This window comes from Microcebus murinus, chromosome 2 (genome assembly GCF_040939455.1).
Source record: "Microcebus murinus isolate Inina chromosome 2, M.murinus_Inina_mat1.0, whole genome shotgun sequence".
Classification (NCBI taxonomy): Eukaryota; Metazoa; Chordata; class Mammalia; order Primates; family Cheirogaleidae; genus Microcebus; species Microcebus murinus.
In genome coordinates, this window is record NC_134105.1 from 35,346,155 (window position 1) to 35,634,512 (window position 288,358).

General features: G+C 43.7%; 7 protein-coding genes, 2 long non-coding RNA genes and 2 pseudogenes across 10 annotated transcripts; 5 read left to right on the top strand and 6 right to left on the bottom strand.

Annotated features, from left to right (window-relative positions):
- Window positions 1-9,584: 9,584 nt before the first annotated feature.
- Window positions 9,585-21,856, bottom strand: LOC105877610 (eukaryotic translation initiation factor 2 subunit 3 pseudogene; annotated as a pseudogene).
- A 2,035-nt stretch (window positions 21,857-23,891) lies between these two features.
- CYP4X1 (cytochrome P450 family 4 subfamily X member 1) lies at window positions 23,892-53,698 on the top strand. Its single transcript, XM_012776102.2, has 12 exons — window positions 23,892-24,442; window positions 27,988-28,129; window positions 29,273-29,317; window positions 30,732-30,859; window positions 32,857-32,984; window positions 33,069-33,223; window positions 38,559-38,665; window positions 39,252-39,442; window positions 49,893-50,026; window positions 51,334-51,398; window positions 52,245-52,327; window positions 52,845-53,698. The coding sequence occupies exons 1-12, from the start codon at window positions 24,266-24,268 to the stop codon at window positions 53,017-53,019; spliced, it is 1,530 nt and encodes a 509-aa protein (XP_012631556.2). The 5' UTR covers window positions 23,892-24,265; the 3' UTR covers window positions 53,020-53,698.
- A 4,503-nt stretch (window positions 53,699-58,201) lies between these two features.
- On the bottom strand, window positions 58,202-61,398 carry LOC109731196 (melanoma inhibitory activity protein 2-like; annotated as a pseudogene).
- Window positions 61,399-77,498: 16,100 nt separating this feature from the next.
- On the bottom strand, window positions 77,499-82,910 carry PDZK1IP1 (PDZK1 interacting protein 1). Its single transcript, XM_012776105.3, has 4 exons — window positions 82,723-82,910; window positions 80,209-80,317; window positions 78,510-78,605; window positions 77,499-77,922 (listed from the first exon to the last, which is right to left on the bottom strand). Exons 1-4 carry the CDS (start codon window positions 82,787-82,789, stop codon window positions 77,850-77,852), a joined length of 345 nt encoding a protein of 114 aa, XP_012631559.2. The 5' UTR covers window positions 82,790-82,910; the 3' UTR covers window positions 77,499-77,849.
- A 19,314-nt stretch (window positions 82,911-102,224) lies between these two features.
- On the bottom strand, window positions 102,225-118,233 carry TAL1 (TAL bHLH transcription factor 1, erythroid differentiation factor). Its single transcript, XM_012776108.2, has 5 exons — window positions 118,206-118,233; window positions 115,596-115,754; window positions 111,344-111,790; window positions 109,808-109,902; window positions 102,225-105,774 (listed from the first exon to the last, which is right to left on the bottom strand). The coding sequence occupies exons 3-5, from the start codon at window positions 111,787-111,789 to the stop codon at window positions 105,320-105,322; spliced, it is 996 nt and encodes a 331-aa protein (XP_012631562.1). The 5' UTR covers window position 111,790; window positions 115,596-115,754; window positions 118,206-118,233; the 3' UTR covers window positions 102,225-105,319.
- On the top strand, window positions 118,066-119,500 carry LOC142864831 (uncharacterized). Its single transcript, XR_012915133.1, has 2 exons — window positions 118,066-118,233; window positions 119,042-119,500. It is a non-coding gene; the product is annotated as an uncharacterized LOC142864831 (long non-coding RNA).
- An 11,036-nt stretch (window positions 119,501-130,536) lies between these two features.
- STIL (STIL centriolar assembly protein) lies at window positions 130,537-180,978 on the bottom strand. Of its 2 annotated transcripts, XM_012776119.3 has the most exons (18): window positions 177,042-180,978; window positions 174,783-174,865; window positions 170,719-170,826; window positions 167,339-167,489; window positions 165,926-166,038; window positions 165,444-165,631; window positions 163,489-163,736; window positions 161,894-161,977; window positions 160,468-160,554; window positions 155,636-155,786; window positions 154,495-154,604; window positions 153,498-153,612; window positions 150,779-151,747; window positions 145,198-145,363; window positions 142,704-142,935; window positions 136,804-137,029; window positions 135,234-135,484; window positions 130,537-132,773 (listed from the first exon to the last, which is right to left on the bottom strand). In XM_012776119.3, the coding sequence occupies exons 2-18, from the start codon at window positions 174,787-174,789 to the stop codon at window positions 131,984-131,986; spliced, it is 3,996 nt and encodes a 1,331-aa protein (XP_012631573.2). In that variant the 5' UTR covers window positions 174,790-174,865; window positions 177,042-180,978; the 3' UTR covers window positions 130,537-131,983. The 2 variants fall into 2 exon arrangements, with proteins under 2 accessions (XP_012631573.2, XP_020145148.1); XM_020289559.2 differs by lacking the exon at window positions 167,339-167,489 and having other exon boundaries at window positions 130,538-132,773.
- Window positions 180,979-188,547: 7,569 nt separating this feature from the next.
- On the top strand, window positions 188,548-225,322 carry CMPK1 (cytidine/uridine monophosphate kinase 1). The gene is made up of 6 exons (XM_012776120.2): window positions 188,548-188,869; window positions 215,640-215,786; window positions 220,341-220,493; window positions 221,741-221,817; window positions 222,032-222,128; window positions 223,201-225,322. The coding sequence occupies exons 1-6, from the start codon at window positions 188,699-188,701 to the stop codon at window positions 223,240-223,242; spliced, it is 687 nt and encodes a 228-aa protein (XP_012631574.1). The 5' UTR covers window positions 188,548-188,698; the 3' UTR covers window positions 223,243-225,322.
- Window positions 225,323-259,788: 34,466 nt separating this feature from the next.
- Window positions 259,789-260,739, top strand: FOXE3 (forkhead box E3). Its single transcript, XM_012776345.3, has one exon. It carries the CDS (start codon window positions 259,789-259,791, stop codon window positions 260,737-260,739), a length of 951 nt encoding a protein of 316 aa, XP_012631799.3.
- Window positions 260,740-267,057: 6,318 nt separating this feature from the next.
- LOC142864836 (uncharacterized) lies at window positions 267,058-276,690 on the bottom strand. Its single transcript, XR_012915139.1, has 4 exons — window positions 276,311-276,690; window positions 271,637-271,840; window positions 269,512-269,584; window positions 267,058-268,534 (listed from the first exon to the last, which is right to left on the bottom strand). It is a non-coding gene; the product is annotated as an uncharacterized LOC142864836 (long non-coding RNA).
- Window positions 276,691-277,040: 350 nt separating this feature from the next.
- FOXD2 (forkhead box D2) lies at window positions 277,041-279,675 on the top strand. The gene has a single exon (XM_012776346.2). It carries the CDS (start codon window positions 277,121-277,123, stop codon window positions 278,600-278,602), a length of 1,482 nt encoding a protein of 493 aa, XP_012631800.1. The 5' UTR covers window positions 277,041-277,120; the 3' UTR covers window positions 278,603-279,675.
- The last annotated feature ends 8,683 nt before the right edge of the window (window positions 279,676-288,358 follow it).

Genomic DNA, 288,358 nt, shown 5'->3' on the forward strand with positions numbered 1-288,358 from the left:
GGGACAAATATATTTTGCATGGGGGATGGACATTCTTTGCGGGCTAGTGGGAAGAGTATAGTAGGCTGAATAATGACCCCAACAAAATAAAATATCCAGTGCTTATCTTTAGGACCTGTAAATGCTATATTATTCGGGAAAGGAGCCTTTGCAGATGTGATGAAGTTAGGGATCAAGGTGGGCAGATTATCTTGGATTATCAAGGTAGACCCTAAATGTAGAGGGAGATTTAACACAGAGAGAAGGCCACTTAAACAGGGAACAGAGAAGGATTTGAAGATGTTGACCTTGAAGATTGGAGTGATGCAGCCATAAGCTAAGAAATGCTCTGCAGCCACCAGAAGCTCGGAGAGGCGGGGAATGGATTCTCCCCAAGAGCCTCTGGAGGGCACGTAGCCTAGCAGACACTTTGGTTTCAGCCCAGGATACTGATTTTGGACTTCTGGCCTCCAGATCTATGAGATAATAAATTTCTGGAGTTTTTCGTTGTTTGTTTGTTTGTTTGTTTGTTTTTTCAGTGGTGGATCTTTCTATGTTGACCAGTCTGGTCTCAAACTCCTTGGCTCAAGCAATTCTCCCACCTCAGCCTCCCAAGTAGCTGAGACTACCACAGTCACAAGCCACTGTACCTGACTCAAGTCATTTAAAATCATCACGTCTGTGGTAATTAGTTACAACAGCCCTAGAAATTTGGTAGTAGAGGTGAGATGTGCTGTAACAAATACCTAACAAGGTAAGAAGCGGCTTTGGAATTGAATAATAGATAAAGGTTGGAAGAATTTTGAAGTGTAAAGATAGAAAAAGCATAGACAGCCTTAAACCTGTTAATATAATACTATTGGTGGAAATGTGGACATTAAAATTCTTCCGATGAGAGCTCAGAAGAAAGCGAGAAGCATGGGTGGAAAAGCTCATATTGGTTTGGAGAACACTTATATTACCATAACAGAATGTTAGTAGAAATATGAGCATTAAAGGTGCTTCTGATGAGAGCTCAGAAAGAAACGAGAAACATGTTATTGGAAACTGAAGAAAAGCAAACTTTATTATGTAGTGGCAGGAAACTTAATAGAATTATATCCTACAGCTGTATGGGAAGCAGAACTTGTAAGCAATGAGATCTACCTGAGATTTCTAAGCAGAGTGTGGAAGCTGTTGCCTGGCTTCTGCTGTTTATAGTAAGATGTGAGAATAGAGAATTAAATTGAGGAAAGAATTTTTAAACAAAAATAAACCAGCTCCTATGATCTGGGAAATTGTCAGTCTGTCCAGATTGAAAGAAAATGATAAAGTTAAGAGAATTCCTGTTAGGAAAATGTGCTATGGCAAGAAGACCAAGTGTAAGATTGGGCAACAAGAGGGAGATTCTGCCAAGAAAGAGAGAGAGAGAGAGAGAGAGAGAGAGAGAGAGAGAGAGAGAGAGAGAGAGAGAGAGAGAGAGAGAGAGAGAGATTTCAGGATGGGTAGGAGTTTACCAGTTGGCAAATCCCAGAAAAAAAGAAACAGCACTGGCAAATCCATGAAGATTATATAGGAAAGAGCAGGAAATGAAACAAATTCATATTAAACTTAACATTTCTATCACTTTTTCCATGATTATCTCCCTAAAGGTTATACCAAAGAGCACCAATTAAGAGAGTGAAACAAAATATATTTCAGGAGATTCCCTGGAAGTCAGCTCTCCAGGGGGCCCCATTTCCTCCTGCTCTGTCACCCGTCTACACTGTTACTCCCAACACCTCCTCTTTTGACCTACCTCATGACAAATGATTCATTACAAAACCCACGGGGCTAGAGCTCTTTTCTTTCTGCCTTGAATCCTGGGTTCCATCCAAACCAAAGTGTAGGGGCCTGTAACTACTCACACTCCACTCAACTTACCCCTAGTTCTGTGGTTACTTTCCATCCCTTTATCTGCACATCTCACCAGGGACTTTGGAACCTTGACCCCTTCTTTACCTGGCTCCGCACCTGTTTTTCACCAACACTGTGGAAAGGGGCAGTAGGGGAAAGAGCTTTGGGGTCACAGAGCTTGCCTTTGATTCTAGTTTTGACTCTTTCTCTCCAGGAGTGCTCAGTTTCTTCTTTATACTTGTGGACTCATAATGTGGTAATGATTAACATTAAGTGAGCACTTACTATGTTCTAGGCACTGAACAAAGAACTTTACATGCCTTCTCTCACAACAACCCTTCAAAACAGTTATTTCGTTTTCAATCTCATCTCATACCGTAGAGGGGAAATCTAAGGCACAAAGAGGGTGGTAGCTGCTTGTACGCGGTCACTCAGTTGGTAAGAGGTGCAACCAGGATTCGATCCCAGACAGGCAGGCTCAGAGACTTCACTCTTAGCCATTCATGTAAAGGAGGCAATTAGGTTGACCCTCCAGTCCAAATGGCAGCCTCTAAACTTTCCAGGGGACACTTTGTGCTTGTTATGTTTTATCCAGTGATTCCAAGTACCAGGAAGATGTGTCAGATTATCAACTACTCCACATATTGGCATTTATACAAGCCTCCCTGTCCAGAGAATGTTTAATGCTGTGAATGAAGGATCTAACAAAGTGATGAAAGCAGAACTGTATATAGAGTGTAAGCTTAGCCCTTAGAAGGTTGTGTTTGTTGTTGTCAAGATCTATTAACAAGTAAATATCTCTCCCATTAATTTGACATAGAGGTACCTCAACCAAAGACCCTTGGAAGGTTGTAACTAGGCGTTCTGTGTCCTTATGCCTCCCATAGTATGAAGCAGAGGACTGTGCCTACTGGTGACACTCAATAAATATCTGCTGATTTGATAAATGGGTGAGAAAAAGAATGAGAAAACTTTGGAGTGGTTAGCTCATCATCGTAAACAGACTAAGATCAGTTTTGGTTGCTACATTTTAAAAAGGAAATGGATATTTTTGTTGCTGGATGCTTATTGGTTCAGTGCATAGGCCAAACAAAGGCAGAGGAGGGGCAGTCGGTCCCCAGGGCAGCAGCTTGCATCAGTTACTCCTGTGGGTACCTCACCCTAGGCACTCGTTTTCTAGGTTTCCATGAATTTGAGTTTGATATTGCTGCAATTTTGTATATCTTGTTTACTTTTACTCCTTTACAAAGATTGCATTTCCCAAACACAGCCTTTAAAACTTAAATATTTGCTTGCCTTTCTAGTTTGAGGTACAACACAGAACTCTCATGTTTATTTTCAGCTGGGAAATGTTCTGTATCATGACCTCCTGGAATGGGAGGCAGAGGTGAGTCTGAGTCTTACCTCAGCACCTTGCACAATACCAGTGTGCAGTAAAGTCTCAAAAAAGTCTCCTCTATATTTTTCTAGTGCTTAATATTTGCAAAGCACAATAAGAGCATGCCTCAATTTACCAGGTGTTATTAATTTTATTTAACAGACCGGAGAACTAAAGCCCAGAAATGTTAACAGATTTTCCCAAAGTCACAAAGCAAGTGTCAGTGTCAGGACCATCATCTGAAATTTCTAACTCCACTTTTACTAATACTAGACTATCATTTATTTAGTATAATGCTTGATATGTGCTGGGCATGGAGCCAAGTGCTTTTATATATCATCTTCCTTGATTCTTACAATGCCCTGTTATAGAGCACACATCACCTTCCAGATGATCTCTTCAACCTCATGTCAGGCAATTATCCTACCATAGACAGCTCCTGGAAGACACCATGATTTTTCCCACTCCAGAGACATTGTGTTTGCTATTCCACTCTCGGATTGCTTTTCCCTTACTCACCACACAGCCAGATCCTTATGAGCCTTTGAGTTTCATCTTAAATCTTGTCCTCAAGAAGAAGCCTTCCCCGATCACTCTATCTAAGCATGTCATCCCAGTTAGTGTCTTTCATAGCACTGTCTTTATTTCCCTCTCAGCACTTACTACCATCTGTGATTATTATGCTTAATTGTCTACTTGTCCATTATTGTGTTCCCCATAGAAAGGACAGGACCATGTCTGTTTAATTCCCCTGGCATATCTAGAACAGAGCCCTACACATGTAGTTCCTCAAAAAAATGTGTTGAACATGGTAAAGGCCATATATGACAAATCCAGAGTTAACATCATACTGAACAGGGAAAACTATAAGCTTTTCCTCTAAGTGGAACAAGACAAGGATGTCCACTCTCACCACTCTTATTCAAGGATTCCCACGTTTATCATTCTTTTTAAAAACTTTTTTTTAGTTCAGCATATGACGGGGGTACAAATGTTTAGGTTACACATATTGTCCTTGTCCCACCTGAGTCAGAGCTTAAAGCCTGTCCAACCCCCCAGACGGTGCACACTGCACCCATTAGGTGTGTATAAACCCATCCTCTCCTCCACCCTCCCATCTGCATTCGATGAATATTATTACTATATATGCACTTAAGTGTTGATCAGTTAATACCAATTTGATGGTGAGTACATGTGGTGCTTGTTTTTCCATTCTCGGGATATTTCACTTAGTAGAATGGGTTCCAGCTCTATCCAGGATAATACAAGAGGTGCTGGATCACCATTGTTTTTGTGGCTGAGTAGAACTCTATGGCCACTTTTACCATTCTTTTTTTTTTTATTTTTTTTATTTTATTTTTTTTTAATTTTTTTTAAACAAGAACTGGACACAAGAACACTTTTACCATTCTTATTCAAGCAATTAGGCAACAGAATAAAGGAAGGGCTTCTGAATTGGAAAGAAGAAATCAATAGTCCCTGATTACAGATGACATGATCTTATATAGACAGAAACCTAAGGCCTCTGACAAAACCTCTAAAAGCTAATAAATTCAGTGAAGTTGCAGGATACAAAATCAACACACAAAAATCAGTACAATTTCTATACATGAACAATTAACTTTCCAAAAAGAAACCAAGAAAGCCATCCCATTTACAATAACTACCAAAAAAAAAAAAAAACCTGAGAAATAAGTTTAACCAGGGGAGTGAAAGATCTCTATAAGGAAAACTGTAAAACACCAATGATAGATATTCTAGAGGACAAAAAAATTAAAAAACATACCATGTTCATGGACTGGAAAAATTAACATTGCTAAAATGAGCATACTACCCAAAGAAGCAATCTATAGATTCAATCCACTTCCTATCAAAATACCAGTGACATACTTCATAGAAATAGAAAAAGAAAAGAAAAAAGAAATAGAAAAAACAATCCTAAAATTCAGAGGGAACCACAAAAGATCCTGAATAGCCAAAGCAATCCTGAGCAAAAAGAACAAAGCTGGAGGTGTCACACTACCAGACTTCAAAATATACTACAAAGCTATAGTAACCAAAACATCAGGGTACTTGCATAAAAACAGATGCATAAACCAATGGAACAGAATAGAGAATCCCAAAAGTAATCCACATGTCTACAGCCAACTGATTTTTGACAAAGGCACCAAGAACATTCATTGAGGGAAAGAGCAGTCTCTTCAATAAATGGTATTGGGAAAACTGGATATCCATAGTTAGAAGAATGAAACTAGACTCTCACCTCTCAACCTATATAAAAGTCAACTCAAAATAGATTAAAGACCTAAATTTAAGACATGAAACTATAAAACTACTGGAAGAAAACATAGGGGAAATGCTTTAGGACATTGGTCTGGGAAAAGATTTTATGACTAAGACCTTAAAAGCACAGGCAACAAAAGCAAAAATAAACAAATGGGAGTGTATCAAACTAAAAGGCTTCTGCAAAGCAAAAAGACAACCAACAGGCCGGGCGCTGTGGCTCACGCCTGTAATCCTAGCTCTTGGGAGGCCGAGGCGGGCGGATTGCTCAAGGTCAGGAGTTCAAAACCAGCCTGAGCAAGAGCGAGACCCCGTCTCTACTATAAATAGAAAGAAATTAATTGGCCAACTGATATATATATAAAAAATTAGCCGGGCATGGTGGCGCATGCCTGTAGTCCCAGCTACTCGGGAGGCTGAGGCAGAAGGATCACTCAAGCCCAGGAGTTTGAGGTTGCTGTGAGCTAGGCTGATGCCACGGCACTCACTCTAGCCTGGACAATAAAGTGAGACTCTGTCTCAAAAAAAAAAAAAAAAAAAAAAAAAAAAAAAAGACAACCAACAGAGTGAAAAGATAACAGGGAGAAAAAAATTGCAAACTATTCCTCCACCAGGGGATTAATATCTGGAATATCCAAATATCCAACTTAAATATCTCAACAGAAAAAAAAATCTGATTAAGAAATGAGCAAATGATCTGAGCAAACATTTATCAAAAGAGGACATACAAATGGCCAATAGATAGATGAAAAATGCTCAAAATCACTAATCATCAGGGAAATGCAAATCAAGATCACAATGAGATATGATCACCCCAGTTAGGATGGGTATTATCAAAAAGAGAAAAAATAACAAATCCTAATGAGGATGCAGAGGAAAGGGATCTCTTATACACTGTTAGTAGGAATATAAACTGGCACAGTCACTATGGAGAACATTATGAAGGTTCCTCAGAAAACTACAAATAGAACTACCATATAACCCAGCAATCCCACTAACTGGGTATTTATCTAAAGGAAATGAAAGAAAAGGAAATCAGTATGTTGAAGAGACATCGGCACCTTCATGTTTGTTGCAGCACTAATTCACAGTAGCCAAGATATGCAATCAACCCAAGTATCTAACAACAGATGTATGGATAGAGAAAATGTGGTATACATAAATGATGAAATACTATTCAGCCATAAAAAAGAATGAAATCCTGTCATCCATGGAAACATAGATGGAACTAGAAAACATTATGTTAAGAGAAATAATTCAGCATCAGGAACAGAAAGTTAAGAACCACATGTTCTCACTCATACGTGGAAGCTAAAATAAAGAATTTGATTTCACACAAAAAGTAGAACAGAGGATAGTAGAGGCTGGGAGGGGTAGGGAGAAGGAAACAATAGAGACAGATTTGTTAAAGGATACAAGATTACAGCTAGATAGAAAGAATAAGTTTTATTGGTTTCATAGCAATGTAGGACGACTGTAGCTAACAATAATATAGTTTCAAATAGGTTAAAGAGAGGATATTGAATGTTCCCAACACAAAAAATGATAAACATTTAAGTTGACTGTTATGCTAATTACCCAGATCTCATCATTATATATTGTTTACATGAAAATATCATTATGTACCCCATAAATATGTACAATTATGCATACATTTAAAAAGTCAAGGATAAAAACGTGTTGTGTCAACAGGGTGAAATTGAGGTGATTTCTCTGTTGCACAACAAGTAGGTATTATCTTTATAGTGAAACTGCTTTCATGTTGAAAAGAAAGCTCTTTCTGGCTCCAGTGCAGATAGAGAGTGGGTGGCAGGTGCCAGGTGGAAGCAGGCTGGCGAGTTTGGGGTTGTTGAGCTAACCCCAGTGTGAGGAGAGGGCGGCTGGGACGTAGAGCGGTGGCGATGGGGCTGGAGAGGGCGCTGAGTCCAGAGAAGCTTAGGAGAGGGAGTTGCAGGGGGAGGGAGAGAATCTCGCCTCCTCCTCCCTTCCCCTCCTAGGGACTTGGGGCCGGGCTGGTGATGCTGGGTTCCTGAGTGGCCCTGGCCTTCTGTCATCATTTAAGATGCCGCAGACACCATCTGAGGGATGGTCATGCTGGAGACTCAGACTTGTGGGGGGAGGGGGGGAAGGGCATTTATTGAAACCTTAAAATCTGTACCCCCATAATATGCCGAAATAAAAAAAAAATTGATCATAAATGTTAGTGCTTAAAAAAAAAAAAAAAAGATGCCGCAGACAGGAAGCCTGGACAAAGTGGTGTCCTGAGCCCACCAGTTCCCCTATGCCCACCCACTCTGGTTTTGACAAGTCATGGCTTCCTGAACATCTATGATATGCCAAAGCTGTGTACAGCTGTCGGGGTGAGGTGCTCTTGGGAAAGGGTGGGGCTTCCTGAGAGCAGACAGATCAGGGCACAATGTAGGGAGGAGGCCTGGGCCTGAATCCTAAGTCTGGGCAGCTGAGGTTCTTATCCTACTTATCAATGCACCTCCTGTGGGAACTGCCTGTCCCTGCTTTACCTAATCTTGTCCTTCTCATGCAGACCCAAAGGCTTGGATGTGTATGACTTCTTCCTCCAGTGGATTGGTAAGTGAGCACCTGCCTTCCCTGCCTGGCCAATCCCAGCCCTTGGTCCTGGGGGACCAGGATTCTGCCCTGCTCTGTCCCTTCCTTCCTTGCCCAACTCCACTGATTATCCCATCAGCTGGATTATCCCACCACCTGGCCCCCATGTGCCTGACCTAAGCTCAGTTACTTTGTGGACAGTCAGAGGAGGTTGCAGGAGAGCTCCTGGCTGGCTGGCTGGCAGGGTAAGTGGGCTCCAGGAACTTTCTCTTGCCAGGTTGTCTTCTACCCTGGATAAGCATCTATTATACTGGAGCTGTTTCTCTGGCAAAATCCTAACTGACAGAGATTTTGGTACAAAGAATAATTCTAGAGAAACAGAATCTTAAGGACAAGTTTTCTGAATTCTTTCTAAGTTTTCCTGGAATTGGTTCTCTAATCTGACTAGTTTGAAAGCCATTAATTATTCTTATTTCCAGAAAGAGGACCTGGTAGTCCATGGCATGATGTGGCAATACAGATAAGCAAAATATCACCATTGGCTACTATTAATCAAATACCTTATAAAAGGCAACCTTGTAAAAGACAAGGTTCTGGGTGACTAGGTATATTATACTTCAGAACATTTTAGTCAAATTAAGGAGTATATTAAGATTGACTGGTTGCTCCTAACTGCACTGGAAATTTTATGTCTAGATGATCTGTACAGTGCTGAAAGTGGGATATTAAAGTACCCAGCTATTATTGTATCAGGATCTATCTCTCTCTTTAGGTCTAATAATATTTACTTTATATATTTAGGTCCTCTGATGTTAGGTACATATATATTTAGCATTGTTATATTCTCTTGCTGGATTGATACCTTTATATAATGACTTTCTTTGTCTCTTTTTATGTTTTTTGACTTAAAGTTTATTTTGTCTGATATAAGTATAGCTACTCCTGTACACTTATGGTTTCAGTTTGCATGGAATATTTTTTCCACTCCCCCACTTTTAGTCAATTTGTCTTTACAAGTGAAGTGAATTTCTTATCGGTAGCATATGATCGGATCTTGTTGTTTTGTTTTTCTTTTTATCTATTCAGCCAATCTATGTCTTTTAACTGGGGAATTTTAATTCAAAGTTGTTATTGACAGGTGAAGATTTACTCTTGTCATTTTGTTTATTATTTTCTGATTGTTTTGTATATTCCTTGTTCCTTTCTTCATCTTTAACTGTGTACCTTTATACTTTGGTGGTGTTTTGTAGTGACAACATTTGACCCCTTTCTCTTTCTCATTTGTATATCTGCTCTACCAGTGAGTAAATAGTTTTTTATGTGTGTTTTCATGATAGTAGATATTGTCCTTTTAATTCCAGATATATGACTCCCTTAAGCATTTCTTATAGGGCTGGCCTAGTGTTTATGAATTCGGTTTTTGCTTGTCTGGAAAAGACTTTATTTCTCCTTCATTTTTTAAGTATAACTTTGACAGGTATAGTATTCTTGGGTGACAGTGGTGTTCTTTTTTTTTTTTTTTTTTTTTTTTTGGTCTTTTACGACTATGAATAGATCATCCCATTCTCTCTTGGCCTATAGGTTTCTGTTAAGAAATCCATTGTTAGTCTGATAGGATTCCCTTATATGTGACTTAACACTTTTCTCTTGTTGTATTCAGAATTCTCTCTTTGTCTTTGATTTTTAACAGTTTGATTGTAGTGTGCCTTGGAGAAGTTTTTTGGGGTTGTATTTATTTCAGGATCTTTGAGTTTCCTGTAGCTGGATATTTATATCTCTTGTAAGACTTGGGAAGTTTTCAGGCATTATGTCATTACATAGATTTTCTGTTCATTTGTTCATGTTTTCTTATGGAACATCCAGAATTCAAATATTAGAACAATTTATGATGTCCCATATGTCACATAGTCTTTCTTCATTCTTTACAATTCTTTTCTCCTCTTTCTTTCTGTCTTCTTCTTCTTCTTTTTTATTTCCTATTTCAAAAGGCCTCTCTTCAAGTTCAGAAATTCTTTATTCTGCTTAATCTAGTCTATTATTGAAACCCTCAATTGTATTTTTTATTTCATTCATTTAATTCTTCAGTTACAGAATTTGTTTGGTTCTTTTTTAAGAGATATGTCTCTGTTGAATTTCTCATTTAACTAATAAATTGTTTTTCTGATTTCTTTGTATTGCTTATCTGTATTCTCTTGTATCTCACTCAATTTCTTTAATATCACTATTTTGAATTCTTTTTGCAGGCATTTTATAAATTTTCTTTTCTTTGTAATCTGTTACTGAGAATTACCAGGTTACTTTGGTTGTATCATGTTTTCTTGCTTTTTCATATTTCTTGTGTCCTTATGTTAATATCTGTGCATCTGATGTAATAGTTGCTTCTTCTAATTTTATGGATTGGCTTTTGCAGAGAAAAGCTTTTACCTAAGATGTATCTATAGTGTTGGTTGGGTAGGGAGCTTTGGTTTGATTCTGGCTGGACACAGTAGTGAGTCTCCATATGATTTATTTGGCTGTAATCAGTGTCGGTGGTGTCTGTGAATTCCTCAGTGGCTTAGACCGAGGTTGTTAGCGGAAGCTGTGGGGAGGATTTGCTGGGGATGAGGATACTGGGTGGACTAGTACTTGAGCACCAGTGGTAGCAGCAGTGGGTCCTCTTGCCCCCAAACAGCACCAGATGCCAGGAGTAACAGATGTGGTGGATCAATCTCCAGGCCCTCAGATAGTTGCTTGAGCACCAGAGGCAATGGTGATGAGTGGGTTTTGCACAGTTCTGCAGTGATGTGTGCTGGTACTATTGGTGGTGGATTGGACAGTCCTCTTCTCAGGCCCCCAGTGGTGTGCACAGGCACTAGCAGTGGCAAGTGGGGCTGATTAATCCTATTCTTTCCATGTATGTATATTTTTTAGGTTTTTTTTAGTGGTTACCATAGTGATTATGATTAACATATTAAAATTATACCAATCTTGTTTGAATAATACCAACTGAATTTCAATAGTATATAAACACTCTGCTTCTATACATCTCTGCCCCTTCTACTTTATATGGTTATTTTTACAGATATCTTTATACATTTTATGCCCATTAACATAGGCTCATAATTTTTATACATTTGCCTATTAAATCCTTTAGGAAAAAAATACAAATTACAAACCAAACTAAAAGTGCAATTATACTGGATTTTATACTTACCTATGAAGTGACCTGTACTAGAGTTCTTTAGTTTCTTTTGTTTAAAAATGTGTTTGAGTTACTGTCTAGTTTCCTTTCATTTCAGGCTGAAGGATTTCTGTTTGTATTTTCTATATGGAAGGTGTATTGGCAATGAAGTCCCTCAGCTTTTGTTTATCTGAAAATGCCTTAATTTTGCTTTCATTCTTAAATGGCAATTTTTCCAGATATATAATAGAATTCTTGGTTGACAGGTTGGTTTTTTCCATTGGCTTCTGGACTCCATGGTTTCTGATGAGAAATCAGCTTTTAATCTTATAGAGAATCTCTTGTAAATGATGAATCATTTCTCTTACCTGTCGACAGCACTAACTCTCCCGCCTGTCGACAGAGATCCCATGTTCACCATGAGCACTTCATTTTTAGACAGCTTTTGCACCTTTGCTCTTTTCTCGTTTCCTTCAGTGCATACACCTAGAAGCTGTCTAATTTCCAATTCTGTGAAGATTTCAGGTAAAGCTCCAACTGCACCAAGTACCTGCCCCACCATTCTGTCAGCCCGTCATAGAGTGGGGTCAATTTTTGTTCCAACTCCAGTACAACCCCCTGGAGTGGCTTACTGAAGATCATTATGCTCTGTAAAATGTGATACAATTTTGGAAAATATTGGTTTACACATGAGTTTTCCTTCATTATCTTTGGAAACAACACTAGGTCTTGGCTTCGATCTCCTGGCCCACCTTTAATACTCCTTTTAGAATACTACCCACCAGCTACACCCCCTTAAGGTCATCAACTTCACAGCCAGGTTTGTTGACATCAAAAAATCTGATAATGTAAGTCAGGGTTCTGATGTAAAGTCTCTTGGGGGTACTGGAATTTTCCTTACTATGTACTCACAGACAACTTCAATATTGTATTTCAGCTGAGCAGAAATTGGAATAATGGATCTTTAATAATAGCAGATCTTTCTGCTACTGTACCTTGTACAAATGCAAGGATCTGCTCATATTGCTCTTTAGCCTTTCTTTTACCAAATCCATTTTATTTATTTATTTTTTTTGGGGGGGGGGAATTCTCTCTTTTTTTTATTTCAGCATATGATGGGGGTACAGATTTTAAGGTTTCAATAAATGCCCTTTCCCCCCTCCCCCACAAGTCTGAGTCTCCAGCATGACCATCCCCCAGACAGTGCACATCTCACTCATTATGTATGTATATACCCACCTCCCGCCCCCCTGCCCAATACCCTATTACTGTAGTATCTATGTGTCCACTTAGGTGCTACTCAGTTAATACCAGTTTGCTGGAGAATATATCTGGTGCTTGTTTTTCCATTCTTGGGATACTTCACTTAGTAGTATGGGTTCCAGCTCTAACAAGGAAAATATAAGATGTGCTATATCACCGTTGTTTCTTAGAGCTGAATAGTACTCCATGGTATACATATACCACATTTTATTAATCCATTCTTGGATTGATGGGCACTTGGGCTGCTTCCACAGCCTTGCAATTATGAATTGTGCTGCTATAAACATTCGAGTGCAGGTGTCTTTTTTGTAGAGTGTCATTGGATCTTTTGGGTAGATGCCCAGTAATGGGATTGCTGGATCAAATAGTAGATTCACTTGTATTGCTTTAATGTATCTCCAAATTGCTTTCCACAGAGATTGAACTAGTTTGCAGTCCCACCAGCAGTGTAGGAGTGTTCCTCTCTCTCCGCATCCACGACAGCATTTGTTGTTCAGGGTCTTTTTGATAAAGGCCATTCTCACTGGAGTTAAGTGATATCTCATTGTGGTTTTGATTTGCATTTCCCTGATGATTAGAGATGTTGAGCATTTTTTCATATATTTGTTGGCCATTCTTCTGTCTTCTTTAGAAAAGTTTCTGTTCAAGTCCTTTGCCCATTTTTGAATTGGGTTATTTGATTTTTTCTTGCTTATTTTCGTGAGTTCTAAGTATATTCTAGTTATCAACCCCTTATCGGATGTGTAGGATGCAAAAATTTTCTCCCACTCTGTAGGTTGTCTGTTTACTTTCATGACTGTTTCTTTGGCTGTGCAGAAGCTTTTTAGTTTCATCATGTCCCATTTATTTATTTTTGTTGCTGCTGTGATTGCCTCTGGGGACTTCTTCATAAACTCTTTGCCTAGGCTGATGTCTAGGAGAGTGTTTCCAACATTTTCCTCTAGAATTCTAATAGTTTTGTACCTTAGGTTTAAGTCTGTTATCCAGTGTGAGTTGATTTTTGTGAGAGGTGAAAGGTGTGGGTCCTGCTTTAGCCTTCTACAAGTGGCTATCCAGTTTTCCCAGCACCATTTATTGAAAAGGGATTCTTTCCCCCAGCATATGTTTTTGTCTGCTTTGTCAAAGATTAGATGGCTATATGAGGATGGTTTTATATCAGGATTCTCAGTTCTGTTCCATTGGTCAATATTCCTATTTTTGTGCCAATACCAGATTGTTTTAATTACTACAGCTTTGTAGTATAGTTTGATATCTGGCATATTAATGCCTCCCATTTTGTTTTTGTTGCCTAGAATTGCTCTTGATATTCGGGATCTTCTTTGGTTCCATACGAAGCGTAAAATTATTTTTTCTATATCTGTGAAGAATGCTGATGGGATTTTAATAGGTATTGGATTGAATCTGTAGATCAGTTTGGGTAGTATAGACATTTTAATGATGTTGATTTTATTTTGTAGAATCAAAAGGTGATTCAGTTTCACAATTCCTATGGCAGCCAGGTGTTCAGAGGTCTGAGGCTGAGGACAAAATTCATTACCTGCTATCAACAAAAGAGCTGCATCCATCACTGCCACACCATTTAATCAAGACTGATTAAATCTTTTCCTTGAAGATGCCATCTTGAAAATGCCATGCTCAGGTAGGAGGCATCCAAACTGAGGAAAGGGGCAGTCAACGACTTCCTGAGCCCCCAGAACTTGAGTTAGGGGCTTCCACCCTGACTCTCAAAATATGGGCCATAGGCTAAGCAAGGACCTTTGGAACATGGCGATAGAGTGTCTGTTCCACCTTGGAATCTGGGGAGGATCTATCCTCATTACTAACCCCCAACTTTTTGCACTGGGTCTTGATCCACACTCTGACCACCACTTCTTCATCTGGTCACAGAGACTGGTATTCCTTGCAGATCTTCAGGTGTATCTCCCTGAATTAAAGAACTTGGTTCCTACCATAGACATTGCATTTGGTCCGATTCCTCGGCTTAAACCATTCAAGACTGGCTGGTAGGAGCCTCCACTCTCTCCTCCGCCACAGCTCCCTTCCTGTGCAGCTTAGGCATGCTCTCCAACCAGTTCTGAGAAAATCCTGGCCAAAAAGGGTTGGCATAGATGTGAAATAATACACATGCCAGTGCCTTTGCAACAGCTGCCAAGAGCCCACGCCGGGACCAAGGACCAGGCTTTCATCTCACTTTTATATTTAGCTTATTTGTCTCTATTTGTGAAATGAAGCTTAAGTTGCCCTACATTTCACAGAGTGGGCAGGAAGACCAAGAGAGAAAATATTGCTGAAAATGACATATTTAAGTAAGCTCTGGCCGGGCAAGGTGGCTCACACTTGTAATCCCAGCTCTCTGGGAGGCCGAGGCAGGCGGATTGCTCGAGGTCAGGAGTTCGAAACCAGCCTGAGCAAGAGCAAGACCCCATCTCTACTATAAATAGAAAGAAATTAATTGGCCAACTAATATATATAGAAAAAATTAGCCAGGCATGGTGGTGCATGCCTGTAGTCCCAGCTACTTGGGAGGCTGAGGCAGTAGGATTGCTTGAGCCCAGGAGTTTGAGGTTGCTGTGAGCTAGGCTGACGCCATGGCACTCTAGCCCGGGCAACAGAGTGAGACTCTGTCTATAATAATAATAATAATAATAATAATAATAATAATAAGTAAGCTCTTACACTTTCCACTTCCTTATATTAAGGTTTCTGTTTTTAACAAATTACAAAATCTGAGTCAACTTGTCCAAGGTGAGTTCCATTATCTCTAACAAAAAATAATTGAAGTCCTTTATTTAATCCTTCTGCTTTGACACATTTAAACATATTTTGGGGGGCTTTATTTTGGCTATGTTTTTTAGTTCTGTAGCACAGAAGGAAGTGATTACCAGCTATGGCTTCATTCTAGGGGAAAAGCCTATTTTCTCAATGATGGGCTGTTGAAGCTGGTTCATTCTGGATTTCTGAAAATTTAAAGATTAAAGTGTTTAAGAAGAGGTTTGAACAGAGGTTAATTCATTCACTTAATAAGCATTCACTAAGTGAGTAATATGTGTTTAGCGTGTGCCTCCCCTGATAAGCTTAATGACAGAAGGGGCAGTATGTCTAGCTCTTTGCATATTTGTTTATTGATAGAATGTATTTGTTTAATATACAAATTATTTGTTTAATGATTGGATTAATGAATGGAAAACCCCCTACTTCACTTCTCTTTACCTCCCTGGCTAGAGTCCTTGTTTCTCTGGTGGTTACAATATCTAAAAACACAGTGGACCTACTGCTCTTGTACAATGCTCAATGTTATGCATTTGTTACCTCACTTATTAATAATTCTCATAATAAGCTACAGAGGTTATTGTCATTCCCATATTTTACAGTTGGGTTAGCTGAGGCTTAGAGAGGTTGCTACTTGCTCAAATACCATATGAGTCAAAGGGTTATATTCTATCCACACATCCAAATTCCTACACATTGCAGGAAATTGTTCAGCACCTTTGATCTACAAGGCAGGATAACTTTTGGAGACATTCCACTTTCCCATTTTCTTCTCCTATTTAAAGAGATTGGCTCAGGGCTCTCTAGTCCTGAGGAAGGCTTAGTTCAGGGAAGGCAGGGCAGAAAGGCAGATTCCTTCTCTTATTTTGTTTTTTCCAATGGTTAAAACCCAGAAGATGTGTTCCCTAAGTAGGCTTTTAGGTAAAAGAATTATAAAGCATTATTTTTGTTATGTAATTGATAGAGTGATTATTTAATAATGATAATATTTCAAGACTAAACTATAGATGCTGACATAGTTGCTTTTCTTCCTCCAACCCAATTATTTTAAATGGATGAAAATCTATTGTTAAAAATGTAAAAGTTGGGAGACCAGACATAGTGACTCACACCTACAATCTTAACACTTTGGGAGGCCAAGTCAAGAGGATTGCTTGAGGCCAGGAGTTTGAGACCAGCCTGAGCAAGAATGAGACTTCCATCTTCACAAAAAAATATAAAAATTAGCAGGGCGTGTTGGCACATACCTGAAGTCTCAGCTACTCTGGCGGCTGAGGCAGGAGCATCACTTGAGCCCAGGAGTTTGAGGTTGCTGTGAGCTATGATGATGCCATTGCACTCTAGCCAGGGTGACAGAGTGAGAGTCTCCAAAAAAAAAACCAAAGTAAAAACCAACTGTTACCAATACAATTAGTGCTTTGAATAAAATCATTAAAAATTAAATTGAAAAAATTAATTCTTCTGCAAATTTGCTGAAATTATTATCATAAATACAATATATATGCAAGTTTTCCAAAATAGGTTCTTCATGAATTATATTTTGACAATTCTCATCTTTGTGTTTACAGCAGAATATCTTTCTCCATATTAAAAACTATTTAAGCAACACAATGGGATAGCCATGATTAATAGAGCTAGTGCTATTAACCACAGAAGCTCAAACAAAATGAAAGTGGTTAACATTTATTTATAATTTTGCTAGTCAAATTACAAAGAGGAGAACTTCTAGTTTATTAAAAATTTTAAATGTGCTTGTAAAGGCAAAGTATTGTCTTTATGCTTTGTCAAGTTTTTCTTTGCATTTTTAAAGTTCCATATATGTTTATATAGTGTACTGATTTATCAAAATGGATATCACTTTGTTAATAAAGTTATGTAGTAGCTACATAGAGAAAAAATACGTTCTTTTTGTTTTCCAAAGAGAGTTTGAATTCTGTTGTATAAAAGTGTAGAGACTTCAATATGTTTTTCTAGTTTTGATTTAGGTTCAGAATTCATTTTAGTTGGAGTAGGTAATTCTGCTTTACGCTTCAGGAATTTAAGTAATTTAAGGAAATATGAATAGTGTTTATGTGGAAAAAATACTTAGACATAGATTATCTAAATTTGTTAGTATTGAATACTCTAAAATATACAATTCAGGTTGGTTTGCCTCTTTTATCTCATACCAGAGTAAAAAATGTTAATATTTAGTCAATAAATGAATGCAAGTTAATTTTAGCAAGTTTTGGCAAGTTTACAACTTATAATATGTGTCAGTAAAATGAGAGGAACTGGTAAGGGAGAGGTCTTAGGATGCACTGGAGGCACCAAGTGGTACAGAGGATAGACTTTGGGAGTCATATGTGACCAAGGTCAAGTTAATTTCTCAGGCTTCAACTTGCTCATCTGTAAAGTGGGAATGGAAAGGCCTACTTGGGAGATGGACATAGGTATGTAAAGTGCCTGGCATATATATTGTTTTATACTATTATTATTATTATTATTTCAGATGAGCACCTACCTTGGCAGAAGCTGTTGTGCCTGTTACACCATTAAGTTACATTACTCGTGATGCCCGCACAAAAGTATCATTTTTTGAATTTCACACAAGTTGAAAAAATATGAGGAACTGTGAGAGATTGCTTAAGGCATTTGTTTAACTTCCTATTGAGAATACCAATTTATTTAACTTGATGTTATGCAAATATACTCTTTTATCAGATAGGGAAGTGTGAAGAGGTATACACTGCTTGGTGTTGACTTTGATGTACTCTTCAATTGGATAATTTTGAGTTGCTACATTTATATTAAAATAGGAAAACAGAGACTGGATCTTGAAATTATAAAATTGAGTGATATTAATATAATTCAAAACTGTCTATGACCTGGAGATTTTTAATGGCATTTGCCTTTTGTGTTATACTCTGTAGCAGTTTGAAGTACTACAAAATGTGAAACTCTACATCTGCCCCAACCTTTTCTTATTCCTCCTACCTTCAAGGCCAGCGACTGCACTATGAATCCCAACCTCACTTTTTTAGGAATGGGTGGGGCAAGGAGAGGTTGTGGAGGAGGAGAGAGGGTTCAAGAGTTTCTTCTACTTTCAATTCTCCCAAATCCCCATTCGGAAACATCCCAACTCTCCTCTGTTTCATAGCCAAATTCTTCAAACTCTTCAGAGCTCTTCAAACTCTTCAGAGCTGTTAGTACTTTCTCCACAGCTCCTGATTGCCCTCATATTCGCTTCTCAACCTACTTTATTTTGGTTTCTATTTCTATGATTTCACCATCTCTTCCCAAGTTTACAATAGACTTCCATGATACTAATTCCAATAAACACATTTTAAACTTTTATCTTTGTTTTTTAACTCATCATTCATCTTTCGTTTCATGTTCCAGTGTTCTCTCCTTGTCTTCCTCCACACTTGGTGCTCCTGGTCTCCTTCATACCTCTCTGCCTGCTTCTTTCCCTCTCTTCTGGAGGCTCTCACTTCTCTACCCAGTTTTTGGAACTACTCAAAGTAACAGAGCAACACTAATGGACACATTCAAAAGTTTCCCTGGTTCACTGTGTCCTTCAAAGAAACTGGGGAGATCAGCATAGCTGTGGCCTACAGGTCAGAAGGAGAAAGGAAAAGGACCTTGGAATTCTCAGTCTGGAAAGAAGAGGCCTAGGGCCGGCCCTTTTAATTTTTTGGAATTAATTTCCCTATTCATAAGACAGGACTAGGTCTAGATAACCCAATGGGTCCAACTGTAGAATTTATGCATTGCACTGCTGTGTTTATCCATCCGTGTCCTCCTCCAGATTAGGAACTGCCCCAGGAAAAGGCCGACCATGGATCCGTCTTTATATCCTGGCATTGCCCAGCACTGGCAGACGGACAGTGAGGCACAGTGAGGATGGGGACTGGTTCTATGCTTCCTTCCTGAAACTTTCCCTACTTTTACCTCCAGGCTGTTGCAGGAGGAAATCATGGAACTAGGTTCCTGGGACCTTTTGCATGGAACCTGCTATGTAAACTCAACTCATTCCTAAGTTTCACAACAGTTTGCCAATTCCCCTCCCCTCCAGCAATAGCTACAGCAGCTGTTCCAACTCTCTGCTTGGGCACTCAATCCTCCCTGCCCCTGCCATGGCGGAAGATGCCTCAGGATCCTCTAACAAAACAGGTTATCTGGCTTCAGAGATCTAATCTGTCCATTCCCTCCTCTCCATTCTTCCTCTTATGCTTCCGTGTTGGTCTTCCCACATTGAACCCCTTCAAAAGTAACTACTGTGTTAAGGGCAGAATGAAGTAATCACTTCCTAGCCTTGATGCCTCCATACACAGGTCTAGGGCTGGCTGTCCATGAAGTTTCTGTGCCCCACCCATCTAGCTCATCCATTCTACTCAATGCCCCAGTCATTCCCTTCAGCCTCTCTGGCCCTGTTTCTTCTCTCTTACTGTCCCTCTCTCAGCACCTTCCATCCTTGCTCTCCATTGGTGCCAGCTCCCTGAAGAATGAGTTTCAGGCTCCCTGTCTTAAGAATAACCATCGTTTTATTTTATTCTTCCTCTGTTCACTTACCTTCTATTTATTCTCTTAGCAGGCAAACTGCTTGACCTGGGATGTCACCATTTCTTCATTGACCACTTGCTTTGTAGGTCACTGTTCTGTGCTTCTCATCTTGCTCTTTATTAAATCTCTCTGACCCCAGGAAGTCTCCCTCGTGTAAGTGAATTAGATGACTATTCATAAAACATTTATTGTCTGCCCAGCCTAAAGGCGGGTTCCAAGTGAACCTAAGAAATGAAAAAAAAAAAAAGTTTGAGCCATCATGGAATTTTAAAACCTAATGAGGAAGATAAATTGACTATACAAAGAGATACACAAGGAGGCTACATAGGATTTCTGTTTGTAGAATGAATTACACATGAAAACATGAATGAATGACATGTGGAATGGGAGGTATAAACACAAATACTTTAATTATTCATAGAGTAGATTCCATGGGCTGAGTGGTTAGAGAAGGGATTGAGGAAGAGTTAAGTCTTGGGGAACACTTTTGTAAGAGCGGAAGATGTGTAAGGAGAGGGTGGGGATGACGTGTGATTTGAGAAGATAGATTCTTCTTGCTTTTCCTATCTCAGTGAGTAGAAACACAGGGATCATCCTAGACTTCTTCCATACTGCACCCACATCCAATCACCAACTTCCATCAAACACACACCCTAATATCTCCCTCATCCTTTCTGGCTTCTCTGTTCCACTGCAACCCCCAAGTCCAGGCCACTGTCATACCTTATCTGAATACTGCAGTAACATTAGACTGGCCTCCCTAGTTCAGTCTTACTGCCACCTCCCCTCCCCCCAGTTTACTTTCATAACCATTAACCTCTCAGGACCTGGAGTTAGACTGCCTGGATTCAAATACTGACCCTGTTGTCCTTGGGAAAATTGCATAATCTGTCTGCATCTCAGTTTCCACATAATGGGACAATGATAACACCTACCTCAAATATTTATTATGAAGATTAAGCAACTTAATGTAAACCACTTTAGAATAGTACTTGGAACTTAGTAAGGACACAGTAAATATTTAGCTTCCATTATTATCTTCCAAATAGCTGTCAGAGTGATCTGCTATCTAATTATATCATTTTCCATCTTAAATCCCTTCAGTGACTTCCCATAGCTTTAAGTCTGAACTTCTTAACTGGGCCTACCAAGCTCTCACTGTCTGACTTTTGCCCTGCATGTGGTCTCAGCACCCACACTTCTTTCTGAGACCTGAAGGTCCAGCCATGCTGAACAGCTCCCACAGTCCAGTGGGCTCAGGCTGTTTTATGCTCTGTTCACACAGTTGTCTGCCCTGTAGAATGCCCTTTCCCATCTTGTCTACACCTAGAGGATGCCTTCTGACATTTTAAGACACAGCCCCACTAGACCCTAAGCCACATGAAGGCAAGGCCATGTCAGTTCTGCTCAAGGCTGCATTCCCAGCACTCAGGGCAACGCCACTCAGTAAATGAAGGAATGAATGAAAGCATCTCCTACACTATGAAACTTTTCCTGCATTCTCTCCTCATCTGCATTCCCTCCCTCCAGCCTTGACGAAGTTCATTACTCTTGCCTTTGTCTGCTATGGATATCAGCACCACTTTCTATGACAATTGCCTTAATAGTACTTAGGTGACCCTTGCCTCCCTTCTGCACTACGAGTTCCCAGCAGGTGCCCAGCACAGGACCTGGGACACAGTGAATATTCAGCTCATGTTTACTAACCGAGTGCAGGAGCAAATCAGAGAGCAGTGAATCTCTGGAATCCCTCACTGGTGGGCTGCATTGCTATCTTGGGATCCAGCTCCACGAACCTTTAGATTTTTATCCCTATGGTTCCATGTTCTGAAATATTTTATCTATTAAAATTCATATATTCTTAAGTAATAATGTATTTCCTCATTTTAGTGGATAGAAGACATATGTCACCATACTGAGTTATTATAATTTTGGTCAACAGTTAGTTACCTTTCACTGCCCTGATTGTAGACAATGTCTGGTTTTCTTTGGGCTGTGTGCAGGATCAATTCTGCTTCTCGATACGGTTCACTTCTCATCTCTGTGTTTGACATGGAAGGGCCCATTGGGAGAGATGCAGAACTTTTTCTGGGAGTCTCACAGGGCTTGTTTCCTCCTAGAGGCACCACTATCCATGCTGATCAGGTTTTCACTGTGTCTCCAACCCCCTGTACTGGAGTCAAGAAAATTCAATTCAGGGGTCATTTGAGCAAGAAAGTTAAGAGAAGGAAGGAGTCACTACTCCACTTTTGGAATAGGATTTTTGAGTTGTAGTAATTATTGAAAACCAGTCCTTGGCCAGAATAAGTAATTTTCTAAATTCCTTTATCTCTCATTAAGATGCCCTGTTGGAGCAGATTATAGATCTTCACTCTCTACCGGGGGCTGAGAGAACACAGACAATAACATAAAGACATTTTCTACATGTGAAATGGAGGTTTGGGGAAAGCCTTGCCTTTGTAGCCCGGTGCACAAAGGCAAGAAGTGGCAGGGGTCAGGAAGCCGGTGGTCAGGTGAGTATCTGATTTTTCCCCTCTAGGCTAAACTCCTGGGCATGGAGGTTTGGATAGATTGAAGGAAAAGTTGAGAGCACAGGGGGGGTCTTGCCTTGTGTCCTTCTGGGGAGGAACCAATAAAAATGGCAGTGAAGCAGACAGAAGGGCTGAGCCCCTCAGGCTCCTGGGTGCAGTACAAAAACATCTTCTGTTACCCAAGGAAGGACATGGAATGGTACAGACAGGGGCAACTGACCCTGGAGCAGTGGAGTTACCACATGGACTGCACAAGGCTCAGAGGAAGTCACACCACCAGCAAGAGCCTGAATAGGACTGGGTGAGCTAGAGTCCCCAGGCTCTGACCCTGCCAAGAGAACTCACTAGAAATTCAACAGCCATATCCTATTATTCCTCAGTCAGTACAAAGGACCCAGGGACCAGACCAGGCTAGATATCATGAAGCTGAGACCAGCTGGGATCCTGAGGGTGGAACACGGACCTGAGGTCTTTAGCCCTGTGACCATGTGGTCATATGATGGCCACAATACAACCATCATGATTTGGGGAAGGAGCAGGGAACAGAGGAAGAATCTGAAAAACTAAAATGCCCTGTGTTACCCAGAAGAAACTGTGCAAATCAGAAGATTCTGAGACACCGTCAAATAATATCTGGTTGAGGAGTGGAGGAAGGGGAGGAAGGAGCTAAAACACTTACTGTGTGTGGCTTAATGGAACATGTGAAGGGCCAGGAGGTACATGGTCCAGGTGAAGTCACCACCCCTGGAGTCTGTTTTAGCCGCTTAGCTGCTGAACAAAACCCAGCTCCAGAGACTGGGCTAGAGGAGTGAGGTGGAGGAGTGGGGTGGTGGGGGTGGACAGGGACAGGGAGAAGAACAGGGAGTTGTAGCAGAGATTGGATTCACTGCTCAGGCCTGCCAATCCAACACCTAATATATGCCTGTCTTGGCATAAATATTTCAATAAATGAATGAATTGTGGGCAATGCCTACAAAGAAAGCTGAGGGTGGGGAACAGCAGCTTGGGAAGTCAGGCCTGTTAGATCCTAGTTTGCCACCTGATAGGTAATAAATGATGAAAACATTACTTTTTAATTATTTTACTACATCTTAATATTATCTGCACTCTTGAGTTTATGTCCCTTGTGTCTAGGGCTGGCTTCATGGTCATGAACGTGAGCAGTCACACGAGGCCCTGAACTCAGAAGGGCATATGCTTGGTTTAAAGCTCTGCTGTTGCTATCTTAAAATTGTTAATAAATTTTTAATCCCACATTTTCATTTTGTGCTGGGATTCATAAATTATGTAGTAGGCCCTAATTGTAGCTGTGTGGTGGAAATACTATATAATAATATGCTACTATGTATCACTTCCCAATTCAGTGTTCAGTACCCTCATATTGCAACTGGAAGTAGCCGGTGGGGGACGTTGGTACACGCTTGAAACAGGGTGGGAAGCAATTGTACACTATTTACCGGCGCAACACTGCACAGTGTAAATATAATTAATGGTCATGCACCTCCTCCCACCCCTGCCCCTGGGCGTTTTGAATGCCAAAGAGGAAAAGGCCTTTTTTGCATAGGAGTTTATTATTCATTTGGGACAGCAAAGCAATGACCTCATCCTTGGCATTATTTCTAATTATAAATTCAGATCTCCCGCGATGGAAGACTGTCCCACTTAAAATACGCCACTCCAGGAGGGTGAGAGCAGTCGTCCTGAATCAAGGCGTGCTCCCGGAGGTAACCGGTTAGAAATCCGGGTACACGCGCCTGCCTCTCCCCTCGCCTGAGCTGCCTCTCCCACTGCGCTGCCTCCTTCCCCAGGAAGCCGGAGCATCACCAAGGGCTCAGAGGGGCGGCGGCTGGCTGATCCATCCTCTGCCAGATCCCTCGCCCATCCTGAGACCGCTGCGCTCTGCCGCTGCGCAGAGCGATGGAGACCTCCTGGCTGGAGACGCGCTGGGCGCGGCCCTTCTACCTGGCGTTCATGTTCTGCCTGGCCCTGGCGCTGCTGCAGGCGATCAAGCTCTACCTCCGGAGGCTGCGGCTGCAGCGGGACCTACGCGCCTTCCCCGCGCCCCCCACCCACTGGTTCCATGGGCACCAGAAGGTAGGCGGAAGGGAAGGGCGGAGGACCACGCTGCAGAGGAAGGCGTTGGCGGGCAAGGCGGCGGCTCCCTTCCCTCCCTCCGGACCCTGTGTCCTGCACAGCCCGCCCTAGCCCAGCCTGTGGCTCTCAGCATCTTCTCATTGCTCTAGACTTGCTCTCCCGCAGCCCTGCAGGGAAAGGTCACTAGCGAGGAAGCTTTGGGGGCTGGAAGAGAGCTATTTAAAGAGCCTGAATATTGAAAAAGAGAGCAAGGTTTAACTCAGGTCTGCCTCTAATTGTTCCACCAATGTCTTGTATTTATACAGGGAATTGTAAAAAGTCTTCTACATGCATTGCTTAAAAAATAGTATGTTATTCTAAATAATACATATTAATGACAGAAAATATGCAAAATTGGACACAGTAGTTGCCATCCTTAGTCCATTCTTACCAAAGAAAATTAACTTTACTTTCTTAAGATTCTTGTGAGTAGGGAGTGGCCCCAGCCAACTACTCAAAATATATTGGTTGATGGATATGTGTAGAGAGACTGTTACCTTTTAGTATTTCCTGTTCTCTAAATCCACTCTCACCCCAATTCATTTTTTTATGCATTCAGCCAACTCTGAGTGGCAGTTGTGTGATAGGTGCTAGGATTACAAAAACAAGGTGGGTCCTTGCCCTCAAGGGGCCTAAGGCAGGTGCAGACTTAGGCCACAAAGAGAAGATGAAAATATAGGGTGATGAGTGCTTTAGTAGAGGTGGAGTGTAAGTCTCCACCCTGGGGGAGGAAAGAAAGACTGTGACCGGCTTAGCAGAATCTCAAAGGACCAGCAGTGAGGGGAGGGTGTTCCCAGCTGAGACACTGCATGATCCTTGGGCTCTTCCACTGCCTAGTCCTCCTGCCCTAAAGCAACCACTTTCAACTCTTTTATAGATTTCTTCCGGTATTTAAATCCTTACTTGTAAAATAATATTACTATATTGCATTTATTAATTTACTAATTTTAGACATCCATCTATGAACTTCTATATGACAAGTAACCGCTTACACCTCGTCTTCCACTGTCCCAATATAGTTATATTGAATTTTTTAATTAAATAGAACAATTAGTATTTGTATTATTTTGACTATTTACTGCTGATCTAAATGGTCCCCTTTGATTTTGTTCCTTTTCTCATAAGCTTTCCCCCCACCCTTATGGTATTGTTATCTTCCTCTTTTTCTCATCTGCTTTGTTTTTCAATATCTGTCACTATTTTTTCCCAAATGCTCTTTAGATCTGTCAAACATATCTCAAAAATCATTCCAAATATTCAATCATATCCAAATATTCAAGCATAGTTTGACATTTATTCAGTAGGTCAATAAATCCCAGCCAGTCTGTGGGACCTAGGGTGTATATGTGCAGGTGTGTCTTCTGCATGTATGTGTGTATACTTGGATATAATGCAGGGAACATCTATGTAGCTAAGTGGTAAAGCACTTGGGCTCTATAGTTGAACCTGAGTTTGAGTCCTACTACCGGTTGCCAACTGTACAACCTTGGGCAAATTACCTAACCTAGTCTCTAAAGCTCAATTTCCTCATCTGTAAAATGGGGATTATAATTGTATGTACTTCACAGGGTTCCTGATGTAAATATTAAATAACATAAAACATGGAAAACCCTTAGCAGCACTAGCTCATAGCAGTGTTTGATAAATATTAGCTATTACTATTTTAGAGGCAATATGCATTTTCTGAACATTTCTGAACAATGTTTCCTAAATGTGTGTAATACCCATTTAAAAATATATTTAGGTGTTGCTGTGGGAATGAAGAAATAGAACTTAACTTAAATATAAGATTTAAAATAGCTTTCTGTCATTTCTATCCAGTCAAAAGTTGTGAAAAGTGTAAACAAATACTTTCATGTAGCTGGGGGTGCCTATGACAATTTTTTACCTAAACAAAATATCTTCATACTGTTTCTGGATACTCTCAAAAAAAAAAAAAATCTTCATATTCGTTTATAATTTCCATGAGAGCAAAGATCTTGCCTTTCTTATATTTCAGTGTATCTTTATCACCTGATACATGTAATAGGTACTCAATAAATACTTGTTTGTTTTTGTTTATGAATGAATAAATGAAAAATATTCACACTGTTGGAAACCACCACTCAGGGTAGTCAGTGGGCACTAGTCACTGGCTTGGTCATGGCAGTGTTGGCCAAAAAGAGCCTGCAGCATTTCAGGAACTAGATTTCAAGAGACTCAACCTTTCAGTGGCCTTACTAGCCAAAGAACACTTCATGGGTTCAGATTGCTAAGTGATAACAGAGGAGAGTGGAAGCCAGCGCTTTCCACCTCTGCTAAGGCTAAGAACATGAGAAAGAATTTGCCAGCCTTAAGGTTGTTTTGCAGGTAGGGACCCGCACAGTGTTGTTTAAGTGTATAGATGGGCATGCTGAAACACATACATATGGATGCCCCCTACTTTATGTAAGAAGCAAATGTAAATGAATCTTATTTTCAGTGACTTAGAGAAACTGTTTAAGTGAGCTATTAGTAATCTGTTTATAAAAGTAAAAAGTGCTTCTCTTATAGTAGTATTTGCACTCTCATTCATAGATGTTGGAAGCCGAGAGCAAACTCAATGCTTCAAGCTTCACACATCTGGGTAAATGGGACTTCTACTGCTATAGGGAGAAAATTTGGGATTTTCTTTGTAGATAGAGTTGGCAGGTTTTTAGAGAGAAGTGTTTACTATTAAGTCATGAGAAAGAATTACTGATTGGAACAGGGAGAAGGACTGGTAAGCTGAATGGTGGGTCATGTTCAATTACTAACAGTTTCCTGTGTAGGAAAGAAATCTTTTTAACCTCCAGACCCCACTCCTAATCTGAGTGTGATGTTAGCAGGTAAGACAGAGTGCGACTCAGCTCACTTTTCCCTCTGTTGGGAAAACAGCTCACAGTTTAAGTTATTTGACAATGACTCAGTCTAGGGGTACAACATTGTTTATACATTGTTTATTTTATTTTATTTTATTATTATTTTTTTTTGAGACAGAGTCTCACTCTGTTGCCCAGGCTAGAGTGAGTGCCGTGGCATCAGCCTAGCTCACAGCAACCTCAAACTCCTGGGCTCAAGCAATCCTCCTGCCTCAGCCTCCCAAGTAGCTGGGACTACAGGCATGTGCCACCATGCCCGGCTAATTTTTTCTATATATGTATTAGTTGGCCAATTAATTTCTTTCTATTTATAGTAGAGACGGGGTCTCGCTGTTGCTCAGGCTGTTTTCGAACTCCTGACCTCGAGCAATCCGCCCGCCTCGGCCTCCCAGAGTGCTATATACATTGTTTATATTGAGAAGACAAATACACTAACCTTATTTAGAAAATTATCCCTCAAGTTTAGAAATCCCGAAGAAAGCATGTTCACTGACTACCAGAAAAACAGTCAGGCTCTGACCTTATCCTGTGCAACCTTAACCAGACCCTAAACTCAGTGTGTGTGTGTAAGAGGGGACAAGTCCAGCCTGGCTGGTTCTGTAATTTCCTTTCCTTTTTCCACTGCAGATTTTTCAAGATGAAAAAATGGAGAAGATAGACGAGATTGTTGAAAAATACCCTCGTGCCTTCCCTTGCTGGATTGGGCCTTTTGAGGCATTTTTCTTTATCTATGACCCAGACTATGCAAAGACATTTCTGAGCAGAACAGGTAGGAAAAGGGACCTAATCCTCCTGGGAGTGGAAAGCACAGAACTCATGGGCAGGATTCTGAAGCAAAGATTAGTACTGAGCCTTATAGAGACACTGGAGCAAGTATGGTTTCCTGCAAATACTGAAGGGGCTTCCCATGTCCTCCTCAGTCCCTTGTCTCATTCAGGACTCCGTGGCCCCTTTGAGGTCCGTGTATCTTAAAGCCCAGCTGGCATTACCAGCCTTGCCACGGGCTTCCTTTGCCTCTCTTGGTCTTGTGACTTCAGTGTCGGCAACACTCCCTAGCCCCACCCCCTGCGTTGAGCATAAGTCTTCAGGGGAATCAGAAAGCACCGTGCCTCTGCTGGTCAATGCAAACCTGGATGCTATATCATTCATTTACCAGTTGAACATGTTGGTCGTGATCTAAATTTTGGTTTTCCTCTCTACATATTTCTCAGCTGTGTTCCCTTTGGGGGCATGAGTCGTCTACCTCCCATACCCAGTCATTTTTCAAGACTTTCATTGTGGGTTGTTTCATAGTGCAACACTAAAACATCCAGTTTTTGCTCGATCAACTTTGTAAAGCCAAGGTCTCGTATTCTAATCTTCTTTCCTGTGCCACTGTATCCCTAACCCTTAACAAAACCTAATAGAAGAAAATGGGCTTTCCCTGACCACTCTGTGTTCCCAGTCCCCCTTCTCGGATTTGCTCCATGTTAACCTACCTATTAAAGACAAGAGCTGTAAAACACCTGCACGTCAGGGTTCACAAGAACACCAAGAGGCATTGGCCTCGTTACCTAACGTCTGCCGGACCCGGCTCTAATAATTAATTTGCCCTCCATAAAGGATATATGATGTCTCAACTCCTATTCTGGAAACTTTTCAACCCTCAGGCAATCTCTGCTTCTGTTGAAGGCAGTGTAAACAAAGGAAGAATCTGGGCTTGTGTACCTGTCTGTCCCATAGGGCTTGCTGTTCTCTCATACCTGAACCCAGACGTTTGGTTTCCCCAGGCTGCCAAGGGTGTGGGCCCTGGGTTCCCTCTTGCTCACTATCTGTGGTTACTGCAGGCAAATGGAGAAAACTGTGCCAACTTTAATTGGTAATGAACGCTCCCTCTAATGCCGTCTTTTGTTTCTTCTGCTTGATTCTGCAGACCCCAAGTCCCAGTACCTGTACAAGTTCATAATCCCATGTCTTGGTATGTATGTGTAAATGAGCGATGTAACCCACTCTTGTTTAAAGTCTCCTTTCCATAGTCAAGCATCCCAGAGAAACTCAAATTCTGAATTCAAAAGCATTAAGAGTGAGGAATACCTACACTGAAAGTAATCTAGGGGAAAGGTCAAAGGGAAACTCTAAGGTCAACACAGCACAGCATTCTGGAAAGTCTCTTTGTCCATTTTTCTCTCCAAAGTCCCGTTCTCAAGATAACAGATGTGGGAATCTTCCCCCATCTCTCTCTTTAAAACTGCAGTCTCACCATCCCTATTATCTTTTTTTATCCTTTCTTCTCTTTTGATTTCTTGAATCTTTTCCTTTCTTTTTGGAGTTCCTTTATTTACATACACAAACCAGTAAAATTTTGCTCTAAAGTACAGTTTAGCAATATTCTGTGAACAGATAAATTAAGCTCTTTAATCATACAACAGGTATTTATGTTAGACAAGGAAGGAATTCAATAAAAACTATAAGCTTGGATTCCGAACACTTAGATTTGAATCCTGTTCCTTCCCACACTGACTAGTTGAATGTGATCTTGAGGAAGTCACTTAATCTCTCTACAACTCAGGTTCCTCAATTTTGAAAATGAGGATGAGAGTAACATCAGTGGGCTGGTGTGAGGATCAAAAGAAATGCGTATTTTCAGCACTTAATGTGATGGCTGGCATTGCACCCACACCAGACCATGCGTGCCTCACAAGCCTGGCATGTTGGAAGCACTCAATGAATGGTATCAATTATGTATTATTAATAATAAACTTTAAAGTCCTTTTAAAGCCAAACCTTAGTGGCTACTCTAGCAATAAAAGATAGTGAAACATTGGCCTCGATAAGTGTTTCCACTTTGTATTAATATCATTCAAAGACCAGGGCTCAAGGAGGGACATCTGGGGACAGAGTGGACACTCTGGCCTAGTTTTTTGTGAATTTTGCTCAGAGTAGTTTATGGATGGGTTTGGAGTGGAGAGGAGATGAATTCATTTGTTGTGTTTCTAGTGTGAGGGAGTAGGTTGCAGCTTCATTTAATATGCACAGCAACACAATGAATGAAGTAGGTATTTATTATCACACTTCATTGTTGAGAAAACCAAGGAAGGTTACATTACTTAATTACTACATAGGTAGTGATTGGTGATTTCAGGATTAGCACTCTCATCTTATCAGGCTTTGAAGCTTATCAGCCTATGAAACTCTCTCAATGTTAAATACATCTATCCTACATGTCAGCATCAAAATGCACCTCCATCTTAATACATGGGAACTGCTTTGATGTTCCACTATTTCCTGACTCCCTGTGGTCATGGTCATTCCATGCTGTCTGTGCTTCTCATCTCTCTTTCTTCATCTCATCTGTTTAATAATAAAATGGTATGTGCCTTTTATCTCTCAAGGAAAAGGACTGTTGAATCTAGAAGGGCCCAAGTGGTTCCAGCACCGCCGCCTACTAACTCCTGGATTCCACTTTAACATCCTGAAAACCTATGTTGAGGTGATAGCCCATTCTGTAAACACGATGCTGGTGAGTGAGAGATGGGTGTACTCCGGTGCATCTCGAAATGCTTCCAGCAGGGACGGTATTAGACATATGTTTAGTGGGTGGTGAAAATCAAGGCAATGATTTCTAGAAATTAACCAATGTACAAGTACCCATGAGCAATAGGTGTCTGTAAGCCTTTGTTATGTTCTTTGGGTGATTAAAAAATATATATCTGGGCCTCTGTCTTTGATATATTTTGAGATCCTATGATAATAAACCAAGTACCAAGTGGTGAGATTCTAGACAGTGCTGTAGGCGATAGATAAGAAAGGCAGGAACAGCTATTGCAGCTTCAGATTCAGAGGAGACTCAAATTTACCGTGAAATCTAAGCTGGACTTGAATACATAGATAATATGGGTGAGAGAATTTGAAGCAAAGCAAATCAGCTTGAACAAAGGTTTGGAGGTTTACATGGACTTGCCTGATGGCCATAAAGGACTGAGCAAAGAACACTGTCTGTATTAAAATTGCAAATGTGAGTTTCCTCTTGTAAGTGGTGGAGGATCATTAGGCACTGATCTGAACCTTCCAAAGAGGCAAAAGGACATCGTAGAGGAACATTCCAGTGGGCAGTGTCTGATTTATAAATGAGTTCTATTCCAAAACTCTACTTGTACAATGGTTTTAAACTTTTAAATCGTATTTATTTGGAAATCACAGATGTAGTTAATTAATACAGTTTCATCATAAATGCTTTGAACACATTAAAACGAAAGCCAGTTTCCCTCATCATCTGCAAACCCACCCCTGTCCTCAGAGGAACCACTGTTAGCAGCTCATTGGTTGGTTCTCAGCCAAGCTCACAGAAGCAGATTGAACTGAAGTCTGCCGGGATTGTGATAAAAACATGGTGCGAGTCCTCGAGGCAGAGACCTGGAGACCGCAAGGTGCAAGACAGAGAAGGAGGAAAGCATCCCCTTTCCACTCTGGTTGCTGACTGGCTTCAGCACAATTTCAATCCAGCAGTGACTGTATTTGGGTTTTCTCTCCACTTTCAGGAGCAATTTCTGCCCTCCTCATTTCTCAGCCACACATTTCCCTGGGTTTTCTCTCCCTCTTCCTCTGCCGAATTGTTCCAGACTCAGTGCCTCGAGCGCAGAAGCCTTGCCTTTGCTTGCATTTCTTCTAAACTCACCATTTATACTCAGTAAAACTTACATGGTTCTGATGAAAGCTATTTGACTAAACGATTGACATTTAGGTAAAAGTTTTTAAAACTCTCTTTGCCTTTTATTTGTGGCTTCCAAGTCCTTAGCACCAAGCTCAGTGCCCATAGGTACTCAACAAGTGTAGGTTGAACTGAATTTAAACATTTCAATGCATTTGTGCTTTTACACAAAGAATGCTTATTCTGACAAATACATTTTCAACTGGGGAACTTTGCAGCAGTTCTAAAAAAAAAGTCAGGCCAAGCATTTCAGGGCAGGTCTCCTTTTGCGGGACGTCAGGTGGGCACAGGCTGTGCTTGGCTAGGAGAGGGCTCCTGGTGGCGGCTTCTCTCCACACCACGTCTCTGTCCCCCGCTTCTGGATGATCTGAAATGTTTTTGAAAATGTTCCAAGCTTAAGTGTGGTTATAGTGGTTGAGAATAGTAGAGTGATATCTAGCAAGCTGGGAACTGAAGATGGAAGAAGCCCTAGGGAAACCCCTTGTAATTATGGGTCTTGTATCACTGATTGTGTGTTTTACTGGAACTCTGGTCCGTCTGAAAGCAGAGTTATGGTAATAATTGAAAAGCCACAGCTCCTTACCACAGCCATTTACCAGATATGCAGTTTGCTCTTTCTTACTTAGCTGGGTGCCTGTTTCCCTTGCTTGTGCCCAATGTAAGCACATGACTGATTTCCTCATGTGACCTTTGGTTCAATCTGGGTCAGGGTTGTTTCCCTTAGATCATAAGGGCAGAGTCAGGGAGGAGCCTTCAAACAAAGGCAGGGTAATGGTGGTAAGGATGTTGACCTTGACCTCCTATGCCAGGATAAGTGGGAGAAGCTGTGCGGCACTGAGAACACAAGCGTGGACGTTTATGAGCACATCAACTTGTTGGCTCTGGATACAATCATGAAATGTGCTTTCAGCCAGGAGTCCAACTGCCAGACAAACAGGTCAGTGACAGAAGAGCAAAAAAGATATTTGCTCACCATTCTCTAAACCATTTATTAACACGTTGTCCCAACTTTCTCCTCTAGCACCCATGATCCTTATGTAAAAGCCACGTTTCAAATCGGCAGAATTATACGTAACAGAATATACAGTTTCTGGTATCACCATGACTTGCTTTTCAAACTCAGCCCTAAGGGCCACTACTTCCAGAAGTTAATCCAAGTGGTGCATCAGTACACAGGTATTTGTACAATCTAGGTGGCCGTGTCCATACACCGTCATGACTGTATTGTGCCTCTCTAGAGGGAGAACTTCAATGTGAAAAGAAAAAGAATATTTGTTCTTAATGGAGCATTTATGAGGACACTGCTCCAATGAAATACAACTTGAGTCCTTCAGAAGACTTTGCTACAACCATGATAGTAATCTTATGAGAACTTTTCTATATATTATATAATTTTTACTATATACAATTATTATTAATATGAATATAACAGATGAGCGTTTAAAATTTTAAACTATACATGGAATATGGCTTTTTGTGCAGTGATTGCAGTGATAATGACCAGATAAAAACATTCATCCAACATAGGAGTGAATAGGAACAGTAAACATGGACATGCATTTAAAAGAAGCTTGCTTCAAAAATAGTTTTAGCAAAACATAGACACAAAAATTGAAGTAGATTAAGCTTTTTAAGCAATTCAACATTACCATTCATGAACACCATGATACAGAATACTTATCAAGCAGTTAATTAATCCTTCATCCTTACTAGCAGCGTGACTTTGGACAAGTTACTCCTTAATCTCTGTGTCATCTGTAAAATGGAGATAAAAAAGAACCTATCTCATAGGTTTATTGTGGTGATGAATATATATATATAACATATATATATATAAAGCATTTATGACACTGTATGGCATTGAATAAATGTTAAATATAAAGGATAGTTACTATGTCAAATACCTTTGCCCCCAGAAAATTTGCAAGACACACTGACACATGCACATTCACATATATGTATATACACACATGCATGTAGATATTGTAAGGAAAACACTCAGAGAAGCAGGACAGAAACAATTTTATACCAGTGGGCATTATAATAGCAGTAGTCCTTAAACCTTTTTGCATCATGGCCCACACAGAAAATGTTAATATTTATATGGTTCATAGGAGTAATCAGGGGTAGATTTTGGGGGTCAGCTACATAAAACTTGGTGAAAAAATTCTTTTCATTTTTTTATATTATATATCATGATAAAAACAAAATGCAAAGAATTTGAGAAAATATTAAATGTTAAATTTTTTCAAAACTTCAAAATAAAACCTTTTCAACATCGTATATTTTTATTTAGTCAAATTTATCAATATTTTATTTTCTTGCATCTGGATTTTTTTTTCTACAATCATGCCATCTATGAAGAAAGACAGTTTTGTTTTTTTGTTGTTTTTTTTTGAGACAGAGTCTCGCTTTGTTGTCCAGGCTAGAGTGAGTGCCGTGGCGTCAGCCTGGCTCACAGCAACCTCAAACTCCTGGGCTCCAGCGATCCTTCTGCCTCAGCCTCCCAAGTAGCTGGGACTACAGGCATGCGCCACCATGCCCGGCTAATTTTTTATATACATATCAGTTGGCCAATTAATTTCTTTCTATTTATAGTAGAGACGGGGTCTCGCTCTTGCTCAGGCTGGTTTTGAACTCCTGACCTTGAGCAATCCGCCCGCCTCGGCCTCCCAAGAGCTAGGATTACAGGCGTGAGCCACCGCGCCCGGCCAAGAAAGACAGTTTTATTTCTTCCTTCCTAGTCTGCCTTTCATTTCCTTGTCTTATTGTATTAGTTAGGACTTCCAGGACAATGTTGAATAGGATTGGTGAGAGAGGACATCATTGCCTTCTTCCTGATCTTACGAGGAAAACATCTTGTTTCTCCCCATTATGTGTGATGTAAACTGTAGGGCTTTTGTAGATGTTCTTTATCAAATTGAGGAAGTTCCCCCTCTATTCCTAGTTTGCTGGGAGGTCTTTTTTAAATCATTATGAATGACTGTTGGATTTTTTCAAATGATTTTTTTGCATGTATTGATATGATCATATGATTTTTCTTCTTTAGTCTGTTGATGTAATGTTTTACATTAATTGATATTTGAATATTGAACTAGACTTGCATACCTGAAGTGAATCCCACTTGGTCATGGTGTATAATTATTGTTAGATTCAATTTGTTAGTATTTTGTTGAAGATTTTTGCATCTATGTGTATGAGAGATATTGGTCTGTAGTTTTCTTTTCTTGTAATATCTTTGTCTGGTTTGGGTATGAGGGTAATGGTGGCCTCATAAAATGAGCCATGAAAGTATTCCTTCTGATTCTATTTTCTGGAAGAGATTGTGGAAAATTGGTTTAATTTCTTTCTTAAATGTTTGGTAGAGCTCACCAGTGAAATCATCTGTGCCTGATTTTGCTGTTTTGGAAGGTTGTTGATTATTGATTTAATTTCTTAGTAGAGATAGGCCATAACAAATAACTACAAGCTAGGTGGCTCAAAACACCAGAAACTTACTCTATCACAGTTCCAGAGGCTAGAGACACAAAATCAAGGTGTCAGCAGGGCCATGTTCCATCTTGAAGGCTCTAGAGAAGAATCCTTCCTTCTTCTTTCTCCTTCCGGTGTTTGGTAGCAATCCTTAGACTTCCTCACTTGCAATTGCATGACTCTAATTTCTGCCTTCACATGATTGATTTCTCTCTATGTATCTTTTTCCAAATTTCTCTCTTCTTATGAGGTTGCCAATCATTGAATTAGGGCCCACCTTACTCCAATATGACTTCATCTTAACTTGTTTACAGTCATGTGCCACGTAACAATGTGTCAATGACAGGCTACATATACAATGTTGGTCCCATAAGATCATAATACCATATTTTTACTTTACCTTTTCTATGTTTAGGTAGTTTAGATAGACAAATACTTATCAATGTGTTGCAATAGCCTACAGCATTCAGTACAGTAACATGCTTTATATGTTTGTAGCTTAGGAGCGATAAGCTGTGCCATATAGCTCAGGCGTGTAGTAGGCTGTATCACCTAGGTTTGTATAAGTCTACTCTGATGTTTGCACAACCATGAAATCGTCTAACGATGCATTTATCAGAATGTATTCCCGTCATTAAGCAACACATGACTGTACTTCTCTACAAACTCTGTATTTCAAAATAAGGCCACATTCACAGGTCCTAAGTGGACATAAAGTTTGGGGGCATGTTCTTCAATCCAGCACACTGTTTCTTTCTCTATGTGGTATGTCTTCTTTGTTTTTTATTAAGTGTAATATCTTCTGACATTATATTTTTGTTCTATGGCTACCATAGTATTTAGTCCTTTTATGAAAATTCCCTTTTTTCCATACTTAACCATTTGCTGTCTGGTTTGTTATTAATTTTTATTGTGGCAAAATACATATACCATTTACCATCTTAGCCATTTTTAAGTGTACAGTTCAGCAGCTGTACATTCACACTGTTTTGTTTGTTGTTTTTTTTTTTTTTTTTTGAGACAGAGTATCACTTTGTTGCCCAGGCTAGAGTGAGTGCCATGGCGTCAGCCTAGCTCACAGCAACCTCAAACTCCTGGGCTCAAGCAATCCTGCTGCCTCGGCCTCCTGAGTAGCTGGGACTACAGGCATGTGCCACCATGCCCGGCTAATTTTTTCTATATATATTAGTTGGCCAATTAATTTCTTTTTATATATAGTAGAGATGGGATCTCGGTCTTGCTCAGGCTGGTTTTGAACTCCTGACTTCGAGCAATCCGCCTGCCTCAGCCTCCCAGAGTGCTAGGATTACAGGCGTGAACCATCACGCCAGGACCATTCACACTGTTGAACAACTGCCAACACCATCCATCTCCAGAACTCTTTTCATCATGCAGAACCGAAACTCCACTCTCATTAAACACTCTCTCCCCATTCTTCCCACTTCTCAGCCCTTGGCAGCCACCATTCTACTTTCTGTCTATGAATTTGATTACTCTAGGTACCTCCATCTAAGTGGAATCATATCGGATTATTTGTCTTTTTGTTACTGGCTTATTTCATGGTTTATCAGTTTTAAATGATGTCCTTTGAGTTCCGTTTCTTACCTGTACAGCTATTGGTGATCTTATTCTGCTTTCCCCTTTCTCTCTCCCATATGTTATATTTTTAGTTGCATGATTCTTACTCTTAATGTTCATATGTTATTGTTCCACCCAGATCTCTATCTTTGTTTTAGTTTAAGATCTAGAATTAAATTTCTTAAATGCCCACCTCAGTTATTCTAATGACGTTCTTGCAGTTATCTCTAGATTGGGTGAAGTTCATCCTCTGTGTCCTCAGGAAGGGCTCATAACCACAGCATCCCTTGAGTTCTTGCATATTTAAACCCATTTTTCCATAGCCTTAACACTTGAAGGGCAGTTTGTCTGGATGTAAAATACTTATGTTATACTTTCTTGAATTTCTTAAGATGCTCTACCGTTGTCTTGAGTTCTTTATTGTCACTGGCAAGTCTGATGCTAGCCCAACTTTCTCACCCCAAAAAGTGGTTCGATCTTTTTGTCTGGAGTCTCTGAGAATATTTTTCTTCTGTCTTTAACGTCAAATAGTTTTACTAGAATGTGTAATGGAATTGGCCATTTTATTCCAATTTTTCCAGGTATAAGATGGGTCCTTTGATATATAGATATAAATTTGCTCCTATTTCCAGAAAGCTTTCCGGAATTGTGGTTTTAAATATTACCTCTAGAGGCCGGGCACGGTGGCTCACGCTTGTAATCCTAGCTCTCTGGGAGGCCGAGGCGGGCAGATTGCTCGAGGTCAGGAGTTCAAAACTAGCCTGAGCAAGAGCGAGACCCCGTCTCTACTATAAATAGAAAGAAATTAATTGGCCAACTAATATATAGAGGAAATAATTAGCCGGGCATGGTGGCACATGCCTGTAGTCCCAGGTACTTGGGAGGCTGAGGCAGTAGGATTGCTTGAGCCCAGGAGTTTGAAGTTGCTGTGAGAGAGTGAGAGAGGCTGACGCCACGGCACTCACTCTAGCCCGGGCAACAAAGTGAGACTCTGTCTTAAAAAAAAAAAAAATTACCTCTATTCCACATTTTTAGTTTGTTTTTTTTCTTTCAGCCCCTTCAATATACATATATCGACATTTTTTTTTTGCTGTCCTCCATTTCATTCCATTTTATTTGATAACTTTTCCATGAAGATAAGATTTTAGACTGAAGAAGAAAAGAACAATTGGTTTTTTGAGTCTAAATTTAAAATCATCTTAATTATATTGCCTACCTACTAGATATAAACTATGTTTGGGTCTGTTGTGTTTATTTTTGGAGCTTTCATCAAAAGTCCACTTTACAGGGAGAGGAACCAACTGTGAAAATTAAATCTATTTAAATATCATGTACTCACTTTCGTCTCTGGAAATCAAGCAAGATTTGGAGCTATTCATGGGCTATGGCTTGCTTTATAATTTTTTTGACTTTGATTTACTTTGCTGTCACTTTGGTGATGGGGAACTATTATTCTACCCAGAAAAGATGATCCAGGACAGAAAGGAATCCTTCAAGGCTGGGAAGCAGCAGAACAACACTCAAAAGAGGAAGTACAAGGATTTTCTGGACATCGTCCTTTCTACCCAGGTACACCTTCCAAGTTACTGATCCTGCTCAACCAGCCAGTTACTTGTGTGGGTAGGTGGGTAAGTGGGGATGAGGTGGGGTGTAGGGTGACAAAAACGAAACTGATTGACTAAATTTAATAGTACTTTGAATTGGTGAGTTGGCTCCATGCAGTTTGAGGTAAAGATAGAATTCTGTAACCGTGTTACCAGAGAGAGTCAGTAGAGACTAAATTATAGATTTGACAGGATTTGGGAATTATTATATAGTTACATGGAATTCAGGGAATCACAAGAAAATGGTCACAAGCTAAGCACATAAAATGATTATGATGAGGTCCTGGAAAATCTGGATATATCTAGGAGTTCAAAGTGAATTTCTAGGGCCTGGTGATTGGGGACCTCTTTTCAGGGCCTGCTTTTCTAACCTTGGTTCTCCTTTATGCTCTGGGCAAAATTTGGCTTATAGTATATATTCATTGTACTGAATTAAAATTGAAACCCTTATTTGAAAATAATTTTTCCCCTAAAATCACTATTTTGATTGGATAGCCAAACATCTATAAGCTGACATTTTATAAAAAATATATCTGTACTGTGCTTACTAGGCTGAAAACGGAGATGTCTTCTCAGATACTGACGTCCAATCTGAGGTGAACACGTTCATGGCCGCAGGGCACGAAACCACGGCTTCCAGCCTCTCCTGGCTCCTCTACTGCCTGGCTCAGAACCCTGAGCATCAGGACAGATGTCGGGAGGAGATCAAGGGCATCCTAGGGGACGGCTCTTCTATCACCTGGTAAGATCTGCATCCCCAAGTATTTCATCCTTGTTCTCCTTCTGGGATTTTGCTTCATTTTTTGTTCTGGTAACTTAGTGACCATAGTGTCTTAAGATATGTGTATATGGAAGCAGAGGAGGTAGGCTACTTTTCTGCTCTTTCTTAAGAGAGCCCCAACTTATCCTCTTACCTTTTGCAAAAGGTTAGTCATGTATAAATTATCTGTCATTATTTTTCTAATCAGTGGTGTGTAAAACGTCCCATTTCCATTCTTTCATTTGGTCTCTGGTGCATTGGAAATGAGGACTTGATGCCTAGGTTTGCATTTAGAGTTGAACCACGGGGCTCATGTGGGACTCCTCTTTTCAGAGAGCTGAATGAGAAGCTGCAGTATTAAGGCTCATTGTAGACATCCTCTTCCATGCCCTTGTCTTCAATTTTATTCCTCAGGATTGATTTTGGACTTTGAACATAATATTAGATGATACATGCTGTAGTTGAGTTTAGCAAATAAGGACTGAGGACATTTTAATTACTGAAGCACTAAAAAAATTGACTAAGATTTGATGTGGGTCCTGCCCTCAATGAACTCACCATCTACTACAGAAGACAGAACTCCCTATAGAAAATTGCAGTATATCATGATGAGTGCAATGACAGATATATGCGCTGGCTAACACAGAGACATAGAAGACAGGCACCTAACCTGGCCGGGGGGCTCAAGGAGACTTCCCTCAGGATCCAACACTTAAGCTACCTCTTATAGGATAAGTAGAAGTAAGCCAGGTGGAAAACTTCAATTCTATTTTGTTAGACTTTAAGCATATCTTGCTGTTAATAAAGCCCAGGTTATGGATTTGCCCCTCAGATGTGCTGTTTGCAAAGATAAAACATGCCCCTAACATAAATCTCACCCTTCTCCCTAGCTGGTCAAAAGGGCAGAAGGATAGAAATGCTAAGAGCAACTCAGCCACATAACTAGGAAAAAACATTTCATATGCAAGGTCAGCTCATCTGAAACATTTCTAAAGCAAAATTTGAAGTTATAAAGTACAGTAGAGATCTCATCTCATTTTTATAAGGAAATAATAGTAATTTTCTACCATAAATTAAAGGTTTAATCTATATAGCATACAATACAGTGTTGAGTTTTTAACTGACAACAAGTATGTGTGAGTGTATATATGTCTATCTGTGTGTGTGTGTGTATGTGTGTATAGCATACAACATGATGTTTTCATATATGTATGCATTGTGGGGAATGACTGAATCAATCAATGAATGGGCATGTCCATTATCTCACACTTAATCATTTTTTGTGATAGAGACATTTACAAGCTACCCTCTTAGCAATTTTCAGGTATACAAGTTGTTAACTACTGTGTTGTACAATACGTCTCCTAAACTTATTCCTCCTGTCTAACTGAAACTTTGTGTCCTTTAAGTGACATCTCCCCAATTCCTCATTCCCCCCAGTCCCTGGTAACCACCATTCTACTTTCTGCTTCTGTGAGTTTAATATTTTATTTTATTTTATTTTAGATTTCACATATAAGTGAGATCATGTGGCATTTGTTTTTCTGTGCCTGGCTAATTTCATTTAACATAATGTCCTCCAGGTTCATACATGTTGTCACAAATGACAAGATATCCTTCTTTTGTAAGGTTAAATAGTATTCCTTTGTGTACATATGCCACATTTTCTCAAGCCATTCATTCAGTGATGGATACTTAGGTTGATTTCACATCTGGGCTATTGTGCAAACAGATACATTTTCAATACTGATTTTGTTTCCTTTGGATGTATACCCAGAAATAAAATTGATATATCATATGGTAGTTGTATTTTTTATTTGGGGGGGGAACCTCCATACTATTTTTCATAATGGTTATACTAATTTACATTCCCATCAACAGTGTTCAAATGTTCCCTTTTCTCCACATCTACACTAACATTTGTCATCTTTCATATTTTTTTTTTTGAGACAGGGTCTTATTCTGTCACCCATGCTAGAATGCAGTGGCTTCCTCACAGCTCATGGCAACCTCAAACTCCTAGGCTCAAGCAGTCCTCCTTCCTCAGCCTCTCAAGTATCTGAAACTACAGGTGCATGCCACCATGCCTGGCTAATTTTTCTATTTTTTGTGGAGATGGAGTCTCCCTCAGGCTGGTCTCCAACTCCTGGCCTCAAGTGATCCTACCTCCTTGGCCTCCCTAAGTGCTAGGATTATAGGGCATGAGCCCCCATGCCTGGCCTGTCTTTTTGATAATAGCTATTCTAACAGATGTGAGGTGAGAGATCATTACAGTTTTAATTTGAATTTCTCTGATGATTAGTGATGTTGAGCTTTTTAAAATATACCTGTGGCCATTTGTATGTCTTCTTTTGAGAATGTTTATATAGGTTTTGCCTATTTTTTAACCAGGTTATTTGTTTTATTGCTATTGAGTTGTGTGAGTTCCTTATATATTTGGGATATTAGCCCTTTGTCAGATATATGGTTCACAAACATATTCCCCCATTCTTTCAGTTGTCTCTTCACTATGTTGATTATTTTCCTTGTTGTGCATAAGCTTTTTGGTTTGATGCAAACTTGTTTGTCTATTTTTGCTTGTGTTGCCTATGATTTGGGGGTTGTAGCCAGCATATCTTTACCAAAACCAATGTCAAAAACCCTATATTTTTTCTAGTAGTTTTACAGTTTCATGTCATATGTTTAAGTCTTTAATTCATTTTAATTAATGTTTCTATATGGAATGAGATAAGGGGCAAGTTTTATTCTTCTGCATGTGAACATCCAGTTTTCTCAACACCATTTGTTAAAAAGCATATCCTTTCACCATTGTGTGTTCTTGGCACCTTTGTAGAAGATCAGCTGACCATAAATGTGTAGATGTATTTCTAGGTTCTCTATCCTGCCTCATTAGCTTATATATCTGCTTGGGGAAAGTATCATGCTGTTTTGATGAATAGAGCCTTGTGGTGGATTTTAAGATTAGGTAGTATGATGCCTCCAGCTTTGCTCTTTTTTGTTCAAGATTACTTTGGGGGCCGGGCGCTGTGGCTCACGCCTGTAATCCTAGCTCTTGGGAGGCCGAGGCAGGCGGATTGCTCAAGGTCAGGAGTTCAAAACCAGCCTGAGCGAGACCCCGTCTCTACTATAAATAGAAAGAAATTAATTGGCCAACTGATATATATATAAAAAATTAGCCGGGCATGGTGGCACATGCCTGTAGTCCCAGCTACCCGGGAGGCTGAGGCAGAAGGATCACTCGAGCCCAGGAGATTGAGGTTGCTGTGAGCTAGGCTGACGCCACGGCACTCACTCTAGCCCGGGCAACAAAGTGAGACTCTGTCTCAAAAAAAAAAAAAAAAAAAAAAAGATTACTTTGGTTATGTGGGTTTTTTTGTGATTCCACACAAATTTTAGGGTTGTTGTTTCTATTTCTGTGATAATGCTATTGAAATTTTGATAAGGATTGCATTGAATCTATAGATCACTTTGGGTAGTATGAACATTTTTAACAATATTAATTCTTCCAATCCATGAACACAGGATATCTTTCAATTGGTATCTTCTTCAATTTCTTTCACCAGTGTTTTATAGTTTTCAGTGTATAGATCTTTCACCCTATTGATTAAATTTATTCCCAAGTATTTTATATTTCTTTTTCAGATAATTCATTTTTAGTGTATCAAAATGCAACTGATTTTTGTGTGTTGATTTTGTATCCTGCAACTTTACTGAATTTATTTATCAGTTTTAACAGTTTTTTGGAGGAATCTTTAGAGTTTTCTATACTTATGATCATGTCATCTGCAAATGGGAACAATTTACTTTTTCCTTTCCAATTTACATACCTTTTATTTCCTTTTCCTGCCTAATTGCTCTGGCTAGGACTTCCTGTACTATGTTGAATAGAAGAGGCAAGAGTGGACATCCTTGTCTCATTCCTGATCTTAGGATGAAAAGGTCTCAACTTTTTACCATTGAATATGATGTTAGCTATGGGTTTGTCATATGTGGCCTCTATTGTGTTGAGATACATTCCTTCTTTAGCTAATTTACTGATAATGTTTATCATGAAAGGATGTTGAAATTTGTCAAATGCTTTCTCTGTGTTTGTTGATATGACCAGTTGGGTTTTATTATTCACTCTTTCAATGTGGTGTGTCACATTTATTAATTTACATAGGTTGAACCATCCTTGTATCCCAGGGATAAATATCACTCTATCTTAGTGAATGATCCTTTTAATGTACTTCTGAGTTCAGTTCACTAGTATTTTGTTGAGGATTTTTGCATCTATGTTCATCAGTGATATTGGCCTGTAATTTTCTTTTCTTAAAGTATCCCTGTCTGGCTTTGGTAGCAGGGTAAATTCACCTTGTAAAATTAGTTTGGAAGTATTTTCTACTCCATTTTTTGGAGGAATTTGATAAGGATTCATATTAGTTCTTCTTTAAATGTTTGATAGAATTCAGCTGTGAAGCCATCAGGTCCTAATTTTTTATTACTGATTCAATCTCTTTATCTGTTATTAGTATGTTCAGAGTTTCTATTTCTTCATAAGCCAGTCTTGATAGGTTTTATGTCATTAGGAATTTATCCATTTCTTTTAGGTTATCCCATTTGTTGGCATGTAATTGTTCAGAATAGTCACTTATGATCCTTTGTATTTCTGTGACATCAGTTGCAATGTCTTTTTTCATTTCTGATTTTATTTACAGTATTTGAGTCTTCCTTTTTTCTTAGTTATTCTAGCTAAAGTTTTGCCAATTTTATCTGTTCAAAAATAAACTCTTAGTTCTATTGATCTCTTCTATTACTTTTTGAGTTTCTATTTCGTTTATTTTTATTTTGATCTTTATCATTTCCTTCCTACTAACTTTAGGCTTAGTTTGTTCATCTTTTTATACTTCCTTGAGGTGTAACAGTAGGTTATTTATTTGAAATCTCCTTTTTAAATGTAGACATTTATTGCTGAAAATATCTTTTTTAGAGCTGCTTTCACTGTATCCCATAAGTTGTTGTATGCTGTATTTCCATTTTCACTTATCTCAAGATTTTTTTATTTCTATTTTGATTTCTTCTTTGATCCATTGATTGTTCAAGAGCCTGTTGTTTAATTTCCACATATTTGTGAATTTTTCAAATTTCCTCCTATAATTGATTTTTACTTTCATACTATTGTGGTCAGAAATGATACTTAAAATGACTTCAGTCTTCTTAAATTTGTTCAGAATTGTTTTGTGGCGTAACATATATTATGTCTTGGAGAATGTTCTGTGTGTCCTTGAGAAAAATATGTATTATGGTATTGTGGGATGGAATGTTCTATGGATGTCTGTTAAGTCCATTTAGTCTAATATGTAGTTCAAGTTTAATACTAACATTTCCCTATTGATTTTCTGTCTGAATGGTTTACCCATTGTTGAAAGTGGGATATTTAAGTCCCCTGATGTTATTACATTGCTATTTGTCCCTTCAGATCTGCTAATTTTTGCTTAATATATTTAGGTGTTCCCATGTTGAGTGCATATATATTCACAATTATTATATCTTCCTGATGAATTGACCCCTTTGCTGTTGTATAATTGCCTTCTGTACTCTTTTTATAGTTTTTACTTAAAGTCTATTGTCTACTATAAGTACAGCTTGTCAGCTTGTCAGCTTGCTCTCTTTTGGTTTCCATTTGCATGGAATATCTTCTTTCAGCCCTTCACTTTCAGTCTATTTGTGTCCTTAAAGGTGAAATGAGTATCTGTAGGCAGCATATAGTTAGATCTTGGGTTTTTTTTTTAACCCATTCTGTCACTCTGTGAATAGATAACAATTCATTTATAGTCAAGGCAATTATTGATAGGTAAGAACTTACTAATGCCATTTTGTTCATTGTTTTCTTGTTGTTTAAAGATCTTTGGTTTTTTTTGTTGTTGTTTTTTTTTTTTTTTTTTTTTTTTGAGACAGAGTCTCACTTTGTTGCCCAGGCTAGAGTGAGTGCCGTGGCATCAGCCTAGCTCACAGCAACCTCAATCTCCGGGGCTCAGCGATCCTTCTGCCTCAGCCTCCCGAGTAGCTGGGACTACAGGCATGCGCCACCATGCCCGGCTAATTTTTTGTATATATATATTTTTAGTTGGTCAATTAATTTCTTTCTATTTTTGGTAGAGACGGGGTCTCGCTCAGGCTGGTTTCGAACTCCTGACCTTGAGCAATCCGGCCCGCCTCGGCCTCCCAAAGTGCTAGGATTACAGGCGTGAGCCACCGCGCCCGGCTGTTTAAAGATCTTTTGTTCCTTTCTTCCTCTCTTGTTTTCTTTTGTGATTAGGTGCTTTTCTCTAGTGGTATACTTTGATTCCTTACTTTTTATCTTTTGTGTGCCCACCACAGGTTTTTGCTTTGTGGTTTCTATGAGGCTTGCATAAATCATAGTTATAACAGGCTATTTTAAACTGATAACAGCTTAACTTTCATCACTTAAAAAACTCTACACTTTTACTTTGCTACCCCCATATTTTGTCTTTAATATCATGATTTATATCTTTTTAATATTATATGTTCCTTAACATATTATTATAGCTATAGTTTTTTTTAATAGTTTTGTCTTTTACCCTTTATACTAGAGATATAAGTGATATACATATCACTACTACATTATTAGGGTATTCTGAATTTAACTATGTATTTGCCTTTACCAGTGAATTTTTAACTTTCAATTTTCATGTTGTTAATTAGCATTTTTCATTTCAATTTGGAGAACTCCCACTAGCATTTTTTATAAGGCAGGTCTAGAGGTCATGAACACACTCAACTTTTGTTCGGGAAAGTCTTGATTTCTCCTTCATTTTGAAAGATAACTTTGCCAGGTTATTTGTCAGTTTTTTTTCTTTCAACACTTTGAGCGTATCATCCCACTCCCTCCTGGTTTGCAAGATTTCTGTTAAGAATTCTGCTCATGGCCTTATGAGGTGGTTTCTTTGTATGTTATAAGTCTCCTCTCTTATTGCTTTCAAGATTCTCTCTTTGTCTTTGACTTTTAACAATTTGATTATAATTTACCTTGGTTTACTTTTCTTTGGGCTTTTCTTGTTTGGAATCCTTTGAGCTTCATAAATCTGGATGTTCATATCCCTCCTAATATTTGAAACGTTTTCAGCTAACATTTTTCTAAATAATATTTTTGCCCCTTTCTCTTTCTCTACTCTTTCTGGAATTCCCATAATTTGCATATGTGTACATTTGATGATGTCCCGTAAGTCCTTTGTGCTTTCATCACTGTTTTTGATTCTTGTTTCTTTTTGTTCTTCTAATAATCTAATAGCAAATGACCTGTCTTTGAGTTCCCTGATTCTGTCTTCTTCATGATTGAGCCTGCTTCATGATTGAGCCACTAACCTCAGTGGCAGGTGTGGGATTTTGAACACTGGGGGGGGTGTGTCTTCTTGTAGGTTCCTGTCTGCTCTCAGGCCACAGCTGAAAAGGGAGACAGGAGTTGCTTTTCAGGGCCATTTCAGGATCTGCTTTCAGACTGAGGTTGGCAAGTCTGCCCCAAGGACACAGATAGGCATGTCTCCCAGCATGTTTCTGGCCAGACAGAATTGCTCTTAGACCATAGCTGAGAGGAGCTGGGGCCAAGATTCAGGGCTGTTTCAGGTTCTACTGTGGAATCAGTATTGCCAAGTGTAGACAGATCTGTCTCCCTCTGGGTCCTTGTATGAGCAGGACTGATTGCAGACCACAGCTGAAAGGGGCTGGAGCTGAGTTAAAGGGGCATTTCTGGGTCCACAGCTGAGACCAAGGTGGGCAGGGTTGTCTCGTAAGGAACTGGTATGCTTGGTTCCTTTCAGGCCCTTGGCCAATGAATTTGGTAGTAGGACTAAGTACAAACAGGACTATAGTTGAGCCTGCAGGGGAGTAGGACCATTTCAACGTCTGGAGCTAGGACCACATTTAGTGAGTCTTCCACCTGGGTATAGATCTATGTGCTCAAAAAAACTCTCCTAGACATTGTGCTCCACTGGGGTTTCACATACTCCTACTTGAATCCCAAGGCTCCCACAAAGGCACTTTTGTATGTGGATGGCTATAAAATTTTTGTTGCTGTGAGGAGATTCAAGTGAGGTACCTCCTATTCTCCCATCTTGCTGATTTGGAAACATTGCATATCACCTCCCAACATAAATTAGAAACTTTAACCTTGATTAGAGTGGATATTTATACAACTCAGATATTAACTTTTCTCATTCTCGCTTGGCTTAAATGTGAAAACAATAAAGAAATCTCTTCCAGGTGAGAAAATAATGTCCAGATGATCCGTTGACTATCTTTTATTTTAATAAGAGCAATGGTAATAATATTATAGAGAATAAAATATTTTTACTCCATAATATATACTTAAAGTTGTATTTAATGAAATTTGAATGTGGCATTATAATAATTTATAATTCTTCTAGACAAGTAATAAAACTGTACTACCAAGAGCAATTTCTGGGAAAGCTGGAAAGTTGTTTAACTTCTATATTTAGCTTCCTGTCAGCCCATTTCTGCATTGAGTTAAAATTCCTCTCTTCTTTTTGCTTCATAATTGAGGTGGACAAAGTTGGAGTTTTTTTTAATTAAACAAACTGCCAGGGTAAGCAGAATTATTCTTTTTTATCCTGAGCTTGAGGAAAAAAGAGTTCAAAATTAAAATTTCACATTACCTAATGGCCAAAGCCTGCTTTCAAAATAAGTAAATCAGAAAAGCATATAAAATACAATAAGTCAAATAGACTAAATATGTGCAGTTATTTTATTGAACCAATGTGACTAGCTAGGATGCAAATAAAAAACAAACTTATTATTCTCTCACTGACACTTTAAACTTGCTGTGTGGGGCAAGTTCTTTTCATCTCTGGTGCAAAATCATGAGTATGTCTCAGAGAGTTCCCATTTGTTTAAATCACAAGTACAATTTCATGTCAGTAATTAAACTGTCTGGCCCAGTGTAGTAATGACATTTTCAAATACTGATCCACTTGGAGCTTTTTTCTCCCTCCCAGTTTGGTACTTCTTTGGGCCTGGAAGCCATCAGTGGGTGAGGAGTTTGTGGTTGGCTTATTCTTACTGAGCAGCTCCTTCTATGCTCAGTAGCTGCTGTTTCTGACCCTTCCAGAAATGGTTCTGGGAGGAGAGGGGATAAGGAAAAAAGGGCTAGTAATATTGTGATCATACCAAAGGGCTTGGTGGATGTTCAATGCTTCCATTTCTCTCAAGCATCTGTGGATTTCTGGGAGACTCCCTCACTAGAACTTTCCAGTGGGAATTCAGGGGACAAGGGAATTTTTATCTTTAGGCAGAGTTATTTTCAAACTAATCCAAGAGCTCTCCCTCTTGCCAGTTCACTGGTCCATAGGGCACACTTGCACATTCTGGCCTTGCCGCTTTTTCCTGCCTCTCTTTCTGTTCTGAGTCACAGCCTTTCACATCAGTTCTGTACTCCTCCAACTCCAGAGAGCATAGGCCAGATCATCTAGGTCAGTGGTACCTAAACTTTTCGGCACCAGGGACTGGTTTCATGGAAGACAATTTTTCCATGGACCTGGAGTGGCAGGGGGAGATGGTTTCAGGATGAGTCAAGGGCATCACATGTATTGTGTAGCCAGACCTCTCTGGTAGTGATAATCTGTATTGGCAGCTGCTCCCCAGCACTAGCATCACCGCCTCAGCTCCACTCAGATCATCAGGCATTAGATTCTCATAAGGAGTGTGCAGCCTAGATCCCTCGCATATGCAATTTACCGTAGGGTTCATGCTCCTATGAGAATCTAACACCACCACTGATCTGACAGTAGGCAGAGCTCAGGCGGTGATGTGAGTGATGGGGGGCAGCTGTAAATACAGATGAAGCCTTGCTTGCCCACTGCTCAGCTCCTGCTGTGCAGCCCAGCTCCTAATAGGCCACAGACCGGTACTGGTCCGCAGTCTGGAGGGGTTGGGGACCGCAGATCTAAGTGACCCTCCTAGAGCCTCCCACTCTTTATGATGGGGGAATACCTGCCTCTATTCTGCAGGGCACTCTGGCATTCCATCAATTCTTTTTAAAGGATTTTTTTCTCTCTCTCAAAATTCTTAAACCTCCTCTCTTCAATCCTTATCCATTTCTTATACATGTTTACTTTATATGATAAACTATGGATTTGCAAACTGGTTTTCAGAAATCTCCTTAGCACATGTTTTACTGGTAGGTTGGCACCTCACTTTGTAATGAGGATATTCAAAATCTGTTTGGTTCCTCTGCCTCTGGGACCTCAGCTGAACTTGATGTAGAAAGAGTACAGTTCAACATTCTGTTATGTAAACCAATGCCAAAATAGCCTTAATCTGAGGGTAATAATTACCAGGAATAAACATCAAATAGAAAAAGTTGATATTTACAAACTGGATATGATGTCTGAGTCCCCTACCTCCCTCATCCTCACAGGGACCATCTGGGTGAGATGTCGTACACCACGATGTGCATCAAGGAGACGTTACGATTGATTCCTGCAATCCCAACTATTTCCAGAAAACTCAGCAAGCCCCTTACCTTCCCAGATGGATGCTCACTGCCTGCAGGTCTTTGCATTCTTTTCCTAAGCAGTTCCTAGAGACTGTGGGATCCAGGGTACCATGCAGTGACAAAGATTGGTGGATTTCTTATCACTCGGGGAAGACAAAAATAATCCTAAGGACATCTGGCTTAGGGTTGGACACCGATTAAGAGCTCAGAGGATAATATCTTAATCAGATCTGAATTTCAGCGACTTTCCCAAAGGCACATAGCCAGTTGCAGCAAAGCTAAGCCCAGAACCCATGTCTCTGGAATCCCATCCCAGGGTTTCTTCCATTGTGGGACATTATTTCTGAGATAATCTTTCTTTGCCTGAGTTTGAGACCCAGATGAAACTTCATGGAAGATGAGCACCTTTAGCTCTGTCTGACAGACCAAGAGGCATCTTTGGCCTCCTCATCACAATATCACCCTTAGAAATGTACAACATTTAATAGTTTATATGGAGCCTTCAAACACATTATCTCATTTTTTCCTCTTGGAAAGTGACCTTAACAGACACTTAAACAGTGATTTATAGTTTCTAAACACTTTCAATGTAGCCAAAAACCCACCAGGGGAACCTCAATGTGCAGGTGGGGTTAACTGATATGAGCAGAGCTAGAACTTGTACAGAGGCCCTGAACCTGGAACCTAGGGTCTTCAAAACAGCACGGGTTTCTGAGCAGGGCTTGTGGAAAGCAGAGGGGTCATGTGAGACACTCTTTCACTTATCTGCGTCGATGTTCTATTAATTCATGCCTTGGTAAACAAGCCAGCAGGATTTTTGTAAACAGCTATAGCCTGTCACTAACCTTGTTGACAGATCCAGAATTAAGTTATTAGAATTATTTCTGGTAACCAAATAATCCTCAAATTCTCTCTCCTTTGTCTTTATTTTTTCAATCCCCAACCATATGGATAATTGCCAAAATTTCCCACCTTCCATGTATGAACGGCACCAGCAGAAGTTTGTCACTGGATCTGCATGATGAAATTACAGTTCTATTCTTATGTACCCAAACTGTCGCCAGTAGGTGTTCAATAGTCATTTAACATATATTTAAGTAATTTCCAAGCATAGCAGGAAATATAAGCACAGTTTATCACTTTGATATAATACCAGTAGCTCCTTAATATGGAATCATTAATTAAGTAAATTATTGCTTTGAAAACTAAGGTGTCAACCCAAGCCACTGGTGACTTCAGCCACAGCACACAGAGCTCTGCCAGAAGCTAGCTCTTCCCTTCAAGAAGAACTGAAAAGCAGTATAACAGCAGTCCACAATTTGGCCTTTCTCCTGAAATCTCTTTTATTTCCCTACTTTCTCAGGTATAACCGTGAGTCTCTATATTTGGGGTCTTCACCACAACCCTGCAGTCTGGAAAAATCCAAAGGTATGACTCTCTTATATATAAATACTTCAAAGAACTAATGCTGTGCAATTCACATTTTGGTAGCTAAGCATGGAAATGGCTCTATAGTTAAAGCAAATGACACAAAGAAAACAAAAATAAAGATAAAATTCCCCCGAAACGTAAAATTGTCTGTCCTCTCAAAACATCACAGGTACTGGTGCTCTCTTTCACATAAGCTGCTAATGTTTTAAGATTTATTACAAGTAATAGGAAGGTGGACTCCCTATCTTGGTAACAATTGACCACATAATCGTTTTGCTTGACTTCTAAGCGGGTGCACTCTTATTTGCAAACCGAAAATAATACCACTTGTCATAGTATTTTTGCTTCCTCCAAGTCTGGGTAGCAAACCAGTCAGTTGGGAAGCCAGACAAGGTCTGCAGGTCTACAGGTACACTGTCCGGTGTAGCAGCCATTAGCCACATGTGGCTACTGAGCACATACAATGTGGCCAGTTGGAAGTAAGATGTGCTGTAATTATCCTTATTACCAGTGTACAGTATACCCTTACCCAGTATACAGTGGATTTTGAAGATAAGATATCCCCCAAATGTGAAATATTTCCTTAAAAATTATTTATATTGATTACATGTTGTAATGATAATTTTTGGTTAAATAAAATCCATTACTAAAATTAGTTTCACTTTTTAAAAATATGGTTACCAGAACATTTTAAATTACATATGTGGTCCACATTATATTTCTATTGATCGATATGCTAAGTAGTAACTTAAGAAATATGTTAATGTTGTTTGGGGGTGGGTCGTGGGGTTGTCATGTTAATGTTGTTTGGGGGATAGTAGTGGAATTGTCCTCTCATTTCAGGTCTTTGACCCCTTGAGGTTCTCTCCGGAGAATTCTGATCGGAGACACCCCCATGCCTATTTACCATTCTCAGCTGGACCAAGGTGGGGACAATTTGAAGTTGTTGAAAATACACAAAAATGTTTACTTAGGAATAGCTTACTCCTTTTAACCCCTCCCCACCCTATGAATTCTTCCATGGAACCCCATCTTCTCCCCTGACCATGAAGTAGATCTTGGTGCCTATTTGAACCCCTAAAGGGTCAGTTCGTTTCACAGAGAACAACCTCATTCTCTGTCACATCCTCATAGCCATGCCCCTGAGAGCCATCCCATGATGTGAGCTGTTGCTCATGTGCTCAATGCAGTCTGCCTCCAAGGCAGGAGACAATTCCATGAGTTATTTCAGCTGCAACTTTGTTATAGAGAAGGCATCACGTTGGAGCCCCCCAGCTCACATTCATGCAGGAAGCAGTGTAAGTCCAAAGTCCAACGTTTCAATGGCATTTAGTGCAAAAACATTGCTTTACTGTGTACTTCAGGCTTGTTATTCTAGTAGTTAAAGAATAAGCAGAAGTGTCATTTCTTCAAACATCACTTTCTTCCTCTTGGTGTCTGCAGGAACTGCATCGGGCAGCAGTTTGCCATGGTTGAGTTAAAGGTGGCCATTGCCTTGATTTTGCTGCGCTTCCAAGTGACTGCAGACCCCACCAGGCCTCATCTCTTCTCCAGCCATATTATCCTCAAACCCAAGAATGGGCTCTATTTGAACCTGAAGAAACTCCCTGAATGGTAGATCTCAGGGCACGATGATTAAATATGTTTTGTTTTTAAGTTAAATGTACAGCTAATGGTCCAAGTAAATGGAAAGGGATCAAAATGTGGTGGGAGGGTTGGAGGTAGGAGAGATAGGGGTCTCTGTGAAGCTGCACATTATCCAGAAACATTTCTAGGTAACACAGGGCATCTCCTTGATCAGTTTCTATATGACTTTGGGAAATTGTCACATCTTTTCTGTTTGATTTTACCTACTATTAGTGTTCTATACCCAGCACTTTGCTAGGTGACTTCCATATATTTTCTGTTGTTCTTAAAAATAGTTTTCAGAATTACAAAAGTAATAGGTGATTATATGCTCACTGTAAAAAAATTCCAACACTAGACAACTTGTAGAGTAAAAAATTTAAATCCCACTTTATGTAGCTCACATCCCAATCCTACTGCATTTCCTAAAAACAGAATAATTTGGTGTGTGTTCTTTCAGACTTTTTCCTATACCAAAGTTCATATATATGTATGTATTCTTATAGGTGGGATCATATCTATATTGTTATTGCTTTTTTTCACTTAATAAAAACCCATCTCATTTGTTATCATGGCTTCATGGTATTCTGTAATATGGCTGTATTACATTAAAAATGTATTTAACTATTTTCCTTATTGGACATTTATTTGTAATTTTAAAAACATGTTTATTGCCCATTTATGTTTATCTTTGTTTTGTTCTCTGTGAGTTGTCTGTACAATGTTGGTGAACTTCTATGAAGTTGTCTTTTTCTTATTGATTCATATGAGTTCTTTATATATTGTGGATAACAATCTTTAATTATAACTTTTCTTTGTAATTTTTTCCATTCTTTTACCTTTTTTTGAGTCAGAGTCTCACTCTGTTGCCCAGACTAGAGTGCTGTGACATCAACCTAGCTCACAGCAACCTCAAACTCCTGGGCTCAAGTGGTCCTACTGCCTCAGCCTCCCGAGTAGCTGGGACTACAGGCATGCGCCACCATGTCCAGCTAATTTTTTTCTATATATTTTTAGTTGGTCAATTAATTTCTTTCTATTTATAGTAGAGATGGGGTCTCGCTCTTGCTCAGGCCGGTTTCAAACTCCTGACCTTGAGCGATCTGCCCACCTTAGCCTCTCAGAGTGCTAGGATTACAGGCCATTCTTTTACTTTTTTAAAAAATTGTATTTATAATGTCTGTTACCATATGGAACTCTTAAATTTTCATAAAGATAGACATATAAATTTTTCTTCATGGTTTCCGGGTTTTGAGTCTTGGATGAGAAAGCCTTCATTAGGAATATTATAAAGATATTCTACATAGTTTCCTGGTGCTAATCATTCTTGGTAAGCCTGGATGGGAAATGTCTTAATGATTTACAGATTCATCACTCATTTGAGCCTAATCAGAAATTTAGACTTGTTTTTAATTTCAGGGAGTGGCCTTTGAAGGGCTTTCACCAGAGGTGAGACATGAGGTAAATTACATTGTAAGAAATTTTTGCATCTACTATATAGAGAATGAATAGATTAGAGGGGGCAAGAGTGGAAGCAGGAAGACCAGTTAGGAAACTATGGCAGCAGTAAGCATGAGAGAGAATGGTAGTTTGCCAAGGGTGGTGGTGGCGGAGTTGAAGGCAAATGGATGGAAGATAGATTTTGGTGGCATTTGGTAGAGTAGATAGGACTCGTTAATTGATTGGAAGTAGGGGGTTAAGGATGAAGGGAATCCAAGACTTGTGAAGACTGATCAAAGCTATCCTATTTCATCATAGGAGCACATTTGATAATGACTGTGACCAGTCTGCTCTCACCACACATCAGTATTTTGCCTTGCTGGCCATTTCGATTGTGGTAAAGTTCTGAGGTAAAGCTGTGTAGACACCTATGGCATCTAATAAGGAGAGAGGCTTAGTTTGAGGAAGAAAGTGGCTTGTGCAACCAAGAATTCCCTTAACGAGACAGAAGATCTGCCAACTTGGGTTTAACAAAACCCCCATCCTGCCAGAGGTGTATCAGGGGCTAAAGAAGATTTACCTCTCACAGGCGGTAGCACCAAATGCCCCATATAAGAACATCTGGAAGGGTTCAGATAACTCTAACAAACTTCCTACTTTCCCTTTGCCTTCTCTGTGTCCACGTGCTCTATTGGGGTCAGCATTCCCTGCTCCGCTGGTTTAACTGGTAACCCATGGCCAGTGCTTGAACGCTAAGTAAGGGTAAGTGGGAGCCTATCACATTACAGCGCCTATGGTCATGTGCACTTGGGGCATTCTGGAACTTACAGCAGTAATTATATTTGTGGTGAGCCTGGCTATTTCCTTTATAAGTAATTATATTTGTGGTTTGGCCTCAGAGAACAGAGTACGGAAGAGTGGACCTGCAGCTCAAAGGCCAAAGTTAAATAACCAGCCACCCATTTGCTTATTCATGGAACACAGTGTCAGCAGTATAAACCAGTTAGACTCAATAGACATATGCAGAAAACTCCATCCAACAACCATGGAATATCCATTTTTCTCCTGTGTGCATGAAACATTCTCCATGATAAACTACACAGACCACAAACTAAGACTTAACAAATTTAAAAGATCAAATGAAATAATACAAAGTATCTTTTCTGATTACAATGAAATGAAATTAGATATTGACAAATGAAAGGAAAATTCACAAACATGTACAAATTAAACAACCAACACACTCTTTAAAAAACAATGGATCAAATAAGAAATCACAGGAGAAATCAGAAAATACCTTGAGATGAATGAAAATGAAAACAGAACATATTAAAACTCATGGGATGAAGTGAAAGCAGTGCAGAGAGAGAAATTTATTGCTATAAATGCATATATTAAAAAAGAAGAAATATCTCAAATCAATAACTGAACATTACAACTTAGAGAACTAGAAAATTAGAGCAAAATACCCCAAAGTTAATGGAAAAAATAAAAAGATTAAATCACAAATAAATAAACTGGATGGAGAAAAATCAATAAAACAAAATATTGGTTCTTTGAAAACATCAATAGAATTAACAAACATTTAGGAGAATGAATCAGTAATCCAAAACCAAACCTCCCAACAAAGCAAAGCCCTGGACAAGGTGACTTCATTGGTGAATTCAAGTAAATATTTGAAGAAGAATTAACACCAATATTCTCAAACTTTTCCAAAAAATTGAAGAAGAATAAAAATTTCCTAATTCATTCTAGAAAGCCAACGTTACCTTAATACCAAAAGCCAGATATAAACACTACAATAAGAAAAGGCTACGGGTCAACATCCCTTATAAATATAGATGCAAAAAATGCTTGACAAAATACTAGCAAACCAAATTCCACAGCATATTAAAAGATTATACATTTTGACAAAGTGAGAATTATAACAGTGGTTGAAAGTAATCAACAAATGTAATACACAATGTTAATAGAAGAAGGAGGGGGGAACCACATGATTATCTCAAGTGAGGCAGAAGAAGCATTTGACAAATTTTAACATACTTTCACGATAAAAACATTCAATAAACAAGGAATAGAAGGAAACTCCCTAAATATAATAAAGTCCAAAAATGCACAGGTAACATTGTAATCAATGGTGAAAGACTGAGAACTTTCCCTCTAATATTAAGAACAAGAAAAGGATGCCTACTTTCATCATTTTATTCCAGTATACTACCAGAAGTTCTAGCTACATGCAGAAGAATGAATCAGGATCCCTACCTCTCGCCTCTCAAAAATCCACTCAAGATGGATAACAGACTTAAATGTAAGGCATGAAACCTTAAGAATGCTAGAAAAAGATGTTGGGAAAACCGCTTCAAACATTGGCCTAGGCAAATAATTCTTGAAGAAGACTCCCAAAGCAATCACTGCAGCAACAAAAATAAACAAATGGGATCTGATGAAATTTAAAAGCTTCTGCACAGCCAAGGAAACTATCATTAGAGCAAATGGACAACCTACAGAATGGGAGAAAATATTTGCTCTCTACACTTCCGATAAAGGTCTGATAACAAGAATCTATCTAGAGCTCAAAAGAATTAACAGGAAAAAATCAAACAACCCCATCAAGAAATGGGCAACAGAAATGAACAGAAACTTTTCTAAAGACAGAATAATGGCCAGCAAACATATAAAAAAAATGCTCAACATCGCTAATCATTAGAGAAATCCAAATCAAAACCACAAGGAGATATCAACCCCAGTGAGATTGGCCTGTATCAAAAAATCCCAAAACAATAAATGTTGGTTAGGATGTGGAGCACTCTTATGCTGCTGGTGGGACTGCAAATTACTGCAACCTTTGTGGGAAAGAATTTGGAGATATCTCAAAGAGCTAAAAATAGAAATACCATTTGACCCAGCAATAGCATTATTAGGCATCTACCCAAAAGAACGTAAGACATTCTATTATAAAGACATCTGACATCTATTATAAAGACCCAAATGTTCATGGCAGCACAATTTACTATTGCAAGGATGTGGAAACAACTCAAGTGTCTGTCAATTCATGAGTGGATTATTAAAATTTGGTATATGTTTATAATAGAATAGTACTCATTCTAAGAAACAACAGCGAGCTAGCACCGCTTATATTATCCTGGATGGAGCTTAAACCCATTATCCAAAGTGAGGTAACACAAGATCAGGATAATGGGCTCCACATGTACTCAGCATCAAATTGGTACTGACTGATTAACACTATGGTGCTCAAAGGGCAGTGGTGTTCACCAGGGATTTGGGGTTTGGGGGTGTAGTCCCACATCTGAGGGATGTGGTAGGCATTGTGGAGGGGAAGGGCATGCCCCTAACCCTTGCTAAGGAGAGGCAAAGATATAAAATGTAACCAAAATGTTAAAACAAAACAAACAAACAAAAAAACAATTATCAGGTGTTGGGCAGGTGGGAGGGGAAGGAAGCGATGGGTATTTACAAACATAGTGAGTGCGATGTGCACCGTCTGGGGGATGGACACGCTTGAAGCTCTGACTCGAGGAGGGAGGGGAGGCAAGGGCAATGTACATAACTTAACATTTGTATCCCCATAATATGCTGAAATTTAAAAAAATACCATAAACTATGATACTTAGAAAAGGCTGTATTTAAAAGAAATTATATAACCTTAGTAATTGTATAATCTTATAATACACAATAAATAATAATATAATTAATTATTTTAAAAAGTCTACTACAACTAATAAATGAATTCAGTGAAGTAGCAGGATACAAAGTCAACACACAAAAATCTATTGCATTTCTATACACTAACAATGAACAATCCAAAAGGAGATTCGAAAAAACTTCCATTTACAATAGCAGCAAAAAAATAAAACACCTAGGAATTAGCTTAACTAAAGATACTAATGACTAATGCACTGAAAAATGACAAAACATTGTAGATAGAAATTAAAGAAGACATAAATAAATGAAAAGACATGTTCATAGATTGGAAGACTCAATATTGTTACTATATCAGTACTAATCAGTGTTAATATACCAGTACTGAGGCTGGGCCCAGTGGCTCATCCCTGTAATTCTAGCATTCTAGGAGGCGAAGGCAAGTGGATTGCTTGAGCTCAGGAGTTCAAGATCAGCCTGAGCAAGAGAAACACCCCGTCTCTACAAAAAATAGAAAATTTAGCCGGATGTGGTGGCACTCATCTGTATGCAATTCCTATCAAAATACCAATGTCATTTTTTCACAGAATTAGAAAAAGTAATCCTAAAATTCATATCAAACCAATAAAAGATCCTGAACAGCCAAAGCAATCCTAAGCAAAAAGAACAAAACTGGGATTATCACTTTATCTGACTTGAGATTATATTAAAAGGGTATAGTAACAAAACCAGCATGGTTATGGCATAAACTTCTGAATAGACCAATAACAAGTAATGAGATTTAATCAGTAATAAAAATCTCCCAACAAGAAAAATCTCAGGACCAGATGAATTCACAGCCAAATTTTACCAGACATACAAAGAACTGGTGCCAATTGTACTGAAACTGTTCCAAAAGATCAAGAAGGAGGGAACTCTCCCTAACTCATTCCACAAAGACAGTGTCATCCTGATACCAAAGCCTGGAAACAACACAACAAAAAAGAAAACTGCAAACCAGTATCTCTGATGAACATAGACACAAAAATCCTAAACAAAATAGCAAACTGAACCGAATAGCACATCAAAAAGATCACCATGATCAGATGGGTTTCCTCCCAGAGATGCAAGGATGGTTCAACATATGCAAGTCAATATATGTGATTCACCACATAAACAGAATTAAAAACAAAAATCATATGATCATCTCAATTGATATGGGAAAAGCATTAAATAAAATCCAACACCCCTTCATGATAAAAAAACCTTCACCAAACTCATCATAGAAGGAACATACCTCAAAATAATAAAAGCCATATATGACAAAGCCACAGCCAACATCATATTGAACAGGGAAAAGTCAAAAGCATACCCTCTAAAGAGTGCAACAAGACAAAGATGCCCGTTTTCACCACTTCTATTCAACATGGTACTGGAGGTCCTAGCCAGAGAAATCAGTGAAAAGAAAGAAATAAATGGTATCCAAATTAGAAAATGTTAAAAGTTAGGATGTTAAAAGTTCAAATTTAAACTGGTTCAGTTCATTTTTGTCCATTGTGAGCATATCTTTTCTCAAAACATTGTGGTTTCTTTCAGCAGTCTGAGCTGCCAACGAATTATGTACTTTTTTATCATGGGAAATAATCTGCCCTTGATAAGAATGAATGCTTCTCTCCAATTCTTCTTCAACATCTTTGACTCACTTTATATAGGCTTCCAGCTCTTTAGCTGTATGGCTGATCTTTTCATCTACTTTGGGAAGTTTCTCCTCTTTCTCTATCTGGTGGTTTTCCCCTACTCTTAATTTCTTGTGGTGTTTCATTTCATTTTCTTCATACAGTTCAGTCTTTAAGTTTCTCTTGAAGCTTCTGATTCTCACTTTCAAGCCATGTATTTTCTGACTGCAAAGATGTTTGCTCAATCTAGAGATTTTTAATATGCTCTTTAAGTTCTTACTTTGTTTTATCTACTTAAGATAATTGAGTGTAAATTTGATTTTTTTCTCCTTCTAAGGTTTTTAAAGATGTATTTAACTTAGCAACATGAATGAACTTCTTCAAAGTTTCTTTTGGCTGATTATCTAAGTCTCATTCACTCTTCATTTCCAGTTCCAAATTATCATCAACCATTATGTCTTCTCCAAGTGCAGCAGCCCATCTTTCATCTTTAACAAGCATTCAGCCAGAGACTTGAAGTGATTTTCTTTATCATTTAGAACATGTTTTGTATGTACTTTGGAGTCTTCAAATGTTATTTTCTGTTTATTAAGTTCACTCACATGTTCTTTCCATACTTCAGCTTCTTGTATAAGATGTGTCTGGCTTGTCTGAAGTTAGGAATTTTCATTCAAAGCATCTTTTATTGCTATCCTAAATTGTTCTTCATTCATTTGAAGTATCTTGAAGGTTATTTTGTCTTGAGCTACTTGTGATTTGAGGGATTTTGATTCATCTTCTAGGGAAATATATTCTTTTTGAAATATCCACCATCAATTCATCTCATTCAGAATGTTTAGATTTCTCTTCTATCAACTCTTTTTCTAGACAAAGAATTTCATCTTCAAGTTTATATTTGGACCTATTCAGCTTTTCATAAGTTACCTCCATAGTTTGTGCTACTATTGACTCCTTCTCAAAGCTGGCATTTTTTAAAGATGATCTAAGCCTTTACACTCCTTTTGAGCAAGACTACACTTTGCAAGTGGTTTATATTTTTATTCATTTAGTCCAGAAAGCTTTACAGCAAGCTTTTTCTCTCTTCCCACATAAAGCCAGCTTCTAACTGATTGAAAATTTCTCCACAAGAAGGAGAGAACAGTAAAAAATCCAATAATAGCTGCATATATCACCAATTCCCAAGGAAAATCATAAGGATTAGGACCTGGCCTCATATTATCAGACAATGTTACCAAAACCACAAGAGGTTCCATCCTAGGCCTGATTGCTTGCAGCACAGAAATCAAATTACTGAGATAACAAGGATTGCTAAGGAAGAAAGGAATTTTTAATACAAATGATGTAAGCCAGGAGGGGGGTTGTAGGGCTGAGAGGGGAGCAGCCTTAACTCCATCTACCTGACTAACAGAGAGTAGGGGCTTTTATGAGGAGTTAAGGAATGTGATCAAGACAAAAGTACAAAGTCTCACCTGAGACTCAAGGCAAAATTCAAAATAATATTGAATTAACTGTAATTCAAAAACAAGCAATTTACTTCTAAGATACAATGGTGGTACAGGCATTGGATAAACATTCCCGTTCCAAAAGGGAGAAATTGGCCTAAAGAAATGAACTCCAAGGCCGGGCACTGTGGCTCACGCCTGTAATCCTAGCTCTTGGGAGGCCGAGGCGGGTGGATTGCTCAAGGTCAGGAGTTCAAAACCAGCCTGAGCAAGAGCAAGACCCCGTCTCTACTATAAATAGAAAGAAATTAATTGGCCAACTGATATATATAAAAAAAATTAGCCAGGCATGGTGGCACATGCCTGTAGTCCCAGCTACTCGGGAGGCTGAGGCAGAAGGATCACTCAAGCCCAGGAGTTTGAGGTTGCTGTGAGCTAGGCTGACGCCACAGCACTCACTCTAGCCTGAGCAACAAAGTGAGACTCTGTCTCAAAAAAACAAACAAAAAAAAAAAAAAAAAAAAAAAAGAAATGAACTCCATGTCCTACATCCAGAGTACACTAGTGCAATGAGTGGACCCCCAAAGCCTCTAGCAGCCCCACAAACATGGCTTTGCTGGGTGCAGCCCACGTGCCTGCTGTCATGGATTGGAGTCTTGTACCTGCAGTATTTCCAGGCTGAGAAAGATCTAAGCTACCATCTTAGAAAAATAGGAAAAAAAGAGCAAATTAAACTCAAACCCAACAGAAAGAAGAAAATACTAGACATGAGCAGAAATCAATGAAATTGGTGACAAATAATGAAGAAAATTAATGAAACCAAAAACTGGTTCTTTTAAAAGATAAATAAAATTGTTAAATCTCTAGCTAAATTGATCAAGAAAAAAAATGAGAGAAGACACAAATTACCAGTATCAGGAATTAAAGAAAGAAAACCATTATATATTTTTAAAGGGTAATAAGGAATTGTTACAAAAAACTATATGCCAGTAAATTCAACAATATAAATTACCAAACTTCATCAGATGAAATAAAATATCTGGATAGTTCTCTATTTACTAATAAATTAAATCCGTAGTTTAAAATCCAGCCCTCCCAAACACTAGGTTCCAATGGCTTCACTGGTAAATTCTATCAAATATTTAAGGAAGAAATAATACCAATCCTTTCAGGCTCTTTCGGAAAATAGAGGAAGAGAACTCAACTCACTAATTATATGAGGTCAGTATTACTCTAATACCAAAACCAGAAAAAGACATTATAAGAAAAAATACTGCCTTGACCAGTTTTGTTCATGAATATAGACATAAAATATTATCACAATGTTACCAAATAAGTTCCAGTATCATATAAAAAGGGCAATACACCATGACCAAGTGGGCTTCATTCAAGAAGCAAGCCAGGTTTACCATTTTAAATCATTCAGTATTTTTAAAAAGAAAAGCAATATGTTAATCTCTGTAGGTACAGAAAAGCATTTGACAAAAGTCAACCTCTACTAATCTTAAAAACTTTCAGCAAACTAAAACTAAAAAAGAATTTCCTTAACTTGATAAAGATCATCTATTAAAAGCCCACAGCTAGCATTCTACTTAATGGTGCAGACTGGATGCTTTCTCCCCAAGATTGGGAATAAGATGTCCTCTCTCATCATGTCTACCCAACCTTGTATTGCAGGTTCTAGCTATTGCAAAAAAGGCAAGAAAAAAATAATAAAAGTTATCTGTTAGGCAAGGCGCGGTGGCTCACGTCTGTAATCCTAGCACTCTGGGAGTCCAAGGCAGGCGGATTGCTTGAGGTCAATTGTTCAAAATCAGCCTGAGCAAGAGCAAGACCCCGTCTCTACTATAAATAGAAAGAAATTAATTGACAACTAATATACATAGAAAAAAAATTAGCTGGGCATGGTGGCACATGCCTGTAGTCCCAGCTACTTGGGAGGCTGAGGCAGTAGGATTGTTTGAGCCCAGGAGTGTGAGGTTGCTGTGAGCAAGGCTGACGCCACGGCACTCACTCTAGCCTGGGCAACAAAGTGAGACTCTGTCTCAAAAAATAAATAAATAAATAAAAGTTATCTGTTAAAGAAGGAAAATGTACATCTTTTTCACAAAGAAAATGTTCAGCTAAAAATTCTGAGGATATCTCACACCCATTAGGAAGGTTACTTTAAAAAAAACCCTGAGAATAGCAAGTGTTGGCAAGAATGTGGACAAATTGAAACTCTTGTGCATTGTTCATGGGAATGTAAAATGGTGCAGCTGCTATGAAAAACAGTATGGCAGTTTCCAGAAAAATTAAAAATAGAATTACCATAAGATCTATTCTGTGTATATATCCAAAAGAATCGAAAGCATGATCTCCAAGAGCTGTTTCATAGCAGCATTATTCTTAATATTCAAGAGGTGGAAGCAACTCAAATGTCCATCAACAGATGAATGAATAAACAAGATGTGGTATATACATGTATCATAGTTTGGATATTTTCCCCCTCCCAAACTCACATTGAAATTTGATCCCCAATGTTGGCGGTGAGACAGTGTTTGGGTCATGGGGGCGGTGGAATCCTCATGAATGGCTTGGTGCCCTCCTCACACAATGAATGAGTTCTCACTCTACTAGTTCCTGTGAGAGTACCCCCCCCCCCAAGAGCTGATTGCTAAAAAGAGCCTGGCACATGCCTCTCTCTCTTGCTCCCTCTCTCACCATGTGACGTGCTGGATCCCTTTGACCTTCCACTCCGAGGGGAAGCAGTGTGAGACCCTCACCAGAAGCAGATGCTTCTCGCACAGTCTCCAGAATTGTGAGCCAAATAAACCTTTTCTGTATAAATGACCCAGCCTCAGCTATACCTTTACAGCCACACAAACAGGCTAAGAGAACATACAATGGAATATCATTCAGCCTTAAAAGTGAAAGAAACCCTGTTACATGCTACAATGTGAATGCACCTTGAAGATATTATTCTAGAAGAAATAAGCCAGTCACAAAAAGGCAAATACCACATGATTTCACTTATGTGAGGTATCTAGAGTAGTCGATTCAAAGAAACAAAAAGTAAAATGGTGGTTGCCAACAGCTGTGGGGAGAGGGAACGGGAGAGTGGCTGTTTAGTGGGTACAGAGTTTCAGTTTTGCAAGATGAAAAAGGTCTGGAGATCTGTTGCACAGCAATGTAAATATATTTAACACTACCGACTTTCACATTTAAAAATGGTTAAGATGGTGAATTTTATGTTATGTGGAGTTTTTTTTTTTTTTTTTACCACAACTAAACATTTTTTTTAAATCATAAGAGTATGAAACAATCTCTGTGAAGGAGGTGGGGGGAGAAAGTGCTGACCTAACTACTTTGGAAATGAGAGGAGTCTGCAAAACTAAAGGCCAGGGCAATGGCACACAGTACCATACACCAGTTGACAAAGCTTTTCTCATGCTGGTATGAGTTGACAAATCTGATACTGCTACACATGTACGTTGGAACTGAACACATAAGTAAGTGGTGGGAGCCAGAATTCTCACTGTTAGAGTGGTGATTTATAGATAAGCAGGGGGAGAAGTCCAGAATGATCCATGTTGGGTCGTTAGAGTTGGATCCATGTTGGGTTAGAGTTGGAAACATCAGTATGAACCCATGTTCAATTTAATATAGATACAGATGGTTACATATAGATATCTATAGATATGTGTATATACCCAGGTTAGCATACACACATATATGTCTTTGCTCCGTCAGCAAAGAGGGCCTAAAAGAAATTATACCCCAGAAGCAATGAACACACATAGCACTCAGATCTTGGTTTCTAATACCCTTCTCCAATCAAAGGAACTAAGGCTCCCTGGAGAAAAGGCTGATCCTAGAACTGGGCAGGAAATATATAGGATGTGGCTAGAATATCTGGTAGTGCAAGAAAGTAATTTCTAAAAAACAAAACAAAACTCACCACATTGTTGGGTGCTTGTCAAAGAAGCACAGGCACCAACTGAAAGAGCTAATGACCAAAGTGGGAACAATTTGAATAAAATAAATAAGATAGTATTGGATTTTAGACCAAAGTATAAAATAAATACCCACGAACCAATACTGATATAAAGAAAAGAACAAATAAGTTAATAAATGGTGGGAAAGAAACAGATCCCCCATGCAGAATTCCAAATAATTTATGTAGATACTTTGCCCTCAACCAAGGAAGTATAACTCTCCACTCCTTCGGTGTAGACTGTGCCTAGCAACATCCTTGCCAAGAGCACAGTATGAAAAGAGGGAAATAGAGTAACTTTACAGAGGAGACAGTGGAGAAACCTGACAAGCATCATCTCCGCCTGTTGATCAAGGTCACCATCAATATCCATAAGTCATGCTGATAGCAGGTGTGCCTGATGTGATGGAAATGTCTCTTTACCTCCGCAGTCATCCCCCCAATATCCCATATCCCTAGTCTATAAGAAAAAGCATCACATTCCAATAATGGGCATTCTACAAAATAATGACCACCACTCCTCAAAACTGTCAAGGTGATCAAAGACAAGGACAGTCTGAGAAACTGCCGCAGGCAAGAGAAGCCTAAGAAGAAGTGACAACCAAATGTAACATGATATAGCCTGAGTGGGATCTTGGAGCAGAAAAAGGACATTAGGTAAAAGCTAAGGAAATCTGAATAAACTATAGGCTTTAGTTAATAATAAAATATCAATATCGCTTCATCAATTGTAACAAATGTACCATAGTATGAGATGTCAGTAACAGGGGAAACTGGGTGCAGGGTGTATGGAAACTCTGAACTATCTTCTAAATTTTTCTGTATATCTACAACTGTTCTAAGAAATAAAGTCTATTTAAAAATCCAAAGGGATCTACAAAAAAACCCCACTAAAACTATTAAATGAGTTATGAAGGTTGCAGGATAGAAGGTTGTGAAGTAAAGAGTCAACTCAGTAAGATTGAGATGTTCAAACCCTGCACTGGAAAAAAAGTATACTGGATTTTGACTGGCTCCTGGGAGACAACCTCTAAGGCCTTGGCATATCTTGCCGGATGAGTGTTTCTATATGCCTGGGGCCTTGGGCCACACCAGATAGTTTATTCTAACAACGAGAAGTACAGTGGATGCCCTGGGCCATGCGGTATCCGTCTGATCTCTGGAAGGGCTGGAGACTAAGTAACTGAAGTCAGTCACGCAGGGACTCTATGCTTACAGGACTGGCTCCCAATCAAAAACCCTGCACACCAACACGTGGGTGAGCTTCCCTGGTTGGCCAAGCTTTGCATATGTTGTCATACATCATTGCTGGGAGAATCAAGTGCTATTCACATAATGCCACCGAAAGAGGACTACCGGAATCTCACCACTGGTCTCTCCTGGACCTCACCCTATATGCCTTTTTCCTTTGCTGATTTTATTTTATTTTGAGACAGAGTCTCACTCTGTTGCCCAGGATAGAGTGCCATGACATCAGCCTAGCTCACAGCAACCTCAAACTCCTGGGCTCAAGCAATCCTTTTGCCTCTGCCTCCTGAGTAGCTGGGACTACATACATGCACCACCATGCCCGGCTAATTTTTTCTATATAATTTTAGTTGGCCAATTAATTTCGTTCTATTTTTAGTAAAGACAGGGTCTCACTCTTGCCCAGGCTGGTTTTAAATTCCTGACCTTGAGCGATCCTCCCGCCTCGGCCTCCCAGAGTGCTAAGATTACAGGCGTGAGCCACTGCGCCCAGCCTCTTTTGCTGATTTTAATCTGTATCCTTTAACTGTAAAATAAATTGTAACCATCAGTATAGTGGCTTTTCTGAATTCTGTGAGTCCTTCAAGTGAATCAAACCTAAAGGTGATCTCAGAGATCCCCAACACAGAGGTCAATATACAAAAATCAACTGTATTTGTATCTAACAGCTATAAAATGAAATTTTAAAACACAATTTCATTTACTAGAGCAGCCAAAAATATAAAATATGTATGAATAAAGTTTACAAAAACATGTTCAAAGCCAATAGACCCGAACTCTTATATTATACAAACCATGGCCAAATAATTCCATTTCACCCTTTTCATAGATTAAATTCTTTGAGGAGATTTACCATCTTTGCCTCTATTTTCTAAAACACATTAATCATCATTATTTTAATGTTTCTGTCCGGATACTCAATATCTGGCTCTCCTGTGGGACTTTTTCTATTGTCTGTTTTGTTCTTTCTTTTGCTTTTTTGGTCAATTGGACTGTTTCTTGGCATGCCTGCTGAGTTTTTATTAGATGCTGAATGAACATTGCCTATGATGATTCATAGAGGCTCTGGCTGGTGTTATCTTTAGTTAAAGAGGATTATATTGTCTTCTGGCAGTCACATAGAATGCTGGCAGAGCCTCATGATGCAGTGGATGGGAGGGAGGCCATCTGGACACAGCATTTCCTTTCAACATTTGCAGATTGCCTTGCTTTACAGTACTTGTAATTATGCTGGACATTTATTTTGTACATTTTATACTGTACAATTATACTGTACATTTTATACTGTACAAGTATACTGTACATTTCTCTCTACTTCAGAGCCCAAAGAAGTTTTAAAAGGCACCCATGAAAATTGGAGGATCAGGGACATATAGGGGAAAAGGCCAATAGACAGAGATGAGCACTTTGTATGATGTCATCTTCATCTCTCTTTCCAGGACAAATGGGAGAGGACCATTACCCAGATCTATATCTGAAATCTGTTGAACACATTTCCTGATGAGCCTGGACACGATTATGAACTGTGCCTTCAGTCACAAGGTGTCTCAGTCAATTCGGGCTGCTATAACAAAATACCATAGTCTGGATGGCTTATGAACAACAGAAATTTATTATTCACAGTTCTAGAGGATGGAAGTCTGAGATCAGGGTGCCAGCATTGCCAGGTTCTAATGATGGCTCTGCTCTCTTCAGGGTTACAGACTGCTGTTTGCAGAGTGCTGTCTCCTTGCTGTGTCTGCACATGGCAGAAAGAAGGCATGAGAGCTCTCTGAGGTCCCTTTTATAAGGGCACCAATCTCATTCATGAGTACCCCAGCCTCGTCACCTGATTTCCCCCTAAGTCCCCAACTCCTAATACCATCACATTGGGGGTTAGAATTTCAACATATGAATTTCAGGGGGAAACACATATATTTGATCCATAAAACCAGGCAGTCCCCAGGTGAACAGGTTAGTGACTAAAGGACAAGAAGTAAGCTCATTCACCACCAGTCACTTATCCATTAGCATGCTGTTCCATTCTTTTCTTCCAGTACCTCCAAGTGCTGCCGGAAAGCCATATCTCATCCAACCAAACTCATCCACCTTGGGCGGCATACCTTCCTGTGTCATAATGACCAGGTTTACAAACTCACTCATCAGAGATTCCATTTTAATAAACATTGCCAGGTGGCCATGAGCACACAGGTTTGTCTTGAGTTTTGTGTTGCCTTAGGCATCCATAAAACGACCAATTGCCTCAGACACAACCCCTGGCGATGGGTGCTTCCACTGTGGTAGTTGAGCAAAATGTAGCATCAGGTAGTGCTCAAGAAATAAATGGTAGCTAAACCTGATGAAGGGCAGGGCAAGTTCTAGAATCCCAAATACCTGACATCCAGCCAGGGCTCTATCCACCCCCACATCTCTGCAGAGATCCCATCAATGGCCACTCCACTCAGACCCCCGGCCTGGTGCAGACTCCCCTCTGTGTGCCTGTACAGGGGGAGTTATGGGTGGAACATTGATCTTCCCAGGGACTGTGTAAGCTCTGCCAGCTGGTGGCTGTTCAAGATATTGCAGGTGATGCAGAGAAATGCTAGCAGGAACAAGGGTTTGGCAAAGCAAAAGCACACACTTTGTGAATGAGCTTTTGGAGAGTGGCCTTAAAGCTAATTGGAACCCCCTCCCACTGTTTGCACTGCAGTAGAATTGATTGAGTATAAATGGATTCAATTCTTAGGGGAAACAGTAGAGAGCATGTACCTAACAAGAGCCTCAGAAATGTTCACATTCTTTAATGGAGTGACTGCATCTCCATCTCCCAGGAGTTGATCCTAAGAAACGACATTGATGCAAGGCTTTGACGTCAGGGGCACAATGACCAGCGTCATCCAAAGTGAGGCGGTGTCAGAGAGCAGAGATCCCTGGGAAGTGGCCAGGAACCTGACCTTTAGCCCCCACCCCCACCCAAGCCAGGATAGGAACTGGGGTAGAGAAGTCTCCTCTGAGTGCCAGGAGCACAGCCAGCCAGGAGGCTTGGTGGGGGTTCAGGGAAGGGGGAGGCTGGGGCGGTGCTTCTCAGGCACATGGGAGGCCCCTGGGCTCAGCTGATCCATCAAGCAAGCCTGAACCCACCAAGCCCAGCAGGGTTACGAACTAATCCTCAGCCTATCTACTCTACCTGGTAGGTAGGGTAATCGCAGACTAATCCTATACCCTACTACCTAGTAAAGAAGGGAAGAGGTGAAGCAATTTTTAATACGCTCAGCAGGGCCAGGTAACAAGTGTGAGCACAGTGTGGACAACAGCCAGTGGACAATGGGAATGGGCAGTGATTGGTAGGCAGGTGGCTGTGCATGGTGGCCCTGGTCCAAAGCATGCCAGGTCTTATGGTAGGACTTAACATTGGACAGTCACCACAACTATGAAGTAGATCCAGAGATCAAGAAAGGCTAAGTGAATCACCAAAGGTGGCACAACTAATGTAAATGGATGAGCTGGGACTGGCTAACACACATTCATTTATTCATTCAACAAACATTGAGTCCTTGCTCTATGCGGGCACTGTGCCTGCCATCCTGGGGATGCCTCGCCCTCCAGGAGCACACAGACACAGAGCATAGCCCACCTGGTGAGGTGGGTGGAAAGAGAGGTCAGATAGCCCTCCTGCAGGAGGTGAGACTGGCAGAAGGAAAAACATGGACAACACAGGCACTGAGGTGTGAAACGGCGTGGGAGGGGAGGGGAGAGGAGGGGAGGGGAGAGGAGGGGAAGGGACGGGAGGGGAGGGGAGGGGAGTGGAGGGGAGGGGAGGGAAGAGGAGGCAGAACTTCAGGAAGGTGAAGAGTGTGGACAGCGGCAGGAGAGGGAGAAGGAGGCAGAGCCATCCATCTAGTGGCTGCTCAAGATATTGCAGGCAGGGAAAGGAACATTGGGATGGCAGTTGCAAACTTTCACTTTACATATATTAGCTCATTTACTCTTGGTCACAACCTCATAAGATGAGCCTCATTTTATCCCTTATTTGCATATGCAGGCATTAGTTAAAGCACCTTTGTTAATAACATGCCCAACATCACACTAATATAAAATTAGCAGGATGGGATTTGCCCAGGGAAGTTTGGCTTCAAGCCCAGGCACTTAGCCACTATGCTGCACCTGCCTTGAGGAGTTCAGATTCTCTCCCAGGTGTGAAGGGCTGGGTCCTGGTTGGAAAGGTCTCTCTAGCTGCAGAGTGGAGGAGGGTCTGAGGGCGAAAGCACGAATAACAGGGAGGAGGCTGTAGCAAGCCTGCAGGCAAGATCAAGACCTGAAGCGGGGGAACTAGGAGTGAGGGGAGGGGAGACTTGGAAAGTAAAACCCAGTGGGGCTGAGGGAGGGGGCTTGGGGTGACTCCCCATCTCTGGTCTGGGTGAATGAGAAGGGGAGGAAACTTAGAGGTAGAGGACTCACAGGTAGGGGACTCAGGTCAGTGAAAATTCCAGAATTCCTTTTGGACCTGGGGTGCCTGTGGAGTTGTGCAGGAGGGAATCGGCCTGATGGTGCTGATTTGGGAGTTGATACTTCTTAGAAAGTGTGTGAGTGGAGGGGATAAGGTCCCAGTGTCACTCATTCCACGAATAGTTCTTGGAGACCTCCTGTATTCCAGACATTGCTGGACACTTGGACATTAGGTGTGGTCTCTGCCTCACGGAGTTCAGAGATCAGCGCCATGGCCAGGGGGAGCCCACAAGCCCATGGGGGCCTGATGAGCTGATGGGGGGCGCCAGGAACAACTCCCCAGTGAAAATGGCTACTGTCCTGTTACACTGAGAGCGGGAGAATCATAGACAATCACATCTTGCAGCAAGGAGACAGGGCTGTGTCGTTGGGGGAAGCAGTCTCGGCAGAGTGCTGGGGGTGGAAAGGAGGCTACAGGCATTGAGGGCGAGTGGGAAGCACAGAGGTGGATGCAGCGATGTCAACCACTCCTCTTAGATACTGCAAGGGACCCCACTCCACTGCCCCGATGCACCTTTCCTTGGACTGTAAGCTCTCTCTCTCTCTCTCTCTCTCTCTCTCTCTCTCTCTCTCTCTCTCTCTCTCACACACACACACACACACACACACACACACACACACACCAGACAGCACTATACTGGGGTTGAATTGGCAATGGATTTAAAGTCAAAAGACCAGGGTTCAATGCCACTAACTAATTGGCTGTGAGAGTAAGTCACCTTCCTCTCTCAGAGTCTGCATTTTTCCTCTAAAAACTGAGCCAGTTATAACCCCTTGGTAGGACCATCGTGAGGCTCCAATCAGAACGTGTCCTACACACAACACAGTAGCCCTTGGTGTCCAGGTAGAAAACACCACGACCACCATCACTGCGTTTGCATTTGGGGAAAGTCTCTTCCCAGCCTCCCATTCTAGCGCACTAGCCCCTGGGGTCTGGAACGTCCTCCCATCCACCAGCCTCTCCCCACCCCTCCCTCTTCCCTTTCCTTCACCTCTTGATCCTTTCCCCACTTTTCCACCACCTGTCCTCGCCACGCCCATCCCATATCCCAAAGCTCACAACTAGAGCTGGCCGAGGGCCTAGTTACTCATTTACGAAGTCCATGTACAGAATTGCACCAGCCTCAGCGATGCGGAACGACCCACTCTGACCAGCTCTATCACGTTGATGCCCCGAGAGATCCAGGAGAGCAGATGGGTCCAGCACGTTCTGTACCCACCAGCACGCATGGCCTGCAGCCCGCATTGGCTAAATGATTCCAAAGATCTCGCTAGCACCGACACGCTGTGCTCTTGCATCCGACATAGTTACTCTGTAATAATAATAACAACAGTGGTAACTTTAAAGAGCTAACATTTATTGTTCACTAACTGGGTGCTAGGCACTATTCCATGTGTTTTGTGTGTATTTTTTTTAACATCAACAACATCCCTTGTTAGGTAGACACCATTTACTGCCTCCAAATTACAGTAAACTCATGCTCTGAGAGAGTCATTGATTCATCCGCAGTCACATGGTATCAAGTGTCCCAGCTGTGCTGCCTCCAGGCTGCCCCACCCACACCTGAGCTTTTAACCTCTCAGCGGGCACCCAAGTCCAAGGCAAAATCTCTGGCTCAACTATGGACTGCTGCTCGGTGGAGCTTCAGACCTCCACTGCGCACCCAACCGCCCTGCAGATGTCCACAGACCCGTCCTCATCCCCCACACCCTCCTGCTCATCCCCAGGGATCTGCCAGTCTCAGTGCCACTCATTAGCCTATATGGTGCCTTTGAATCAGAAAAAGGTGCCCCTCCATCCAGGTGACACAGGCCCAAGCCAGGTTTCAGGGCCTGGTTAGTGGAGGCACAGTCTCAATAACCCCATGCAGAGTCCCTGACGCCACCATCTTACAGCTTGTCCAGGACAGATACTGGGACTCCTCCTTGACTCCTCCTCTCTTCTCCTCCCCTCCCCTCCCCTCCCCTCTCCTCTTCCCTTCTCTTCTCCCTCTCTGTCTCATATCAAGCTCTCTTTGAAGGTCAAGGGTCTCCAGCGAACAAGGTCTCAGAAATGGTATCATCTCTCACCCTCTGGAAAAAGGGCGCAGGGCAGAAGCCATTGGCTCCCAGACCATTTCTGAGAGGAGGGAAGATGCGACATCAGTATAGAAATGGCCAAGTGCCCAAAGCTGGCCCCACAGGTAGTGCATGGATCGTGAGGTATGCAAGGAGGGACACAGAGGCCCAGAGGCCCGTGCAGCTCATGCACGAGAGACCCAGGAGGTGCTGGCACAACTTAACGGGGGTCCCGGGACCACACCATGGGCAGGCCTCTGTTCCCAGCGCTAGAGGGAGAAGAGCCCTGCCTGAAAGTCAAGTTTGAAGGCTCTGCTGAACCGCCCCTTCCTATAGAGTGTGTAGCCACCAGGTGGCAGACACGAGCAGACAGAGGGAGAGCAGCCAGGAACTGAATGAAGGCCGGAGGGACCAGCAATGTTCAGGAGAGCTCCCAGAACCGTCCACCAGAGAGACGCAGACAGAAATAAGGAGATACAGAGAGATAGCAGATAGAGACAGAGGCAGAGAGAGAGACAGGGGAAGAGAGAGGGACAAAGGAGAATACGTGCATGTGTATGGACACACACACAGCTGGGCAGAGGTCTGGAGTTTAGTCCCCTTCCTTTGGGTCTCTTCACCACTCCTTGGGCTTCCCTTCCCTTGTCCAGCCCTGTCCTGGGTAGTGGTGATACAGACAGGGATGTGACCCATTCATGAGAAGCTCCTAGACCTGGGGCTGGGGCTGGACACAGATAAACAAACAGCATAGTAGGGGTGAGGGGTGCAGAGACAGAGAGATGTGCAGGGGCTGGAGTTGCCCAGAGACAGTGCCTGACCCAGGGGTGGGGGGAGCGTCCTGGAAGAAGTGACACCTATGCTGACCATAGAGGGCTTTCTGGCGAGTCTAGGTACACTATCTTGGTCTCCTCCCAGCAGCCTGCAAGGAAGATACTACAGAACTGATTTTATAGGCAAGGGAATGGAGGGTCTGAAGGGCTGGGGTTCCACAGGCAGAGAGGAGCAGAGCTGGAATTCAAACCAGAGTCTGCAAGTTTTGGGCCACTGTGCACACTGCCAGGGACAAAAAACTGGGAGGAGAGCTGAGCTGGGGAGTCAAGACCCCTAGCCAGGTCTGGACAGGAGGCAGGTGCCTTTCCCCCTGGTCCCAGAGCTAGTTCTGATGGCTTCAGCCATCTGACTTGCCTGCGAAGTCAGCCCAAGAGGAGAGGGCAGAGTGTGTGTGACTTGGGCCTCCCCCCTGGCACCTCTGCCCTTGGCTGGGGGCGGGGACTCTGCCCAGCAGGAGTCTTCACCTGGTGGCCCTTGAAGCACAATAAACAAATGTCCTGTCTACAGGTGTTACTCTGAGTATGAGGAATGTAACCTTGAAACTCATGGTGACCACCTGGCACTCCATCCTAAAACAGGTGACACTCTGAAGAGAGAACTGCATAGCCTTTTCTCAAAACCAACTCCTGGCTGGAAGTTCCTCTTCAAGTCGAACTGAAGTGAGCAGCGCGGCGTCCCCCTCCCACGGTGCGGTGCCCGGGAGGCCTTCCTGTCCTGTCCGAGTTGGGTGCAACGGGTAATGTAAACCTGCGAGACTGACACACTTTAGGTAGAGGAGGAGGAAGAAAGGTGCGAGCCCTGTTTCGGGAAGCAGGAAGAGCAAGAATGTCCTCAACAGTGAAAGACCGTGCAGGCCGGGGCCAGGGCTCGGGCAGCCTGAGCGCTGTGGCCCCGGGCGGTGGAAGGGGCCAGGGGGAGATGGTGCCACGAAAAGAAGCGACAGTCCCAGGGGGTGGTGGGACTCGCCGGGCCAAGGGGTGGCAGCAGGGCAGTTCGGGAGGGAAGGGAGAGCTGGGGCAGAGGCAAGAGGCAGAGGCAGCCGGAAAGGAAAGGAGAAGCGAGCGGGGAGGGAGGTGGGGACTGAGCTCCCGCGGAGGAGCAGGGGGAGACCCGACAGAGAGGCAAAGATGGAGACGGGGAGCAGACAGAGACGGATAAAGGCTGGAAGAGACAAAGGGAGAGCGGCTGGGCGGGAGGAAAGGCTGGGAGGCCGCAGGAAGAGAGGAGCAGCGCCGGCCTTGGGGGCTCCTGCCGGGCCCAGCCCACCCCTCGGCAGCGGGTCCGCCTGTCTGTCGCTCAAGCTCGGAGTCCCCTCCCCCAGGCCGGCAGAGGGCTCGCCCCAGCCCCGCCCAGTCCAGAGGCGCCCCCTCCCCAGGCCCTCGGAGGCCGCCCCCTGGGGGCTGGTTGGGGGCCCGCTAGATGGTTGGGGGCCCAGCTGGTGCGTTATCAGCCTCCTCCAGGAGCGAGCCTGAGCCACTCCGCGGCTGCCAGTCTGAGATTAGGCCCCCGGAGGGTCATTAAGCGGCTGTCCTGGCCCGGGCCCAGCCTCCTTTCCCTCCCTGATCCGGCAGGGCTGGCAGGTGGGACCGAGCGATAAGGATTGAGGGTCTCGCGGTTCTGGGGCCGGCGGTTCCCTGCTCCCAGGCCCTGGTCAGGGCAGGAACACGGGGTGGAGGTGAGGGGCTGTAAGGTCAGTGCTGGCCCGCCCCCGCAGGGGCCCCCACCGCTCCCACCATCCAAGTCCTGCCCAAATTGAGAGAGACAGAATGGGGAGGGGACCAAGGGGCTCTCACGGAGGCTCCACCCCAGGCAGCTGCTGGGGAACACGGGGAGTCCAGGCAGAAGCAGGCCCTCCTGGTGAAACCTCACAGGTGTGAGGGGCTGGGCTTCACCTGCTGCAGGGAGAGGGGACAATGGCTCTGCCTTCAGACCCTGGCAAGCTGGTGGGGGAACCAGACTTGACCCCACCCCCATGCCCTCAAGGACAACTGGGGACAGAGGTGGGAATGAATGTGGCCTCATGCAAGGAGAATCAGATTGGGCCAGAGGCTGGAAAGGTAGATATTTGTGCCTTAGCAGAAGCCTCACCTTCCAGGAATCTTTGCCTGTCCTCCAGCTAGTGAGAAGCTGTGGGCTGGTGGCCTGGCTAGGCCCTGATCTAATCAAGGAAGTCTTCCCAGAGGAAGAGGAATCTTGGCTGGGCCAAGAAAAAGAATAGGCCGAGTTTAAACTGGCAGAGGTGGGGTAGGAAGGCATGAGTCCCAGAAAGCCATATGAGCAAAAGACTAGAAAAGGAATCACGAGAGCAACAGCTACAATTTATTAAGCTGAAGCCCAGAGTGGGGAGGGAACTTGTCCCAAGGCACCCAGCAAGGCAGAGGTAGTCTGGGGCAAAGAGGCTGCTCCCCTCAGGTCTCTTCCCTCTGTTGCAGGCTGCTTCCTGAGCCCCAGTGAGGTGAGAAGGGATCATTCTGATTCAAGATGGGCTTTCCCCAGAGGTTTCTGTATGAACCTTGGAACAGTGACAGAATGGCTGTGATGGTGACGCTCAGGGCTGCGGGGAGCTGAGACAGCAACGGAGGAAGATCCGTGGGTCAAGGTGGACTGCCTCCTGCTCTCTATCCCCTTTCCTCTGGGTCTGGGCATGCTCCTGGGTGAGCCTGTCTCAGACTATCACCCCAGGCAGAGAGACAGAAGCTGTTCCCAGAAGACTGACAGTCACATAGGTGAGAGACACCCAGGTCAGCCAGAAAGTCATGCCTATCTTCCCCTCTGTCTCCTGCTTCACCCCCACTAGCACATAGCAGGACTGGGAGTCAAGGGCATTGGTGGGGACTGGGTTCTACTCCAGCTCTACAGGGAAGAAGCTGAGCACAGCAACTCTCCCAAGGCCACGCAGCAAGTTGGCAGGGGACCCAAGACTCAAATCTAGGCTTCTGGAGTCTCAACCCCAAACACTGGCACTTCCTGTGCCAAAGCTCAGCACAGAGGGAGTGTGGAGGGGGATAGAGCTAGATCTATAAGACGAGTGAGAGATGGTAAGCCCACCACAATGCTTCCAGCATGAAGACAGGGGACAGGGCTGCATGACGAAGGGCCCAGAATCTCAGGCGTGGAGGGTGTGTTGGGGGACGAGGGCTTGCAGAGGGGACCTCGGGCTGAGAGGGTGAGCTCCTGGCCCGTGAGCCCTCTGACACTCTCCCGTCATACACAAAAGAGAACCTGGGGCACATCTTGAAACTTCCCAGCCGTAAGGGCACCCCGCTCACACCAGTGGCTGCCCTACCCCAGGAAGCCTCTCCTGACTGCCCTGGTCAAAGGGAAGGTTTAGCCTGAGGGGACAAAGACCGTGACATCAGCAGGGATGAGCTCCCGCCCCTGGCTCACGGCCTCCTGAGCTCTTGCATGCAAGGGAGCTCATCAGACACTGTCGTTAGAGGGTGCTTCACGCTCAGACACCAGAAGAGACACCACCCTCCTTTACCCTGACCCAGGACACTGACCTTCTGCCCCTCCTAGCCTGGACCCCCTCAGCTTCAGCCACCCTGTGGGTACAGGGCTTCCTGGGCAATCCTCCAAAGCCACTGTGACAGCAGCTTCGGAAGGCAATTGTCAAAATTCAGAAAGCAAGTTCGGGCCTCGCTGGAAGCCTGAGGGGCTATTTCTGAGCCTTGGCCCCAGAAGTACAAAAAGTCTTTATTTCACAGAAATAAGGGCCATTTCCACAGTTACAGGGAAAGACACAAAAGGCAGGATGAGAGGTGCTGCGCTGACTGTCATCATAAGGCTCTGCTGACCGGGCGGGACGGCTCGGGGGCCGCAGCCAAGCCCCAACCTGGACGCAGTCTGAGCTCCAGCTTCGGCTGGCGATGGTTCGGGGGAGAGTGGAGTGCTGTGGGGATGGGGGAGTTGGCCCATATTGTAGATTCCTGCTCAGAGAAGGAAGAGGCTCGGGCGGTGGCATTGGGCATCCATCACAGGTGCCAGGGAGCCTCAGGGCAGGAGCCACATGAGCTAGGTTCACATCTCACATCGGGGTGCTGCGGACCCTGCCCTCCTCCTCGGGAACGTTCTCGTAGGCATTCTCATGCTCACTGGACCTGAAAGTGGATGGCAGGGTCCTGGTGTGTCCTCACGCCTCCCAATCCTTCCCCTTCTCCCTGCCCGTCTGGCACACGTGAGGACAATATCTTCCAGAATAAGTGTTTGACTCCCAGAAGGGGGTTCCCCAACCCCATCTGGGCTTGTGCACCTGAGACAGGAAGCCTCTCAGCACTCCTGAACCCCACCTCCCTCCTCTATGGGGTGCTCTGCCACTGGGTCCCACCGAGGAATCCTCTCCCATGGCACCCATTCTACTGAGCCCTGCCTCACACTGAGCCCCCACTCATTCATCCCTTCACCAAAGTCCCTTCCCCAGTGAGCCCCTTCCCCCACAGCACCCACTGCCCCATGAGCCCCAATCCACCTGCTGAGCCCCCTCCTGCCAAGTCCCCACCCCAGATGGAGGCTGCCTCTCCCCACAGAGCCCTGCAGTGCTCACAGAGCCCCCACCCCCCACCCGCTCACTGGTCTTTCCCCGCATAGGTCCCTGTCTTCCCTAGCCCCTCCCCTTCAGCAGCACCTGGTCCTGAGGTCTCCCCCGGCCCTTGGGGCACAAGGCAGGCAGCCCTGTGTGGCACCTCACCTGAAGCCGGCCGCCATTGAGGAGTACCTTCCGTCCGTTCCCACCAGGACCCCATCGGCCTTGTTTCCGACGGTCATGACCATGTTCATGGGCTCCCTGGGGACAGGGCTAGTCAGTGGGCACAGCAGCAGGGCCCCCCATCCAAGCAGACCCCATCTCAGGTGCTGGTTCTCACAAGCCCACAGGGCAGCGGCAGCCCCTTCACAGAGCACCCTTGTCCCGAGGGCCCTCCAACTGGGCCCCACCATGGGGACCAGGAATTTTTGAAAGGCTTCTCCACATGCCAGGCCCTCTCCACGCCCCCAGCTGCCTCAGCTCAGCCCCAGAGCAGGCCCAGCAGGACGTCCCTGCTCCAGCACGGGGCTCTGCCCCCAGGCCCTGGAAGCTGCTCCCATGGGACTTTACACCTGCTCCTCTCGCCTCAGACATCCCACAGGCACCTCAGACCTCCTATGTCCCCAGTTAAATTTAGCAGTTGCCCAGATCTGCTCGTCTCCTGTGCCCTGTGCCTCAGTGAGTGGCCCCAGTGAGAAACCCCAGCGTCAGCTCCCCGGCCCTCCTCCCCTCATGTCTGCTCCGATCTCCGTCCAGCAGCTCGCAGGGGTCCCCTCCTAGACAGCTCGCAGGCCCGCTCCCATGGCCAGACCCGGGCTCCCCCCGACCTCATGCCCAGCCTCCTTGTCCACACCTGCAGACTGACTGGCCATGCGTGATTCTGCTGTGGCAGGTCCCATCCCAGGACTGGCTTAAAAAGACTTGTCACTGGACTACCATTGCACTAAGGTAAAGCCCAAAGTTCAGGTCACTGGTGCACAAGGGCCTGCTCAGTCATCTCAGGCCTCTCCGTCTCTTTCCACACCCCCGAACTGCTTGGGTTGCCTTGGCACCCGCAAAGGACGGCTGCTGGCACCCAGGCTACTGGGCCACCTTTGTGAGAGCTGGGGAAAGACACCCCTGGGGACAGAGGTGGCCTTGCCCCAGGTCCTGGCCTGGACTTCAGCCCACCTGCTCTTGCCCTTCTTGCGAGTGACCAGCCCTGGCACCCTGCTCCTGGCGCAGGCCCTGGGAGCACCCTTCCCTCCACTGCAGCTCTTGCCAGGCTACTGTGTCCCGTGGCCAACTCTCGTTCTCCAGGTTTCCCAATGAGCATGCAATGGGGAAGCCTCCAACTGACTGCCCACCCCAGGCCAGGCCCCACCGTGCTGTCCCGACTCCCCAGTGGCAGCAACACTTGAACCCGTGATTGCTCGTCCGGCCTGGGCCCGTGAAGGCAGCCGCCTCGTCTGTCCCACGGCCCCTCTGTACCACCACTGACCCTCAAGAAGGACGGGGCCTCCCTTTCCAGAGGTTCTCATAGCCCCTCACCGGCGGGCACCGCCCTGACTCTGCAGATAGAAACATTGAGACTCCAAGGAGAGAAGATGCTTCGTCCGCGCCCACGGGGAGTGAGCACGAGAGCTATGGTGCTACCAGCTCAGGGCTGGGAGCCAACAAGCCTGAGATCTAGTGCACAACTCACCCCATGACCTTGAACCTCAGTTTCCCTTCCACACAATGACAAGACTGGACCCAGGGACCCAGGGTTTCTGAGGCCCTTCTCACAGCTCCTAGAACAAGAGCAATTGGAGGCTTCCCCATTGCTGAGCCCTTTCTGCCTGCTCAGGCCAGCCCGGCCCCCAGGCCCTCCGGCAGCACTCACGGCTCTTCCTGGCACCAGAAGCGGTTGACAGCAAAGGCAATTGCTACGAGGACCAGGAACACGGCCACAGCGATGAGGCCCTGCATCCAGGGCTGAAGTTTCCCCAGGCCTGAAAAGAGGTGGGGGATTGTAGCAGGCTGGGGAGGGAGGGGCCTCATGCCCCAAGGGCTGGGGCTTGTGTTGGAGGCCATCAGCAGTGGCCAGGACCAAAGGACACATTCTGGAATGGCAGGGGTGGGGATGTGGGCCCACTGACCCCCAATGAGCTGAAGAAAAGGATGGAGTTGGAGGAAGAACAGAGGCCCAGAGAGAAGACAGGAGTTGGAGGAAGGAATGATTAGCCAAGCAGGGGACAGGCTTCAGAGTGCTGAGATCCAGTGCTGAAAGCCTCTTCTCTTCCCCCCCACCATGGGTCACATGTGGGGCCCCCCAGGGAGTGCCTGGGCCCCAGGGACCAAAGGGCAGCCCCCTGGACAGCGGCCTAGGCTGTGCTAGCTGGGAGTGGCTCCCAGAAGGCTGAGGAGGGCCCAGAGCTGGCAAGACTGGGCTGGCATCTGGAAGATCCTGTTCTGTAACAAGAGGTTTCTCTGGTTCTGGGAAGGGTGTGCCTGTGGGGAGCAGCAAAGCTGCTCAGCTAGGGGTGCCCAGCTGCCCAGGGAGAGGAGTGTACTGGGACGTCCAAGAGGCAGGCCAGAGGGGCGAGCTTCTCTCTGGGTCTTGGGGGCTGGAAAGGAAACCAAGCCCCTTTTGTCTCCTCCAGCTGGGTGCCCAGAGGCCTAGGGTGAGAGACCAGGTGGAGGCCCCAGCCATGCACCCTCCTCCTCTTCTCAACCCTGACAACAATTCAGACCCTCAAGATTTCCCAGAAGGCCTGGCCCTCAGGCCACCGGCAGCTCCAGAGGCTCTCCTCTCTGCCTGGCCTCACTGAGCTCCACAAGCCTGAGGGAGCCCAGTCCTGCAGAGGAAAGACACTCAGTGGGCAGAGGTCCCAGGAGGGAACATAGGTCTACAGGAAGTTTGTGAGGGGTCCTGCCTCCAGAACAAAACACCTGCATCTCTAGAGCCATCCTATACTTTGAGGAGCCCAGGCTGGGCATCCAAAAACCTTACACTGCCTCAGTCCCACTCAAAAAGTCCTACCTTGAGTCTACCCTAAACCTCTCCTGCTGCAGTGAAGGCCTAGCCTCTTCTCTGAGCCTGGCAGGTACTGGAAAGGAGAGTGGAGGCTGGGTATTCTGGCCTGTGGCCAGGTCAGACCTTGCTAATCTCTAGGAGGAGCAGAAGAGACACAGTGCGGTTACCCTGCAAGTTCCACACCTGCCAAAGCACAATGCTTTGGATTCATTACTTCCCCCAGAGAAACAATGATTCAGACTCACTGCTCACTCAGGTCAGTGGTTGCTCAAGCACTGGGAGTTAGGGCTCTACCCTGGGAGGCCCCCTCCCTGCTTGCTCCAGACCCTGTGGCCAAGTCCCTCCTGTCACAACAGAAACTGCATTTCCCTGCTCCTCTTCCCATGTGGCTCTGGCACTAGCACCTAGAGCAAGGGACAGAGAGCTTGGGGCAGGAGGAAGGTGTCTGAGTCCTGTTCTTTCTTGCCCTGCTGTGTGACTCATATAAGCTACTCAACCTCTCTGGTCTTCAGTTCCCCAGAGGGCTTCCAAGATCTGGGAGACAAAGTTGAAGCAGACATACATGGGAGCTCAGGTGGTGAGCATTGCTATGGGGGTGAGGGTGGGTGCTATCGGGGTAAGGGTAAGCCCAAGGGGTAAGGGTGCTCTGGAAGCATTTTTGCCAGACTGCTCTGGACCTAAGTCCCACCTGCTGTCACCAGACTTTGGCTGCAGATGCCAGATCTTAGGGCGCGGTACTTCATCTAGTACAAAGCCCTTCCATAACCCTGACTTTGGCAGTAGCCCTGGGAGGTAGGCAGGGTGGGGTTTATTGTTTTCATTTTATGGGTGAGAAAACTGAGTCTCAGAGAGCTGTGATTTGCTCAAGGCCACGCAGCAAGACAGGCAGAGCTGGAGGAAGAACTCAGGTATGTGGAAGGACCACCCTGGACACCTCTCTCCACCCAAGCCCAGGAAGCCAAAACAGTGAGGACTTAGGTCAAAGCCATGGGCAAACCCCTGACAGCACTGTCCCTCCCTGAAGCAAGCCTGCCTCCAAGGGGTGGCTTAGGCCCCCCAACCCTCCTTTTTGCCCCTGGCCCTGCACTCAGGACCAGCCATCCCTAGGGCAATGCCTGCTCGTGGGGCTTGACCCAACTCCTGCTCCTCCCCCAGATCCTGAACCCAGCACTTCCCTGCTGCCCCATTTCTCATCCATGGAAATCAAGTCACAGACAGAGATCTGGCTCAGAGGTCTCCCTTGGGAGGATCTTCCAGCTAGCCCAGTCTCTGCTCCCCACGAAACTAGAGGGAACGCCACCCATCAGCCCCTGGGTCACCAGCGCCCAGCCCGGCCCCCTCCTCCCTGCAGCCACTGGGGCTGGCCCAGTCCTGCGCTACCTTGTTGACAGCTGGCAGGTGGCACTGTCACCAGCAGGCCCAGAATGACCAGGCTGAGGGCTGACATGGCTGCAGGCAGCTCCTGGGCTTCCTTCCTGCCGCCGGCTCTGGGCTCCTGGAGCCGCTGTGGAGTCTGTTGGTGTGGACCTGAGATCAACCGGGCTCTGTCTGGCCCTGGAGGAAAGGAGCTGGCAGGGAAGAAGGGGAGGGGAGGAGAAGGGAAGGTGGGCGGTGGAGGGAAACTGCCCTCCCTCCCATGGTAATGAGCTGCCAGCCTGGCCTCCCCTGGCCTGGGCCCAGGGCTCATTGGAGTCACCTTCCAGGGGCCAGCTAAAGAGGCGGGTCCTAGGGCCAGGCAGAGGTGAGGAGAGTCCCAGCCTTGTCTCCAAGTCCCTGAGCTCCCCCTTCCTGGCAGTGGGGCTGGGCTCTGGGAAAGGAGTGACACGTTGTCACACCTGCCTTGACTGAAACCAGTGGGCGGGGTTTTGTGGAAAGCTGACAGCGGGATTAAGAACTTTACTGGCAGGCCTGGGAAAACTAGAGGCTCAACATCCTCCCCTCCCAGAGCCTGGCCTGTTTCCTCTTCTCCCCTCACCTGTCCCTGCCGCACCAAGCCAGACCCTGGGGCTCCAATGCCCAGACCCAGTGTTGTGCCCAGCCACTCCCCGGGGCCCAGCCCAGTAGCTTCCTAAATCCAGCCCCTCCTGCTGAGATCTCCATGGGGGGCTTTCTCAACCCATGGCCAAGCCTTGACCCTGCCCTGCTGCTCTGGCCCAGTTCAGCTCTTCCTCTTGGCCACAGACATGATCCCTGGGAACTAGGCTGGGCTTCCCTCAATAAGATCTGGGCCTGGTGAGGCCTCAGCTCCTACCCTCAGGGCTGTCTCTGCCCATCACAGGGGAGAAAATTTGCGGGAGACACCATTCAATGTGAACGCAGCCCAGTTGGGGGGCAAAGGGAGGACACTCCAGGCAGCAAGGTCCAATCTGGGGCCTGAAATTCTTAGGCCCTCAGCCCTCACGGCCAGGGCATCCTTGAAGAAGGCACATCTGTCTCCTGGAGCAGAGAGGCCCTGGAGCCAGACTCCTCAGAAGAGGCAAAAGTCCCCCCAGGACCACGTGGTGTCCATCTGGCCCTCCAGCTCGGGGTCTGAGAACAACCCAGGTACCTTGGAGGCCCCAGACCAAGGGTCATGCTGGGTCTCCGTGCCCCACTCCACCCCGGGAGTACAGGGAGCCCAGACGCTGACTCCATAGAAAGAAGGAGCCAGTTGACCAGGAGCAAAGTCTCAGGGATGGACAGTCCCCAGAAGCCAGGGATGGAGCAAAAGGCCCCTCCATAGCTTTCCTACCAGGAAGGCAGCAAATTGTTGCTCACAGGCCTTTCTAGCAGGATGGTTCTGCCAGTGAGAGTACTCAGACATCACGCTCATGCCTGCTTCCTATGTGTGTGTGTGAACATGGGTGTTCATATGCGTGTGTGGTGGGACCCCTTGCCATCCAAAGACAGGGTGTCTCAGGGCAATCTAGGGGAACTTTGCTTGGAGTTGAGTGATGCCCCCCATACATGCAGACCCTGTTCTCCCTCCCTGCCCTAACTCTGTGTCCTCAGAATCTTCTGGCACAGCCTGGAGTAGGCACTGCGTCTGTTAATGAACAGCCAGGGAATCACTGCTCGGAATGTAAAGAATGGGGTTGAATTTAACAAACATCCACCCAGCCTTCTCCAAGAGTTTTAAGTAGGGGAGTCATATGGTCAGTTTTGCATTTGAGAAAACTCCTTTCTATGCAAGGTGGAGAGTGAAAAGGGCCTGCAAAGGCTGGAGAAAGCAGAGAGGCTGCTGCAGTGGCTACAGCTCCAGTAACAGGGCTGCATCAGGGAGTGGCAGTGGCAACGGATCTGAGCCCTGTGGTGGAGGTGGAAAGACTAGGGTGTGGTTGCTAGAGCACAGTGACTAGCTGGAAATGAGTGCTCAGCAAGGGGTGGAGGTGATGCCCAGGTCTGTGGCTTGGGCTCTGGGTGGGTGATAGTACTTCAGAAGAGCCAGAGAGAGACATCTAGAAGGTTGGAGGTGTGTGCGCATGTGCATGCGTGCGTTTGCATGCATGTGCGTGCATGTGTGTGTGCACATGTGTGCGTGTGTGTGCATGTGCGTGTGTGTATGTGTGTGTGTGTGTTGAAAGGAGAGCAGACAAAGGAGAGGAATGAGGGACCAGGACACAGCCCCAACACATACAGGTCCTCCAAAGGAAGAGGAGGCAGGATGGAGCCGGAAGAAGAAATCCCAGAAGAGTAGGGTGCCCCAGGAACCAAGGAAGGAGAGATCTGAGAAGAGGTGGGCAGGGAAGTCACTGCTGTGACACCCCCTCCAGCCAGTGACCCCCTGGAGCTGCCCAGCCTCCACCCTCAGCCCCCAAGCCCCAGGCTCTGCCTTCCTCACCGGAGCATCCCCCACTTCCCTAAAAAGCCTGGGGAAAGGCAAGGACTCCCTGGGCCGAGCTTTGGGAGTGCTGAGGGAGGGGGATGAGCAGGAAGGACATCAGGTGACAAACAGGAGGAAAACACATCTCCAGGGTCAAAGTCCCAAGCTTTAGAGCAAAACAAGTTGTTCCAGAAAAGGGGGGTGTGGGTGGACACTTGGCTTTGAGGCTGGTCCCCGCTCCCTGGAGGTCCTCACGCGGCAGGGGGTCATCTCTCCAGCTGTATGGACACAGCCAGAGTCCCCATGGTAACGAGGTGGCCCCCCTGCTGGTTTGGCTTGGATCCAGGCTCTGGACTCAGGTCTCAGCAGCCCCACAGGGCTGGACCCTGCGTCCTGAGCAGCTGTTCCATCAACACTCAGTTCCTCCTTCCTGTTCCCAGCCCAGCTCTGCCACCCGGAATCAGCAGGCCCTTTAGAAAAGCCCTCCATCCCACTAGACCTCGTGTGAATACTGTTCAGAAAAGCCAAAGTGGGCCTGGATCGCGGCCAGGAGTCTCTTCCTCTGGACCCGCCTCGTCTGCCATTCCATTCCAGCTGCTGCCAGCAGGTGGCAGTGTCTAGCTCCAATCCCCACTGGTTGGGGAGGGCAGGGGGGCCGTTTGCAGCTGAAGATTTTGCAACTTCTCCTTCCAGCCCGCTTTTCCACGCCTCTTCCAGGGGTGATTTGGAGAAGAGAAGGTGGACATTGATGTGTCCATAGTCAATGGTGCTAGGAACAGCGCTGATGACATGCTCAGGGCTGCGATGTAGGGCAGCGTGGAGGCCTGCATTGTTAAGGCAAGCGCCCTGGAGGAGGTGATGGGTAAACAAGTTAGGCAGATTGTTGGGCTGGGCAGACTGCTTGGGATGGGGCATCCAGGCAGAGCTGAGCCTGAGAAAAAGGGAGACACTTTGAAGAAACATGTTTAGAGCACAGAAATGAAAGCTTTCTCCACTCATTCTTATAATATTTCATCTCATTAGTATCTTTGCTGGAAGCCTGAGAGCTCCTGAAGACCTTGCTTTATTCAGTCTACCATATCCTGCTTTAAGCCTTTAATGGCTTCCATCAGCACTTAAAATACCATGTAAACTTGTCTGCAAGGTCTTGAAGACCCGGACAATCTGTCCTTGCCCCTCTCTCCAGCCTCATCTGGCCCCAGTGCTTCATGTCACTTCCTAACAATAACCACACTCTTCCTCACTCCCTCTTCCCTCTGCCTGGAATGCTCTGCCCCTCAAACTAATCCTCCAAGTCTTGCTTTAAGCCTGGCATGGTGGCTCACGTTTGTAATCCTAGCACCATGGGAGGCCGAGGCAGGAGGATCTCCAGCTCAGGAGTTCAAGACCAGCCTGAGGACGAGCAAAACCCAATCTCTACTAGATATAGAAAAAATTAGCTGAGTGTGGTGACACACACCTGTAGTCTCAGCTACTCAGGACACTGGGGCAGGAGGATCTCTTGAGCCCAGGAGTTTGAGGTTGCTGTGAGCTAGGCTGATGCCACAACACTCTAGTCTGGGCAACAGAGCAAGACTGTGTCTCAAAAAAAAAAAGTCACTTTCCTCAAGAAGACTTCTTTGGCTTCCCTTCTCCTCCAACCGAAGTCACTCCCTCTTATGAGCTTTCTCTGCTCATCTCCATGGCTATCATCACAAGTTGCAATCACCTATTGATTTGTATGTTTACTCACTCAACATCTGTCTCCTGGGAGGGAAGGTATCATGTCTATTTCACCCCTAGCACTTAGTACTGAGCACAGTGCCTGAGGACACAATGGACAAATATTCTATGAAATTAAACCTCAGTATATGCATCCCCCACCCCGGCCTGGCAAAGAGCAGAAGCTCAGGGAACGATCGTTGAATGAATAAGACATTTTAGCTCTAGATGGGTCCTTGTCTCTCCACCCTCTAGCTGTGGGGCCAGGTACTGGGTCTGATTCATGTCTGTGTGTGAATGAGAGGACATGGTTCCCATTCCTGGGAGAGCTGGAGCTGACCAGCCCTGAAAGGAGGGCGTGCAGAGGGTGAGCTCTCCTTCCCGAGAAGAGGGAGAGCAGAGGCCGAAGACCAGGTCATCCAATGGGGGCATCTGCAGAAGGGATCTGTCTTAGTCTGTTGGTACTGTTTTAACAAAATACCTTAGACTGAGTGATTTATAAAGAACAGAAATTTATTTTATCACATTTCTGGAAGCTGGAAAGTTCAAGATCAAGGCGCCAGCAGATTCCGTGTCTGGAGAGAGCTCTCTCTGCTTCCTACATGGTGCACCTTGCTGTGTCCTCCCATGGCGGGAGAGATGGAAGGGCCAAAGGGACTTGGGCACTCCCTCCAAGCTCTCTTATGGGAGCACTAGTGCAGTCATGAGGGGGGAGCCCTCCTGACTCACCCCTTCCCCAGAGGCCCCAGCTCTGAACGCCATCACCTTGGGGCTTTGGTTCCCACATATGAGTTTTGGAGGGACATACATCCAAACCAAAGCAGGGCTATAGCCCTCCCAGCTCTGGAAGCCTGTGCTTCTGTGACTCCATTAACAGAATGTGAGGGATTTTCACATTTTAGTTAGTTTCTGAGGAAGCAGGTTGACCAAGACTGTGGTGAGCTCCTTTCCTCTCAGACCTAAGATTTCGCCCACCTGGTCCCCTCCATTCCACCTGCCCCAACAGAGGGCCGATGAGCAGAACACAGTGACTCATCAACGTGGACGGGGAAAACATGACATCTGTATTTCACTAATCTCTAAAATTTACCATTTTCTTCCATCAGGAATGAAGGCAATAACCCACAGTCCCTCTGTGATATTTTCATATCACCATATAATTATTGCAGATATCTGGATATATCATTTATGCTCTCCCTTATGGAAGTACAATAATCATGTCTTTGAACACATTATAAAGATACACATAAATTACTACACTACAAACTTATATTTTTAACATTTTGATAATTACATTTTAGTATAATTGGTTTCCTTTGCAAACTATGCCTTTTATTATATGCACCTAAAAACATTACTCTGAGCAGGGGTCCATAGGCTTCACCAGACCACCCAAGGGTTCCCAGGAGCTTAAGAAGTCCTGACTAACCAGCAGCCTAGGGCAGGTCTGCTCAAAGCAACACCACGTGATCTCAAGGACAGACCTGGAGAAAGATTGGCAACTCTCTGCACAGAGGCTTTCTGGGTCTCAGAGCTGGGGCTCTGGTCAGCTTGGGCAGTGCTTACTCCCACAGAGGGCCCCAGTGCCTGGGAGCTGGAAGGGGCAGAAAGCATCAGCCAGGAGCCAGTCAGGCCAAGGAATGTACTGGCTGTGAATCCTGGGTCCTAGGCGACCCCACTGGGCTAGGGAGATTTATGGCCAGGACCCCCCAGTGAGGGAAGATCAATCAACCCTCCTGCTGCTCACTCATTCAGCCAAGAAACTAAAGGACTGGCCCTGTGCCAGGAGCCCAGCCTGCCAACAGAGGTCCCAAGGCCAAATCTTTGCCCAGCGCTTCCAGTACAACCCTTCTCCCCTACACAGAGCTGCAGGCCAGCAGTAGAACCAAGCTGGACATACCAGTTTCTAGAATCACAGTCTTTCCAGGCCTAAAAGCTCATCCTGAGTAGTGTGATCTTGCTACTTATTTTTCAGTGGGGGACAGAAAGAAAAGAAAGCGACAGTACCCAACTGAAGGTCACATAGTAAGTTAGTAGGAGAGATAGGATCAGGAATCCCTGTGTCCAGCCCAGGGCTCAGTCCTTCTGTCAAGCACCTGCTATTGGTCAGTTTCTCAAATAACACCTGCCTTCCTTTCATTCATCACTCAATACATGTTTAGTGCCTACCGTGGGACTAGAAATACAGTATAGGTTGAATATCTCTTATCTGAAATGCTTGGCATCAGAGTGTTTCAGATTTTAGATTTTTGGGTTTTTTAAATATTTACTTATGCATAATGAGATATCTTGGAGATGGGACCCAAGTCTAAGCATAATTTCTTCTTCTTTTTTTAAGAGACATGATCTCACTTTGTTGCCTCAGCTAGAGTGCAGTGGCAAGATCATAGCTCACTATAACTTCAAACTCCTAGGCTCAAGCGATCCTCCCACCTGAGTCTCAGAACTACAGATGTGTGCCATGCCTACCTAAATTTTTTTATTTTTTGTAGAGATAAGGTCTCACTATGTTGCCTAGGCTGGTCTCAAACTCCTGGGCTCTACTGATCCTCCCACCTTGGCCTCCCAAAATGCTGGGACTTCAGGCATGAGCCACTGCACTGAGCCTTAAGCATGAAATTCATTTATGTTTCATATACACCTTATATATATAGCCTGAAAGTAATTTTACACAATATTTTTAATAATTTTGTGCATAAAACAACGTTTTGCCTGAGACCTATCACATGAGGTCAGGTGTGGAATTTTCCACTTATGGCATCATGACAGTGCTCATAAAGTTTCAAATTTTGGAGCATTCAGATTTTGAATTTTTGGATTAGAGATGCTCAACCTGTAATGAACAAGACAGCACTTACATTATATAACGGTGTGATTATGGTTACACTAAATATTTTAAAGGGGATGTATGGGTGCTAACAGCATATAAATGAGAATGCCATCTAGTCTAGGAAGTCACGAATAGGTAGCATTAAGTCTAACATTCATTCACTCATTTATCAACAAATATTTATTGAGAGCCTCCTATGGACCATATACTACTGTTCAAGATGCTAGGGATACAGCAGTGAGCAAAATGAAGTCCCCGTCTTCATGAAGCTGACATTCTAAGGGGAGTCCACCAGGAAACACACAGATAAGGCAGGTCAGATGGCAATATGGGAAAGTCCAGACAGATCAGGAGAATGGGGTGCCATGAGGAGGGGGCATGCTATTTTGTATAGCTGTATCTGGGAAGGCTCATGTGAGCAGAGAGCTGAAAGTGAGGGAGCCAGATGCTTAGCGGGAGAGAGGAGGGGATTCTAGGCAAGGAGAATGGCAAGTGCAAAGGCCCTGAGGTAGGAGCATGGAGGTTGTCACTGTGGCTGAGGGAATGCAGAGAAGAGGAGGTTAGAAAGCAGAGGAGCCCCCTCATTTGGGGCCTTGTGGGTGACCATAAAGACTTTGGCTTTTACTCCAGCTGAGACCAGGAAGCTACTGGAGGGTTTTAAGCACAGGAGACGTGACCTGGCTGCTGTGTGCAGAAGAGAATGTGGGGGCAAGAAGAGCCCCACCGAAGCACTCCAAGGAGGGACAGCCGAGGGGGTCGGGGAGCAGCCATGGAGCTGGGGACCCTTGGTCTGAGTCTCGATATATTCTGAGGGTAAAGCCAACATGATATGGAATGTGAGAGAAAGAGAGAAGCCAAGGATGGCTCCGAGGTGTTCAGTCTGCTCAGCTAGAGCGGACTGAGATGGGGACGATTGCAGCAGCAGTGGCGTTTTTGTGCAGGAGGGGCGGGATCCACCAGTTTGGTTTGGAGATGGGCATGTGACTCTGGAGGTTTACCTCTAGGAAGTGTCAGTGCAGCCTGGGTCCCAGTCCCCTGGGACCTAAGGAGAGAAGGTCTGCAGCCACTGGGGCTGGGGAGTGTGGGAGGAGCAGAGCAGGGGCTGGTTGGGAAAGGGGTCCTGTGAGCCTTGCAGACCCGTTAAGAGGTGTGGTCTTTACTGCACAGGTAATGCAGAGCCATCGCAGCGTTTTAGGCAACAATTTGCATTTCGGCAATCGCTCTCCAACCATACCTTGAAGAAAGGGCTGGGCAGCTGTGGGCAGTGAGTGGCCTGTGGGAGGCATCCAAGAGGAGGATGGTGGCGCCTAGGGTTACAAGAGTGCAGGGAGAGAGCTGGAGGATGGAACAGCAGTTTATAGGGTAGAGCAGGCAGGATAAGCGGACTGCACGGATGCGGGAGTGAGGCATTCAGAAGAGCCGAGTCAAGGCTATGTGCCAGGTAATGTGCAAGGGGCTTTGAATTCATAACTCATCCATTCCTTACAATATGAGGTGAGTGCTGTATCCCCATTTTACTGACAAGAACACTGAGGTTCAGAAAAATTAAATTCAGAAAATAAGTGGATCTAGAATTTTAATCTAAGTTTATTTGATATAAAATCTCTTAAGCACGACATTGTAATTACATTGTACTTTCTCCTCACATTAAAAAAATCAATTATTAAAAAACAGTGAGTGGCCGGGTGCGGTGGCTCACGCCTGTAATCCTAGCACTCTGGGAGGCCGAGGCGGGCGGATTGCTCGAGGTCAGGAGTTCAAAACCAGCCTGAGCAAGAGTGAGACCCCCGTCTCTACTATAAATAGAAAGAAATTAATTGGACAACTAATATATATAGAAAAAATTAGCTGGGCACAGTGGCGCATGCCTGTAGTCCCAGGTACTCGGGAGGCTGAGGCAGAAGGATTGCTTGAGCCCAGGAGTTTGAGGTTGCTGTGAGCTAGGCTGGCACTCACTCTAGCCTGGGCAACAAAGGGAGAGTCTGTCTCAAAAAAAAAAAAAAAGTGGGGCAAAGGATCTGAATACACATTTCTCAAAAGAAGACATACAAATGGCTAACAGGTATATGAAAAAACACTGAACATTCCTAATCATCAAGGATATGCATATCAAAACCACAATGAGATAGGTTCTTACCCCAGTTAGAATAGCTATTATCAAAAAGACAAAAAGTAACAGATGCTGGTGAGGATGCAAAGAAAAGAGAACTCCTATACATTGCTGGTGGGAATGTAAATTAGTACAGCCATTATGGAAAACAGCATGGAGAGTTCTCAAAAAGCTACAAATAGAACTACCATGCAATCCAGCAATCCCTGCTGGGTATTTATCCAAAGGAAAAGAAATCAGTATATCAACAGGATACCTGCACTCCCATGTTTATTGCAGCACTATTCACATAGCAAAGATATGGAATCAACCTAAGCATCCATCAACGGATAAATGGATAAAGAAAATCTGGTATATATACATAATGGAATACCATTCAACCATAAAAAAGAATAAAATCCTGTCATTTGCAGAAACATGGATAGAACAGGAGGACACTATGTTAAGTGAAATAAACCAGACATAGAAAGACAAATATGCATGTTCTCACTCCCATGTGGGAGCTAAAAACAAAACAAAACACATTGATCTCATGGAAGTAGTAGAAAGCAGAATAACAGACAGCAGAGGCTGGGAAGAGTGTGAGCGTGTGGCAAAGCTTAGATGGAAGGAGTAAGTTCTAATGTTGATAGCAGAGTAGGGTGATTATATTATAATTAACAACAATATGTTGTATGTCTCAAAATAGTTAGAAGAAATATCTCCAACACATAGAAATGATAAATGCTCAAAGTGATGTATATCCCCAATCCCCTGACTTGACCATTACACATTCTATGCATGTAACAAAATACCACATGTACCCCATAAATATGTACAAATATTATGTATCAATAGAATAAAATTAAAAAGAACTAATATGGTATGAGTTAAAAGCTTGAGTGCTGAAATGGGACAGATCCGAGTTGGAATCCCAGTTCTGCTTTTTCCCAGTGGAGTGAATTTAATGAGTCCCTTGCCCTCTTGGGTCTTAGTTTATCCACCTGTAAAATGGGAATGGTAATAGCACACTCCTCTTGGGTTTGCTGGGAAAGTGAGGTGAGCCGGTGCCTGGAAAGCACTTACTTCATGCCTGACACTAGTGGGTGCTCACTGAATGGCATACTCCATCCAAACACCAATACCTCCAAAGTTACATTACCAGCCCAGACCAGTCCCCAAACAGGCATCACAAATATAAGATGCCCAAAACTGAGCTCCTGAGTCCACCCCACTAAAAACCAGCCCCTCACTCAGTCTTGCCCCTTCAGCATGTGACACTTCATCCTCCCAGCCTCAGACTAAAGACTTCAGAATTGACTTTGACTTCTGTCTCTTGACACACCTCGCACTGGCTCCATCCAAAGATCCTCTTGACTCTGCCTAAATATATGCAGACTTATAACAGTTCTTACCATCTCCATTGCTCTGATACCCCCATACCTCACCAGATTTATTGCAATAGCCTCCTAACTGGTCTCCCCAATTTTGCCTGGGTCCTGTCCAGTCTGCTTGCAACATGGCAGCCAGAGTGATTATTCTGAAATTTAAGTCTCTTGCCTCAGAATTCTCCAGTGGCTTCACATCCCACCCGAAGTAAAAGCCAAAGTCCAGTGGCCTAGAGTCCCCTACGGTACCTCCCTGACCCATCCCCCACGCCTCTCCTCTGGACTCCAAGCACACCTGTCCCCTTGCTGCTCCTGGTCCACGCCCGGCACACTGCAGCTCAGGGCCCTTGCACCAGCTGTTCTCCCCTCCATAATGCTCTTCCCCCAGACACCTGCATGGCTTGCTGCCGCATCCCCTCCAGGTCTCCACGCCAATGTCCCCTCATCAGTGATGCCCTCGTGCTCACTTCTAAAGAAGGCCCTCCCTCCTAAAATCACAACTCCCCTTACACACACACTCACACACACACATACATATGAACTCTCTCCTCATTCTCTTCCTTTACTTCCTTTTTCTCCTTGGTATTTTTCCCCATCGGATCCACTGTTTGCTTAACTTATATTTCTTATTTTTTATCTGTCTCTCCACCAGAATAAAAGCTCATGAAAGCAGGAATATTTTGTCCATTGCTCTGTTCCCAGTCCTGAGAACAGTGCCTGGCATGTGTGAGGTGCTCGGGAAATACTGGTTACATTTAAAAAGTGACTGGTCAAGGGGCTGATGCCAGAGCAGTGGACACTACCCCATGCCCCCTAGTCACACAAGCAGGCCCCTGACAGCTCCCCCAGCCTTCTCTGCTCAACAGGGATGCAAGTGCCTAAAGCAAACCCTTCCTCACTAGAGTCTGGACTGGGGGAAAATGCAAGCTCTGGGCTGGAAGGTTAATCAGAGGACTCCTTTGTACAGAAATTTTAAACTTTTGTGTGCCATAGACCAAAAGGGCAGTGTGGTGGAGTCTATGATCCTTTTGAAATTAATGCCTTAAATGCATAAAATAAAATACATACAATTATAATAAAAATCAATGGTACTGAAATACAATTGTCAAGATATTTAAAATTTTTATTATACAATGATACCTGTGCCTCCTTATTAATGGATTAAATAACAACATCTAGCAACAGGTCTAATACCTACCATAATTTCAAAATGGTCATGATTGGAGATGATGCTTTGAGGTTATCTACCACTACTGGAATATGATTTCTATGAATCATACAGAATAGGATGTCCGTAACAAAAGTCACAGACACTGCTAATGCCACTGTGATTTGCTGCCTTCATTAACAATGGAAGGAAAAGCTAAGTTTCAGTTAGAGTGTGGTGAAAATAAAGATGTGCAATTTTTTCCCATTCAGGTTTATGTCCTGCCTGGATTCTCTCCTCAGAGTTCTTAGGTGTTCCTGGACCCAAGTTTGGGAGGCTGAGTCACTCACTGCCCTTGTCACCTTGCACAAGTCACATCCTTCCCCATCTGTACAGTGAAGGTAAGGACCCATTTGTGCTCTTCCAACCCAGGTGCCGATGAGATCATACTCACTAAGCACCTCCTATGGGGACAACCACTCACTGGGCAGGATGGCGCCACTAGTGACCTGTGACACACCGCCCAGCTCTGAGCAGCTCACAGACAGGGAGGTGAGGCCAGGACTCAGACACGGGGGGATGGTGAGCAGTGCCCAGACAGGGCTCAAGGGGCTTTGTGTGTTCAGAAGTAGAAGAGGCCCCAGTCCTGGGGCGGGGCTGGGGACCAGCAGAAGTGGCATCCAAGACCAAGTCTACCTGAGAGAACTGCTCCTGGAGGTGGGGGTCTTCAGAGAGGGTGTCTCAGGCAGAGCAAAGGCTTAGGGCTGGGAAGTAAGAGAGGATGAGTGTGGACCACTTCGGGAGCTCAAGGGGCCCTTAAAGGAGGACGGAGGAGAGAGAATGGAGCAGTTTTCTTCACTCTGATGAACCAGTGTGATCTTTAGGACGCTGCCTGGAAGCACCGGGCCAGTAAAGGATCAGGCTTCTCCCCTTCCCTCCCTGAATCCCTGTCCACACCCTTCAGAGCGCCGAGAGCCATCAAAATGAGTGATGGAAGGCTAATCACAGCCACTTGGGTCTGAGGAGGGACCTTGTCTCTCTCTGAGGACCCTCCAGCAAGGACAAGTGCAGGACAAAAGCGGCGCCTCCTCCCCTCATTAGCATCACAGAGAAAGCCTGCCAGCCGCTCCCTGCCGCCCAGCAACTGGACCGGCCAGCGCAGCTTTGGCCCAGCCCCAACCCAGCAGATGTGGACCCTGAAGGGGCCCATGGCCAACATCCCCCCCACCCCTGACAAAAAAAAAAAAAAACAAACACCAGGCAACCACCGACTGTCCTGCCCACCGCGCCCCGCCCTCGGGCCTCTCCCGCTGTGGCCAGAAGCCGCTGTAGCCGCCCAAACGCCAAAGGGAGCGGAGCAGCACACAGCCCCTCAATGGCAACTGCCAGGGGCTTAGAGAGCGCAACTTCTACCTGTGGCCGCACTCACAGAGCAGAACCTTGGCATCATAGACCGGGACACACTGAGCATGTGGCAGATGTAGGCTGCTGCTCTGGACTGTGCCATTACCGAACAATAGACAGGAAGACTCCCAGGACTTGACTCCTGAGCCCACTTAGGCAGGTAGCACATCAGGCTCTGAAGCCCCAGGCGGTCCTGGGAGAGATTGGCAGGGGCTGGGGCTGGGAGCGCCTGTGTCTGTCTGGATCCCACCTATTCAGGGGTAATGGAGGGGGGCGTGAGACTGATGGGAAGCCCGATAGCCCATTGAACACGGTGGCTCCTGGGGGATTGCTGCAGAGAGGGGCGGAGAGCAGAGAGAGGCAGCCTGGACGGGCTGTGTGGGAACGGCCAGAGGGCAGAAGGCCCAGCACCCCCGCACACCCCCCCAGATCCTGCAGAGCCTGGGACACAGGAGCACCGTGGGTCCCAGGCTGCAGAGGGTAGGCTGGGAAGGGCTAAGGACCCTGGGCTCCCAGGGCTCAGCTGGCTGGGCTGTCACCAAGCATGGGGTGGGAAAGGGTTTTCCGACCTGGTCCCGTAGCTCCACTGGGTTTCAGAAAGGCAGGGGTCTTGGGGGACTTGGTCATGGGATGGCAAGGGGGTGGGCACCGGGCAGGGGCAGGTGATGTTATCTTCAGATCGCCATCTGCATAACTGAGACTGAGTCTCTCCTGACTTACTGTGTCTCCTCTGTATCAGAGCACTCATGAAACAACATATAGCCAAACCTCCCTGCCCCCCAGTATACGGGGGTGGGGCCCTCCTCTGATTTTGCCTCAGAGGAGTCCTGCCCTAATGGTCTGGGACTGTGTGGTGCTTATTGGTGATGATCATGGCAGTATTCAGGGGTTCACCTGCTATAGGGTAGGGGGACTGGCTCCCCAAACAGCCTGGGATGGAATTCCAGTTAGACTTTTCTCATAGCCACTTTACCTTGAGCAAATCACTTCACTTCTCTGACCTCAGTGTTCCTCATCTATAAAATGGGAGTAACTGTCCGCTGCACACTAGATTCTTAGGAGGGGTCAGTGGGACAACAGATGTGAAAGCACAGCTGTTTGCCATAGACTGCAGAACTCCGAGTGCACGCAACACTAAGTTAGGTGACTCGTACCCTCCTTCTGAGCTTCCCAGATCAGGATCTTGGGGCCCTTAGCCTCCCTCTACCACAACTTGCTCCTCGCAGAGGATTTGTGTAAAATCTCGTTACTCTGACACATCAGAGCCTTGAGGACACTCGTCCCTGGGGGACTGGCATTGTAACAGGACAGAAGCAGAGTGGTACATGCGTGGGTGGGTTGGGGAAGGGTTTTGGGAAAAGAAAGAGCTGAGTAAGCCAGGTTGCAGGGGGCTCTTCTGAGCTTCCTGCTTCCAATTCGCAGGGTCATAGAACCGTAGTCTCACTCTTCTCAGACATACTCTGCTCTCTGACTCTGTGGAAACAAGAAACCAACCCTCCCCGCCTCTTGCCACACAGGCTCCTTGTGTCCTGCTGTGAGTGGCCGTGGCCCTCCGTTCTCCCTGCCTCCACTCTGGCTCTTCCACACTGGCCACCCGCAGGGTCCCTAAAACACAGATCTGACCATCCTCCTACCTGCTCACAACCCACCGCACATGCCTTATCATCCAGCCAGGCTGCAGCTTCAAAGCACGTCCTGCTCTTTCCCGGGGCTGCACTTCTGTCCTTGCTATTCTTGTGGCCCACGATGTTGCTCCTCTCACACACCTGACCAATCCCTATTCATCCTTGGAGAACCAGCTGCTCCTAGAAACCTTGCATGACCCCTAGGTGAGTCACACTTTTTCCCTGGCTGGCCTCTGGGGCAGCACAGAATGCAAGACTGCAGCTGCCCGACTGGTCCATGTCCCCAGCGTGATGTCCTGCTCCACAAAGGAGATGATGAGTTTACAATGACTTAGTGGATCTGAGAGGCCGAAGCTGTGTTGTCCAGTATGTTAGCCTCTAGCCACATGTTGCCCTTTAAACTGCAATGAATTGAAATTCCACAAAGTTCATTTTGTCAAATGACAAAAATTCATTTACTCGGTTGCACTAGTCACACTTCCAGTGCTTAAGAGCCACGTGTGTATAGTGGCTACGACATTGGACAGGGCAGATAGCAGACGTTTCCATCATCACAGAAAGTTCTGCGGGATGGTGCTGGCCTAAGGCGGGGGATAGAGCACTGGGAGATCTAGGTTCCAGCTACAGCTTAGCTCCTGGTACATGCTGAGTTTGGACAAGCCCTTTGTCTCCCTGAGCCTCAGTTTCCTCATCTGTGCTGCCTATCCCACATGCTGTGCAAGGCCAAGCACAGAAAGTGCTTGACAAGGACATTCCATTGGTTCTGCAGCCCCACTGCTTTGGATCAGGCCTAGGTGGACCTTAGGAAGCAGCTGGGCCCCACTGACTGGAGACAAGAGATCCACCTGCCACCTGTAGGCTCCAGCAGCTACAGAAAATAGCTCACAGTCCAGAGCTCATCCAGGAGTCTCCAAGAAGGCAGGCCCTGCAGAGAGCATGGCAGAGTGTACCTCTCCATAGGTTAAACATGCCTGTGTAGGCCTGAAAATCTTGGCCTCATCCCTCCCAAACCCAGAGAGAGGCCCCCGGCAGGGCCGGGGGGGAGGAGGCAGTGCAGGGGCTGGTCCAAAGGGGAGGGAGGCATGGAGAGTAGAGTCAGAAACGCGCTATCAGCACTGCCCGTCCTCCCCACTTCCTTTCCTCGAACAGATCACATCCTGTTATTGTGTGGACAGAGAAGGCCAGGAGCTGGGGAGGGAGGCAGAGCTCAGACCAAGCCAGTGGGGAGAGGTGGACAGAGAAAGAAGGCGCCAGAAGGAATGTGACAGCAGCCCAGCCCTGCCTGACCCCAGGTGGCCTGGGCAGGAGTATGGGACCCTGGAGGGAGGACCAGCACCCCCGGCACAGCTTGCATCACCACTGAGAGAAGATGCTGGGGCTCAGGACAGAAAATGGCACCTCCTCCAGGAAGCCTTCCCCAGCCTCCTCCTCAGGTTCCTTTAATCCAGCAAACATTGACTTGGGGCCTCCACTGCCAGAGCTGGGTCTGCCCTGGGCACTGGGCCTCTCTCTCACACAGCACTCGTCCCCAGGGTTGTAATGCTCTGTGTCCATTCCCCACACCCTGCTTCCACCCAGCCTGTGAGCCCTTGTGGACAGGGACAGGCTGGGCCCTTGCTGGCTCCACGCATTGCTCAGCACGGGCCAGGCCAGAGTAATTCCTGCTGCTGTGAAGGTCTCCCGTTCCCACATCCTCCTCTTCCCTCTTTCTCTCTCTTCCGCCATTCCCAGATCAGCCTCTACCCCAATCTCATTTCCAGGAAGAGTAACGGCTGCTTTCTATAAAACACAAGCACTTTACATACATTATTTTGAAGTCCCATGACAGCCCTGTAAGATGGGTGTTAATATCTTCATTCAACAGATGAAGAAACTGAAGCTCTGAGAGGTAATGTGGTTTGCCCAAAGTCACACGGCTGATACAATAAAGTAGCAGTGCTGGAACTCAGACCCAGGTGCTTCTGACACCAAAGGCCAGACTCTTTCCATGTCTTTCCTGCACACTCCCACCTGTGCCCTGCCGCTCCCTTCTTGAATTGATACCACAGTGCCTGCCCTCACAGTCCACTGGTCCTGTCCCAAACCAGGCCTGCTGTTGGACAAGCTCTCCAGTGCCCACACTGACTGCTCGTGGTCCCGGCAGATTGCGGGGGCAGGCTGAGCTGCTGTCCCCCGCACCCCATAGCCCTCTAGACCTCATTTCCTCCTGCACACAAGGGAGAGATGCCCTGGGTGATCTTAGTGATTGCTGAGCCTCTGTTGCTGGACACTGTGCCCAGCACCATGGTCTGTGTCCATACAGGCTGGTCAGTGGCACTTGCTTGGCTCACATGGGCAAGAAGGGCCAGAAAGGGCGTGCTGGCTTTGGGGGAGCAGTTAGTTGTTTTGCAAACAAAGACGGGGGTTTGGGCAGGCGTGAGGAGGCCAGGCTGCCATGAGCAGAGCAGATAAACACTCCTGATCTTCATACCTCACCCCACCCAGGCCCAGTGTGATAGCCAGGCTGCGGCAGCCCAGCCCAGAAGAGCCCACAGCCCTCATCCCCCTCCCCCAGTAGCACAAGTGGCCCCAGAGCAGAGCTGTCCCTCTGCCCCCGACCAGCCCAGGGTGCTGGTTTCAGGCAGGTAGCAGTGGAGCCAGCATCTTCCTAGGAACGACCATGCCTCTCACTCGTCTCCACTCTTTCATTCCGTGCTGGCCTCAAAACTGAGCAGGAGTTTCTGCACAGGGAATGTCTTCATGCAGCAAGTGCTGGAATGGCCCGTACCAGGTCTATCAGAAGGCGCTGGAGGCAAAGAGATAAATCACTTGTGGCCTCGCTTGGAGGAGCCCCTGAGTCAGAGGACACAGACAAGTGCAGACAAGCAGACAAGTGCAGACAAGCAGACAAGTGCTAGACAGCACAGGGAAAAGGGCCACGGAAAAGGAAGGCCTGGGGGGCACCAAGGAGCCAGCTGACCCCGGAGAGTCAGGACAGTTTCCTGAATGTGGAAGGCAAGTTAACCGAATGAAAGGAGGGTAGGAACACAGGGCGGGGTAGGCTGCCCTGGGAAAAAGCAACAAAAGGTGTAAAAACTGGAAGGTCATTAAGAAAAGAATGTGGTCTGGGACAGAATGTGGTCTGAGACTGGACAGAGCGGCAGGGCCATCTCAGCTGAAGCCTCAGGACTCAGCCCCTTCCCTGCAGAGGGGCCCTGCAGTCCTGGGAGGTAAGGGACGGGTCCTGTCCTGCCAGTCACTATGAGACGTGCGGGCCTGGAAAGACTCTTTTCTTCTCTGGGCCTCAGTTTCCCTATTTGGAGATGTGGACATGAGCTCAGGTGCCCCCAAAGGCCAGGCCAGCTTGGACATTCTAAGGCCTCATGGTTTCTGTCTTGGTGGCCACAGAGTCAGTCCACGGGCTCTTCCTGACCTCTTGGTGTGGAATGCCTCATCCTCCCCTGGGTAAAAGCCCCCTAGAAACATGGCGCTCCCTCTTCCCTCCTTCAGTGTAGGACAGCCAGGCTGCTGTCTTTACCCCTCCCCTGACGCCATCCTCACCCAGGGCTTCGGTGACTCCATCCTGCTAAATCGAATCAACACTTTCCGGCCTTTTCTGGCTTGGCCGCTTGGCTGCACTGGACTTGGCTGAGCACGTCATCCCAAATGCCCTTTGCTTTAGTCTTAGAAACACCACACTCTCCGTTTTCCTCCGACCTCTCTGACTACCCTCAGTTTCTCTCTCTCAAGTCCTTCATCATGCTGTTCCTCCAGCCTGTGCGCACAGGCCAGGCCCTGGCCCAGGGCCCTGCCACCACCACCGCCACCAAGACCCACAGCCAGCTCACCCATGGCTAAATCTCCCCATCCTATCCACCTTGGTACCTCCTTGCCCTCAGCCAGGGAGAGGCACATTTGGGGTCTTCTCAAAACTGAGGAGCTTCCCTGTCCACCAGAGCATGGTCCCCAAGCCCTGTTCTGCCTTTGCCCTCCCAGCTATGGCTGGAGGCACCCTGAACATAGGGGCAGCCAAGTTAGAGCCTGGCAGGATGACCAAGGCTCACCCAAAAGGAGCCAGAGTTATCTGTGAGGTCCCTGAATTCCCCTCTTGGCACAGTTTTTTTTCCTTAATACCGGTCACTTTCTACTTTACTACACAATCAACATGTTTATTATAGTTTTGTGTGTCTGTAAGCTCACTGTCTCCCCTGCTAGACTGCAGCTCCACTAGAACAGGGAGCTTGGTTTTGTTCAATGCTGGATCCCCAGTAACTAGAACAATACCTGGCCCCTAGTAGGGACTCAACAAATATGTGTTAAATAGGGAAGGGAAAAGGGGAAGGGGAAGGGGAAGAGGAAGGGAAGGGAGGGAAGGGAAGGGAAAGGGAAGGAAAAAAAGAAAGGAAGGAAGGAAGACATGCTTTGTTGGAAGTGCCTGCCTGACCTACTGAAGTCCTCCAAATGGTTCACATGCAGTGGCCTTTCCCAGACACAGAGTCCCTGCCTCTGAACCACATTCCCATCCTGAGCCTCCAGGGAAACCATCCCAGGCAATGGGCACCTGCCTCAGGGCCTCCACTCTTGACTTCCAAAGCCTCTAGCCTCCATCCCCGAGCCTCCCGTCCCCAGGTGCCAGGCCTGTAGCTGCAGAAGCATGAATACCCACCAGCTAAAAGCATAGGTGCACGATGCTGAGGACAGAGGCCCCTTCTGTCAGGCCTGGCAGAGGGAAAAGAATGGAAACCCGGTGGGGGCAGCCTCTCTCCTCCCCACCAGTCCTGCCCTCAGGGTGGGGGCCGGATCCCACAGCTGAGCCCTGCTCCCCCACCTTCAGGGCAGACAGGTCCTTGCCATGCCTTTCCTTTCAATGTCCCAAGTCTGGGGCCCAGGGTACAAAATGCAAGCACAGAGTCCAGGCCCCTTTGTAAAACTTTTATTTAGAAATCTTCCCGATATAGCCTTATATATACACACACGTCATCACCACATGGGTTTTTTTGCTAAAGAGTCACACACCCACAGTGTTGGCCTCTGGGCTGTACAAAGGTCAAGGTACCTGGAGCGGTTACTCCTCTTCTGCAGAAAAATGCAGAGACCAACACAACTCATCACATACAGTACAACATTGACGGAAAGTGCTGGGCCCGCCCACAGAGACAGTGCGCTATGTACACGGGCAGGGGCAAGCCTTCGGCAGGGGTCGGCAGAGGGTCACGTACCATCGGAGTCACCAGTACGGCTAGACCCACTCCCGAAAGGCCAAAACAGCTGACTACAGATTCTATGCCCTTTGTTTTAATTTTGGAAAAGAATAAAAGTTGTACCATCTTGTCATTGAACACTAAAAATAAAAGAATATGAATTTTTCTTAAAAGATGTGATTCCCTCTAGTTCTTACATTCATCTTTGTTCTCCTCAAAAATTTTTGTTTTACCTTTACATTTTTCCCCTTTTGTACAGATACTATCCTTGGAATGTTGCATTTCTTCATGAGTGAGGAGGAGGCAGAGGAAGGAGAAGGGCGTGGGGTATGCATGGATCATGAAAACCAACATTCTGGATCTTCTTTAGTTCTTACAAAGACCTAGAAGCCTTGCCCTTCCCGCCCCAGGCCTGTTTGGGGTAGTTCATTACATTTTACACATTCTGCCTGTGTTCCCACCTCTCTTCCATTCTCATGCCTGTTCCCTTGCCTTGGAATGAGATGGAAATTAAGACAATCTGGAGAAATGAGGACATTCCAGATGATGCAGGCAAAAGTAGTCTGCCATGTAAACGACCCAAATGCTATGCAGTCAGGCAGACTGGCCCACTGCCTGGGTCCCAGACTAGGGTGGGGAATCCCACTGCTGGATTGATATTGAAGGGAACAGAGGTCTTTATGGTCTCAAAACACTTCTACTTTCATGCTCCCATTCAGTCTGCCCAACAGCATAGGAGACGGGCCAAGCCAGGGTATGCATGAGAAACTGACAGTGAGAGAGATACTTTATCCCAGTCATACTCCAAGTTTAAAACAAGAGGGAACCGGGAGCTTGACTTCTTTATAGAATGTGTAATCCATCTCATAAAAGCCATCCACACATCCACGCCACTTTTCATTCCCAAGTCAAGCTGATCCCCTGGGAAGCAAACACAGCCTTAGAGCCCAGAACAGTTGCTCCACCTTTAGACAGGACTCCTCACGGGATCTCCCAAGCATTGGAAAGGAATGCACCCTACATGATCTTTGGAGTCTGGGATGGTATAGAGAGTCAGAATGCTACAGGGGTTAACCGCCTTGCCCCCATGCCCAAGAACTGGCCCTGACAACTTAATAGGAAGGAGAAGGGAACAGGGGTCATTCCCTATCTGCATATGGCTGAACTCAAGGCCCCATCACGGTGAGTGACCGCCACTGGGCTGAAACTCAACTGTAAGTGGTGCTTTCTAGATAGCCACAGTGATGAGTTCCTGCATGAGAGGACAGGGCCATATGATGTCTTCCTTCTGAGCTCAAAGGCAGGGCCTGGTGGGAGAGAGCTGGGATGACTTAAGGGTACAATGACAGATATACAGGACTTCTGTGCAGTTTGTCCCATGGGCTTGGAATGCAGGTCACAGACAGGCCTAGCCTTAAGAAAACCATGTCCCGCCATCTGGATTGACACAGGAAATAAATGAGGGAACAATGATTCACTCTACAAAAGGATTCTTCACTTTACAAAAGGACTTGTGGTAGTTATTTCTTCAAAAGATGAATGATAAGGATTTGATTTACAAAAATGTCATGTACAGCTTTTGGAGGGGGGCACTCCTATTGCATTAAACCAACCTCCCAGGCACACCCTTGAGAACTGGAAGCTGCATAATCAAGGGGTGTGTAAGTTTCTGTTAAGCGAATGTGCATGTTTGGGTCTTGGCCAAGGCCTGGTCTCTGACTAGATTACCCCTGCCCTAGAAGTGGGGCTGGATCCTGGATCATATTGAGACCTAGAGATCCTACCAATAACAGAAGTCAAGCAAAAATCCCAATTGCAAAGAATTCATAGGACAGATTTTGTGCTCATTTCAGAACAGAGACCTGACCACTGGCACAGATGTCTTGCAGCAGGGAGATCCTTGCCAGCACCCAGGGGCATTCACAGGCAGGGCTGCAATCCATGACCAGCACCAACACACACCCACCACCATGAACAGCGATGTGTAGGAGTTGAAGCCCACATGCCCAAAATAGCTCCTGCTAATGTCACTCTAATATCATTTTCCTTTTCTCTGCCTTCACACAAAGCCCAACAGGGCACACTCAAGGCTGCAGACTCGTCCCCACAGCCACAGGATGAGGAAGGCAAGTCTCAATGGGGAGAAAGCAGAGCTTTGGTCCCCAGGGCAAGAAGAAAGGGCTACTGGGTTTTCTGACCCACTGGCCCAGCCAGTTAAGAGCAGGCTGTCCACTGGCCATCTTCTTCAACCAGACCCTGAAGAAGGCACCTCGAGGCTTGTGACTGCAGCAGCTGGCAAGCTGGATGGATCGACAGGGTCCTGGGTGAAGATGGGGCTCAGGAAATGGGCAGCTATTGGGTACCTATGTGTTTGGACAAAAGTGGCCACAGAGCCACCCAGCCAGCCTGGGAGGGGCCAAAGGCAAGGTGGAGGCTGTTGGATGCCTCAGGTGAGATTTGACAACCCCAGGTCTCAGCAAAGACAGGGCTCCCAAACTCCAGGTCAAAAGCAGTGACTCTCGAGCCTCTTACTTGGGAAGTATTAGGGACTGGGGGAAGGGGAAGACCGTGCCGTCTCCATAAAAAGTACCTACCACTTTGCTCCCTTTTTCTGTCCTCCCACTGAGACAGGGAACACAAAAGCCAGCCCCAGGGTCAGTAAAGGCTTCCCAAAGTTCAGACATCAAGGAAAGTTCACTAAGTCCATCGCCCTGCTTCAGAGCTGCCCAATTCTTAACCTCCCTGCCCCACAGCCCACCATCCCAGTGACCTAAGGGCATCCTCCTGGCTGATCCGGGTGGTCCAGGCCCATCACCGCGGGCCAGCTCCATCAGTGGCAGGCAGCATGGCCGGATGCAGGCTGCGGGCCGTGTGCTTGGGTGCTGGCTCCTCTGTGTAGCTGTCCGGGCTGGCTGCTCCGTCCAGGGAGCTGCCACAGCTGGAGTTAGGGGAAAGCACATCCTGCAGGAGGTCGTCTGGGGGCGCACCACCTCCTCCACCCCCTGCACCCCCGCCACCCCCCACCACAGGGTCCTTGCCAGGCTTGGCCCGCTGGCTGCCCTCCTCCTCCTGGTCATTGAGCAGCTTGGCCAGGAAGTTAATGTATTTCATGGCCAGGCGGAGGATCTCATTCTTGCTGAGCTTCTTGTCTGGGGGATGAGTGGGGATGAGCTTGCGGAGCTCAGCAAACGCCCCATTCACATTCTGCTGCCGCCACCGCTCCCGGCTGTTGGTAAAGATGCGCCGCACAACTTTGGTGTGGGGACCTGGAGGTTAGGAGAACAAGGGTTAGGAAAATGGGCTGGAGAGCCCCCAAACGAATCTCCACCCACTGGGAAACTTGGGAACCCAGAAATGTCTTCTTTACTTTTACTTACAAAACATGCATCCTTTAAAATCAAGTTCCTATGTTTCCTCCTCTTGGAGAACTTCCCTCAACCCCTGAGGACAGATCAGACCAACCACCATGGTCCAACAATCCCTGATCTCCTTCACTAGTGACTGTTACATTTCTGTGCTTGTCTCCCTCTCTGGGCTGTGAGATATTTGAGGACAGGGACCATCTGTCATTCACTCATTCACTTGTGCCAACAGGACTTATAGCAGTATTTAGGAAGACAGATTCTGGAGCCAGACTTTCTGGGTTCAATTCCTGACTATTTGACCATTTCTGACTAGCGACTCTGGGAAAGTTACACAAACACTCTGGAAGTGCCTTAGCTTCATTTATAAAATGGAAATAATACTATTAATCAAGTCATAAGATTGTCACATGGGTCTAATACCTAACACAGGCAAAGGACTTAAGGCAATACCTTCCTCAGCTTAAACAGTCAATAAATGTCAGCTATTATTATGCATTCATCAGTTTTTTTACTAACAACCAGGCAATGTGTCAGGCACTAAGGAATAATGACAAACGAAACAAACAGGGCCCCTGCCCTCATGGAGCTTACATTTACATGGGGAAGAGAGATGATGAACAAGTAGCAAACAAATAAAAACACAAACAAGGCTGAATGGTGATGGAGAGTAGCTGCTATGTTTACCTACAGAGTCTGGGGAAGGCCCTTCTGAGGAAGTGGCATTTATAAGGCAAAAGCTTAAGACTAAAGAAGAGCCAGGCAAGCCCAGGAAGGGAAGAGGAAGAAGAGTGGCCAAGCAGAGGGAGTGGCATGTGCACAGGCCAAAGCTAGAAGCCAGTCTGGCTGGAGTAGTGCACACACAATCAGAGTAGGCAGGTCCAGCCCCCCCGGGGCTCTGCAGTAAGGCGTGGGGATTTTATCCCAAGCGTGATGAGAAGCACAGAACGGGGGCTTAGTAAATGTTTGCTGACTGACCCATCGTGGTGGCAGGTGGGGGAATGGAGGGGAGAGCAGAGGCCAGAGCAGAAAGGCTCTCACCCCAAGAGTAGAGAAACCAGGCACAGCTATGGCCTGGGGCTCTAGGCAGACTCCCAAGGGCTCCCTCAGGGCTGCCTCCCCATGTCTACATAGTACTGATTATAGCTTGGTCCAGTAGTCACTAGCATTCCATGTACAAAAACTTAGGGAGCAGTGACAGACACCAGGACACATGTATTGAGCACTTACAGTATGCAAAGCGCTATGCCAAGTGTTCAAGCCTGATCTGGGATTCCCAAAGCCAAGAGAAGACAAGGAGGGCCCTGCCAGTGCTCCTGAGCTCCTGGACTGAGCAGACAGCTTCCTTCCCTAGCACCAAGGTACACACGCAGCCTCACACTGTCCTCAGGAAGCTCTGAGCACTGAAGGAACTGCCAGTCCTGGGATATCTATCTGCCCTCTTCCAGTAAGGAACCAGAACCTCAGAATGTGGAAACTTGGGTGGGTGAGAGGGAAGAGGAAGGGCTAAGACCTCCCCTAAGCCCCAATGCTCATTTTACAGCTAAGGAGACTGAGGCAAGGATGGAGGCAGACCTTGCCTCAGTGGTCAGGCTGCGACCCAGCACGCTGTGTCTACACTTACTGCCTGATCGCCTCTTTCTCTCTCCTACATGCACGTGCACACTCCCCCCCCTCATATGCTCCCGGGCAGGGTCACCCATGCCCTGCCCACACCACCTCTGAAACGGTCTTTCTGAACCCCAGCAGGCTCCAGCTCAGCTGACTCTTTGCCAAAGACCAAACCCAGGCTGGGAAACACAGTACACCTGCTGGGCAGTCCTACCCTGGGCTGCCTCAGAGGAAATAATTTGCTGTTCTTGGGCCACCAGGCCAGAGGGAGGGAGTCCCTCAGCTGTGACATAGGGGAGACCAGTCCCTGCACCGTGGCTTATGCTGGTGATCTTGAGGGAGCTCCTAGTTGGGGAGGAGTCACTATGACTGCTGTCACAGAGCTGGACTGACTCCAGAAAGGGAGGTGGGTGTTGGTGGTCAGAACTTATTCCAAAGCTTAAGACTAGTGCTATGAGAGTGGTACAGGACATGCTGTGTGACCTCAAGTAAGCTTCTTAACCTCTCTGAGCTCAATTTCCTCACCCATGAAATGCAAACAATAATGTTGATCTCACGGGCTTGTGGTGAGGATTAAATAAAACACAAGCACACGAAGTCCATGGCGCATAGTAGATGTCCAATAAATGGCAGCGATTATTGTCTTCACCTGCCCCCACCCCCATCCCCACCCCCTGAACCACAGCCAGAGGACTGCTCCGAGATGAGCAATGTGCCGGGCACTAGGAGTACCATCACAGAAACAGACAAAATCTCCACGTTAAGGAGGTTCCAGTCTCTGGTGAAGAGGGGACTACCGCCCCTGTAAATCTCATTGTTCTCTCTCAACAATCTGAGAGGAGGCTATTATTCTTCCCATTCACAACCTCGGAAACTGAGGCCCAGAAAAATACAGCAATAGGAAATCGCATCAAGCCCTGACTCTAGATCTTGCCTTAGTTCCACCCCTATGGACTCTTTCTGATTCAATCTCTAATTCCAAAGTCCCATGGACACATCCTGCATCCCCCCCCTTCACCTATAGTTCTGCCTTTTCCTCTCTGGCTGCTTCTCGGAGAACCATCCCTTCTTTGCACCTTCCTCCTTCCTGAGTCTGACCATCCTTCTGCCTCTCTGGCCCAGCACTGAGTAGGTGCTCAGTGTGATGGCTTCCCTACTACTCCTGCACTCCCTGCAAACACCCTCCACTCCCGTGCTCACCTCCTCCGCCTCTTGTGAAAAATGCCACTTCCCTGGAGAACTTAGGGCTGGTCCTGCTTACTTCCTGTTTGGTGCATCCCTCTGCCCTTGACTGGAGAACTCCTCTCTAATCTAGCAGCACTGCACCCCTGGCACCCTTCCCTCTCAGCCCCACACACCCGTGCCCCAGGCTGCTTGGGTCTTTTGAGGTCTCTTCTATTGTCTGGACTGCAGCGCCCCCTCTGGATGTCTCCAGAACATCACAGAGGGCTGGCTCCAGCTCCATACACACATCCCTCCTGCCAGTCGCTGGTGTGAGTCCCAGCCTGCCTCTGAGGCCTCAGGTGCCCTTCCTATGGGAGCCCCAGGCCGCAGCCTGGAAGAAGCCCTGGGAGCACCACAGATTTGCTTAAATCCCTCAGCTCTAAAGAGCCTGCTCTCCTGCCCCTGGTGGCGGGACGCTTCTACTACATCAGGTCAACCCTGGGAAGAGGCTGAGGGTCCTCCAAGTCTCCCACTCATCCAACCCCTCCTGCAAGTTTAGGGCCAAAGAATAATAATGTTGATCTCACGGGCAGTGCTGAGACCCTTGTGGGGCAATCCAGGGAGCAGGGTAGAATCTATGGTGTCAGGAAGGGAACTCCAGGTCTCAGCCCAAAATGCACAGCAAGGGACAAAGGGGGCCCCTCAGTGTAGGGGCCTGGGAGGAAACGCTTGAAAACACCACTCCAGTCAGGAAGCAGACTCTAAACTCCAAAGAGGAACTGGGAGGAGGTACAGGGAATCCCTGAGGATCAGGGCCTAGAGTCAGGGGGCACCATGTGATTCCGCCCTCCCCTGGAACCCCTGCCAAAGTGCAGAAACACAGCTTAGAGTGGGCACTGGAGCAGACTCTAAAGGTTGGGGCTAAGCACCACTATGTGTCCCTGTCCCATGTTCCCTCTTCCCAGGACTGTGAGTGTGGCCCTCTCAGATCCACCACTCAGACTTCACATAGTTCCAGCTCAGTTGCAGGGTGAAGGGCTTCGTCAGTTTGGGGTCCCAAGGTGACCTGCCCACACCTACGGAGTAGTCCCCAATGTTCCCTCCTGCAGAGGGCTCTAACCAGCATGAGGGGCAGATACAAAGGTAGGATGGGGAGACTCACCGTCAGTAATCTCCATCTCATAGGGGGAGGGTCTCCTCTTCACTCGGTTGTTGGCAGTGAACATAGGGAAGGCATCAGGCTCCCCAAAGAACCCACTGGGGGAAGGAACAGGCAGACCACAAGATCACACATTGGGTGGAGCAACAAAGAGATTCCTTAGGATTTTCCCTACATATCTTAAGCCACCCTGACCCCTGGAGGGCAACCCTGCTCCCTTCACATTTGCACCGGGTACACACACACACACACACACACACACACACACGGAATGCCCCTACCCTTTCCATCATGAAACAAGCAAAGGGAGGAGGAGCCACATATCCATGCTCCACACACACACACACACACACACACACACACACACACGGAATGCCCCTACCCTTTCCATCATGAAACAAGCAAAGGGAGGAGGAGCCACATATCCATGCTTCCCTACACACACACACACACACACACACACACAAACAGAAGCGAACATGTGGAGCAAACACAAAACGAACACACACACACACACACACCACAGACACACTCTCCTCCCCTGGAAACAAGCACACAATCCACACAGACACCTCCATCCCCAAATATGTACCCACACAGGCAGATGTGACCTTCATACCTGATGTGCAACTCCAGCACATTCTCCCCTCCCCCAGCCTCCCTCCTCCTTCCTCGTGTAGCCACGAGGGGCTGTGGACAGACAATGGACAGGACACCCTGACTCCCCACCACTGAATACCCCTGCCGCTCTGTCACCCCCACTCTGCACTCTCTATAGCTGTTTTTTCAGAGTCTCCCGCAGACTCACTGACTGTCCCACCCTCTCTATCCCTGCCTCATCTTCCTGTCCTCATTCCAACCCTGCACCTTTCTCCATGATCACTGTGGCCCCAGCAGGGAAACAGATGCCCTCACACCAAAGGGAGTACAGGCCAGGTGCAGGGACCACAGCTAGGGCCAGAGGGGCTGGGAGTGAAGGGACAGATTGGTCCTCAGGCCTGTGATCCAGCAGAGATTCAAAGAGGGGTGCCCACTGCCATCACCCCCAGATACTTATCTCTTGCCTGTCCACCTAGCATTGCAGGTTCCAGAAAAATTTCACACCCCTAGCAGCAAACATCCTCCTCTGCTCACAGAGGAGCACATTCAGACACACTCTTACCTGGTACCCACACTCGGGGGACTCCCTCCCATGGACCCACACCGCCATCACACAGCACACCGTGCTTCCACTCACAGCAGCCGCGAGCCTGCACTGCACCCCGCCCCCGTGCACCCCCGCCCCTGGGCTTCCAGACACCGAGCACCCCCAGCCACATACACTCTCCCACAGAGGCTCCTCTCTCTCTTGCGCGGCTGGCGGTGGGGGTCCGCAGCTTCTAGGCTCTTACGCCCCGGGTTTTAAAACGACCTCCTCTCTCCCTGCTCCACCCGCACAGCCCCGCAGGTAGGAGTGTAGCGGCCGTGGAAGAGCGCGAGGGGCGGTCGCCCTGCCCGCCCGCCCTCCCGCCCAGCCCCAGTCCGGTCCCCGTCCCTGACCTGCCGAGCGAGGCCAGCGGCTGGCTGAGGCTGTAGAGCAGCGCGCGGCCGGGGGCGGCGGGGGCCGCCAGCGCGGGCGGGCTCAGCTGCACCATGCGGCTGTCGCTGGGCAGCTCCGCGGGGGCCGAGGCGGGTGCGGGGGCCGGCGCGGGCCCGGGAGGTCTGCACAGCTCGGTGGTGGGCACCCGAAGGCGCGCTTCGGCCGCCGCCGCGTCGCGGCCCTTTAAGTCTCTGCCGGCGCCGCCCCCACCGGCGGGGCCGCCCCCCGGGCCGGCGCGCGAGCCCAGCTCGATGACTGGGGGCTCCGCTGGGGCCGCGCGGCTCGTCTCCTTGGCGACGCCGTTCAGCAGGACCAGGTGCGGGGGGGCCATGCGGGCCTCGGCCGCGTCCCGTCCCTCTAGCGGGGGGTCACTGCGAGCCGCCTCGCTCGGCGGCCGCTCCGTCATCCTGCGGGCAGACAGACAAGCGGTCGCCGGCTCTGACAATCGCCCCAGCCCACCGACACTGGGTGGGGCAAGGGGGTGAAGAGGAGAGAGAACTCAGGGACCGAGATAGTAGAAGAGGCCGACAAACTTAGCGCCACGTGGACACACACCCGCCCTCCCGGCCCGAAGGCCGGGCGGGGCTTGCGCGTGAGGGAAAGGGGGTCTCTGGGTTGGGAGAAGGGAGATGGGTGCCTGGGAGACACAGAGACTGAGGGCCAACAGGACAGAGATGGAGAAAGATGACAGAGGCATGGGGAGGGGGGAGGAATACAGCCAGCAAAAGAAAAACAAGGGATAAAAGGAGGAAGGAAATGTACAAAGAGGCGAGAAAGATTACCCCGTCCCCCTACTCGGAGCGGGAGAGAAGAGGAGGGGACAAATTCCCAGCGGGGTTCTTCCTGGTCGCCTTCGGTTTGGCCTGGGACTCTATCAGGCAGGAGTGCTTTTGGAACCTCCCTTCGCCTTTCTGCAACACCCACCCGCAGCCTACCGCCAGACACCTGCCCAGAAACCTGGTGGGGATGGAAGTAGGGAATTAGGGAATGGGTACCGAGACTGCAGTTCCCTCTGCCAGAGCTGGCAAAGAATGATCTGGAGGAAGCAGCTTCCCCCACACACATATTCACCCCTCTGGGGCGTGGGGGTGTCTGTCTGCACTAAGCAAATCTACTGTGGATTCTGTACCCTGCTGGAAACCCCAGCTACCTTTTACTTGCATTCAGTTCTGGAGATGAAAGGTCCACCAGGGAAAAATATGATCCTGGCCCTACCCCCTTGCACCTGGTTCTGTTCAGCTGGACACCAGGCAGGACTCAGAAGTGAGGGCAGGTCTGAAAGGGAGGCCTGGCTGAAGTGGTGTGGACCCCGGGCATTCAAAGGCCAGTGGGGCACAGGTTCCAGTGTAAGAGCAGGACAAGGTATTCTTCCCAGGTTGTAAAGGTCCTTCCAGCACCCGCCCCCTTTCCTGCCTCCTGCCTCCATGTTCTTCTTTGGAAAATAGGAGGAATACCTGCTTTGTGCACTTAAAAGAACTGTGCAAATATTCAAGTAAACATGATTATTTTTAACTAGGAGAATGGGTCAGTGAGAGGACTGCCTGGCCTAAAGTCGCCCAAAGCCGGCCTATTTCAGAGCCAGACCAGAACCCTCATCTCACTTTGACTGCTCTACCCACCCTTCCATGTGTATGCCACAAGCATACTGCAAGATGACTACAACTGCTCCCCTCCCCACAAGTGTGTTGGGTTCTTCCACCACCTGGCTTCATCCAGATGGAATCAAGCCCCAGCAAGAACCAAAAGAAAAAAACCAGGAGACTCTAGATCCAAAGTTTGGGGATGCTTGTGAGGTTTTAGTAGCTAATACAAAATAAATAAAAACACACAGCCAGGCATGGTGGTGCCGGTGTCTGTAGTTCCAGCTACTCCGGAGGCTGAGCCGGGATTATTGCTTGAGCCCAGGAGTTTGAGAAGACCAGCATGGGCAACATAGTGAGACCATGTCTCAAAAATAAATAAAAATAAATAAATGAAATAAAAAACAAAAACATAATCAACTCAACAGGCTTTATAAGTTGTTCAAAATAAGGCTTTTGCCCAGAATTATATAATTGGGGGCTGTTTTTGTTTTTTTAACAGTCTCACTGTTGCCTGGCTAGAGTGCAGTGGCAGCATCAGAGCTCACCACAATCTCAAATTGCTGGCCTCATTCGATCCTCCTGCCCCAGCCTCTTGAGTAGCTGGGACTATAGGCGCAGGACACGACCCCCAGCTAATTTTTCTATTTTTAGTAGAAATGGGTCTCACTCTTGCTCAGGCTGGTCTCCAGAGCTCAAGCGATCCTCCCACCTCGACCTCCCAGAGTGCTAGGATTACAAACTATACTTGGGGTATTTCAAAGCAGAAAATAATACACAATCCAATTTAGCAACAAGAAGAGTCCATCTAAATATTCATGGCAGCCATTGAGTTCCCATTATGCCCCTGCAACGCTCTCCACCAGACTCATTCTGGGAACAATCCCTCCCACCCCAAGGAAGATTGGACCTTCCGGAGCCTCCTCCGGAGCCCAGTTCAATTGCTCTGACACCGGAGCTGAGGGAGAATCCCGATTCAGACTGAGCGTCTGCTCTGGGTCTGCCAGTCCCCCAGCCCGGACCAGAAAAGACAAAATTCCCCAGGACCTGGTGTACACGAGCTGCAAAGGCCGTGTGGGTCCCTGACACTTCACTGGAAGCGAGTTTACGACTACAGCGGAGACAATAGGTTTGTAACCACAGAATGCGACCGCCAAGACACCGCGGCCACTGGAAATGCACCAGAAGCCTATCAGCCCAGTCCTTGCTCCCTGCAGCGTGAAATGCGCCAGAAATACACCAGCCCCTGGCGAAACGTGCAAGCCCCAGGGTGCTGGCTCCCTACCTCATTGTCCCGACACACCAGCGTGTGCCCGTGACCTGTGCTTCAGCTCCAGCTTCTAACCGAGTGACAATGTGCCCTGCAATTGCAGACTGAGCTTAAGCTCTGTTATGACACACTTATACCCTCTGATTAATTCCTCAGCTCCGCGCAATAGGAGCGGGTTCCCGAGGGGCAACGGGGAGTGAGTACATATTCCAGATGAATTGATCCTGGCCCCAAATGCCCTCACCAGACGCCTATAAATATCCATATCTCCAACTCTCCCTGTGAGAAAGGTATGATTGGCCCCCCCCAGGTCCACGTCCCCCCAGGCGGACGTCTCCCGGGCCCTCCCGGATCCCAGGAAAATCCGCCCGCTCTTCTGCTACCGGGATCACCCTGGCCGAGGCAGCCACCGGAAAACTCCGAATCGAGCACCGAACGTTGTCGCCAATTAAACGGCATCACTTGGCTTGGGTTAAGATTACAGAAAAGAAAGCCTGAGTGATTTCCATTTATTTGTTTTTATTTGGGGAGGATGGAAGAGAAGGGAGAAGGTTTCGCACTAAGTCGCAGGGCCCTAGAGTATTCGACCATGGCGACTCCTCTCTTTGTGCCGCGGAGACCTAGCTCGCAGCCCCTACCACCGAATCCTCGGCGCCAGTTGCCAGAGGGCCGGAGCGTTTCCCCGCGGCCTGACCGAGACAGGAGAGCCCGGAGCTCCGGCCGGGGTAAGCGAGGGGTCTCCAGCAGCTCCCTATCTCCGGCACAGAGAATTTCTTAGATGAAAACAGCCATCGCCTTAGACGCGGCCTCGGGTCCCTCCTACTGCACCCACACTCTCAAGACAACCTGGGGTAGCCCCAAGCTTGCACCAGAACCAAAACCGCAAGTGAACTGCACCCCCACCCCCACGGCTGCGGGCGCGGAAGGGTGTTCCAGCGCGGCCCCGCCCTAGGCCTCAGGCTCCGGGTCAGGGCCCACCGGCGGGGACTGCGCTAGCCAGCCAGGCTGCAGCCTTTTTCCTGCTCTAAATCCAGACATCGCCTGCACCACCCGGATATAGCCGCCCCAAAGTTACTGGCCTTATGAAACGTCCACAGAACCCAGACCGATGGGACAGGCCTGGAGGAGTAGATCCAGCCAGCAGGTTTTAGCCAGGGAGGAAAAAAGGAAAGGGCCCTGCTTCCAGGCCACAGAGGCCGCTAGCTGCAGTTCAGATTCCGAGCCCGAGCCCAGCGCTGCTCTCCCCTCCCCCAATCTGAGACTGGGCTGTCCTCGTCCTGAGCCTCCCCAAACCCGGGCCGGAACCCAAGGCCTTTCTGGACATTGTTTCCACCGACACCATCTCCCACTCCAAAAACTCACCTGGGGCATATTTAGAGATACCACCCCCTCTGAATAGGATCTCCACTCCTCCGCCTGAGCAGGGCGGAGGCCGATGTCGAGGCTGTGGACTGGGGTCTTTGCTCTCCCCCTCTCTCGCTGCGAGGCCGGCAGTTAGGCTGCGGTGTGGTCCTCCGCGGTCTGCCGCGCCCAGAGCGAGTTTCCAGGAAAGATGGGGGGTGGAGAGAAAGAGGGAGGGCGAGAGGGAGGGAGAGAGAGAAATGGGGGTCAATGGCTGGGAGTTACCTCATGTCCCCGGATAACCAGCCCAGGGAATAGCGAACAGTTTTCCGCCCCCAACATGCAGGTGTTTGCAGCCGCCCCACAACCCCCAATAAAAAGGAACCCTACACCTGACCAATCAGGAATAACTATTTAGTCCAACAACAACCACCCCTCCCGGCAGGCTGCCCAGAACATTTTCGAACCCTCCAACTGGGATCGATCTGGTTCAGTGTGGCCGAGTTTGTTTTCTAAGCACCGACGTGTCTACGCGGTCGGCTCAGTACCCCGGGCCAAGCTGGAGCTGCCGCCACATCGCGAAGGGTACTCCCGGGCTTGATGTGGCTGAGTGGGAGGATGTGTCGAAAAAGGCTACCCTGGTCGGTTTGGCAGAACTTTGGAGACTCCTATTCTCTCCACGACCCCCACCCACCTCCAGCTCAAAGTGAAACCGCAACCCAATTCCAAGGACTGTACTTTCCTATAGGATTGGGGTGGAGGGGTCGAATATGGTCTATTCAGGTCCCTTCTTTTCTTCCTACTGATTAAGAAAAGAAAAAAAAGAAAGGAAAGGGGGAGAAAGGAAAGAAAGAAAAGAAAGGAAAAGAAATTCCTCACCTTTACCACCACTACAAAACGATTTTCGATTTTTTTCAGGGGTTTAGACAGGCAGAGTAGGGGGAATTCTAATAATTTGTTGCAGCAATAAACAAGGCAAAAGGAAGAGAGGCTAAAAACAAACCCGATACTGCTTCCAAGGGTGTAGCCGATTTCGTTTGCTTTTATTTTTTCCCCAGTGGGTTTTGTTTAATTTGTTTTGCCTAAATCGTCCAGTTTATGATCACACATCGAAGTCTTCCTTCTATTCTAATCGTGAAGGCCTCCTTCTGTTTGCCGTAGCTTTGGTGGAAATATAGGAATAATTCTTCCCTGGGTTTCAATACAATGCAGAAGACTTTCTCCTCCTCTAATCCAAACGAAGGCGGGGAGAAAAAAAGGGAGAAAAAATCCACCCTTTGCAGGCGTTAGTTCGGGGATAACGTTCGTTTTATGACGGAGCCTCTGCGTCCGTCCCTCTCTCCATTTTCTCTGCCTACCCCAAACTCTGCAACTTGAAAAACAGCTGCGGGCGGGCCGCAGCGCTGCTTTGTTCTCCCTCCAAATAAGCTAAAAGGGACAATCTGCTGCGGTCTCGGACGATTATTTTAATTAAAATAGGGTATTAATGATGACGATTGTGATGGTGATGGTATTAACAAGCACACTAACTGGCAAAACGAAGTCCTCTCATCCCGAGCACGGACAGCAGTAACCCCTTCCCTCCACCGAGCCCGGGCTCCGCGGTGCTCGCCGTCGTGACGGTCCCGGACCCCCGCGGGGATGTCGCTCACCCGAGAGGGGCAGGAAAATGTTCCCCGGAGGGGATCCCGAGGGTCCCCACCCTAGGCGCGAGGCCTGGAGAATTGCCCATTGTCCTCTCCTGGCCTCTCCCCGGACCCTGGAGGCCGCACCCATGAAACTGACCAGAAATGGACGTGGCCGAAGTGTGGCGGGAACCGAAGCCCGGGGCTACCGGCGTGAAGGCTCGGGCCTCGGCGAGCGCTGCTCAGCTTCGCGCCTGGAACAGCCTCCCACTCGCCACCGATCCCCTCAAACAACCAAGGCACAAACTGGCCTTCGGACAGAGCAGCCGCCGGCCGGGCTCTGTCGGCCCATCCAAGCCGACGCTGGCTCCGGAATACATCATAATTTGGAATAAAATGTGCAATCCCGCTCCCCACCCCCCAAGCCGCCACCCCCACCAGAGCCTCGATCTCCCGCTCGCCCTCCCCCACTCCCGCCCCCAGCGATTTGCAAACGATCTCTAAAGGACGCGGCACACAGGCACCCAGCTCTGTGGGGACGCGACCACACATGGCCCAGCCCCAGCGATGGGAAGCGAATAAACACAACCCAACACGGCCAACCCAACACTGCCCCACAGGCCAACGTGGTCAGCCCCGCACACCGTCCAACATGACACAACAAAATCAGTCAACTGCAGTCTCCCCACGGACACACAACCAGCATCGTCAGGGTCACGCAGGCCCGACGTAGCAACGAAGCCACCCAACACAGTCGCAAAGGCCACACAACCCAACACACGGGACAGGAGAGGAGCCTGTTGACCGTCACAACGAAGACAGCGCAAAGGGTCTGGAAGGGCCCAGATCTACACACCCGCCCGCGCAGACACCACCACTCTAGACACACGACCCGCCGCCCAGAAGGCCACACTCGGGGACAGTCGGCTCTGCTCACAGCTCACACGAACGCACTCTCACAATGCCACCGCATGCACACAACCACGGAGAAGAAATGAAAACCAACCACCGCCTCGCGCGCTCCTGTATATTGCGTAAGGAAAAAGGGGAAGGAAGAGAGTCTCCAAGGCGGGAGGGGCGGCGGCAGCGAGGGCGGGGGCGTCGGGGGAAAGTGCTCCCGGGCCGAAAGGAACCGAGGGAAAAGGATCGAAGACCTCCTTTGCGGGCGTGCGGGAAAAGAGGGAGGAAATCGATGAGGAATTCCGTGGGGGGCCTCGGGGTGCTTTTCCTCTAGAACGGGCCGGGATGCTCACGTTTCTCCGCCGCGGGGGTCCGCGCGTGGCCATTTTGCGGCCGGGTCCTCGGCTGCGGAGCCCGGCCCCCCGCCGCCCGCGCCCCCGCCCCCGCCCCCGCCCGCGCCCCCCGCCCCCGCCCCTGCCCGCGCCCCCCGCCCGCGCCCCCCCGCCCCCGCCCGCGCCCCCCGCCCCGCGCCCCCCGCCCGCGCCCCCGCCCGCGCCCGCGCCCCCGCCCCTGCCCGCGCCCCCCGCCCCGCGCCCCCGCGCCCCCCGCCCCTGCCCGCGCCCCCCGCCCGCGCCCCCCCGCCCCCGCCCGCGCCCCGCGCCCCCGCGCCCCCCGCCCGCGCCCCCCCGCCCGCGCCCCGCGCCCCCGCGCCCCCCGCCCGCGCCCGCGCCCCCCGCCCGCCGCCCCCGCCCGCCCGGCCGGCCGCGCCCGCGCCGCGCTCTAATCCCGCTCACGTTCCCGGCCTCGTTAGCATGGGCCGCGGCGCGCCGGGGCCGTGTGCGCCGCCGAGATAAGGCGCTGCCGCGGGTCCGCCCGCCCCCGATAAGCGCCTCGGCCATTATGGGCCAAATGATTCATTTTAATTTGGCAATTTCACCGGAGGGAGCGGAGGCTGGTTGCGCGGCGCTGGGACCCGCTCCGGAATGCGCCGCGGAGAGAGACGGGCGCGCTGTCGAGGGCCCGGGAGATCCAGCCCCTTCTCTGACCCTGCGTCCTCTCAGGAACCCCAGCTCCCCACCACCTCCGTCCCTTGGCCTTCCAGACACCTTTCTTCAGCCATTCTCACCGCGACACTCTGTGCCCGCCCCTGAAGGCCACCAAGACACCAAAATCATTACCTCCCAACCCTTCTTTCTCCAGTGCCGAGACACCCAGATTTCACTGGGCAGTTCCCTTTATCCCAGAAAGCTCCCCAGCTCCTCCCTGGTCCTCTAAAATAGAGCCGATGAGTCAAACCCAAGGGGCCCTGTGGGGGCTACTGATGTCAAAAGAGAAATTAAAATGTCCATTCTGCTCGGTCCAGGCTGAGCCCAGAGCACGGGCACACTGCTCCACACATAACAGCTTTTTAAAACATTTTAATCTTGCTACTGAAGCACTATTCTAAGAGCTCTACAGATACTGACTCATTTACTCTTCATAAATGATCCTGATAAGTTGGTGCTATTATTATCCTCAATTTACTGATGAGGAAACAGACACAGGAAGTAAAAGTCCCTTCCCAATGTTACATATCTAGCGAATGGTGAAGCCTGTATTTGAAGGAAATTGGGCACCAGAGACTTCTCTGGAGCTCAGCTGGTGAAGAGGGGAGACCAGAACCCTGGGCTGGCATGAGGGATCTGGACTCAACTCCTGCAGGGACCAAGATCTGTCCAGTGCCATCTGGGTGACTGGGGTTCAGCCCATGGAGAGTATCTGGGTTCATTCTTTCATGGCGGAGTAGAAAACTCACAGGCTTAAATTGTACTCACGTTAGGTCCGGACCTCAGTTCATCTGTAAAACGAGGAGATAATACCTACCTTACAGAGTTGTGAGAATTAAATACAATGACCTTTAAAAGGTAGTAGTGATATCCTGCAGATGGGTCCCCAAAAAAAAAAAAAAAAAAAAGGTAGTAGTGAGAGGGATCATGTATGGACTTCCCCCAGCCCATGGCCTGGAACATCATACACACTTGCATGGGCGTTCTGGCTGTCATCATAGAGAAGGAAATTGAGGCACAGTGAAATGTGACCTGGCCAGAATTTACAGTGACCCAGAGAAAAAGCCAAGATCCAAACTCCGGTGTCCAAGTCCACAACTCTACCCATCATGCCAGGCCGCTTTGTCCTTCCAGTATCTCTGGTTTTGAGCCTGTGAACAGGGGGAAAGTCCCTAGTTTGGTCACAGACTGAGTCCTAGGCAATGACTGAGCGCAGAGTGTGGCCCCAGTCTGGGTTCTGGCTCCTCTTTGGTCATCAGGGCGACTCTCTGAGAAGATACAGCTAATTCAGTGTTGCCTTTGCCCTCTGGTCCTCTTGTGCTCTCTGATGGAAGTCAGACTGCCACGTGGATGCCCGTAACTGTTGCAGAATCCCATGGTAGAAGAGCTACTCATGTTCTGAGAAAAAGAGCCCAATTCCCCCTCACCTTTGCTTGGTGGCATCACTTAATAGGGTGGACCCATGTAATTTTCAGTTTGAAACCTAGCTCTGCCACTCTTAGGCTGTGGGACCCTTGGGCAAATCATTTCATGTCTCTGAGCCCCTAGAAAAAGAGTCTAGCCATTCCCATATAGGAAATCCCAGGTGGGGAATGCTTCCCTGAGAAAATGGGGCCTGGACTGAGATTTAAGAGTGGAATTTGAGGGACAGAGAGAAGAGTGAGCATCCAGAACCTTCCAGGTGGGCTGAGGAAGCAGCTGGGCCAAGGGTTGAAGCAGAAGGGCCGTAGGCTCATGAAAGGAACAGAAAAGCGTCCAATGTGGCTGGTGCAAGCTTGTGGATGACGTAAAGAATTTTTTGGAACGATTTTGTTTGATTTGAGGGTGGGCATAGTATCTTATATGGGATAAGATTTGCATTTCTAAAAAGCTCGTTGGCAGCATTGTGGACTAAGGGTGCATGGGGGTAAGAAGGACGCTGGGCGACTAGTTCTGGAGCCAATGCAGTGGTCCCGGGGAGGGGGTTAGAGGTTGGACTACCGTGGTGGCAGAAGAGGTGACAAGAGGAAGATGAAGATGATACATATTTAGTATATAAAACTTGGTTTGGGCCAGGCAAGGTGGCTCATGCCTATAATCCTAGCACTTTGGGAGGCCAAGGCCAGAGGATTGCTTGAGGCCAGGAGTTGGAGACCAGCCTGAACAAGAGCAAGACCCCCGTCTCTACAATAAAATAGAAAAATTAGCTGGGCATTATGGCACACACCTGTAGTCCCAGCTATTCAGATGGCTGAGGCAGGAGGATCGCTTGAGCCACGGAGTTTGAGGTGCAGGGAGCTATGATTGTTCCATTGCACTCTAGCCTGAGTGACAGAGCAAGACCTGTCTCTAAAAAAAAACATAAGGAATAGAGGGCAGTTGGAAAGGCTTTGGGACTTTGGTCAACCCTACCATACTGCAAAGGCTTCCGTCTGCTGGGCAGAAGGTGACCGCCACCATCCCCCAACTCCACACATACGCTCTCCGCCAAGCTCCAGATTTTAACAGCCTAGCAGCCGCCTGGACATTACCCCCAAGCGTCTTCTGAGGGTTGGGGGTGTGTGACGTCTACACTCTCCCTCTCCCCTGTTTCCGACCTGTCAGTGGAAAAACGGAAACTGCGCGCTAAGCGGGGCGCCGCCCAAAATAGCATCTGGTGCCTGTCGGTCAGCGCTTTGTCCAAGCGTCCATGAGTTAGTGACACGGCCGGCGGCCCTGCCAGGAAATGCCACCCCTCCTCCACCCGCCCCAAACTGGGGCCTCAGTCGGGCAGGAAACCCAGGGCCGGCGGGGTGGGGATGGCAAGGAGGAGGGGAGGCTGTAGCGCAAGCGCAAGGGGCGGGGAGAAGAGCCAGCATGGCTTGGGGCCACTGAGGCTGTCGTCCCCTGCACCCACAGCATCACCAAAGGCAGGGTTCTGTCTAAACCCCAAAGGGAGGCTTTAAAAATTTTTCAAGTGTTTCGGCCTGCCCTGTGCTATTCTGAGCTTTCTACTCTGAGCGTGTTCTCTGGACGAGGGATGCCATGTGTGCACTCTGAAGGGCAGCCGGGTTTATTTTCAACAAATTTATATTGCAGTTTCTATGTGCCAGGTACTGTTCTAGACAATTCATAAATATTAATTCAGTTAAGACTTACAGCTCAGTGAGGTAGGACTATTCCATTTTGTAGGCAGCACAGAGAGGTTGAGCAACTTGCAGAGAACACCTGGCTGGGAAGTGGCAGAAGCATGAGGCCAGGGTGCTGCCACAGCAGCAGACCAAGTGCAGTAGCTGGGCAGACCTGAGCTCCTGTCCCTGCTCCCCGACTTACCAGTTCAGCTGTGTGATTCTAGGCAAGTTACTTGATCTGAGTTTCACTTTCCTCATCTTAGAAGTGAGGTGATAGTTGTCCATACAGCATACTGTTTGTATGAGGATTATCTTTAATGATAAAATCTTCAATTTGAGGAGATGTAATTATTTCTCCCTTCCACTTCCAAATGACTATTCTCTCCATTTTTGCCTCTGTTTCTTGCCCTGGAAGGACCCTTGCCCCATCAGTAAGCAGGCCTCAAGAATACCGAGCCCAGAGTCCTCTCTGTGCTTCCAACCCCGGCACTGCCATTGGAGTTCTCAGGGATGCAAGGGACTCCAATTCAGTCATTCTCAAAGTGGACAGTCAGTGTCACCTGAGAGTCTGTTAGGAACACACATTCTTAGGTCCCACACCAGGCCTACTATTAATAAATCAGAAACTCTGAGGGTAAGGCCCAGCAATCCATTTTCTAGGTGATTCCTGATGCATATGAAAAATTTGAGAACCACAGCTCTAGTTTACAACCCCCATCTGTAGCAAAGGCTGAAGTAAAACAATTGAGTGTATTAAGAAAGCATTGTGCTTTCTAATGTTTCAAAGCCATTTCCTTTTCTCTAACTCATGCTTCTTCCAAAAGCATGCAGAAACCAAAGCTACTTTCATGTGGTTTAAATCTTTTGCGACCTTAAAGAAGATAAACAGATATAGGTAGGCACGGTGGCTCATGCCTGTAATCCTAGCACTTTGGAAGGCCAAGGCAGGAGGATTGCTTGAGGTCAAGAGTTCAAGACCAGCCTGAGCAAGAGTAAGACCTTGTCTCTACAAAAAATAGAAAAATTAGCCAGGCATGGTGAAGCACATCTGTAGTCCCAGCTACTTGGGAGGCTGACCCAGGAGGATCGCTTGAGCCTAGGAGTTTGAAGTTATAGTGAATTATGATGATGCCGCTGCACTCTAGCCCAGGAGAGAGCAAGACTCTGGGTTAGAGAAATGCAAATTAAAACCTAAATGAGGCCGGGTGTGGTAGCTCACCCCTATAATCCTAGTATTCTAGGAAGCCGAGCACTCTGGGAGGCCGAGGCAGGTGGATCACTCAAGGTCAGGAGTTTGAAACCAACCTGAGCAAGAGTAAGACCCATCTCTACTAAAAAAAATAGAAAGAAATCAATTGGCCAATTAAAAATATATAGAAAAAAATAGCCAGGCATGGTGGTGCATGCCTGTAGTCCTAGCTGTTTGGGAGGCTGAGGCAGGTGGATCGCTTGAGCCCAGGAATGTGAGGTAGCTGTGAGCTAGGCTGATGCCACAGCACTCTAGCCAGGGCAACAGAGTGAGACTCCCGTCTCAAAAAAAAAAAAAAAAACCTAAACAAGATACCATGACAAATCCACTAAAATGATTAAAATTTAAAGACCTGACAATACCAAGTCTTTGTGGGGATGTGGATCAACTAGAATTCTCCTACATTGTTGAAGGGAATGCAAAAATTACTCAACCACTTTGGAGAACTCTTTGGCAGTTCCTTATAAATTTGCAGTTTATAAACATACTTCCTGAGAGAATTGAAAATTATATATCCACAAGAACACTTGTACATAAATATTCATAGCAGCTTTATTTATAATAGCAAAAAACTACAAACAATTCAAATGTCCATCAACAGGTGAATGGATAAACAAATTGTATTACATTCATGCAATAGAATACTACTCAACAATAAAAAAGAAATGAATTACTCATACATTCAAGAATATTAAAAAAATTTCAAAAACATTATGCTCAGTGAGAGAGGCCAGACACAAAACAGTATATCGTGTATAGTTCCATTTATATGAGACTCTAGAATAGGCAAAGCTAATTTATAATTGCAGAGTTCAGATCAGGGGTGATGGTAGAAGTGACATGACACATGACACAAGAGGCTGGGTAGAGGAGATCTTCTATATCTTGATTGTGGTGGTGGTTATATGAGTATAAGCATTTGTCAAAACTCAGTGAACTGTACACTAAAATAGGTACATGTTAAAGCATGTAAATCTTGCCTCAATAAAGTTGACTACAAACATTCTTTGTGGCACTCTTTCAATCCTACCTCCTCCAGGAAACCTTCTCTGATCAATCCTGCCCTACCTGCACTCCTGTCACCTCTTGTCCTGATTAGCACATTCTGGAACCCTCCATGACAGTGTAACTCACGCTGCTCAGGGCCGGGCACACGACGCATAAGGAAAGATCTGGGGATTGAATTGATGGTGTTTGGAAAAGTGTCAGACACATCTGCCAGGAAGTAGGGTCAGTTCTTCCTCTGACCCTCACTTTCCCTATATGTAATAGAGATGGGGTGGGATAAACACAAGATCTTTCTCCCTTTTATCTCTTGTCATCTCTTTCACTCTGCCATCTCTATCTCAAGCACACTCTCTCTTCCTCTCTCTCTTTCTTTCTCCTTCTCTCTCTGAGTCTGCTTTTCTTTCCTGACTCTGACCATGTCTCTGTCTCTGTCTTTAATCCATCTGTCATCTTTGCCTCCTTCCTCTTGTTTGGTCCCTGCTCAGGTTCTCGATGAGAACTCCAGCTGGGCACAGAAACAAGGTGTCCCGATTCTGTTGTCACATTCCTCATAGGTTGGAGCTGTTAGAGGGTTATAAGCTGGTCTGTCAGCTATATGGGATGGGGGAGAAGGGACAATAAAGAGTGGGGTGGAAAGAGAAGGAGGAAGTTTTGAAAGGCACCATTCAGGAGCTGCACGGGCTCAGTAAAATGGAGGCAGGGAATTAGGCCTATTGGACCCTGTCAGAAGCTCTGAGTCAGGAGGAAAAGCTGTGGCACGAGACCTCTCCTCCACCCAGCCCAGACCCCACCCCACAGGACAGAGCCTAATTAATAGCTAATTAAGAGCACATGTTTGATTGGCAGGCCATCCTGGGCTAGAGTTCCGCCTTCACTACTTAGTAGCTGATGATGCTGAGAAAGTCACGTTGCTTCTCTGTGCCTCCGGCTCCTCAGCTCTAAAATAGGGGTAAAAATAACACGATTCACAGAGTTGTTGGAAAGATTACAAGACATATATAAAGGGCTTAGAACAGTGCCTAGCCACATTTAATAAAGAAGGTGTTATTTCTTATTATGACCTTCTCCTCCACACCAGGCTCTGTAATCAGGCCTAGGGATACTAACATGAAGGAGACAGAGACAGACGCAAAGAATTACAGTGCAGCTTAATACAAGCTCTACTGGAGAAGGGTGTACAAAGTGCTTTGGGAACCCAGCAGAGGCGGGGTGTGTGTCTGTGTGTGTCTGTGTGTATGCTGTGGTTATCCTGGCTGGGAAGGACCAGAAAGAACTTTATAAAAGTGGAGCACCTGCTTTGGACTGTGAATAACAGGGGCAGATAGCAGGAAAGGGCAGCAGCCAGTGCAAAGGCCCAGTGGTGGGAAGTGGAGGGCACACCTGAGGACAGTGAGATGCTCAGTGAGATTGTGGCTCAAGTTATACAAAGGGGCTTTGGGGAGATGAGAATGTTAGGCCAGGAGTATGCAAAACACACATTTACCCAGCTTCACTCACTCATTCATTTCATTCCACATTTATTAAGTACCTAGTGTGTGCCAGACAATATCCTAGGTGCCTGGATGACAGAGATGAATAAGACACACTACCCTTTCTTGGATAGCATGCCCTGCAGGAGGTTAAGAAATTCGGGTTCTTTCCCAACTCTGTTACTAAAAGCTGCTGGGGAGGGCCATCAATCACCCCCTCTGGAACTCAGGATCCTAATCGCTACAATGGGCATAGCCCCCGCTTCTTTGTTTACTTTAAACAAATACCTGTCAGGCCAGGCACGGTGCCTCACCCTGTAATCCTAGCACTCTGGGAGGCCAAGGCAGGAGGATCGCTAAAGGTCAGGAGTTCATAACCAGCCTGAGCAAGAGTGAGACTCCGTCTCTACTAAAAATAGAAATTACTTGGACAGCTAAAAATATATAGAAAAAATTAGCCGGGCATGGTGGCGCATGCCTGTAGTTCCAGCTACTCAGGAGGCTGAGGCCAGAGGATCGCTTGAGCCCAGGAGTTTGAGGTTGCTGTGAGCTAGGCTGACACAGGGCACTCACTCTAGGCCTGGCAACAAAGTAAGACTCTGTCTCAAAGAAAAACAAACAAACAAAACACCTGTTGAGCAGTAGTGCGGGCCTGCGATGGCTGCTGGGGGATCTGAGAGAACTTAAGAGCCCATCTGAGCTGCCCTCAGGGAACCGGGGCATGTGTCTACTACAGGCTTGGGAAAATGGAAAGGAATTGAATGAAATCATGTGCATAAGCTCAGGCCTTTGGCAGCACATGGGTGGGCATTTTGCTTCTCCCAGGTTTCCCCACTATTATCTTGCTTTCCCCAGGCCCTTGGGGAATTGGGCCCTACTTCACTGGGTGGCAGGAGGACGGGGGAGGGTGAACACCAAGTGAACTTCCTCCAGCCAGCGGGAGCCAAGGGGTTTGGCTGCCCTGAGACTCCTGGCAGAGCAGAAGTGCTTTCCTCCAGTTCTTTGTCCTTTGTGCCTTAGACATCCCCCTAATATGGTGCCAACCACACTTATCTGGGTGTCTGTGTACCCCACAGACCCTCAAAGACAAGGACCATGTCTATGGTTTGTCTATATCTGGGCATATCGCAGAGGAAGAATTAGGAGCACTGCAAATGTATGCTGAAAAATTAAGAGAGACAGCCAGAAAAGAAATTGAGGTAGAGGGAAACCACCCATCAGGAACCTGGGCCATGAACTTGGAGGAAGCACAACTGGCTAGCCCTCCTGGTCCTAGAAACCAGCCCCAGAGAAATGGGAAAGTGCATCCTGTGTGGCCCTCATGAGGAGATAAATGGTTCCACGATTACATAAGCTGTGAGTCTCAGCCCCTTCCTGGGGTGGCCCAGGAAATGCAGGCCTTGATGGGGGTGGGGGCTGAGTAGACTGACTCTGTCCCTATCTCCACAGATAGTCCTTGTTCTGGGTGGAGAAGGGAGGGCAAGCAGGGGGCTTGGAGAGTCACGGTGAGGGCTCTCCAGGGTGGTTTTGGAGGTTTGGAGCAAGTCGCACATCAGGAGTGACCTAGCTCTGTATGGTGCATGAATCTGCTCCCTTCCAACCCAAGTCTAAGACCTGGTATCACCTCATTAAGGTGGGAACATGAGTTTTAGGGAATTGAGCACATGCTTACTTTAACTCTGTGCTCCCAAGGGAGAAGGAGAAAAAGAAGGAAGAGAGGATTTGGGCTCTGAAGCCAAACAGACTTGAGTTCAAATCCTGACTTCACCACTTACTTCACCTCTGTGACTTTGGGCCCATTACTTAACACATGGATCTCCATTTCCTCATAGGGCTAACTCCAACCTGATGCTCAGGTTAAGAACGTGGGTTCCTGGCCAGGCGCGGTGGCTCATGCCTGTAATCCTAGCACTCTGGGAGGCTGAGGCAGGTGGATTGCTCAAGGTCAGGAGTTCGAAACCAGCCTGAGCAAGAGTGAGACCCCCGTCTCTACTATAAATAGAAATTAATTGGCCAACTTATATAGAAAAAATTAGCCGAGCATGGTGGCACATGCCTGTAGTCCCAGCTACTCGGGAGGCTGAGGCAGTAGGATTGCTTGAGCCCAGGAGTTTGAGGTTGCTGTGAGCTAGGCTGATGCCGCGGCACTCACTCTAGCCTGGGCAACACAGTGAGACTCTGTCTCAAAAAAAAAAAAAAAAAAAAAAAGAACATGGGTTCCAGAGCCAGATTACCGGGATTTGAATCCTCCTATTGGCTGTGGGAACTTGAGGCAAGTTACCTAATCTCTCTGTTCCTATTTTCTACTCTATAAAATAGGGAATTACACTATCTACCTCATACAGTTGTGAGAAATAAGTTAACAAATGTAACAGACTTGGAACATAGCAGGCACGTTCAGTAAAGGTTAACTATTATAATTGCTTCACCAAGTTGTTATGATTCGATGAGGGGACATATGTATTAGTGCTTTCCCTATGATCCCATTTATCTACGAGGTAGCTAGCCAACAGTAGTGGTCCTGCAGCAGGAAGTTTCTGGTCTTCAAAAAGATCTCATCTTCCCTCAATCTCATCCTCATTTCACCGTTCTGACCCAGGACTTTGTCACTTGAAGGTCTTTTCATCTGCATTTGTCCCAATTCTCTGTGAGTGCATCTGGGTGCTGCATGTGAATCTGCATGTTTGCTTCTGTTTACCTGGAAGGGCTACTGTGAGCTCTAAATGTGATACTGAGTAGGACTCTGATGTTAAGATGGATACGGATTCTGCACATATGTCCGTGCACACATGAATACATATCTACAATGGCAGGGCCTAACAGTGCCTTCTCTTTGCTATGGACCTGAGTCTAGTTCAAGGCCCCTGACGTGGCGGGACATTCAGCAGATCTTTTCCATGTGGCTCTTAGTGGACAAGGGGATCACCCTTGGTCCTTGCCCTTGAGAAGCTCCCAGCCGCCCGTACACATAAACCAACACATAAGCTGGTTGTAATGAATTCTGTAAGAGAACAAGGAAATTACCAGAGAAAGGCCTAAGGAAGTCAAAGAAGGAAAGTATCACTTGCACATGAGGATTCCAGGAAGATTTCCTGCAGGATGAGGAGGGGATGTGGAGAGGTAGCATTTAAGCTGGGCTTTAAAGGGTACACAGGGCTTTGAACCTGTGGAGAGTTTAATAACAAAGGGAGCAATGTGAGCAAAGGTAAGAAGGCTGGAAGGTATGTTTGTGTGTGCATACTGCCTTTTTTCCCCTGGGAATAAAGAGGCCCTGGGTTTGATTGCTCCATAGCTAACTTTTTGACTCAAATGCCATGGCATATGATAGTATGGTCTGGGAGGCTAGAGTCCGGGGTTCCAGTCCCCAGCTCTGTGCTTACTACACTGTGTGAACTTGATCAAGTCCCATCTCTTCTTTGGGCCCCAGTGTCCACCTGTGTATAAGGACCAAGTGATTTCTGAGGGCCCGGCAGCTCTGACATCCTTGGATACATGATGTCATCTTTGCCACTGTTTTTAATTAGCCCCTCCCCCTCCTTGCAGCCCCAGGACCTCCCGTGAATAGGCAGGACACAGAGCTCTCCTCAAATCCATCCTTTTCCTGGAGTTCAGCCTCCCACCAGGAAGTGGGAAAAGCAGGATTTCCTCTGAGGATGTTCTCTGCGACCCAGACAGTTCCGGTTTGGGGTGCAGAGAGAAAGAGATAGGAAGCATCACCCAGGCTTCCTCCTAAAGCGCCTTTCTGTGGTTTTTATGTTTTTCTTTCACAGACCTGAGCTACTTAAAAACAGGGAATGCGTAATTCGGAACTGGAGTCATATTGGTACCCCTTCAAACAGGTATTATTCAACATTTTCATGGGGAAAACTGTATTCCCTTTTTCCTTTTAAATTGTGAAATATATTAAACATTATAAAAAGTAGGCAAATCTTTTCCTGACCTCTGCCTGTGGAAATCCTTCGAAATCTTTCAAGGCCCATCTTCAACACTGTCTTGCAGGAAGCCTTTCCTTCCTCTGGACTTTCAAACCACTGCTCACACCCGATTTCAGCATCATCATTTCACACAATCAGAGCATGTCAGAGACATTTGGGAATAACCCCTTCACCTCAAAAATTGGGAAAATTAAAAAAATTAAAAATTGCCCATTGTCACAGAGTTTGGGACAGAGTGACCACAGAAACCCAATTGTTGCTGACTCCTAATTTAGTGTTTTTTCTACTTGTGTATTTTCTCTTTGCTATCTTTGGTTCCCTGCCCCAAACCCTCTCCTCTAATGCTATCCATATTCATAGCTCCATGCTTCCACACAAGTTGTTCCATCAGAAATATGCCTTTTCTAAAGATGCCTAAAAGATGTCTATCATAGCAACTGATTTGCCAAATAACATCCCATAGTAAAACACTCTTCTTAGAGAACTTTCTAGAGTAGGCTTCAGTATGGTCCTTCTTGGCACATATTTAGTAGAAAGAGATATGTTTTTTTGAATCACTATGCAGTCTAAATTCAGTGTCTCCAAAACTGAATATCTTATCCTTAATTAGATGTGGCCTTCAATTGGGTGTGATAAAACAAAATCAAATTAGGTTTTGCCTAAAAAGCCTCAGGCTGTTTTTATTGTTCAAATAGCTTCTTGTTTGTTACAGACATTGCAGGGTTCTCAGTGATAAAAGTAATTGATGAGATTATCAGTTAATTCATTAACACTGTTTTTTTAATAGTGTCAATATAAATTGTAACCACACTCACTTTGGGGTGAAATACTGAGGGCTAAAGTTAAACTGAACACACTGAAAAGTGACATCAACAATTCCATTACTTAAATTTACTTCAGTAAAATGTGTAAGTAGATTTTTATGCTATTTATTAAAATAACTAAGCCTCAAAAGATGCTCCTGGAAACACAGGGAAAGACATCACCATTGCCATTCAAGTCTTAATTTTAACTTCAGAGAGCAAATGATGTTGGGAAGGATGCACTAAATAGTCATGGCTCCAGTGGGGAACAGTAGTGAGCCGCCATATTACTACACTTGCACTTGCTAACTATAAATTGTTTTAACAGGTTATTGTCTCAGAAAACCATAGCTGGTTTGGAAATGGATCTTGAGTACCTGAGATTACAGGCATGAGCCACTGTGCCTGGCCAATGTCAGGTACTTGGTTTTGATAATTTACTATGATTACCATAAGATGTTATCATCAGGGGACACAGGTAGAAGAGTATACTTGAGCTCTCTGTATTATTTTGGTAACTTTTGGGGAATCTGAAAGTTTTTTAAAAAGTGGGGAAGAACAAACCATAGCAGAGAACAAAGGAAAACAGTCAATCTAGCCATTTTTATTAAGTTCTATTAAAAATATTAAGACACTTGAAAAATAAAGGTTATAAAACACACTCTCAGTGATTTTCTTATTCTGTGATAGCTAGTGCTACATACTGAAGATATTACATTAATATTAACCCACCACACTGCAAAACTTGTATTTCCAGAATAAATATGCATCTTAAGAGGAAATATACTTCTTATATAAAACATCTTAAGTCATTAAAAAAAAATAACTTTCTCCTTAAACTCAAGGAGGGTTGATTTTGCTAATTTAGTCAGGGTCATGATAACTTCGTGTTCTTTTAGTGATACAGGATAGATGCAGAGATGTAACATGCTAGGAAAATGGACTTCTTAAAATGTACAGTATAAAACAGCAGTACAGATTCAGATTTGGGTAGTATATGTTTTCCTAAATTTGTTGAAATAACTGATCTCAAGGTTTGTTTTTCCTAAAATTTTCAGTGATGCTGAATAGCTCCATTTGAACGAGAACTTAATCCTCCCACTAGCCAGCCATCTTTATAGATAATCAAGTCACTTGGTTCAGCTCTTTGCAATCAGCTGCTACCAAGAAAGAGACTGACTCTTGGAATGATTAGGAATCCCCAAATCACCAAAAGGCTCTGGTTTCCCTAAGTATCTTCAGGAGACACCCTGTCTTTATATTGGAAGGACAGGGACTTAAAGGTTTAAAATAATTTTGGCAACTGTCTGAGACGCTTTATATCTAAAAAGGTGCCTACTGAATTCATGCTATTCATTTGCTTTAAAGTTTCAGAAGGTTGCAAATTTTCAGGAAAAACTGGAATGTCCCTTTTATTTTCCTTCTCAGGATGTTGAGTAAACTCTGCTTTCCCAGTTCGGAGGTTCATTACAGGACTTGGCTTACGGCTTTTTAATAAGAAAGCTGGGTTTTCATTCAATGGCTGTGTTGCTTTTGGCTGCACAATTTCATTTGTAATATTTCTCAATACTGGCATATCTGTGTGGACGCCCATGGATTCACAGTTGTAACAATTAATTATTTCACAGGCATTCCCAGAAGGCTCTTTCTGATGACCAAGTTGTTCAGGTGTGGATGTAAGGTTTTCATTCAGTAAATGTTCATTCTTGCTATCTGCGTTGTTGGAAGGCTCCTCTTCATCTTCACTATTGTCACTGCTTTGTATGAGTCCATATCTCTTCATATATGTTTTGGTCGCAAATGACATGTTGTTGGGTGAAATTAAACTAAGCCCCATTGTGCTTCTGTCTGTATTAATATGTAGAAGGCTAAAAGATGAGTCACAGTTGTTTTGGTTTGATCGAGTGAGAGACAACTGTGACAGCTGATGCTCATTTAAATATTTCAGAGCTATAGCATTTGCTTCCATGCTCAAATCCACACCATTGGGGCTTAAGCCACTCATGCCAACATTAGCATATGACATGTAGTTTAATCCAGAAATCACTGCTTCTGGGCTGATGCATGCCAACACACTAAAAGACACAAAGTAGTAAACCATTATTTACCTTATTTTGAGTACTAAATAGTGTCATTCTAAATGTGTTCCATTCTATAAAATAACAAAAGGTCTTCAGCTTTAAATTCATGGTACTTTTCATCTGAGTACTCAGATATAAGCCTTAATGATCCAGATACACACTCAAGGGAAAAATATAACAACCTAGAAGGTAATCCATGATTCCCAGATTTAAAGTGGAATACAAATTCATTTTCCTAAATCTATACATCATTCAGTTTTAAAAATCAAATACAAGGCCCCAAATGGAAGAGTCATTCAATATCACTGTGAGTCACTTGATTTACATCTATTAACCCCAAACACAGGGAGAGATCAGCTAACGTTCAAAGTAAAGTAAAACATATAAATAAAACTAAACACAAGCTTTGGTAAATAGCTCAGAAAATTAAATTGTTCATAGTTGAAGAGATTCCATTTATAATGAACAAAAAACATCAACCAGTCTCTGGATATGGGCTTGTACACAAACTTTTTTCATTAGATATAATCTTCAGTTCACTTTGGTTAGTGTTATCTCAACTGACTTGCCTTTTTCTTTATATCACATATATAATCATAACAGTTGCTATTCTTACTGAGGCCTTATGTGTGCCAGCACTCTGCTACATGTTTAACATGTGTTATTCACATATATTCCTCACAGTAACCTTTCTCAGGGTTAAAATATTTTTTAACCCTATTCTCCACTTCAACTCATTATATTCCCCCTGCCCTACTTTTGTTTTCTCCTCAGCACTTACTGCTATCTATATATTTAACACACATTTATGGTCTACCTCCCTCACAAAAGCCAATGAGGGCAGAGATTTTTATCTGTTTTTTCCCTCACTGCAGTATCCTCGGTGCCTAGAACATAGTAGGCACTCAGCAAATATTTGCTGAATGAAGAAACAATTAGGAACTATTATTATCTTTATTTTCAGTTGAGAAAATTGAGTAGAGACGTGAACTAATTTCTTAAAGTTTAACAGCTAATAAGTGGTAAGCCAAGACTGAAACCTGCATCTGTATTATTCTCTGGGGCTCTGTAACCACTGTTTCACTGTACTGTTATTCAGCAACTTGTGTTTTGCTATCAGACTCCTTTCTGCATTTGTTGTGGTAAACATTATATTCTAGTCAAAGAATATGCTATGGCTTTCTACATCATACCATGAAGAAACCCAGCTGTTTTTATGTGCCAGCCACTGCTTGCATCCATAGCCCCACAAAATCCAAATAACTATCAGGTGTTTTCATTGTCATAGCACCTAAAATTTGGAAGAAGCTATTTGAAACCATTAGTATTTCCTGAAACCAGTGATGTCATCCCCAATCAATGGAACAACAGTGTGCTCAATAATGCTGATCTTTATAACTACCTTGGAATTCTCCCCTAACCTTCTTGGTACTTAATGCTTTGGAGACTGTTTTAATAAAATGAAAGAGATACTACCAAGTTATCTAGATATTATTCTTTTATTCATGGTGATAATAAGATAATAATACCTTCTATTTTTTTTTTTTTAGACAGTCTTACTCTGTTGCCTGGACTAGAGTGCCGTGGCGTCAGCCTAGCTCACAGCAACCTCAAACTCCTGGGCTCAAGCAATCCTTCTGCCTCAGCCTCCCAAATAGCTGGACTACAGGAACGCGCCACCATGCCCAGCTAATTTTTTCTATATATTTTTAGCTGGCCAATTAATTCCTTTCTATTTTTTTAGTCAAAAAGACGGTATCTCGCTCTTGTTCAGGCTGGTTTCGAACTTCTGACCTTGAGTGATCCTCTTGCCTCAGCCTCCTAGAGTGGATTAGAGGCGTGAGCCACTGTGCCTGGCCATACCTTCTTAATATATAGTCCTTTTCTACTTTGCCTGTTTTTATATGTATGAGTTAAGGTCATCTTTGATGGAGAGAAATCTGGACAGACATGACCAACTGGACACACTCCTAGAAAATATGTTTTTGCTTTTTATTTTATTTAAAAATTTTTTTTACAGATAGGGTCTTGCTCTGTCACCCAGGCTGGAGTGCAGTAGCACAACCATAGCTCACTGTGGCCTTAGAGTCCTGGACTCAACTGATCCTCTTGCCTCAGCCTCCCAAGTAGCTAAGACCACAGGCATGCCCCACTACACCCAGCTAATGCTTTTCCTGTATAGATAACTGTATAACTACACACCCAGTAGCTGGCATAGACCCTCTTACCACCAGGAAGACTTTTCAGACACTGTCAAGTATAACTCCTTTCTCTTTCCACAAGACTCCTGAAATATTTTGCTGGCATCTCTACCTAGGAATTATCTCACAATCTCTTTCAAATTACTTATGTATGTAACAGAAGTAATTGAGGCACAAATATATCTTTCCTCATGACACTGCTGTAATACATGTAAAATTTATTCATCTTTTAAAACAAGTTATTTAAAGTTACCTGGCATGGTCCACTTTATGTGCATTTTTTTTCACTTTAGTGGGAGAATCAATTTTTACTCCAAGGCTTCTTAGTTGCTTAAGGGTTGCATTAAGAACACAATCTTTGTCCACCAGTCCTGAATCATGCTTTTTTTTCTTTGTATTGTAAACATTGTGGGTTCTGGTATATTCGTGGCTGATAATTACTGCTTTGGTAGATGGCTGCTCAGTTTCTTTGGAGGAATTATTTAATAGGTGGTTCACTTGACCCTGATTAAAAAGCAAAAAATAATACATCTAAAATACCACTATTAAAAATCTTAGGATAAGATCTTAAATAATATCATAAGCAAGGCCACGGAAAAGCAAAATATTATCATCTTGTCAAATTCTACAAAGTATCAAGTACATCTGCAAGTGTTATAGGGTTTTTATAAAAGAAGTCCATCTTAATGAATGACTTCATCAGACCCTAGAAGAAACAGAATGTTTGTTCAGAATCTGTTCATTTTAAAACCAACATACTTAAAATCACTTGAGTAATAATCCAAGTGTTTTCAAGGATTTTAGGCTAAATTCTTTATAAACAAAATTACACTTCATTACACTTTCATTTGAAATTACACTTTCATTTGACAAATGATAGTATGTTTCAGAGTTATTCATATAAAAACTAGACCTTTAATTTACATTACTTCCAGAAATAGGCTCCTTTCTTTTCTCTCTTTCTAAAAACAAGAATGACTTATGATACTATCTCTGCCTTCCTGACATTAAAGCATATTTCATTCCCTGAACATACAAGCTGCTAGCACCAGTATAGGTCATAGCAGGCAAACAACAAATATGTTCACTGGTAAACACACAGGATCCTAAGAAGTGTATTTAATTATTCTTCAATTACAAATGGAGAAATTAAATGTTCCAAAGTCTACAAATTGGATGGAAGTGATGGCCAGGGTTCTTTCAACTCTTAAGTCCCAGATCACATTCTAAGTGTTCCAAGATTAGTTCCTCCAACCAGAATTACCTCTTTATTCTGTGCTCCCTTTGCTTTACCCTCTTCTTAACCTGTATTACTGTTTGTTACTAGTGCCAATGTGCTACTGTTTCCCCCAGGCTCTCAAGGGCAGATTGTCACATTCATCTTTATATTATCTACTTATTATTTAGTCCATTTTCTTAGACTAAGCTAAGTATTTGATTAACATCTGCTCACTTGAACTGAAATCAGTAAATATGATCATAAATATCCCACTACTTTCTAATTTTCAAATGTCCTACAAACCCTTGCTTATTTTTTTCAGATACAAATTTTAGTTTGAATTTGGCAAAATATCAACACATATTTTTTAAATAAACCTCCCTTTTTTGTTAAGTAATTGATGACTGGCATGTTTATAATAATTTACTGAATTTAGATTATCATAATTTATGAAAAGCTCAAAGAAATAAATGATATATTGTTAATTAGGCAAAAATCTTTTTATCTCAAGGTCTCAATTGGTTTAAATCCAGGAAAAGCTTAATGAGTATAACCTGTACTAAGTAATAATGTCAGAAAGATGAAACGGTCTACATTTTCTTACCAATAAATCCTGGTAAATTTTCTGGTTATCTGATGGTTGATGAGGCAAGGGTTGCATTACTTGCTCTTGCATTACTTGCTCAATTTTTGGTTCCCCTGATGTTTCAGAGTTGTTACTGGCACCCTCTGTTGGTCCTGTCTGTAAGCACATGCTTACATTCTCTGCCAGAAGGCCATTTGGAAAGAATACAGGTACATCACCTTCTTTTCTCACAACTGGAGAAGAGCTGTTTGAAAGGATATATAATGTAAGAGTTAATCATCAAGGTACCTTTAACATATATTTGAAATGTAGTAACTCTGGAAGAAAGCAATAAGACTTAAGCAGCATCCATCCCTAGAGGAGGTTATCAGCTCTTAGCAATGCTATAATACCCCTTCTTGACAGGCTGCACATAAACTAACCATATTACCTTTCTAAGTTATCTTATTTGTTTACTTCAAATTTTAAAATAGTGAAGAAAAGGGAACCTTTATACACTGTTGGTGGAAATGTAAAGTAGTATAACCATTATGGAAAACAGTATGGAGGTTCCTCAAAAAATTAAAACATGAACTACCATATGATCCAGCAATCCAACTACCGAGTATATATCCAAAAGAAATGAAATAAGTGTGTTGAAGAGATATCTGTACTCCTGTTTATTGAAGCACTATTCATAATAGCCAAGATAGGGAATCAACTTAAGTGTCCATCAAACGATAAATAGATAAAGAAAATGTGATATGTGTGTGTGTGTATACACACACACACACACATATGTAATATACACAATGAAATACTATTCAGCCATAAAAAAGGAAATCTTGTCCTTTGTGACAACATGGATGGAACTGGAGAACATTTAATGACATAAGCCAGGCACAGAAACACAAATACTGTTAGGACTTTACTCATATGCAGTTATCTAAAAAAGTTGATGTCACAGAGAGACAGAGCAGAATGGTGGTTACCAGAGGCTGGGGTAATTAGGGTGGGGGGAGATGTTGGTCAAAGAATACATATTTATAATTAGATAGGAGGAATAAGTTCAAGAGATCTATGGTATAGCATGGTGATCACAGTTAATGATGATATAATTCTTGAGAAATGTTGTAAGCAGGGATGTTGAGTGTTCTCACCATAATCATAAAATGGATGAAGTGATGACTACATGAGATGGTGTGGTATATTTGTTGATTGGCTAGATTTTTTTTGCCTGAGCTAGAATGCAATGGCATCAACATAGCTCACTGCAACCTAAGACTCCTAGGCTCAAGTGATCCTCCTGCCTCAGTTTCCTGAATAGCTGAGACTACAGGTTTGCACCACCATGCTTGGCTAATTTTTCTATTTTTGTAGAGCTGACCTCTCACTCTTTCTCAGGTAGGAATAGAGCAGGGGGAGTCTCGCTTTTGCTCAGGCTGGTCTTGAACTCCTGAGCTCAGGCAATCCTCCTACTCTGGCCTCCCAAAATGCTGGGATTATAGGTGTAACCCACTGGCCCAGCCTGGCTAGAGTATTTTCATTTATAATTTTTTTTTTTTTTTTTTTTGAGACAGAGTCTCGCTTTGCTGCCCAGGCTAGAGTGAATGCTGTGGCATTAGCTTAGCTCACAGCAACCTCAAACTCCTGGGCTCAAGTGATCCTTCTGCCTCAGCCTCCTGGGTAGCTGAGACTACAGACTATAGGCATGCCCTGCGCAATGTTCGGCTGAGTTTTTTTTTCCTTTCTTTTTGGTAGAGACAGGGTCTCACTCTTGCTCAGGTTAGTCTTGAACTCCTGAGCTCAAGCAATACTCCCATCACGGCTTTCCAGAGTGCTAGGATTCTAGGTGTGAGCCATCGTGCCCAGCCTCAAGGATTTTCAAGTATCTGCCTTGGTGTCTAACCTAGCAAGAAAAAGCAAAAACTGAAAAAAAGAGAAGAGCAGAAACAAAACATTAAAGATTTCAAACCTCAAAAGATTTAAGATTAAAACAAAATTTTAAAGGACGATTCTAATATGCCAAGTATTATGTCCAATGCATGACTTTTAAAGAAAAATAAGGATCATTTTAAAGGAAAGCCTCTGTAAATACCACATACCACACTACTCACCACTGAGAAAAGGCAGTCAATAACCAATTAAACTGCAAGGCAAATAAATTTATCTTTCACAGACTGCTGTGACATCAGAAAGACTGATCCAGCAAAACATCCAAGGGAGACTGGGAGCCGAGGTAGCTAGATGTCATCTAGGGATACTCAGCAGTGGGGACCACAGCATCTACCAGACCAAATGTTTGGGAAGGATCCTAGAGAAGCACCAAAACCACCATGGACAACACTGGAGATATTTAATCCAAATCAATACATTATGTTGAACAAAGATTCGATTTACATCCAGTTATGTGCTGGAATCAATAGAGCTGATTAATTGTTCTGAAAAAGCAATTAACTTCATTCTATCAATTAATTCAGATCTGTTTCTGAAGTTAAAAACCACAACAGAGGCCAGGCGAGGTGGCTCATGCCTGTAATCCTAGCACTCTGGGAGGCCAAGGTGAAAGGATTGCTTGAGGTCAGGAGTTCAAGACTAGCCTGAGCAAGAGTGAGAACTTTACTCTATCAAAAGTAGAAAAAATTAGCCAGGCCAGTGGTGTGTACCTGTAGTCCCAGCTACTCAGAAGGCTAAGGCAAGAGGATCACTTGAGCCCAGGAGCTGGAGGTTGCAGTAAGCTGACACCACTGCACTCTACCCAGGGCAACAGAGCGAGACTCTGTCTCAAAAAACAAACAAAAACAGACAAAACAGATTGGTGACTTTTAAGGCTTTAACTTGAAAACCCACATAATTCTAGAAGGTAGTCTATAATTTATAGAATTAAGCTAAGGAGGATAAATAAGGATAACCTTTGTCTTGTTTCTATAATTATTCCAAATAAACTGTGTACCTGGTTTGGGGCTCACCCCAAATTGCTCTTTTTATCAGTGAACATTTATAAAGAAGCTAATATGGGGAATCAGACACTGGGAGAAGTTCTAAAGATATAGAACTGAATATGATCCCTAACCTGTAGGAACTCAATCTAATGTACACAAAAGATTTTTCAATAAGAAAAGATGTACTATGGTACGTACGATCATTTAATTGACTTATATGATCTAAACATACTATACTGTAGTTTTCCTTTCTTTTCTTTTTTTTGAGACAGGGTCTCACTCTGTTGCCTGGGCTACAGTGCAATGGCATCTTCACAGCTCACTGCAGGCTCCAACTCCTGGGCTCAAGTGATCCTCCTGCCTCTGCTTCTCTAGTAGCTGGGATTATAGGTACATGCCACCATGCCCGACTAATTTTTAAAAATTTTTATTTATAGAGACAGGGTCTTGCTATTGCCCAGGTTAGTCTCGAATTCCTGAGCTCAAGTGGTCCTCCCACCATAGCATCTCAAAGTGCTAGGATCATAGGGACCTAGCCTTTTCTGTAGTTTTCCAAAAAGACTTGCTTGTTTTTTGTTTTGTTTTGAGACAGAGTCTCACTTTTTTGCCCAGGCTAGAGTGAGTGCTGTGGCGTCAGCCTAGCTCACAACAACCTCAAACTCCTAAGCTCAAGCAATCCTTCTGCCTCAGCCTCCCAAGTAGCTGGGACTACAGGCATGCGCCATCATGCCTGGCTAATTTTTTCTATGTATATTAGTTGTCCAATTAATTTCTTTCTATTAATAGTAGAGACAGGGCCTCACTCTTGCTCAGGCTGGTTTCGAACTCCTGACCTTGAGCAATCCACCTGCCTAGGCCTCCCAGAGTGCTAGGATTACAGGCGTGAGCCACCGCGGACATGCTTGTTTTAATCATTATTGTAATCAGAATAATTTAAAATGTCAAATACTATCACAAGACTTATAATAATAATAAAAAAAATAACCCACTGCCTGCTCCATTCTACCTCACTGCCAAGTTCACCTCTTTAAACTGTTTCATGTGATATTAACCTGAGGCATTTTATACCTACATTATTCTTTTACCTTAAAAATTTATCCTATACCTGATCCCTTTCATCAATTCCACCACAAATCCAAGGCACCTTCATCTTACTTGGTCGTTAGTCTATTAACCATTACCCCAACTTCCACTCTTAACACCTTTCAGTTCTTCACAAAATGAGAATGGTCTTCAAAAAATGAAAACCAGATCATACCACTCTACTGTCTAAAATCCTACACTGGCTTTAATGAACTTGGAATAAATTTAAAAACTCTCTTCTACATCCTATAAAGCTGCACATAATTTGGCTCCTGCCTGTATCTCTGACCTCATATCCTATATCATCCTTCTCAGTTACTGTGGCCAGTCATACAGACTTCCCTGCTTGTTTCTGGGACTGTCAAGTTTATGCATATCTCAGGGTCTTTACACTCACCACTTCTTCCACCTGGAACACTGCTTCCCTGATATTCTCATGACTAACTGCTTCCCATTATTCAGGTCACTGCTCAAATGTCACTCCTTCAGAGATGGCTTCCTTCACTCATGTACTTAAGATATCACCTCACTCCCAGGCTACTGGCCCAGTTACATTCCACTTGATCACCCAAGTTTATTTTTTAAGAGCAGTTGTCACTATATGAAATTATATTATTTGTTGCTCATGTGGTTAAATTTCATAAAGTTAAGGGCTTTAACTAAGCTACTGTTTGATCGCTTATGTATAGTTCTGTGGTAGCACATACCAGTAAGCTCAAAGAATGTTTCTAAATTTGCTGAGGATCTGAATTACTTTGGAATCCTTATTTAAAAAAATTTCATAATGCAAAATTTCAAACACAACAGAGAATTGTTTAACAAACCACCACATAAAATCACTTTCAAATTACCAACTCATAGTCAATCTTACTTCATTTATACCCCTAGACATTTCACTCTCCCACTAGATTCATTTGAAGCAAATCTCAAATAATATTTCCTCTGTATATATTCAGGTTGTATCTCTCAAAAATAAAGACCCTTTTATATATAATTGCAATATGGGGAATCTTTAAAAACGTTAGAATTCTGGGCACCATCTCTATGTAGAACCTAGTATCAGAAACTCTAGGGTGAGACCTACGCATATGTATTTTTGAAGTTTTCTTAAGATGTTCTGATTCAGTGAGATTATTAACGTATCCAATGACTAACATCTGAGATGGTCCTAGAAGGCTCAGAGTTGTGAGTTACATAGAAACCATATCAAGTAAGACACCTAAGAAAAACTATATAGAAAACAAATAGTTTCAAAGTTAGAAGACCAAAAGAACATTAGAATTTAAAAAGAAAAAAAATGCACATAATGGCAATTACAATAAATAACAATGCATTATATATTTCGAAATTGCTGAAAGAGTAGATTTTAAGTTTTCACCACAAAAAAGTTAAGTATGTAAGCTGATGGATTTGTTAATGAGTCTGATTTAATCACTACACATTGTAAACACATATCAAAACATCACATTGTATCCTATAAATATACACAATTATCTTTTGTGAGTTAAAAATAAAATTTAGGCCGGGCGCGGTGGCTCAAGCCTGTAATCCTAGCACTCTGGGAGGCTGAGGCGGGTGGATTGCTCGAGGTCAGGAGTTCGAAACCAGCCTGAGCAAGAGCAAGACCCTGTCTCTACTATAAATAGAAATAAATTAATTGGCCAACTAATATATATATATATAAAATTAGCCGGGTATGGTGGTGCATGCCTGTAGTCCCAGCTACTCGGGAGGCTGAGGCAGAAGGATTGCTTGAGCCCAGGAGTTTGAGGTTGCTGTGAGCTAGGCTGATGCCATGGCACTCACTCTAGCCTGGGCAACAAGCGAGACTCTGTCTCAAAAAAAAATAAAAATAAATAAAAATAAAAAAAATTTAAAAAAGTAGAATGAAATATTGAATCAAAGAGACCTTACTTGGATACAGAAAGTGGTTGATTAAATTCTTCTTCCACAGCAATGTTGCTCTCTTCAAAACTGGGAATATCAACTGCTTTTAATGAAGATGCACTATCTGGAGGACTTGGGACTTCATTATTAATATCAACAGAAAAATTCATATCCTCACTAGAAATCTTGGTGTCATCTTGCTTCAGCCGAGAGTCAGGCTCTTGATCATCATTTGGTGCATTCCAAAACAAACTAGCACCTGGAGGTTAAATGATTTAACAAACAGATACTGAAACAAATACTGAACTAGAAAAATAAAATTCATGACAAACCTTTGTTAAGAATAGCTATATTATTTTAACACAATTATCTAGAACTGTTATCTGATTATATTTCCTTAGAAATGCCACAAAGAAGTAAGTGAAAGGCAGAAGACAGAACACTTGGGTGGGGCAAAGGGAAAGGGGACCTTCTGTGCCCTGCCTCTTCAAGAGGAGTAGCTCTGAAATGATCTGCTTTGCATATTAAGGTTCTGAATACGATTTGTGGGCCAGAAAGGGGTGGGGGAACCTGCAGCCTTGGGGCCACATGTGGCCTTCTGGATCTTTGAATGCAGCCTTTTGATCGAATCCAAATTTTACAGAACAAATCCTTTTAATAAATATAGGCTCCCCAGGGTAGAGTGTATTAGGGATGCATCAAACATATGCAATATCAGGCAAAGTATTTAAAAATCAAATGTTCCCCACTTACCTATATTTTCAGAGCTATCTGTACATAATATTATTTGCTTACTGTTTTTCTTTAAATTAATTCTATTTGTACTAAGCCTCATCATTTCTGTGAAAGCATAGATTTTATGAGCTTGTTATATCTTTTCCAATACTCATAAGAATAAATACAAGAGGACATAGGAGGACGCTGCGTTTTTGGTATGTTAACTTAGCTTCCAATATTCACAAAATCCTTTATCTTACACACTCAAACACACATACACTCACACTTTCCTGGGAATTATCACCCCTGCAATCTACAAAGGTGGGACTCTATCAGATATGCCCCTATTATGTGTTTCTTAACTCCCTTACCATTGAGCCAAGGATTAAAACCTAATCCAAACTAGGCCATTTAGGTTCTTTGCAATCTGAAACAGGAACTGAGGGATAGTAAAATAGTTTGTATGTATTGCTAGAACTGTGCAACACACACTTAGCTTGTATACCACAAGCTCTAGGTCACTCATTTTTAAAATGTAAAGCAGTGGCCTGGCATGGTGGCTCACACCTGTAATCCTAGCACTCTGGCAGGCCGTAGCAGGAGGATCGCTTCAAGACCAGCCTGAGCAAGAGGAAGATCCTGTCTCTACTAAAAATAAAAAAACTACCTGGGCATGGTGGCGTGCACCTGTAGTCCCAGCTACTTGGGAAGCTGAAGCAAGAAGGATCGCTTGAGCCCAGGAGTTTGAGATTGCTGTGAGCTAGGCTGACACCACAGCACTCTAGCTTCCTAATTTTCTCTCTTTGTATTCTCCAGAATCAAATCATCAAATCTATCACTTCTACATCTGTCTGTCTACATCATCAACCCATAAACACTCCTATTCTTCTGATATTTGAGTATTTCTATCCACGTTTTCATAAGTAGCTAAATCTCAATAGATACTTAGACTGATTTCATCCTCTCTCCTCTGCTTCTCTAATTTGTCTCTCTGTGCTTAATGCCACTTCCATTCTCCCTATCATCCAGGCTTAAAATTCTAGAGTACCTTTTATTTTTATCTTTAATAAACTTAATTTTGGAATAATTCTAGATTTACACAAACATATTAGGGTTCCCACATACCCTCATCCAGTTTCCCCTTATGTTAATATCTTACACTACCAATATATTATTCATCAAAATCAAGAAACCAACATAATATATTACTATTAACTAAACTCCAAGCTTTATATGGGTACTTCATCGATTTTTCCAATAATGTCCTTTATCTGTTCCAGGATCCATTCCAGGATACCACATTGCATTTAGCTGGAGTAACTTTTCAGTCCTCAATCTTCCCCAACTGCGACATCCAAATAGTTCTGAAATCTTAGCAACACCCTATGTGACCCTTTCTCTTCATTCTTATCACCACCAAAACTATAACTTAAAGCTGTATGTTTTCTCACTGAGCCCATATTATTTTCTCTACCCATTCTGTTCTCTCATCCCTTCAACTCCACCTACTGAAATCCTACATACCCTTCATGATTAAGACTCAACAACAATGCATAGATGAAACCTTCCCTGATCCAGCCTATTAGAATTGGGTCCAGCTAGAAAAGTAGCAAAACCAAACAATGCATCATGTTGTATGATTTCATACGTTTTTCAGGTGTAGTTTGTAAAATTATACAAAGACTTAAGTAATACTCTCATCACCTCGGTTTTGGTTCTATTGTACTGTGTACCAATCTCAATGTAAAAATTTAAAAATCAGATATAAAAAGCACTTTTAAAAATAATTAAAAAATGAAATTACCTGTGCTCACAGCAATGCTTACACTTTTTTTCATGTGCAAGCCAGGGGAAGACTGTGCTTCCATGGAAACTAACTCCATTTGTCTTGCAGCTTGCACTGTGTCTTCAACACCGGTTGTCTTAGGGGAACAGGGATTCAGAGATTGTGCTTCTAATAAACGCTGAATCTGTATCAATTAAAAACATACTTTAAACCAACAGTGAAGTAATCAACAAAATTGGCAGCAGAGTTTAATAATGAAATACAAAATGCTCCAGTTATAAAAAACTGACAAAATTTTAACTCTATTTTCTCACATTTCAATTAGATCATACCATAAAACTTATTCATTGTACAAAGGCATTATCAGTGGTTATTAAGAAGCACTTTAAGTATTAATATAAACTGAAAAGTGAAACATATAGATGTTTAGATTAGTATTTATAAACTGACACTCATATAGAAAAGTCTGAATAATTAATACTTCAAACCAACATTTTATTTCTATTGCACTTAAAAACCAAAATTTAGACTGAAGGTATACTCTGACTCCATGTACCAAATACTGAACATTTTACACAAGATTTTTCTTAGAAAGGTTAATCAAAATTGTCCACATTTGGCATGCTGAAACTGGAAATACTAACAATACTTACGGAGTGCTTCTTGTTTGTAAGACACTATGCTATTAGCTTTTACATATAATTTTTAAAACAACCTATGAAGAGTGTGCTACTATTATTAAGCTTATTTTATAGATAAGAAAACTTGAGGTAATGAAAAGTTAAGGTATTTGTCCAGGTCATATAACTAACAAGCAGCAAAGCTGAGGCACAAACTCTAAAAACCTCCCTTATTCCTTTTTATTTTTTTTGAGACAGAGTCTCGCTTTGTTGCCCAGGCTAGAGTGAGTGCCATGGCGTCAGCCTAGCTCACAGCAACCTCAAACTCCTGGGCTCAAGCGATCCTTCTGTCTCAGTCTCCCGAGTAGCTGGGACTACAGGCATGAGCCACCATGCCCGGCTAATTTTTTCTATATATATTAGTTGGCCAATTAGTTTCTTTCTATTTATAGTAGAGACGGGGTCTCGCTCTTGCTCAGGCTGGTTTTGAACTCCTGACCTCAAGCAATCCGCCCGCCTCGGCCTCCCAGAGAGCTCCTTATTCCTTTTTAAATTGAGATTTAATTTACATACCATGAAATCATACAATTCAGTGGTTTTTAATATGTTCACATGTTAGCAAATATTATCACTATCTAATTCCAGAACATTTTTATTAACTCCTCCAGAAATCTTTGCACCCATTAGCAGTCATTTCCCATTGGCCTTCTCCACAGACTCCGGCCACCACTAATACACTTTCTATCTCTATAGATTTGGCTATTCTCAACATTTCACATAAATAGAACTATATTGTGGCCTTGTACCTATCCTCCTGTCTCACTTAGCATGTTTTCAAGGTTCAACCATGTTGGAGCATTTATTAATACTTTATTACTTTTGATTACTGAATAATATTCCATTATATGGGTATGTCACATTGTTTTTATCCATTCATCAGTTGACAGACATTTAGGTTGTTTCCACTTTTAGCTATTATGAATAATGCTGCTATGATCATTTATATACAGACTTTTGTGTGGACATATTTTTTCATTTTTCTTGGGCATATACCTAGAAGTAGAAGAGCTTCCCTTTGTAAACACTGTGGTTTTCTAGTTTCCTATAAATATCACTACTGTGTTCAATTAATCTACTTAATTTTAGTGGATTAACCTTATTAATATAGGAAAGTAAATATTATCAATAAATTATTAAGGTCAGTAGAAATATAAAATGTATTAATAATAATATAAAATAGCACATGTATTTATAGTGGTTTGGAGCCAGGGCTTTGGTATCATGTAGCTATAAGTTTAAATCCTACTTGGCTATCTTTTGGAAAAGTTATTAACCACTATGAGCTTCATATTATCTAAAATTAAGGTTGTTTTAAGTATTAAAACATATAAATAAAATGCTTGTAATTTGTTGAGTGCTTATTTTCACAGCCAGGTCCTAACTAAGCAATTTATATATATATTAAATATAACTGAATATAATGTATACTATATAAATATATTTGAATTAACCTTCAAATCTACATATAATACCAATCATCTCTCCTATTTTATAGATGAGAAAAGTGTAGTTTAGAGAGATCACATAGGAAATACTCAATAAGAGACTTATACACATTCAGGGCCTAAAATTATTGAGTTAGTTTGTTTTAAAGGCTGGGGGTGGTGGATCACACCTGCAATCCTAGCACTTTGGGAAGCTGAGGCAGGAGGATCATTTTAGCCCAAGACTTTGAGACCAGCTTGAACAACATATCGAGACACTATCTGTACAAAAAACAGAAAAATTAGCCAGGTGTGGTCATGTGCACCTGCAGTCCCAGCTACTTGGGAGGCTGAGGCGGGAGGACTGCGTGAGCCCAGGAGTTTGAGGTTCCAGTGAGCTGTGATGATGTCACTGCACTATAGCCTAGTTAACAGTGAGACTCTATCTCAAAAAATAAATGTATTTTCATCTATTACATTTAGAGTTTTTAATATTTTAATACATTTGTCACTGAAATTTTATAATGTACTTTAACATTTGAAAGAGCTAGTACTCTTTCAGAACTTTTAAGGATTACTTGGCAAAAGGAGTTCAGTATTATCAAGTTTGTCTCCTCAAGCCCTGTCTTCTCCATTGAAGGCATTTAGAATGCAATATTAAAATACATTATAAAGCTATAGTGATTAAATTGAATCGTAACTCATGCTGGAATAAATAAGCCAATCAATGGAGCAAACTACAGTCCAGAAATAGATACAAACACATGACACTTTCATTATATAATAAAAATAGAGGCTAGGCACAGTGGCTGATGCTGTAATCCTAGCCAAGGTGGGAGGAATGTTTGAGCCAGGAGTTTGAGACCAGTCTGAGCAACATAGCAAGATCCTATCTCTGCTAAATATAGAAAAATCAGCTGGGTGTAGTGGCACGCACCTGTAGTCCCAGTTACTCAGGAGGCTGAGGTGGGAGGATTGCTTGAGCCCAGGAGTTCAAGGTTGCAGTGAGCTATGATCTTGTCACTGCACTCCAGCCTGGGCAACAGAGGGAGACCCTGTCTTGATCAATCAATAAAGTAAAAATAAAAATGTATTTCTAATCATTAATAAAAAGATAAAATTTTTGATAATCTTGAAGGGGAGAAATCTTTTCTAAACCTAATATAAAACCCAGAAAGAAAATGATTGATATATTTAACTATATCTAAACTAGAATATTCTGCATAAAGCAAATGGTTAAAATACAACTGTAAGAAATATCACATATATATGATGGACCAATTTTCTTAATATATAATGAGCTCCTAAATATAATCAAAGAATCAATATTACTTATAAAAATACAATGGAAACCAAAGCAATTTCTATTTAAAAGAATGATAATAATTTAAGAGTTTGATGTGCCCAATGTTGGAGATGTGGAAAATGATTTTGGGGTAAAAAACTGGCATAACCTTTCTGGTGGCCATTTTCATTCATTCAAGTAACAAAATACGTATTAAACAACTGTTATGTGTTAAGTACTATTCAAGGTGCTAAGAAAACTGTTGAAGGTGAGCTCCTTTTCTGGAGCTTGTTACTATGTTAATAGTTAACATCAACTGAGCACTAATTATACAGTATTCTAAGCTCTTATCTAGTAACTCATTCAATCCTTAGAACTCCATACAATTTATGTATATCCCTATTTTGTACATGGGAAAAATAAAGTGAGAGAGAGGTAAGGTAACTTGTCCAAAGTTGCACACCTTATGCTACCCAGAAATTAGATTAGAATCCAAGGAGTCTGATACCAGAGCCTACTTCCTTAACCCCTACACCAAAATGAGACTTGGAATACCAGAACAGGAACAAGTTTGGGTATCTATGAACATTTAAAGTATATGTTCCCTTTGCCATCACACTTTTACTTCTAGGAATCTATGGTACAGATACTTGCACATATGCATATCCTCCAAGTAAAAGGATGCTCACTGCTGTATTGTTTGCAATAGCAGAAACTTCAAACTGTTGAAATGGTCAATAGGAAAACAATTAGAAAACTTGATATTCATCTTATAACAGAAATCTATGCAGAATAAGGCAGTGCTATATGTATTTGTATAGAAAAGTCTAAGATACTTTTTTTAAAAGGTACCTAAAGAAATTTTTTTTAAAGTTCACATATGAGGAAAATATTACGTGTATTTATCACAGAGATATTTTCTAAATCATATTTTGTATTCTCCAAGTATAATGACTCAGATAATGTAGACCAGGGCCAGCCAGGCGTGGTGGCTCACCCCTGTGAGCCTAGCACTCTGGGAGGCCAGGGCAGGAGGATCGTTTGAGCTCAGGAGTTTGAGACCAGCCTGAGCAAGAGCGAGACTCCGTCTCTACTAAAAAAATAGAAAGAAATTAGCTGGACAACTAAAAATATATATACAAAAAATTAGCCGGGCATGGTGGCACATGCCTGTAGTCCCAGCTACTCGGGAGGCTGAGGCAGGAGGATTGCTTGTGCCCAGGAGCTTGAGGTTGCTATGAATTAGGCTGATTCCATGGCACTCTAGCCCAGGCAACAGAGCGAGACTCTGTCTCAAAAAAAAAAAAAAAAAAAAAAAAAAAGAAATATGTAGACCAGGGCCTGGTCTACAATTATCACATTTTAAGTATACAAAGCCCAGCCATGCATGGTGGCTCACACCTGTAATCCCAGCACTCTGGGTAAACTGAGGTAGGAAGATAATTTGAGCTCAGGAATTTGAAACTAGCCTGAGCAAGATCTCCACCAAAAATGGAAAAAGTAGTTGTGTGTGGTGGCATGTGCCTATAGTCCCAGCTACTTGAGAGGCTAAGGCAAGAGGATCACTCAAGCCCAGGAGTTTGAGGTTGCAGTAAGCTATGATGATGCCACTGCACTCTAGCCCAGACAACAGAGCAGGACTGTCTCTCCCCTGCTAAAAAATAAATAAAATAAAATAATTTTTTTAAGTATACAAATCTCAAGTAACTAAGATTTCTAAATACCTTAAATGACTAAACCTTTTAGCCTCTATTAGTTTTCTTTTGAAGACAGGAAATAGAAGTGAGAAAGAATTCTTTTCAATGTGAAAATATTAGAGGCAAAAAATGAAATAAAAGTGCAATTATATTATAAGTTATGATATGTACAACATAGAAAGAAAGAAAGAAAACTTGCTTTCTAGTTCTGGTTCTACTACTAACTAAGCAGCATGGCATTGGGTTAAATTATTCTCTGTCTAGTGCTCATTGTATTAATACTGATTTGTCAAATAAGAAAGACTAGAACTCAGTTTCCAAGATCCCTTCTAGTTCTGACATTCCACAATTTTATTCTATAAAATGTAATTACTAAAGAGATTTGTCAGTTTTTAAGAAACCACATTAATATCAAGAATTTAAGTGGGCTGCAAAAAAAAAAAAAAAAAATCAGCAACAGTGGGCTGCAAAAAAAAAAAGAATTTAACAAAACTAAGAAAGCTCCAAGCAAACCTGTGCCTGAAGTAGTCTCAGCTGTCTGTCTTGTTCTGTGAGGAACCGATATGCATCTGGAGACAGTCCCATCATTCCATTATCTGACTCGGTCTTGGGCACATGCACGCACACCGTGCAAGGTTGTGGGTTACATGAATCCATATGCGAAGGCAGTCTCGCCACAGGTGATGGCTCTACATTGCTGTGGGGAGAACAACTGTCCATGCCTCCCTGAGGTCTCAAGGCTATAGGACTACTTGAAGAATAGAATGCCTTATGGCATACAGCTGGACATCCACTTGGGTGAAGTAATGAATGCTTTTGAAGGGGTTCAGACTGGAAGTCTTGAATAGATCCAACTGTATTTATTCCTTGCCAAGAATTTATTGGACTATACTGAATATGGCTATGATGCTGACAACAACTGCAAACGTTTGTGGAATAGTAAGGTGGTGGTGGGGGAGTAGATATCTGAAGTTCCATCGGTCTTCTTGAATTATGGGGTGAAAAAACAAAATTTTGAGTGTGGGACTGCGGGGCAAGAGAAGACTGTCTACAATTAAATGTGGAGGGTCTTACAGGATACTCTTCTTTTTGTACATTTCCAGCAGAAACTGCTTGAAGCTCTTCAAACATACCATGACATGGCTCATTACTAGAAGATAGTTTAACACTGTTCTGGATATGGGGGTTCCCTTTCTTACATGTAAATGGCTGCTTTACTTTGCAGGGTCTCAAAAGGGCAGTGCCCTGGTTTAACTGACTTGGTATCCCTCTCAAGGAAGGCTCTTCAGCTTCAGTTTCTTGGCTGTGTTCCTCATTATAAAGCTGGGGCTGCAATGGCTTCAAGTGGTCAGACTGGTTAATCAACAAAAGAGGATTTTCCTTATTTACTATTTCCAGTGGATTAGGTGGAGGGTTTGAATCTATGAAATTCCCATCTAATACAAGCGAAAGTTCAGGAACTGAAGGTTGAATCTTAGAAATCTATAAATGGGAAAGAGGAAAAAAGTATTTTTTAGAAGACATATGCTTTACCTTCCTTAGACCAGTATTTCACAAATTATATCTAATTACATATTTAAAAGTGTTCATTCTATATTTAGACCATCAGCAAATATTTTCTGGGGATCTTCTATGTGTTAGTGAATTCATCTCAACCTATGAGTGAATTAGCAGCAAGGTTTAACATTACCATTCCAACAATATTGGACCATTTGAAACAAATAGGCAAGGTAAAGAAGCTGGATAAATGGGTACGACATGCATTAAATGAGTGTTGGAAGAGAAATCTTCTTGAAGCTTGCCTTTCTTTACTGTCACGACATTAAGGCGAACCATTTCTATACTGTACTGTTATGTGTGATGAAAAATGGATTCTTTTCAACAATCACAAATGTTCAGCACAATGGCTTGATAAAGATGAAGTGCCAAAACACAGTCCAAAACCAAATATTCACCAAAAAAAGCTAATGGTGTCTGTTTGGTGGTCCAGCATGGGTTTTATCCACTATGGCTTCATGAAATCTGGTCAGTCAATTACAGTGGATGTCTACTGCAACCAAATGGACAAAATGATGAGGATGCTTGTGATTAAGAGGCCGAGACAGATCAATAGAGACAGGCCTATCGTCTTGCAAGACAACACTTGACCACATGTAGCACAAACAAAACTGTTCAAATTACAGAGACTGGACTTGGAAACTCTCTTGTCATCTACTGTATTCACGAGACCTTGCACCAACTGACTACCACTTCTTTCAGGCTTTGGATCACTTCTTGCAAGGAAAAATATTCAGTTCTCAAAAAAAGATGGCTTCTTTGCTGCTGGCATAAACAAGCTACCATTAAGATGGCAAAACTGTGTCAATAGTTTAAGTGCATAGTTTGATTAATTGTACTGCTTCTTGAGATCTAATAAACTTTTGATTTGAAATGAGATATTTTATGACCTAATACTTGCTGAGGTAAATTTGGTTATACTTTGATATTAATTTTTAAAAATCTTTCCTATTCTTTTTCTTCTAAAATAAAAAATTAATCCAGTTAAGGTAAACAACAATTCTAAAATAACTCACTGGTTGGTGGCAATCAAAAAATTATGACAGAATTTATTAACAATTAACCTCTCAAAGTAGGTAGGTTGCTTTCTCAATAGTAATAAAAACCAATGTGAAGCTCTGGTGATAGCATAGAACATTGAGTCTATATGGTTGTTAAAAACACCAGATTCTAAAAAGAAACTTCCTGGATTAGAATCCTGGCTTTTCTACTTACAAGTTACTAGGTAACTTAACCAATTTATGCCTCAGTTTTCTCTGGAACTAATTATATGTACTTTTACATATATATTACACACGTATATATGTATACTTAATTACATATAATAATTATATGTACTTGTGAGGCATTTATATCTCTCTATATAGATATAATATAGATATACATAGCTAGATATATCTTAGAATGATACTTTTTTTTTAAAGAGACAGGGTCTCGTTCTGTCACCCAGGCTGGAGGGCAGTGGGCCAATCATAGCTCAGTGTACCCTAGAACTACTGGCCCCAAGTGATCCTCCCACCTCAGCCTTCCAAAGTGCTGGGATTACAGATGTGAGTCACTGTGCCTGGCAAGAATGATAAGAAGTTTTAAGTAGTAGTATTTAATGCTTTAATATGATGAGACTTTTATGTCTCTAACCACAAAGATGAATTCAGTAAGATAAGATCAGTGATACCTTTTGACTCACTGGATGAGGACTAGGAATTGGTCTTGGGGAAAAATCTTCATCTTCAACACCAGAATCGTGATCATTTATTGGCATTTTCCCAGGAGGTAACTTTTGGGAAGACCTAAAGAATAGAAAAGGAGATAAGAAAATCCTTCAGTAATCTGTGTTCGTTCTTGAAATTGAATAACGTCTTTTAATAAGTCACAGTAGTATTTGGATCATTTAATTTAGTATCTGACAACCACAGATTATTTTATTTTTCAGGCCGATGTTAACCGACCAAAAAAGATGGCCCAGTCAGACTCATGCTTATTAAACTATCCCATTTGCCTGATCATGGCAGGTTCAACCTTATATTGTTAATGTCACAATAAATCAACAGTCACTGGTTCTGGCTAATCACTTTGATGAATGTAGAAATAAATAAGACATAGCATTTGCTGTTAAAAAAATTATAATCTGGCAATAGAGATGTGTACTCACTATATTATACACTATGTTAAAAAGGAAAACCAAATAAGGAATTATATTTTCCTATGTACTTATATCTGTGGTAGCCCTTATTTAATTAATATTCTTCAAGTATATTTGCTTTAAAAGTTTTGTTTTGTTTTTTGTCTGTTTGGTTTTTTTTTAGGTAGAGGAATTGTTTTTATAGTAGTTTATCTGATAGGTCCAGATTTAAAACTACACAGAAGGAAAGAACACAAGGTACTACACAAAAACAGGATGCTTCTTTCTAAGCAACTTCATTTCTTGAGGAATACTTTATTTTTCCTATATAATAAATCAGCTCAAATGAAAACCATATCAGAGCTGTCATTTCATTAAAATTATCATCTAACTTCCTAATTAATATGAAGGAATGCACTTAAAGCAAAGACATCTATGATACATAAAATTTATAAATAGTTTCATCAAAAAATTGGAGATTTTAATTACTCATCAAAAACAAATGAATATAATTTGTAAAAACACACATAATAATAAAAAGATCTTTTACCTCTTAATTGAAACATTTTTGGAAGTCTTGTTGAAAAGCTCTGTTTCAGTATTTTGGCTTTCAGCACTTAGTTCGAAATGAATTAGATTTTTGTCAGAAGGTTCAACATTCTGAAATGAAGTAGGACAGGCTTTGAGATCTGACTTACATAAAAACAACAAAGGATTCTATTTAGATGAAAAATAGCTCTTCAACACTGGGGTGAGGGGGACATTGACTTTCAATTTCTGTAACTGTAACTTTCTTTTGTAAACTGTCCATTTTCCCTACTACATAAGTGAAAGTAAAAACTTAGTCATGGTATCATAATGCAGGGATTTAGTAAATACAGTAACTATGAACTGAAGATACCATCTAAAGAATAAAATGATAAATATGTCTCTGAAATAGAAGTAAATTATTAGATCTCAGTTGAGATGATTATATGTATAATTAAAACATAAAAATCTGATTCATAATGATCTCGAAGAAGTCACAAAATAAGAGCTGAGTGGAAATGCATGGTGATTTATAGATATTTAATATTCTTATAATAAAGAATATACTTTATTATCAGTCTGAGAACTAAAGTAACTATTTTATTGAAAAACAGTCTTTGAATGTTTTTATATAATGACACTGATAGTTTCAAAGATCTACTTTTTCTGTGATCATCACTTAGATGCATTTCTATGTATTTTATTAGGTATAACAACAATATACACTTGGATTCCTTGGATTACATCATATAAATACCGACCTTCAAGTGTGAAAAACCATTTGCTATTCCCACGTTTTTAAAATAACACAGTCAGTATAAAGAAAACACTGATCACAAAATTAAGCCTCAAAGGTATAAAATGATATAACAAATAAGCTATTCTTCAAAGATTTTAGAAAAATACGGCCAAATTATTCTGTGGATAATTTCTGATCCCCCATTATAATTCTGAAGACATGGTCTAAGATTTACAAAACAAAAATTAACCACAAATGAATAAAATTAATATTCAGTAAGACTGTAAATAAACAAAGCCTAATAGTTTGAATTACTATTTTAAAGAGTAAACGCTATTAGGTTTAAACTGCCAAAGTGCGACCCTAACTAGTCATTAATGTACTTGGTCAAATTATTAATGTAACAGGTAATCAAATCACTTACTTTGAAAAGATGTAATGCTTCCTTGCTGGTTAGTAACTGAAACTTAAGGTCAGGTATCTTGCCATCACAAGGGAGGCATTCATAAAACTCAGGCTCCTTATGTGTCACAGAATAGAGAACTATGATGAAATTTCCAGATTCTGAAAAAACCCTGGACAAAAAATGCCATTTAATTAAAATTTAATGGAGATAAAATTATACTCAAAGAACTCCATATGAATCTCCCAATCTAGTTAATAGGTTGATTAAAGAGCCCAATTATTGGAAGAAATCTGGGGTGCAAATTTATACTTACTTTTTAATGTTACTGATTTATCATTTTTAAAATATATTTTATTATGAAATATATATTTCTTGTAGAAACTGCAAATAATAGGAAACTATGAAATAGAATATGAAAACCACCCCACCCTATCCTCCAGTTTAGTGTATATACTTCCAGAATTTTTCCTTAGGCATACAGAAATATTTTATGTAATTCAACAAAAATGGGGCCATGCTATTTGCTACAGCAATTTTTATGTGACAATCTATTTTGTATCTTTTTCCATGTCAATATTCTATAGTACATCTCAGACCTCCTTATTCTTTTTATTTTATTTATTTATTTATTTATTTTGAAGCAGGGTCTCGCTCTATTGCCCAGGGTAGAGTGCAGTGGTATGTTCACAGCTTACTGCAACCTCAAACTTCTGGGCTCAAGCTATCCTGCCTCAGCCTCCTGAGTAGCTGGGACTGGCCACTTTGGCTAATTTTTTAATTTCTGTAAAGACAAGGTATCCCTATGTTCCTCAGGCTGGTCTTGAACTCCTGACTTCAAGCAATCCTTTTGTCTTGACGTCCCAAAGTCTGGGATTAGAGGTGTGAGGTACCATGCCCAGCCCTTATGCTTCTTTAGTGACTATCTAGTATTTCATTTTGTAGATGTGCCATTCTTGTTTCACTTAGACTTTTAAAAATGGATATTTAGGCTGGTCTGAAGGTAGTGAGTTATCTCACATGATTGTTCACAGTCAGTTACAGATTGAACTCCTGGTTCTACTACTTTCCCCCCTCCTCACTATTGCACTTGACTAGTCTAAAAAAAAAAAAAAAAGTAAAAATGGATATTTAAATTATTTATAACATTTCACTATTAAGTACTGATAAAATGAACATTAATTTTATTATTCACTAAATGATTCAACAAATATTTGTAAAGTCATTGAGAGTCCTTAAAATATACACTAAAACTAAGTATCTAAAAATACTTTTAGCCCAGGCAAACAGAGTGAGACTCTGTCTCTAAATAAATAAATAAATACTTTTAGTAATTATGTCTGCTATGTAAAATATTGAATGAGAAATAATTTGGGAATATGTTACACTATCAACAAAACAAAGCAGTGGAGGATGAAGAAGCAGAATACCTGTTCTGCTTAATTCCTCTCTTAGGGGTCAGATAAGACTGCTACTCAGAATGCCAGAAAGTACCAACCTAAGTTATAACAGTAACTAAGAGCACTGGTATTAGGAGTTTGAGATTGGATGAAGTGAGCTAGGATGATGCCACTACACCCTAGCTGGGCGACAGAGTGAGACTCTGTCTCAAACAAATAAACAAACAAAAACTAGTATCAAACAAAATGCCTAATGCTTCAGACCAAAAACAAAATAACAGAAAGAGAGCTTCAAAATTGATTTTACAGAACACTTACTATCAATACAAACTTAAAGCATGATCAGTAATTGATAAACTTAATACTAAATCATACAAAGCATCAAAAGCTAACAATTTCTTACTGCAAATAAAATTATCTTGCAAAGTTGAAATAAAATGTAAAAAGTAGGACTATAAGAGCATCTGAAGAAAACACAAGAGGTTTTTTATTTCAGTAAATATTCCTGGACTGGGCAAATCCCTTCTAAACAAGATAGATAAAAGATTGATAAATACAACTGTTTAAAAAGTCTGAGAATCGCCGGGCGCGGTGGCTCACGCCTGTAATCCTAGCTCTCTGGGAGGCCGAGGCGGGTGGATTGCTCAAGGTCAGGAGTTCAAAACCAGCCTGAGCAAGAGCGAGACCCCGTCTCTACTATAAATAGAAAGAAATTAATTGGCCAACTGATATATATATAAAAAAAAAAATTAGCCGGGCATGGTGGCGCATGCCTGTAGTCCCAGCTACTCGGGAGGCTGAGGCAGAAGGATCGCTTGAGCCCAGGAGTTTGAGGTTGCTGTGAGCTAGGCTGACGCCATGGCACTCACTCTAGCCTGGACAACAAAACGAGACTCTGTCTCAAAAAAAAAAAAAAAAAAAAAAAAAAAAGTCTGAGAATCCTAGCACTCCGGAGGCTGAGGCAGGCAGATCATTTGAGCTCAGGAGTTTGAGACCAGCCTGAGCAAGAGCAAGACCCTGTCTCTACTAAAAAACAGAAAAAATTAGCCGGGGGCATGGTGGTGCATGCCTGTAGTCTCAGCTACTCAGGAGGCTGAGGCAGGATTGCTTGAGCCCAAGAGTTTGAGGTTGCTGTGAGCTAGGCTGACGCCATGGCACTCTAGCCTGGGCAACAGCTCTGTCTCAAAAAAAAAACAAAAAAAAAAAAAACAGTCTGAGAAAAACATTGTTAACCAAAGTTAAACGAAATGACAATGTGGGGGATGAGGAATCTTTGATATGTCTTATATATATTTACAAATACATATTTCTCTATAATATATATTATATATGTGTCTGTGTGTATGTGTATATACATATATAAAGAAAGTGAGAGAGAGCGCTCTTACAAACAAAGCAATATGAAAAAGATGTACAATCCAAGAGAAAAATGGCAAAAGACATGAATAGGCAGTTCCTGGAAGTTCAGATTATAAAACATAAGAAAAGATATCTTTCATCTATCAGATTAGCAAAGATCAAAAGTTTAACAATGGCTGGGCACGGTGGCTCACGCCTGTAATCCTAGCACTCTGGGAAGCTGAGGCAGGTGGATTGCTCGAGGTCAGGAGTTCAAAACCAGCCTGAGCAAGAGCGAGACCCCATCTCTACTATAAATAGAAAGAAATTAATTGGCCAACTAATATATAGAAAAAATTAGCCGGGCATGGTGGCGCATGCCTGTAGTCCCAGCTACTTGGGAGGCAGCAGGATTGCTTGAGCCCAGGAGTTTGAGGTTGCTGTGAGCTAAGGTGACGCCAAGGCACTCCCTCTAGCCTGGGCAACAAAGTGAGACTCTGTCTCAAAAAAAAAGTTTAACAATGGCCTTCCACTTACCTCTCTGAACTCCTCTGTTGCTACTGTCTCCTTCCCTCACTTCTCTCTAGCCACACTGACCTCCTCCTTGCTATGCCTTGAAGATGCAAGGTTATCTTTCACCGGAGCCTTTGCACTTAACGTATCCTGTGCCTGTGACACTGCCCCCAGAAAGCCACATAATTTACTCCCTCACCTCAAAGCTTTGCCTCCCTGACTACCTATTTAAAATTCTAACTCTCTATCATTCAGACACAGAGCATCCTCTTCTCTGGCTTTATTTTTCTCCACAGCACTCCCTACCTTTTAAAATACCATTTTTATTTTACTTATTCTATTTACGGCCTATCTCTGCAGGATTTTATTTTGTTTATTACTTATCTGCAATATTGTGGTCCTTAAGAGGTGCTCAATAAATATTTGTTTCACAGTGTTGGGGGAGGAAATAAAACAGGCACTCTTATACACTGTTGGAAAGATTATAAATTTGTAGTCTTTTCGTAGGGCAATTTGGCAATATCAACCAAAATTTAGAATTACATACTATTTGGCCCAGAAAAAACACTTTTAGGAATTTATCCTACAAATATACTAGTATATGCACACAAAGATGTATACATAAGATTGTCAGTCTACCACTGCCTGTAAGACATAAGGACCAGTTTTTAAAATATATACTGTATGCGATTCAGTTGTAAAATATGTATATTAAATCTGTATATGCCAAGATGTAATCATCTCTAAGGTATAATGATATAGAGAAAAAAGCAACATATAGAAAAAAAAGAATGGCATGCTCCCATTTGTAACTTAATTTTTACTGGCTGGGAGAACACTTATATTTGTATTAAAGATTTCAGGAAGAAAGCAAAAGACACCATTTAACAATGATTGCCTCTGACAATGAGGTCTTAAAAAATGGAGTGTAAGACAAACTTACTTTTATTGTGTATCTTTATGTATGTCTAATTTATTACCAGGTACTTGTATTGTCTTTCCAATAAGAAGTTGCTTTTTTTTTTTTTTAAAGTCTACTATAGCCACTCAAGGTAGACAAAAACAGACTTCCTCATTTGAATGTAAGAGGCAAATAGTGGCATCACGTGTAAAATAAAATTAAATGAGGAACCGAGGCTAGAAGTAAAGTTTCCCTAACTATACATACCAATGCTTGCTTTAGTGCCAGGTAGATAATTAAATATGTCATTTTAGTGTACTAGAAGTTGCGCTGTGTAATTAATAAAACATGTGTAAGCTAACAATTCAAACTCCTCTGCAGTCATTTCAGTGAAAGTTAATCTCTTTATAAAATAGGACGCTATAGTGAATGATCTCCAGGGGCTTTTTCCATCCCCAAAAGTATATGTTGTATTACATAAGTAAATTCCTTGATATTTTCAGGTATACTGCAAACTTATCTTTTTTATCTGGTTTTATTCTCATTTAATATATTAGGTTTGTTTTTCCTTAATGTACTTACATGTAAGTATTGTAAAAGGCCAAGGAATTACATGGATTTTAAATGAGACTGATAAACTATTAATATGATCAAGGGAAAAGATCAAAATGAAATACTACAGAATAAAATATCACACTTGCCTTTCTTGAATGGAAGAACTGAACATGTATCTCAAGCAGCAAGCCCATACCTGAGGACTATAGATATGTATAATTCCAGATAGCCAACTAAAAGAAAAAGAAAAAATTAAAAACTATAGTAATTTATAAATTAATATACTTTAGATTACATTCTTCTCAAGGTAATATGGTAGATCCTTGGCATTTACACTGAAAGACCTCACAAATAAGAAATCTACAAATACCAGATCATGCTGATAATTAAGAGGGAGAACATATAATCTATACCTCTATATGTATCTATTTATATAAATATATATTTAGAAGAGGGAGAGGAAGGGGAGGTTGGAGGGAGAGAGAAAAACAAACATGCACTTCTTTCTCTCTGTCCTCTCCTATTTAAGATGTGAAAGAGGAAATTAATGGTTAATCACAGTAAAAACAAAATGCTAAAATGAATTCGCCTGCACTGGAAATAGGTTGAATTAGAGAAGACTGAATTCATAGCCTGAAACTACTTTACAGAGTTGCTGAGAGGATTAAATGATATAACATTTTTGGTAGCCTGAAACAGAAGGCTCTTAGTAAATATTCATTTAGATATCAATAACCCATTGACAAAACCAGGAACATAGCATATATACTGCAAGTAGATTTCATACTCCAGAGAACATTTGTACATTCTTATTAACTTTGTATGTGTCATTCCCAAACATGGGTTCTTTTCCCCATCAATCCTCCCTTCTTCTATCCAAATAATTAAAGGTCTAGCTCAAGTTTGCCTTCTCTAAGAAAATGCCCTTTAGCTTCTTTTTCTTACAAATACTAATAGTGTTCACTGTATATTCTGTTCAATTCATAATAAATATTTCATTATTTATTCTTCTATGTGTGAATACTTGAATATGTTATCATCCTATTTTGATTATAAATTCCTTGAGAAGGAGCTTTAAAGGTTAATATGGTATCAACAGAATACTATGTATATGATAAGTGCTTGATAAATACTGAATGAATATAAATTTCTCAATAATATATCTAAATGTCATTAACCACTAACTCTAAAGAGAAAGCCATTAACACTGAAGGGAATTTCTGCATGGTTGCCTGGCAACAGATTTTAAGTCATGTTATTTTGAGCCCTGGGTTTCTCAAGATGCCTTAAGGACAAGGCATAGTGAGAGAAGCCTGAAGAAACAAGGCTCTAAGACTTCAATTTCAACCAGAAAAATTAAAGGTTTATCTGTATTATACATTGGAGTTTTACCTAAGATTGGGCAAAAGTGTATTTTAGCTAATTCTATTAAAATAAGAAAGCTTGGCAACCACTGGCTTTTGTGCCTTTATAAGATGATCTAAATATTCATAGTACATGATCACATGCATATCATATACATTTCAATACATATTTGGCTAACAAAGTTTTCATAAATAATGTAACACTTACATTCCCACTAATGGTAGAGAATAAACCTTGGGATCAGATTCCAGCAAAAGTAACAATTTGCGTGTTTCATCCATGGTGAGGTACCTGAACAGAAGACATTTGCGTAAAAATAATTGTTAAGTCTGTATTTTTTGTCTAAAAGAGATAATCTGGGTACTTAAGTATACTTTAGGTAGGAAAGATAATTCAAATGAACGTTGTCTCTCACACAAATGCACACAAAGAAAACAGGTCAAAGTGTTTGACTCAGTAAAAGGAAGACTGATAAAAGACATTAAAGAGATTTAATGTCTTCAAACTTCTATTTTTTAAAATGGTATTTGAAGATTACACATCTTTTAAAAAAGTTTTGCTCTACAATTTTATTTACAACTTATTTTAATCAAAAGTGTTAACATTTAAGGTAGACAATTTCACAACAAAATAGGTTTTCCTGGGAGAAGTGAAACTCTTGTTACTAGAAGTATTTATGCATCCAAGTGATTTGAAAAGTCTGCAATAGATATGACTTCTCACTGAAGTAAACAGAATTAGGGGAGGTATAATCAGCCCTGCATGTACTATATTCCTCCAACCACTGTCAAAGAACTTTGGAATCATCATGATAAAACCCAAAAGCTCACTTTTCCATAAAAGGACATTATACTACATTTATATTTTATTATATTCATTATTGAAAGTAAGTTCTAAGAATACGAAATACCACAGTACAATCGAGAGCTATTTATTATTATGGTTTTTAAATCACAGAAATAAAAACAATGCCATTTATATTATGATATAAAGTCTTGATAGCACCAGTGATGATATGTTTTACTGCTATAATGACCATAAAACATAAAGATTATTAATTTATCATGCACTGTGACAAAAATATTAAGCCTGAGTTGGCATAAGATTTATGTATCAATGATGACATACCTGTTTTAAAAGTTCTCCCCCAGCCTTGTCCACATAATAAATTCCTATTCCTTAAAAGAACTCATTCAGGCTTTCCATGATTTTCCCAGGCAATTTAGACACACCTTCCTACTTTCCCAGCACTGTACATAAACTTCTATTATGGCACATCATGTTTAGATGTTAACATACTAAATGGAAAGTAAGTATACTTTGGTGTGTGTATTTTTGTGTTTATATGAGACAAGGTCTTGCTCTGTTACTCAGACTGGAGTGCAGCGGCGCAATCAAAGCTCACTGCAACCTCCAACTCCCAGGCTCAAACAATCCTCCTGGCTTAGCCTTCAAAGTAGCCATGATTACAGGTGCACCCCATCACGCCTGGCTACTTTTTAAAGTTTTGACTTTTTTATAGCAAGGAGGTCTCACTATGTTGCCCAGGCTGATCTTGAACTCCTGGCCTCAGGCTATTCTTGAGATCATACCTCAGCCTCCTAGAATACTCGGATTACAGGTGTGAGCCACTGCGCACGGCCTTAACAACTTCATGTTTACCTTTCCTTGATTATTGATTAAGCCGCCAGGTCTCTGGCATATAAATTGACTGTATAATGATTTCATGTTATGTGGATATCCTGAGAATATACTAATGCAACCAATATTTATAATTTTGTATTAATGTATCTTTTACTTACCCATATTTATAAGTCCCTTGAACTTGAGAAATATTCAGATTACTGCTCAAGTTTCTTGCAAGAGCTGTTGGGATAATGGGGATGGGCTTCACAGGTATGCATTTAAAGCTATTTGCCAGAGTTACTGCTGCCCAATGCAAGTCAAAATCCACATTGTCCAAATTCTCCCTGGAAGTGATATGAGCTCTTAGGGAAAGCAGCTTACCACAGTCCAAGGAATCTTTGCTACATACATGGTGCTGTAGAGCCTGAGGAATCAATATTAAACAATTATTTTAAAACTTTGAAATGTGTCCGTATCTCTAAAGTTCATTTTATACTGCTGTATATACACACATAATATCTTGCACTAACAAAATTAAATTAGTTCTGATTTACAACATTTCAGTTCTCATTTCTTCCATGTGACCAAAAGACTATGTGAATAATTATATCAAAGCAAATAAGATATTCTATCCCAAGCTCCCCTTATACTCTAGGCTCAAGCAGTCCTCCTGCCTCAGTCTCCCGAGTAGCTGGGACCATAGGCAAGTACTGCTATATCTGGGTAATTTTTCTATTTTTTGTAGAGACTGGGGTCTTGCTCTTATTCAGGCTATGAATTTCAAATTCTTATTGGGGAATGTCATCCCCAATAGATATTTACTAGATAGGAAAAAATGGATGTAAACTAATTCTAATTCAGCCTCAGAGAATCTAAAATTCATTCCTTTTTGATTTCTTTCTTCTTACCCCAAATTGTTAAGTTGGTTCTTCCAAAGTATTTGCTTGTGCTCACTGTGTCCTCTCTAGTCTCATGGTTACCACTCTACTTCAAGCTAATATAGCCCTCTTTCATACACACCCAACTACTGCAATGGCTACCTTCTCTGACTTCAGTCAGCCTACCCTATCAGATTAACTGCTTCTGATTCAATAGTGTTTCCTCTTTTCAAGAACCTTTAATGACTACATATCCCATATAACAAAGTTCAAATTCCTTAGCCTGGCAGACAAGGCTCTCTATAAGCTGGCCAAACTAATATTACAGTCTGACTGCCCATAAATCTGGCAAAAATTTACACCCTTTTAACATTACCCTGAGCACATTCTGAACCTTGCTATCTTGGTCACAGTACATCCTCCTCTGGAATGCTACCCATATCATTTGCCTCAGAAACTATATTCAATTTGATTTTAGGTTCATAACAATTCAATCAGAAATCATTATGAATACTTCCCAATTACAAGTTTATTAAAATACAGCATATTAAACATAGTTTGATTCTTGGGTTGAATTAAGAATAATCAATGGCTGGGCGTGGTGGCTCATGCCTATAATCCTAGCACTCTGGGAGGCCGAGGCGGGTGGATTACTCGAGGTCAGGAGCTAGAAACTAGCCTGAGCAAGACCCTATCTCTACTAAAAATAGAAAGAAATTAATTGGCCAACTAAAAATATATAAACAAAAAATTAGCCGGGCATGTGGCGCATGCCTGTAGTCCCAGCTACTCAGGAGGCTGAGGCAGTAGGATTGGTTGAGCCCAGAAGATTGAGGTTACTGTGAGCTAGGCAGATGCCACGGCACTCACTCTAGGCTAGGCAACAAAGTGAGACTCTGTCTCACAAAAAAAAAAAAAAAAAAAGAATAATCAATGAGGTCAGGCATGGTGGCTCACACCTATAATCCTAGTACTCTGGGAGGCCGAGGCAAGAGGATTCTTTGAGCTCAGAGGTTCGACACCAGCCTGAGCAAAAGCGAGACCTTGTCTCTACTAAAAAAAATAGAAAAAATTAGCCAGGAGTTGAGGCATGAGCCTGTAGTCTCAGTCACAGGGAAGGCTGAGGCAAGAGGATCGCTTGAGCCCAGGACTTTGAGGTTACTGTGAGCTAGGCTGATGCCATTAGCACTCTAGCCTGGGCAACAGAGCAAGATATTATCTCAAAAAAAAAAAAGAACATCAAGGAATCTCACCTTAAAAGTTGAACTGAAGTCATCTGCATTGTAAACTATCACTTCTCTTGAACAAAGTCCCTGAGTTTGAACTTTGCATGGAATCAAGAAGTCCCCAGGAAGAGAAGCAGTAGGGATTAATTCTAAGCATTCGGGTACTTCTCGACCAGGATCAAAGCGATCAACAGTCAGTGTCACACCTTTTTCATCTGAAGAACAAAAAATAACAGCCAATATAGCATGCTAATTAAAAACATGAAATCAAGCAAGGCTACATTACAGCAAAGCACTTTGTTCATACCAATAGTATAGCAAACTCTTACTTTAAAAAAGGACTTGCTTAGGTCTTCTTCCACTTGACTAGACTGTGAAGTCTGTAATGGATAGTTTTACTCATCTTCACATATTTGGTGCACAGCAAATAAAATTAGCACAATAGTTGGTTGAATCAATAAATATAAATTCTTTTATGGTCATACAAGTAATTTTTTAAAGCATATTACCTTCATCCACTGTGAGGGAACCAAGTAAAAAGCATGGCAAATTTTTTCTATTCTGTTTAGCATGACGATAAGCAAGTCGAATGGTCTTTTCAGTCACCACAAGCTTTGGATTTCTGAAAAATAACAAAAATCTTTTACCGGTGTGATGGATCTGATATCCTTAAAAAACTCCTGTCATATAATGCTACCTAAAATATAACACATATCTTTTAAAAGATCATTGTCAAAAATCCCAGGGTCAAAGGCAGGAGGTAGGGAGGACCACTTGGAAACTCGAACAACAATAAGCAGACATTGGAGCTATAGTTGTTTCCCAAGCATTTACTTAACTTTACGAAAGAGAACAAGAATTGACAAATCATGAAGCTGGTCTCCTGTTTTTGTAAATAAAGTTTGATTGAAACAGTCACATCCATTTGTTTACATATGGTCTATGGACTTTAGATATTAACAATATAGTATGAAAGTTTATAGCAATAAGTGCCTACATCAAAAAAGTGGAAAAGTTTCAAATAAACAACCTAATGATGTATCTCAAAGAATTAGAAAAACAAGAGCAAACCAAACCTAAAATTAGAAGAAAATAAATAATAAAGATCAGAGCAGAAATAAATGAAATTGAAACCAAAATACCCCACAAAAGATCAACAAAAGTTTTTTGAAAAGGTAAATAAAATTGATACACCTTTAGTTAAACTAAGAAAAAGAGAGAAGACTGTATTAAATAAAATCAGAGATGAAAAAGGAGACAATATAACTGATACTGCAGAAATCCAAGGGACCATTAGAGACTACTATGGGCAATCATATTCCAATACATTGGAAAACCTAGAAGAAATGGATAAATTCCCAGACACATACAACCTACCAAGATTGAACCAGGAAGAAATCCAAAATCTGAACAAACGAATAAGAAATAAGATGGAAGCAGTAATAAAAAGTCTCCCATCAAAGAAAAGCCCAGGACCCAAAGGCTTCACTGCTGAATTCTACCAAGAACTAATACCAACCCTACTCAAACTATTCTGAAAAATCAAGAAGGGAATATGCCTAAACTCATTCTAGGAGGTTTGTATCACCCTGATACCAAAACCAGACAAAGACACAACAAAAAAAGAAAACTATAGGCCAATATCTCTGAAGAACATAGACACAAAAATCTCCAGAAAAATACTAGCAAATTGAATTCAACAACATATTAAAAAGATTATTCATTATAATCAAGTGAGATTCATCCCAGGGATGCAAAAATGGTTCAACATATGCAAATCAATCAATGTGATACATCATATCAACAGAATGAAGGACAAAAACCATATGATCATTTCAATTGATGCTGAAAAAGCATTAGATAAAATTCAACACCACTCCATGATAAAAACTCTCAAAAAATTGGATACAGAAGGAACTTACCTCAGCATGATAAAAGCCATATATGACAGACCCACAACTAGTATCATGCTCAATGGGGAAAAACTAAAAGCCTTTCCTGTAAGATCCGCTGGAACAAGACAAGGATGCTCACTTTCACCACTGTTATTCAACATGGTACTGGAAATTGTAGCTAAAGCAATCAGACAAGAAAAAGAAAGAAAGGTCATCCAAATTGAATAGGAAGAAGTTAAATTATCCTTGTTTGCAGATGATACGGTCTTATAACTAGAGAAACCAAAAGACTCCACAAAAAAAACTATTAGAACTGATAAACAAATTCAGCAAATTGCAGGATACAAAATCAACATACCAAATAGTAGCATTTCTATATGCCAAAAATAAACAATCTGAAAAAGCAACCAAGAAAGCAATCCCACTTACAATAGCTACAAATAAAATACCTAGGAATAAACTTAACCGAAGAAGTAAAAGTGCTCTATAATGAAAACTATAGAACACTAGTGGAAGAAATTGAAGAAGACACAAAAAAATGGGAAGACTTTCCATGCTCGTGGATTGGAAGAATCAATATTGTTAAAATGCCAATACCACCCAATGCAATCTATAGATTCAATGTAATCTGCATCAAAATACCCATGACATTCTTCACAGAAATAAAAAGAAAATAATCCTAAAATTTATGTGGAACCACAAAAGACCCAGGACAGCAAAAGCCACCTTAAGCAAAAAGAACAAAACTGGAGGAATCATATTACCTGACTTTACAGTATACTGCAGAGCTCTAATAACAAAAACAGCATGGTACTGACATAAAAATAGACGCATAGACCAATAGAACAGAATAAACAACCCAGAAACAAATCCACACATCTACAGTGAACTAATCTTCAACAAAGGTGCCAAGAACATACAATGGGGAAAGGATAGTCTCTTCAATAAATGGTGCTGGGAAAACTGGATATCTGTATGCAGAAGAATGAAACTAGACCCTTAATTCTTACCATATACAAAAATCAAATCAAAATGGATTAAAAACTTAAGACCTGAAACTATGAAATTACTAAAAGAAAACATTGAGGAAATGCTACAGGACATTGGTCTAGGCAAGGACTTCTTGAGTCTTACCCCCAAAGCACAGGCGACCAAAGCAAAATTGGGATCACATTAAGCTAAAAAGTTTCTGGACAGCAAAGGAAACAATCAACAAAGTGAAGAGACAACCACAGAATGGGAGGAAATATTTACAAACTACTCATATGACAAGGAATTAATAACTAGAATATATATGGAACTCCAACAACTTAATAGGAAAAAATCAAATAATCTAATTAAAAAATAGGCAAAGGATCTGAATAGGCATTTCTCAAAAGAAAACATACAAATGGCCAATAGTTACATGGAAAAATGCTCAACATTATTAGTCATCAGAGAAATGCAAATCAAAACTACAATGAGCTATCATCTCACCCCAGTTGAAATGGCTCTTATCAAAAAGACAGGCAATAATGAATGCTGGCAAGGACGTGGAGAAAGGGGAACCCTGGTACACTGTTGATGGGAATGTAAATTAGTGCATTAATGAAGACCACTATGGAGAACAGTATGAAGATTTCTCAAAAAGCTGAAAAAAGAACTACCATATGACCCAGCAATCCCACTGCTGGGTACATATCCAAAGGAGGGGAATTCAGTATATAGAAAAGATCTCCACTCCCATGTTTATTGCAGCACTATTCACAATAGCCAAGATATGGAATCATTAAGTATCCATTAACAGGTGAATGGATAAAGAAATTGTGGCACATAAACATGATAAAGTATTATATAGCCACCAAAAAGAGAATGAAATCCTACAATTTGCAATAACATGTATGTAATTAGAGAATATTATGTTAAGCAAAATAAGCCAAGCACAGAAAGACTCATCTCACATGTCCTCACTCATATTTAGGAGCTAAATATTAAAAACAATTATCTCATGGAGACAGCGAGTAGAATGACAGTTATCAGAGGCTGGGAAGGGTAGTGGCAGGGGGTCAGGGGGTAAAGTGAACATGCAAAATATAGTTAGATAATGAGATAGAATGAACAATATTTCATGTCAAAACAAAGTGACTATAATCAACAGTAAGTTAGGATATATTTTAAAATAACTAGAAGAGTAGAACTGGAATGTTGCTAACACAAAGAAATGATATATGCCTGATGAAAGAAATGATAAATGTGATGGATACCACAATTACCCTGATTTGCATGACTGTATCAAAACATCACCTGTACCCTATAAAGATATATAATTATTATGTACCCATAATAATTAAAAACAAAACAAAACAAAAATTACAGTAATCTCCCTTTACCTTTGGGTGATATGATCCAAGACCCCCAGTGGATGCCTGAAACTGTGGACAGCACCCAACCCTACACATATTATGTTTTTTCATATATATATATATATATATATATATATATATATATATATATGATAAAGTTTTAAAAAAATTAGTCCCAGTAAGAGATTAACAATAGCTAATAATAAAACAGAACAATTAAAATAATATACTGTAACAAATGTTATGTGAATGTCATGTGTCTCTCTCAAATTATCTTTTTGTTTTGTTTTAAGAGATGGGGTCTGGCTATGTTCCCTAGGCTGGACTTCTGGGCTCAAGTAATCCTTCTACCCTCCCACCCCATGTAGTTAGGACTAAGGTTTGATCCAGCTCAAAATATCTTATTATATTGCACTGTAGGTAACTGAAACCACAGAAGGTGAAACCAGGGATAAGGAGGGACTACTGTATTGAATACAGAATATAAGTAAGTGTGATTAAAATGTTTAAAAGAGGCTGGGTATGGTGGCTCATGCCTGTAATCCTAGCACTCTGGGAGGCCAAGGTGGGAGGATCATTTGAGCTCAGGAGTTCAAGACCAGCCTGAGCAAGAGCAAGACCCCGTTTCTACTAAAAATAAAGAGAAACGAGTTGGACAATTAAAAATACATAGAAAAAATTAGTTGGGCATAGTGGTGCATGCCTGTAGTCCCAGCTACTTTGAAGGCTGAGGCAGTAGGACTGCTTGAGCCCAGGAGTTTTTTTATTTTTATTTTTATTTTATTTTATTTTTGTTTTTCAAGTAAGCCCAGGAGTTTGAGGTTGCTGTGAGATAGGCTGACGCCACAGCACTATAGCCCGAGCATCTCAAAAAAAAAAAGATTATTTCTCAAAAGCATGAAGAACAGATTTAAGAAGCAGAGGGAATATTTTGTCTGAGGGGAGCTTCTGAATGGATACATAAAGAAAAGTGAATAATTGGTCATAGTAATCCACTTTGCCTTACCCATCCTTTTACTATTCCTGTTTATATTGGTTTGATTTGAAAAAAGAAGTATCTTATACCTGTAGTAATTAAGATGTAAGTAGATGAAATCTCCAATTGGCATTGGGTTCCAAAGTGCACATTTTGATGGAGGAAAGTGGAAAGGTACCATCCTGCTTGAAGGAAGCCTTTAAAAGACAATTTAAAATTAAAGCACAAGGAATAGCAAACGTGGTAGAAATTTTGTAAGAAACAACTATTTACAAATGATGGTACTTTTGAGATTACTTTTATAATTTTAAAAGTGTCAAAACTATTTTTTAAAAAAAGTTAAAGAAAGAAAACTTACTTGTAACTCTACTATCAGATTAATAAGCACTCAAAATTTGGGTATGGCTTTTTTGTCCTTTTTTCCTATGCATATGTAAATTTACACAAGCTTTTGTAAATACACAGAAGCTTTAAAAAAAGAACTGGATAACTGATCCTATAAAATCCACTTGAAATAACAGAAAAACCGAGTATAAACCATAAATTTACATTTAAACTTAAAATTAAAATCTGTCTTTCTACACTACTTTCTATACAATTGGTAGATAATATACAATAGTTATGAAAAGCACAAAAACTTAATAGATCTTAATTATTTCCCAGTGTTTCCAAATTTGGCATTTGGGGCCATATTATATAAGTTGAATTACTGAAGCATCAAAAGGACATTATAATAAATAATTCCTCAACAAAGATCCCAAGGGCAATGTGAAGTAAGGTTTCAACGTTAAGTCATATAGGGTAACAATCATAAAGTTTTCATTTTATATAAGTATATAACATGAGAAAACCACAATAAGAAAAATGACAGTGGAAAGGAAAAATCAGGGAGAAAATATCATCCAAAGTCATACATAATTAAAGCAAAACAACTCTCACAGTGAGCTACCTAAAGCAGTGCATTTGCATGATGGTAGATTATTAAATAGTTAAACGGAAAGAATATTTATCATATACTAAGAATACTTTGTTTTAGATCTTACTTTCATGCATCATATAATGAAGCTTCTCAACTAAACTACTAGGCCCAGTTTATTATCATGTTCCTTTTGCCTTCCACATACTAGGCATCCTACTGGCACTTTACATATATAATATTTTTTGCTACAATATTCCAGAAACACTTTATTATCCATTTTATTGATAACAAATTATAAGTTTCCTAACTTCATACAGCAATTAAGTAGCAGAGTTGAGATTTGAATCTAAGTGCATCTGATTTCAAAACTCTTATTTTTAGAAGCTGTGTACCAGTTTAGAGCTTGGGTTCATATCTGGCTCAACCACATTCCTGCTGTGTGTTTTTAAATCCTTATCTACTGTCTGTCAATGCATGAGTGGACTAATAAAATGTGGTATATGTATACCACATATACCATATACCATGGTATATGTATAGTACCACGGAGTACTACTTAGCCATAAAAAAAAATGGTGAACTAATACCTCTTGTATTAACCTGGATGGAACTGGAGACCATGCTTCTAAGTGAAGTATCACAAAAGCATGGAAAAACAAACACCACATCTACTCACCCTTAAATTGGTACTAATCCATCAACACTTCTATGCACATACAGAAATAACATTCATCAGAAACCAAGCAGGTGGAAGAGGGCAGAAGGGAATGGGTAAATTCACACCTAACAGGTACAATGCACACTATCTGGGTGATGGGTACACTTATAACTTTGACTCAAACAGTACAAAAGCAATTTATGTAACCAAAACGTTTGTACCCCTGTAATATTCTGGAAAAAAAATCCTTATCTAATTTGAGCTCATAATATCTATAGGAGGGATTTTCAACCCTCCATTTATGAGACAAGGATGGTCTTAGATTAAGAAAGTTGTTCAAAGTCATAAAAGAGTCACAAAACTGTCATTCTTTTTCTCTCATATTTATCATATACCTACCAGTGAGAGGTAATACAAACAGGGTTTTAAAGCAAGGAGCCTGGAAATCAACCTTTTGGGTCTAAAATCTGGCTTCAAAATTTGCTAGCTGTGTGACCTTGATCAAGCTAATTAACTACTTTTTGCCTCAGATTTCCTCATTCATTAAATGGAATATCAGTGCCTCCTTGTAGAGTTATACTAAATATTAAATGAGGCCGGGCGCTGTGGCTCACGCCTGTAATCCTAGCTCTTGGGAGGCCGAGGCGGGCGGATTGCTCAAGGTCAGGAGTTCAATACCAGCCTGAGCAAGAGCGAGACCCCGTCTCTACTATAAATAGAAAGAAATTAATTGGCCAACTGATATATATATAAAAAAAAAAATTAGCCGGGCATGGTGGCGCATGCCTGTAGTCCCAGCTACTCGGGAGGCTGAGGCAGGAGGATCGCTTGAGCCCAGGAGTTTGAGGTTGCTGTGAGCTAGGCTGACGCCACGGCACTCACTCTAGCCTGGACAACAAAGCGAGACTCTGTCTCAAAAAAAAAAAAAAAAAAAAAAAATTAAATGAGTATGTATATGTAAAGTGCTTAAAAGAATTCCTACTACATTATAGGTGATTAATGTTAGCTCTTTTTTTTTTCTCCGCTCTCAGTAGTACACAGTACATTTAAAGCCCAAACTACACTACTTCAGGTAGTGAAGTACTTCCTCAGCAGTAAAAAGTAGAAATCATGTGTAAATCCTGGCTATATCACTTACTAACTGTATAACCTTGAGTAGGTTAATCTCTCTATGTTACAGTTTCCTCATTAAACAAAAAAATGTGGATAATAATAGTACCTATCTCATAGGTTTGTTGTGAGGATTAAATAAGAATAATGCACTCCTGGTGCTTAGTACAGCACCTGGCACATAGCAAGACTTAAACAAATACTGTTATTAGTTTTTTTCTTAACCTGGAATATACAGGTAGACTTTGGAGGCAGGGGAAACATAAACTGAAACTTGTACCTCAAAACTGGGTGCAAAATTTTACATAGTGTATTTAAGTGCTTGTTCTTAGGGGGTAAGATTCTCAGCTCTTTGAATATCAGATATTCACAGGGGTGTGTAAACCACTCCCTATACATACACTTATCAGAACTGCCATGCTAAACCCCAGAGATTTACTGAAAACCAGAGGTCACTAAATGAGCAAAAGAAACTAGAGTTGAAAATGCCAGGAATAACCAGTGTCAATCACATGAGTTTATATCTCACCTAGAATGTAACGAATGAATTTGACCTCACAGTCAATCTGATAATAAAAAAAGAATATACTGAACTTGTTACACAACTATACCTCAAAGAACAGAAGTTGACAAATTTTCAAAGAAAAAAATGCAATGGGGTAGAACAGAAGGACCAAAATTAAAGCATAAGGAATATGATAGCCCCCTTGAGGCATGTTTTCCATAGTCTTCATCAGGAACATCTGGTACAAAGAAAGATAATACAAAGAAAAAAGGTACCCCATGGATGCAATTCTAGTTTGGAATTAAAAAAAATTCACATGTCAGCATTAATTGTTCTTCCCTAGGGGAAAAAGAGGAATAAACACTCCAAAGAGCCGAATAACACAAGCCAATTTGCCTAGTCCCCAGAGCAACGACAGACAGAAAATTGGGAGACAGATGGCAAGTTCCTCCTTCCTGCCCCACATGAGTGGAAAAGACTTAAGACATTTCAGTTTCCTGAAATGTGAAATTATTCTCATTAAGGGATTAGCATCTTGAGGAGAGAAGAAAGCCAATCACTCTCCCATTTGTCTAGGATGTAAATAAACATTTATGTAAATTTTAGCCTTAGGTACTATTTCCTATCAATAAAAAGATCTTCTACATAACTAAAATAAGTGGAGGAAATGGAACTAATATTTACTGAGTGCCTACTATGTACCAGACCCTTTAGTTTAATAATCTTACTTGACTGTTCACAGTAACCTTCTGTTAGACAGAGATTAACATCCCCATTTTAAAGATGAGGAAATGAGGCTTAATTAACTTGATCAAAGTAACCCACCTAACAAGTAGTAGAACTGGGATGTGGACTCAGATTTTCCTGATTCTAAAGATTATGTTCTTTCTTCTCTTCCAACCTACCTTCCCAAGTTATATGAGCATCTGTAAAAAAACATTTTGTAAAAATATTACTATACCTGGCATTCATTTGGGGCCTTGGAAGAGGATATGTAGGCTCCATGATATTTAGTGAATGACTTAACTTCAAATCCTCAGTATCCTAAAGAAGTAAAAAGAATATTACTAATGAATGATAAAAACAAGAAATAAGAAAATGATTTAACCACATATTAACAAAATTATGGGCAAAATTAGGTTCCTTATATGAAGTGTGACTATAGATGAGTAATAAATGCTTGTAGATTCTGCTGATCACTTTTATATTCTACAGTCTTCTGCCTATAAATTACTGTTAATATTTATTCTAAGCAGCAAAATCTACCAATATACCTATCCATTAATAAAAGCACAGATTCTGCTCCAAAATCTTTGTATTGACTTACTGACCTGGGTAGGGAAGGTGTTTAAAGTATGAGGTTTCTTTTTTCTTTTTTGGAGACAGGGTCTCACTGTCACTCAAGTTGGAATACAGTGGCATAACAGCTCTCTGTAATCTCAAATTCCCAGGCTCAAGCGATTCTCCCACCTCTACAGTAGCAAAGACCAGAGGCATGCACCACCATACCCAGCTAAAATTTTTAATTTTTTGTAGAGATGGGGTCTCCCTATGCTGCCCAGGCTGGTCTCAAATACTGGCCTCCGAAAGTGCTGAGATTATAGGCATGAGCAACCGTGCCTAAAGGATGAGATTTTGACCAAAAAAGCCTCACAATCCTCAGAAAACCACAAAGCAGTAGACAGGAACAATTTGAGCTAGATATTTATTGAGCCTATAATAAAGTCATCAAAGAATCTTTAGTCTTGTGGCACCAGAAGAAAAATACCAACTCATATCAGTGAAAAAAATCAGTGTTCTTTTTTTTTTTTTTTTGGTTCCACATGCCCTCTCTGGGTACTCTCGTACACTCCCATTACTTTCACTCATCTGTATAGAGCAAACCTTCCGCTTCCACCTTTCTTCTGAGTTTCAAACTCATATTTCCAATTGCCAATTGGATAGCTCCATCTAAATATTATGGAAGCAAATTACAGACCTCTTAGTCCTTTCTTTATAGTTCAATATTTCCTATATTCTTCTAGGTCTTAGTTCTTTAGGCCCTGCACATTCTGCTTCAATTCTAGCAAAAAAGAATTGTCCGAAGCAAGAAAAGGAATTATTAATACAGGTGCAGACTAAAAATATTTGCAAAAACAAATTCCTCTTGAAAGTACCCTTAGAAGGTTGACTAAAAAGTCCTTCTTAGATATATCTGGACTTGAAAGGTTTAATGCAGCTTCTGTGGAATGTAGGCTTTAAACTCTAAAAGCCCTGCACCTGGTTGTCATGGATAAACATATTCAGATGGATAACTGTAACTTTACAAAGTATATAAAGTGTTATTTTTTCTTCATTAAACAGAAGTGTCTTAAAATTCCACATTTGTCTCTTCTTCCTTTATACATTAAGGGTGAAATATGGGATAATGTTGACGTATTTCTCATTTCAAAACAATACACATGAGGTATTTTATTCTGACAGTATTGCTCAAACAATTAAAGTCAAAGAAACTAAAACCACACAAAACCTAGCAAAATATATTCTCCTCCGATAATGGAATTATCATGTGTCAAATGGAAACCATCAAGTTATTCTCACCTCTTCTTCCTCCCTCTTCCCCCACATAAATTCTCTTTCCATTCCTACCACTTTAGCTGCTAACTTCATCAACTCTCACCAGATTTACATAAAAGTCCTCACAGTGCTGTTAGAAGTGCTACATAAATCTGATCAAGTTATCCTCCAGCTTACAAAACTGATGGCTCTTCTTTATATACAGAATATAGGACCTTTGCAATCTGGCCCCACCCTATTATTCCAACCTTATCCCTCATCCAGGCATCCTACATCCCAGTCAAAATGAACTCCTTGCAATCTCCCAGTTTCACTATCTGGGAGGCTGCCCCCGTTTACTTGGAATGCCCTGGTAAACCCCCTTCATCCCTCACAATCCAACTCAAATGTCACTTCCTCTGTGAAACTTTCTCCTAGACACCATGGTGATGTTACTGCTGCCTCTCTTTTCACACATAGCATTTTCACCGTTTGCTGTTTACACAGTAGACCACGTCCAGTAAACCACGAACTTCAAACACTAATTCCTTACTATGTAACAGAATCTGAGCCAGTATCGTGAGGAATGCAAGAGCAAGCATTCAGGGTTTCAGTCCTCAAATAATTTCCACAATAAACACAATTTTAAGTGGCTCGCTGTCGACTGCAAACCTCTTTCACATACCTTACTTAGCACAGATGATTCCAAAGGAATTCGTGGTCCGCTTAGTTTCTCCCACTAGCTCCCCTTCTCGTCATCGGAGCCCGGCTCTTAGAGAACTGAACCTACAGCAGGGCTCTGAATGGACCCACTGTCCTTCGCCGGGCTCCGCTGCCGCCCCAGGGGAACCAGGAGCACAAAGCCCCACTCTCCGCAACCTCCGACGAGCTACAGTCTGTTTGTGGGACCGACCAGAGGCAAGCTCCAAGGAGCGCCTCTCCCGACTGCGGCCCCGCCTCTGGGACGTTGGGGTCGCGGGAATCGAGGCGGCAAACACAAGCTCGAGAAGCCGAGAGAGCCGCGCCGCGCCTGCTAACTGGTCAGAAATCCCGCCAGTCAGGAAGCGGGGGCGGTGCTGCAAGCGTAACGCACAGTCACCGTGTCGTGTTGGTGTGACAGCCAATCAGCATCCCGCATAGGTTCCAGGCTCTACCAATCCCAAGCCTCCTTGGAGAACTAAGCGCGCCACTGGCGCTCCAAGATCAGGATTTCGACGATTTAAATCCTTCATTTCATCAACGCTTAATTTCCGGGGTAGGGTGGGCCTTGCGCACGCGCAATGAAAAGCCCAGCTGGGTAGGCAAGAGTGAGAAGTCGGAAGTGCTCGCTGCCTTGACCGCACAGCGACTAGAATACTATACCTTAGGAACAGTTCCCAAGCCCTTTACTTGAAAGGACAAAACAGCGGGGGAGATAGATTTTTCAGTTTCTTTCCTAAGAAGCAGTCTCTCCTCTTAATAACAAAATTTTTAAAAAAGTCTTTCCTGTTGAGCAGAAAAGAATGACAAATTTACAAACCATATATATTTACCTCCGCAACCAATATTGGTATTATATATAGTACTGATACTTTATATATTTATTTACAGTCAGCCCGCTGTATCCCTGGGTTCTGCAACCGAGGAGTCAACCAACACGGATGGAAAAGACTCAGAAAAAAAAAATAATAGAACAAAAATAATACAAAATTTAAAATACAGTATAACAACGATTTACATAGAATTTACATTGTATTAGGTATTGCGTAGTCTAGAGATGATTTATGCGTAGGCTATATGCAAATACTAGGCCATTTTATTTAAGAGACTTGAGCATTCCCAGATTTTAGTATCCCCCCAGGTTCCTGGAACCAATCCCCGAAAGATAACAAGGGAAGACCGTATATATGGTATTAATATGATATGATATGAGATAATATGTAGTTATCTCAACAGCTAATGTGGTAATTGGGCCTCCTCCACCAGTATCTTATATGATTCTCCTAACAGCTAAAGTAGACAGTTGTTATCTCTATTCAAAAAGGGACAAAGTGTGTAAGATCCCACAACTATCATAGTTAGTGCACAGTCAGGATTCAAAATGCCACTCACTTTGCTCAAGATGCCAATATGGGAGTGTCTTAAAAGTCTGAGCTACATTTGTAGGTTGTCCTGTTTGGAATAAACATTCATCCATTTGAAATAGTGACAACACTATGCTGAAAATGTATCAAAACAGCCAAGAAATATATGCTGTATAGAGTATCATTCTTTACTTTCCTGGAAAACTTCTTGGAAGTTTTCTAGAGTGCAGATTTTTAAGAGAAATGATGGTCAGTTCCTGAGCCCTGTTGTGAGAGCAGGAAGAACCTCAGACAGCAATGCATGTCCGACAGACTGTTAGCCAACCCAATGGGGAGCTCCAGAGCAAAGGTTGCCCATTAGAAGAGTGCCACATGAGGCAGAAATGGCTAGGCCTTAGAACTCTTACTGTGCTTAGTCATTGCATGGGGCTTCTCAGAAGGAGCAAGCACCAAAGCTAAGGCAGAACCCAAAGGCCACAGCAGAAGGCCATCAGCCAATTGTACTCTGCAGCTGACTGGCCTGTTCTTTCTGGAGAGAGATCTAAGTGATGTACCTCAAGGGCTGCCATGGGGTACATGAAGAGCAAAGGCTCCGAGGTGGCAGTTTTCTGGCATCCTTGAGGAAGAACAGGAGGCCAGTATATCTTATGCAGAGAGAGTGAAGAGAATAGTATTAACAGTTGAGGTGGGAAATGATTAGGAGTGGTGATATACCATATAGGGCCATGATAAGGACTTGGTTGCAGTCTTGAGTTAAACAGGAAGCCATTGGAAGATTTTAAGTAGATGATTGGCAAAACCTGATTTTAGGTTTTAAAAGAACCATTGAGAATAAGCTGTCAGGGGCAAGGACAGAGAAGCAAGGAGACCAATTCAAAGGCTGCTGTAATAACCTAGGTGAGAGATATCAATGGTGGTTTGGACCAGAACGGTAGCAATGGAGGTAGTAAGAGATTGTCGGATTCTGGACATGCTTTGAAAGTAGAATCAACAGTACTTGACTACAGATTGAATTTAAGATGTAAAAGAAAGGAACTCTGCATGAGCCCCTCATGGTTTATGGTTTTCTTTAAAACTGCTTTAAGATATCTGAAAGAGAAATGTAATATGAGTTAGACAAAAAAGGAAGGGGTGAGCAAAACACAGAACTCCCCACTCCTTAGGTGTGGGCTGCGCATAATGACAGTCTTCCAAAGTGTACAGTATGGAAGGAGGAGGGAAGTAAGGAGGAAGGAGGAAAGAGTAACTTTACAGTGGAGAAACCTGACAAACACTACTTCAGCCAGATGGTCATGGCCAACATCAACAGTTATAAGTCATATGGATAGTGTGTACACTTGATATGATGTCATAAAAATGGTACTTTACCTCTGTGGTCTTCTTCCCAATAACCTATAACACTGTCTTATCCTGAAAAAGACAAATTCTAAAAGCAAGAAATCTTATAAAAACCCTGTACTCCTCAAAACTGTTAAACTCATAAAATGTAAGAAAAGTCTTAGAAACTGCCAGAGCCAAGAGAAACCTAAAAAGATATGACAACTAAATGTAATGTAGTATCATGGATGGGATCATGGAATTTTTAAAAAGCCATTAAATAAAAACTAAGGAAATCTAAATAAACTAGGTGCTAATAATGTACCAATATTGGCTTATTAATCATAACTAATATACCATACTAATATAAGATGTTAATAATAGGAGAAACTGGATGTGAGGTATGGAAACTCTGTACAATGCTCTCAATTTTTCTATAAATCTTAAACTATTTTTTAAAAAGTTTATTAGAAAATAGGGAGGGGCAAAGGGGACTATTGCAGTATATGATAATCTTTTGAACAACTAAAATAACATATCTTCCTTTTTTTTTTTTTCTTTTTAGAGATGGGGTCCCACTATGCTGCCCAGGCTGGTCTCAAACTCCTGGGCTCAAGCGGTCCTCTCACCTCTCACGTCAGCCCCCCAAGTACTTGAGACTACAGAGGTGTACCACCACCACGCCCAGCCATGTCTTCCTTTTTGCTTAATAATGACTGAAATACCAATAAGATCTCAATTAAATAATTTGTTATTAATGGACTTCTAAGCAGGATATACATTTAATACATTGCATAGAGTAAATACTTTCTGACTTGAATGAAAAGTAATTATTGACTTCATTTTAGGATCGGAATGATCCAGCTTTACATTTCAAAGAGCTTGGAGGTGACTAAAGAGCTTACTTTCTCAGATATTTAAAATATTTTTTCCCTGAGAATTTAGGAGAAAGGGGGAAAAAAAGAAATAAATTTTTTTTAGGGCAAGGCACAGTGGCTCACGCCTATAATCCTAGCACTTAGCACTTTGAGAGGCCAAGGCAGGAGGATTGCATGAGGTTAGGAGTTCAAGATCAGCCTAAGCAAGAGTGAGACCCTGTCTCTACAAAGAAAAGAAAAATTAGCCAGGTATTGTGGCAAGCACCTGTAGTCTCATCTACTGGGGAGTCTGAAGGAGGCTGACAAAGGAGGATTGCTTGAGCCCAGGAGTTTGAGGTTGCAATTGCCATTGCACTCTAACTGGAGTGACAGAGTGAGACCCTGTCTCAAATATATATATATATATATATATTAAAAATTATAATGCAACAAGCAATAGCTTTGGGGATCTGACCCCAATCCTGCCATTTAATCTCTCTGAGATTGATTTTCCTCATTTGCATATTGTACATTATCATAGAAAAGAGTTAATGCATAATAAGTGTGAAAGTTAATTGAAAGAGCTGCCCATATATTATTATTAGTCTAGGTGTACCAACAATTGACATTATTAATAAATGAGTAACATAGTGCCCTATGTTTAAAGATATTAAGGGGACTGATTTATTAAATTAGAAAGAGAATAAGTTTAATGAAATAAAATCTACAAATGCTATACTAAATATGTACTATACACTAAGCTTTGTGCTAGGCGGTATGAGGAGTTGAAAGGATATGATAAATATAGAACAAGGAAGGCACAATTTTAAAGGCTGGCTTATAAGAGGTAATTACCCAAAGCAAATACAAATAGTTGTTAGATTGCAGGCCAGTTTAAATAGACTGAATATATATCATGCTTTTCTTTGATCCTTGTTCATATACATCTTTGTGTCATTTCAAGACACTGTAGAATTGCTATGACTTTTGGCCCCTATAGAGAAAAGCTAATGGTCTTATTTTTCAAATTTCCAAGTGCTAGCCCAGTGAGGCAGTAGCTCTCACCAATAATCCCAGCAACTGGGGAGGTTGAGGCAGGAGGCTTGCTTGAGCCCAGGAATTCAGGGCCATAGTGAGCTATGACTGTACCACTACACTCCAGCCTGGGTGACAGAGCAAGACCCTGTCTCTGAAAAACAAACAAACAAGTGCTTTAATTTGCTTTACAGAGAACCATTTCCAGTGTGTCATGTTTTTTAAGAATGTAAGAATTTGTTACATAAACAATGTTATAACAAAGAAAAAAATGTAAAGGAGAAAATTCATCCAAAATTCTACGTCCTAACTGCTATAGACCGTTTATGTGTTTGTGTCCTCCCCCAAATTCCTATGTTAAAATCCTAACCCCCAATGTGATGGTTGGAGGTGATTTGGGCTTAGTGTCCTCATAAAAGAAACTCCCCAAAAGCTCTCTTTCCCCTTTCTACCATGTGAAGTCACAAGGAAAAGATGGCTGTCTATGAACAGGGAAGCAATACCTTGACCTCAGACTTCCCACCTTCCAGAACTGTGAAAAATAAAGGTCTATTGTTTATAGGCTACCCAATCTATGGTATTCTATGATAGCAGCCTGATGGGCTAAGACACTTCTACACAAATTGTTTTTTCTTATTGCCTTTCAGTCCCTGTCCCTGTGACGTGGTCTTTGTGATTGGACCAGGTAAATGTTCTAATTAGCATAAACCCTGATGCTAACAGGCTGGACGTGGGGATTAAAGAGCTATTGTTATCACCAGGAACAGGGAAGTTGGCCTCAGTTATTTCTTCTCTTCCTGGTTCTGTTACTTATCTTCTGGACTAAATTTCTCCCAATATCCAACTTTCTCTCTCAAGTCACACTTCTAAGCTAAGTTGTACTACTGCTTTTTTGTTTTTTTTGACAGAGTTGTACTTTGTTGCCCCGGCTAGAGTGCCATGGTGTCAGCCTAGCTCACAGCAACCTCAAACTCCTGGGCTCAAGAGATCCTCCTATTCAGACATGTCTTCATGGGTAATTAAAAAAAAAAAAAAAAAAGAGATCCTCCTGCCTCAGTCTTTGGAACAGCTGGGACTACAGGCAGCTGAGATTACAGGCGCACACACACCACCATGCCTGGCTAATTTTTCTATTTTTAGTAGAGACAGGGTCTCACTCTTGCTGAGGCTGATCTTGAACTCCTGAGCTCAAGGGATCCCCCTCCCCCCCCCCAGAGTGCTAGGATTATGGGCATGAGCCACAGCACCCAGCCGACTACTGCTTTTTTAAAACTACAGCTTTGAAGGAACATCTTATTTTTAAGGGAGATTGCTAATCTGTCAATTTACACAAAATTCCTTTTATTTATTTATTTATTTTGAGACAGAGTCTCACTTTGTTGCCCAGGCTAGAGTGAGTGCCATGGCATCAGCCTAGCTCACCGCAACCTCAAACTCCTGGGCTCAAGTAATTCTTCTGCCTCAGCCTCCCAAGTAGCTGGGACTACAGACATGCACCACCATGCCTGGCTAATTTTTTCTATATATTTTTAGTTGGCCAATTAATCTCTTTCTATTTTTAGTAGAGACGGGGTCTCACTCTTGCTCAGGCTGGTTTTGAACTCCTGACCTTGAGTGATCCACCCATCTCGGCCTCCCAGAGTGCTAGGATTATAGGTGTCAGCCACTGGGCCCAGTCCCAAAATTCCTTTTAGATGGTTAAAATTCTTAGGAGAGAAAAAAAAAAAAATAAAAAAAAAATAAAGTTCACTCATCAGTTGGTATTTAAAAAAAAAAAAAAATTCTTAGGAGAGTTAACAGTAACATTTTATACCTCAAGTGATGCTGACTTATTTTACTTATTTTTTAAATCTTGGATTATTTGGAATGAAGACTAAAATGCTCAGATATCACACACCAATAAATTCTCCAAAAGTATTTGCTAAACTGAGTTAATGTACCATCATCCTGATTTTGCAGACAAGGAAATTGTAGGTACTACCCACGTACCTAAACTTGCAAAGTTAGTGAGTAAAGATGCTGCAAGTAGGGGGGGAAATGGGCATTTATTGAAACCTTAAAATCTGTACCCCCATAATATGCCGAAATAAAAAAAAAAAAAAAAGATGCTGCAAGTTAAAGACAGTCTCCCTTCACTGGTCTGCTTGCAGTTCTATGACATGAAATTGACTAAGCTCAGAGGACAAAGTCACTCCCAGGAGGGCAGGCATATTGTCTGCTGCCAGATTTGGCACTTCAGATTTTTAAAGACTATGTTTCCCTTAACTAGTACTCTCAGAATCTTTGAGAAAAGGTCCCTTGATAAAGCCTTATGGCAATAACCATGAAAATCTGAGTAGCAAGAACTTTCATTTTAAAAACTCCATTAAGCATCAGGTTATACAATGGGTTAAGCATCATTTCAGGAAATAAATCACAATATAATATATGGCTATGAAGGCCTGAATATGACACATAAGGTCTACTTGTTTAAGAGAGTGAATCATGTTGTAACAATAATAAACTATCAGGCACTTAGTTCAATGCTGTGCAAAGAGTAATCAGACATAGTCCCTTCCTTCAAGGGCTCTCAATCTGGGGTGGAAATACCCAATATAGTGCTACAACATAAATTAACAAGGCTCTTGGTAGGGAAGAATAGAAGCACAAAAGAGGGACACCTAACCTAGGTGGGAATTCTGGGAATTCAGAAAAAGTTTCCTAGAGCAAGCAGAATCCTGAAATCCTGAAAAATGAATAAAACATAGCCAACAAAGAGGAGTGGTCAATGATGGGAAAATGAAAGTATGGTAACAGATGATTTCTCTCTAAAGGGTGATTATGACAAATAGGACTGATGAATGGTGACAAGGCCCTATTTCTTCCTTTTCTTTTCTTTTTTTTTTAGAGACAGGGTCTCACTCTGTCACCCAGGCTGGAGTGCAGTGACATGATCATAGCTCACTATGGCCTTGAATTCCTGGGCTCAAAGGATCCTCCTGCGTTAGCCTCCCAAAGTGCTAGGATTACAGGCATAAGCCACTGAGCAGGGTCTGCCTTGTGGTCTTGAACAGAGTACTTCCACCTCCTGGCTCTCTTTATCCATCTGTAAAATAATGGTACTAACTTCACAGCATCATGATGATTTTATAAGGCAAGGCTAATGTTTAGCTAATACATAGCTAGTAAGACTGTACTGATGATTAAAATATTGAAATGTTTTAATATTTAATATTAATATATTAATATTTAATATGAGTTGGTATATATCTATTTCTCTAAGCATTTGCAGTGACCTCCACCTCTCTCCTGGAACACCCTGAACCTCTCCATGATTCAGCAATTAGAGGATGTCTGACACAGCAAATCCTGGCACAGAAATCTCTACAGATATTCTGATTATTTTGATACTTTAAAAGTTTGAGTATTATCCAAAAAGATATGTAATATAAGTGAAGTGCCTGGCACATAGTGAACATTCAATAGTTATTCATCAAATTTATTTAAACTATAGATTCCATCTATGGATATAGATAGGGAATGGCCCTCTACTGGGTGACATCGTTTATTCTATATATATTTATTGGGGTGTACTATTATTGCATGTCTAGTTATTTGCATTTAGGTAGAATTCACTGCATCTCTGCCACCTTCAAGGAGTAGGGGCACTGATATATGGCTAATATAAAAATGGATTCTTTGAGGATAAATTAGGACCAACGTACTAAGAGCTAGACCTTTCACTGTGGACAAGTAGAAGGGTTGAATGTGCAAATATCAGTGCACTATGGTACCTTTCATGAATCCTGGCCTCCTTGTCTTGACTCTATGTGACTGCCTGGTGTGATAAGATAGGCCAAAAGCTACTTGGATATTCTGACTTCCTTGGTTTGTTTTGCTTCTTGAGTGCTCCAATGTATCTGGCCTGGGGTTTCCAAGGAGGGAAGATCATCTAGTCTTTTCTTTTTTTTTTTTCAGACAGAGTCTCACTTTGTTGCCCAGGCTAGAGTGAGTGCTGTGGCGTCAGTCTAGCTCACAACAACCTCAAACTCCTGGGCTCAAGCAATCCCTCTGCCTCAGCCTCCCAAGTAGCTGGGATTACTGGCATGTGCCACCATGCCTGGCTGATTTTTTCTACATATATTAATTGGCCAATTAATTTCTTTCTATTTATAGTAGAGACTGGGTCTTGCTCTTGCTCAGGCTGGTTTCGAACTCCTGACCTCGAGTAATCCGCCTGCCTCGGCCTCCCAGAGTGAGGTCATCTAGTCTTGATTTGATTATACAAGAGAGTTCTCTAAGTTCTATATGATCCAGTTCAGCTTACTAAGGTTCTGCAGAAGGGTTTTGGATCCTGAAAGCAACTTTAAAACATAGCTCCAAAATTCTGTGACATTCCTCTTATTGAAAAGTAGGGCCTATGTAGCCTCTCCTTGAATCTGGTCTGTATCTGGTTGACTGAAAGAACATAGTGGAAGATTTGCTGCAGCAGTTTCTGTGCCCAGGTTTTAAAAACTGGCAGTTTCCCATTAGGAGTGTTAGCTTATACATGTAATCTTAGCACTTTGGGAGGCCAAGGTGGAAGGAAGGCTTGAGCCCAGGAGTTCAGGACCAACCTGAGCAACCTAGGGAGATCTTGTCCCTACAAAAAATAAAAATAAAACAATTAGCCAGGCATGGTGGCACACAGCTGGTCCCAGCTACTCAGGAGGCTGAGACAGGAAAATCACTTGAGCCCAGGAGTTTGAGGTTGCAGTGAGCTAGGCTGATACCATTGTACTTGTCCCAGGCAATAGAGTAAGACCCTGTCTCAAAAAAAAAAAAAAAAAAAAAAAAGGCAGTTTCCATTCCCCAACTCTTGGAATGTTTACTCTTGGAACACAACCATCATGTACTATAAGAACAAACCCAAGCAACCTGTGATGAAACCCAGGCTGAGCTCCCAGAAAAGAGCCAACACAAAATTGTCAGCCATGTGAATGAACTTTCCTTGAAGTGGATCCTTGTCCAATTCCCATGTGAGCTGCTCCAGCTGACAGCATGTTGGAGCAAAGATGAGCTGTCCTCAATAAGCCTAGCCTAAACTTTAGGTCATAGCAAAATAAATGTTTCTTATTGTTTTAAGCCATTACATTTTGGAGGTGGTTTGTTAGGTAACATCAGATAACCAGAACAGGCTCAAAGAGCCAAATAGTAATAAAGTATTCTTTTACCTAGCCTTGTCCTTCCTGGAAAAGACTCCTTGGGAAAACACTTAGCAGAAAAGAGTATGTTGGTTTCATTTTTTTACATCTGTGCCACATTATTATTTTCTTCAGTTGCATAGCATGGTTGGTGGAATGAGAGGGCAAGGTGCATGACATTAAGTACTCAACCTATGTGGTCATAATTATCCAGGGAAACAAAGAAAAATACTACAGATTGCTTTAAGTAGGTATACAAAGAAGTTTTAGACCCATATCCCTATGTGGAATCTATGGTCTGGTGCTCTGTCCTGGTAGCAACAAAGACTGTCTTTTTGTTTCTGGCTTATATCCTTCACTAAAGCATGCCAGTAGCTTCCTATGCCTTTTCCCCACAGACACCATACCTTAAGATCTTTCAGTTCTAATTGCCAGAAGACATACAGAAAAAGCCACTTAAGAGAATGCACACAAAGGAAAAAGTGGCAGATTTGCTTTGATATGGCCTTTTCCATTCTCCTGCTTCCTCTTCCTAATATGACCAATTTCCTTGTTCCTGGCTGCCTGTGTCCTAGCTTTTCCTCCCCAGAAGCTGGTTTGAAACCTTCTTTTGAGTTTTGATTGAGCTCCTCTCTTTGCTGGGACACCACCTTCTCCTGGTTTTCATCCTACCTTTCTGGCTCTTTCTTCTCAGGCTCTTCCTCGTCTTTTAAAGGTGTGTGCTCACCAAGGTTCAGTACTCCTTTTCTTCTTCCTTAAGGTTTTTCTCTAATGAAGGCAGGGAAATGGAGTTAATTGCAATGGCTTCCGGTTGCAATTACAGTATCATCCAAATTCCTTCCCATAACCAAAAGGCTAGAATGAATTGCCTGCCACCAGCCTAACTCTCCCAACTCTTCACTTTCTATTCTCCCCTCATTTCATCCAGGCCTGGTCCCACTGGCATTCTTTCAATTGCTCTAACTTGCCAAGCCATTTTAGGGTTTTGGGGTTTTTCTTTGACAGTCTCTTGCTCTGTCCCTTTGGCTAGAGTGCAGTGGTGTCATCATAGCTCACTGCAACCTCAAACTTCCGGGCTCAAGCGATCCTCCTGCCTCAGCCTCCCAAGTAGCTGGAACTACAGGCTGGTTCCACCACGCCTGGCTAAATTTTTTCTATTTTTTTTTTGTAGAGACGGGGTCTCGTTGCTCAGGCTGGTCTCCTATTCCTGACCTCAAGTGATCCTCCAGCCTCAGCCTCCCAGAGTGCTAGGATCACAGGCGTGAGCCACTGCACCCGGCCCATTTTAAGGTTTTTACACATGCTTTTTTGTCTTTGTGGGACGGACACTCTATCCCAGCTTTTGCCTGGTTGTGTTCTTTCTGATCCCTATGTCTTGTGTCAAATGTCACCTCTTTTAAAGTCTTCTCTGACTACATTAACCAAGTTATAACCTTCTTGTTATTCTCTCGTTTGTTTCCTTCAAAACCGTACGGGTGTTTACATTTATTTATACGTGTATTTACTTTTTGTCGGCTGCCCCCCCCCCCATGCAATTGCAACTCCTTGCGAGCAGAGTCGGTGGGATTTGCTCTCCAGTGTTATCACGTCCCAGCCTCCAGCATAGCACCAGATACTCGGAGACGCAGGGTGAGACACCGAGGTCTGGAAGCACCCGTGGACTAGCTAAGAAGGGATGGGAAGGAGAAGGCATAGGGACTGCAAGCCGGTGCGGCGGCGGCGGCGCCGTAGCCGAGCCGGCCGCGGGAGGCTCCTCCTCTTCCGGCCGCGGCGCGGATACCGGGCAGCCTCGGCAGCTGGGCCGCGGCGGGCGCCAGCTCGGCCCGCCCCCCCCCGCCCCGCCCCGCTTCGCGCCTCCGCCGCGCCGGCCGCTGTCAGCGCCTTGAGCGTCCGGCTGAGACGCGGTGTATGGTTAGTCGCTGCGGTCGCCGGCTGCTACACGTCCTGGGCCTTAGCTTCCCGCTGCTGAGCCGCCGGCCGCTTCTCCTCTGCCCTCCCCTCCTCATGAAGCCGCTGGTCGTGTTTGTCCTCGGCGGCCCCGGCGCCGGCAAGGGGACTCAGTGCGCCCGTATCGTCGAGGTGAGGCCCGGGCAGCTGGCGGGTTCCCTGGGGCTTGGCCGGGCGCGGGCTCGCCTGTCCCGTCGCGCCTGGCCGTCCGCACCCCAGGAGACGCGCAACTGCGGACTACGAGTGCCGGCGGCCACCGCGCCGTCCGCGTGGCAGTGCCGAGGGTCCGCCGGCGCGCGGCGTGCCGGGACTCGTAGTTCGCGTCGGCGCTTGTGGGGGGCCGCTTGGGGTCGTTTTGTTTCTGCGCCCCCTCATTTCTTATACGTTGGGGACCAGATTCGTCTTAGGAGTGGGCTGGGAGAGGGATCCGGGAGGCCCAGCCTCCGGGGTCCCCAGCGCGCAGAGGTCAGTGGGTCGCTGATTGCGCGGTGGGTGAAGGCTGCAGGAGCGCGGATTTCGGTTAGAGGCCGTGTGCGTGTCCCACAGTTGCTTGAAGGGGTTTCTCCTCTCTGCGCCTTTCCGCCAGTCCTCTAAACTACAGACCGGTCTTTACCGTAGGAAGGCGCCTGGTGGGAAGGGTGTTATTTTAGGCCCCTTGTGAGCTGCAGCTAGCTCTGTCTGGCCCTGTTCGCAGCGGGCTGTAGGGCAGGGCCAGCCTGCGGAGCCGTGTACGGAGGTCAGCCCTTGGCCCTGCTGCCACCTCACGCTTTGCTCTCAGGCAGGTCATTTCCTCTCTCCGAGCCTCATTTCCTCCTTCTCATAGACTAAGAAGTCTCCTGAGCCCAGATTTGCTCAGAATATAAAACACCTTCCAACTCTAAAATCGGGGTTTTTTTTTACTTTGCTTTTGCTTTAAGATGTGATACGGTTATTAATTTTGGGGGGCTAGAGTGACAGATAATGTGGTTAGCTGCGGTGAAACAGTGAAGAGAACGGCTTAATGGACAATCTGGGGAATTCTTGGGAGAGAAGGAAAACAAGATACCTAGAAACAAGAGGCTATCAGTGGTGGTGCAGATCACCCAAAGAATCGCTGTGGAACTCCGTGACCAACAAAAGTTTTTTACTCAGAACTTATAATTTCTTCCTTTTCCTATCCTGGAAATATGTGTATATATACATATATCTATATATGTACATATATATATATATATATTTTTTTTTTTTTTTTTGAGACAGGGGTGGGATGGTCTCCCTATGTTGCTCAAGCTGGCCTCAAACTCCTGGGCTAGGGTGAGCCTCCTGAGTAGATGGGATTACAAGCACCCACGCGCCCAGCCTGATAGAGCCTATATTAGCTTTGGCTTTTTACTTCTCTTCTTCCATGTTCATACAGTCAACTCCTGTCCTGTGTTTTGTTCCTAAAGAGTATCCAGATAAAGATGTGTTCTAAAAGTCATTATGTATTGTACTGGCAGATTTATAATTATTGATCATTTTTAGGAATAAAAGTGGAACTAGTCAAACAAAAAAATGCATAGTATTTTTCTCTTCCATATATATATGATTTTTTTTTTTTTTTTGAAACAGAGTCTCCCTTTGTTGCCCAGGCTAGAGTGAGTGCCGTGGCATCAGCCTAGCTCACAGCAACCTCAAACTCCTGGGCTCAGGCAATTCTGCTGCCTCAGCCTCCCGAGTAGCTGGGACTACAGGCATGCGCCACCATGCCTGGCTAATTTTTTCTATATATTTTAGTTGGCCAATTAACTTGTTTCTATTTATAGTAGAGACGGGGTCTCGCTCTTGCTCAGGCTGGTCTTGAGCTGACCTCCAGCAATCCGACCGCCTTGGTGTCTCAGAGTGCTAGGATTACAGGTGTGAGCCACCTGGCCCGGCGTCTTCCTTATTTTTATTTTTGTTGTTGTTGTTGTTGTTGTTTTCCACTATTTATTTATTTAGAGACAGAGTCTCACTCTGTTGCCTGGGCAAGAGTGCCATGGTGTCAGCCTAACTCACAGCAACCTCAAGTGATCCTTCTGCTTCAGCCGGGATCCCAAGTAGCTGGCACTACAAGCATGTGCCACCATGCCCAGCTAATTTTTCCTATGTATTTTTAGTTGTCTAGCTAAGTTCTTTCTATTTTTAGTAGAAATAGGTTCTCATTCTTGCTCAGGCTGGTCTTGAACTCCTGACCTTGAGCGATCCTCCCACCTCAGCCTCCCAGAATGCTAGGATTATAGGCATGAGCCACCATGCCCAGTGGTTTTTTTCAGTTTTTAAAAGACAAGTGGTGGCTGGACATCACCCAGCACTCTGGAAGACCAAGGTGGGAGGATTGCTTGAGGTCAGGAGTTTGAGACCAGCCCATCTCTGCTTAAAATAGAAAAATTAACTGGGTGTGGTGGTGCATGCCTGTAGTTCCAACTACTTGGGAGGCTGAGACAGGAGGATCACTTGAGCCTAAGAGTTTGAGGTTGCAATGAACTGTGATTGCACCATTGCACTATAGCTGGGGCCACAGAGTGTGAGTCGTCTCAAAAAAAAAAACACAAGTGGGTGATTTCAAATTTTTGTTTTGTATATGAAATGACTCTTATAGGTAAATAGTGCAGTAGGGGAAGGAGCAGAGTCAAAGAGATATGGGTTCAAACCCTTTCTCTGGCATTTACTGTTTCTCTAGGCCCAGAGAAGCTGTTACTTTTAGCTTGAGTTCCTTTGTAAAAAGGGAGAAAATAGAAATACCTATACTGTATGAGATTTGTGATTGTTAAGTTAGGTAAAAATATCTGGCACACAGAGACATATGCAAATAATTTATTTCTCCACTTTAAACTTCCTAATCTTATACTGGTTTTATTGTAAAGTAGTAGTATTTTTTTAAAAAGTGTTATATGACGGTTATATTTGAATGCATTTAAATACACTATTTTGTTTCTGAATCATAACATGCCTTTAAATGTCCACAACCAAACTAATAATACTCATATTACTCCACTGGATTAAAAATAATCTACACATTTTATAACTAGTGTTTATTCTTTACTCTGTTCAGTAATGACTGATAACATTTTTAAACCTGTTAATTATCAATTATAAGATTTCATGATGAGATATGTTCTGTAATATATTATTCTTTAAGATTTCAGCAATTATATGAGCTTAAACTGTTTTCAGCTATCATCTTTTATGAAAATGTTTACTTCTGATTCCAGTTGCCAGGAATGTTATTAAACTGACAACTAATTCCAAATAGTTCGTAATTTAGTAATTGCTGTCCCTATTGACTAAATTAATATTGGAATATCTATAGTCAGTTAAGACAGAGGTGTGTTAATTTTTTTCTCTTTGTGAGTCTCTTGTATTTTGACTTGATAATTTTTTATTCAGGCAATCATACGCTGAATCCCAAAAGATTGTAATTTTTGGAACTAATTTTTTTGGTAGGGGAAAAGTTATATAAATTGATGTTAAATTCCCCAACTATCATGCCAAAGCTAATTTAGCTCATTTTAGGTACTAATTTATACTTGAAATATGGCTGAAGTCGAATTATTTCTTTATTATATTGACTTCCAACTCAGGCTACCAGAAGTATTAATACATCTTTGGGTTCTGGCTTTGTGTCCTGGCTATAGAACCTTAGGATATCTTTCCCTCTAAGACCCTGGGCATTGCAGTTAGGGAAGAGGGAAGCTGGTTGGAGGGAAGCTGGTACTTTTTTTCCTCTGGAGACACTTCTACACTGTTAGTTGCTCCTGGACACCATGAAGAAGAAAAGGCAAATCTGATAACAATATCTTCTGAAAGTGTTCTGAACTGGGAAGAAAAGATTTGAGGGAGATTTTGGGGTTTATTTTTACTGATCTTTTCAGTTTTGTTGTATTTTCTAACTGTTTCTAATTCTGTGTTCTCTCATACTAAATTTGTTTTTGAAAATTAGCCATTTTCTAAATCAGTGCAATACTTTATATTAGAGCTAAGTGCTTGGAGTGGAATTATTGGTGTGAAATAACTTTTTTCTAAAAAATCATCATAGGAATACTGTGTTGTTTTTGAATTTTTAAAATTAAGCTTTATTTATATTTGTTGTTTTGGCCCAAGAGAAATTATGGCACTGTAACCTAAATTTATCTTTGAAAATAACAACCACTAGGCCAGGTGCAGTGGCTCACAGCTATAATCATAGCACTCTGGGAGGCTAAGGTGGGTGGATCGTTTGAGCTCAGGAGTTCGAGACCAGCCTGAGCAAGAGTGAGACTCTGTCTCTACCAAAAATAGAAAAAATTCACTGGGCATGGTGGCACATACCTGTAGTCCTAGCTACTCAGGAGGCTGAGGCAGGAGGATCACTTGAGCCCTGGAGTTTGAGGTTGCTGTGAGTTAGGCTGACACCACAGCACTCTAGCTGGGACAACAGACTGAAACTCCATCTCAAAAAAGAAGAAAGAAAATAACAACCACAATGTTGCATGTGCTATTTGGAAGGAATATTTAAACCTCTTTTTAAAGATTGTGAACATATTGCTTATATAAAAAATTATAATAAAGCTTATTTCCCTGCCAAATTGCTTTCTATAGCACCCCGAAAGCATTTTTATGATTTTGTGTCAACTTTCTCCAGGGCCCATGTGGATAACTTGTACTTTGCATGGGCATCCTACTTACTGTGGTTAGAAGAAATTTTGATTGATAATTGACTTTAAGCATATAGAAATCAGAAACTTGATTTTATTTATCTTTGTGTCCCCAGTGTTGAACATTGTGCCAGGCACATAGTAGGTGCTTAATTAAGTGTTCATTGAATATATGTTTATAGAGGACATTCATTTGTTCTGACCATATGAAAAATTTTTTAAATTTGTTCCCCAGGGGGCGCCCAAGTAGCAGTTAGCTCTCCCAATTTCAGGACCAGAAATGTTTGAATGTGATTTAGCTGTCTTCAGATTTCTCAAGTAACACTTCTGTTTACTGTCAGTGAATACATGGTATGGTTGTGAAAATCTGCTAAGCAGATTTCCAGCTCCTGATTATAGATTTCCCAAACAGATTAGCACCCAGAAGAAACTTGATAGGAAAATCCACTGGACATTAAGGTTCAGTGTTTGCTTTTGGTGGGATAGGTGGAGTAATAAATGCATCTTTTTTTTTTTTTTTTAAGAAAGTTTAAATCATCTGTAAAAGAGATGCTCCTCAGAATCCTTGACTCTTCTAAAGTACCACTGTTTCATTAAGGGTGCTTGGAACATGGAATTTTTGTGTTAAGAACTTGGAGGAGGGGAGAATAGCCAGATTATTCACTGTCCTTACTTTTAAAAACTTTCATTTTTTGCCATTCTATTTTAAGTTGCAAAAGTAATACATGCCCATTGGGAAAAGTTAAATCTCTTTTTATTCTGAGGTCACTAGTATTAATTGCTTGCTATTAACTGCTTCTTCATCTCTTTCTCAATATTCTTCCAAACAGAAATGTAAATATTTATCTTTTTTACCTTGAAGTGGGATTATTCTGTTTTTTGCCAAATGTATCATGGGTATCTTTTCAGGTCTTTACCTATAGATTTAATTCATTTTTATTGGTAGCTGCAGAATATTTTGTAATACGGATGTTGCCATAGTGTGGTTGTACCATCCCCTTTGGACATTCACTGTAGTTTCTAGGGGTTATTTTGCTATTGCAAACAATATTTCAATGAACTTTCTTGTAAATATAACATTATATATGGATGCTTTCATTTTGTAAGCAAAATTCTTTAAAGTAGGTTGCTGGGTTAGAAGGTACATGCATTTTTTATTTTAATTGATAATTAATTGTCCACTTTTCAAAAACAATGTATTAAGATTCTCCAGAGAAACAGAACCATTAGGGTATAGAGATATAGATACAGATAAAGAAGAGGGGATTTATTATGGGAATTGGCTCAGGCAGTTCTAGAGGCCAAGGAGTCACATGATATACTATGTGCAAGCTGGAAAATCAGGGAAGCTGGTGGTATAATTGTCTGAGTATGAAGGCCCAGGACCCTGGAGTTCTGATGTCTGAGGGCAGGAGAAAAATAAATGTGCCAGCTCCTGAAAAGAGTGAATTCACCTTTCCTCTGCCTTTTGTTCTTTTTGTTTGTTTGTTTGGAGACAAGGGTTCTGCTCTGTTATCTGGCCTAAAGTGCAGTGGTGTCATCATGGCTCCCTGCAACCTTGAACTTCTGGGATCCTACAGCCTCCAGAGTAGCAGGGACTACAGGTGCATGCCACTGTGCCTAGCTAATTTTTTTTTTTCCCTATTTTTTGTAGAGTTGGTCTTGCTGTTGCCCAGGCTGGTCTCTAACTCCTGGGTTCAAGTGATCCTCCTGCCTCCTAAAGTGCTAGATTATAGCATGATTACAGGTGTGAGCCTCCTTGCCTGCCTTGCCTTTTTGTTCTCATGGTCTTCAGTGGATTACATAATACCTACCTGCATTGGCGGGTGCTGATGACTTAATCTACTGATTAAAATGTGCCCTATCTGTGGGCACCAATACAGGCTTCAAGAGTCTCTCACTTTGGAATGAGGATAGACACATACTTAATAGAAGTTCATGATAAAAGATATGAAAGAGGCCAGGCACCCGGTGGCTCGCGCCTGTAATCCTAGCACTCTGGGATGCTGAGGCAGGAGGATCGCTCAAGGTCAGGAGTTCAAGACCAGCCTGAGCAAGAGCAAGATCCCATCTCTACTAAAAAATAAAAAATAGAAAGAAATTAGCCAGACAACTAAAAATATATAGAAAAAATTAGCTGGGCATGGAGGCACATGTCTGTAGTTCCAACTCCTTGGGAGGCTGAGGCAGAAGGATCATTTGAGCCCAGGAATTTGAGTTTGCTGTGAGCTAGGCTGATGCCACAGCACTCTAGCCAGGACAACAGAGTGAGACTGTCTCAAAAAAAAAAAAAAAAAGATATGAAAGAATTTTGCATATATTAATATTAAAGCTTAGCTATTAATTGTTGTAAAATGTTTTTATCTTTTATCTTTTAGTTTTGCCTCCTTAACTTGAGTGTAATGTTTTTAAAGGTGAGGACCCTGTCTTTTCTCTCTCATTCTATCACACCATTTTTTTTTATGTTTTTATTTTATTTTATTTTTTTTTATTTCGGCATATTATGGGGGTACAGATTTTAAGGTTTCAATAAATGCCCATTTCTCCCCCCTCCCCCCAAAAGTCTGAGTCTCCATCATGACCATCCCCCAGATGGTACACATCTCACTCATTATGTAAGTATATACCCGCCCCCCTCCCCCCTCCCACCTGCCCAATACCCTATTACTGCAGTACCTATGTGTCCACTTAGGTGCTACTCAGTTAATACCAGTTTGCTGGAGAATATATCTGGTGCTTGTTTTTCCATTCTTGGGATACTTCACTTAGTAGTATGGGTTCCAGCTCTAACCAGGAAAATATAAGATGTGCTATATCACCGTTGTTTCTTAGAGCTGAATAGTACTCCATGGTATACATATACCACATTTTATTAATCCATTCTTGGATTGATAGGCACTTGGGCTGTTTCCACAGCCTTGCAATTATGAATTGTGCTGCTATAAACATTCGAGTGCAGGTGTCTTTTTTTGTAGAGTGTCATTGGATCATTTGGGTAGATGCCCAGCAATGGGATTGCTGGATCAAATGGTAGATTCACTTGTATCGCTTTAAGGTATCTCCATATTGCTTTCCACAGAGCTTGAACTAGTTTGCAGTCCCACCAGCAGTGTAGGAGTGTTCCTCTCTCTCCGCAACCACGCCAGCATTTATTGTTTGGAGATTTTTTGATAAAGGCCATTCTCACTGGGGTTAAGTGATATCTCATTGTGGTTTTGATTTGCATTTCCCTGATGATTAGAGATGTTGAGCATTTTTTCATATGTTTGTTGGCCATTCTTCTGTCTTCTTTAGAAAAGTTTCTGTTCAAGTCCTTTGCCCACTTTTTAATGGGGTTATTTGATTTTTTCTTCCTGATTTTCGTGAGTTCTAAGTATATTCTAGTTATCAGTCCCTTATCGGATGCATAGGATGCAAAAATTTTCTTCCATTCTGTAGGTTGTCTGTTTACTTTCATGACTATTTCTTTGGCTGTGCAGAAGCTTTGTAGTTTGATCATGTCCCATTTATTTATTTTTGTTGCTGCTGTGATTGCCTTTGGGGACTTCTTCATAAACTCTTTGCCCAGGCCGATGTCTAGGAGAGTGTTTCCAACTTTTTCCTCTAGAGTTCTAATAGTTTCATACCTTAGGTTTAAGTCTGTTATCCAGCGTGAGTTGGTTTTTTGTATCACACCATTTTTGAAATGTCTACTCATCCTTCAGATCTTAGCTTAATTTAAAGATTCCCAACATTCTCAGTTCATGGTGCCCTTAGTGTCTCAGTAATTTTTTTTTACAGCAACCCTAGTCTAAAAGAAATACCTAATAGTTATATTCATTAAGTGATTAGGTCCAAACAATAGTTAGTATTTATTTTTCAACAACTTAGTAGCTGTTTGAAGAAATAATACATATAAATTAAGAGGAAAAAGTAGCAAATTCATTTCATTCTTAAGTAACCATACTAATGGAATATATATGCCTGTTGGGCACTGCAGTTTCTCATATGTTGGGATCAGATTGGATACTTCCCTCATTTTCTTTTCCACATTAATTTTCATGTGGTACTACTTTTTTTATCACATCAGCCACAACAAAAAATTGGTATCACAAAGATGATGTCATCCAAAGGAATGTACCATGGTCTTAAGTTGAAACAGAACTACCTTGAGCTGGTGGTTCACATGGTATCTAACAGGTGTGGAGTATTGCTGTGTTTTCCTTGAAAATTTAAACCCTGGGCACTCTTATGAATTTCCAGGATGCCTTGATGTCCAGTTTGGGAACCATGGACTTAAATGTTACTTCCTCAGTGAAACTTGCCCTGACATTTTAATTTTATTTTTATTATTCATTTTTAATTCATTTTTTATTTTTCTCATTCCTTACAGACATCTTGTAGCCCTGACATTTTCAGACTAGGTTGGGTTTTTCTAATTGTATACTCTCAGAGCACTTTGTAACTTTTATTAGTTTGTAATTCTGTTGTCCTTTATAACATTTATCTATTTGTAATTCATCTTTATTTGTATGTTTATTTGATTGTCTCCCCCTTTAAACTATAAGCTCCATAAAGGTAAAAACTCTAGATTTTTAAATTTACCAGTGTATCTTTAGTGCCTGGCATAAATTGATGCTTAATAAATATTTGTTAAATAGATTTTTTTTTTTAACTTTAAAATATTTTTTTTTGCCGGGAGCCATAACAAGAAGCCTTGAGCAAGTGGACTCCTATTAAGTAGATATTGAAGTCAGACCTGACTGACTGGGCTTATGTCCCTTGGTGAGTTATTTAAATTTTTGGCTCTTTAGGTTCCTCCACTGAAAATTGGGGATATTAATCTACTTTATAGGGGATTGTGAGGATTAACCAAGAGAACCCATGTGATAAAATGTCTGGCACAGTGCCTGATAACATATTAGGTACTTCATATATGTTAGCACCTTCTCCTTTGCCTATTCTATGCTTATCCGTAAATAGTCAATTAAGTAAATGTTTTTAGCATTGTAAATACCTATTCTTTGATAGGGATTCTTAGTCATCAGACTGAAAAATTGACTGAAGGGACATGAGTAAATATAAAGAGTGTCATACCTATATATTATCTATTAGACATTTGTACAGTTCAGACTCCAGAGTCAGAATGCCTGGGACTGAATCTCACCCTACCACCTGCTATGTATGTGATCTTATCCAAGTATTTAACCTCTCAATATCTCAGTTTCCTATATGTAAAATGGGAATAATAGTACATAGTATCTATTATACTTCATTGGCTCATTGTGTGTATTAAATAAGCTAATATATTTAAAGTGCTTAGAGCAATGCCTCATACGTGCTAAGTCTTATATAAATGTTAGCTATTATTTTAATTATCATTATCTTATTTTTTCCTGTATCTTTTACTTGTCACTCTCCCCTTGCCCTTCTTTTGACTTGGTTAAGATTTTCCCTTCTGATTTATTCCCTCCTACTTTGGAAGCTATACAGTCTATTCCTTTTCTTTTAATGGTTACCCTAGAAATTTTAAGCACATGTATTTCACTTAAAGCTAATATTAATTATTATTATTTTTTTTTCTGAGACAGAGTCTCACTTTGTTGCTCAAGCTAGAGTGAGTGCCGTGGCGACAGCCTAGCTCACAACAACCTCAAACTCCTGGGCTCAAGCAATCCTACTGCCTCAGCCTCCTGAGTAGCTGGACTACAGGCATGTGCCACCATGCCCGGCTGATTTTTTTTCTCTCAATATTAGTTGGCCAATAATTAATTTGTTTCTATTTATAGTAGAGACGGGGTCCCACTCTTGCTCAGGCTGGTATTGAACTCCTGACCTTGAGCAATCCGCCCGCCTCGGCCTCCCAGAGTGCTAGGATTACAGGCGTAAGCCACCCACCTGGCCAAATATTAACTAATATCTTTACTTTCTTCTCAAACAATACAAACACCTTAGGGCACTCAACTCTATTTTCTGTCCCATTCTGTTTTCTGGGATTTTAATTCTGTATTGACTATTTTTTATCTCCCCAATAACATGTTAATGTTTTATAACAAAGATGTAATGTTTGTTTAGAATAACCCCCATGCATACATGTATGCATATATATAATTTTCTTTATTCACCATTTGTTTTTGTACCTCAGAGCTCCCTTCTGAGATTATTTTCCCTCTTTTTAAAGTATATCCTTATATGTTTCTTTAATCAGTATGGGCTTGTGGTTAGGAATTTTTGTTGTTGTCTCTGTGGGGTGGGTTCTTTTTTCCTTAGTTTAACCACTGAAGGTATCATCCTTCAGGGTTCCCAATTTTATGTAAAGTTCTTTGATATGACCTCCAAACCTATTTAGGCTTCAGTCTTTGTCTCTTTTCCTCAGTCTGTGTCCCATTAAATCCCAGGCTGTAGCCATCAGTGATTTAGGGGTGGGGGTGGGGGTCCGCAGGGCAGCTGCAATTCTAGCACTCACTCCTGTGGATTTTTGCTTTCTCCATTTATCTAAATCTGAGTTGTTTCTTTACTCTTCTGCCAGCTCAGTCATGCATTAGCAAACATATAGATATATATATATTTTATATATATATGTATATATATATACATATAACATAAATATGCACACTCCCATCAGAATTAGATGTCTCTACCTAAGTCTGCCCTAGTTCAAAGCCCTTCTTCAATATCATTTCTTTCCCTTGTCCCTTATTCCCTTTGAAATCTACTAGATTTACACCCTTTGGGTTAAAGTTTCAGTGACAATAATTTGTTCATCTAAATATCACATTCCAGTTAAGATGCTAATGGAAGACGATTATAGTCACTGCAGACCTCCCAAAGTCAGTATTTTAACAGTTGGCCTTATGAATTGAAATTTAGAGCATTTTAGAGAAAATACTCCAGTAGTGGGACTTTTTGACCAAGTGAGGGAGAGTGGGGACATAGGATAAACCATCTTATCCTTTGTGTTATGTTGGCCTGGCCACACTGACGTTTGTTACCTTAAAGCTAATACTTTTAGCTTATTTGCCATATGAAAATGTATTTACTCTGACATTTCAGTTGCTTTAACCTGACAAACCAAGAACACTTTCACAGACTAAACATGTGATAAGAACATTTAGAACTTAATAGAGAACAGGTGCGACAGATATACCGTTCGCCGACAGTTTCATGCTGTCTTCTGAGTAAAACTTAACAAAACATCACTTTGGTAAAGAAAAGACACCAGTTGTTACTTACTATTTTCAGAGGCTTTTACTATGAGGAACTGAGTCCCAGGAAACATTCTTCATGCCTGGTTTCCATCACTTTTCTCCAGAAGACCCGTAATAGTTCGTTCCATTCATTATTAGGATATATACCATATCAACAAGCAATTAAATATGCCTGACTTGGGTCTGCACAAAAGGCTGCTGTTCACTTACTGTTTGGAGTTTCCGGATTATATTAGTCATTGATATTTGCTATTGGGAAGTATTATGTGTTTAACTTACAGGATTTACCTTTATAATTATATATGGCTTATGTAGATAATAACATGAATTTTTCCATTTTCTTGGTGTCAACTAGGAGTATAAAGACAACATACAAGGTGTTTTGATTATGTAATTGGGAATTGGCTTAATGGTTAATTTAGATTTTCAAATCTATTTTTGGGTTTTTTTTGTTACTTGTTCATTTAATGGGCGAGGAAAGTGGAAATGGTAGTGTTTCAGAAGTGGAAAGAGGCAAAGATGAAACCAGGATGGTAAAAATCTGGCTGAATCAGGTCAGTGAAATGTACCTGGCTCTTTGTGTGTGGTTAAAGTTCATGATCTCATCTCCAAGCCAGAATACAGCAAAATGATAAAGCCTATCAGCTTTAAGTCTCTTTTTTAGCTTCTACCTGTAGATTCTGTGGGCCATAATAGCTTGAAGACAATAAACTCTACATCTTCATATGGGTCATCTAGGAATTACCTCAGAGACCACTGTGGAACAGTAGAGAGTCACTGAGAGAGAAGAGACCTCGGTTCAAGTACCAGTTTTTTCTCCACTAACTGGCAAGTCAGCTAATCTCAGTTTTCTCCTTTTGTAAAACGAGAGGTATGGAGTAGGTGAACTTGCCAGCCCTAAAACAGATTTGTATCTCAAAACTTCAGTGTTAGATAGCATGTAACCCAATATAGTCATACCTAAAAGGTAAAATATCCAATTACTATGAATATGTATGCCTTTTTTGCTCTTCTATGCTATATGCATGGGAGCACCAAGGAACTATATTTAGTAAATTCCCTTTTGTATTTCATTTACCTAGAACTTCAGAGTAGTAACAATGAACCTATAAAGTTAAGGAAAGAAAAGTTTTTTTTAAATGTAATAATTGTATATTTGTGTATTTTTAAATTAAAAATATTTAAGAAATGAGCTGTTAAGGCCAACTTTGTTATAGAAGTGGGACATTGGTTTGGAGTTTAGTCTCTCATCTATGGGTATGTTGCTTTTCTGATTCTATATTTTCCTTTGTAAAGTGATAATGCCAACTTTATCCAGTTGTGTTAAAGATTAAATGGAGGTAATGATTATACAATGTTTATCACAGTACATAGCATTCACCAAGTGTGCAAATGGTAACTTTTATTATTTTAGAAAAGATCTATAGGAAAGAGATCAAAGAGTAATTTAGATAAAAGTGGTTATGGGGATCATAATATTCCATTGTTTGCTATAGCAAAAGGAAATGATTACCCATGCTAATCAGTTAACAGATTTTAAAAATCTGTATGGTTTTTGTTTTGTTTTGAGACAGGGTCTTGCTCTGTTGCCCAGGCTAGAGTGCAGTAGTGTCAACATAGCTCACTGCAACCTCAGTCTTCTGGGCTCAAGTGATCCTTTTGCCTCAGCCTCCCAGATAGCTGGGACTACAAGCATGCATGACCACACCAGCTAGTTTTTTATTTTTTGTAGAGACCAGGTCTCACTATTGTCCAGGTTAGTCTCAAACTCCTGGCCTCAAGGCCTCCTTCTGCCTTGGCCTCGCAAAATGCTAAGATTATAGGCAAGAGCCACTGTGCCAGGCTTGTATGGTATTTTAGAGTTTATTGCATACAAAAGATCTTTCTACTTAGAAAAAGTGGAATTAATTTAGATATTTAAATTCTAGAAAGGATAAGTAGATTTAAAGAAAACTTTATAGTATAAATACTATTTATATTCAAAATAAGTGACTAGATGTGAAATGTAGCTAATGACGTAATGACCAAATAACTATCATAAGCTAATACTGTATATATATCTTAATATTTTGGTGTGAAAGATGTGCATATTTTTTGTTTTTGTTACTCCTATTTCAACTAATATGCATAGATTATAGGAAATTAGAAAATAAAGATAAATTTAGAAAGAATGTAAAAATTACCAGTAATCTTACCATTTAGAGAAAACCACCATTAATCAATATTTTGGGGCATATTCTTCCAACAGTTTTTTTTTAATAGGCTCATCCTTTCTGGAAACCCATTTTTCACTTATATCACAAACATAACCATGTTAATAAGTATATGTGTACCATATAATGTAAATAACTGCATCATACTCCACAGATTAGATACATTATTTAATTAATTACCTATTTTTGGAAATTCTGTTGTTTCTAATTTTTAAAAATTGTATTCAGTGTTTTCTTTTTAAACAACTTGGAGATATGGTTACATATCATGTAATTCACCCATTTATACAGTTCAGTGGTTTTGGTGTATTACATTTTTAATTTTTAATGTGGTAAACTATAGCATGAAATTTAGTCATTTAACCATTTTAAGTGTACAATTCAGTGGCATTAATTGCATTCACAATGTGAATGTGCAACTATCAACACTCTCTACTTCTGAAAATTTTTCACACCACAAACAAAAACTTTGTAACCATTAAGCAATAACTCCTCATTGCTCTCTTCCGCAGCTCCTGGGAACTTCTAATCTACTTTCTGTCTCTATGAATTTGCCTATTCTAGGTGGCTCATACAAGTGGAGTCACATTTGTCATTTGTGTCTGGCTTATTTCACTTAACATAATGTATTCAAGGTTCATCCATGTTAGCTTGTGTCAGAACTTCATTCCTTTTTATGGCTTAATAATGTTCCATTATATGTATGTAGCTCATTTTGTTTATGTCCATGGTTGATAGACATTTGGATTGTTTCTACCTTTTGGTTATTGTGAGTAATGCTGCAGTGAACATCGGCATACACCCATTTGTTTGAGTCCCTGTTTTCAGTTCTTTGGGTTATATACCTAGGAATGGAATTGCTGAGTCATAGAGTAGTTTTGTGTTTAACTTTGTAGGAACCACTAAACAGTTTTCCACAACAATTGCACCATTTTAGATTTTTCTGCATCCTTGCCAACACTTGTTTTCTGGGGTTTTGTTTTGTTTGTTTTTTTTGGTGGTGGTTATAAAATTATAACCATCCTACTAGATGTAAAGTGTTTTTCCCCCCCAGAGTAGTGCATTTAAAAAATATTTTTTTGCTCATTTAAATTGGGTTATATATCTTTTTATTATTGGATTGTGTTTATGTATTTTAGATACAAGTCCCTTATCCAGATGTGTGATTTATAATTTTTTCTCCCATCCTGTGTGTTGTCTTTTATTTTCTTGGTGATGTCCTTGTAAATAAAAAAGTTAAATTTTGATGAGGTTTTACTCATTGCACTATAGAACATGCAGTGTGCTTTCTATTGCCTATGGTGCAGAGATTAAAAGACTGATAAGTTAGTCTAAAACTATAAAAGAGGCATAACTGTGTGTTATAAAAGTGTCTATATTATGCTCAGGGCCAAGAGTTGGGAGTGGAAAAGAGAGAGGGTAGTGGTAGATGGGAAAGGAAGGAGGAAGCGGGTAACAGAGTCTCACTACTTCCTTGACTGATTCCAGGGCAGAATTGGATTCAAGTTAAGTTAGATTGGTGGGATGCTCATTAAGCAAAAAGTTGCCTATTTTGCAAATGGTTTCTTTCCAGTGCTCTTCCTGTTGTGTAGTCATGATGGGAAAGAAAATTATATGGAAAAATTTTCCGTAATCTTACTACTTTTTAGGGCATTTCCCTTGATGAAGTTAGGATCTAATCAAGAACCAGGAGCCCTTATATTCTGCTCTACATTATAGAAACGGGTACAGTTATCTATGGTTGACATTAAATCCCAGGCTGGGCTATGATTTGATTGCAGTATCATCAAAAAATACATATTCCTAGACTAATTTTAGATCGAACAAATGTATATTTATGAAGGTAAATTTTATACAAAAAATATTTTAAAACATATCCTGCTTTTCAAAGCCAAATGATTTTTTTCACACTTTCTTCTTTTAGCACAGGTTATTGATCTAAAAATGAAGGTAATTCTAAGAATTGATTCAGTTTCTCTAAAAAGTTGATTGAGAGAGGTTACTTGACACAATAAAGTTCTGAAAGCGCTCCAGTGGTTTATTTTGGAGACTATAAGTAGTATGGCTGTATTGTCTATGCCATAGAAGTGGTATTTCCAGAACATCTTGCTTATAATTTTGAACTCTCGTGTCTAGAGTAGGGCTTCACTGAAATATGTTTCCTTTTAAACCTCTGCTGCTGTGCCTTATGGATCCTCTCAACTGAGTATGTCTCTAAATTTCCATCTGTTTCTAGGCTATAAAACTGGACTGTTTTCTGTCTCCTTCTATAACTCTTGACTTTGTGCCCATGCAGTGTGTTTCTGTGTTGCTGTATTATACTTTTGTTTCTTTGTTTAAGGAATGGATCACTTTCCAGAGAAATTTTTATCTAAACATTTGAATTGATTTTTGGTTTTAGAATAGCTCACCATTATCTGCCTCCAAAGCTGATATTCTCTACCATGATTTAGTTTATTAAATTTTAAATAAGTTTTTGATTGTGCAGATACAGTTTCCCTTTTTTCTTGAAATCAGGTGGTGTTTTGTTATATTGGGCTTCTTATCCTTATTTAATGTGAGACTACTTTGAATTTAATTTTGCTGTGCTCTTGGGATTTGATATTAATAAAACATTTAAACTGTCAATCTTGCTTTGTGGTATTTGCCTTTTAAAGATGTGTGGAAAGTACGTGCTTCCTTAAAATTAAAACTTAAAAAGTTTACATGTATACATGTATATTGTAAAAAAAAAATACAAACAATTTGAAAATATATAAAGTAAAAAGTGAAAGTTCTCCTTTACTAATTTCATCCTACTCTTATGTAATGACTTACCAGTTTTTGGTTTTTTTTTATGTGTGTGCCTTTCTGGTTCTATTTTGATGTATATTTATACACATATAATGCACATGCATGACATGTTGCTTATTTTGTGTCTTGCTTTTTTTTTTTTTTTTGCTTAACAGTACATCTTGGAGGGCTTTTCATGTCAACACATATAGATAACTATTTCATACTATACACAATAATTTATTTTGCCACTTATATATTGGTGGACATAGATTTTTCTGTTGTCTATAATTGATACTGCAGCAAACATTCATGTGTATGTATTTGTGTACATGTGCAACAGTAACATAATTCCTAGAACTGGAATTACTGAGTATGCAAACTTAAATTTTGATTTAACACACTGACTGCCACACTAGAAAAAAAATTGTTTTTGTTGGGCCCATGGTGTTTTATTATGAAAATAGAATAAAACTTCGAAAACAAAATGATCCTTTCTAATTTAATGAAAAATTTGTTATTTTTTGTTTTCTGTGTGCGAGTAATATGCAACTTAAAAGATAGGCTTCCACGGTGAAGAGACGTGTGAGTTACATATGTTTCACAAGGCCCCAAGCTCAAAACTAGTGAGTTAAATAAAACCCACATGGCAGTTAATGTGTTAAGTTAATAAACTTAAATAAATTGTCCTCTAAAAGATTCAACCAGTTTACATTTCCACAAAGTATGAGCATACTAGTTTCCCCATATCCTTGCCATTGTCAAATATAACACTTTATTTTATATTAACTTTATAAAAATTTATTTTATAAAGTTTTTCATTTTAACCAATTTGATGGGTAGAGAATGGAATCACTTTGTTTTAATTTGCATCTTTATGATTACTAGTAAGGTGAAGCCTCTGGTTTTTTCTTTTCTGTGAATTGTTCTTATCCTTTGCTCATTTTTTTTTTTTATTGAGTTGTTTTCTTTGTTTATTAGTAGGATCTCTTTATATATAATGTATATCATCCCATCTTTGTATGGTGAAAATATTTTCCTTCAGCCTGTTGCTTGTCATTTGATTATATTTATGATACCTGCCTTTGTTCAAAAGTTTTTATTTATGTGAGCAAATACAAATTCTAGCAGTTTTGGTTCTTGTTTAGTACCAAACAAGATGCCTTTCCCTATCTCAAGATTATTTTTCTCTAGTATTATCATAGGGTTTTTGCTTGTTTTGTGTTTAGGAACTTTAATTCAACTGGAATTTAGTTTTATAGATAGTGTGATGCAGATATCTAATTTTATTTTTTCCCAGATGGATAGCCAGTTGCACAAAGTATCATTTATTAAATCGTTCATTTTTTTCCACACTGATTTTTAGGTGTTGACTCCATCACTTATTGAATTCCCATTTATACTTGGGTCTGTTTCTGGATTCTGTTGAGTTTCATTGTTGTTTTGTTTTGTTTTTTGAGACAGAGTCTTGCTCTTATACCCTGGGTAGAGTTCAGTGACATCATCTTAGCTCACTGTGACCTCAAACTCCTGGGCTTAAGCTATCCTCCTTCCTCAGCCTCCTGAGTAGCTGGAACTAGGGGTGTGTGCCATGATGCTGGGCTAATTTTTTTATTTTTAGTGGAGACAGGTCTTGTTCTTCTTCAGGCTGGTCTCAAACTCCTGAGCTCAAGCAATCCTCCTGCATCGGCCTCTCAGAGTGCTAGGATTACAGGCGTGAGCTACCGCGCTCAGCTGGTTCTCATAAATTTTTAACATGCTCAAATACATCTATGATGCAACTTTTGGAGTCTCAGTGTTTGAGACTATTTACAGAGTGACTTGGATTTTTTTTTTTTTAAAGACGGTATCTGGCTCTGTTGACCAGCCTGGAGTGCAATGGCATCACCATAGCTGACTGCATCCTCAAATGCCTGGGCTCAGGCTGTGTCCTCTTGTCTCAGCCTTCCAAGTAGCTGACACTAGCCACTATGCCTGTTTAATTTTTTAATTTTTGTAGAGACTTACTATGTTGCTCAGGCTGGTCTCAAACTCTTGGACTCAAGCAGTCCTCCCACCTCGGCCACTCAGAATGTTGGGATTACTGGCGTGAGCCACCATACCTGGCTGTGAATTGGATTTTAATGTATCATACATAACTGTTTTAGTTCATTTTGTGCTGTTATAACAATACCTGAGACTGGGTAATTTATAATGAACAGAAATTTATTTTGCACAGTTCTGGAGACTGGGAAGTCCAAGATCAAGCCTCTAGCATCTGGTAAGAGCCTTCTTGCTACATCAGCCCATGATGGGATGCAAGAGGATAAAAGAGGGCAAGAGAGCAAGAGAGAGAGAAAGGGAAAGAAAGAGATTGTGCCAAACTCATCCTTTTATAAGAAACCCACCCCTGGGACGATGACATTAGTCCATTCTTGAGAATAGTGCCCCCATAACCCAAACACCTCCCATTAGGCCCCAGTTCCCAACACTGCCCCATTGGGGATCAAGTTTCTAGCACATGAACTTTGGGGGACATATTCAAACCATAGCACATATTGTAATTGTTGTATAGTTATTCTTTGACTTTGCTCTTTTCTTGTATGTATTTTATTTGATGTTAAGCCAGTTTGATAATTCTGTTCCTTTATTGGTGTGTAATTTGTGGTTTAGCCAATGATTATTTTGGACTTTGCTCTAGGAGTAACCTGTATGAATTTGTATCTCCTCACTGACCTGAGTGCTCTCATAGCAGATCTTGAATCTAGTAATGTAGTTGACATTTTTAGGAGATAGTTCTTCAACAGATACTTCTGGTTGTAATAGCTAATAATGATATTTTGCTGTGGCCGTTAGTGTAGTGTAGTATAGATGTTACTTCTGGTAATACAGGTATTTTTTCTATTTTAAAAATAAAATGAGATCTAAGAAAGGTTAAGTAAATGTCCCAGTGTCATACTGGGTTGGGACAGAGTTTAGTTACAAAATCTTAGTTATAAAACCTTAAACACACTAGTTCAGTGTTTTGAGTATGTGACTTCATGCAAGGTTTTTGTGATCCTTGCTAGATTGTGTGTGTTTCACTAAATGCATTTCCCCATTAGTTCGATAATTTTGCAAATGCTCAAATGTTATGTTTGCATGACAGCTTTGTCATTCAGAGTTTTGTCTTTGTACTTTCTCAAGTATTGATTCTTAAATCCAAATAAATTCTAGTTCTTATAGAGCACCTGAGCTATTAAAATGTGATTTTTTTCTCGATGAGGCTCTTTATAAGTTGTGTTCTCAAGCAGCTGTATCTCTTAGGTTGACTTTCTTTTGAAATTTCGTGGGTAAATTATATTCTCATTATAATGTTACTTACCTTTTTAAAATAAGAAACAAGTACAGTTTGGCCTGCTTAGTGGTTGTTAAGAAACCTCTCTTTTATAAAGAGAAATAGGAGAGGCCAGGGCTTCATCTGAGTGGTTTGATATATACAAAGACTTATGTCACCATTGCTATCTGTCCTTCTCCAAGTGTTCTCACCGGAACTGAATTAGTTGAATTCTAGGCTTTTAGACCACCTGCAACAATATGTGGGTTGTAGTACTTATATGGGAAACTTCTTGAGATAATGCTTCTGCCAAGAAATAAGATGAATATGTAGCTTGTAGGCTCTGCAGTGACAATAATAGTGTATCATTTAATTAACAAGACTAGGTGAATGTTTCCTAAGAGTAACAGGACCTCTGTGCCTATCCATTAATATTGTAAGTTTTCAAATTATTGCCTCTGAGCTCCTGGAATCCCTGGAGGTTTCTGGGCCCGGTCTTCATCCTTGACCATTTTCTATCCCCTTCTAATGTATGGAATGCAGATTAATTCACAATGGCCAAGATGAATTAAAAGAATTAACAAACTACAGAATAAAATTGGAGTGTGAGAATTTCAATTCACAGTTGGTATAGGGGATATTTGGTATGTAAATCAGATACTATAATCCTCATATCTGAGAAGCCTTCTGCAAAATGTTAGAGGGATATCGAAGCGTTATACAGATGAGGACACAGTCTGGTGAATTCTAACTCACCCTTTCTCTAAGTTTTATTTATTGTTCTGTCATCTTGCCATTGCTTTTGAAGAATCAGCTTCTTCCCCAAGCAGACAGTGTTGGTAAATATTTTGTTATACAAATATGAAGAATCACCTTTATTAATTAGTAGTGAGGCTCAAGTCACTTTATATATGCAAGTCACTATTGCATCCTTTTTACCTGTTTACTATAACTGGTTTACCTTCCCTGAATCAGCACATTGGTCAGCACTTTGAAGACACTCAGCAAGTATTTATGAATTTAAAATACATTCAGAGTGTTCCCTGAATTAAGGTTTTCTTACATGAAAAGCAAAACATTGAGGAAAATGAAATGGTACTGTAATTGTCTGCAGTTGAATGGATTATATCCCTCGTTTTTCTCCTTTGTAGGACGTAAGCTTTTAAAATATCACTATTTATTTATTTTTATTTATTTATTTTTTATTTTATTTTGAGACAGAGTCTCCCTTTGTTGCCCAGGCTAGAGTGAGTGCCGTGACGTCAGCCTAGCTCACAGCAACCTCAAACTCCTGGGCTCAAGCAATCCTTCTGCCTCAGCCTCCCGAGTAGCTGGGACTACAGGCATGCACACCATGCCCGGCTAATTTTTTCTATATATTAGTTGGCCAATTAATTTCTTTGTATTTATAGTAGAGACGGGGTCTTGCTCTTGCTCAGGCTGGTTTCGAACTCCTGACCTCGAGCAATCTGCCCACCTCCGCCTCCCAGAGAGCTAGGATTACAGGTGTGAGCCACCACGCCTGGCCTAAAATATCACTTTTTAATTAAAGAAAGAAGCATGCTTTATGTTAATTTGGAGTCTGTCTGCTAAAGCCTCTTGCTTAAGAAAAGATTTAGCTTCATTTATAACTTCCATATATATATATATATATATATATATATATATATATATATATATATATATATATATATATTTTGAGACAGAGTCTCACTTTGTTGCCCAGGCTAGAGTGAGTGCCGTGGCATCAGCCTAGCTCACAGCAACCTCAAACTCCTGGGCTCAAGCGATCCTGCTGCCTCAGCCTCCCAAGTAGCTGGGACTACAGGCATGTGCCACCATGCCTGGCTAATTTTTTCTATATATTAGTTGGCCAACTAATTTCTTTCTATTTATAGTAGAGACAGGATCTTGCTCTTGCTCAGGGTGGTTTCGCACTCCTGACCTTGAGCGATCCTCCCGCCTCGGCCTCCCAGAGTGCTGGGATTACAGGTGTGAGCCACCTCGCCCGGCCCATATTTTATAGTTAATATGTGGATTTGTAATGAAATAGGCATGGCCAAATGTAATGCATGTATTTAGAAATACAATGAGGGCAGACTAAAAATGAGAAAATTTTTAGAAATTTTTGGAAATTCACTAGCAGTTTAAGTGAGATTATTACACTCAGCTTTTCTCTTACTAGATATAGGCTTTTTCTTAATGATAAGCTTTCCTTAATGGTGATTATAAGAAAAACTCCTTTTTCCAACCCTCTGTGAGTAGGACTGGAAGGAACCCTAAAGAGTTGGTCAGTAAGTATTTTGGCACTGTGTTCTATATATATTTTTTTTTTTTTTTGAGACAGTTTCGCTTTCTTGCCCAGGCTAGAGTGAGTGCCGTGGCGTCAGCCTAGCTCACAGCAACCTCAAGCTCCTGGGCTCTGCTGCCTCAGCCTCCAGAGTAGCTGGGACTACCAGCATACGCCACCATGCCTGGCTAATTTTTTCTATATATATTAGTCGGCCAATTAATTTCTTTCTATTTATAGTCTCGCTCTTGCTCAGGCTGGTTTTGAACTTCTGACCTCGAGCAATCCGCCTGCCTCGGCCTCCCAGAGTGCTAGGATTACAGGCGTGAGCCACCGCGCCCGGCCGGCACTGTGTTCTTATAATCAAAGGAAAGTAAGTTCCTCAGAACTGGCAGGTATTTGTCCTGGAAAGTCCTTATCAGACATCTTATTTATATTACAGATACCAGAAAGTCCATTGTAAGTTGAAAATTTTATAAGTTAAAAGTGTATTTTCAACTTAAAATACAATTTTACCAATTTACAACAGGTTTATCTGCAGGTAACCCCATTTTGTAAGTTGAGGAGAGTACTGAATGTATATGCTTTCACACCATCATAAAGTGGAAAATTGAACCATAGTAAGTCAAGGACCATCTGTAATTGGAAAAAGTTATATTGAAAATGTCTTTGAAATAAATGATAGCCTTACACAAAGGGTTACTGGGATGGTATAGGCTCTAAAACTATTGTTTGCAGCAGGTACCAGACTGGTAACTGGAGTCACCAGGCTGGGTGACTGGGTGACAGGATGACTCCATATAGTACCCATAGTATTTCTGGGTGTTCTGCTGAAGGTGGATTATTTACAGTACATAACCAATATTTAGATTTTAAGGTTCACTAATCTTATGGAGAATGCAAAATAAACTTAGTCTTAAATGCTTCATAGATGTGCAATTAAAGAATACCCAATAGTTTTAACTCACTTCAGTTGCTTTAAAAATGTATTTATATCTAATATCTCTGCTTGTTCCTTCTATTTAATGCAAGAGAGGCTCAGTAGCAGTCCAGTGGCACTTTCTAATTGCCACGTTAACAGGAGGAGGGAGATGCCTGGCATCTGGATCTCTTCCAGCCTTCAAAGACTTACCATTTATGTATCATGTGTACCTTGAATACCTTTTATTTTATTTTATTTTATTTTATTTTATTTTATTTTATTTTATTTTATTTTATTTTATTTTATTTTATTTTATTTTATTTTAGAGACAGGGTCTTACTCTGTTGCCTAGGCTAGAGTGCAGTGGTATGATCATAACTCACTGCAGCCTTGAACTCCTGGGCGCAAGTGATCCTCCTGCTTTAGCCTCCTGAGTAGCATCACAACACCCAGCTAATTTTTCTTATTCTTTGAAGAGACGGTATCTCCCTATGTTGCCAAGGCTGATCTTGAACTCCTGGCCTCAAGTGATACTCCTGCCCTGGCTTCCCAAAGTGCTGGGATTATGGGCATGAACCATATATATATATATATATTTTTTTTTGGTTGTTTTCTAAATTTAGAAGGAGGTAAAGGCAATTGCTAAAATGAAATTGAACAAGATGGTTTGAAATTTGATGACATAAAATTGTCAGTATTTGCCTGGTTGTAGTAAAATGAGTACCATTCTGTATTTCTTGAAAATGTGGTGCTTTTTTTCTCCTTCCAAATCTTAGTGTATCATCCATAAAGGTTATTGAGTTGGTTTTGGTTTCATAAAGGAGAAAATGAAAGTAAAAATTTAGAGTTACCCCCAATTATTGGAGTTTATACATTTTTCACTAGAAAACTACTATTTTTAGTTGAATAGTAGCTTGTTATTGTAGTTTATAGTATTTATACGCTGCTGTGGTTTTGAATGTTGCTCTTAAGGCTGTAGTTAGTGACCCACTAGGTTTTAATTGCAAGGAAATTTCAGAGAATGTGAAAAAGTATTGGTTAAAGTTAGAAAATATCCATTATTGCTTTCCTCAAAATTGGCTCCACTGGCTACTTAAAGACAGTAGAATGTTTTAAAAAATATGCTCTTTAAAGTCTAGCTCTCATTAAAATACCATAATAACTAGTATGTAAGTGATAGTTGCTTTTTTGTTGTTACTGAAACTCTGTGGTAAGAGGAAAGCTTCAGTAAAATCTTAAAAATATATAGTATTAAAAAAACTGGTAAATAGAGGATTTTAAAAAATGGAATGTGGAAGAGAAAGTGAAAGACAAACGTATAGGTTTGACATGGTTATATTCATTTTAATTCTTTGTTTCCTTGGACATTTCAGGTAAGGTTGTTTCCTGTTTTTGACAAAATGTATAATTATTTTTAAAATATCATTTGTATATTTCTTTATATTTATAATTAGTTTATCTTAAAAAAAAATACAAAGCCAAAACCCATTTTAATGCTATATAAAGCTTGCAAATTTCTCTCCTATATCAGGAAACAAACTGTGTGTGTACTAATTTCTAAATTACTATTTGGGCTTCTAAATATATATGTTGTTCATACAGCAAAGCATTACAGAGTGATCTGTATTGTCGATGTTTCACTGAGAGTTTACTATTATTTTGTACTGTTTGTCTCTGCATTTATTCAATATTACCATATGCTATAATCACTAGACCAGAGCAGATTATCCAGCAAGCAGAGACTTCCAAGTAGGAGCCAAAATAAACAATGGGAAATGAAGCTGCTATAACATTTTGTGGGCAGTAGTTGCAAAATGCTTTTTGAAAATTTAACATAGTAAGTGGGAAAGTAGGTCACACCTCATTTTTTTTATAAAGTCCTTTCTGTTATCAGACTTTCAGAATTTTGTATATATTTAATGATTAAAGTAGGCATTTATAAATGATGTGGAAATAATTTTAAAATAAGTTTAAATAATTAAGCAATTTTCTATTTTTATTTTCTATAAATGAGAGTTTTTTAAAAAACCTATTATAATCAAATATACTTTTGATCATTTCTTCTAATGGAAGGGCTTATATGATTAAGAGAGAGACATGGATGATACTATGATTTTTTTGTTTATTTTCATCAAACTTTATATCCAATTTTAGTTGACAAACTGTTTAAGAGTTTTCTTTTGCTAACTACCGTACTGTTATCTTACTGTTTGATAAGCAAGAACAAGTTTAACCAACAATTTTGGGAAATAGAAAAGTGGCAAAGAATGTATAGCTTCAGCCAGGTGCAGTGGTTCACGCCTGTAATCCTAGCACTCTGGGAGGCTGAGGCAGGATGATCACTTGAGGTCAGGAGTTTGAGGTAGCAGTGAGCTATGATGACACCACTGCACTCCAGCCTGGGCGACAGAGTGAGATGCTGTCTCTAACAAAAAAAAAAAGCATTGTATAGTTCTTTTGCTTTAAGAAAATAAGAACTTGTAAATTCATGTAGGAGAGCTTTTCAGTATTCAGAATTGTATCTTAGATCTGTATTATTTGCTCATTCCACCCAAAAAGGGGAAATGGCAATACAAAACCATAGCATCTTATGCGACTTATGTCAACTATTACCCTATATTCTAACCTAATATATCATTTGTAAGTCTTTAATCATCATCATCATCATCATTCCAATCACAATAATTCTATATTACTTAATGACGTTTCATATCATATGCATATCTATTATCTCATTTAAGCCCCCTTAGTTGGTTTTTCTATGAAAACCATTACACATACACATACACACACATATAATATAAAAATGCTTCCCGATTATTTAAGTATCTTCATGATGGAAAGGAGGTAATTGATGACTTTTATTCCTATTACGCATAAGGCTTTATGGTAGGCAGTTTATGTACTATATTAATACATTATCTCACTTAATCATAACCACAAACTTATAAAGTATTACAAGTATTATAGAAAGGTAGGAAATGGACTTTTTATGCAGTAAGGAAGATACTGGTCTTCGTGAAGAGACAGTGATGCTCCAATATACTATTTGATTATGTGACCACTCTCCAGAGTGGTTAGGAAAGCTGATTTTGTGAAGGAGATAGGACTTGTATTGTTTACCAAGAAAGGGAAGAACAGAGGAAAATGGGGTTTGTGTAAATAGTGATGAGTGCAATTTAGACATGTTGAGTTTAAGAAAGATTTTATAGAAGGTAAATACAGCCAAAAATGGTAAGATTTTTTTTTTGCCTTGAATTACATAGATTCTTGGTAGACATTTCTTTTAACGATATTAATATTTAAACTTCGATCATATTTGCAAGGGAATGTAATAAGATGTTAATGCCTCAAATAGATAAATTTGGGGATGATATCATGATATATGCACACATAGCTATGAAGACTAAGGATATTTATTATGCAAACTGGATTATATGAAATCTCTTAAACTTCATTTAATATACAGGCAAAACTTGTTTATTGTAGAAAAATTAGAATATAGAAATTAACACAAAGGAAAAAATAAACAGTCCTACCACTGGGTTGAATGAATTCTAATTTTTTTCCTGTATGTTGTTTCTTTCAGAAATATGGCTACACACACCTTTCTGCAGGAGAACTTCTTCGTGATGAAAGGAAGAACCCAGAATCACAGTATGGTGAACTCATTGAAAAGTACATTAAAGAAGGAAAGATTGTGCCAGTTGAGATAACCATCAGTTTATTAAAAAGGGTAAGGAGTGTGAATGCCAGTCAGTTCAAACCAGCAAGGAAATAAATTAAATCCACCTTTCATTTGAGTAATGAAAAAATCAGAGTATTGAATTTCTTGCTTGTGGAAGGTGGTCATGGTTGTTTGACAATGGCAGAACTGGAAACTGTGCTGTCACTTGGGAAGAAATTCAGTGGTGGCAAGGATTCTTTACCTTGGTCTAGCAATAGCTGTAGCTCAACTTAACATTCATGTATATACACTTGATGCTTCCTTCCCAACATTCAGATAGGACATTCTCTCTTCTATTTCTTCTTTCTTTATCCCCCTTTGCCCCCTTTCTTCTCCTTTCTCTTTCTTATCTACCTCCTTGTTTCTTTCTGTCTTCTTTTATCCCATATCCTTCTCATTGTTGATATTCTTTTAGTCTTGATGTCTTCTTTTCTGGTACATGCATCACCATTTTCAATGTGAAATGCTATGACATAATACCTATCAAACTAAAATATGTTACATCTAAAAAACAGTTACCTTGCATTTGCTAGGTAACTCTTCACTATAGACTGCTAAAACTATAGTCACTAACAGGAATTTTCACATATAAGAAACAGTGAAGGAGAAGGAGAGATGCAATCTTGGGAATGACAAGAAATAGCTGAAGCTTGATAGAAAAGAGATATTTAAGCATCTGGGTGGAACTAAAGACACTTGTGGATAAAGAGTGGCTCATACACACTTTTTTACTACTTGTCTCAGAGGTTGGAGTAACCTGCTTCCATTCCAGAGTAAATATATCCTCTATTCCCTATTGTCTAATGCTCTTCCTCTGCTTTATAGCTAAGCATTATGAGAGTGGTCTACATTTATTTTTCACTTTCTACTTTTCAACCTTTTGCAGTCAGGTTCTGTTTTCATCTCCATTGCATCTGCTCTTGCATGTTACCAGTGTTCTTCTCTATTAAATCTAGGGGATACTTTTCATTGTTATTTATTTATTTATTTTTGGTAGCATTTAACTCTGATCACTGTCTATTTGAAACTCATTCCTCCTTTGTTCTTTGTGATATCATTTTTGTTGATTCTGCTTCAGTGACTGCTATTTCTCAGTCTTTCTTAACAGCATTTTTTTTCCTTTTCAAGTTTCCTAAACCATGATGCTTCTCAAGTTTTTATCCTTGGTTCTCTTCAGCTCTCCGTTTATATATTTTTTGCTGGATGGTTTTAGCCATGTCGAAAGCCTTCACTGTGTTAATGATGCTGAAGTCTACAGTTCTAGAACCCATCTTTGTTCTGAACTCTAGAGTTTTATTTTTTTTTTATTTTTTTTTATTTTTTTGAGACAGAGTCTCACTTTGTTGCCCAGGCTAGAGTGAGTGCCGTGGCGTCAGCCTAGCTCACAGCAACCTCAAACTCCTGGGCTCAAGCGATCCTTCTGCCTCAGCCTCCCGAGTAGCTGGGACTACAGGCATGCACCACCACGCCCGGCTAATTTTTTTGTATATATATTAGTTGGCCAATTAATTTGTTTCTATTTATAGTAGAGACGGGGTCTCGCTCTTGCTCAGGTTGGTTTCGAACTCCTGAACTCAAAGGATCCGCCCGCCTCGGCCTCCCAGAGAGCTAGGATTACAGGCGTGAGCCACCGCGCCCGGCCTAGAGTTTTATTTTTAACTAATTACTAGGTATCTTTCTGATTATCTCACAGGTGTCTCAAAATAAACATATCAGAGTCTGAGTGCATTATCTCAAATGTGATCTCTCTTTATTTCTGGTCTTGGTTAATGGTTCTACCATCTACCTAGTTGCTCAAGGCAGAAACTGGGGAGCCATCCAATATTGTATACCTCTTCCTTACTTTCCCAAGTCCATTTGGTGAGCAAATCTTTCCAATTCTTTTTAATTCTCTTCTATTAGTCTCTTCTATCACCTAGTTCACTGTCCTCTTTTTTTCTTATCTGGACCATCACTAGAGCCTCCTAGTTAGTCTTTTTGCCTTTAAGTCATCCTTGTTCCCTTTCCAATTCATCATTCTTGGTGCAGCCAGAGTAATTTTTTTTCTAAAAGACAGTATGAGCCCTGTTAATCTTAAACTACTTAAAATTCTTTTTTTTTTTTTTTGAGACACAGTCTCGCTTGCTTTGTTGCCCAGACTAGAGTGAGTGCCATGGCATCAGCCTAGCTCACAGTAACCTCAGACTCCTGTGCTCAAGCAATCCTCCTGCCTCAGCCTCCCGAGTAGCTGGGACTACAGGCATGCGCCACCATGCCCATCTAATTTTTTCTATGTCTATATTAGTTGGTCAATTAATTTCTTTCTATTTTTAGTAGAGACAGGGTCTTGCTCAAGCTGGTTTCGAACTCCTGACCTGGAGCAATCCGCCTGCCTCGGCCTCCCAGAGTGCTAGAATTACAGGCGTGAGCCACCGCGCCCAGCCTTAAAATTCTTAAATGGTCCTATATTGCTTCCAGAATAAAACTCAGTTCTTTAGTGTGGCATAAAAAGTTCTTCATTATTTTATCCTTGCTTACTTTCAGTCATGTCTCCCACCACTCCCTACACCTACCCTAAGATTTCACTTGTACCAGCTTGCTTCAGATTCATCAAAGCTGTTAGGCCATCTTGTTTCTGAGCCTTCATACATCTAGTTTCCACTATCCAGAGGACATTAATCCCTGTCTGCCTGCCATTTCATTATTCGGGATTCAGTTCCACTGTTACCTTTTTGATAAAGCTTTAGCTGGCAGTTTGTGCTTTATTTTATCATAGCATCTTTTGCATACCTTATCATAGAACTTAAAATATCTACATATATATATTTGTCACCCACTGGACTGTGCGCCCTCCAGGGACAAGAGCCATGACCTTGTTCTTCATGTTCCCTCAGCTTTGAATAAGTGTACACTGAGTATAATATTGATGTACCTCCTTTACATATCTTCTACTACTATAATTGGGGTAGAAATTTTATAGCAGAGGCCAAAAAGCGTTCTGCACAAGTTTTGTGAATATTGAAGAAGCAGCTAGGTGCTGGGATGAAGCCAATTCTCAGATAAAGGAATCATGGTTCCTGACAGCCATTGTCCTTCTTGAGGAACCAGAAAAGTTTGAGCATGATGGTAGTGAATGTTAGTTTGCTTTGAAATAGAGGTTCTTCTAAGGTTTGTCAAAGTCATGCATCTGTGTTTATCCTATGGTGATTAGAAGTGGCAAGGATTTGGAGATCAGAGATCTGCATTTCCCATTCACATATTCCCACATTCTACCTAACATCAGGCTTTGGAAGAGAGTAGTGAAATGGGTTGCTCTTGCCATTTTTCTGAATGTATTCTTTTCTTTTGCTCCTTGTGTTTGGGGGCAGCCAGTAGCATTTAGATTGAGTTAACTTCAGTTAAAAAAAAATTGAGGCTGGGCACAGTGGCTCATGCCTGTAATCCTAGCACTATCAAAGGCCAAGGCATGAAGATTTTTTGAGGCCAGGAGTTCGAGACCAGCCTAAGTAGGAGCGAGACCTCATCTCTACAAAAAAATAGAAAAATTAGCCAGGTGTGGTGGTGCGTACCTATAGTCCCAGCTACTCGGGAGGCTAAGGCAGGAAGATCACTGAGGTTGTAGTGAGCTATGATCATGCCACGGCACTGTAGTCCAGACAATAGAGTGAGACCCTATCTTAAAAAACAAACAAAAAAATTGAATCCTATACTGATAATTAATGCTAACTATCTTTTTGTGTTTGTCCAAAGCTCTGTGCTGTTGGACTTGAATTATAGCAGAGTTGAGCACCTGTAAAAGTAATATACTTTCTACCACAGTAAAAAGACTTAGGAAGGGCACAGGACAGGGTGTTCCATTACTGAAGCAAAGATACTGGTTAGTGGTTATTTTCCTCTTATTGCTGGTCTTACTGTTTATAATTTTGTGAATATATATATGAATAACATATGCTTACTATAAAAAATTTAAAACTGTAGGCCGGGCGCTGTGGCTCACGCCTGTAATCCTAGCTCTTGGGAGGCCGAGGCGGGCGGATTGCTCAAGGTCAGGAGTTCGAAACCAGCCTGAGCAAGAGCGAGACCCCGTCTCTACTATAAATAGAAAGAAATTAATTGGCCAACTGATATATATATAAAAAATTAGCCGGGCATGGTGGCACATGCCTGTAGTCCCAGCTACCCGGGAGGCTGAGGCAGAAGGATCACTCGAGCCCAGGAGTTTGAGGTTGCTGTGAGCTAGGCTGACACCACGGCACTCACTCTAGCCTGGGCAACAAAGCGAGACTCTGTCTCAAAAAAAAAAAAAAAAAAAAAAAAAAATTTAAAACTGTAGAAAACAATTGTATGTGTGTATAAAATGAGAAGGTGGGGAGGGACACATACCCATAACCCCACCATCTTGAGGCAACCATGTTAATACATTGGTTCATTTCCTTCTAGTCTTTTTTTTCCCCATGCACTCCCCACTCTTTACTTAGGGTTTAAAGAATAATAATAATAAAACAAACACCCATGTATCCACTACCCTGCTTTAGAAATTGCATTTTGTTAATGTAGTGTTGAACCTAAATCTTTTTCCTTTAGGAAATGGATCAGACAATGGCTGTCAATGCTCAGAAGAATAAATTCTTGATTGATGGGTTTCCGAGAAATCAAGACAACCTTCAAGGTTGGAATAAGACCATGGATGGAAAGGCAGATGTATCTTTTGTTCTGTTTTTTGACTGCGATAATGAGGTAATGAAAATCTTCATTTGCCCACATAGGCTTTAAGCAACTGTTGGTCAACTATTAGAGAAAAATTAATTTTTTTCTTATGTTTACATTTTATGTTGGCAGCTATATTTTTTTGAATTGGTAGATTAGTTGGACAAAATAGCACTGTCTTGCTGTTGGAAACTAATTGGCATCAGCAGACTTTTGGACCAAAATTTGCTTTATTTTCAAAATAAGAATCAATTTTGTTTTTTTAAAAATAAGAATTGACATGCACAATAATGTTAAGCTGACTACTACTTTCTTAGGTAGGCACTATTATCAAAGGGTGTCTTGCCTTACGAGTTGTTTGCTAGAAAAGAAACACGTTTTTGGCAAGTTGGGAAAATTTTCTATTTTAAAAAACATGTAAGATAGCTTGATTTGTCTTAAGAATGAAATGATCTTGAAAAAAGCAGGAAAGTGTTCTTTTTCTTTCTGGCACTTTTAGTAACAAACTCAGACATACATTGGAATAAGTAAATACATTTCTCGGAATCATTTAATTAAATGGCCTGTGTTTGACAGCTGCTGTAATATAAATTTCATTAAATTAATGCCAACAGACTGAAAGACTAAGAATCTGAAGTAGTGCCTTGAAAGAAGTTGGCTATTCTTAGGTTGAATTGTAAATGTGCCTCTGGTAAAGAGACTTGCTGCAGCCTTTGAGTTGTTTTAAAATATAACTCTCTTCTTCCAACCCCCAAAAATATGTTTTCACTTATTCTTCAAAGTTAACTTTAGAATGTTACCACAGCTTATAACTAAGGAATGTTTATTCATGATTAACAAGGGATGCTTTATTCAAATGCAAATATGTTGACTCTTAAATATTTGGATATTTATGGAATTATAGAAAAGTAAGCAAAAATGGAACAAAGTTTGAGGCATGTAATTCATACCTAATAAGTTAATAATATATCCGAGATGGAACCATACACATACAGATCTTCTTTTTATTGCGGTTTGAAAAAAAAATACACAGGAAAAACTGAGTCATGAATGAATTCTTTTTATGCTCTGTACTTATTTAACCTAGTTTATATAAATTGAACCACATGTTTAAATTTAAAAGGACTGTGCATGTTGATTAATGAATTAGACACATTGAGTTTAATGCAGGGTTTTGTTTTTTTTTTTGTCATTTCTTTAAACTTTATTTTCTTTTCAGGTTAAAAGAATTGCAAATTCATATCTTTTTACTTTTAAAATAACTATATCTCTTTTAGATCTGTATTGAACGATGTCTTGAGAGGGGAAAGAGTAGTGGTAGGAGTGATGACAACAGAGAGAGCTTGGAAAAGAGGTACTTTGCAGTTTTTACATAACCACCTCAATCCCAGACCTGCCCCATTTTGGACCTGAAAAAGAAAATGTTATACTTAACTGTGTAAAATGGCTTCTGTAAGGAAATGACGAGTTAGTTGGGTCAGATTCAGTTTTGTCCTCTGAGCTACCCTGTAACATGTAGGAGAAAGGGATGGATATCTAGGACTTCACAATATTTGCTTCTTTCGCAGAATTCAGACCTATCTTCAGTCAACAAAGCCAATTATTGACTTATATGAAGAAATGGGGAAAGTCAAGAAAATAGATGCTTCTAAATCTGTTGATGAAGTGAGTGTCCCTAACCTGTCTTTAAAAAAAGAGTCAAGTAAAAATGTGATTATGACTTTCGGGGTAGGTAGGCAGGAGAAAAATAAATACTATGACAGATTAGTTTGTTTTTCAAGACACTGGGGACTAAATGAAAAATTATATTTTTTTTCCTTTTTGAATAGAGTCTAAAATGGGTTTTATAACTTCAGACTTGTTCTTCATGAGAAGTGGGTGGTTTATTAATTTCAAACCTCTTCCCAGGTACTAGAAAAATTGGTATTTTGTGAACTGTGATTTGGATCGTGTTCATTTTTTAAAAACCTATAACATGAATGGCAAGTCATCCAGCTCAAGAGCCCCAGGCTGCTGCTTCTCTTCCATCACAGAACAAATAGCTCCAGAGGTGCAGGGGTTCTACAACTTATCACTTCTCTCTTTCTTCATAAATCAGTGATCTCAGAATTGTATAGTTTAGTGCCCAGCAATGTTTTTAGTGTCTCCTAATTCACCTATCTCCTTTCTCCTGACTCCCTGAATTTTCTTCCTCTTATATTCATAAGATAAAAAAGAAAGGCTTAGAGGAAAAAGATTCAGGGGATCTTTTTTAATCCTGTAGAGGTGCTACTTCCTGTGGAGGTAAGGCAATACATGAGAAAACTTTGTGTGTTCGAGTTTTTTTTTTTTTTTTTGAGACAGAGTCTCGCTTTGTTGCCCAGGCTAGAGTGAGTGCCATGGCGTCAGCCTAGCTCACAGCAACCTCAAACTCCTGGGCTCGAGCAGTCCTTCTGTCTCAGCCTCCCGAGTAGCTGGGACTACAGGCATGCGCCACCATGCCCGGCTAATTTTTTATATATATATCAGTTGGCCAATTAGTTTCTTTTTATTTATAGTAGAGACGGGGTCTCACTCTTGCTCAGGCTGGTTTTGAACTCCTGGCCTTGAGCAATCCGCCCGCCTCGGCCTCCCAGAGAGCTGGGATTACAGGCGTGAGCCACCGTGCCTGGCCTGTTTTCGAGTTTTTAACAGGAATTTAGCTATATGGTATTTTAATAGTATTTGCTTTTAAAATTATTATCTTTTTCCTTTATAGGTTTTTGATGAAGTTGTGAAGATTTTTGACAAGGAAGGATAATTCTAAACCTGAAAACATCCTTGAAATCATGCTTGAATATTGCTTTGATAGCTGCTATCACACCCCTTTTTAAGATAATTTTAATCTTTCATAACTACATCTCAATTAATGGCTGGAAATTATATAGTAAGACAAATTTTTTATGTTCTCTTTTTTTTTTGGTCATCGGAGTAGACAGTGAATTCGTGTTTAATTTCATCTTAGTTATGGTGCTCACAAAACAAAGAAGGACATCAGCTAGTTCTTTGTTTTTATTCAAAAAGAATATCCCTTTTGTAGTTTGTGACTTCTGTGAGCAAAACCTTTTAATATGCATATTATATCCCTTTAGTAATTACAGTCTATTAAGATTAGGGACACCCAATTCCTCTTTTTCTTACATGTTTTAAATTTCCAACCTTAGGTGAATCTGTGGACCAAATTTCAAAGGAACTTTTATGTAGTCAGTTCTTGCACAATGTGTTTGGTAAACAAACTCATTAAATGGATTCTTAGCAATGTTTTAGTATTTATCAAATAACTGACCACTTCCTATAGAAAGATAAAAAAAACACTTATGCTTTGCTTTACTACAACTTGTACAAAGTTGTATGACAGGGCATATCCTTTGCTTCCAAGGTTTGGGTTGGGGGCACTCGGGGTACAGAGCCTGGCAGAATTGTCAACTTTATTCTGACATAATCTGAGGGTAGGGGGGAAGGATCACATGTAATGGTATGTGTTCCTTATATTCTATTATATACTGTTATTCATGATTCAACTGAATTAACAAAATTCCTAGCAGTGAAACCTTGAAATGCATGTGCTAGATTTATGCTAAAATGATTCCGTTAGCATTTTAGTAACACTTCAGAGTTTTTTGATTTTTGTTTGTTTTCTAGACTAAATATAAGGTTGGGATAAATTAGAAGCAATTATTGATTAAATTTCCCATTTGTATTTTCTTGAATATTATTTTCATAGTTATTTGTTTAAGAAGACTTAAAAATCATTGCACTTTGGTCAGAAAAATAATAAATATATCTTATAAATGTTTGGCTACTTTTATTCAGTAAATTCTTTTTTGGCATCATATTGAAACATTGAAAGATACAGAATTTTTTAAAGGTCCAAAGGAATATTCTTTAACATTCATTCTTCCTTTATAAATCTCTGAGAAATTTTTTTTCTCTTTTCTTTTCCTTCTATCAATAATGCTAAGTGGTATCCAGATTCTTAATATGAGATTTGTTAAAATGTTTCTCATTTTTGGCATTTACACTGTTTGGTACACAGGGTTAAATAGGGCAAGGATCTTTGTTGTTGTATAATTAGATTTGATATTTAAAGTCATAGGGAATAGTGAGGACAAGTTAATGGATGTTTTTATATTGTAATAGACTCATCTATTTCTATGTGTGTTATAAAATCACTTAAGGTTTTCAACATACTTGCAATTAGAAAACAAAGTATCGCTAAGTACTGTAACATATTGGCCACCAAAATTTGTATTGAGATTATCTTGGTTTCTTGTCTTGGAAGACATTGTAATGAGTTCTTATCTAGTGTTTCAGTCCAGCCAATTAGGGAAGTGGTTTAATCAAAAATTTCTAGTATGAAGCAAGAGTGAAAGACTAAGGTTTTGAGAGCATTCCTACTCACATAAGTGAAGAAATCTGTCAGATGGGAATCTAAATATTTATACTGATATTGTGAAACCAGCCTTAAAGTTTTGAAGAAGACTGTTGAAACTAGGTACTTTGCTTCCTTTCATCAGATATTTTTCTTTGGCATTTGAGATCAGAAACCAAGAAACGTGGTAATTACTAAATTATGAGGCTTTGCTTTTTGTTTTCTTTTAAGTAGAAAAACATGTTGGCAATATTGAGTTTGGGGGTTGATTGAGATACATCTGACTTTACTAATTTGGTCATTCCATTTGTTAAAGATACAGTCACTAAGAAGTTTTTGAGTGTTTGGAAAGACCCTAATTTGAGCCTTGCTTGTTTTTTTAAATTAACATTATTTCCATTCAGCAATGTTGGATGTATATGAATTATTTGGTAAATAATCTCAATAAATTTTGTGTTGTGGCCTTTGCTATTTGCTGGTTCAGATTTCTGTTTTCTTAAGCATATTGAAGATCAAGAAGTATTTAACATGAGGGTCCTCACACAGCAAAAGCAGAATTCAAGATCCAGGAGAATTTTCTGCTCTATGTATTATGCTTGTACATCTTGACTAAAACAGAAACATGACTTTATCACATTCCTTCAAAAGGGAATCTAGACTGAGACAAGCAGCCTATTTTATTGCCCACCAACAGCATCAATTGCTTGTCTCTGAGGGGGAAATTGACAACAGGCAATGTGTATCAGGATGCAGGCTTTTTGTGGACTTGTGGCTTTGCCCTTGTAATTTAAGTGGTTGCCAGACATTCCTGTGGTTCCTGGAGATAATAGTGGCTAAAAGTATGTGCCAGACTAGGTCAGCATCTTTTTCCTAGAGGTTTGGTCCTTCATCTTCAAACATGTACTAATTGTACAAGCAGTAGTGCTACAAACACATTTTCTGCCTTCTAAGAGTATTCTGTCTAAATATTCTGATATGGATAGACCTTCTGACGTCTTCTGTTGGTTAATTTTAATCATTCTTATGTATTCTAGTTCTCCCTAGCCCACCAGCATACTTTAGCTGCATACCTCATAATTTAGCTGCATACTTTAGCTAAATTAAGTACTCTACGTAATTCTAAGCATTTAAAAATTTAATTAATTAATTAGAGATAGGGTCTCACTCGGTTGCCCAGGCTGGAGTACTGATGGTAGGATCATTGCAGCTTTGCTTAAATTCCTGGGCTCAAATGATCCTTCTGCCTCAGTGTCCAGAGTAGCTAGGACTATAGGTGGTGGACACCACACTGGCCAGAGCTAAGCATTTTTTTTTTTTAAATGAAAGGAAGCTCATTTATTGTGTGCCAAAGAGAAAGGAAAACAGTGGTCCTAATTACTTATCCCTTTTTTCCTCATCCCTGAGGACAATGTAAGAACTCTTTTGGATCCAGGTGTGTTTTTCTTTTAGATGTGGTTATTGTGACTGTAGTATTAATCATGGATCTCTGTTAAGCCCTGAAGGTCACCATCTTTCCTGTTGTGGGGAGAGCTGAAAGACCAAGTTGAATTTCTGGTTCCTACCTTATACCTAATGCCAACCATAACAGCTCATCACTCAGACTCAAACCTTTATGGGATTCCTCCTGTCCCCTTCATCAGAGCAGAACCTCCTTCTCTTGGTTCCCTCTTCTTCAGAGAGGCTTTTCTTTCATGCCTTTGTCCTCCTAAAACCCAGGCATATTTGTTTTTCTGATTTAGGGAGACAAGGATAACAAATCAGAACATTCTTTAAGTGAGGCTGTTTGAGCCACAGAAGAATATTTTTTATTTATGATACGCCTTGAAATAACTGTAACTTCTGAATACTTTATACGCCTTGAAATAACTGTAACTTCTGAATCTGGCCTTTGATACCATACCCAGCCAGAGTAAAGGCATCAGCAGAGATAGGTTACCAGATATTTTACCACATCCCAGACTTAATGTTAGGTAAGCACAGACACACTTTTTTTTTTTTTGAGACAGACTCTCGCTCTTTTGTCCATGGCTTGAGTGCCGTGGCATCAGCCTAGCTCACAGCAACCTCAAACTCCTGGGCTCAAGCAATCCTCCTGCCTCAGCCTCCCAAGTAGCTGGGACTATAGGTATGCGCTACCACGCCAGGCTAATTTTTCTATTTTTAGTAGAGATGGGGTCTCGTTCTTGCTCAGGCTGGACTCGAACTCCTGAGCTCAAGCAATCCTCCCATCTCCGCCTCCCCGAGTGCTAAGATTACAGGCGTGAGACACCACACCCAGCCCAACAGTAAATGTTAATACTTAAAAGCACAAAGCTATGTGCATGGCTCACCCTAAGTTGTTTGTTTTATTAAGAAACATTTTCACAAGTGGCTCTAAAGCAGCTGCCAGAACTTGGCCAATCTAATATAGTGATTGTGATGAGGCTACATCAAAATGTCAGACTTTTTTCTTTTTAATTATGAGGTACATAATAAGCACTACTATTGTCCTATCATCAGTTGGGATAGTGGTCAAGGTGACAAATTATTTACATTATTTGGAGGGAAAAAATCCTAAAGTTTAATGGCTGACTTTTTTTTGAGACAGTCTCACTCTATTGCCCAGGTTAGAGTGCCATGGCGTCAGCCTAGCTCACAGCAACCTCAAACTCGTGGGCTCAAGCAATCCTTCTGCCTTAGCCTCCCGAGTAGCTGGGACTACAGGCATGTGCCACCATGCCCGGCTAATTTTTCTATATATTTTTAGTTGGCCAATTAATTTATTTCTATTTATAGTAGAGATGGGGTCTCACTCTTGCTCAGGCTGGTCCCGAACTCCTGACCTTGAGCAATCCTCCCACCTCGGCCTCCCTGAGTGCTAGGATTACAGGCGTGAGCCACCATGCCCGGCCTGGCTGACTTTTAGATTGGGTGAAAATATTCCTACATTAAAAGGACCAAGTTGAAACTATATCAGAATCCCCCTGGTCCCAAAGTAACTGTCAGAATGTCTGTGTCATATCCAGTATTAAATATGATTGGGCAGAGACTGTATCTATATTCCTTCCTCTGTTTAAGGCCTTACCTAGGTCTAGGACAAGTGCTATTTAGGGGAAGAAGGTAACTAACTATTGGGCTTGAGACTGGTGCTTCTATGTGCTAATGGAAATTCAGGGGATGGGTTGGGGAGAGAAAACCATTTGTATAGAGAAGGAGGATTTTGTTCAGTTCTACTTCATACATGATGGCTCTTTAGGAGCTTACTTATTCTACCAGTAATCACTCCCACAAAACACCATTTCTTCATCTGTCCAGAAGTCTTGATGATCACAGACCACATTGTCACTTCTCTCCATGAATACTTTATTGAAGAAAATGGGATTCAGGAATGTGACTTCCTTAACACTATCCATCTTTGTTTATCTTTAACTTGTGGTTTGAGTAATTTTATGGGTATTTCTGAGTTTAGTTTATGTATTTGACTTAAGGAAGTAGCTGTTTAATTTATAGTTAGCAGCTAGATCATTGTTTTATAAGATGACACAGATTTTGGCTAGATACATATAGAAAGTATTTGGCTAGATACATATAGGAAGTATTTTCTACTATAGAAAGTGTGTAAGCACATTCATACAAGGGTCTGTCATCTTAATAACTGGACACTAGCAAACCAGTTTTCAGAAATGCTGATTCCTGTGGGGTCAAAGAGTTTTTTACAGGTAGTTTGCATCTTCCTTAGGCAGGGTGTCTATCACCAGATCAGGGGATAACACCACCACCAAAAACTGGCTGGCCAACAATTCAGAATATGTTTGAGACATCAGGGATACAACAGTTAGTATACAAATACTGCCCTTAACAAGCTTACTAGATAAGCTCAAAGCTAGTGGTTTCTTAACTGTATTGTTTCTTAATAGTGCTTTTAATGCTGGTGGACTTTACCTTTATGATCTCATTTTGTTTTCCCAACAATTTTTAGGCAGGTCGGAATGGTGATTTTCCTGTGTCATGGATGATGAAACTTGAGGCCCAAAGAGTCCAAGTTAGTTTCCACAATCTTTACAGCTAGACAGTTGTGGGTTTGAAAAGAACCCAAACCTTTGGGCCTTACTAGATCTGCCTCCCGTCTTTCTAGTACCCCTTGCTGCCTATTTGTAATAAGGCAGTGTGACCTCTCATACCCCTCCATGCTTCCTCAGCCACTAACCTATCACCCTCATTTATTTTCTTTATTCTGTATATCACCATGTGAAGTTACTTTTACTTATTGTTGATCTCCCACACTACATTTTAAGTGCCAGGAGAGCAAAAACATCTTTTTCATCCTTGTTTCCTAGTGCTTAGACCAGTTGTGCACACAGAAGACACTCAGTAAGTATTTGTTGAAAAAGTAAACTGAAAAGGAAAGATATTTTTGGCAGTAGCTGTTAGCTACAAGTTGTATCACTGAGCTTTGAATTCCAGTAGGGTCAGCTTGTGAACTCCTTAGGCTTCTGTTTTCATTCCCCTTGAAGATTGGGAGCTGTTAATAATAAAGTCCTGGGGGTGGAAGGGGAGATGAATTTTAGACCTCTTTGGTCTCCCTCTGCTTTCAGTATACAACTCATAGAAAGACTTAAAATATGACTGTCTCAGAGGGAAAAAAGAAAGACCAGGACCAGAAAACAATGCTTTGGTGAAAATATCACCCACCTACCCTCCCATAGTTCAATCTATGTTGATAGATTTTTGAGCTGTTGTACCTCTATTTCAGTGTTACTGTGTTAGGAAAATCTCTGTTTTATGAATACTTTTAATAGTTTCTGGTTCGTGTTACAGATTTGAAACTACTTAATATAAATTTCTACTTGAAGCCTTATAAGATTACAGTGCATCCTCAGTACTTTAATACCTACTGTATTTCCTTTATTGAGTTGGGAAAGAATGAAGTGAGATTCTTTCAGCCTGCTTTCTCCTCTGTAGCTGTGCCTTGTGGTTCTTGATCAATGGAGTCTTAGAATCGGAAAGAGGCTTCAGAGGTCTTCATTGTATTTCCCTATTCTCTTACTGACCTGACAGGGTAGATTGATAAATTTTTGTATATTGAAAGAAGGAAAGTGTCCTCCTCAAATCCCTCCAGATAGTTAGGAGCAGAATTAGACCCAGAACCCAGTTCTCCTTTTTCCTAGCCCTTATTCCTCAATATCAACATGCTTTTACTTCCGTCATTCCCATCAAGGACTTGGAGAGAGTAATGTTCTGTGATGCTCCAGAACCACTGTTACTATGTAACAGGATTTCATTCAGTGTGCTGAACATTTCCTGAATATATTTTAAACCATCTTTAAAACAAAAACCAATGCCTCAGGTCCTACCCCTAGAAATTCAAATTTGATTTAATAATTTATTTATTTTTAGAGGCACTATTTTTAGTCTTACTCCATCACCCAAGCTAGAGTGCAGTGGTGTGATTATAGCTCACTACAGCCTCAAATTCCTGGCCTTAAGCAATCCTCCCACCTTGGCCTCCCAAAGTACTTAGATTATAGGCATGAGCCACTGTGCCCAACCGTCTAATTTAATTTTAAAGGCTCCCTGGGTGAATCTAAACCAGTGGTTCTAAAACTTTAGAATGTATCAGAATCATTTGGAGGGCTTCTTAGAACCAGAATACTGGGCACACTCCCAAAGTTTCTGATTCAGTAGATCTGAGGTAAGGCCCAAGAATTTTCATTTCTTATAAAGTTCCAGGTGATGCTGATAGTGCTACTTTGAGGTACACTGTACTAAACAAAGCGATCAGGGCAGATAATGGAAAATAGCCTTGCATCTTTGTGGGCAAGGGACCATGTCTTCTTGGTCTTTGAACTCACAGTGTCTAACATAGAGCAGGTACTTAATGTTTGGTGAGTTGACAGTTGGTGACAACCTTAGTGAAAGCTCACAAATTAAATAGTTGCCTAGTCTGCCATCCCAGAAGCTCATGGATTGAGAGGGGAGAAGTACTGTAAGAGTGTCACAAATGTTCTCCCACTAAGAGACTCGTGAAATGAATACCAGCTTGATACAGTGGACCTCGTTTTATCTTACTTAGCAGTTACCACTGTCTTAAAAGGTGAGTAGAGCCCAGGGGACCACCACCACTGTCTCCAGACCTCTGAAAGGAGATGTGTTCAATGTGGGCTTGAGGGCAGAGCTAGGGCAGTGGAAGCAATGTAAGGAAGACCATCTAAGAAGGTTGGAGCCACCAACAGTGAATTGGGCTGCTCGAGGACATAAGTTCCCCATAGCAAGGAGGCCTATTCAGCAAGCTGGGTTTTTGTTTGTTTGTTTGTTTGAGACAGTCTCACTTTGTTGCCCAGCCTAGAGTGAGTGCTGTGGTGTCAGCCTAGCTCACAGCAACCTCAAACTCCTGGGCTCAAGCAATCCTGCTTCCTCAGCCTCCCGAGTAGCTGGGACTACAGGCATGCACCACCATGCCCAGCTAATTTTTTTGTATATATACATTTTAGTTGGTCAATTAATTTCTTTCTAGTTTTATAGAAACGGGGTCTCGCTCAGGCTGGTTTAGAACTCCTGACCTCAAGCAATCCACCCACCTTGGCCTCCCAGAGTGCTAGGATTACAGGCCTGAGCCACCACGCCCGGCCCAGCAAGCTGTTTTATTGGTCTCCCAGCCCTGAGATTCTAGGGTTTGAGGACCATCTATCTTCAAGTTGTAACTCTCTAAGTCTGAAGTCTACCTGGAACCCCAGCCATATTCTCTAGGTCCTCTTGAAACCCAGGATACATAGAGTTCCCTGTCATATAAGTGGGGAGAAAAGGCTAAAAGACATTATGAAGTTCTGTGCCTTACCATAAGAACTCAAATGCTGGGAAGTGTGCCCTAATCCTTTGTTTCTGCCTCCTGGTATCCTCCCCAGTGCCTGGGATAGGTGCTCAACAAAGTTTGCTTGTGGTATTCTGCCAGTGGTCAGGAGGTACCTGGTTTGTACTGGAGGAGAGGAACAGCACTAGCAAAAAGATGGCAGCGAGAGATGGGGGAGACCCACCTAGCTGGAGGGGGGTGAGGATTCCTGTACGAAATAATGGGAGATAGGAGTATGCAAAGATAAGGTGAGGAAATATAATGAAACAGCCTTTCATAACAGGTAAAAGAGTGTGGATTTTATTCTGTGTCTATTTAGCTGAGTCCAGACTAGAAAGCTGGATTACTGTAAGGCTGGATGAGTCAGTTTGACAAGGGCTTTTCAGATTTAAGAGGCTGCTCTCTTGTTTTTCTCCTCTTCCTCCTCCTCTCTCCTCATTACCCAGCTCCTCACTGTAAGCTGTCCCTTAAGTTCTATTCTGAAACCCTTAATGGTTTTTCCATCTCACTAGGGACAGTTTGCAAACCCTCTCTGGCTTGGCCTGGGTTGGGGCTGAGCCCAGGGCCAGCTGGGAGAGGAGGTGGCTCCCAGCAATAAGCAACCCACAGAATTGTGTCTGTTATTTAAGAAAAGTTTCTGGGTTTTCGGCTAATTGCAAAAATACATAATGGATGCTTTTCGCATCTGCTAGTTATTCTGAAACAGGCCTGCATCCAAGAGCAAACTTTAAACAAACAATAAGATTATGTAGCTTAACTATTTCAATGTGTAACAAAAAAGAAAGCCCAGCCCCAAACAGTTACATTAATACACATGCACTCAGACACCAGCACACAGCAATCACATCAACAGATACACATACAAACACACAGATGCATGTTTTGGCACTAGTGCACCTAGCACACACAACTTGCACACGTGTCCAATTACCACCATCAATACAGTACTCAGACACATACACAAATGAACCTGTGTACACTTACATACACGTGTACACCTGTACATTTGGGCAACACAAGCACACAACCCCAGACAGATGCATTCACACAAATCATTTTTACTGCAGTGAGTCATCCTCCTGGCTGGGTGAGTGGCTCTGCAGATGTAGTTATCAGTGTGACCACCAAGGGGCGCCAAGGATCTATCCTGCATCCACCTTTCACGGGTTCTCAGTGCTGCTGGTCAATTGTTCTGCACTCTAAAGCTTGCACCTTCCTATTCTGGGTCCTTGCACAGAGCTGGGTGGCCCCTTGCTCCCAGCCTCAACCTTCCAGAATCCACTGTATTCATTCTCATCTTTTCCCTGTCTCACACCACTGAAACAACCACAAGTCCCCATCTCCCCAACTTCCTAACAGAACACATACTTCAGAGCTCCCTGTTTGTCCTGTGACTTTGCTCCTCAGGTAACTGGATCTGTCAGGTCTTGATCATGATGTGACTTCTACCTAACGCTTCTTCTCCAGGAGCAGCTATGAAAATCCCACTTGTTTTTCAATCTATTTCAGCATCTCCCAGTGCAGGACTGCCAGAGTCAACAATACGTGCTAAAATAATTGAATGAATGAGTTAACTGAATGAGTGAGCTTGAATACCTGATTCTGCCTTCCCACTAACCCCAGCTGGAGAGGTCTCTCACCCTCTAGCACCTGCCTCCTGCTTTTTGTGCTTCAGTAAAACAAATGCCAGCTTTTAAACACAAGGCAGGGAGAGGCGTAAAGATGCAAGACATCGTGAAGTCAATCCCTTTCAGCATCCCTGACAGGTAGCTGTCCTAGTAACAGCTCCCCCCTCCCTGAGCAGCTCAGACTTCTGTAAAGTTCTTCTATGTTCCTCTTCCACAAACATTCCCAGGGCTCTTTCGTCATAAGGGCCATAACAAGCTCAGAAAAGATTTCTGCTCTCCAACAAGTTAACAGTCTGCTGAAGGTAAGTAACTAGTACAGCCTGAGGCATGCAGTGGTAGAGTAAGTGCCAAGTGCAGGGGAGAGTGTGATTGCGATGAACTTTCCAGAGGAGTGGGGCGGGAGTCGGGAGCATTCTCAGAGGGAGTGAGAGAGTACGAACGGTCATTACAGCTGCTGTTTAGTGACTGTTTACCCTGTTCATAACTGCGAATCTTCGCAGTGGAAAAATTCTAACACAGGTCTGCCTGTCTGTAGTTTGAGAGCTTAACCACCAATCCAAAATGCCTCTCATGACATAAACAGAATAAGAGTTTGGAGGTAGACAGGGAGGGGAAGGGCATGCCAGGTGTATTAATTTTCTATTGCCGTGTGACAATCACCATAAACTTAGTGACTCAGAATAACACCTGTTTATTACCTCATGCTTCTGTAGGTCAGAAGTCTGTGCTGGCTTGACTGGGTTCTTTGCTCACAGAATCCCAAGTTTGAAATCAAGACATCAGCTGGGCTGGGCTCTTATCCAGAGGCTCTGGGAAAGAATCCACTTCCAAGCTCATTCATATTGTTGGCAGAATTCAGTTCCTCGCCACTGGAGGACTGAGGTCCCCATTACCTTGCTGACTGTTGGTCATGGGGTGGTCTTCGCACTAGAGGCTGCTCTCAGTCCTTTCCACATCTTCCCTCCATATTCAAGACAGCAAAGGCAGATAGAATCTTCCTTATGCTTTGAATCTCTGAATTCTTCTTCTGTCACTAGCTGAACAAAACTCTTAGCTTAAGTTGTGGAAACAACCCAAGTGCCCATCAATTCATGAGTGGATTAATAAAATGTGGTATATGTATACCATGGAGTACTATTCAGTGTTAAGAAACAATGATGATCTAGCACCTCTTGTATTTTCCTGGATAGAGCTGGAACCCATTCTGCTAAGTGAAGTATCTCAAGAATGGAAAAATAAGCACCACATGTACTCACCAGCAAATTGGTATTGATGGATCAACACCTAAGCAGACATATAGGAATAACATCTATCTGGTGGTGGGGGGGAGGGGATGGGTATATACAAACACAATGAGTGAGATGTGCAACGTTTGGGGGATGGCCACGCTTGAAGCTCTGACTCGGGGGAGGAGAGCATGGGCAATATACATAACCTTAACATTTGTACTCCCATAATATGCTGAAATAAAAAAAACAAACTCAGGCCGGGCGCGGTGGCTCACACCTGTAATCCCAGCACTCTGGGAGGCCGAGGCGGGCAGATTGCTCAAGGTCAGGAGTGCGAAACCAGCCTGAGTGAGACCCCGTCTCTACTATAAGTAGAAAGAAATTAATTGGCCAACTAATATATATAGAAAAAATTAGCCGGACATGGTGGCACATGCCTGTAGTCCCAGCTACTTGGGAGGCTGAGGCAGAAGGATTGCTTGAGCCCAGGAGTTTGAGGTTGCTGTGAGCTAGGCTGACGCCATGGCACTCACTCTAGCCTGGGCAACAAAGCGAGACTCTGTCTCAAAAAAAAAAAAAAAAAGAAAAGAAAAAGAAAAAAAAACAAAACTAATATGCCAGGCAAAGGGCATAGCATTCACTAGACCAGGGTCATCTCTGATGACCCACGTAGGTATGTCCTCTTCTCCACCTTCTACTCCTCTATTTAAAAAATAGTAACACCGGGGCCAAGCATGGTGGTTCATGCCTGTAATCCTAGCACTTTAGGAGGCTAAAGCAGGAGGATTGCTTGAGTTCAGAAGTACAAGACCAACCTGGACAATACAGTGAGGCCTGTCTCTACAAAAAAATTAAAAATTAGCCAGGAGTGGTGGCTAAGTCCTAGTTATTTGGCAGGGTGAGGCAGGAGGATCGCTTGAGCCCAGGAGTTTGAGGTTGCAGTGAGCTGTGATCAGACCACTGCAATCAAGTATGGGTGACAGAGCGAGACCCTGTCTCCCTTAATAAATAAATATTAATAAATAGATAGTATCATCTGAATATTATTCAGCCTTAAAAAGGCTGATTCTAACACATGCTGCAACACATATGAAATTGAAGACATTATACTAAGTGAAATAAGCCAGTCACAAAAAGACAAGTACTGTATGGTTCCAAATGTCTGAGTAGTCAGATTATAGAGATGGAAAATAGAATGCTGGTTGCTAGAGGCTGGGCGAAGAGGGGAGTATTGTTCACTGGGTGTGGAGTTTCAGTCTGGGAAGAGGAAATAGTTCTGGAGGTGGATGGTGGTGATGGTTGGACAACAATGTGAATGTACTTAATGTCATTGAATTGTACAATTAAAAATGGTTAAAGGGTGAATTTTGTGTTATGTATTTTTACCTCAATAAAAAAATTTTAAAAAATAGTTTCATGAAAGTAATGCATATTGTGCTTAAAAGCAGCAGCCTCCCTCTTTCTCATACCTCCTATGACATGAGACTTCAGACTCTGGCTCTTTCTTCTAGGACTTGCCTCCATATATTTATATAATATCTTTCTCCTGCTCTTTTTTTTTTTTTAACTTAGGCAAAATACATGACAAACATTTCAAACAGTGAAAATTTTGTGTTCATCCAACTCCCATTTTCCCTGTCCACAAGCCCCCACAAAAAAGCAATGCCAATATACTATTCCAGTATATTTTTCCCCAATACTTAACGCATAAATAGGCATATTCTATACTTAAACATATACACATAGCTCCCTTTCTCATTGCTTTTTGCACAATGGTAACAAATAAGCACTCTCTTTTATACTTTCCTTTTTACGTATCATATTGTGATCATTTCTTACCTGCATATATATAGCTCTACCTCACTCTTTGTATTGGCTGTATATTAGAGTGTTTTTACTATTATTTAATCAGTCCCCTACTGATGAACATTTACGTTGTTTTCATTCTTTTGCTACTATAAACAATGCTGCAATGAATATCCTGGTACATGGGTCTGTGTGCTCTGGAATAAATACACCTATTTCTATGATTAATTTTAGACTCTGTTGACATCTCAATACATTAGATGAGATTGATCATCTCCCCTCCCTCTCCCATCCCCCTAATAGAGTTATATAACCATTTTAAATTGTTATATTGATTAACTTTTAAGTTTTCAGTAATATACTGACAATTTATTCTTTGTTCCATAACCTATGAACTTTATTTATTTATTTTTTAATTTATTTTTAAAAGCCAGTCAAATTTAGCCGTGAGGACTTTATTTTTGACCCTTGCTTTGTGAGATAAAAATATAGAGGTCCTTTCCTCACTTCTCTTCCATGTTTTCCTCAATTTTTGCCATTGGTAGTTTTACTTTTGCATTGTCAAGGTCGGTAATGTTTTAATTTTCCTTTCAACCACAATTAAGTTATTCTATGCTTTGTTTATGAACACACCCTAAAACATAGAAACTAATAAACTTGTGTTTTGTGTGTGTGTGTAATTATGTTAGCATCATCTCCTGCAGAGCTGCTGGTTATAGAGTGCATTTCCTTGCTTATATCACTTTTTCTTTTCATTTCTAGTCTGGCAAATTTATATAAATATATGGAGGCAAGTTTTCTACTCTAGTCTGTTCTGCTAGTGTTCAAGCTAGCCGGACATCTGTCATTCTGACTTCACAGCTTTCTACATGAGGTCCACTCTTTTCTGAAATCTCTCTTTCATGGTTTATTTACTTGTTTTTCTGGTGTACTCCCTCCAGGTAATGATGAATACCTAAAGAATGGGTGCATAGGATGTAAGTGTTCTGACTCCTTCTACACCTACGCATGTCTTTATTATATCCTTATAATTGATAGTTCAGCCTATAGAGAATTCTGGATTGAAAACTAAGTTCTCTCAGCATTTTGAAGTATTTCTCCATTATCTTCTAGCACCCAGTGTTGCTGAGAATTCTGAAGTCATTGTGATTCTCATGCCTTTGTGACGTTCTTTTATTTTTATTTGTCTCCCCTCTAAGAGCTTGAGATCTCTTCAGCCCTGTGTTGAAAAATGTCAGAATGCTGTACCTGAATGTGGATCATTTTTTAATTCATTTTTTTGGCACATAGCTCTTTTAATATGGAAACTTTGCTTATGGGAATTTTTTTGTGTAACTTTTATTTATTTATTTATTTTTGAGACAGAGTCTCACTCTGTTGCCCTGGCTAGAGTGCTGTGGAGTCAGCCTAACTTACAGCAACCTCAAACTCCTGGGCTCAAGCAATCATTCTGCCTCAGCCTCCCGAGTAGGTGGGACTACAGGCATGCACCCCCATGCCTGGCTAATTTTTTCTATATATTTTTAGTTGGCCAATTAATTTTTTCTTTTTTTTTTTTTTAGTAGAGATGGGGTCTCGCTCTTGCTCAGGCTGGTCTCAAACTCCTGACCTTGAGCAATCCGCCTGCCTTGGCCTCCCAGAGTGCTAGGATTACAGGTATGAGCCACTGCGCCCAGCCTGTGTAACTTTTAAATAATGCCTATTTTCCATTTTTATTTGTTTTCTCTGGAATTCCCATTTGTTGAATTAACTTCCTGGAATTGATTCTTTATGTCTCTTATATTTTCTCTCATATTTTTTTACCTCTTTATCTTTTTATTTCACTTTCTGAGAAATTTCCTTAACTTTAAAACATTCTATTAAATTTAAAAGCATATATATATTTTATGGGTTTTCAGGAATTCTCTCTTATTCTCTGTTTCTCTTTTCTTCATACTATCCAGTTTTTGTTTGATGGACATAATACTCCTTGAATTTCTGTGGGGGTATTAATAAAGTATATATACATATATATATATATTTAGATCTTTTCTGTTTCTTGCATTATTTCTCTTTCCTCTGAGGCCATTTTATTTCTCTTTCAGTTTGGAGACGTTCCTGAAATGTGTGGTAATCTTTGTCCATATTTAAGAATGAACTAAAAAGCTCGTTGACTGGCTGGCATACTTGGGTTGACAGGGCAGTCACTAGAGCAGAGGACTTCCTCCTTCCACTCCCACCCAAATGCCAGAGCATCAAGTTCTCCTGGGAACATTAGATTTCTCCAGAAACCCCCTGATCTACCACCTGGAGAGTAGATGGCAGCTCTCTCGGTGCTCTGTGCGCAGGGCTGGGGAGAGACTGTCTAATGCCCACACTGAATTAATGCCGTTTCCAGCTCTGGGTCCTGCTGGTTCTGCCGAGGCCGATGCCTCCTTGCTTGGCTGTGTTGTCCTCCCCGCACACTTACACTGAGGCGTTCTCTGCCTGCCGCGTCAGTTACCACTCCTGCCTTTGCTTTCTGTTGTCCTGAAATTTGCTGTAATACCTTGTCTGCTGAGGTTACCACACCCATTATCTTTATTTTTTGTTTTTTGAGACAGAGTCTCACTTTGTTGCCCTGGCTAGAGTGAGTGCCGTGGCGTGAGCCTAGCTCACAGCAACCTCTAACTCCTGGGCTCAAGCAATCCTGCTGCCTCAGCCTCCCGAGTAGCTGGGACTACAGGCATGCGCCACCATGCCCGGCTAATTTTTTGTATATATATATTTTAGTTGGTCAATTAATTTCTTTCTATTTTTGGTAGAGACGGGGTCTCGCTCAGGCTGGTTTCGAACTCCTGACCTCGAGTGATCCGCCTGCCTCAGCCTCCCAAAGTGCTAGGATTACAGGTGTGAGCCACCACACCCAGCCCCCGTTATCTTTAATATTGTGGGTTTATATCCTTTCTATTCCTTAATAATCATTTTCGAGGGCCCTCAAGAAAAAAGAGGATAAAGTAGTCAATTTATCATCCCCAGGCATGACATGCCAGCCCGAGCCCACTCTTGTTTCTTCCTCTCATTGCCACACTGGCCCAATCGAGAGGTCCTCAAGTGTGTCTCAGGGCTCCCATGCTCGCTCTCTCCTCCTCTCACCCCAGGCACCTACCCCTTCCTCACTTTTCAAGGTTCTCTCCTCCTCAGGAAAGAAATACAGACTCCTTTGGCCTAAGGGTGCATGTGAGGTGAAAGCTTCAGGGAACACAGTCCCTGCTGGTGCAAACCTAACAGATGAAGTGTGAGTGGTGGGATCTCAGTCCTATGGCCATTAGATAGGTCTGAGGCATGAGTGCGGTTCTTGTGTGTTTTGAGCCCTGAACATGATACCATGTTACTCACTGGTGATGGTAACACAAGACTGACTCCCCAAGGGCTGTGACAGGCCAGCTGCAGCTGGACAGAGGCTGCTGCTCTTCAGCACTACATTCTTATTGTCCCCAGACCTGGACATGCAGCTGATGGTGACAGACAGGCTGTTGCTGCCCCTGACCTGTGAGATGTATAGCCTGGTTGCCCTGGAGGTGGCTCTGCATACCAGGCCCCCATAGGACAAATCCACTGGACCTGGGTAATACCCCGAAGCCTGGAACACCAGGCCTGCTTGAGTCCTAGAGTTCTCCCATCCTGCAGACAGGATCTGACCAACCACCCTGGCTTACCCAGGACTGAGGGGTTTCCTGGGACATGAGATTTTTAGTACTAAACATGGAAAGTTCTAGGCATATGGGGATGAGTTGGGTCACCTTACCTGTAGAGGACTGCTTCCCTGCCTCCTCCCACCCTCCAACCTCCAGGCTGGTTTCCATAGAAGGTTTGGGGCCTCACAGGCTGCTTTAAGCTAATTTCCCAGGGTCCTAACTAGACGCCTCCCACCAGTCCCCTAATGACAGGCTCATTCCCTACTCTTCCCCATCGCTGAGCTGTAAAGGACAATCCAGCTTCTCCCAGGACAGAAACACTTCTATAGCCTCCCTCTCAGCACCCCAGCTCTGCCTGTAACCCCAGAGATGGGAACTGGGCACACCCAGAGGCAACCGTGTCCCTCACAAAGTGCTTTCCTGACTCTTTCCCCTCAAAGGTCCCAGCAGCGGCTTCGGGAACCACACAGGACAGGTTAGGTTCCTCTTCCTCATCTTAATTAATAACGTGATAAAATAATGATGATGAAGGACATAAATAAATACATAACATTTACAGATCACCTATGTGTCAGGCCTCATGCTAAGCTCTTACTATATATATCAGTTTATTTAATCCTCAGAACAACATTATAGGCAGGCACTTTCATTCTCCTTTTACAAATGAGGAAACAGAAGCTCAGAGAGGTTAATGTTCTTAGAGTCACACAATTAATTGTAATTGCAGTAGTAGAACTCGACCCTAGGATTACCTGATGCCAAAATCTAAGAGTTTGAAATGATCTTGAAATGTCCAGTTTAAATTACACCTTCTCCAGGAAGCCTTCTCCAATCCTGTTTGCCCCCGTTCCTAACTTTCACAGAAAACCCAACTCACTGTAGCTTAAACTTTTAGGACATTATTTGTTTATTTAAGAAGTCCAGAAGGGGTTGCCCCAGGGCTAGTGCAAAAGCTTAACAATAACAAGGACCAAGACTCTCTCCATTTTACCATATCTTTATCCCAAGGGTGTAGGTATGGCAGATTATACTTTCCAAATATATTATTGGAATCCAACAATATCTACCCTGCCTCTTGCTCTTCTGCAGTGTGATTTTGCCATTCCCTCATCAACAGGTTGAGTCTAATTCTCTTCCCCTTGAATCTGGGTTGGCCCTACTGACTAGCTTAACCAATAGAATGTGGCAGAAATGACATTTTGAACTTTCAAGATTAGGTCATAAGCCTTGTTGTGTCTGTCTGGGCCTCTTAAAACTTTTGATCTTAAAACACTTGTCCTTGGAAGTGAGCTGTCATGCGGTGAGACACCTGAGCTGCATAGAGGGGCCATATGCAGGTGCCTTGGTCAAGAGCTCCAGATGAATTCCCAGGGAATATCCAGCATCAACTGCCAGCTATGTGAGTGAGCCATCTTGGACATGCGGCCCCGCAAAGCCTTTAGATGACGATTGGCCCAGCCTCTGTCAGACTGTAACCATATGAGAAGCCTCAGGTGAGACCCATCCAGTTGAGCACAGTCAACCCACAGAATGGTGAAAGTTAATAATAAATTGTTATAAGATACCAAACTTTGGATGTGATCTGTAAAGTAACAACTGGAACAGTTGGCTTTCTTCTTCTAGCTTCAAGTTACAAGATGGCTGCTTCAGCTCCGAGCATCACTTCAAACAACCACATTGAATAGCAGGAGTGGCGAGTGAGTGCAGAGCAAAGGCTTTCTCCTTGAGTGACTCTAAGAGGAGGAAAATCTTACCCAGAAGTTCCCCAGCATTATCTCCACATATCTCCTTGGCCAGAACCAGGTCGTATAGTGTCTCTTCACCAAGAGAGAGAGGCCGGGTGCAGCCTCTTTAGTGGGAGGTGTGCAAAGGAAAAGGAAGCAGGGTAGTGACTGTTGGGTGGGCACCAACAGTGTCTGCCACACTTGCGGATGTAGTGCTTCTAGAAAAAAGAAGAGTCAGGTGGGAAAGGGACCAAGGCTAAAGAAGCAGCCTTCACTACTCCTTCCAGAAGCAAAGCAGCCTCGGTGGCAACGAGATTTTTGCAAGCTCCTTTAGATAGAAAGCACGGCGTGATGACTGGAGTCCTGCTCCAGGAGGCAGAACCCAGCTCTACTGAGGTGTAATATTGGTTGAGTCAGTTCTGCATTTGATGCCTCAGTTTCCTCATCTGTACAGTGAAAGGATTCCTTCCAGTTCCTTCAGGCTACAAGAAGCCAGGGCAGACGGGAGATGCTGGATACTTAACTTGTGTGGAGGTTGTAAATTGCCCAAGTCGAGCTCAGCAGAGCCTGCCTCTAGCCACAGATGTTGGAATTTGCCAGACAAACCCTAATCACTTAATGAGAAATGAAAATGGTGCCTGGTTCCTCCACTTAATTGCCCCTTTGAAAACAACACAAGGGAGATTTATAGTAATCACCATAATCGCCTCATAAAAACCTGGGAGTTTGAGGACTGACATGCCTCATTTCTGGGAGGAATTAGAGGCAAAAATTAAGGCAGGGAATTCCTGGCCTGCATTGGCCTTGGCTCCCTGGAATCTAAGGCTCTGCCCAAGGAGTGCCTGCCACCCTGGAGAGCCTCCTGGCCTCAGCCAGATATTGCTCCAATGCTCCGCAGCCAGCGTTTCCTTGCAGGCCTGCTTGCTGGGTCTCCTGTCACTGGTACTGCCTAAGAAAGGTAGACCAAATGCACCAAGAGGACCCAACATCCCTGAAGGTCAAATGGGGGTCCTTTAGGAGGAGACAGGAACCTCTCTGAGCCCACTTGCAATATCTGAGCTAAAAAACAGGAGGGGATGTTGGGGTTCACACAGGCTGTCTCTAGCTACAGAAGGCCATATAGCTTACAGGCTTCCCGGAGGCCATCAGTCTGACTTGCACATTTCCCATGACAAGGAATTCTGACCTCCCAGGACATTTACTAAAATAGGTCATTAAATATGAAATGTCCGATTTTGAATCCAAAGTGTAGTTTATTATATCTCAAACAAGAAGCAATACAGTTAATCAAAGTATGCACTTAAACTGTTGACACAGTTTTGCCATCTTAACGGTAGTTTTGTTTATGCCAGCAACGAAGAAGCCTGGAGAGCGAGTGGTGATGAAATCTCAGGAGGCATTTTTCACAGCTTGTTGAGAATTGAATATGTTTCCTTGCAAGAAGTGGTCCAAAGCCTGGAAGAAGTGGTAGTCAGTTGGTGCAAGGTCTGGTGACAGAGAGTTTCCAAGACCAGCTTCTAGTTTGACCAGTGTTCTTTGTATGACATGTGGTCAAAGGTTGTCTTGCAAGAGGATTGGCCTGTCTCCATTGACCAATCTTGGCTGCTTAATCACAAGCATCCTCATCATTTCATCCAATTGGTTACAGTAGACATCTGCTGTAATCAACTGACCAGGTTTCATGAAGCTGTAGTGGATAATATTAGTGCTGGACCACCAAACAGACACCATTAGCTTGCGATTGTCCAAAGGAATCCATTTTTCATCACACATAACAACACAGTGTAGAAATGCTTTGCCTTTATGTCGTGACAGCAAAGAAAGGGAAGCTTCAAGATTGCTGTCCTGGCACTTGTTTAATTCATGTGGTACCCATCTATCCAGCTTTTTTATCTTTCCGATTTGTTTCAGTATTGTTGGAATAGTAACATCAAACCTTGCGGCTAATTCACACGTAGGCTGAGATGAGTTCACTTCCACTACAGCTTTCAGGTCATCGCTATCCACCTTGTCTCAGGTCGCCCAGGTGGCTTATTTTCAAGATTAAAATCAGCAGAATGGAAGAACTTCTCAAACCATACACATACTGTGCGTTTATTAGCCTCATCCTTCCCAAACATTTTGTTGATATTTTGAGCTGTCCGTACGGCATTGGTTCCACGACAGAACTCATATTCAAAAATAACCCAAAAGTCGGCTTATCCATGTTTTCACAAAAATTGTGTTAAGGGATATTTGAAAGATAATCACAAGCCAAAATGTGCATTTGAAAAACTGAGGATACACCTTCAGAAGAAAAGTAAAACAAGTGTTAAAGTGAAATGTCAGAGATATCAACTGTTGAACTTAGTACTTAAGGAAATCGGACATTTCATACTTAATAACCTAATACAAGGACAGCAAGAAGAGTAACATTTTTCTCAGCAGAAATCTGTTCCCTTTCAGTTCCTTATGATTGGATTCAGATCACTAGGCTGCAACGTAGAACTGTCGCCTGGTGTGGTGGTGCACTCCTATAATCCCAGCTACTTGTGGGGCTCAGGCAAGAGGATTCTTTGAGCCCAGAAGTTTTCAACCAACCTGGGAAGCATAATGAGACCCTGTCTCTAAAAAAAAATAAAGAGGTTAGAACTGTCCTCTGGGCTTACTTCTGTAGCTTCTGTGTCAGAGACTATCAATTCTTATTATGGTAGGCAGAGTGATCCTTTTAAACTTAAATCAGGTCACGATACTCCTCTGTCACTCTCCAGTGGCTTCCCAAATCAGAGTAAAGGCGAAACCCTCACAGTGCCCTGCAGAGCTCTTTTGTCCTGCCCTTCACTCAGTCTGTGCCACTCACACTGGCCTCCTAGCTATTCCTGGAAAATGCCAGAGACTCTCCTGCCTCCACACCTTTGTACTAGCCATGCCCACTGCCTGGAATGCCTTCTCCCTGAGTATCCACATGGCTCCCTTCCTGACCTCCCTACATAAAATCGGACCCCCGCCTTCTCTGTTATCCTCCTCTACTTTATGTTTGTCCATGTTGCTTAAGACCTTCCGAGACAATGCACTGCAAAACTCGCTTACTTATTCTGCTTAATGTCTCTCTCTCCACTAGGAATATGCTCCAGGGATAGGGACTTTTATCCATTTTTCTTTTCTCTGTTGTATCCCAAACACTAAGCACAGTACCTGTCATGTAGTGGGCAGTAAATATTTGTTGCACACATGAACCAACGGGGACAGAGCAGTGAAGAAGATAATGCTCCTGGCCTCACGGAATGGATAGTCTGATGGTAGAAGCAGCCACCACAGGATGAAGCATCTGCACCTATGATAAATGCCGGGTGGGAAAGTCGCAGCTATAATGACAGTGGTCTGACTGTGGCCAGGGACGCTGGCATGAGTTACTCTGGAGAGCCATTTGTGAGAGGATTGAAGTTTAGAGTGATGAGGGTTTGTAGCCGCAAAGCTCTGGGAGGCAAAAGTGCTCCAGAAGCTCAGGTTGCCATCTCTAGACCCTTTAAAGGCAATGGGACTCCATGCAGAGAGTGGCCATCGAGTCCTCACCCTGCCACTTCCAAGCCATGCGCCCTGGCAAGAGCTCTTTCTTCCTTATCTATAAGATGAAGGAGGATAACTAGCTCCTAGGTTTGTTGGGAGGTACAAGTGAAATATGGGTCAGAGCTGGAAGCTATAGATACTTGATAAGTGCTAGCTCATTTCCTGCTCCTTTCTTCTCTGTCAAACCTTGTACCGTCCAGTCTCCTTTCACCCGGCAACTCCCTGTCTCCTGGCCCTGCTTGAGGAAGGGGAGCATCTAATCATCCTGAACGTAAAACTGTAGGTCAACAGTGTTAACAGGGCCTTTCGGGGGCATCACTGGACAAAAGATTAGACTGACCTCGCTGTGCCTCCACATGGCCGGCTTTGGTACTGTTAGCTAAATCTCCCATCAGCCTCCAGGCCCGATGGCTGTTGGGCCATAAGACCACGTGAGTGAAGCGCTGGGGTAGCCGGTGGCGGGCACAGCCAGCCCTATGGTGGGGGGAAGCCCTCGGTGACTCACAACCTAGTCCCAGACAGACAGAGCTCCCCGCACATGCCTGTACATGCACACACACAGGCAACACACATGCAGAGCCATACACAGCCCCACCTCCAACATCCCCCATGGGAGGAGCGACTCCTGGCCCCTCCAGTCTTTCTCTCTTTGCTGACTGGTAAGTGGGGGTGGGAGGTTGATAAAGAGCCGACAAATATACTTCTTCCCAAGGTTAGCGTGGACAGAGGATGCGCTTGGGCATTTAGCAAATTTTCGCCCACCAGGGGCCAGCCCCAGCACTGGGCAACAAAGAAGCAGATGGATCAAATCTGAGCCTTGGCCTTGGGGTTCGCCTTCTAGTGGGGGAAATGAGTACTTGCACAGGTAGTTATAACGTAAAGTATACGGCGTGGCTCCAAGCGGGAACCCACAGGAAGAGAGCTTGGTTTCCCTTTGGGTTGGAGGCAGGGTGACAGAAAAGGCTTTAGGGATAAGGCAGCCTTGAGCTGGGCTGAGATAGGACGGAAGGGTTCCTAGGCAGATGGAACTGTGTGAAGAAAGGCACAGCGGGAGAGTGTGGGGCCGACAGGGAAATGGCAAACTGCCTAAAGCCAGGCTAGAGCATAGGGTGGAGCCATGACTGCTTTCGCTGCAATGATCTGGTTTGTAACCAGCCCTGAGAAATCCTCCCGGGAGTTTATGCCTCCCAGTCCCCTTATGCCCACCTGACAGCTTGGGTGGCTTGGGATGAGCAACCAGGAGACAGAAGACCTCTGTCTTTCTTGCTTACTATTATACTTCCCCTCCCTGCTCAGAGGTAGTTCTGCTCCTTTGAATCAGCCTCCTTGTATCACCTCCAGAGTTCCCTGAGAAGCCCTCCCACTTCCTCTCTCCCTGCTTTCAACGTCTCATCCTTCAAAGATAGGGGTGTCCTGCTTGCTCCAGGGAAGCCTTACCAACCACTATGGCCCACACTGGCCTCCTCTTCTGATCCCCCAAATGGCTGAAGTACCCGTATGATTTCATGCATCAACACCCTTCTCAGTAAAGGTACTTTGCCACATGCTATACTGGATACTATTTTCACAACAAGAGATCCACTACAGCCAGTTCAAACAGAAAAAGGGGAAGTGATTAGCAGGGAACTGGGAGTCTAAAGGAATCTAATGTAGAAAAGGACTTGACCCAGGCTCCAAAGCTCTCAGGAGCTCAGAGGGGAGTGGGTATCTCCCTGCCTCTGCGCTCTTTTCCTTCTCTGCCAATCAGATCACAAGAGGAAAACAGGAAAATTCTCAAGAGAGAAGGTGATTGGCCCAACGGAACCAGCTGAGCCAGCTGAGCCACCTGTCCAACTCTAGCCTGGTCAGCTCTGGGTAGGGGGACAGGCTCACAACGCACACGTGGCCAGCAGGCTACTTCTCTGGGAGTCATTTCTCATAGTCCTGTGGATTGACGGGCGGGCTGTTCTGAGAGAAGGGAAATTGTCATGAACAGAGCAGATATCCCAAAGCTGCCTATTGCATACCTATAACATAATGTGACTAAATGCTCAGAGGACTTCCAGTTGCAGACTACCCTACTGACCTACTCTGTGACTTCAGGCAAGTCTCCATCCTCCTGGGGCTGTAGTTTCCTCATTTGTACACAGAGGAAGGTGGGTTTAAGAGGAGTTGGGCCCCACAACTCTCTGGGACTTTGGGCCAATTCCTTACCCTCTATGAACTTTAGTTTTCTCATCTATAATGTGGGAATAATGATACCCACCGCACAGAGTTACTGCAAGACAACTGGGCATGAAAATATCGAACACAGGTTGCATACAGAGTTGTTCAAGAAATGCTGGTGACTCTCATGGATTTAAATCAGGGGTGGCTGCTCAGCTCACGATGATTTCCACTGACGGTTGTAGGAATTGATGCCCACATGTTTGGGAGAATCGCTCCTTCTCTAGTTGGGAACTGCCATCCTCCACAGCGACTTGTCAAGGGATGGCCGTGGGTCCCAATTGTACCACTCAGAGTCCTTCTCTAGGGCTTGTTCCCAACTGCATCTCTTTTATCCCTGTTCACAGAACGGTAAGGAGGGGAGTATGGAGCTCCCAACACCAGGTCCCCAACCTCATGGAGAAAGTGGTCTGTGAAAGTGAAGCTGACATGAAGGGGACTTTTGAGTACTTGGGTCCAGACATCCCTAAGTCCAGTTTCATCCTTGCCCTGATTTATGAGCCAATACATTTCCCTGTCTCCTTTTTCTTAGGTTAGAGTTGGCATTCTGATATTTGCTATCAATGATTCCTGATAATACCTTCTCTTTCCCTCTCTAAGCCTCAGTTTCCTCAGCTGTAAGATGATAGGCTGTGACAGAGGAGGACACAGGAGCTGGGGAAGACAGAGGAGGAGACTTATCCCTGCTTGGAAGGCTTCCTGGAGGAGGGGACATGCACTGAGTTTTTCAGATGGGGGAAGTGCAGAGAGAAGAAGAAGAAGCAGAACCTGCCTTTGTAAGGGCCCAGATGAGAATGAGAAGGCAGCAGCCTGGGGCAGGAGGGGAGGAGACACAAGAGATGAGGCTGTAGATTCGTCTGCACTCTCTTGACCTTATTTGTATTTTTCAACCATGAAACTTCTAGGGGAAAAGAAAAACAACAACAACAACAAAAAAAAAACTCTCCATTTTTGAAGCTCAGAAAATCCCCTGGGTGGCGTCTTTGAGGGGAGATGAAAAGAAGTGACCCTTGACCACAGAAGAGCACTGGAGCAAATGATTCTTTCCCCAATTAGGCTACCCCACTGGTCCTTGCCCCCATCAGGAAAGCCACCCTCACAGTCACATTCAGTAGCTGGTCCTAGGGCTGTCTGACTCGTCTAAAAATAGGAAAGCAGGCCAGCCAAATGCCAACCAGACAGCAGAAGTGCAGCCCAGACAGGCCTGGGAAGAGCATAGACATCCCCCCCTTTTTGTAGGAAACATACTCATTACATCCTGAGCTAAGGTGGCTCACAGTGCACTCCGAAGAAAATATGCACTTATTGCCCCCAAACGTGCCAAGCCTTACTAATGACTGCACGCCTGCTCCAAAGGCACAGACTGTTCCAGATGCCGCTTCCTGCCTCCAGACGGCCCTTCCTTCTTCCCACCCAATGTTCTGGACTCTTTCCTGGGTTCTAGTATTTTGGGTGATCTATGATCTGATGGGGGTCTTGGGGTGAGTGATTGCCCTTGCTGGGCCTCACAGGGGCACGTTAGGGGATCCTTGCCTTAACAGACTGTTGTAGAGACTATGCCTGTTGGCCTGGTGGGGGAGTGAGAGAAGTGCAAGGGAAGGAGTCAGGGCTCTAGGTGTCCTGGGGTGAGGGAGGTGGCTTCTACATATGGCTGTTTTCAGTTTCTGCATTTATCAGATAGTAATGCGTCTGTGGGGAAGCAGTCATTTTCAAACTCAAAGCCCCAAACACTCTCAGGGATTGCTACTTTTAAACACTGGAGTTGGAACCATCTTCTAGCTGGGTGGCTAAGGCAGCTCCCTCCACTTAAATGAAACTCCATTCTCTCATCTATACATTCAAGATAGTTTTTGAAATTAACATTATTTTATACTTAACGAATTCATGCATGCTTATTACTTTTTTGAAAATTTAATCAAACTATTTTTAGAATAGGTTATACACTCACATAATTCCAAATTCAAAACCAAGTAGTACAGAGCTAAAGTCTCCCTCTCACCCCTGTTTCATGACCACATAGTTCTCTTCTCCTGAGGCAACCATTGTTATTGGTTTCTGGTGTATTAAATATGTATAAATTTTAAAAACTTTGTGTTGAGATATAGATAGCAAAGTGCCTATGTCATAAGAGCACAACTCAGTGAATAATGTTCATAGTTTTAATTCCTAAAAAGAATAAAGAAAAATCACCCCAAATCCATCACCCAGAGATAAAACTGTTGATATTTTGTGTGTGTGTGTATACATATATATATATGTATATATATATGTATACACACTCACACACACACACACACACACACACACACACACTGGAACCATGATGTATAACTTTTATACCCTGTGTTTCATATTTAGCATTATATCAAGAACCTTTCCTTGTGTCATTAACAATTCCTCAAAAATAGTTCTGTTAATGTTTGCCCAGTGTTCCAAGGAATGGATCCAACCACATTGAAGGATGTTAGGTTCAACTGTTGCTCTATTATAAACAGCACAGTGGTGACATGCATCACTGAGTACATCCCTCAAGATGAATTCCTAGAAGGGGAATTAATGAATCAAATCGCATCTCCTTTAGAACTCAAGATAAAGTAGGGCAGGGCAGGCCCGACTCACTGAGCCTCTGAAAGGAGTAGAGAAGGTATGTAAGGCTGCAGGCTAGTGCTGGGCACAGTCGGAGAGCTCTGTGAGTGTGAGCCTAAGGCGTCCCTGTGGGCCTACCCGCCAGGCCCTCCCCTGCTGGAGCCTCCCTGCGCCAGATGGGAGTCTCAGTCTCTCTGCTTGCTGGAGACTTGCCAAGTGGGTTGGCTGGTGGATGTTTAACAGCTGGATCTTTGACTGGTGGGGGGCACCCTGATTGGTAGCATTTGCCAATTTCTGTGGTATAAATACTCCCACCGTGGCTGATTTCAAATTACCAACGTGAGGTCACCACAAGCAGTGCTGGGATGAGACGCACACGGTCTCACGAGCGAGCTGGAGCTGGCTCCTGCACACCAGTCCTTGGCTTTCCACCTACGAGCCTCCCTTCTCTCCCTCTTCTTAACCCCTCCCATTCATCCCCCACCCCAATGCTCCTCCAAGGTGACAGAGACTTAACATTTTGTGGGAGGCGAATATTGCAAAAGATTGGGAACATCCTCTCCTAATTCTCTAGAGAAGAACTGAGGCTCAGGATGGTCTCAATGCTTACCCCAGGGCACCTGGCCTGATGATATCTCACAGGGTACTATTGCCCACTCCCCACTTGGGACACTTCTCAGACGGGAGCCAGTACTTCCTACTGTGAGATTACAGTCTTTTGCAGCCGCTCATGTCTTCTTCTTCCTCCTGCTCCTCCTCTTCGGTGACCCCCACCCTGGATGCACAGGAGGATGAGTCCCAGGCCTTGCCCTCAGGCTGAGAGCCAAGCGGGGAGAGACAAACAGGCGTGAGCAGCTTGCATGGTTATTACACAACAGCAAGCTTATACCACTCCCTGATTCAAGTCCTTCAATGGCTTCTTTTAACAGGATAAAATCTGTCCCATGCCTCTCCCTGCATAACCACCACCCTCCCCTTAGAGTAGGACCTTGGTTTTCATGCTTGGCTCCCTGGTGCCCAGCATAGAGTCTGCCACAAACTCAGTGTTGAATAAATACCTCTGAATAGATGCAGAGAGGAAGGAGCTGGGGGTGGGCGGTGGGGCCGTCAGAGTCCTAAGCTCATTTCTGGCTTTGCACTGACTTGCTTTGCGACTTTAGGCAAGTCTCTTTCCTTTCTGAACCTCAATGTCCAAAACTGTGAAAAAGACATATTGGACTCTAGCAGTAATTTAAGAATGGGGATTAAAAAAAAACCACCTCCCAGCTACCCCACATGATAATAGTTGTACTTTTAATATCCATTGATGGATTAAAAACCATGACAAAAATAAGAATGACTGCAAAGCTCTTAAATGTGGTTGTATTTATCAGTCACAGCAGCACCTACATCCATTTGAAAAACATTCATTCTTGTGTGTGTGAGACACACTGTGCCTGCAGTTCACAGACAGCGCTGGGTGCCACATGGTTTCCAGATGCCTTTAGCTAAGGGGCCCATGGGCTGGGAATCACTGGCCTGGATCATCTCAGTCTTCCAGGCACAAGGAACTCATGCGTCTAACGTGGCCCAGCGGGGTGTGTGACTCGCCTCGGATCACACAGCACACGAGTGTTCTCCAGCCTGGGTTCCCTTGTCTCAGCCGGCCTTGCTGACAGCACCATTCCCCTTCCACTTCCCTGGAAAGGACGGGCAGGGAGGCCTGAGAGCACTGAGATCGCCTAGGGTGCGGGGGCACGGTAGATGTCAGATCGCTGACAGCCCGAAATGACACGGAACATACTTCAGATGCCTTGTGTGTGGTTTAGGAGAGGCTGGAATTACACCCTCGGGGCTGAGCCAACATTGTCTGAGCCTGAGCTGAGCATGGTCCCTGCTGAAGCAAGGGCATCGTGGGGAGGGTCCCAGGGCCACAGAGAGGCAGCGGGGGCAGGAGGCAGATTCCTAGCTAGAAACCAGGCACAAGGACCTTTGCCTTTCCAGACAGGTGTGGGCATTTGTTCATTCACTCATTCATTCACTGAGCATGGAAGTAAGGCAGGCACTGAACAAATGCTGGCTGAGCTGGGCAGCTCCGCGGCCTGTCACAGGGCCCGAGCATGAGCTGCTCCGGTTCTGCTGCGGGGGCCAGACATGGGGCATGTGATCCCGTCTCTCTGGGTATGGTCAGCCCAGACGTGTCAGCAGGAGGAGGAGCAGGGAAGGAGAAATTGGGAAATATTTTCTAGACGATAAAATGGTTATCTTCGGTGAACAGTTCTCAAGGGACAGGCAGAAATGCCCCAGGCAGCTCAGGGAAGAGGAGGCCTTCCTGGCAGAGGGGTCAGTGGGAGCAGTAATTAGTTCCCACTCTGCTTCTGGATGGGAAGACACTCAAGAGTTTTTTTGTATTGTTGTTGCTTTGTTTGACAATGTAGAGATGAAGTTTTTCAGAGGAAAACACAGGACGTGTTGCTAATAGAGGTCTGAGGAGATCAAGAGGCTGGTTGGAAAAATAAATGAGACTGTGTGTGTACCTAAAGCTGGTCAGTTGGGTTGTCCTGATTTTGATGAGCAAAGGCTCCTAGTGGCAGGAGTCTTGGCACTTGGGCTGAAAGTCGCTGCATTTGGCCTATTATAGAATGTGTGTGCCACAGGGAGACTGCCGAGAAGCAGGGCAGCAGGGGTCTACAGTCAGTCGTGTGGCGCCTGCCAGCCATGCAAATGATTTGGTGACCCCTAAGAGAGATGGGGAGCCACTAGAGGTATTTAAGTTGGGGCCCGGATGAGGCACTGCTGTAGCTGCTGAGCAGAGAAGGAATCAGAGATGGAGGCAGGGAGACCAGCCAGGAGGCTGCTGCAGTCAGCAGCGGAAGAACGGACACTGTCCTGAACAAGGACTGAGGCAGATGAAGAAGAGAAGAGAATGGATTTGAGAGAACCTTCTGAAAACTAACAGGGCTTAGTGACTGGAGGCGACTGGAGCGGGAGAGAAAGGAGTAGAGGATGATGGCTGGTGTCTGGACTGTGTGACAAGGTCGATGTTTGAGCCACCATCTGAGATGCCGGCTGGGGGTTCTCCGTCCGTCCCAGTCTGGAGTGAATGGGAATGACCTGTCGATGCCCCCCAAAGCCACAGCCTTGCTTCACACCTCATCACACGGTCAGCCTTCCATCTGGTCTCTTAGTCTCTAACCTCTTCACTCTCTAGCCCAACCCCTGGCAGACTGAGTGATCTACCGTGTTTCCCCGAAAATAAGAACTACTCATAAAATAAGCCCTAGCAGGATTTCTAAGCATTTGCACAATATGACTCAACCCTGAAAATAAGACCTAGTGATGGACGTGGCTACGCAGCGTATCTGCACAACCCAAGCATTTCGTAGCGGAGCGGTAAAGAAGACGAGCAGCCCTTCTCATCTGCCCCATGAGAGCTCTATTGCTCGACATGAGAGATGGGGGCCAATGGTTCTAAAGGAAATAGAGTCGCAAGAAATTCAGGATGAAATTCGGGGTTTGGAGAGTTATGATGATGTTCCAGAAGAAGACAACTATATTTGAATAAATGTAGATTGTACTGTACTTAAAAAAAAATAACACATCCCCTGAAAATAAGCCCTAGGGTGTCTTTTTGAGGAAAAATAAATATAAGACCCTGTCTTATTTTTGGGGAAACATGGTAAATGAGAGATCTGATCATGTCAGCCCTTTCTGGAAAGTTTTCAAAGGCTCCTTCTTGTCTCTAGCAAGATACCAGCTCCTAAGTCTGGCACATGTGGTCACCTACAATCTGACCCCATGTACCTTCTTTGTCTCAGGCCCTTGGCACTCTACACTGGCCACAGTGAATAGTAAGAGTAATAAGAACAACAAAAACAACAGCTAACAGTTACACAGCACTGATATGTGCCAGGCAGTGTTCTAAGAACTTTACCCATATGAGCTCATGTAACTCCTAGAAAACACTGAAAGTCATGCATTTCCAATGATAACCATACGTTCTTGCTATCAGACCTTTCTTTGCACCCACAGTCTTCTCGACCTGGTATCCAGCCATCGACCTTCCACCCATCAGATACATATTTATCAATCATCAACTTATGCCAGGCACTATACTAAGTGTTCATCCAAAGATGAACAAGACATGGCACATGCCCTCTATGCATTCACAGCCTAGTGAGGGAGACAGACACATGAAGGAACGAAGATAAAATGATAAGGTAAGTGCAGTGACAGAGATGTTAGGGGTGTACAGAGAATAAGCCCCTGATCCAGCCTGGGGCCATCCTCACTTGGCCATCTGGAGGTTTACTCCTTTCAGGATACCTTCCCCACTTTGTCAGGCTGATCGAGGTCCCTCTTCTGTGCTCCTTTTTTTTTTTTTTTTTTTTTTTTTGAGACAGTCTTGCTTTGTTGCCAAGGCTAGAGTGAGTGCCGTGGCATCAGCCTAGCTCACAGCAACCTCAAACTCCTGGGTTCAAGCAATCCTGCTGCCTCAGCCTCCCAAGTAGCTGGGATTACAGGCATGTGCCACCATGCCTGGATAATTTTTTTCTATATATATTAGTTGGCCAATTAATTTGCTTTTATTTATAGTAGAGATGGGGTCTCACTCTTGCTCAGGCTAGGTTCGAATTCCTGACCTTGAGCAATCTGCCCCCTACACTGCACCCAGCCTTTTCTGTGCTCCTGTGGACCCTGCTCTGTCTGCATCATATACTGACCACCTTACACATGGAGTGTCTGCTTGGCAGCTTCTTCCTGAACACAGTAAAGGCAGAGAACAGCTGACTTACCATTGAGATCCAGCACCCAGGACAGCCTGGACACAGATCCTTAGAATCTGCTGAATGAAAGAGCTTCAGGAATGAAAACCACAAGCAGGGCATCCACCTCCTGGCTACTCCCGACGCTCTCATCAGAGTCAGGCCTGCACCTGCTCCCAGCTCTCTGGAGTCAGGCCTTGCAGGTCGCACCAGGGCTGCCGGGCTTTCATCCTTAGTTCAGGAACAGCCTGGTCAGAAACGCCTTGCCAGAGTGGGGTCCCAGGATGCCCCCCAGCCAGGCTGGAACTGCTTGCATAAGGCCCTTAAGGAATAAGCAGTATCCCAGGCAGCTCTGGTTTTGGGGGTGAGATAAACGAAACCCCACGGCAGCCCTCAGGACACCTGGGTGGCAAGGGATGGTGTTGGGGGTGTCTCAGGGATTTCCTTTGGTTCCTGAGCCCTTCTGCAGCCTCTGGGCTATGGGATTCATGGATGCTGTGATGGAGGACTTTAAGAGTAAATGACTGGGGGCCGGGCGCTGTGGCTCACGCCTGTAATCCTAGCTCTTGGGAGGCCGAGGTGGGCGGATTGCTCAAGGTCAGGAGTTCAAAACCAGCCTGAGCAAGAGCGAGACCCCGTCTCTACTATAAATAGAAAGAAATCAATTGGCCAACTGATATATATATATAAAAAATTAGCTGGGCATGGTGGCGCATGCCTGTAGTCCCAGCTACTTGGGAGGCTGAGGCAGAAGGATCACTCGAGCCCAGGAGTTTGAGGTTGCTGTGAGCTAGGCTGACGCCACAGCACTCACTCTAGCCTGGACAACAAAGCGAGACTCTGTCTCAAAAAAAAAAAAAAAAAAAAAAGAGTAAATGACTGGGATGGCTTCAAACTAGAGGTGTTTGAGGAACATTCCAGGAAATCTTAAAGGACCTCTCAGGTTGGCCCCTTGGACCCTATTGAGTTAACACAGCTCTTTCTTCCCAGAGCTCTGGAGGGGCAATCTGGCCCTCCTCTGCTTCCCTCCTCAGCCCTCTCTCCTAGGCAGAGTAGTGGGGAAGCTCTGCTCTACCCCCTGCCCCTGCATCCTTGTCTTGAAGTCCGTCTTGGCTAGCAGTGTCTCTGCAGAGCGGGGGCTGGGAGCAGGGAGTCTTGGGGGCTAGAGCTAACAGCTTTGGACAAGGGTGGGAATTTCCACTCCTATCTAGAGAGCCATCAACGCTCTGTGCCCTGACCTGGGCCTTTGGCCTCCAAAGGGCAGTGAGAAGGCCGGCCCCAGGGCCAATCCCTGGCCATTAATCCCTCCTGCCAGCCCAAATATCCACCCAGTATGGTCAGACAAAGGACTGCCCAGCGCAGCCACTGTGTTCCTCCCGCCCCAGGGGCTCCACTCAGACGCTGGGCCGCCTGGAATCCAGGCCCATGAGAAAGGGGCCGCCTTCACTGGCCATCTTATGCCCGGATGCTCAGCCGCATCACGTCCGGCCCAGGGCCTGTGAAAAGAGGGCCCAGCCACGCTGAAAACACGGATTAGCCCTTGGGCCGCCCCTTGACACTGGCCTGCTCTGCTCCGGCTCCGGGAAGCAGGCCCAATGGAGGGGGCCAGACAGGCACAAAGAACTGGAAAAGTCTGGGTTCTCACCCCTTTGGCCCAGTTCCCTGCCCCCACCCTTCCCAGGATTAGCATAGCCAACCACACAGTCAATATCATTTATTGAACATGTACTATGTCCCGGGCGGTACACATGGACCGGAAAACTGCAGGTGGCCATGGGAGGTAGTAAGAGCTACTCTCCCTGCCACCCTATTCCTTGGCAGTGTGACACAGAGGCTGTGGTGGGGGCTTCATCCCTAAGGGAAGGTGGGAGAGGCAGTGACTGAGACCTCATCAGCTCTGGTTCTGTGCCAGAGTCTACCTGCAGGATTATGCTGTACCTGGTTAAAAATACGCAGGCTCTGAAATCACTTCTCTGGCCCCACCTGTCTCCTTCCTCTCCTGGTTTAATACTGAAAATGACAATTGTACAGTCGGGGAGGGGGACACCTATTACTAAGTGCCAACATGGGCCAGGCACTTTCATATTATGAGATTCCTTTGAATCTCATAATAATCCCTAGAGGGGACATTACTGCTTCCATTTGGCAGGTGAGGAAACTAAGGCTCAAATGATAACTTGCTCCAGGTCACCCTGCTCTTGGAGCTAGATTCTCTGTTGCTGTAGTTGCTGGTCTTGCCTCCTTCTGTGGCGAGCTGGCCGTTATGAGTGCACTGTCTGTGTTGGGCACAGTACATGCTTGGGCGGGAGAACGCAGGGTGTGGAGAGTGCAGAGGGTACTAAGGACCTGTTTGCACATAAACAGGGCTGATTTTTCATTGTTATGGGGCAAAGGATTATCTCTGAGTCTCCAAGGGTCACCTTCTTCTCCTTCTCTGCTTCTATAGAACCTCCTGCCCACTTCTCTCCTCACTTATAACTGTCCACCTCTCCACCAGATTGTGCGTCTTTCCATTTCTGTCTTGCCCTGAGTATCTAGTAAAGGGGGCCTGGCCCGGAAGTGCCTGGTGAACGATGCAGGCTGAGCCGAGGCCAGGAGAACTAAAGGAGAGACAGATCTGGTATCCCTGCGGACTTGACAGGACTTAGAGACTGCCTGGGTGTGGAGAGTGAGTGAGGAGGGAGGAGCCCAAGATGATAATGTCCACACTTCTGATGCAGGTGGTGGTGGGAGGAGGAGGGGTCCATTTGTTGAGATATGGAATGCTGGATGAGGAGGTGGCCGGGGTTGGAGGGTGAAATGCATTCCATTTAGGACATCTGGGTTAGAGAAATCTATGTGGTGATGCCCCATGGGCACCTGGATATGCTGACCAGGAGGTCAGGAGAGAGGCTAGGAATCAGCTTTGGCAGCTGAAGTTGTGGGAGCCGGAAGAACTCCAGAAAATTATTTCTAAAGTCTCAGCTCAGCTTAAAAAGATGGTGTTCTTAGAAGAGCGGACTGCCAATGCTTTGAACTCCACGTTTAACAGTAAGCGGCTCTACCACTTACTATTAGTTCTGTGAAGTTAGGCAAACCACTTAACCACTCAGAGCCTTAGTTTCCTCATTTGCAAAATGGGTATAATAACAGTACCTACTTTACAGGGGTGCTCAAACTTCAGTGAAATAATGCAAATAAAGTGTTTATCAAATACCCAATGGTCAGTAATGATTGTTGTGATATTAGCAGCTGAGATTGGGACTGAGAGAGGTGCCCTTGAGCTCTAGGCTTTGGCTTTGGACTTTGAACTGGATTTAGAGTTTGGATTTTACAGGCCTGCTGTAGCTACCTTTGGTCATCTGTACCTGGAAGCACTCTATATCAGGGCCAGTGACTAGGGTGGGGCAAGTGAGGTATCTTGGGCCCCCAGCTGAAGGAGGTCCGGCTCTCCACTGTTGACCTTGCATTTGCACAACTCTGAGAGAGAGTGTCCCTTAAGTTTAGCATCGTAGGCATCTCACTTAGCTCACTGTACTCCCAGCCCTGCTCCCTACCCCTTGATCTTGTTTGTCCCCAGGCCAAGGCACTTTAAAACAAGGCTCCATCATCCTTTAGTTCCCTCCAAGCCAGGGCTGGGTCTCTCCTGTCACTTCAGGGAAGAAGTTCCTGAAATGGACTCACCATCACATCCTTCTGGATGGTGATTGTGGGTGGTATTTCCCAGATTGAATTTTTAATAAAAACTACTAAGACCCCCCAGCCCCAGTGGAATGTGAGTGTAGTGTTTTATTGTTTTTGTTTATTTATTTATTTTGAGACAGAGTCTCACTTTGTTGCCCAGGCTAGAGTGAGTGCTGTGGTGTCAGCCTGGCTCACAGCAACCTCAATCTCCTGGGCTCAGCGATCCTACTGCCTCAGCCTCCCTCAGCCTCCCGAGTAGCTGGGACTACAGGCATGCGCCACCATGCCCGGCTAATTTTTTGTATATATATTTTTAGTTGGTCAATTAATTTCTTTCTATTTTTGGTAGAGACGGGGTCTTGCTCAGGCTGGTTTCAAACTCCTGACCTTGAGCAATCTGCTCGCCTGGGCCTCCCAAAGTGCTAGGATTACAGGCGTGAGCCACTGCGCCCTGCCAGAGTGTAGTGTTTCTGGGTCAGAAAAATGGCACTCTCAGACCTCCAGTCTGTGGAAGCTTATGTTTTGTGCATCTTCTCTGTGTGGGTGCTGTGTATGTGTGTGTGTAGAAGAGCAGTTTTCTAGAACAGGAGGGGTGTGGAGAGGAGGCGGCCAGAAGAGCAGCTCCAAGTTGCCGATTTTCTGGGGGGGTCTTGATTTAAAGCAGTTGGACCACTTTTCACCATTTTGTTTTTTCAAAGAATTCTCACCAGGCCTGGAGGGAGGTTGGGATGGGGTATGGGGGAGGTTGCAGAGGGAGGAGATGGTGACCCTGATCTGGAATGGCCAAACATCCTCCCCTGAGACAAAGTTGGCCGTGGCTCTGCTCACCAACCCCATCACCTCAGGACACTGTTGCCTGTTCCAGCTGGGGATGGATGCACCAGGAGGATGGAGAGGACAGACTACTGGGAGGAGAGAAATGGGGAGGGGGCCGGGAGACCTCGCTGAATGGGTGGATTTGTAGTTGGGATTGACCCAGAGGAGAGGGGGTTGAGGGAGGGGTGGAAAGGGAAGGGAGCTGATCGAATACAGTGGGATGAGGCTGGGGATGGGCCAGGGCCAGACCCAATGGAGATGGGGAAGGGATGAAGCTGGCTCTGGGAAAAACTGACCCAGAGGGATGGAGGGAGGGGTGAAATGTGTGTGCAAGTAGCGGGGTACTGTGAGAAAAGTAAGGGGCTGGGAAAGGAAATTAGAGGGGAGGCGCTGACCAGCAGCGACAGCCCGCTCCCCTGGTGGAGGTGGGGGTGCTGTGTCCATAAAAGGCGGGTCACTGGCCCCTGCTCTCCCCAGCCGCGCGGGCAGGGGCTGCCGCATGCCGATGGCTGGGCGCGGCGACATGGACCCGCCTGCCACTTTCTCGGGCTTCCCGGCCCTGCCCTCCGTCGCGCCGTCGGGGCCGCCGCCGTCGCCACTCGCGGGAGGCGAGCCGGGGCGGGAGCCGGAGGAGGCGGCGGCGGGCCGCGGGGAGGCGGACTGCACGCCCGCGCCGGGACCCGGGCGGCGGCGGCGGCGGCCCCTGCAGCGCGGGAAGCCGCCCTACTCGTACATCGCGCTCATCGCCATGGCGCTGGCGCACGCCCCGGGCCGCCGCCTCACGCTGGCCGCCATCTACCGCTTCATCACCGAGCGCTTCGCCTTCTACCGCGACAGCCCGCGCAAGTGGCAGAACAGCATCCGCCACAACCTCACGCTCAACGACTGCTTCGTCAAGGTGCCCCGCGAGCCGGGCAACCCGGGCAAGGGCAACTACTGGACGCTCGACCCCGCGGCCGCCGACATGTTCGACAACGGCAGCTTCCTGCGGCGCCGCAAGCGCTTCAAGCGCGCCGAGCTGCCCGCACACCCGGCCGCGCCGCCGGGGCCCGCGCTCCCCTTCCCCTACGCGCCCTACGCGCCCGCGCCCGGCCCCGCGCTGCTCGCGCCGCCGCCCCCCGCCGGCCCCGGCCCCGCGCCGCCCGCGCGCCTCTTCAGCGTCGACAGCCTGGTGAGCCTGCAGCCCGAGCTGGCGGGGCTGGGCGCCCCCGAGCCGCCGTGCTGCGCCCCGCCGGACGCCGCCTTCGCGCCCTGCGGCGCCGCCGCCTCCCCGCCGCTCTACGCGCAGGCCCCGGAGCGCCTGGGGCTGCCCGCGACGCGCCCCGGCCCCGGCCCGCTGCCAGCCGAGCCCCTCCTGGCCCTGGGCGGGCCGGCAGCTGCGCTCGGCCCGCTCAGCCCCGGGGAGGCCTACCTGAGGCAGCCGGGCTTCGCGCCGGGGCTGGAGCGCTACCTGTGAGCCTCTGGCCGCCGGCGGAGCACCTGCGGCCGCTCTTCCCCGGCCCGGAGCGCCGCCTGTGAGCGCCCCGTCTCCGCCCGCACCCGGCCTGGAGCGCACTTCTGAGCCTCCCGTCTTTGCCTCTTGGACTCAGCACACCTTCTAGATCCTTCCCTGTCTGCTGTCCCCGGGGAGACCCCCAATCGTCTCGCCACCGAACTGAAGCGTCCCCTCTGATTTGTGAGCCCCTCATTTCTTCTCCCTCCATTTGTGAGCCCTTGTGCTCCCCCTCAACAGCGCTGGGTAACAGTCCCCTGCCCGGGAGCTGGACCCTCACCAGCGATTCTCCCCACGCCCGGTGAGTTACAAGCTTCTGGAAGCCAGACGGACCTTGCATCTCAAGCGCCTCCTCCTCTGACTCTATCTACATTGTCAACTTCCTTTCATGTTTTTCCAACACACCAGAGGTCAGACTCCTGGGTTCACTACTTACCGTCTTCCCTTCACTGCCCCACAAGTATGCGCCCCCCATCCCCACTTACCTGTCTTTTCTCAGTTTCTTACTGAGAGAGCTCCCTTTCCACATAGACACGCCTGGCTGCCCTGCTCCGGCCCCTGAAGACAGTTCTTGGAAATTTCTGAGACAAGTAGCACCAGGGTTCCTAACTGAAAGGGGAGTGAGTGGGCCTTTATGTTTGCCCTACTCCCTGGACAACTTAGGATTTATTAGATTATTATTATTTTTTAATTAAAGTTGTTTTAATTAAAAAGAAAGAAAGAAACCTTTCTCTGGGCTTGGTGTGCTGGCTGGTGACTTTAGGGGAGTGGTCTGGGGAGACAGTGCATAAGCTTTGTTCAGGATCTTGGGTTGCCACATGGGCTGAACCCCCTTGTGAGTCATCAGGCAGAGGTTCATAAAGTAGGATTAGGAAGTGATTCAGCCATAGCTGTGCACATAGTAGGTCTAGTCAAATGCCATCACTTGCATCTCAGAGCCTGGTAGAGATGGTGTGCATTTGTGTGTGTACACGCTGGCATGAGTGTATTTGGGCAGTGGGTTGCCTGCCATTTGAGATTATTCCCAGCTCCCATGGATAAGGGAGCATTGGCAGTGGATGAGCACTGATTTAATGTGTTAAGCATTGTGCTGGGCACTGGGGACATATCACTGAACAAATGGTCAAAATCCCTGCCTTGAAGAGTTTACAGCCCAGTGAGGAAAAGACATTAATCCAATTATCACTACTCAGAGAACTAAGATAAGTGCTCTAGAGCCTTGAACTCAATGTAAAGTGTGGTCCATGGACCTACAACATCACATGGGAGCTTGTTAAAAATGTAGGATCTCAGACCCACTGAATCATCAGAGTCTGCATTTTAGCAAAATTCCCAGCTGATTAGTATGCACCACCTAATGGCACTGGCCCCAGGCTGGGGGCTCAGTCTAAAAGATTAAAGCTCCCTGCTATAAAAAGAGGCCAGGTACAGAACCGCACCCCCACCTCTGAACTTCTACAGCTGGGCACTGCCCCTGTGTTATGTCCCCAGCTGGATTGTGAAATGGGTCAGCAGGGACCTGAGTTGATTCATGACTGTCCCCAGCACCAAGGACAGGGCAGCACTGAGCAAAGACTCAAAAGTTGTGGTATGAAGAAGGGAGTTGGCTTTTGACTGCCCTGCTCTCTGATGCTGATCTAAACAGCTAAGCATCAGGCTTATCCAAGCTCCACCTTCTTCAGGGTTCCCAGTCTAGCTGATCCTGGATTAGGGGTAGTAGGAAGAGTGGGGGAGGAGATCAGAGTGTCTTAAACTCAGAGTGAATGTGCTTTGCATGTGGGATGTGCCTGGTGCACCTCTCTTACATAGCAGAGTTTAAAGTTCTGGGGTGGTGATGGAGGGTCAGGGTGGAGTTTACAGACTTAGGAAGTGATTCAGCCATAGCTATGCACATAGTAGGCCTAGTCAGGTGCCATCACCTACATCTCAGAGCCTGGTAGAGATGGTGTGGGCAGCTCATAGAGCAAAAGTGCAGGAACTCTGAGAAGGCTGGGAAGGCCCTCTCTGCAGGTAAAGCAGTAGGTATGCACATTATGCTAGGAAGAAACCTGGACAGACCCCCTCCCCCAGCTATTAGTCCCTTTGTGCAAAGGTCAGATCTAATTTGCCTGATGCATAGCAGCCCTTCACTTAATATTTGTTGACTGGTTGACTGAAGGCACAAATCCCTGGTGTCTAATACTGTGCCTAACTTTATAATGACTGAGTGGACAGCACTCCAGCACCGTATCCATTCTCACTCTCAGTCCTCACAGTGGCCTGTGAAAAAGTTGAAAGAGATGAAGGTTGGGACTGTTGCCTCACTTGTCAGTTTAGAAAACTGCCCCTCCCTGGCCCAGCAGGTGGCAGAAGACCCATCCCTCAGTTCTCTAACAAGTAGAGCTCCACAAAGATCAAAGTGCAAACTTTCTTCTGCTCCGACTGTGCTGTAGCCCCTCCTCCAGCCTCAGAGCACCTGCTGATGAATCCTTTCCTATTCCAAGAAATTTCTAGGGAAGAGAGGAACCTTCTCACTCCCCACTGAAGCCAGGAAGTGATTCCTGAGTTTTGAATTCCATTCTCACTGCCACCCTGCAGGTCACAGTTCCTAGGATCTTTGAACACTTGCAAGACAGGGTGGAAATATCTGTAGGGAAATAGTAGGAATGTCACTGCTGAACTGGGAAATCAGAAAGATTTTTTATTTTTAAAGTGTCTCTTTAATTTTCCTGTATTCAACAGCATCAGGAGCTTACTGTGTGCCAGACCCTGTGCTGGGTGCTATAGCCAATACAGAGACAAAGAAGAGACTGTTTATGTCCTTGAAGAGTTTATTGTCTGGAAAGCTATATGTCATAGAGTACCCTAAGAATTTTGATACTTTGGTAGATTTTGAAAAAACAAAAACACCAAGAACTTTTTATTTAGAAATGATACTTTGGTATTACCCACCCTCTTTTTGGGAGAAAATAATTTCAATGAAAACCTCAGAAATGTTAAGCAAATAATCCCCCCTTCATTCTTGTAGAAAACTAGAAGTCACCTGTAATAAGAAGACACGTTTTAAGGCTTGATTTTAATTTTTATTAAATTAGAACAAGCACATAATCTAACAAATTAAATAGTAATTAAAGGCTTATATTGATATCTTGCCCCATTCTCAGGATTCCTTTGTTCCCTACAAGTAACTACTTTCAATTCATATTTGTATCTTTTGGAATAAATTTCCGTATTTCCATGCTTATGTTCCTCTCACTTTAAACAGTAATGATTAATTTCTTATTTTGACATATGATCATTTACCTCTAAAATCTCCATCTCTTCCCATTCACACTCAAATTACCAACTTTTGGCTAAATCAGTTTTTAGCATTTACATTATTATTATCAAATAAGCATTGTTCTACTAGTGTACTATTATTAAATTTTGTGTGTGTGTGTGAGTGTGCAACTTTTTCTTTTTCCTGGAGTTAATATTGCCTTATTGTTTCATTTGCTCAGTTTCCTTTGTACCCTTGGCTATATCTTCCCATACCTCCCAATAGTACTGTGGTACAATTTTTCATGAGGTCAAACTTAACAGGAAATCTGTCATTGCTTTTGGTGGCAGTGTTTTTACCTTGCTGGGGGCATATCTCCCAGAGTATTCTGTACTCCAGCTCCAGTCTGGGCTGATGGCTTTTTAAGTCTGCTGCACAGATGAGGACCTATAATTTCCCTTCACTGTTACCTTGGGAATTCCCTCCATCTCTGTCTTGTGTTGGATCATTGTTGTTTGCCTCATCTCAAGATTAAAGTAGTACTACTTAATAATAAATGGAAATGAAGATTTTAAATATCAGGTATTTTTTATAAGGAGGTCATCCAGATGATCCAGAATAAAGTTATATGAGTGTTCTTAGGATTGTTATTATAATAAACACAACATTCAAACATTTTTATAAATTCCTACATGTATAAGAATATATTCTTGGACCATACTTCAAACTAAGCAATTGAAAATCTAGAAACACTTATCTAAATAAGTAAGTCTTTGGTTAGAAGAAAGTTGACATTACAGAAAGATGATAACAGCACATATTAAATCCATAGGATGTAGCCAAACTTGTGCTCAGAGGAAATTTCATAGCCCTAAATATGCCAAGGAGATGGAGTTAGAAGGAACCTTGGGTGGGGCAGGGAGACCAGTTAGAAGGCAACTGCAGGATCCAGGTAGGAATGGATGGTGGCTTCGTGGAGGTGGAGATGGAGAAAAGTAGATATAGAGTTATAGAAAGGATTAGCCATTGGCTAAAATGATCTCAATCCACTGAGGCCAAAAACTTTCCCATTTAATCATAGCCTCATGCCAACCCTGAAAGCTTGGAGGTTGTCATTTGTCCAGTAGACACCCCTGGTCTGGCTTGACTGATTTGAGGAGTAACTAATCTCAATAGACCTATTAGCACAGAAGAAACAGAAAACATTGTCAGATAAGGTTTCTCCACTGCTCCCACCAGAGGGCACCTAGGCTAGCCGGTTTTACCTGTGAATTCTGTCAAACCACCAAGAACCTATTTTTCTGATTTTATAAATTGTTCTAGAACACAGAAAAAAATAGAAGTCACCCCAACTCTATCTACTTAATTATGGTATCAAAACCTGAATAAAAAGGGATGAGTACACAAAATATAGCCTGATCTCACTTGTGAAACATGATGCAAAGTTCCTCAACAAAATATCAACAAATTGAGTCCCATAGTTTATGACAAAAAATATACAATCAGTTCGGCTTATTCCTGGAATGCAGGGGTGGCAGTATCAGAATTATGAGCTCTTCATTGCAGAAGCTATAGACCATTGCCTTTATAGATTATGAAAACAGGCCTCATAAAGGTTAAGTGACTTACCAGGTCAAGCTGCAAAGTGACTGCTTCACGACTGGATTCCAGGTCTGCCTAACAACAAAGTCATTCTCCTTTCTCTGAGGAAGAGGCAGGTGGAGGTGGAAACTTGGATGGAAAGCCTCAGGCACCAATACAATCCTTCAGTTCACCCCCTGCCCCACACCCACACCCGCAGTCCTGATCTTGAAAGGAGCCTTTCCAAGCCAAGTGGCAGGTCTTCTTTTTCTCCTTTTCTTGTCTCTGTTTGCCACTTTCTCCTGGATCCCCATACCTCTCTCTCTCTCCCCTTTCCCTGTCCTGTCCTTCCTCTCTCCAGTCGATGTTGTGGAGTCAAAAGCGCCATCTATTGGCCACCTTGCACATACCTGATTTGAGCAGGAAATCACTGGAATGTAGCCAGGCTCCATTTGGATGCTGTTTGGGGCTGGCAGGGACCTCTGGTGGCTGAAAGTCTCTTGTTCTAGTGGGGAACCCGGCTGTTTGGTGTGGAATAGGAAAACTGGCTGTGGTTCCCACTTCCCCAGGGTAGCCCTCCTAGATCGTCTATCCTTCCACTTCCTCTTGGCAGCTCTTGGTAGCTGCGCCACTGCCCAGGGCCTTGGAATGGGAGTGGGGTCGGTGGTCCTAGGTGCATAGAAGGAGGAGAATTAGGGACAAGAGGCCTGGACCCTGCTAGAGGGAAACACAGGCCCTACCCTGGGCATTAGTCTGTCTCTCTGAGTTGTGGAGCGGCTGGGGCTTGGTGGGCCTCACACAGGAAGGCTTCCTGGAGGAAGTGGACTGGAGTTTAAAAGAAAGGGAGGAGAGGGTCTGCTGCTCACATTCCTAATGAAACCCCTTCTTCTATCCCGATCCCTGTCCAGCCTGGCAGACTGAAAACACTGACTACTTTCAAAGCAATATAGGTGGGTCCAAGAGAGGGAGCTAGAGACAGAGGGGTGGGAACAGAACAGGAGGGAAAGGCAGGAAGTCTTTGCTCACAGACTTCCCTGCTCCCTTGCCTGTGGGCTGGCTGGAGACACTCACAAGCACCCGCTAGTTCTGGTTCTCACATCCCCTGCCTTCAACACTCACAGTGCCCATGAAAAGTCCGGGTGCAGTGGCTCACGCCTGTAATCCCAGGACTTTGGGAGGCAGAGGTGAGAGAATCAATTGAGGCCAGGAGTTTGAGGCCAGCCTGTGCAACATAGTGAGACCACATCTTTAAAAAAAAAAAAAAATTTTTTTGGCAGCATGTGTCTGTAGTCCCAACTACTGGGGAGGCTGAGGCAGGATTGCTTGAGTTCAAAAGTTTGAGGTTGCGGTGAGCTATGATGACACCACTGCACTCTAGCCTAGACAGCAGAGTGAGACCCTGTCTCAAAAAAACAAAAACCAACCAAACAAAAACCACACACACACAATCAGAAGCATGTTTACACTGTTTTATATCTTAATTTTTGTTTTCAGTCAACAATTTATCTTGGAGCTCTTTCCAGATCAGTACATAAAGAACTTCTTTATTCTATTTTACACAGTGTACTATTCCCTTCTTTGGAGATGCCATTATTTGCTTAACCAGTCCCCATTGATGGACATTTACATTGTTTCCAACTTTTTGATATTCCAAACAGCGGTGCTATGAGACCTTGTGCATATAACATACCATACGTGTGCAGGTACATCTGCAGGAGAAATCCCTAGAAGTGGATTTCCATGTAGTCCTTGTCAGGGCGCCACTCTCCCTGTGTGGTCACACTGGCTCTTTTGGTAACTGTCTTCTTTTATTTCTCAAAAATACCCTTGGTGACCGTAGTCAGAATTTCACCTGCTCAGACCCCACTGCCCTCTTCCCCAGGGCCTTCCCATCAGTCTGTCATCAGAGCCCCTGATCAGGTGTTTTGGCCTCTGTCTCTGGGAGGCCCAGGCACTAGCCACCCCCATCCTGGGTGTGGTCTGTACCCTGGCCATCAATCTGTCCAGGGTGATGGCCCCTTGCACCTTCTAACTCCTGAATGCTGGCATCAGTGGCAGGCAAAGGGAACTAGCTTTTGGGACCTCCACTGGTCAGGCCCCCAGGTTTCCTGCCAAACACTGCTGTTGTCCCCTCCGTACCCCCGATTGGATTGGGACTCCTTTCTTCTGACCACAGGATCGTATTCTAAGAGCTACTCCTCTACCATCTCAGATTTCTCATTTCATTGTCTGTAACCCCCCGAATGTGAGTGGCCCTAGCTTTGTGGGAGGAAGATCAAACAGAGCCCTGTGAGAGGTGTGTGTATGACTCCCGGGGGGCCAAACTCTGCGGCTGGAAACGAGGTGCTCAGCAACCTGGGAACCTCTGGGTTGGCCCAGACCTGTGATGTCAGATCATGTAGCAGTTGGCGCCACTCAGGGCTGACCTAGGCAGAGATGAGGAGGAACCTGTTCTGGCAGGTTCTGAGGGGGCTGGGCAGGGCAAGGCCATGCAGAAACATGATTATTATTACTGTGAACGGAAACTGCTCACCTTTAGAATCATAGATAGGACATAGTATTTAGGAGCCCTGGTTCTGGAGCCAGATTGTCTGGGACAGGGGATGCACTTCTCACTTGCCAGGTGAGGAAACTGAGGCCCTGGGAGAGGCAGGAGCATACCTAAGGTCACACAGGAAGGCAGGGCTGGGGCTGGGAGTAGAGCCAGGCCCCACTGCTGCTCTCCAGCTGCAGGAACAAAGCAGTGGGAGGTGCATTCCCCTGGCAGGATGGAGCAGGCATCCTGAACATGCCAAGGTTGGAGAGGAGGGCAAGGAATCTCACTGACACATCCTGACCATGGTTGGCTCCAGTGATGCCACTAGGTCCCTGGAGTCCCCTTGAGGTGGCAGGCTAAGAAATTTCCTTGGTCCCAGTCTCCAACCCGGCATTCTGGATGCTCTACAAAAGAGGAAATGAAGGCTTAGAGATTATGTTTCTGAGATTAATAAGTGATAGGAGCATAATCTGAACTCAGCTTTAAGACCTGAACTCTTTCTGCTACACCTGATGCCTCCAAGATTCCTACTCAGCAATTACCCAGCCTCTACTCAAGTACTTCCAGTGACGGGGAGCTCACTACCGCTAAGGTAACCCAGCACATCTCTGAGGAACAGCCCAGCTGGGATGTCCTTGTATGAGGTCACAGAAACTGAGTCTCTCTACCACTTTCTGGTTCTCTTTTACCTTGATCTCTTTGCCCCAGATCAGCCCTGCAGGGATTTGGAGATAGCAGCTGTGTTAAGCTTTTATTCCCCAGGCTAACTACTCCAGACCTTTCCTTTGTGTCTGTAGGACATTTTCCCATCACTTCCTGTATTAATTAGGGTTAGGTTCAGCTGTGAGTGACAGGCTGACCCCCTCCCCGCCAATTCCACATCAGCGGCTTCAACAAGATTGAAGTTTATTTCCTTTTCACATAAAAAAAGTCTGTGCAGGCAGTTCAGGGTGGTATCGCAGTTCCGTGGTCTCAGGGACTTGGGATCCTTTTCTTTTGGGACTCTGCTCTTTGTGAAATTCAACTCAGCTTAGCTTAGTAGAAGGGGCGATTTCTTTCTTCTGAATATCTGGAAAGTCTAAGCATTCTGGTTTCAGGTAAAGCTGGGGCCAGGGACTCAAACACTGTTATTAAGGCTCTGTCTCTCTGTGGCTGTTCCCCTTTGTGCATGGGCTTCAATGTTAAACAACACTCTCTACAGGAAAGACCACTTCTGCAGGCAAACCTGCATGCTTATCTTCTCATCCAAAAGGAGAAGTACTCCTCCCAGAGCCCCAGAGTCCATATATCCTAGAATCCCATAGTCTATGTATCACCAAATCCCAGGGTCCATATATCAAATCACGTAGAAGGAGTGACTGGCTCAACTTAGGTCACTTACCACCGCCTGGACTAATCACTGGGCCTTGGACTTGCAATGCTATATTTTGACCCAGCTGGTTGCCTGTCTGCTCCTGGCAGGTGAGTTTGAGGGGGATAGAAATTGGACATTAGGATCACATGGAACACAGGAGGGGAGGTTTCCTTCCATAGAGTTAGGATATCCCCAAACTATAAGCATAGTCAGCTCATCACGCCAAGGAGATTGAGTTTTGTCTTACAAAAATGATGAGCCCCTGAAAGATTTTGGCAGGGCTCAGTTTGGCAGCTGGTTAGATTTGTCACAACCATTTAAAAAGGTGGAAACTGAGGCAGAGAACACAAGAGACAAATCCAATGACTGCTGTGGCCAGGAACCATGGATAGACTCTATTGGATAGGGAGACATGTTCTCTCAGGAATGGGGACTGATGGGGGAGAAGGAACCTCTGTTTTCAGAGTATGCATACTTCTATTAATGATCCAAGCTACCTCTCTGGGGTGTCCCAAACGGAGGGAGAGATAAGTCATATCATTCATTCTTTCATTCATGTATCCACACCTCACATTAATTGAGCACCTACTGTGTGTCAGGCTTTGTGCGTGGCAGGAGGTAGAGTGATTGATAATGATAATGAAGCATTTATTGAGCTCTTTCAAAGTTTCAGGCACTGGGCTAAGTGCTTCATCTCATTTAATCCTCACATCCCAGTGAGGTAGGTAAAATTATTATCCTCATTTTGTAGAGGAGGAAAGATATGGATAAAGGCAGTATAATGCCACTCCTTTCTCAAAGAGCTCACAGTCTACAGACTGGAAAAGGAATCATAACAGGGGGAACTCTGAGCTTTAGGAACACAGAGGCGGGAGCCTCTCACAGTTTGGTGAGTGTGGGGTGCTGTCAGGGAAAGCATCTCATAAACTTGATGTTTAAAATAGACCAAGAAGGATTAAGAGGAGTGAGCCAGGCAGAAGGAGTGAGCCACATGCAAAGGTGAAGAGGTGAGAAAGAGTACATCAGGTATGAGTGGAATGCAGGAGTTGGAGGTGAGGCTGGACAAGCAGGTAAGGGCCAGGCTGCCAGGTATCCTGTGCAGACAAGTATACTATACCTAGAAAGTGAAGCAACCAGGTTGCTGGGCAGATATCAATGGGGCCTCATGCAAATTATATGCAAATCACCCTCTCAGTTTCTCCTTTAACTCTATAATTATAAGCACCAGAAGGCCTCCTTCTGTAGCTCTAGGGTCTCAGCAGTGCCCTATTAGCAGGAGCTGTTCCACAGCCCCTCCTCCCTTGGGGGCTGAGGGAGGCTGGATGGGGGAGGGTGGTATTTGCCTGAGTTGGGTCTGTTCGCTGTCTCCAGCCCAGCCCACCTGCTGATGTAAGATACTCAGCCAACCCCTGATATTGGAGCCCTTCAAAGTAGCTTGATCTAGGACAGGGGAAAGAAGGGTCTGACCTCTCAGCACAGCTCTGCCCTCTCTGCCTTCCCTTCTGCCCCATCCAGGAGCAGCGACCACCCTCCCAGCTCCCGCCTGCATTTCTCCTTTTCTATGCCCAAACTCCCCCACCTAGGCCTCACCTATCAAAATGAGATCTCTCCCAAACTACTTGCTTCCCATCCAGGTGAGATGGAGAGGGCTGGGGCGTGAGGGGAAGATACTAGGGTTCTAGTTCCACCTCTGCTACCAATTTGCCATGTGACCTTGGGCAATTCAGCCCTCTCTGGGTTTCAATTTTCCCCAGCTGAGAAATGAGCTCTGAAAATCTACAATCCAGTTTTGAGATAAATGACCATGCAAGGGGTGGGTGGAGAGGATTAACAGTCTGTTTGGAGAAGAGCGAGGCAGGAAGCAGCTCGGCTGTACAGTGTGGTGAGCGAGCGCTGCAGTCAAGTTCAGACATTACCTTCCGCGGGCTCAGAGCAGGAAGAGGGGAGGATGGGTGGGCTCTCAAAGTGGCTTCGTTTTGGAGGAGGCAGGATTTGAGCAGGTATTGAAGCATGAGTACAGGCAAAGCAAACGTGAGGAAGGAGTGGTGTCGGGAGGTTAGGAGTCTCTGATGACTTTGCCAAAGGGGCGGAATGGGAGTGGAGTGGGGAGAAAGGGTGCTTTGGTCTCAGAGCTCGTCGGCTAGTTCCTGACTCTTTACGTGGTTGCGAGGTTCCTCCAGAGGTCGCTGTTCCCCAGGAATCCGTCACTGGCGTCCGCGTCGGGAGGCCAGAGCTCCAGCCGGTCCGCTTGCTCTGCTTCTACGAGGCTTATGCGGTTCTGCACCCGCCGCGAAGGACGCAAGGACCCGACAATATTTCCCCGCCTGCGCGGGGACTTGCGGTCTCGCTATTTACCCTGTATGGGTTAAAAGCGACTGCTTGTGTGCGTATTGGGGGAGGAGGGGTGCATAGGAGGGCCGGGTGGGTACAGCTATCCGCCTTCCCTCCTGCCCTGCCTCGCCCCAACTCAGGGCCCCAGAAGGGCGTCTGGTTCCAGAGGTGCAGCTGCTCTGACAGGCGAGTGTACTCGGTAGGAAGGAGGCTGCCGCTCCAGCCTGACTGGCTGTCCTGTGGCGCGATCCCTGTACGCACTCCCGGTTCTCCCTGCCATAGTCACAGACCCAGACCCAGACCCAGGCGCGCGCTCGCACGTCCTCCTACCCCGCCTGGCCCCGGGCGGGTTTGCAATCCCAGGTCGCGGAGCTTCAGGCTCAGGGGGAAAGTTGTGGGCCTGGATGGCCAGCCTTCCAGGGCAGTCCCAGGTCACTCCGGCTCTGCGGACACATAGCTTCAGGTCCGGAGGGGAGGACGCAGCACAGGCCCCTGTCGCGCTGGGGCGTACTCCGCCACACAGAGCCACCGTCACCCGGGGCGCAGACACAAGAGAGGACAGAGAAAGAGAACCTCGGCCCGGGGGACAGAGGAGCCCATAAGAGCACACTTAGACCCGCTCCGGCACACCTGGAAGCGCCCCCCCTAACCTGACCCGGAGCCCGCGCCCGAGGCCTGAGCGGCGCTGTTTTCTACCCTTTCCTGAGCCCACAACCCTCTTCCCGCGAACCGGAGTCGGCAGCTCCACAGCTCGCTGTCACCAGCCGCGGGGTGCTCAGAGAGCCCCTCACTAGGTATTGGGGGGCGGGGAGTGGGATGGACGGGGCTGGGTGGGGACTGTGGCCAGGAGTAAGAGAAGGAAAGGAAGATGAAATTTGTGCTCTGGAACTTTTTCACACTGAGGTGTGCGGGCTGAGAAAGAGGCGCCCGGCCTCTGCGCCAGCGCATGGGGGTGGGCAGGTGGGTTTGGGGGGTGGGAGGAGAAGGCGCACACGCTGGAGTCCCTGTCATTTCTGTGCCTGAGGAGCTGAGCCACCTGAGGTCTGACTCTGCGAGTCACACGGTTTGGAGTCCCCGGCCTCCCTCTCGGGCCAAGGGATCCGATCGCCCTTGAGCAGCCAAAGATCTGGGTGGGGAAGGGTCGAGAAATGTCCCAGCTGAGGCCCGACAAGAGCGGGTCTCCTCCAGAGCTGCAGCCCCTTCCGGAGCAGAAGCGCCAGCCTCCCCGCTTTGCCTGCGGCTGGCCAGTTTTGTGAATACAATTAGAGAAGTGTGTGAGCAAGGTGCCCCCTGACTGGCTCTGGCCTGTTTTTGCAGCCCACCTGTGTGGAGAAGAAGACCCTCGTGCTAGCCGACCTCAAACCACCGAAAGGCAGCGCGGTCGTTCAGTGCGGCGACTCAGGACAAACTCTGCCTCTAGCCGGTACTGCTTTCCGCCAGTTTCTCGATTGACGAAATCATATCCGCACAATCGCCATAGGGCTGGCTCTCCTTTTTCCCAGAAAGGAGAACAGCTCGTTTACAGGGACCATGAAAGGGAGGGAGAGACTGCCGTATGCTGCTGATAGTATATAATTCGCGATAGACACTGGACAACTTCTCCCCAGTTATCTGAACATTTTGGAGTAGAAAACCTCAAGCAGGCACTCCCCAAAACGCTTCCTCCCAGTTGTCCTGGGCTACTCAAGGAAGGTGGCCAGGCAGTGAGGCAGATGACGGAGGTGGCCAGGCACGACCAGAGACATTCTAACCAAGACCGCACAGGCCATAGCCCTCCACTGTTTGGAGGCTGCTGCAGGTGTGGATGCTGGATCTCAGGCTTCTGGGAAAGTGCCCAGGTTTTCACAGAGACCGATGGTCTCCTGAGGGGCGGCAGATACTGCTGGAAGACAGTGAAGAGGCTGAGCCCGTGGGCAGAAACAGCAGGGGCCATGGGAGATGTGAACAAAACAAAAGGAATCCAGAATCTTGGGGTCACCCTTCTCCCAGCCCCAGTGCACCTACTCCTGATGCTGTTTAAAAGAAATTGGCCCAGAACCTTGGCAGGAATGAGAGGCTACCAGAAATCTCCCTCCCCAGAGTGGAGCTTGGTCAGGGAAGCATAGTTATTTGGATAAATAGACAAAATCTGGGCTGGGAGCCAAGACACCTGGGTCCAGCCCAATTTAGGGCTCCTCAAAAACCTGACAAGTAATATGATATCCTGGGCCTCAGTTTCCATTCCTGTGAAAGTATGTGTGTGAAGGGTCTGGATCATTCCTTAAAGTCCTACCCCACCCCCACCCTGCAGAAGAGGGAGTACTCCCTTCCCCAGAGTGGGTCTCACTAGCAGCCAATGTACAGCAGGCCCAGGCGCAGGCCCGAGCTGGCTGCTGCAGCTGCTCTGTAGAGCTTCTTGTCTGAAGCATCAGAACCAGGGAATCTGGGCTGCAAATGTCCCAACCAGTCTTATCCAGAGGCTGGGTTGAGGGGCTGGAGCCTGGGGAACCAAGAAAGTGCTGGCAAGGTGGGAAGCTACTGGCTCCCACTTGCCATTTTAAAAATGAAGACAGTCAGAAGGTGAAATGGAGTAGGATGATGCCAATACTGTTTTTCTCTCCACTTACTTAGACACTAACAGAGCTGAGCTAGGTTGGAGTTGGTGTGTGGTCCTTGGTGTGGGGTATCCATGAGGGGGTTCTGGAAGTGTGAGATAGCAAGCTTGAGGTATGTGTAGGGTTGCCAGATAAAATAAATCTGCTAAATCTAGCAACCCTAGTTATGCCAACTTATCTGGACTCATATAAGAAATTTCTTTTCAAGACCTTTCTTCTTCTTTTTCTTCTGGAGGGCCTTGTCACCCAGGGAATCCAAATTCCAGGGCTCCTAATCCCTGTCCCATAGATTGAGGACAGACCTCTTCTCTTTTTACTGAGGAAAGTCTGTTTATGCAGTGCACTAGATGGATTCCCTTGGTTAGAGGTCCCAGAGGGTGCCCAGGGGACTTGCTCTCACAGGATATAAGCAGCTAGACTTGCCTTCCACTCCTTTCTGCTCTTAGCTTGGGAAGATGAAGAACTCCATTGTAAGGATTCTGTGACAAGGGTCGCTTGTCACCCAGCCCTACTCTGTCTTGTTGTAGGAGCCTGGGTGAGTCCTTTTCCTCTTCTCTGGGCCTTTATAACCCCCTCTGTGTAAAGGGAGAGTTGGATTAAGGCTAGATTGATGCATCTAATCTATGGATTAGAGGCTGTTGTTACATTAAAGAGAATTCATGCACCCTGACATCCACCCCTGCTGATATAGCCCTCTGGGCCATTCCCTTTCACCCAGCACTATCTACAGGGGGCCGCAGAGACTGGAGATGGCACCAGTAACCCAGTGGGGGTGGGGTGGGGGTGGAGGTGGAGGGGCTGGACCAGGGCTTAAGATCCAGGTGGGAGACTTCATGGCCTCTAACCTCTTTCTCTCTCAGAGAACAGGACCTCAAGAATCTGAAAAGTGCTCCCAATACCGTCTTTATAAATAACTTAGAATATGGTTACTCTTACATACTAGTCGCGGGGTATGTGTTTTTACTCTCATTTTAACAGAGGCAGAAACAGAGGCCCAAAGAGTTTAATACATTTGCCCAAGGCGACAGAGCGGGTAAGTAGTGAGGCCAGGATTGGAAGCCCAGCAGCCTGACTCTAGGATCCCTGCTCTCAACTACTATGCAGACCAGGAAACTGAGGCTCAGAAGGGGAAGTTACCTAATGAGGGTCACATAGCCTGGTGACAGGGGAACGCCGCCGGGACTCCAGCCTCGCATGCCCGAGCCTTGGCCACTGCGCGGCGCTGTCGGGGCAGCAGCCCAGCCACCAGCCCAGTTTTCGTCCGCGTCCAGAGTCCATCTCCCCTTCCGCGCCCCAGAGACTGAAATGGGCCCAGTCTATGTGGAAGCCACTCGTTTCTGGGTCCTGGAGGGAGGCCAGGAGAGAAAGTCCTAACAGGAGGGGCAGGAACTGGGTTGGTGAGAAAGAGTGCGCAGGACCAACCCTACACAAGATCCCGAGAGATAAAGGCGCCCTGGCCCGGGGCTGAGGTCAGCGTTCACTCAGGGAGGTCAGGGGGCGCGGAGAGGGGATCCTGCTGCTTGTCTGTAGGACCTACAAGTCTGGCGGCCAGAAAGGGGGCAGTCCTCAGTGCGACTAGGGGTGGAGGAGAGGGGAAATTAAGCCAAGGAGTCCCAGACCCAGGAACAGACACGCAGACAAATGCAGCTTCCACAGGAAACGGAGACAGAAATTCACGGAGGATGAGAGATAGTCACAGAGGCCGAGACAGATGGATACCAAGACATTAAGAAGGTCGGAGTACAGGCAAACTCGTAGCGACGGACCGGCCCGCGCCCCGGGAGTGCGGCAGAAAAGCTTCGGGGAGGGGACCACGAGAAGGCGCGCACTCCCTGGGTCTCCCCGCGAGGAGATGGGTGGCGGGCCCCTGGCCTTAAGGCGAGAAGGGCACAATCTCTCACCTCTCCGAGGCCCGAGGCGGGGAGTGCCAAGTTTGCTGCTCGCGATCACTCAGGTGCGTCTCCCCCTTGGGCCCCGGCTGGCCCAGCTCAGACGGCGTAGATCTTGGCGTCCCGGGCTCCCGCTCGAGCTCCGACTGCGCTTCGGCCTTGGTGGCCCGGGAGCCGTCTTGGGGAGATGACGAGTGGGGTTGTCGCCAGCTCCGGCTGCAGACGCGTAAACCTGGACATCCAAGGGCTGAGCGCACTGAAGGCGGCGGCTCGGTGGAGCAAAGGTTTGCAGGAGCTCGGGGAAGAGGAGGACCCGCCTCCAGCCACCCTAGCTGAGCTCCCGCGGCGGCGGCGGTTTGTTCCCGCCGGGCCTCTCCGCCGAGGCTCTTCGCCCGCCCCCTCCCGCCCCGCCCCACCCCACTCGTTCCTGGGAGCTCCGCCCCGGGCCCGCGGCTCTTCCGCCTTAGGCAGCAGCTGGGCGGGAGGGACTAGTCCCCCAACCCCACCACTCCCCCCGGAGGGGACTCGGGGCCGAGGCCGGCCAGGATAAGGGGAGGCCTGAGCTCCTTCCGCCGGTGCCCCGGTGCAGGTCCCAGCTCGCGCTCCCGGGGCAGGAGGGAGCCTCCAGTTGGGTGCGCACTGGAAGGTGAGAGCGGCGGAGCTGGGCCACCAGGGGGCGCTGCGGAGCTGGGGGACACCCCTCCCTGCCCGCCTCAGCCCCCCGCCCCCTCCCCGCCCGCGCGCAAAACACACTCGCCCCAGAGGCAGCGCGGCCGAGCCCGAGCCGCGGCCGGAGCGGAGCCGGAGAGCGGCGGCGGCACCATGACCCTGGGCAGCTGCTGCTGCGAGATCATGTCCTCCGAGAGCTCCCCGGCCGCGCTGTCCGAGGCCGACGCAGACATAGACGTGGTGGGCGGCGGCAGCGGTGGGGGGGAGCTCCCAGCCCGCTCCGGGCCGCGAGCCCCCCGGGACGTGCTCCCCCACGGCCACGAGCCTCCCCCGGAGGAAGCCGAGGCAGACGTAGCGGAGGACGAGGAGGAGTCGGGTGGCTGCTCGGAGGGCGAGCCTCGCGCTCTAGCGCCCCGGGGGGCGGCGGCTGCCGCGGGAAGCCCAGGGCCGGGCGCGGCGGCTGCCCGAGGCGCGGCGGGGCCCGGGCCGGGACCGCCGTCGGGGGGCGCGGCGACGCGGAGCCCGCTGGTGAAGCCGCCCTACTCGTACATCGCGCTCATCACCATGGCCATCCTGCAGAGCCCCAAGAAGCGCCTGACGCTGAGCGAGATCTGCGAGTTCATCAGCGGCCGCTTCCCCTACTACCGGGAGAAGTTCCCCGCCTGGCAGAACAGCATCCGCCACAACCTCTCGCTCAACGACTGCTTCGTCAAGATCCCCCGCGAGCCGGGCAACCCCGGCAAGGGCAACTACTGGACGCTCGACCCGGAGTCGGCCGACATGTTCGACAACGGCAGCTTCCTGCGGCGCCGCAAGCGCTTCAAGCGGCAGCCGCTACCGCCGCCGCATCCACACCCGCATCCGCACCCGGAGTTGTTGTTGCGTGGCGGGGCTGCGGCGGCGGGGGACCCTGGCGCCTTCCTGCCCGGCTTCGCTGCTTACGGAGCCTATGGCTATGGCTACGGGCTGGCGCTCCCGGCCTACAGCGCACCCCCGCCGGGGCCGGCCCCGCATCCACATCCACACCCGCACGCCTTCGCTTTCGCCGCTGCAGCCGCCGCTGCTCCTTGCCAGCTGTCGGTTCCTCCAGGCCGTGCTGCTGCACCTCCACCCGGACCTCCGACGGCCTCGGTGTTCGCGGGCGCAGCGTCGGCCCCAGCCCCTGCGCCTGCCCCAGGGTCGGGCCCGGGCCCCGCAGGCCTGCCCGCCTTCCTGGGTGCAGAGCTGGGCTGCGCCAAAACCTTCTACCCAGCGTCCCTGAGCCCCCCTGCGGCTGGCACCGCAGCCAGTCTGTCCACTGCACTTCTGCGCCAGGGTCTCAAGACGGACGCGGGCAGTGGTGCAGGCGGCGGGGGCGCCGGGGCAGGGCAGAGGCCTTCCTTCTCTATAGACCACATCATGGGCCACGGTGGCGGCGGGGCAGCACCCCCGGGCGGTGGCGAGGGCTCCCCGGGACCGCCGTTTGCAGCAGCCGCTGGTCCAGGGGGTCAAGCCCAGGTCTTGGCCATGCTGACTGCCCCGGCCCTGGCTCCCGTAGCCGGCCACATTCGCCTGTCGCACCCTGGGGACGCGCTGCTGTCCTCAGGGTCTCCGTTTGCCAGCAAAGTCGCCGGCCTCAGTGGCTGCCACTTCTGACCACAGCGGGCTCAGGTCCGCTTAGGCCCGCACTCAGCCTCTCCCCAGAGCTCCTGCGGACCCAGCGGAACTCAGGGAGTCTATTTATGAAGAGTCTGCAGACCTTGGACCGGCGCGAGTGACTTGGCACTTCAGGCTTCACGCTCGGAATCTCGCCGATAGTTGGGACGAAGCGGGCTCTATCGCTCAGGGCGAGGCCCAGGTCTACGCGTGAAGAGGTCGCAAGTCAAGATCCCAACCCAGTTTGAGCAGTAAAAGAGGGAGCGGGGAGCCTTCGTTTTTTCCCTGCCTCTGCATCTCTCCGCAGCCCCGGAAGCATGCACTCCCGGAGAGATGCCTGCCCAGGCCCTGCTGATTTCGCCAGAAACACCAGCGGCGCTGAGAGGTGTCCCTTTTTGCCTCTCCCCTCACTTCCTTCCCCAACTTTGAGACCCAGCTTGTCCAATATTATAATTTAAAGACATCTATTATCCGCTTTGTCCTTAAAAGAAAAATTCAATCTTTTTTTTTTTTTTTTTTTGCTGTTCTCCAAGGAAGTTCGTTCCCTCTGAAGCCTAAACCGGTGTCTACGCAGGCGGAGCCCAACGGAGAGTTGTGAAGCAGGGGGTCTTCACAAACCCTGCAGAAACCCTGGATCCCACTCCACTGAGGAAAATCCTTTCTCTTTTGTGTTTGGGTGCTTTTAAAGGAACTTTTCCCCTTTACCGTGGCCGGCTGGGTCCAGCCATCCGGGGCCAGCAGCCCTCTCAGCGTTCTGCTCTGTCCCAGGCCCTGCCATATTTATTGTAGCTGAAGGTTGGGTGGGAGAGAAGGGTCAGGCCAGGGACTGCAGAGGTGGGAGTGGGGTGGGCGAGGGCATGCCCTGTGGCAGGGGTTCCTGTAAGTATGTGTAAATATCTGTACAGCGGCGGCTCTCTGCGTTCTCTGTCCACTGGGTGTGCATTGATTTAGATTTCTCCACTGTGGGGAGACTCTGTGAAATCATCTGATGGTTTGTGTGGAAGAAAAGAAAAACAATATGTCTCGCCCCCACTGCCCCTTGGTGTCAATTGAATAAATGTATGTGAACTTCAGCAGTCACTAGCTCTGTCTGCTTGCCTGCACTCCCTTGTCCCTTTGGGGGCTCTCTCAGAAGACCCCTAGCTCCCCAGCAGAGGGTGGGGAGGAAAGGCCTGGAGGCAGGCCAGGCAGGCCAAGGAGGGCTTGGGCTCATAGGACACAGGGGGCACTTCGGTTTTGGCCTTGGGCTGTCGATGAGGCCAGGTCTCTGGGAAGCCTGTGACCCCTCCAGCACTTTCATTTTCACTCTAGTCCTAGGGTTTTTGCCTGGAGTTCAGGCAGATGGGTTGTGTTTCAAATGCACCTGAGGATTCTCATCTCCTAGTTAAGACTTTAGCATGGCCTGGACAGAGCTGGGTGCTAAGTGCTCATGAGCACTATACCCACTAGGTACCGTGTGAGTTGAATATGTCTCCATGCATACTCCGTATGGCTCTGTGTGCCGGGCTTTTATGGAGCTTGTAATTTGTTTTTGTGTTTGGGTCAGCACGTATCCTTGCTTTTTTGTCTTTTTTATGAATTGTATTTCAGAATATCTTTGTTTTTATTTCTGTGTGTGTCTGTGAACATTGTGCTCGTGTGTTTGTGATTCTCATTCACTGTCTCTCTGTCTCTAGGAGGAGAGGGGTTTCTCCTTGGCCACTGTAGGGCCTTTGGAACCCCCTCTCCTCTTCCCACACCTAATGGTCAGAGTGAAGTCTTGAATTGGGGACTGTGAAACCTTTCTTTCCTGAAGCCCGAGAAGGTTAGCAGTGTACTATGAGCTGAAGGAGAGAGTCAGTGGGGTTACTCTGTTAGGGTAAAACTTCCCTTCCCTTGAGCCAGGCTCATAGCCAGAAGCTACTGTCTAAGTGCAAATCCATTGGCCTGGTTGGAGCCTTCCATAAGCCCATCTAGCCTCCCAGCTCTCTGCTTGTGTCTGGGACTCTCAGTGGCCAAGGGTGCAAGGGTGTTGGGTGAGAGGTGATGCTTTGGGTGAAGGAAAGTTGGTTGCTTAGCTCTTTTCTCTACATTCCGGTAAGATCATGGGAGAGGAGAAACATGGAAGTGTAGGAAGAGGCAGTCCAGCCTTCACAGAAGACAGACACATGTTGAGGGCAAGGGTTGGGAGATGAAGTGACAGGGAGACAGAAGGAAGAAGACAGGGTCAGAGACCCAGATGCCGAGGCCTTGTGAGGAGTGGGCAGAGAGAACTTGAGAGGGTTGGACCATACGGGCCTCTTCACATAGGGTCTCCGCAACTAGAAATAGTAGAAAAGCAGGAGGAGGTAGAGGACAGAGGCCCCTATAGAAAAGGGATCAGAAGAAGGATGAGGGTGGGAAGAATACACAAGAGGGGGTGGGAAAGGTTGTTGGGACTCCCACGTCTGTCATCCTCTTCAACAGTGGAGGAGAGAGAAAGCTGGAAGTACATATTGGTAAATACAGCCCCTCTGCCAGAGTTGAGGCACCCTCTCCTCCACCTTGTTGAGAGAGTGTGGGAGTTGGAAGGTCAAATGCAATGGGACACCTTGCCATCATTTTATCAAATGGCTCAGAAGTAAGATTAGGTTCAACCTTAAAAAGGGAGAAATGTCTGCTGATACCGGGATAATAGTGTCTGGCTGGCTGCTTTGTTGACTTCCATTGCTGAGTTTGATTTCATTTCTTTTCACTTGAGGAAGAGTGAATGTTACCCTGGGTGTGTGTGTGTGTGTGTGTGTGTATGTGTGTGTGTGTGTGTGCTTTCAGTAAAGTGCTTTGTAGCTATACAAAGCTACTCATTTACCATGAATACATCACTCCCAGATATTAGGTTGGAGCTTTAAATAAAAGATTTATCAAGTGGTCTTTTTTTCTGTAGAAGGGAGAAAATTAAGTCAGCTAGAATTCATATCTGATGGTGTATAGATAGATGTGATACTTCCATAACTGCTATTTATAGGAGTAGTAGATCCTTCTGGCTTCCTTTATGTGTCTTTGTGTGTGTGTGTGTGTGTGTGAATTTATCTGAACATTTTGTTTGGTATCTATATGTATCGGAGGATCTGTATCAGGAAAAGTTAGAAAATAAGAGGATTGGGGAAAAAGAGTGAGATGTGCTATTATGAGAGCTTTGAGGGATTTTGAGGCCCTAGCCGTATGACTCAGACCACAGTTTCCCAGTGGGTTAAAAAGACCAGACCTGGGCCTGATATAATCATGGTCGAGGACCCAGGCCAGAGAGAAGCCACTGATGACCAATTGGCCTTGAAAAATACGCAGAAAGGGAATTGCCAAGGAAGCCCTGGCGGCTCCAGATGCTGAAGGTGGGGGTGAAGGGGGGTATTTGGAATTCAGGACTCCTTTAGGTTGTCTTCCTGGGGAACTGGTTAGGAGCTGGGAAGGGCCCACCTGGAAGCTAGACTGCAAGGAGAAGGATGAGGGACTTGCAGGATTTGTATGGTAGAGTTCCCCTCCTGGCTATTTGTTTTTTCTTCCTCTAGACTGGAGGGACTCAATCGGTGTCTCCCTCCCAACCCGTTTGTGCATAGGGTGGATGTTCAATTTAAGGAGCCTCACTTAGGCAACAGGACTCCTGGGAGGAGAAACAGGCCCTCCCATCTGTAGCGGCTCCTTTCCTGCGGCTTCGCTGGCTGTTTGGGTGGAGGCAGTGAGGTGCTGCTTCCCCTTGGGGCACAACAATCGGTGACAATAATAAGAAAATATTCAGGGCACACCTTCATCTCTCGGAGGTGAGAAAAAAATGGTAAGAAATCGGCCTGGGGTTCAGAGAGAGCTGCTGAGAGCGGGCAGTTTAAAGGGGAAGAAAATTGGCGAATTTCACTGGTCAATTTCACTTCATTTCGTTCAATTTCGTTCAATTTCATTCCTTTTCATCCGGCGCCGGGAGGCCAGAGGCCACAAGGAAGGGGAGGGGGTCTTTCCGGGCAGAATTTCCCCCATCTTGCAGATTTACTTTCTATGGCTGTGAAGAACAGCCGTGATTCTCAAACTTTGACATACGTTTTTCAGCCGTGGCTAAGAGCAGACATTTTATTTTACTGAAGGGTATTTGGTTTGGGTGATCGAAGCACATCGGTGAGCCTCTCCCGCACTTCTTTCTGGCAGCCCAATTAAAGCGGTTAATTCTTTTCACCGCTATTCCTCCGCATCTTTCTTTCTTCCTCCTGGGGCTCCCCGGACCACCCAGGAGCCGGAGTTGAGGTGGGGGCGGACACTTCCCCTCCATATCCAATTTGTTCTCGCCGCAGCGGGCGCGTCTTCGTGGTTACAAAGCGCTTTTTCCCTGATGACTTTTTTCCCCTTTTCAAAAACATTTCTTTCTCCCCCCTTCAAATAGGAACCCCCTACCCCCAGGCCCACCACGCCTCCCTCTCCGCTCTGGTTTATTTAAACTTCGCCTCCTCCAGAGCCGCCGTAGCGCGCACTTAATGAAGTTGAAGGCTCGGTGAGCCCGGGTGAAGAGGGTTTGGAATCTGTTGAAAGGGGCGTTTTGTGACACTGATTGGGGCGGGGGCGGGGGCAGTCGCGGACCAGACAATGAACGACCAGGCGGGTTTTCCTGCGCACAGGGTCAGGCGAATAAAGGCGCCGACGCTGTTTAAACGGGGGACCCTGCAAGAGAAAGGGAGAAAAGATTTTGAGTGTGGAGCGTGCCTCGTAAGGTTTCGTGCTTAGGGGGAGGTGGGAGGAGGCAGTTCCCCTAGAGTCTTTGCGGACCGAATTCGGAGTTTACTTCGAACCGCGTTCATTGCGCCAAAGAGAAGCGAAGCGAGTTTGGGGTTGCGCCTAAATTATTCGGATTCGTGCTTCAACAGGTTGTTTAGGCTGGGGCCAGGGGAGGCGTCCAGGAGGACCAACCGGATTATGAGATCCAACCTACATTTGCCCCTGGTGCTGGTGCTCTGAGGTTTCGGGAGAAACGTCGAAAAAGAACTAAAGGTGGGCAGCAGTAGGACAGGATAATTCAGCCTCTTAAGCTTTTCATCTATCAGGGTATTTGAAAGCAAAACAAGTGTTGATTGGATTTTTGGAGCGGAATTATTCAGTTCTTTAAGGTCGGCATAGACACGTACCAACAAAGAAATCTGTAGGGAGGACAGAGATTCCCGGCTCGAGTTTCGGGAACGAATTTTTCCGCGGGCTGGTGGGCGCGGCGCCGCGCGGCTCGGGGCGGAGCGGGCGCCGCCTCCTTCCGCAGCGGAGCCAGCGCGGCCCCCCAAGGCAGCGGCCGCTCGAAGACCCGGAGGCTTCGCACTGCCCGGAAAGGGAAGCAGTTTCCTCCTCGGCGCCCCACTGCTGGACTCCGGGCTGACACCCTCTGGGTTCTTTGCGACTCTCCGTGCGCTGGCGGCCTTGAGTCCGGGGTCCCTGCGGAGCGCTGTCTTTTCGCTCCACGCGGACTCCTAGCGGAAGTCGCTTGCTGTCTGCGACTTTGCAATTTCTCCCTGGGCCAGGGGTCTCCACCGGGTGCCTTCCTCTTTGCACGCCAGAAATGTCCGCGCCGAAATGTCGTCGTCCTGGAGAGGGTAACAGAGTCCCGGCCTTTACCGTCCCTCTATTCCCCGCACGGTTATTGGAGATGCGCGGCTCCCGAGGGGTGCGCAGCACACCCGGCATGAGCGCTCGGCCCGGGAGGGTGGGCTCAGCCGCGGCTACGGGGATCCCGCGCAGTTCGCCTCGCGAAGCCGAGGCCCTGGAGGTCTGTGCTGGGTTCCCCAGATGTTGGAAAATTGCCTCAAGCTGTTTTCACCTCTGGGCCATTTCTGTATACGCAAGTATCTTTGGAATTGCGGTTGCACGGATCTTAAGACTGGAAAAGGCGAATTATTGGGAGAACAAAAAATTAAAATCCGTCACTTCGATTCTTAAAAATCACTGTGGACCTGAAAAGTGTATTTGAAGTTATTGTGTAGACACTGCCAAACTACGTGTGTGGTGGCGGAGAGTGGGGGCACCGCGGAGGGTACCGGAGTGGACTTTATTGTTCATGTTAATTTGCTGCCGCTTACACAGGACCCTCGCTTTGCGCCCCTCCCCCAGCAGGTGTGGGGCAGCTCGGGACTCCTAGGCTCAGATGCCCCATCCCATTCAGATGCAAATGTCTGGGTCCCCGCTGCGTGGGGAAAGTTCACTTTCCTACCCCCAATTCGGCCCACGCCTTCCCCTCCCGGCCGTCTCTTCTCCTGGGCCCTTTGGGTTCGTGTCTCAACTTTTGAGCTACATGCATATGTCCGAATCATTTTGAGATAGGTCTCGATTCCCCACGAATCACCCCAGTCAAAGAGGGTAGCTAATGAGGCTATTGCTTAAATTAGCCTCGGACTCAGACGCAGGACCTACGTGATCCTGAGGAACAGGCGGCTCCATCTTCTGCTCCAGGACCAGGCGGAGGTCACAGAGCGGGTCAGTTGCGCAGCTGGGGAGAGGAGTCCGGGACCTGTACTACCGATACGGAGATGCGGATCCGAGGGCTGGCAATGCGGTGGGCCAGCTTCGCTCCAAGTTCACTAGGTCCCAGCCAGCTATGCTTTGTGGAGGCCCAGGCCCGCAGGAGGCTCGAGGATCATTTGCGTGTCCGTTTGCAAACCCATGGATCTTCGATGTGGCATTGAGAAGGCAGACGGTTGGCACAGCCGCTTTAGGGTTCTGGTGCATTAGGCGGCCTCTCCGGCCTCTGCTCTGCGTACCCCGCAAGTCGGTCCCTCAGGCCGTCTGCTGACCATCTAAAAAGTGCGAGGTCAGCGTTAGGGCTCACTCGGTGACCAGGAAGAGTTTTCCTGTCTGATGAGTTACTTGGTAAGGATTAAACACAGGCAAATTAATTTGCCCCCAGCCTCAGAGATCTCTTTCCTGTCTGGCTCCTTCCTCCCTTCTTTCCTTCCTTTCGTCCTTCTTCAAATATTTATTGAGCACCTATTGTGTGCTGGGTGTTATCTTGGAGGTACAAGGAGCAAAAATCTGCCTAGAGTCATTACAAGCAGTCTAACTTGTAGTAGAGAACCCAAGGAAAGGCAAAACAAATTGATTATCACCATATTTGGGTAAAAAGTGATGTTTGGTGTTTTTAGGGTTAAGGACATAAATTTCAACTTTATGATGGTGGCTCCAGGTATCACAAAGGTCTGTGACTATGTTTTTGTTTGTGTATGAGAGGGGACGGATATATCAGAAGACTGTGCTTAGGGGTGAATATTTGTGAATGGCTATATGTGCTAATGTATATTTGTGACTGTATCAATGTGAGTCTTCAAGAGTGTGGTGAGTCTCCTTGGGTGGCTTGGGTGGATGGGTGGAGGGATGAGGGTGGAGATGATTGGGGTGGAAGGGTTAGGGAATGGGTTTCTGAAGGAGTGGGGAGGAAGAGGGCCTAAGTTCCCAGACTCTCCTTTTGTTCTGAAACCTGTCCGTCTTTTTCCAGCTTCCCTCCCAGCTGTAGACAAGGCTGGCAGCACTGAGCACGAAGCAAAGGTGCTGAGGGATGCAGTGACTTGATCAGCAGTGGAGAAGGCTGATCGCCTCTCAAGCCTCCCACTTCTTACCTTTCCCACCATGTCCAGCCCCTGCAGCCTGCTCTGGGCGCAGGGTCTAGTTAGCTCCAGAGTAGTGAAATCTCCATTATCTGGCCTCAGCCCTGCTCTCTGTCCTGGTGCTGCGAACACCACCCCCTTCCAGTCTGCACAGAGGGACTTGGCTTGGTTCTATGTGGCTTTGGAGCCTTCCTTTCCATTTCCAGGAAACCATCCTCCTACATCGAGGGGCAGGTGCAGACTGCAGGTATCCAAGGCTGACATCATTTGGAAACAGGATGTCTAGAGACAGGGAAACAGGTCTAGAGAGGGGTGATGGGTGGGTGAGGTTTCCCAAAGTTACTCAGCAGGATCCCGGATGTGAGGTTGGACCCTGCAGCCTTTCTTCCATTGACAGTTAAAGCACTGGTCTAGATTTTTTTCCTTTTATTTTTAGTCACATGTAATAATTGTACATATTTATGGGGTACAGAGTGATATTTTGATACATGTATACCATATGTAATGACCAAATCAGGGTAATTAGCATATCTAGCACCTCAAACATTTATCCCACTTCTTTGTGTTGTGAATATTCAAAATCCTCTCTTCTAGTTTTTTGAAAATATACAATGAATTATTGCTAACCATATTTACCCCACATTGCTGCAGAATGCTAGAACTTATGCCTCATATCTAACTGTAATTTCGTATCCGTTAAGGTCTAGGTATTTTGAAGAAACTCAAAACTCAGCATCTCCTCTTGTATTCTCAGGAAATCTCAAATGTCACCTGTGCTGTCAATGCCTTTTCTGAATCCCCCATCCTTCCCTGAGGCGGGACGGGGCCTAAACTAGAGATCAAGGTGGGGTATAGCAGACAATAGGTGAGGGAGGTGCTGGCAGCAGGTGGGAGGTTGAGTGTACTTAGCAAGACTGGTGCTTCACTCTGCCTAGAGTGCCTGGACTGGGGGAGGTGACCAAATTCTCCCCCAGCCCCAGGCGGCACAGAGGTCCAGCACCAGCAACCTACTTGGAGGAGAGGAAGGGGTCGGGGGAGGGCATGGTCAGGGTTTTCCAAGGCAGTGGGTAGCTTCCTTGAGTCTGTTGGAGAATCTGTCTGCCAGCCATCCCACCTGAGTGCTCCAGGCCTTGCTTCCTGCACCCTACCTGACTCTAGGCCTTTCACAAAGCAGAGAATAAGCAAAGAAAATCCAGGCCACCCAGGCCCCAGGCAGCCTTGATTGGAGCCATTCCTTTCTGGGTCAGATGTGCTGACCAAGCATCAGGGCTTCGGCAGGAGTGTGTGTGTGTGTGTGTGTGTGTGTGTGTGTGTGTGTGCTTGCCCGCAAGTGCATCAGAAATTCTGAATTACACTTACCCCTGGAAGTTACCAGGAATTTGGTGCCTCTTTTTCCTCAGACTCGCTCTTCGTCTTAGGACCCTCCCTGACGATTATCTAATGTTGGGAGTAGAGAAGGGGGAGGAGGTGAGAAGATTCTGGATACTAGCCTGGGTGCTGACTCTCTGTGGCCTTAGGCCAGTACTTCCCCTCCACCCACCCAGTAGCCCTCGATTTTTCTGTCTTAGAAATGGAGCTGAAATAAGTTTGCCTGGACTCACTTCCTGCATCTGGGGTCAGTGACCGACTCCCAGCTCCTTCCTCAGCGCCCCTCCGCTGCAGGGGTGCTGGATGGGACAGCGCTGGACTGGAGACAGCCCTGGCGGCCGCCTCAGGGCTTCCAACGGCAGGCTGCGTACCCAGGAGCTTGGCGCACTTACTTGCAGGACCCAAGGAGCTTCCACGTGGGACCCTGGGGTTTCTCCTTCCTTTGCAGGGCTGCAGAGCGGTGGCCAAGCATCTGTCTCCTTTGTGGAGGACGGGGAATGAGGATTAGGGCGAAAGTGAGCTGCTGCGGCGACGCCGACAGAGTTCTCAGCCCTTCCCATTGTGTCTGCGGTGGCACCGGTCTAGCGCGGCACAAAATGTGAAAGAGAGCCTAGCTCTGTCCCTAGCTCCCTTTACTCCTGTCTCTGTTCACCCTGACTACCCGCCCCCCCACCCCCAGCCCTGCCGGGAGGTGAGTGTTGGGAGGTGGGAGAGGCTGGGCGTCTCAGAAGAGGGAGCGGGGAGCTGGACCCTGCCTAGGCGGGGGAGGGGGCAGACCGTTCCCAAAGCCTGAGTGGGGAGGCGGCAGTGGCTCTGC

Coding starts and splice junctions, on each gene's coding strand:
- CMPK1 (XM_012776120.2), top strand. CDS start 188,699: ATGGTTAGTCGCTGCGGTCGCCGGCTGCTACACGTCCTGGGCCTTAGC. Junction 215,787..220,340: donor CCATCAGTTTATTAAAAAGG/GTAAGGAGTGTG, acceptor TTTTTCCTTTAG/GAAATGGATCAGACAATGGC. Junction 222,129..223,200: donor CTTCTAAATCTGTTGATGAA/GTGAGTGTCCCT, acceptor TTTCCTTTATAG/GTTTTTGATGAAGTTGTGAA.
- FOXE3 (XM_012776345.3), top strand. CDS start 259,789: ATGGCTGGGCGCGGCGACATGGACCCGCCTGCCACTTTCTCGGGCTTC.
- STIL (XM_012776119.3), bottom strand. Junction 160,555..161,893: donor TCTCTACCATTAGTGGGAAT/GTAAGTGTTACA, acceptor TTTTTCTTTTAG/TTGGCTATCTGGAATTATAC. Junction 145,364..150,778: donor TGAGACTACTTCAGGCACAG/GTTTGCTTGGAG, acceptor TAATTGATACAG/ATTCAGCGTTTATTAGAAGC.
- CYP4X1 (XM_012776102.2), top strand. CDS start 24,266: ATGGAGACCTCCTGGCTGGAGACGCGCTGGGCGCGGCCCTTCTACCTG. Junction 30,860..32,856: donor ATTCTGTAAACACGATGCTG/GTGAGTGAGAGA, acceptor CTCCTATGCCAG/GATAAGTGGGAGAAGCTGTG. Junction 39,443..49,892: donor GACGGCTCTTCTATCACCTG/GTAAGATCTGCA, acceptor TCATCCTCACAG/GGACCATCTGGGTGAGATGT.
- FOXD2 (XM_012776346.2), top strand. CDS start 277,121: ATGACCCTGGGCAGCTGCTGCTGCGAGATCATGTCCTCCGAGAGCTCC.
- PDZK1IP1 (XM_012776105.3), bottom strand. CDS start 82,789: ATGTCAGCCCTCAGCCTGGTCATTCTGGGCCTGCTGGTGACAGTGCCA. Junction 80,318..82,722: donor ACCTGCCAGCTGTCAACAAG/GTAGCGCAGGAC, acceptor ACCTCTTTTCAG/GCCTGGGGAAACTTCAGCCC. Junction 78,606..80,208: donor TTCTGGTGCCAGGAAGAGCC/GTGAGTGCTGCC, acceptor CCCTGTCCCCAG/GGAGCCCATGAACATGGTCA.
- TAL1 (XM_012776108.2), bottom strand. CDS start 111,789: ATGACGGAGCGGCCGCCGAGCGAGGCGGCTCGCAGTGACCCCCCGCTA. Junction 109,903..111,343: donor CCGCTGGCCTCGCTCGGCAG/GTCAGGGACGGG, acceptor TCCTTCCCCCAG/TGGGTTCTTTGGGGAGCCTG. Junction 105,775..109,807: donor TGAGATGGAGATTACTGACG/GTGAGTCTCCCC, acceptor CCTAACCTCCAG/GTCCCCACACCAAAGTTGTG.